Source organism: Mytilus galloprovincialis, chromosome 9 (genome assembly GCF_965363235.1).
Source record: "Mytilus galloprovincialis chromosome 9, xbMytGall1.hap1.1, whole genome shotgun sequence".
NCBI lineage: Eukaryota > Metazoa > Mollusca > Bivalvia > Mytilida > Mytilidae > Mytilus > Mytilus galloprovincialis.
This window is the reverse complement of record NC_134846.1, coordinates 75,490,528-75,755,257: the sequence shown is the minus strand read 5'-3', so window position 1 is coordinate 75,755,257 and position 264,730 is coordinate 75,490,528. Positions and strand designations below refer to the sequence as shown.

The 264,730-nt window shown below is 32.3% G+C and overlaps 4 protein-coding genes and 1 long non-coding RNA gene across 8 annotated transcripts; 2 read left to right on the top strand and 3 right to left on the bottom strand.

Moving 5' to 3' along the window:
- Positions 1-46,768: 46,768 nt before the first annotated feature.
- LOC143047049 (toll-like receptor 6) lies at positions 46,769-48,764 on the bottom strand. Its single transcript, XM_076220034.1, has one exon. It carries the CDS (start codon positions 48,458-48,460, stop codon positions 47,612-47,614), a length of 849 nt encoding a protein of 282 aa, XP_076076149.1. The 5' UTR covers positions 48,461-48,764; the 3' UTR covers positions 46,769-47,611.
- A 7,265-nt stretch (positions 48,765-56,029) lies between these two features.
- On the bottom strand, positions 56,030-58,645 carry LOC143045955 (toll-like receptor 1). The gene has a single exon (XM_076218815.1). The coding sequence runs from the start codon at positions 58,549-58,551 to the stop codon at positions 56,380-56,382; it is 2,172 nt and encodes a 723-aa protein (XP_076074930.1). The 5' UTR covers positions 58,552-58,645; the 3' UTR covers positions 56,030-56,379.
- Positions 58,646-61,776: 3,131 nt separating this feature from the next.
- On the top strand, positions 61,777-187,295 carry LOC143045954 (synaptotagmin-15-like). 4 transcript variants are annotated; one of them, XM_076218812.1, is made up of 10 exons: positions 61,777-62,010; positions 73,213-73,333; positions 116,779-116,968; positions 147,469-147,614; positions 164,729-164,939; positions 170,103-170,196; positions 170,352-170,522; positions 180,364-180,475; positions 183,575-183,757; positions 185,846-187,295. In XM_076218812.1, exons 2-10 carry the CDS (start codon positions 73,255-73,257, stop codon positions 185,968-185,970), a joined length of 1,311 nt encoding a protein of 436 aa, XP_076074927.1. In that variant the 5' UTR covers positions 61,777-62,010; positions 73,213-73,254; the 3' UTR covers positions 185,971-187,295. The 4 variants fall into 4 exon arrangements, with proteins under 4 accessions (XP_076074927.1, XP_076074926.1, XP_076074928.1 ...); XM_076218811.1 differs by lacking the exon at positions 61,777-62,010 and adding an exon at positions 65,954-66,106; XM_076218813.1 differs by lacking the exons at positions 61,777-62,010; positions 73,213-73,333 and adding an exon at positions 97,263-97,487.
- Positions 187,296-193,381: 6,086 nt separating this feature from the next.
- LOC143045953 (uncharacterized) lies at positions 193,382-196,149 on the bottom strand. Its single transcript, XM_076218809.1, has one exon. The coding sequence runs from the start codon at positions 196,051-196,053 to the stop codon at positions 193,654-193,656; it is 2,400 nt and encodes a 799-aa protein (XP_076074924.1). The 5' UTR covers positions 196,054-196,149; the 3' UTR covers positions 193,382-193,653.
- A 6,695-nt stretch (positions 196,150-202,844) lies between these two features.
- Positions 202,845-209,290, top strand: LOC143045952 (uncharacterized). Its single transcript, XR_012969049.1, has 2 exons — positions 202,845-203,986; positions 204,184-209,290. It is a non-coding gene; the product is annotated as an uncharacterized LOC143045952 (long non-coding RNA).
- Positions 209,291-264,730: the final 55,440 nt, after the last annotated feature.

Below are 264,730 nucleotides of genomic sequence, written 5' to 3'. Positions count from 1 at the left end.
AGATGTCCACCCATGGCTTAAAAAGAATAAGAAATACAGACAAACAACAATACACAAAACACAACATGGAAAAATTAAATCGAAGCAACACGAACCCCACCAAAAATTGAGAGTGATATCAGGTGCTCCGGAAAGGTTAGCAGATCCTGCTCCACACGTGGCACCCATTGTGTTGCTCATGTTAGTAAAAACCCGGTTATAAGTTTAATTCGGAAGTTTACATGCCTGAAAAGGGAACGGGATTGTATTTACTACAAATGGAACATACCCGATATCATCTGTGAAACGGGTTCCTTAACGGCCAACCAACTTGTGTGGCCTACCGTAAATTTACGAAAGGATGATTCCAACTTCAACATTTGGAACTCTTGGTTTAAAAGTTTCAGTGACGCTGTAATCAAATATGTTAAAAAGGCCAAATAAAGTACGAAGTTGAAGAACATTGAGGACCGAAAATTCCTTAAAGTTTTGCCCCAAAAAAAGCTAAGGTAATCTATTCCTGAGGCAGAAAAGCCTTAGCATTCAAAAATCAAAGTTTTGTAAACAGTTAAAATAGAGTTATCTCGCTTTATAAACACATCAGTCAGTGGCGGATGCAGGAATTTTCGAAAGGGGGGTGCTAGCCCAGGGCAAAGGGGGGGGGGGGGGTGCAAAACATATGTCCCGATTCAAATGCATTGATCGGCCAAAATAAAGGGGGGTGCGCACCCCCGGAACCCCCCCTCTGGATCCGCCACTGTCAGTTTCCATAAATGTATAATGTTATTTTTTCATTACCTACGACAAGCTTTATCCGCAATAAACTATTAGTAGGATCATACAAAAAAAAATCTTTCATTTTGTTTAAGATATACACCTAGCAGAATAGACTCTCTTCCAGCAGAGCTTTTAGAGCAATTAAAGTCCCTGAACTAATTACTTCATTCGTGAATGATGGAAGTCATGGTGATCACTGATTGTACATTACACATTCTGCTCAGAATATTTATCGAAGACAACTAATATTTTACAAACGAAATTTTCCTTTGGGAAATATGCAACTTTGTACTGTTTATAAAATATATATGGATAGTTCAACCTTTAGATTATGATTAATTACGTATTTATATCATTATATTGTCTGCGAATAAGGTCTGAGTAGAATCAGGTATTAGGTACATAAATAATATTAAATACATAAATTTGATTTTCTATCTCCTAACCTAAAGGTGATACAAAAATTCTATCCTTAATATTTGTTCGATTTCGATATTGATTCATATATACAATGTTTAAACACATAAACAATAATGACATAAACATATCAGGGTTTGTTTTTGAACCAGATGCGCATTTTGAAAATCTATGTATCTTCAAGGCTCGAGGCAAAGATATTTGAAAATCAAAGCTGATTGAAAAGATGAAGAATTTATAAACAAAAAAGACAAAAAACGAGACAAATCTGGGAAAGGAATCAGTGCTTTGCTTGAATGATACATATTCCTTAATCTAAAAGAGTTTCTAAAAATTTGTAACAGTAACTTTTAATAACACAAATCCTGATTAAGGTAAATACAGAAAACAGCTTCGAATGCACAGTCGTAATAGCATGTTATTCTCATTCACAATTTCCCAGAAAATTCAAAATGCATTTTCGACCTTTTTCTTTTTGGAGTGCAATAACTTAAATTCCAATACCTTGATGATAGACACTTTTGTATTTTTACAACACAACGTCGACTGCTGAACCCTTATTTCAAATATTTATACTTATTATGTCTGTTTATTTTGTTCACACATTGTTGTCAATACACTGGAATTTTAAACGACAAGTAAGAGGTAAATCCACAATTTCTACATAAGAAAATGCGTTTAGCAAGTCAAGAATAATTATGATAGTGGTTTTTCATTCGTTTTATGCGTTTGAGCTTTTGAATTTGCCATTTGATTAACAACTTTCCGTTTCGAATTTTCCGCGGAGTTCCGTAATTTTTTCTTTTACTTTTTGCTACAGTTTTAATATAACCATATATCTATATGCTAAAACAGGATATTAAATTTCTATAATTAATCGTGTGGTAGATTTCTGATAAAAAAAACCCCATTATTTTCGATCCTCTAGTGACTATTCATTAACAGGACATATAATATCGACAGATATTGGATAACAGGTAGACATTTTATGCTAAAATTCTGATATCAGCGCAAATATGAAATTTCTTCATTTTAGGCAAGTCGTATAAGTTCATCATTTATTATTTACCATTATCCTGGCAAACAAAATAAAAGAAATTAAGGGAAATGAAGTACACTGTAAATCGAGGACCTTTTTTCGCCAACTGAAATAGAATAAGCCTTCAAGGATTGCATAAAAATTCCGAAAACATCTTGTCAATTTTATATAAAATGATTTGTTTTTCAAATTTTAGCTACCAATGTTACATGTATATATAAGTATTTCTGCAGTTTCTGAATACACACTATTCGATATAACTGATATCAGTTGTATAACCTAATCTAAAAAAATTACCCAGGCTTAATATTTTGAAAGATATATATTTGGTATAACTGCTAAAAAGGACCAAAACATTATTCAGAGCTACCATACAGGGAATTATTGCTAAGTGTTTCGGATATGACGATCTATAATAAGTCCGGAGTTTCAGTATGTAACAGTTGCACATAAATAATACACAGTGCCAGCAATACTATTTTCCCCAAATAAAGGAAAAAAGTGAGTTAAGTCTAAAACATTACATACAGGGACAATTACTGACACGATTCCTGACTTGAGACAAGATAAAAGATGAACTATTGTGTATTCTTATTTGACGCCCTTTTTTCTCTTTGCAAACAAAACCTTGTTCTAATGGCCACAAAATATGTTTCACACATGCGCACAAACTTATTGTTTACATTCTGATCATTTTTATTTGTATCCTTATAAAATATATATATTCTAGCTGCGTACATACATTTTTTTACGTATTGTCATTTAAACAATTAAACATCATATTTTAGCTATTTGTCTTTATTTTTAAATAATCTCAACATTCTTGTTTTTTCAATCTGGATTTATTTATTTAAAAATTCAGACGACAGTAGTTACACGATGTTCTAATCTCGTAAATCGGAGATGAATTATTAAAGACAAATCTAGGTAACAAACAAAATCTGAGTGAAACATATACTAGTAGTTTAAACATGTTTTTGGCCTTTAAAACATTTTTTTTTCATTTGAGCGTCACTGATGAGTCTTTTGTAGACGAAACGCGCGTCTGGCGTTAATAACAAAAATTTAATCCTGGTATCTGTGATGAGTTTATTATTGTTCAAAATGACAAATGGATCAGACACAAGCATTAGAACTTAGTTACGTCTTCTCTAAAACATTAAAAAAAAATCACATGAACTACAAAAAAAAAAAAAAAAGCGAGACCGAGTGCATCGACAAGCTAAACGTCTCCCGTTCTGTAATCATACCCGCCGTGTGAATCCACATTCCGTCCAAATGTCTCAATCGCGATCAGGACACAATAGGTAAAATTACAGACTAGACGACTGCATAGTGAGTTGGATTTGGTGACGATTTAGTTGTTCTTTCTCTATAACTCTATTACAGCAGAATTTGATAAAGTCTGTATAATGTGAACATTCACAAGCAAAGCTCAGTATTACGTAAATCACATTTTATAGCTGAATAGATGTTTACCAAAAATAAAGCATACCAAATAAACTCATCATATATACCAGGATTGATAATTTACGTTTCGTCTACAAATGACTCATCAGTGACGCTCGAATCAAAAAATGTTAAAGGCCAAATAAAGTACGAAGTTGAAGATTACGGATAAAAAAAATCCAAAACGTTTTGCCAAATGCAGCTAAGGAAATCTATTCCTGAGGTAGAAAAGTCCTAGTGTTTCAAAAATTCAAAGTTTTGTAAACAGTTAATGTATAAATATGACCATATAAATGATAATGCATGTCAACACATAAGTGCTGACTACTAGGCTGGTGATACCCTCGGGTGAAAAAAAACTCCACCAGCAGTGGTATCGACCCAGTGGTTGTAAATAAACTCATCATAGAAAACGTTCCTTGCAATTGTTTTTGATGATTTCTGTATATAACATTATAAAGATCGATAAAAACAAAACATATAAAAAGCATCAAGAGCAACTTCATAAAAATATGACCAGTATTATTATAAGAAATCATAAACTAAATTTGCACAAGGAAGTGTTGTAAGATACATGAAATGTAACACAGTGACTACTTAACTAGAAACGTAATTTGAATTTTAGAAACATAAAAATCTTTTTCTTTCCAGTGGAATTATTTTTCTTAAATACCCACAGGAATACGTTTGTCAATGTGGATGATAAATTGAAAAAAATCTCTAATTGACTTCTTTATATTCAAGATGTAAAATGTAAAAGTTTGCGTTAAAAAGGATTAGTTTTAACTATTCAAAGCAATTAAAATCTCTTTTCTCTTTATGTCAGTCGACATTTAAAACTCATATCACACTGAAGCAATTTGGTAAAGTGAATGGTATTTCTTGACGTTTTTTAAATTGTGTTGAATATTAAAAAGATAAAAGGATGACTTCATTGAAATTATTTATGACAAATGTAAAAAGAAGTTAAGTTGATACAATTTGCAAGGATACATTGATAAGTGAAATAAGGCAAATGTCAACGTTCAGGGAAAAAGTTGGATATTGAAAGTTAATTTGAAAATCGATAGAAATCCTTGTTAAAGTAATAAATTGCTAGTAAATGCTTTTATACATTTCTATTTTTCATTTATTTCAGATTATATGTGATAACGTTATAAAAATGCTATTATATTGATACTTATCAAATACATGTCACTTGGTATTGCATCCCCTCTCTTACTATGATTGGGATTGAAAATGTTAGATTCCTTCAATGTTTGTCTTCTGTACGCGTTGTCCACAGTGTAAGTGAGCTAGTGAATATTTGTCTCTTCAGACGCACTTTCAGTAAGTAGATGCCATTGAAATAATGAGCTCCAACAAACTCTATCATTTTCATATTTCCTGACTAAAATATCGTAGCATTAAACAACGATTATGATATCATTAGTTGAACTAAGAATTTCATAATGGCACGTCAAAGTAAAAGCTTTACAAACGAGACTAATGAATGTCTGTCACTTTTTGCAAATTCTAAATGTCACGCAGTACTTAATGCTAAGTGCTTCTTATTGCGTTACTGGCAGTATTTCATAAGTAACAGAAATAATAGGGTTGATTATCAGTGATCTTTTATTTTGTCCTTTTTGAATATATTGGCAAAGTTGAAAATATATATTTATAAATATTTAATAGAAACAATATGTATAATAATTAGAAATACACGAGTCAAAGGTAAAATTACAAAAGCACCGAACTCCAAGGAAAATTCAAAACGGAAAGTCCTTGATCAACTGAAAACATAATAAGTTCAAACTCACCGAACGAAGGGTAAAAAGTAAAATCACAAAAATACTGAACTCCGAGGAAAATTCAATCGGAAAGTCCCTAATCACATGGCAAAATAAAATTACAAAACACATAAAAAACGAATGGACAACAACTGTCATATTCTTGACTTGGTACAGGCATTTCAGTCAAACGTAAACAACTGTTATATTACTGAAGTGACAGACACAGACATTTCCTTATTAGCAATATTTTTTTTTAAATAAATTAATCGATCAGTGAAACTTCAATAACCCACCACTTCAAATTTAGACCAAATGCTAATACCAGTGCATAAAACTGACATAATAACAAACGCGCTGCCATTAGTTTAATAAGACAATGCGCCTAAAGCCCTGGTCACAACGAACCTACGACGCATCTATACAGCGCCAGGACATGAAATTTAGTCAAATCGCGGGTCATCTGTGGTCGTCGTAAGACAATCGCACGACAGTCGCACGATATTTTGAGCATCGTGGCGCTGTCGTTTGACGTGAGACGAAAATAGGACATGCACCTTTTTTGCTCTACAATTTGTTTTATCGTGCCATTGTCTTGTGGCTGTCGTGAAGGTGTCTTACAATCGTCGTGATACTGTCGTGCGATAAACACGATTATCTTGGGTATCAATATAATGCATTTTAATCAAATAATCGTCAAACGGCTGTCGTACGACAATCTCAGGACTGTCGCAAGACACTCGTGATACAGTTGCACGATTGTCTCACGAATAACAAATTTCGTACGATGATCGCACAACATTGATTGTATGTCGTACGACAGTTGTGCGTTCGTAGTGCAACATATTTTTGTTGTATTTAGATGAGCACAATTCGGCGGGAATGAATGTTTGGGAAAACATACCGTCTACCATTTAAACAAGACGACGATCATGCTTGGCCCTGCTGAATAGGCGCCTTGGTGGACTACAACAAGAGCAAAATATGGTCCTGTTAGAGTTGATTCGAGCCCGTGAACAGTATTGGAACCAGCGAAACCCCCGACGTTGGTGGGTTAAGCCATGAATCGAACGTCGCCTGATGTTTGGGCAGTATAGTACACTGATGTAAGAGTTGGGGAGGGAATCTGCCGGTGATTTCGTTGGATTCATGGGGATATAGTCTTGCATGTTTCAAGAGCTTTTGTTGAGACTCGCATCAAACTGGCACGACAGTCGTACGACAGTGGCACGATAGTGATACGACAGTAACACGCACATTCCATGACATGAAAACCTGAAAAATAGCCCAAAACAACTCACGATTGTCGTACGATTATCGCACAACTGTCACACGACCGACTTGCGACACACACACGACAGTACAATTACATTTTTTTTGTTCTGTCTTGTTCCCATCGTGAAAATGTCGTAGCTGATGTGACCACTCGAAATATTTTTTTTGAAATTTTTCACGATAGCGCCACGACAACTATTTTATAGATCTTTCACGACAAAAAATCGTACGATCTGTTGTGACCGGGGCTTAAGTCTCGATTTTTCAACTGCAATGCATGCAAGAGGAGACAAATTAATTAGGATTTTGCCGTAACTTAAGAATGTTTGTAGATCACGACTATCATACTGTGTGATAACGACACAGCGTCCTTAAAAGTACCGAAAAATTCCAAAACAGGCTCCTAAGATGAAGACTCACCCGTACTGTATAACAAGTTCCACAAACGTGTTGCGAAAAATATAGTCAACTAAATCACCCAATATTTGACACCAACACCAAATTCTCAATTAACGAAAAAATGGAAAAGACGGTCAACAATATTTATCTTACTACTTTTGTCTGTACTCCGATTTATCGCTTAATGGAGGTACACTATATTATCAGTAAAATTGTAAAAACCATCATATTAGTGGAAGATTCATATCGGTAATAAATTACAAAATAGACATTATATTTAAGTAATACCCATGCTATTTGCAGTTGTTCAAAAAAGTTCGTATGCTACTGGTGAAAGTATTGTCAGATATTAAATATCTTATGACATGTTTGCTTGTCATCACATTACCATTAGAAAGTATTTTGATTAATAAAGGAAAAATTGCACGACGGAAAATATTGTTTGTTTACTTTAAAATTTATATTCAATCGGCCTTTTGAATGTTTCAAACGTTATACTAATATTAAGCTTATCAACCACCGCCTGACGAAGATGACAGGAGAATTGACTTTCGACAGTTTGACATTGATTCTTCTATTTTAAGTCCTATAATAATATCTACATAGACTGGTTTTAAATCACTTGTTAATGTGGACTTTTGTTAGAATCTTATTTTCTTTTACAAAATGTCTAACTTTCGAGGAGGAGGGATAATTTGAAAATAATTTTTATCCAAAATTGTTGTCAAGATTGTATCAATTCATTGAATGTAATATTAGTAGCAGAATGTAATTCTATAAACAATTATGAAGATGGAAAATGTGTAGAAACATGATATTGGTAGAAACAAACATTAACAATACGACCATCAGATATATTGCTCTTTTACAATTTACACTTACATTGATGTACAGATTCGATTAGGTATCCCATTAGTTGAGCTAACGAATATTATTACTGCTTTATATTTTAAGATGATGATCAAATAATCTTAGGCAGCAACCATTTGATTTTCTGGGGGGGGGGCTATGGTTTTTTTTGGAAAAAAAAGTTTGTTTCCAGGTTTTGGTGAAAAAAATAATTTGTTTTGGACCCTGAGTAAAAAAAAATGTTTGTTTCACCCTCAGCTGCCACTATGTGTAATGCTAAAATTGAAAGAAAAAAATTGTCTTCGGTTTGTCGCTAAAAAAATAGATTGTTCTTCGCCGAAGGCGAAAAAAAAAGTTTGCACAGAAAAAAAAACCATAGCCCCCCCCAGAAAATCAAATGGTTGCTGCCTTATTTAAATTGCTTGACACCAAGTTAAATATATTTGTTTTAATAAAAGATGAATAAAAGAGAATGTGGTGTATAGTTAAAGAGACACGAATCCAACCACATAAACAACTAATTAATGGCGACAATACAACTTTTGTCATTAGACAAGGCTAACTTGATGTTTACCGGGCCTTCTTTGGGCATCGACTAGCCATGTGTGATAAATTACTACTGTTACAACAAATTTACTTGCTATGTAACATGAAGATCCATCGATACATGATTTACTTGCCTCGTTGCATAAGAATTTGTGTTCGTTCGATATCTAATTGAAACATGGTTTATAAACTGTTTGTATTTTCGATCACTGCAACTTGTATAAACCAAACGTCTATACATACTTGTATAACATCACTGAAACTGGTTTTCACTGGTAAGGCTACCAAACGTCTATGCATACTTGTATAATATCACTGAAATTGGTTTTCACTGGTAAGGCTACCAAACGTCTATACATACTTGTATAATATCACTGAAACTGTTTTTCACTGGTAAGGCTACCAAACGTCTATACATACTTGTATAATATCACTCCAACTGGTTTTCACTGGTAAGGCTACCAAACGTCTATGCATACTTGTATAATATCACTCAAACTGGTTTTCACTGGTAAGGCTACCAAACGTCTATACATACTTGTATAATATCACTGAAACTGGTTTTCACTGGTAAGACTACCAAACGTCTATACATACTTGTATAATATCACTCAGACTGGTTTTCACTGGTAAGACTACCAAACGTCTATACATACTTGTATAATATCACTCAGACTGGTTTTCACTGGTAAGACTACCACATGAATTTTAGGGGAATGCAAAGGCTAAATGACATCAGGAGAAGTAATTTTGACCTCGCTACATTCTGTATGGGCCTGTCCCAAGTTAGAAGCCTGTATTTCAGTGGTTGTCGTTGATTTCTGTGTTTTGTGTTTTTATTTTGCTTATATTAAACTGTTAGTTTTTTACTTGCTTCACTTTTCTCATATTGGGGCCTTTCAAATTTGACTATTCATTTTCTCATTGTTAAAGGCTGTACGATGACTTATGATTGGTTTAATCAACTTCTTTTGAACTTTGTTGGAAAGTTTTATCATTGGCAACCATAAAATATTTTTATAGGAATGGCCAGCATATATATAAGCATCTTTTCTTGTAGTCCAAATAATTATGACGTCTTGAAAGGTTATTGTTTTTTTTTTTTTTGCTTTCAAGTCGATGTAAGGCGTCAAAGCCAAAAGATATGGCAGACTTTCAAGACTTCGTAAGTATTTGGACTACCTTTCGTGAGGAAGGATTAATCGAACATTGTAAAAAAATCACTCTGTGACTGATATTACAGAGATGCTTGATTTCTTGATTGACAACATGATCATTGATACGTCTGCAGGACAACAAATCAATCGATATTCCCAGAACCATCTGTGCTCTCCTTCTTGTAGACTTGCTCCCTTATCTATATACTTGACTTCATACATGTGCTCAAATAGAAAGAACGAAAAGACGCCAGCAATATCTTTAAACTTCTCCTTCTGCGATTTTGACGATGTCCTCTCGTTAAAGAATTCAAAATTCTGTGTCTATTCTGACCGTTATGGAAATATAGATTCCACAACTGCAACAAGTGTATTACGATATTTCTCCACTCGAGACAGTTAAATTTAATATTTAAAGCGCGAGGCATTCCGAGCTTTTTAAATAAATAAAATTTAACTGTTCATATACGAGTTACAGTGGTGGAATATGTTTCTCTAATGATTTTTATCCTTCCTTCTCAAAGATTTGAGGAAAGTTGTGTACTTTTGATGCGACGGGTTACGGACGTCGTATGTTTCAACAGACAATAGGTATTCCTAGAACCATCTGTGATCCTCTTCTTGTCGACATGCTCCTTTATCTATATGAAGTTGATTTCATAGGTCTTGATTTTCTATGTTGTGTTTTGTATACTGTTGTTTGTCTTTTGATCTTCTTTGAACAGCGGCATACTACTGTTTGCCATATGCGTTGTAACTTTATTTTCGATTTATGAGTTTGTATGTTCCCGTAATTCAGAATCTGTCGCATTTCTTGCATAACACACTCCAATTCAAAGATTTATAAATCAAATGTTTCATGTTTGAGGTAAGATTTGGTTAAATTTGTTGTTTCATAGGTAAAGGCAACATTTGTAATATCTCCTCAAGAACAAAAACATGACTCATCGAACTGATTTTTCGCTCTACCGTCACACTAGTATTTGCAAGTATAGTCTTGAAAAACGATGAAAGCCCATCGAAAGGGAAAGATAAATGACTGGCATGTGTGTTAAGAGAGAGCAATATATCTTGCACGTTAAAGACACCCTTGCAGGTTTCGTAAAAGAGCAAGGCTACAAGGCAGAACTCGCACCAGCGAAGTGGAAAGGGATTAACATAAGTTGCAATAACTAGTTTCGAAATCCTCTATACATAAATATGTTAAAACTAAACTAACACTCATCGAAGTCTGGCATGCTACTAAAACTGTTGAATTAATAATATACTTTACAATAAATATGATAACTGTTTCCCAAGTGGACAATGAATCATAAAGTTTTCTTCATATAGACAGTCAAGTGTAATAATCCATATTCATAAATGGTTATTCCAACAGTTGTGGTTAAATGAATGTCAGTTTGACTTATAAATGTGGTAATAATATTCTGTCTGTATATCTGTTTTCGCATATTTACCGATATTAATCGCTTGCACCGTTTTCATTAAAAAGAAAAAAAAAAACAACATTTTCTCTGCATTTGGACTTTTCATATGAAACTCTGGGTATGGAAAAAAAATCGAGTGATAGCAGTCAGATTGCGAAGACTGACAATATGATTTATAGAAATCGTCCGAGATTAATGAAAAAAAAAGCTTAATAAAATTCTAACAAGCATTTTAAGAATTTTTGAAAATTGAAGTACAACAAAGTGTTTTTGTCGGATCCAGATATACCGACTTGTTAACATGGTCATATGTACAAAGTGTTGTATGTCTTCGATGCGTCAAAATAATTATATTTTCTATTTTCTTTGGCATAGTTGTACAAGCACTATCTTCTTCAGAGACGCGTCCCACCGTTTGTAAATTTCCAGTCAACACACTAACTTTAATACCCCATTAACTCTACCATTTTCTTTGTGAAAATATCTACCTATGAAAATAACTGTTTACAGATGCTATATTATTGATGTTTCCTACAAAAATATCTCTTTTAGTTTCGAGTCTGGGTTTGGCCAAAACATCGGGTGCATATTATTCTAGCCTATTTTTATAAAATGTTAATCTTTTATAAAATGTAAAAAACGCAAAAGTACTGAACTCCGAGGAAAATTCAAAACGGAAAGTTCCTGATCAAATGGCATAATCAAATGATAAAACACACCAAACGAATGGACAACAACTGTCATATTCCTGACTTGGTTACACCGGCATTTTCGAATGTAGAAAATGTTGGATTGAACCTGGTTTTATAGCGCTAAACCTCTCACTTGAATGGCAGTCGCATAAAATTCCGTCATTATTTGATGGTAAAAATTAAGGGTTGTTGATATGTAAAATGTCATTAGTCCTTTTTAGGGTGACATATTTATAATATGATGCATGTCACCCAAAGAAACAACCAGAACCAATAGCAAACGCGTTGCTAGAAGCCGATTGTTCTCAAACCAATACAAACGCGTTGCAAAAGTGTTACTCTAAGCATGAGGTACACAAATAACTAATTTCCAGGCAGAATATGCCATAAAAGTATCTTTAGGTTCTAAAAATATCTATCTCTATAGATGTGATCCTTTGTGTCAGTATGAAGTTTTGCACATATGTAGCACATAACTTTTTTTGTGTACTAAATAGTTATCAAAGGTATCAGTGACGCTCAGATGAAAATGGTTAAGCCAAACAAGTTCAAAGTTGGAGAGCATTAAGGACCAAAAATTCCAAAAAATGTGCCAAATACGGATATGGTAATCTAAGTCTGGAATAAGAAATTCCTTAGTATTTCGAAAAAAAAACATATTTTTGTTAACAGGAAATTTATAAAATGACCACATGATTGATGTAAATGTCAATACCATTGTGTTGACTACTGGGATGGTGATATCATCGGGGACGAAATGTCAAATAGAGAATGGAAAGTATGTCAAAGAGACAACAACAACCCGATCAATGAGTAAAAAACACAGCCGAAGACCACCAATGGGTCTTTAATAAAGTAAAGACTTCACCTGGCCCCTGTACACTTATACTTTGTAGTCAAAACAATCGTATACTGCGGGATTTACTGACATATGACATACTTATAATTTTGAAATGACACAGTCTAGAACTTTGTAGTTGATGTGCTATAAAAGCATACGTGATTTAAAAAAATTATAGCGTTTGCAACAACAAAAAAATCTGAAACATTGTATTTTATTACGTAATTTCATTCTCATTAACGGATAATCAGTACATGTCGCTAGACAGTATAATTGTTATCTTCAGACTTTCAATTCTATTTTAGCTTATATAAAGAAAATACAGCTAATCAAATCTGATAAACACGATTCGATTCTTCAACTGGTTTTATTTAACGACGCAGAAAATAACTCAACATTACCTTTTATTTGTATAAGGAGTGGTATATACGATAGAAATATAGCACTTACGTTGTATCAGCTATCCTATCATTCTGAAAAGTTGTTCAAGCTGAATAGGTGTTTGTGCTCGTTTCTAGCATAAAAGAAAATGAAAAATGAACAATGAAAATATTATATTACAAAATAACTGTATTATACATTCCTCAAGACAACTTTTATTATGGATAATATTTCTTAATTTCTTAATGTCAAACTCACCAAGGTTTTGTACTAAAAAATTTGTATATGCGTATAACACCTTTACTCATGTTAGATTTTCTTGAATACCAAACACATGCATTGTTTTAAGGATTCAAATGATAAGAGGATCTGGTAAACAAATATGTTGAAGGTGCTATTTCGTGAGATATAATAATGCATTGACCTTCAATTCTATTTAAATAACAGCTCTTTAAAGTACACCCCTAAATAGAATAAAAATGTTACAATCCAAATGTTATACCTTACTGCGCATGCCCATAGGTGACATCGTATACCTCGGGCTACAAGGCCGAGTTCACTTGAAACTCTACAATCGATTTCAGAGTTAATTAATAGATTATCACCTGAACGCACCAGACTTGATATTCGGAACAACTCTAAGTAACTCTAGGGTAAGGCCCTGACCAAGCATAAAAAATAAAATATTCTCATTGGTTTGACGTCATTCAAGAGTTTCTCGAGTTTAACCCTGGCTCGGTGAGGGTTGGAACCAGGGTACGCGGGGTTAATTCGAGTGGTTGAAGTAAAATCTTGAAACCCGAGTAAGTAAAGTTAACTCGAGAGTTTCAAGTGAACTCGGCCCAATAGATTGACTTTCAATTTAGCTCTCTTTGAGAAAAAAAGGGTTTTTTTTTCAAAATTATTTAAAGGTTAGTGGGTTTACTATTTTAGTTAGCATGGCTAACGCCCAACTCAATAACATTCCGGTAGGGACGGCTACACCGTCTCGAGAGAGCGGTGCACTTCACTTGATTCCGAAGACCATAGGGTCATTGAAGAAAATGAAAGTTATACCGCAGTGGCGGTAGAAACTGATAAGGTAGTCGAGTCTTTGGGCGCACAAGGCGAGGAGAAATATCTCTTCTCGTCAAGATTATAAAATGTCGTTAGTCGAAGGGACAGAAGAAGATGTCAGACAGAGCTGGTCTGACCTAGATACCAAAACACAAAAACGGAAACGGGACGGTTCCGTACCAAACAGAAAAGGTAAGATTTAAACATCTATAGGAAAGTTGTTAATCATACTAGCAGTTCCTATGAAAATACTGAGTCACAACACTTTATTGTCTCCCATGAAAGAGCCACACCCACTGATTCTGAACAAAACATTAAAATTAGCAGGGTGGACGGTATCCGGAGATATTTAACTCAATTGGAATTTCAGAGGAAACTAAAGAATTACTCCTTGGGTCTTGGAAATAAGGAACAATATCTTCTTACGACAGTGCCTGGAATAAGTGGTCTAGCTGGTGTGACCTACGGGAAAAAAAAGAGGGGTATCAATACAGAACTTTAAATTTTCACCGTTCGGCCAGATCTATCAGTCTTGCCATATATCGATGGCGTCCCAATTGGTAAATTACCTATAGTAAAGCAATTAATAAAAGGTGTTCTACAAAATAACCCACCTTTAACAAAATACCAATTTTCATGGGATTTGGATATTGTCCTCAAATATTTATCCGCTTTACCAATAAACAAAAAAAGTTTTAGGTAAAAAGTTATCAATTTTATTGGCATTGGCAGCACCTAAAAGGATATCTGAAATTGCAAGGTTAGACAGAAGATTCATGTCCAGAAACAAAAATAATATAATTTTTCACTTACCCGGTCTGTCTAAAACACAAAAAGATTGCAATAACAGATCAGTGAAATACTGCAAATTTTCAAAGAAAAAATGATGTGTTATTTCTTGTATACATGAATATTAATTGAGAACTGAACATTTAAGGCCTGTAAGTAAACATGAACCTGATCCTTTATTAGGGTCAACTAAGAAAATGTTAAAGGTCTATCTTTAAAGACGGCTGAAATTGGATTATATAGGTTATGAAGGAAGGAATTGACATCTTATTGTTTCAAGCACATTCTTGTCGCATGGTCTCAACTAGCAAGGCACCTATGAGTGGCATCAGTATGGATGATATTTTGTCCATGGCAGATTGGTCCAACACTAGAAAGTTTAATAAATTTTATTTTAGGACTAATGAAAAAGCGGGTTTTGCAGATAAAGTTTTAGAAATGGTAATCTTGCTTTAAACGTGCATTACTTATCTCACGAAAATCTTAGAAATATAATTTCAGATTTTATGAGGGCGCAAAGCGCCCGAAATGAAATATGATTATATGATAAGATTAGAGTGAGATATAATAATGCGATTAACACCCATCCCACCCAAATGCATTATTATAGAGAAATTAAATACATTGCAAATAGATGTGGTATGATAACCATTAGACGACTCTTGATCTAAGTATTTAATAAAATATAGAATAGTACACAGAATGTTTATTGCCGAATGCAAACTTGAAATATACATCTATATCATTATATTTTTCAGAACGGATAGAGTTGGATGGACATGTATATAACTGGTATTCCAAACAATAATTGCAGTATTGTGGCAGTGTTGCGGAATATGATAAAGAACATTGATTTGCAGTTTTTTTCTTTGACTATAAAGCAATTACTGACTTTACCGTGTATACTCTGTGAAATATTTTGATGTACATTTTATAATACAAATGATTATTTTCTGTGTCATTTTTTTTAAGTAACTGCCTTAATATATATATTTAGTCCAAACAGTTCAGTCTTCAGATGTTTGGTCAGACTTCACAGGTCGTAATACTTGGTCTTGGACACCAGAAAAAAAGAGACTTTAGATATTGGATTTTGCTTTTTGCTTAGTGAACTGATAATCGGTATTTTGGGTGTCAATTTATTTATTCATTATCCAGATGCGTAGAAATATGTCTATGGTAAAAACTATATCCATTGTTCACTGGACCTGTTACTTTAGTAGCAGACCTACATCATTTGAACAAGAACATGATATTTTATTGGTTCAGATCTTGGTTTTTGTTGTTTTATATCAAACATAATTGTTTGAAGATTAAGGTTCAGCTTCATTGAAAGTCAATCTGTTGTAGCCCGAGCTATACGATGTTACCTATGGGCATGCGCAGTGAGGTATTACCTGGATTGTAACATTTTTATTCTGTATTCAGGGGTGTACTTTTAAAGAGCTGTTATTTGAATAGAATTGAAGGTCAATGCATTATTATTTCTCACTCTAATCTTATCATATAATCACTATTTCATTTCGGGCGCTTTGCGCCCTCATAAAATCTGAAATGATGTACTTTTACCAGTCACCTCCCTAAAAATACACTTTGAAAAAAATGATTTAATTTAACAGATTTTTCTAATAATATTAAATTCAATTTTACTTTTGATGATTGAAAACCTTCATCTAAATATGATGAGCGTCTAAAAATAAAATTAGGCGTTATGTTGGAGACAAGAAACATTTTTACGAGACAAACTCCTCCAATCGCCCTTAAATTAGCTCAAAGCTTAAAATTTTCTTGATTATCGACCGCAATTGGTCATGGTTTAAAATATAAAAACTTTATCAAAATGTAAAGAGGATTTAATAAATGAATGTGCTTTCCTAGAGTCAAGTAATAATTTGTACCATATATAACATTTTTAGTCTCCTCGCGAGTTGATGAGTATAACTAGAAGCTACAAAAAAATAAATATCATGTCTTTTACTTTTAGGAAACTTTGTTCCTTAATGCTCTTCAACTTCGTACTTTATTTGGTATTTTTAACATTTTTTTATTCGAGCGTCACTGATGGGTCTTTTGTAGACGAAACGCGCGTCTGGCGTAAATATTAAATTTGAATCCTGTTATTTATGATGAGTTTATTTACATGGAAACATATGATATTTCCTATTTCAGTGGTAATAATTTTGCTGGTATAAATGGTATTGAAATACAAATAAATTTATTCAGGTTTGGTGGATGTGTCCCTTTAATTATACTGCCTTGGAGTTTGGTATTATTTTTTACATTGTCTGCATTAATTATTAATTAATGCAGACAATGTAAAAAATAATACCAAACTCCAAGGCAGTATAATTAAAGGGACACATCCATCAAACCTGAATAAACTAAACCGCTTGACTATATCAACCAGTAAAACGAATAAAATATGGCTGCCATATTCTTGACTTAATTCAGAAACTTTTCAAAAAAGGTTGTCTTATAGTTAGGTAAGTCCATGATATTGAAAAAAAAATGGTCGAGAAACTCAAACAGACATTGGTAAAAGTGTAAATATCTTGGATACAGCAACATAAAATGTGACAACAGACTTCACATATAAATAACAAATCACTATTAAAATCAAACAATCATTTTAAAGATTTGAAGATATCGTGTCAGAAATCCACTAAGAGAAAACAAATCTTGGTTACAAATTAAAAAAGAGGAAAACATAGAAACATCAGGACCACTGAAATACAACAAAAACAAACGCACCATATGATGTCCCATATTCATGACTTGGTACATGACATTGTAAGAAAAGAATGCGTGGTTTAACCTGGTTTGATGGCAAGCCAAACCTCTCGCTTCAAATGACATGTTTAAACAAATATCACTAGACACAACACTACGTGACAGAACTACAGCTCAAACACACACAAGAACGCATAACCGAGAACTGCACATACACATGATATAAAAGTCGACACAACATTTCAACGGTAGAACACAACGAACATCTTCCATCAATGACAGACACCACAAACAGTGACGCACTTACTTACGTTACGAACATGCAAGCTCGAACTTTATACACGAACATTTATTAAAAAAAAGTTGAGTCTAGTGCGATATCTTAGAGTATCGGGGTAAAATTTAAGATCGGTCTGTTACATTTCTTTGCATACATTAAACGTGCTTATCAATTTAAAATTCCTTTGAAAAAATACCACAGATTACGATCTACATATTTCTATCTACGGACTATCACAATAAGTATTTGTCAGCTTATCTGTACCTAAACCATTATTGAAATGAAAACAAAGTGTACTATCAATAACTTTACATGGATCCACAAATTCAAAAATTTAAAATCTTCATAGTGAAGTCGAAAGTCGTCACAATTATCGTTATGTTCGGCAACCGTTCGAATATTATTAAATTTCAAATAATATTTGGGATTTCTCATGGCAAACAGACTTTATTACATTACAAATTATCATGTTTTCCCACTTAATTTCTGAGCTCACAGTTTCGGGTTTTCCTTTTTTTTCTTCTAAAAAGCTTCCAAATGCTTATTGGTGTCAACTAACATCTCATACTAGCATTTATATGAGGTAATAACTAATTTAAGTAAGGAGAATTATTGACCTCATACAGCTTCTGGTAGAAAAATCAAAACCATTCAACACTGAATTTATATACATGCTGTTGCATTGGAAGTAATAAATCTCTGACGACGATTGAAAACTATCCATAAACAATGCGTTTCACTTCACAATGGAGACAACTGAATTAGTTCATGAATGGATTCACCAAATAGAATATCTTTTTCATGAAATCAAAAAGCTCTTAGAATGGAGAGTATTCAATTTGAGCTGTAGCAATTATAACCATGTATGAAAACTTTCAGTTGCTATTGACATTTTACACAAATGATATTTGATGGTACATATCTTACATTCCGCCTACAGAGAGTTAAGAGTCATATTGGTTTCATATTGTCCTTGGAGGATATTAACTAACAATTCCGACATGTTTTACAGTAACACAATTAACATCAAATAGAAATTTCAAGAAGGGTAAGTCGTAATTTTTGTCATTTTTGTAACTTTTCTCTTAAATCTATTTGATATATTACTTTTACAAAGTATGAAATGGCCCAGTTAGTGCTGACCGTGACAAAAAGGTAAACTATGAATGAATTTAATGAAATGCATGGCTCCTTATTCGATCAATGATAGATTTCGTACTTTCAAATTACTGATCGCTCTTTGAAAAAAAAATAGAAAATAAAAAAATAAAAAATAATAAAATAATAAACACTCTTGTCGGTTTTTAATTTTACAGGTATTAGAGATACACAGGTTTACTCTCATTACATAAAATTTTTAATATAACATGAAAAATATTATTTAACAATCACTATATTTTCAAAAAAGATATTATTTTTCTTACAAGCGTATATGCTTGAGAGGACATTACTTTTTAGAACTGATAAACTTGGAACTGAAATATTAGTAGAAGGTATTCTAAGTCAATCTCCCTTTTTGCATTACCTTACTTCTTCTTGTATCAATTGATTAATGTCCTGAATTTGCGTTAAAAATTGCAACTGAATGTTCAGCAAGCAATAATAAATTAATTATTATATTTTGAAAATATTATTCATATCTAGTCGTTTTCTTTTGCCATAAATTAAATTATAAAGATGGCAAATGTTCGTTTACAAAGACTAATCACGTTTTGTTTGCTCAGCGTTAGAGATTCTTGGTTTTTGATGAAAACCATGTTATTCTGCATATTTTATTTTTTAGACGAAAAGGTATCGTTAAATAATTGCGGCGTCAGATTTGCAAACGATTTTTTTTTCAAATAAGAAGTTTACAAAAATAGATGATCGTCAAATAATGTGCTACGAGTCAATGATATTTAATTTTCGTTTTCATCACATGTGTAAATAAACTTTATTGTTTTTTTTTTTTGTTCTAATAAATCCTTGACCAAAAATGTAACCAAATTTATTATTAGTGATTTTCATTTAGACATAGACAAAGGTTTGCCTTATTACAGTATTTTATCAATTTACAATGGTGATGAAAAGTACACAGTGCTTAGTCCTTGTCACTGTCCGAGTGTATAGTATAATATTTGATAAATTAATTATCTGAGCTAAGTGATATATTTCATTTTTAGATAATGTGTCCGCACTTTGAACATTATTCGCCTGTCAAAAATGATTGATATGTTCCACAATGTACTTTGATCACTTCCTCCATGCATCAAAGTATTGGAAAAAGGTGGCATTTGCTCATTGTCGAAGGTCTTACGGTGACCTTTAGTTGCTTAAATTTAAGCCAATTGGTCTATCGCTGATGAAGAGTTATCTTATTTGAAATCATACTATCTCTCTTTTTTTGTGATGTACAAATGTATATTACTGGTGAATTGCCAGTTACGAATCATGATACAAAGTAAAATAGATACAAAAACAAGGTCAGAAGAAAAACAGGGACCTGACCATTTACTACTGCAATATGGAGGATTGTGTCTTCAAAAATTGATATACAATTGTTTAAAATGCAGACGACATGTTTATTGGTTCGATTGTATAAAGTCACAGTGGAATTGATGTTTTGGTGGACTATGGAATGAGAAATGTCATATGCCATAATCATAATGATTTCTACTAGTCAATATTCATTCTTTATAAATTTCCCGCACATTGATGAATATTTCTATTACACAATACGGTTATACTGTTTCAACTCCCTCATACACAATACGGTTATACTGTTTCAGCTCCCTTATACACAATACGGTTATACTGTTTCAGCTCCCTCCTACACAATACGGTTATACTGTTTCAGCTCCCTCATACACAATACGGTTATACTGTTTCAGCTCCCTCAAACACAATACGGTTATACTGTTTCAGTTCTCTCCTACACAATACGGTTATACTGTTTCAGCTCCCTCATGCACAATACGGTTATACTGTTTCAGCTCCCTCATACACAATACGGTTATACTGTTTCAGCTACCTCAAACACAATACGGTTATACTGTTTCAGCTCCCTCATACACAATACGGTTATACTGTTTCAGCTCCCTCATACACAATACGGTTATACTGTTTCAGCTCCCTCATACACAATACGGTTATACTGTTTCAGCTCCCTCCTACACAATACGGTTATACTGTTTTCGCTCCCTCCTACACAATACGGTTATACTGTTTCCGCTCCCTCCTACACAATACGGTTATACTGTTTCAGCTCCCTCCTACACAATACGGTTATACTGTTTCAGTTCCCTCCTACACAATACGGTTATACTGTTTCAGCTTCCTCATACCAATACGGTTATACTGTGTCAGCTCCCTTATACACAATACGGTTATACTGTTTCCGCTCCCTCCTACACAATACGGTTATACTGTTTCCGCTCCCTCCTACACAATACGGTTATACTGTTTCAGTTCCCTCCTACACAGTACGGTTATACTGTTTCAACTCCCTCCTACACAATACGGTTATATTGTTTCAGCTCCCTCATACACAATACGGTTATACTGTTTCAGCTCCCTCATACACAATACGATTATACTGTTTCAGCTCCCTCATATTACCCTAGACATTTTGTTGAATAATCATGGCGTAATAATAGTTCATCGCCTTTAGACTGTATCTATTTTCTCTCTATGGGTTTTACTTAAAGTACTTCAGAAAAAACACGATAAGATTTCATGTTGCGCAAGAAAGGGCTCCTGTATTCTCTCTTTCCAACGAGGACGTTCAACCAGTAAATAAACCAGTCGTTACAGCGGTTTCAAAAAAGGGTTGTGCTAAATTTGTTATGAAGGTTTGAACATCATGGTAATAAATAACAAAATACAAGATGTAATTTAGTACAAAATAAAGATCATGAACTAGTTATTACTCACTGTTTACTTTGAACAAGCTTTCAGTATCTGTGAGCACTCTTAGTTTGTGTTTCTTGTCTTTACGCTCATTACTTCTGAAATGATTTTTACAGAATGTTTTTATATTATAATGTTACATCACTGTGCAAGGCTATGAGAATGATTGAGAACAAGCAAACATGTTTAACCTCGCATCATTCGGTATGTGCCTGTACCAAGTCATATGGCTGCAATCCGGTTGTTGTCTTTGGTTGATGACTGTTATATCTCTTTTCGTCATTTGTTTGTCATGAAAACAGGCTGTTGATTATTTTTTTAACTGTTGATGGCCGTACGGTGACAAATAATTCCTTATATTCACGTCATTTCGTCTCTGTTAGATAGTCTCATTGGGGATCATACCACGTCTTCTTATTTTATGTAATTTTAGGTAATCAAACGACAATTTAAAAATTAGAAGCAATACAAAGTAAGAAATGGTGGCACAGTATTGGGAATAACAGAGGTCTTAGCATGGAGTGACAAAGATTAAAGGGAATGGTCCTTTTTTCAAATCGTCAAATTAATTTAAGTATTTTGTAACACTTGCTCCCATATGCGTGTGGCTGTTAAACATGTCCAAAACGAAGACTACTGTGTAAACTGAAATCTCATTGTTGTCCATTTATATTTGTATTTTCAGCAAAATTTACAATACATGTCACATGCAACACATAAATAACCGAACGAAAATGAGGAGCATGTATCGGAGAACTAAATCAATTACCTTGTTACTCTCCAAACTTAATGTGAAGTAGCCTAAACTTGACTGTCATTATTATTATGAGTCTTTTAGAAGTGTTGATACTGACTTATAAAATTTGCGGCTATCATAAAAAAATGTAGGTTTCATATTAATGTGTTGGCACAACCTTTTGGAATTTTGGATCCTAATGCTCTTCAACTTTGTACTTGTTTGGCTTTATAAATATTTTGATATGAGCGTCACTGATGAGTCTTATGTAGACGAAACGCGCGTCTGGCGTACTAAATTATAATCCTGGTACCTTTGATAACTATTTTAACAATTTAAAATTAAATATGCAACACATTAGCCCATCCGAAAACATGAAATGGTTGTGTATTTCAACTGGCTTCTCAAATGAAAAGAAATCAAAATGTAGGGTCGATCAAATATTATGTCATTGACCTAACATTTGATGCATTTGATATTAAGAGTTATCAAATGTACCAGGATTATAATCTAATACGCCAGACGCGCGTTTCGTCTACATTAGACTCATCAGTGACGCTCAGATCGAAGAGCATTGAGGATCCAAAAAAATCCAAATAATTGTGCCAAATACGGCTAAGGTAATATTTGCCTGAGATAGAAAAAAAAAACCTTAGTTTTTCGAAAAATTCAAAGTTTTGTTCACAGAAAATAGCATAGACCATAAGCACTCCCGGTACTAATACAAATAATTATGACGTCTTGAAAGTATTTCAATTTTAGTGGTGCACACGAATATTACAGAACACTAATGTGATGTCAGCAAAAAGAGCTTACTTTGACAGCGATATCCAATTTCTTCGTAAATGGTAATATATATTGAACTGACGAATACAGCGATGAACAGAAATCAATTTTGTTTCTTGATTAATTATAAGTTTTCCTTAATTCTGCTTCCCTTAATTTCCTAACTATCATGATTAATGTTTCTGTAATCAATTGACTTCTTGTACCCTCAAACGATTACTAGCTTATAGGGGTCTATTTGTGGTAAAATACAACATATTTCATAGCACTAGGTATTTATGTATCAATTAGAGAATACATGATTACATTAATCATTAACACTACTTCTTGAGATGTTTTCAAAATGAAGAATTATAACAAAAACGCCAGTTTCATTTTGAAGAAATCATTTTTCAATTTAAAAGACAAACTATGATAAAACAGTGGATATTCGAAATACAAATTTAAAACAAGAATAAATGGGATCATCATTTAAAAGACATTTTAGGTATCAATGGTACCGTTAATGTTATATATAGATGACGTCAACATTTGTTTTTTATTCATAAAATTTTATACATGTCCAGTCTAAGACGAGTTGAACTAATCTCTTGTTGATCTTATTTACAATTCAAAGTATCGGAAAACAGAACGTATGTATTTGACAGATCAGCAGTCACACGTTACAACTCACCACTGCCAATATACTGACCAAATATGGAGACATTATGTATAGTAGTTCATGAGAAAAGTGTGCCGAAAATATTTGTCTTCATTCCTCATGCTATATCTAAAGTACTAAGATCGAAAAACAGGAAGTGCATGTCGAATAGATTCGAAAAGAAATCACACAACACAACTCATCATTGTCAGATTACTGACCAAATAAAAATCCATTCATTCTGTTTTGTATTACCTGAGAGATATAAGAATGATACTTGTTGGACGAACCTCTTACACAGGGGGTATAATTGGAATAACTCCGAGAAAAGCAAGGTTCGAATCCAAAAACTAAAGATCTTAATCCTTTGTATAATATCATTTGTGACAAATATTAATATTGACATGCCATCAAAATGTAAGCCTTATCTTGCTATTGATATTGAAGTAGGCGCAATTGGCACGGTCTAGCAACACAACTAGGTTCAACCAACGTTTGTGTATGAACATGTCCCTTACACAGTTAATAATATTGCAGTTGTAATCTATAGTCCTTTTGTATGTATGTTGGCGTTTGCTTTTGTTGTAGTTCAGTGTTTTAGTTGTTCCGTTATTTTCCACTTATAGAAAATGTGTTTCTCTCAGTTTTGATTTGTTTTTTTTTTTGTTTTTGCGTAATCGAATTATGCCGATTGAACAGTGATTTACTACTTTTGCCTTTATTTTTTTACAATTTCATCAATGAGAACTTCGGTCCTAAGTTTTTTTTTTTACCTTCTAAAACATAAACAAGGTTGCAACTTATTAATTTAAAGACAAGAAGATGTTGAATGATTGCAAGGAGACAACTTCCCACCAGAAACCAAATGCAGGCTCCTTAACTGAAAAGCAATATCCCCTATCATGATTTCAATGACCTTGTATTTGATGCATGTATTATCCACATAAACCCTAATTACTCATGCTTCTGATACAGATAATCATGACTTCATAGAAAACTTTTTCAATTTTAGTAGTGCATATAGTCCAGTATAACTTCAAAATAATGCAATGTAAGTGTACACAGAGCTATGTGTATAATTCTGAGTGCATCGACGAAAGCTAAATCAAATTTCTGACTAAATGGTAATATATATTGTGAATGAACTTACGTACACCGCTATGAACAAAAATCAATTTTGTTACTTGATTAATTATAAGTTTTCCTTAATTCTTCTTCCCTTAATTTCCTAGCTATCATGATTAATGTTTCTTTGAGCAATTAACTCTTTATACCTTCAAACGATTTCTAGCTTGTGGGAATGTATCTGTTGTAAAATACAACATGTTTTATAGCACTTGGCATTTATATATCAATCAGAAAATACCGTATTACATTTATCATTAACAACTCTTCTTGAGATGTTTTCAAAATTAAGAATTATTACAAATACGCCTGTTTCATTTTAAAAATAATTTTAAAGAAAAACTATTAAAACTATGGATGTGTACAATATCAACAATACAAATTGAAAAAAATGAAGATTCTATCATCGTTTAAAACAAGTTTTAGACAACATATAGGTGATGTCAATACTGTTATGTATTCATGAAATTGGTTTTTTTTTTGTCCAATCTTAGACGAGTTTTAATAATCCCCTGTTGATTATCCTTGCTATTCAAAGTATTGGAAAATCGGACATATATATCTAATGGATCACCAGTCACACGTTCAACCTCACCACTGCCAAGCTGCTGACCATATAGGGTATTATTATGTATAGTAGCTCCTGAGGAAAGTGTGACATTTTGTTAAATACATGTGTCTTCATTCATCATGTCATATTTAAAGTACTAGTATCGACAAACCGGAAGTACATGTCGAATATATTCGAATAGAACTCCTAAGAGACAACTAATCATTGTCAAATTACTGACCAAATAAAAAACCATTCTGTTTTGTAGAACCTGAGAGATATGACAATGGTAATTTTTGGACGAATCATCTAGACGGAAAGTACCGTATAGCGGGTTATTTTTGCGGGGTGCAAATTTTCGCGGACAGAACAAAATCGCCGAACTAAATTCCACCATTTTTTTAAACGGCACATGCAAAGGTATTGATAAAAGTTTTGAATCCGCCAAATTAATAACCGCCAAAATATTTCGTACATCTCATTCAATGAAAATCGCGAAAGTTTACACACGCGAAAATAACCCGCTATACGGTATTACCGGAATAACTCCACGAAAAGCAAGATTTGATTCAAAAAGCTAAAGTTTTTATTCTTTTATATGATATTATTACTGACATACAATCATGATTTAAGCGCAATTGTCTAGGTTGTTATTTCATCAATGGCAACTTAGAATCGGGTTAACATTGACTTTCTAAAACACAAGAAAGGGTGAAACTCATCAACTCACAGATTTGAAGATGTGAAATGGTTGCCAACGAGTCAACTCTCCACCAGAGATCAATTGCTTTTTTTAACAGAATTTTCATGTAGTTCAATATGCAAAAAAACCCAACATATTTGTCAACATTCTATTTTAAAAAAAGGTAATCTTATAAAAAATAAACTCATGTCTTCCCTGGTTTTATATTTTTCATGAGCTCCGTCTCATTGACGTGTACCTTATACATGTATCTCGTTTTAATGCTTCAGACATAGATTTGCGTTTAGTCATAATAAAAACAGTAAGAGACGAACACTTCCTGATGCTGTAACAATTTTAGAGATTCAGAGGAGTTAGTTATACAATTATTTTTTCTAAAAGACTCCACACTGCATTAAGTCAGCTAGAAACTCTTATGTTGCTAAAAGTTATTTCATTTGACGTTTATTGTGAAATTAAGCATACTTTATCGTTTAGTAAATGTCATTTTACGCTTGATTAATGGAAAAACGTAGTGATTATTACATTTATCTAACAAATATAACAACAATTTACGTTTTTTATTTTTCAAGATGTCATTTGGAAAATGTCGAGTAATCTCTACACTTTATCAGTTAAGTTATTGAATTTCATATTTAATGAGTAAAAGCGATTTGAACGTGCAATAAAAGTGAAGAAAACAAAAGTCATTACTTCTCCAAGTGTTTGTTTTCAGTTGGAGGTAGCCCATAATAACAAAGGGCAAAGTGTTCCAATTTTCTGTGCGTTATATTGTTCTGTCAAAAAATGTTACCACAATTTGTCTCAGGCTAAATCAACCATAGCAAACTATTGCATATCAAAAGTTTTTAACGCATTTTATAGAATATCGAGCTTATGCACAATCCTTATTGGTGAACAATAATTGAAAACCGATTACCTTCCAATTTTGTTTTATTCTAGAAAAGACAATAGTATTAACATCGATAGGAGAGCTCGTTATCTTGAATTAAAGACTTTCTTGTATGAAAATATTACAGTACAGTAGTTGTAACAAGTTAGATTTGGAGACACTACAGTTCTAGAATGACAATCTTATCCCGTCATAGTTGTAACGAGGTTGATCTAAGAGATATTGAATTTCTGGTATAACAATTATACAGAGCTGTAGTTGAAAATAGTCAGATCGAGGGACACTGTATTTCTAGTATAACAATCATTTGATCGTGCCGTAGTTAAGTAAGTAGGTAGATCTAGAGACACTAAAATTATAGTTTGACAATTTTACCGTACCGTAGTTGAGTAACAGGTCAAATCTTATTATACCGAAGTTGTGTAAAAAGACAGATTTAGAGACATTTAATTTCAAGTATGACAATCTTACCATACTACTATGTTATAACAGGTCAGATCATGTAACAATAAAATTCTTTTATGACAATTGTAAATGACCGTCGTTGTAAAAAATCAGGTATCAGGACGCTATATCTAAAGCATGAATTGTGTAAAGAACATATTATAAGTTATGTTCCGTCGTAAACTGCAAAGTAAAGTAATTGATTTGAAAAAAAGACATATACATATACAGTAACCCATTATGGTTACAATTGTTTTTTTTTTAGAATAGACTTAGAGCCAATTACAAGCCTTTTTTTTCTACAAAACGTTTCGTGTCGTACAGCTTGAAATTCAATTGAAAGCATATAACGGATGTGAAAACAATTTTTGTTCAGTCTTCACGCCAATCTCTGTATTTTCATTTCCGACACACAGCAGGTTTCTTTATTGGACAATTATTTGCTTGAGAAAATTAGCCTATTCTTCGCTATTACACGATATTTTAGTATTTCAATGCAAACACTTTTTATAGTTGAAACATTTTCCTTAATCAGCTTTTAAGATATTATTTTTCAGCTCACGTACAAAATCTTACATTTCGGATAAAAAAAGTATATTAAAACGCTTAATTAAAGCTTGTTTTATCCCATAGCAAAATGACGAAATAATTGCAAATATGTATTTTATTCCTTTCAAGTACCATTAAAGCATGTTTTAATATTGAAAGAGTGAATCAAATACCAAAATTAATGTTAATTTCTCGAACTAAGTAACATATAATATATAATAGAATATTTCGATTCGTGTATGCAAATTTTAGCAAAACTATATCTGTCTACATAGTAGCTGTAAGATTTGTATCTACATTATGTTTTAAACTATTTCATGTTTTCAAACATTTTCCATACATTATCCAGAAAAATAATTTATCAACTGATTGAACATTCAAATATGCAATTTTCAAAATCATTAACAACAGTTTTCTGGATAATGTATGGAAAATGTTTGAAAACATGAATTAGTTTAAAACAGAATAATGCATGTAACGTGGCAAAGTTGTCCACCTTTCCCCACTAAGTGGCTGGTTACCCATACCTGTCCTTCCATCATTATTCAATCCAACAGATCAGTTTCTTAAAAAATCTAACGACTTATGATGATCGTTAGTTTATTGAGCTAATTACGATCAACCTTTATAACTTGTAAGATTTGTAGGAAACTGATCACTAGAATTTTGTTTCGTTGTTTCTTTTTTTGTTCTTGTATATTACCTACGGATCGAGTTTGCGTTTTGTACCAATTGACCACCTTATGGCCGTGTAACTGTTCTTACCTACAAAATTGCATAGAATTCGTTACAGTTGTCCAACTTTTGCCATGAGGCGGGGCATTCGTGGTGTTCCGACATATCTAGCTTCGGCTTCCTCCACAAAAAAAAACCCTCCATGGCCATCACGAAATGGCAAATAGTTTTGAAAAGTGGTGTTTTACACCAAATAATCAACCCTACCTACAAAAACTCAAAAGTTTATCCTCCATTGAAGATTGTATGTCTTAAAATCTATCTTCTAGTCAATATCATCGTGGTTGCCGTCTACAGACAAGTTTGGCAATTCTAAACATATCTACAGTCAAGTTTGGTAATTCTAAACATATCTACAGTCAAGTTTGGCAATTCTAAACATATCTACAGTCAAGTTTGGCAATTCTAAACATATATACAGTCAAGTTTGGCAATTCTAAACATATATACAGTCAAGTTTGGCAATTCTAAACATATCTACTCTCTGATAACACTTGTCAAAGAGGAAATCGAAATGTAGCAACATAACTTTGTTGATCAAAAACATAAATCGTATGGTTGGCAACCATTTACTTCTCGAACAATCCATTTAGGTATTTCAAGCGCACATGATTGCCATTCATATTTAAAAATCGGTTAGTATTAGGTTTAAGTTACCAAACACACAATTACGAAACTGACCATTTATGAAACCGGATAAAAGTGTTATTTCTGAGTTGTTGAAGTCTTTTGAAATGAAGTATTCATCCAACAGCTATAATAGTAAGACATTTTGACGCTGCATTCAAATCATGTGTCTTTTGTGTCTGTTATTCTCAAATTGGTCGTCATGTTGTTGGTAGCTGGACTATGGAGTTTTTGTTTTATATGTAGATAATTAAACTGGTTTAATTAGACATTGTGTGCCTAAACCAATTCATTCTACCCAGACTATGTATTGTTTGAGAGTTTGAAAGCCTATGGTTTATTTTATTGACTAGTTCGGACCTGGTGTTTGGTGTGGTGTTTCGTACTGTCAAATACTCTTGGTAATTCTATGTAACGTTTTAATGGCCCAAATTTTTTGTGTACGTTTTACTTCGCTATAGTCACTGTTGTATGTGTGATCCCAGATATTTATTTTTTATTGCAGTAGCAGTTTATTCACATAATGCAAATGACGAGTATATATATTTACCCTCTATCAGGTATCTGTGTTTTATTATGTCCAGTATTACTGTAAAACATAATCTGCACGTCGCAATGTGAAATTTGTTGTCGAGTGAGCAAACTGAATTAATTTACAAGGCTTCATGTTGTGCAGAGCAGCTGATATAATAAAATAGTAATATGATACAATTATAACAATCGATTTATCGGATACAGTTGTTAGTTTTCTTTGTTTGAAAATCAATTCAGAATATTAGATAACAAGTTCAGGTCGTATAAACTTTGGGTAAAACGTTATGGTATCGGTGACAAGTCTTTCGAAGTATTAGTAAACTACTCAAGCTGATTTGATGTTACATACCTGTGATCTGCAAAACTATTTCTGCAGAGTTATGAAGGTAAAGAAACCTCTGACAAGACTATAAAGGGTATGTACTTTTGACCCAGAAATCCTTATTTTAAAGTTCTGTCCATGTTGTGTATACTTTTCAACAGTTCGTTATATATTTATGGTGCTAAACCCTTGATTACCTTTTCATTTATGATTGTTACGGACAGATAAATGCTGAACAATCCCAAGCCCTTATTCCATCAATTCATCTATTTTGCAGAAGTTACATGGAAAATATCAGAAGAAGAGCAGAATTTATTTCAAATCAACACTGCTTTATTTTTTTTAAAATACATTATTTTTCTGCCTGTAATTTATTCTCTCTAAACAGTGTAAGTAAAAGTCAACGTCACAATATAATACCATATTGTTAAAAATACCGTTTTGTCGGGGTTTGGGAGTCTGTTGTCTACCTTGAAGTTTGGCAATTTTGTTATTTTACTATATGCTTTGGTGTTCTCAGTCCTTTTCCTGGCAGTGTTTTGGCGTAAATACAAAATTTAATCCTGGTATCTATGATGAGTTTATTGACGACTAGTTTTCTTTTTAGGCTTTCGGCCATGGTGCTGTCTGTCCTTTTTTTTTTGCGGTTTTGCATATCTCTCAATAAGTATTTGTCTTTTCTAATGTCTATTGTTATTTTGGTAAAAAAAAAACAACACACGAACTTTTGAAAAATCAAACGATCTATGATATTGTGAATAAAATTCTTTGGAACCGACATACCGTGATACTTATCAATAACATATTCCAAAAGCGCAACTAATTCCATTGTCCAGTTTGTCATGATTACAATAAAAACGCTATAACACAGTTAATGACCGGACAACCAGTCGCTATTTAGTTTGCTCAGGTGTGGGGGTTGATAGATGGATTTGACAGAAGATTGGTCATTATGATTTCCTAGTTGCTTTAAATCAATCTTATCCTATCGACAGTTTTTTTGTTATCTCAGTAAATAGTTTTTGTCAATTGCTTGTTATGTTTTCTTTCCAATCAATGGTGTCGGGTTAATAACCTTAATTGACGTGGAAGATAAACTTCTTTCCTTCATGTAAATGTCATCTGACGTTCTGGAAACAAGTTTCGAGGGTAAAATGTAAATAAACAAACAAAAAAATTTCGTGCTTAACAGTAACTTATAATTTGACTTGCCTTATTCCTCAGATCAACAGAAAAGGAACTCCGTTTCTCTGTGTTCAAAATCACATTAGTTGATCTTACAACAAGCCTTCTATTTCTTTTAAGAAGTCATTTTACGGAAATAATTTCTTTGATTTTATTAGTTTATGATATTCACGTTCTATAGAGACAAAACACTGTAAAAGCGTTATAATTTGATCAGTGCGAATCATTGTTGATTTCGGTGTCCATCAAACGGTAAATCTTCAATGTTCATTTATCGTAGGTCATTTTGACATAAAAATCAAGGTTGAAATTAAAACATGAGGAAATTGCATATACTCCAAAAACGAAACAAAATCGGGTTCACCGACAGGGAGCAGACATTACTTATTTGGACAACTGGTGTCTGAGTCATATCTCCCATTCAACAATAAAATATGTTTAAACTACCGACAGGATCATACATCTTAAATTTTACACTAAAACACTTTTTTGGTTGAGAAAAACTTATTTTAAACCAGCCAATGATGGAACTAAAGAAAGGCCATATTTTTTATTATGATTTATCGACAAATCAGAGTAGCTTACAGCAGCTCCTACCTAGTATCTCGGCTGATAAAGACCTACATAGATTGCTTTATTTAACGAGTGGATAATTATTATTAAATGAAGGCTACGAAGCAGATATCTTTATCAGTTTCCTAGCCAAGCCTCACTATGGTTTGACTGGTGTATACAGATAGTCCCACTTAAACTTATCGAATCTTTACCCCAAAGTAATTAACACCATTCAAAGGCGAGTAAAATCGTAGCGCGTTCAAACAGATGTTTCTTGTACGGAGGGTGTCGAGTTTTCTGAACCTTTCTAAACTTAGTAACAAATATCAAGGATCAGTTGATCGCCTGTTAAAAAACAATGTTTCTGGTACAATCAAGTATACACTCTTTTCCCGATTGCAATTTAAATTTCATGCCCGTGATTTATCGATGTCGACATTGGCAAAACCTACCAATAGGATTTAATTTAGATTTGTTCTCGTCTTGAAAATACATGAACTGCTTGTTATTGGGCGTTTGATATTCATTAATCGATCAAGCATACAAAAGGACCAATAAAAATGCATAAATTTTGTATAATTTCAACCAAAGATGAAGAACTGGATCTTCAATCACTGTATTTGATACCTAAACTACATAAGTGTCCTTACAAACAACGTCAATTGCTGTGTCTTGCAAGTGCTCCACGAAACATTTTTCTAAATTATTAACATCCATTTTATCAGCAATCAAAGCTGGGCTCCAAAGTTATTGTGAAACTCCCTATTCTAGAGTTGGCGTGAATCAGATGTGGATACTAAATAATTCCAGAAATCTTATAGAGAACATACAATCTTAACCTCTCTTATCTTGCAATAATATTAAAACAGTTGACTTTTCTTCGCTTAACATAGGTATTCCCTATTCCAAACTAAAAGATAAATTGAAACAGTTGGTATTACTTTGTTTCATTAAAACTATGGCGAACGTATATACAAGTATCTTGTTTTATTTGGAGGGATAAATCCTACTTTGAAAAGAATTACTCTGATTCCAACAAATAAATTCTCTGAAACTGACATTACCAAGATGCTTGATTTCTTGATTGACACAATATTTGTTACGTTTGGAGGACGTGTTTTTCAACATACTGTCGGGTTTCCAATGGGAACCAATTGTGCCCCTCTTCTTGTCGACTTGATCTTTATTATTATAAGGCTGACTTCATACAGGCACTTTTTAGGAAGAAAGGTAATAAGTTAGCAACATCCTTTAACGTTACCTTCTGCTATATAGATGATGTTCTCTCACTAAATAATACACAATTTTGTGACTATGTTGAACGAATCTATCCCACCGCACTAGAGATAAAGGATATTACAGATACAATTAAGTCTGCCTCATATCTTGACTTACATCTAGAAATTGACAATGAGGATCGGTTGAAAACAAAACTTGACAAAAAAGATGATTTCAGCTTTGATCCATGGCGTTGTCAGTTTATTTTCAATCTATAAGTTTGACTGTCCCTCTAGTATCTTTCGTTCCTCTTTTGTATACACCACCCACACTAGACGTAGATGAGTAAAGCCACTATATAATTAATATAACAAAACATAATTGATTAATCTTCAACGACAAATAGGTAATGCACCACATTCAAAATTCATGTAGTTTCTGCAAAAGTGGACGCCTTAGATGAGGGGCGTATTAAAAGTTAACTTCCCCTGGTAAATTACGATATAATCAATAAGACAGACAAAGCGACATGCATCAGACCTTCTGAAATCTAACGTAATTTTTACAGATTTCGTTAACGCTCAGAACGCTTGTCACTCTCCATATACGAGACATTGAAAAAAAATGTCCCGATCTAGACCAGATATGACTTCGTATTTATACACCCCACGCAGTCAATTAGGCGCCCCCTACAGTATGGCATTTTAAATGACTTTCGGTTTTGAGATATTCATGGATTACCCTTTTTCTATACTGTAGTCAACCCTTGGGGTTCATGATGAAGAGATAATTGCTGTCGTTTCATGAGAAAATGATGTAAGAACTTCCTTATCTATTATCTATTCGAGGGACTATTGAAATATAAATGCCATTACATGCTATTTTACTACCATGATACTATACTGATTATACCTTTGTAATTTCTGTTTAGTTCAATTTAACAAATTTGTTTTTATCATTTTCATCTGGGAGGGCAAATAAAAGCTAATTGAATATATCTGAATGTAAAAATAGTCATTTTTGTCACGCTGTGTTTTCAATGACAGAATGTCAGTGTAGGTTTCCTGTTTTGACGTGGCCATTAAATGGTAACTAGTAAATTCCGGTCAATTAGGATCGGTCATCTACAAAATGGACAGGAATGTCCGTCATTGTTTTCTACTTAAGCGTCACGAGAGAGGAAACAGTTGAACATGTTACTGACATTTTTCAAGATAGTGGGTGATTAAAAACAAGCTTCCAAACGTCACAGTACCCAAGTTCACCTGACTTCCTAATTTTCCAAACCGCAGTGTAAATCGTACAGGTTCTTAGAGACTAAATAATTCGTATTACACAATTTGACATTATGCACGTTTTCCGACATAGTAATCACATTTAAACCCACACGGTCACATTTTAAACTAATAAATGCTGTATCTAGGGAAAAAGTTAAATCTATGGAAACGTTGCATGGGATGTCCACACAAAGTGAACTTTTAACTGAAATCAAAATATATAACAGACAACCCGTTTTTTACAAAATGCAAAGTAAGCACGGACTATAAAGAAATTACACAAATCATCAACTAACTCATCTTTTTGAATTTGAGCATGTTTGAAATTTTAAAACACTAAAGCTTTTCTACCTCAGGAATAGATTACGTTAGCTGTATTTGACAAAACTTTTTGAAGTTTTTGGTTTTAAATGTTCTTCATCTTTGTTCATTATTTTGCCTTTTTAACTTTTTTTTATTCGAGCGTCACTGGTGAGTGTTTTGTAGAAGAAACGCACGCACGTATGATGCAGATACAAAATTGTAATACTAGGATCTATGATGAATTAATAAGAACAAAAATGGAAAAACAATAACACTATGTATAGTTAGTTCTAGCACTTGTGACCATGACTATTAACAGATAGAATTCTCCCCTTTCGTATTTTTATCCACTTGTGTATGTTTAATGTCAAATCCAAGTGCAAATCAAGTTACAACCAAAACACTGCAGATCGCAACTAATGATTTCCATATTGTTAGTCACTTTCTGGAAATCTGTAGGGTTCCTTACTTTATCTTCATATTTTTAACTAACAAAAAACACTAATCCTGAAATTAACCTGAACCAGTATTGCCTATAATAATTCTTTTCTGGAGAAAGTAGATAGGTAATAAAAAGAAAATCACAGTAATTATACGTTATTAACCAGAGTAATGTCAATACTACCTATAAGTTTGGTCAAACAATAAAAATTTGCGTATAGATTGCAAAGTAAAAAACTTCACTTTGGTTTGTTGACAGTATAAAACATATCAATACATTTTTCACTTCTTTATTGAGGAAATTAAGCTAAATGGATTTAAATAAGAAATGTAGTACAATAACAAGCCTCCTTTTCGTTTACTTATATTTTGTATCAAGTTTACGCAGCGAAAGAATCTAATAACTTTAGCCTTCAACTCAAAATTAGGTATGTTCATATTCGACTTGATGGTTAAGGACAAATTCGGAAATCAAAGTTAGCAAGAACTACCTTAAAAGAGAGGCAAACATTACCAAAAGGAAAATCTAAACTTACAAGTCGAAAACAAACTGACGATGCAAAAAATAAACCGAAAACGATCAAAAGATAAATTACAGTATACAAACGTCATTTACTTGTTATGGCGTCTGTGAAATATCGAAGGAATGATTTCAACTTCACTACTTGCAGTTATGTGTTGAATAATTTCACTGTAAGACGCAAAATTCTATCAAGGAAATACTCAAAAGTCTTAATCAATATTTTTCGTCATTTATTTTGTCAAAACGTTCATTTTCGAAAAAAAATAATCCTCTCAGTTGCAATCGGCAAGTCATTTTTTTCAATGGGTTCAAGTGAATTTTCTTCATTAATACACCATAGTGAGTGACCTTTATTCACACAACTAATAGTTATTGACCTTGAAGAAAAGAATCGTCAACTATATATTTTTATTAGCAAATTTATTCGCAGGATGTAAATCGCTAGCAGGCTTGATTAATACTGATTATTTATTTACTGTGTGTACATCATAAATTTCACTCTAATTGTCATCTTAACAATATAGAGAACAAAATTAGTTGTAACAATAACAGTAAAAAAAAATCATCACATAGGTTTTTCCATTTAATATTAAAACAACAATGATCTGTACTTAATGGAAATTACTTCCCTAACCTAGAACTATGTCCAAAGTCCTGTGGACAAAAGCAGATGATACTTCTATCAAAATCAAGTGTCGTACAAGAAATTAACACAATATAAAGTTCAGGTGTCCGATGTGCTTTTCTAGATTTGACTTTCTGTCTTCGGACATAATAATAATGTAATGACACATTACAATACATACCTCGATGATTAGAGCATGGAAGTACTATATTGACAAGCGGACTTCAAACGTTTATAGTGCGATGACGCAAAATCGTTAAGTATCTGTTAATTAACTCGACATGTCTTATGGATGCATGGGTTCCGATCAAATTTTTGGAACCTCGTGAATGATCGTAATTACGGAACATACCGAAATAACCGGATGTGTACTTAATTGTCAAGGGAATGACATTTACCGACCATGTGAATGACAAATATGTCAGTTTTTACGGGTTTTGCTGCTTAAAAACAAATAAAAAGAAAAGAAACGAAATCCCCGCGACTGTTTTCACCAAATAAAAAAAAAAAAAAAAAAAAAAAAATAAAGAGTAAAATACTCACAAGCCATAAACATTTCAGTTTAAGTTGCAATCAATTTTAAAATAGTAAGATTTTTATTCATGAGAGAGCCGTTGGTTAAACACGCATAACTGTTATATACATATATGCGTGTTAGGCTTGAAAATCATAAAATTAGACGTCAGATTGAGTAATCTCGGACTAGGTTGAATGTTTAAGGTTGTTTACAACTTTGGAATTATCATAAAAGGTGTAACAATTCATCTGCATGTCTCGTAACCTGATATTGCTATGTAGAGGTCATCACATGCGTGTAATTATTTACCTCTTTTAGTCTTTAAAATATATTTGATAAATAAGTTAACAACATTTTACGATAGAGAAAACCATAAATATTTGTGTAACACTCGATAAAAGTTTACAATCTTTAACTTAAAATTTGAGTTATCTGGCACCATCTGGCACACTACAAGCGCATCACATTATTTTCTGCAAACTCTCTACTTCAGAATCATGTAATTTTCATAATCGGATATTTCCCGATTTCCAAGTTCCAATGATTAAAACATACTTAACAAAACTAAAAATAAGCTTGCCCTCTTTCCGAATGCAGTTAATTTTCTTATGTCATTCTGTTAAATATGGACCGATTTTTTCGATCTTTTCAGCGTTGTTCTTCATTTATTGAACGGAAACAGGTGTTGTTATTCATGTGGCGATTCACAAATAACCACGGGAGTTTCTGTGTTAATTTAAATTGGTAGGTAGATAAGACAATCGATATCAAATCACGTGATAAGACCAGCTTCAGTTAAAAGAACAGGCGAAGGCGGCATCGCAGATACCCCACAAAGGAGTTATCACGTACTTGACAAACTGAGTCGGAACCTTTTATTTTCTTAAAGAAATCAGTGGGATGGGAATGTGCTAATTTTTCGTTGGAGTTCCTGTCAATATAATACTTCCATGATTAGAGTAAAGAGGTCAACATACCAATTTTAGTTCATTATCTGAAAGAAATGCAATACGAAATAAATGTGTTCTCACACCTCATGGTATGTTTACAACTTTACTATCAATTTTCGAGGTATTTTTCATAAAGTATTACTTCAACTTGATGTTGATATCTGAATTCTTATTCACGAGTTTTAAAAGTATTGTATTGTTTTTTTTATATCAACAATCGAGGTATATGTGGAATATGGCCATTGTTATATATTCATGTGTTATGGTACAGAAAATTAATTAATCCCCGCCTTCATTTATTAGATTGATTTTGTTCAACGTAATTTGTACGATGTTTTATGTTTGTAGTTAGATTCAAAACAAACTGGACATAGCTATATAATATAGTTAATTGCTACCTCAGTTTGCTATTAATAAGTATTGCAATTGTCATTGTTTTTAAATGTAATATCAGTATTTAGTTCAAATATAATCTTAAATCAATTCTAATTCTATCTTATTTTTGAGAAATAGTTTTAGTCATTCAAATGTGACGTCATTTTTTGTGTGCTGTTTTAGAGTTTCAAATGTGACGTCATTTTGTGTGCCTTTTCACGACTTCGTATGTGACGTCACTTTTTTTTTCACCTTTTGCGTTTAGGCCTTGACTACGTCGGGAGTGTCTATTTTTGTGTTGGGTTATGTAATGTGTACGGGTTTTGTTTTCTGTAATTTGTTAATTCTTCAGTGTTATCATGTATATCTTTTATATTCATTTGACAAAATTTACTGTTCGCAATAGCATAAATTGTTCTAAATGATAAGGATCTTCTTATCCAAAGCAGAAAAAAACCCTAGCCGTATTTGGCACAACCTTTTTGAACATTTGATCCTCAGTGTTGTACAACTTTGTACTTGTTTTGACTTTCAAACTGTTATATCTGGAAGTCACTGGTAAGTCTGTGTGGACGAGGCGCGCTTCTGGCGTATTGAATTTTAAACCTGGTGCCTCTTGTTAGCTATTATTCATATGTTTCTTTGTCTAATATGTTCTCCTATTTATTTGTATTGTAGGCCTGTAATGATATGTTGTCAATTTAATGTTATACTTAACATTGCCATTAAAGAGGGAGGTTTGGCATGCCCCAAAACCAGGTTCAACCCATCATTTTTTTCTTTTAAAAAATGTCCAGTACCAAGTCAGGAATATGGCGATTGTTATATAATAGTTCGTTTCTGTGTGTGTTACATTTAAGGTTGTGGTTTCGTTGTGTCGTTTGTTTTCTCTTATATTCGAGTTTGAATTCACATTACTATAAGACGTGTCACGGTACTTTTCTATCCCAAATTCATGTATTTTGTTTTGATGTTATTTTTGTTATTCTCAACGGATTTTGTCTAATGATTAGTCCGTGACTATGTGTGTTACATTTTAATGTTGTGTCGATGTTCTCTTATATTTAATGCGTTTCCTTCAGTTTTAGTTTGTTACCCCGATTTTGTTTTTTGACTATCGATTTACGAGTTTTGAACAGCGATATACTACTGTTGCCTTTATTCATAATGCTTTTCTCCAACTTGGTATATTGAAATCTTTAAGTTAAGTATCGAGGTGAACATTCTAATGTATTACATTGTATGTTAACTTTCAATACCAAACAAAGAGGTATATGTGTTTAACACAGGTTTATGATATATTGCTTCGATATTACCAAAAACTATGATATTTTCTGTATATTTAATGGAAATATATCGGGTCTTCAAAATAAAAAACAGTAGATGAATTATTCTCCCAATTTATTTGAATTCTATTTTTAAGAAATGATTTATCTTTTTAGAAAATACTTTGTACGATCAATAACATTTTCAATCAATCAAGCTTAAAATGAATTAAATAGCCGGCGAACCAACCTTAATATTACATTAAATCTCAATGAAAAATTGTTTAAAAAATCTAACGAGTATTTTGTTGTTATTATTGAATATTTGTGTTAAATATTCTGAGAAAAGGAGACTGAACTAAACATTGAATCATGAAGATTAATACGTAGTTTGTTCAAGACTTACTCGATCGATTTATGACTTTCGAATAACGGTATACTACTGCTGCCTTTTTACTCATTTCAAAAGAAAATATGAAATCAAACACATTCTATCTTTGCAAACTGTTTAAATAATATGAGTGAAAAAAACCCTGATAAACTTATTTTGTTTTTATAAACGAATTTGTCTTTGAATATAAAAAAAGGTGTATTGAGTCACAGAAGCACTTAAAACATTATCATGCATTCGAGAGAATATATTCGTCATTTCAGAAAATAATGCATTCCTAGCAAATTGATTGGCATTAACTATGCATATCCAAACATTGTCCGCCTCAATACCATATCTAAAATATATGATCTGAATTTCTGTCTGCTATATCATATTGTTAGTAATATATAAATAGATGCATTCAGTTTTCCTGGGTGTTTTCCATTTTTGAATTTTATATATATAAATAAAAGGCTGTATGTAGCTGTTAAAAGAATGCAATACATTGATACAAAGTTTGAACACTTCAAATTCTTTTTGACTGAATCGGTAAGCAGACAGTTGAACCAGGGTTACGTCAAATAACGACACGACTTTTTTTATTTCATCGGCAGATACCAAAATCTTGTTGATAGATATTCAGTATAAACTTCACAAATTAAACATGGGTACTGTCGTTGTTTATCATATTGATCACGTGTTATTTTGTTCTTTTGATTTGTCTTTGTGTACTTTAACCTTCATTGTTTACGCCATATTTGGTAATAACCTTTTGGCATGGCTATGGGTTCATAAATCCCGCCATACAGCTATTACACTATTGCCATTTTTTTTTGTCTTTCATTTTATCTTAGACATCTTGTCTATGTCTATAGAATGTCTACATGTGTATTAGATCTTTAACTGCATTTTCAATCTGTAGTCACTATATAACGCAATGCTAAACAAAGAAAAAGTTTTCATTTGCGCCAATTTACAATTTTTCATTTGAGCCAGTTTTATTTGAACATAAAAGATCTGATCATTCTTATTGACTACCGTTACTTAGGTAAAATCACCTTAAACTCAGTGATTTCAAGAAATTCTTCATTAGCTGTTTGAGATGTGAAGATACCCCAATATAACCCTAGACTAGATTGTACACACAGCTATCAGATTTAAATCCATCAAAACTAATTAAGTCATAAAAAACAAAATAAAAACGACATGTCAGTAGCCGAGAGAAAACATAAAAAAAGACAACTATTGTAACAATATGCTTATACTGCCCGAAATCACATTTCCACCTCAATGCAGTGAGCAGCAGGGCAGTTGACAGACAGAGTGCTTATATATATATTTTTTTTGTTTACCTTTAAATGAAAACAATTTTGGCACAAAAGAAATGCATATTCGGGCAAACGCAAAATACCAATATCAAATAACATTCATCCGGTATTCACAGAGAATCGTTCGGAAATAACATAAGTACTCAACTTTAGAAATGCTTCTCACAACAATTTGAAATTAAACATTGCCTTGAAAGGAACTTTTGTGTTTATTATCTATTTGTATATTTATAACCACCATACATGTTACCTGTATTGTAAAATTCATCAATTATTTTCAGTGCAAAAAGTATTTGGTCATCCTTTTTATTAACCGTGAATGCTTTACTTGTTTTATGTATTTTTTATAAAACGCATATTTCAGTTAATTTCCATTTTCTAAGCAGTTCTATGGAATAATACTGATATTCCTGGTTGTGAATTTCAAAGAACAGATAATTTACTTTCTCTTGGAGAAGATAATCTTTTCATGCGATTTCCTCCTTTTGTACTTCAAACATTATTGTTGATGTCAAACACGTGTGTAATTATTTATTATGGATTGTTATAGAATTAAACGTGCGAGTATATCATTTCGTTTACAACAGGAGAACTGAGGCCGTTACATCATTCCTTAAACAAAAAGATCTTTAATACCTAAAAGTTCTAATGCTGTGATGATGTTTTACTGAACTTTTATTTCAATACCATTTAAGGAGCTCGCAAGTTAATTCACATTAACCTGCCAATAGAGGTCGAAATTAGAAGGTGTTATGCTTTTTCTTTCAATTTTTGATGTTTTATTGGCATGTCTTATTATATTATTATACATACGTCTAATCATTATGATCCTGATATCTTTGATGAAATTAATTCTAGATTTTGATTATAAATGTGTTTAAAAGGCAAAATACTTTAACTAAACTATAAGATCTACGTTTAAAAGTTCAACCGTGAACATAAAAAGTACCAAACAAGACCTACTCGATTTATATATGCAGCTTACTACTGGTACATAGCCAATTGTTTATTAGAGAAGCCCCCGAAAGGTACCTAGGAGGTCAACATTTGGTCACAATTCTCCACCTGAGTAATACTATGATATCCCCACAACACGGCCATCACTCGGCTAACCGAGATATTGGTCGGTTAATCTATATTGAGTATGCGGCTATATGGGCGGTTGGTCTGTTAATCGGGTTGGTTACAGTCTGTTAATCAGGTGTTATCGAGAAAATCATTGCAAGGTCATTGTGTTTCAATGTATAGCATTTTGTATATATTTTTATCATAAAAACTTTTCATGTCTGGCAAATCAATTTAGTGTACTGAATCCAGCGGTGTAATTATTTTTTTCTAGCCTTGATAAACGATCTATAAAACGAAAAGGCGGGTTACTCATCAATTAAAGTATACACATTTTACACACACAAAATGACAAGTTGGTTGAATTTACTTGCTTTCGTTATTTTGAACATCGAAAAAAGACAGGCATTATCTTTGTAAACAATATTTATATTATCATTTTGTGAAAAATCTACACGTAAATCTGTATTTTGATTACAAAAATCTTTTTTTTTTAAACCTGGTCTGTTAATAGGTCGGATACATTAAACCCAGTCTGTTAATTGTTCTGTTAAGAGTTTTGAATGGCAATAAAAATATAATTTAGCTTGCTATATTGGGTGTTATCGGAACAAATGGGTAAACTCAAGATGAGTGGTTAAAATATACGGAAACAAGACACGAACAATGAAACGTAAATTTAGACAATGGAATTTTTGAAAATTGATAAAAATGGTTTAAACAAAGTTTTTTAAAAGTAATATTAATATAATCCAAGAATGATCGCATATATCATGTCGATTCTGTTTTATTGTCACGACGGACACCAATTTGTCATCTACATTGGTTTTTGGTGGGTTCATGTTGTTTATTCTTTAGGTTTCTATGTTGTGTCATGTGTACTATTGTTTGTCTGTTTGTCTTTTTCATTTTTAGCCATGGCGTTGTCAGTTTATTTTTTTCGATTTATGAGTTTGACTGTCCCTTTGGTATCGTTCGTCCCTCTTTGGAAATCAGTTTATAAATCAGTGTTAGAGATAAACTTCGTTATGTAACAGAATATCATTAAGTGTGTAACATATACGAAATTTAGTCTTCACTTTTTATGTTTTTATCAAATGGACTGAAATAGGTTTATAATTGCGTATATATTTTAACAAACCTTTCAACATCAACCTTTCTCTGCACTACCTTGGATGTCAATCGATACAAACACAAGCACGTTTGCGGACTGCTAGTAGGCTAAATATTTTACAATGGAAATAAATCATTCTCGAAACATAAAATTAATACTATACATTTGTTGTGACTTCCAGGAAAATAAAACATAGTTTTTGTTACACATTAAGGTTAATCAGCACCCTCCCTACACAAATATTGATTGGAAAAAACTAACTAATGTAAATTTATTGGTTATAACCATGTCCCATGTCCTACTAACGAATAAAAAGCAACGGTCATATTCATTACTTGGTACAGACATTTCCTTAGGCAGAAAATGATAATGATGATTAGGTAGAAAAGACAATGCATATCGGAAAACGCATTGAATTTAGCAAGCTGCATTGCAACTCATGACAGATTCAAAGATGTTGCAGACTTTGAACAGACACAAAAAATAAGGCTAATTGATAACGTAAATAATAAATTCATGCATATTCCAGCGGCCCATCCATATCACGCTATATTGAATTGACACACCCTTCAATAAAATGCAAAGACAGTTAAAATAAAAATGCTCTTACTAGAAGGATACTGTTTAAGTTTTACCCGACCCGATTAACAGATCAACCGCCCATATAGTCTTCGTGTAAGAATAATGAAAGACTGCATGCGTGAAAAAGTACCAGAATATTGCATGTTTTAGGGTTTTATGAGGGAGCAATATAACTATTAAATTGCATTTGTTTGATCCATATGACGTGGCTGTATACTTATACATACATACTTATACATACCGTCATAGTGTTATTGTTCTATGACAATTTTTGTATTCTTGTTCTTTGTCTACAAAATCTTTTTATTTCTTTGATATATGGGTCATTTTCAAAAAATGTCGAATTTTGAAATTGAAAAATTTATTAAAAGTTACTTATTCAAACAACCCTCTACATAAGCAAATCAAAACAAACAGTACTTTAAGAACAACATATTAAAAGATGCAATCTTAATGATGTCATACAAGAATATCTTGAAACATTTTTTGATCGGTGGTACAATATTTTGTCTATCCTGTTACCATTTTCAAAAGAAATTTTGGGTTATTAAGAAAAGGTTTAGGTAAAATGTTAAGCTTGTTTTACGTTACCAATTAGATGGTTTTCAAGAGAATAAACTTCTATATATATTCATTCTGTAAAATAATAGATTATTTGCCCATTTTCTAGGTTGTACTGAAAAATGGCTCTAAAAATTGGTTTTCAAAGGTTGTAAAAATTACCACAAGCAATGCAAGTCTAAGATAGCAATTTATATTGTTCGGCCTTTTTTCACCCTTTCAAATAAACCCAACATCAAGTAAATCCTTCATAAGTTAATTTACTTTTCTCTTTATTTCGTTGGTAACAGGAACGTACGTTTCTGATATATCACTATATAAAAGTCTATCCTGTTACCTTTTTGTCTATCCTGTTACCGATATCAGTATTGCACCTGCAAATGCTTAATTGGGAAGATTAAGACGTTATAACCTTAAGATGAGTTCAAACAATGAAATATTTCATTCGTTTTCCACCTACATGTTAAGATAAAAAAATTAACGACGTTTTTGTCTATAATTGTCTATCCTGTTACTGTAACCATAGCAACCATAGTAACAGCATAGACATAACAGGATAGACAAATTTCTTCGTTTTTGATTGCTGTTGTGAAATAACTACTCCCTTTGGTGAAGTGATTATGGTTTTCTATTGTGAATTTGGTTTCCAACACGTTATTGCACTTTTTACAACCATACTGTTAGTGTAATTAATCAAAATGGTTGGTAACAGCATAGACATGAAAAAAAGTACGCTCTATTTTTTTCACTAAATGTCTTGAAATTTTTTTTTCTCTACACTGTCGTTCAAGAAACGAGGCGTTTTAAATGTAAAGATTACTTTGCATTTTTGAAATCAACACTGACTGATTCAATATTCATAGGGAGAATAATTTAACGACTGATTTAAGTAGCGGTAACAGGATAGACATGAACCTCCTGTACGCTGATTGAATTTAGTTTGTAGATAATCTGTTACATACAATGATAAAAAAGCTACGATTTTTCGTTAGAATTATAATTAACGTTCTTAAAAAGTCCCCTTTGCAGATATCAAGGCGATCAGAAAATCGGAAAAAAATCATTTGAAATGTGTTTTTCTGACAATGTACGCACACAAATACCCCCAAAATCGGACTTAAATGCAGATTAATCTTATCAAAAAAGATGTAAGGTGTGTTTATTATTAATGTTCTGAATCACAAATCCGACAAGCTTTCATTTAAACCATTACAACTGAAATTTCCATTAGAAATAAAAAATTTAGCATGGGTGTACTGAAAATTCGACATTTTTTGAAAATGACCCATATATGACGTGGCTCTGTACTAATACATCCCCCATTGTTTAATTGTGCTATGGTACATTTTTTTGTATCGTTAGTCTTAAATGTTTTCTTATGTGCTTTGTATATATGTGTTTTTGCGCTACTTAGTTACATATTTGTTTGTTTTTATAGAGATTAAGATTATAACACAACGTTGACTGTTGTATCCCTTATTTTGACATTTTTATCTTTTATGTCAGATTGTTTTGTTCACACATCGTTGTCAATATAATGAAATTTGAAGAGACTATGCCTCTATGTGAGAGGTTTAGCTAGCTATGAAACCAGGTTTAATCAATTGTTTTCTACATAAGAAAATGCCCGTACCAAGTCAGGAATATGACAGTTGTTATGCATTCGGTTGATTTGTTTGTGCTTTTCATATTGACATTTAATTGGGGACTTTCGGTTTGAATTTTTCCTTGGAGTTCATTATTTTTGGGATTTTACTTTCTATTAATAGAACATTTAAATGTCATTTAGCATTGTGGCACTATTAATTTGTAAAACAAAAGCACATAAGCCATATAGCTCATTAGCAAAAATGGAAAGCAAGAATATAAAAAAAATACTATGGCACAATACCACAGTGAAAAGATGTATAAGTACAGAGCAACGTCATTATGTATCAAAGAAACACAAAAAGGCATATAGACAAAGCACATTAACAAATATGAAAGTCAAGAATACAAAATTTATACTAGAAAATATCACAATATTGGGATGTATAAGTACAGAGCCACGTCGTATGTATAAAAAAAAACAACACAGATGTCATATGGACAAAGCACATTAGCAAAAATTAAAAATAAGAATTCAAACAGAATATTGTTATATTTCTTTACAATAAATACAAATCAGTGCCAAACATGGAAAGAACAAATTTATTCCTGTAATGAGCATCTTAATATTATCTTCCGTATACAAATCATTAATGTTTGTACTGAACGTCATTCAACACTATTAAACATTATTTAACTGTATCAAACACATTGCCGATATTGACCATATGAGTTAAATAAATGCAATGATAAGTGACCATTCATTGCATGTATATTTCTATACATCTACCAAAACCGGCTTAACGAATGAAATAATGAGCACTGAGGAAATAGTTTGCTGTTGGACTATCAGTCAGTCGCCGGGATATCATCATAACAGTAGTTAGTGTTTCAATAAAATATTAAGCTTCAGAGTATTCCTTTTGAAGGAAAATCTAGAAAGTGTTTCAGACGCAGAAAATCTAAAAATTGTTTCAGACGCAGAAAATCTAAAAAATGTGATTGATTTGATAGATTCTCAGTCAAAATTGCAATACGCTTCCTTTTATAGTGCAAACATTATAATTAATATATAAAATGAATGTATGAACAATTTTTCGCCTGCTATGTATTAAGCCATTCTTGAAGTTCTCGTGTTTCTACTTTTCTCGGGAGTCAGGACAGGTCAAATGTATGAAATCGCCATGGGTGGATCACTGTAGGTCTTTTTGACACCTTGAATCACAGCCTTCCAGAATATATTTTGTCCCAATCCAATTTTCCATTTGAGATAAGGTGTTGTATAAAGAAGAGTTCGAAGAGGACTTGTCATGTGCTTCGAATCGATTTGCTGACGCATTATAAGAACCATTGCATTTTTACCTTTACGGCGCCTTCTTTCCTAAACCAAACACAATTCCCACTGACACCACTCACTCTTAGCAAAGTTATTTGACATGACAACTATTATTTTCCAACTTTTATTCATAAAATTTTCGATATTGCTAATTATTGGCTGGCCAGGTTCAAAGTCTCTATAATGAACACATATCTTCAAATTCAGATCTTCCAATCGTTTTAAGAGTTCTCCATGTACCCAATGTCGGTCAGCATCACAATAGACTATAAAGGCATCAAATTCGTAGTTAGCTGGTAAGTAAGACGAGCGAGTTTGTCTTTTATGCCTATGGAGTCGAATCAAATACAAGGCATTTCGGATATTAGTTTGACATTTCAAAACAAGGGTTACCAAACCAACCACCAAAAGAGCGCTAGCAGACACAAACACAATTATTGTGTCAGTTGGGTCCCATGGAGTACAGCTTTCAATGGTTGGTCTATACTTTTTCAACCACAATCTTTTGAGTTCATTCGGATACGAGCATGTGTATCGATATGGCCAATTACTTAGACTTTTTGACCTATTTGTTTCCCTTATGATATCCACAAACCACTTTAGATCACATTTACACCCATAGGGATTGTCCGACAAATCTAATAACTCTAATGAAAGCAAAACTTCTAGTGGGAAGGAGGTTTTATTAACTGTGTGAATAAGATTACCTGACATATACAATGCTCGCAAAGATGGAATGTTTGCAAACGTATTCAGAGGCCATGTTGCCAATTTATTTCCAGTTAAAATTAAAATTCGCAGATTCTGCATTTTCTGGAAGAGATTTTCTGGTAATGTTTCTAAAGACGCTGCCTGCAAATTAAGCTTTTGCAATTTGATCAATGGAGAAAACATTCGGTATAAAAGTGTTGAACTATCGGGAAGAAAATTTTTCGAAAGTTCCAGATCAACAAGATTTGGTAGAAACCGAAATATCGAGTCTACATCATATCGTTCACATCCAGCATTGTTACATCTATCAAAAATGAATCCGTTATTAGAAAACTTCAATTTCTCAAGAGAGCTACTGTTAAAAACAAAAGGACTCAAACTGGCAAGTCTAGGCGCTACATTTATAGTGAGTAGTTTTAAACTTTTTAAATATATGAAAACACTATTTCCTAGTGTCGTTATTCGATTACTATCTAAAAGTAGTTCTTCTAAACGATACAGGCATTCGAACGAAATTGGTTCAAGATATCTGAGAGCATTGTCGTTCATTGTTAAAACTCTTAGGCTTGGCGCAAGACTCTTATCTCCAATACAAAAATTCGGTATACTGTATATATTGTTAGATGTAAGGTCTAGATTTTCTACAGTCCTAAATCCAGCTTCATCAATTAATACATTAACTAAATTATTTTTTCGACAGTAGACTTTTTTCATTGTATCGAATGGTCGAAAAACTACTGTATCAAGCATTTCCAAACGGTTATTGTTTAGTGATATTTTTGACAAATTAGACCCAATCAAAGGGGCAAACAAATCAGTTGGAAGTTGCTTCCAATTATTTTCTTCGAATCGTAATTCATCAATCAGTGATTTATTAATACTATTTAAAGCCTTTGAAATTATAGAAATGTTTATCTTCGTTTCAACCGATATGTGTAGTCGCTCCAAATAATTCAATGTTTCAAAAGCATCAGACGTGATAGTTGTAATCGAATTATTCTTGATAGTGAGAGTTCTGATGTGATTACCTGAAACATTTCGGAACAGATTCGAATTTATATGTGAAAACTTGTTATTTGTTAGTTCCAATGTCTTAGAATAATCCGGAATATTTGGAATATACGCCAACGAAAAGCAACTCGCTTTCAAATTGAGATAGCTGCAGTGACAATATTTTTTAAAACAACTGCTATTTCTTGGATTCCCATGATGAATCACAACATAGAGAATCAAAATAAAAACATACATTTTCAAGCATATCATTTTCTCCATCAAATAGTACAGATAATAGACATATAACGAGTATTAGACTGAATACTATAATATATATATCATTTCCTTAGTTATAAAATTGAATTCCATTATTCTCCATCCATTCAATTTTAAATAATAACATCAATCACAGGAAGTTCACATTCCTGTCACAAAGATAGTTCCTGCTTGGTTTATTGTTTCATGCCCGGTGCAGGATATTGTCATTTAAATTTCCATTTTCATGCATCATCTGTCGTTTGAAAAAAAAATAATTAAACTATGAATAAACCGACTTCAGAACATTTTGGTAAACGTTCTTATATATTTCGATAACATACACACATTGACAAATGATAGTAGTTGACGTATGAGCTACACATGATGAATTTCAATGTAAGATTATTGGCTGTTTGCTTCCACAAATTTGCAGACTTCACATTGTTGTGCTGATGTTTAGAGTAATTATAAATTTGATATGTTTTCAGCCATGTATCATCTTCACTGCTGAGTCAATGAATTGATCAGTCGTAGATTTGTCACTTGATTAGACGTACAAAATAATTGTTTAATCCTTAATGACAGATAATGTAGCTAATCTGCAGTCAATTCCATCTTCATGCCTTATATATCATGTACTGTGTTAAAACTCTGTCTAGTTATCGAGTTGTCTAGAGCGCTGGCCACAGTGCAGGCGTTGTTGTCTCGATTTCTAAATAGCATGAGTTCGACTCCCGGCAAAGAAAGCACAAAACATAGCAGATTTGACATAGTTGTGGTGATATTTAGAGTAATTATGAATATATTGTGAGTGTTCAGTCGTATAATTGGTGATCTAATGGATGGATGTCAAACATTAAGATGTACTTATGTATATAAGTGCATATAGATAAATACACATAAAATGCAAATCTATTTGAGTGTAAAATAATCAGTACAAAGATTAAAACAATCACACAAATGAAATTATAAATTGCCAACGGTGTCATTAACATATTATCTGGTATATAAATATTAAAGAGGTGTACTTCAAACATAATTGGCGATGTCAAACACGTGTGTTATTATTTTTATTTATAAGGGATTGAAATGGCATTAAACGTGCTAGTATATCATTTCGTTTACATCAGGAGAATTAAAGCCGTTACATAATTCCTCACACAAAAACATTCTTTGATACCTAAAAGTACTTATGATGTGATGATCTATTACTGTACTTTTATTGTTATACCAAAAAAAGAATCTCTTTAATTAATTCGTATTAACCTGTCAATTAAGGTAGAAATTAGAAAGTTTTATTTTTCTTTCTTTACAATTTTGATTTGTTTGAATCATTTATTCAAAAGTACGGTTTTATTTTTATTTCAGTGCTTTATAGTAATTACTTAGTTTTAAATAATTCCATAGCGAAAAGTTTCTACAATTCAGCGAATAGATCAACGTTCAGCGAATCAAAAGAAAATATTCAAAAGTTCATTCGAACATAAAAAGTATCAACGACACTTTACTAAATGTCTTGTATATATATCAAACCATAATATTTTAATTAACAAAATTGGTGGACTCAAAATATTACACCAAAAACAAGTTCAGTGAAAAACCAATTTTTCAGAGAACAATTGAAGGGATTTCCACATCAAAGAAATTTTGAAAAGAAGCTAGTTTCTTAAGCTGATGCTATAACTAATAGTTTTCATATGCTTTAAAGTGAACTAAAGGAGCTATTATGCTACTTCAGGTTAGGGAAATGTTACTTCCGGTCTCAAATGATAGCTTATTTCACTCTGATTCCAAAAATATATAGTTTCTATATATTTGTATGTGTACAACGTAAGACAATTAGCCACTTCCGGTTTATCGAAAGTTATTTCTAGTCTTGATGGATAGGTTTATGTATCTATCATTACAAAATATATGGATTCCGAGTACTTTTACATGAAAAAAGTGCAAAAATATGTACTTACGGTTTTCTCAAGGTCACTTCCGGGTGTCATTTTTCAAAGTTATATGTCACCTAATTTTTTGTTGAAGGTCAAATTGCTTTATAATGATTAAGATTAATACAATCCCACAAATGAAATTATAAATTGCCAACGGTGTCATATTCACGTTATTTGGTATGTAAATTTTAAAGAGGAGCGAAAGAGAACAGAGGGACAGTCAAATTCATACAACAAAAATAAACTGACAACGCCATTGCTAAAAATGAAAAAGACAAACAGACAAATAAAAGTACACATGACACATCATAGAAAATCAAAGAACCCCACCAAAAAATGGTGGTGATCCCAGGTGCTCCGGAAGTGTAAGCAGATCCTGCTCCACATGTGGCATCCGTCGGGTTGTTCATGTTAATACAAACCCGGTAAATAGTCGAATTCGGTAGGTCACATTCATGAAAGGGAAGGGGATTGTAGTTACGAGGTAAGGAACATATCCGATATCATCTGTAAAACGGTTATTCAATAACGGTCAACGAACTCGTGATGGCGTCCGTAAAATTTATGAATAGATGATTTTCAACTTCACCAATTTGAACTCTTGGTTTAATAGCTTACTTGTGGTCAGTAACCCTCCATCAAAGAAATCATTATAGGAAATATAAGCACGGGAATGTCGTAACAATAGGGAGATATATACTCCGTATGTTTGTTAAAATATTTACAATTCGTTAAAGAAATAAACGCAATATTTAGCTAGATGAACTAGCTCCATCTAACGTGCATCTATATACATGTATAAGAAACATTGTTAGTTCATTGTACACGAGTGTTGCTGTCTTGTAATTGATAATATCAATTAAATCTGTGCAAATGTTTCATCACTCATGTTTATCTGTAAAACGAAAAAAAAATCTTTCCGAAAATGTAACAAAATGGTGATAATGAAGTGAAAAGATTGATACAAATGAATGTGCAGATTGACCAAATTACAAAACGCAGATATCAAGTTAAATTCATGATCCTCTGGTGTTCATGCAAATCAGTATTTATAGTTCTGTCAATCATATTTACTTCAATCTTCTTGTGTTTTTATGAGAAATAAATGCCCTAAACTATACTGTATAGAATCTTTCGAAAATAACAGAAGTACTCATCTTTAGAAATGTTCCTCGCAACAATTTGAAATTTAAAATTTAGCTGCATGGAACATTTGCTTTGATTGTTATTTTTTTATAAATATAACCACCATACATTTTACAATTTATCTGTATTGTAAAGTTTAATAAATATTTTCAGTGCAAATAGTATTTGATCATCATTTTCATTGGACACTATTGCTTTTTTTCTTTAAAATAAGGGTTGAGATCTCACAAACATGTTTAACCCCGCCGCATTTTTGCGCCTGTCCCAAGTCAGGAGCCTCTGGCCTTTGTTAGTCTTGTATTATTTTAATTTTAGTTTCTTGTGTACAATTTGGAAATTAGTATGGCGTTCATTATCACTGGACTAGTATATATTTGTTTATGCCCGTGTCACACTGTCCCGATTTTTATATACGATGGACACCCGAATGCGAAAATTGTAAGTTCGTACGAAGTTCGTCCCGATCTCGTTAAAATACCCAAAAGGGACCGAAGCAAGTACGATGAATAACGAAGTCTATACGAGGGTGCCGAAAGTATATACGATAGCAAAAGATGGACATACGAAGGTTAACCGAAGACGGTATTTGAGCTTCATATCTCAGCCGAAGCCTACAAGATGGATCACGAAGGCTACAGGATTGATTACGATGATGGCGCGATGGCCATACGATGTCTAAAAGACGTCGTGTACAGCTTACGATGCATTTAAATTATATGCCGAAGGCATCACGCGTTTTAAATTGTTTGATCAATATTGAATATATATTATATTGTACATTTAATTTTTGGTTTAATCATAAGACGGAAGACCGTGGGTATTTCCAGTTACTGAATAATTTGGTTGATTTCTAAAAAAATAGTTAATGTATCAAATATACGTATTCAATTTACCATTTTCTGCATGTGTCATATACAAATATAGTGTCCTTATTTGTCCCCAATATGTTACATACGAGGGGATGCCACGCTCGGCATTGCCTTGTTTAAACTGTAAAATGTGTGCATTAGTCTGAATAATCACCCATAATTATGCCTATGTTTACTGATCTATCTTAAAGGTAAGGTATTGGGTTCGTTGATCCCTTTTATTCCAAAAGAGCTCTTTCCAGGAGAATACCATAATAATATAGACTAAAGGAAGGATGTGGGGAAAGCAACAAATGCGGCAAAATATGACGTATAGAAAACAAAATGTTTATGGAGTAAACATTCGTGGGACAACAAATCAGACGGTACATAAAAAATCAGAATAATGAAGAAAAAGTTGTGGTTTCCCTATAATATACGTGTACCTGCAGTGTTGGTATACGAGGCGCGTTTATGATTTTTATTATGTTATTTGATATGAAAAATTGACAAAAAATAATATTTTATTTGTAAAAGTAACTCCTGAGCCTGTAAAACCTGCTCTTCTTGTTCCATTTGAATTAATAGAAACAACGCTGTCGCCTTTCTTGTTCTCATAGAATCATATGATATGAGGTCCATGTTTTGTGAACGTCTTTCTTAACTGTCGTATTAGACTGACCAGTGCATATCGCGCATGGCACTTTAAATGAATTTAAGCGCGAAAATTAACTTACATTTAGCTGGATTTATTGCCGTCGTAGTTCCATCTTGTCACCTTCGTACTTTTATTCGATGGCATCACGACGGGATTACGAGGTCTTCACGAAGTCGTGTTGCCATCGTAAGACCTTCGGTTAGCTTCGTGATTCATTCGTGTAGACATCGTAATGTCAAAACTGCCCGATGGAAACGATGGAAACACGAATGCAATACAATGTTCAAAGATGCATTCCCGGTGACATTACGATGGTGAGGATGGTGATACGAACTCAATACGAACCATAAACATCGGACGCACCTTCGGGGATTTTTTAACATGTTAACAAATTTAGAACCCTTCCCGAAGTTGTCCCCGAAGGCTAGAAAAAGTGGCCGATGGTTCTACGATGGTTAAAGATGACACTACGAATAGCCCGATCTGGATACGATCAGTCCCGATTTTGAAAATTTCCATAATCGTGTTGCCATCGGCGTAAAAATCGGGACAGTGTGACGCGGGCATTAGGGGCCAGCTGAAGGACGCCTCCGGGTGCGGGAATTTCTCGCTACATTGAAGACCTGTTGGTGACCCTCTGCTGTTGTTTTTTATTTGGTCGGGTTGTTGTCTCTTTGACACATTCCCCATTTCCATTCTCAATTTTATTATAATACACATGTGACTATTTCTATCAGTTAATTTATCACTGTCTATGCAGTTCTGAAGAATAATACGGATATTTCTGGCTGTGAATTACAAAGAACTGATAATTTACTTTCTCAGGAGAAGGTAATCTTTTTATGAGATTTCCTCCTATTGTACTTCAAACATTATTGGTGATGTCAAACACGTGTGTAATTATTTATAAGGGATTGAAATGGAATTAAACGTGCTAGTATATCATTCCGTTTACTTCAGGGGAATTAAAGCCATTGCATAACTCCTTAAACAAAACATCCTTTGATACCTAAGAGTACTTATAATGTGATGATCTATTACTGCACTTTTATTGTAATACCATTAAAAGAACCTAGAAAATTAATTCGCATTAGCCTGACAATTAAGGTAGAAATTAGAAAGGTTTATGCTTCTTTCTTTACAATTTTTGATTTGTTTGAATTATTTATTCAAAAAGAACGGATTTGTTTTTATTATTTCAGTGTTTTATAGTAATGGCTTTGAATGATTGACATTGTCATTTTGGGGTCTTTTATGCTCTTCAAAGCTCTTCAATTTTGTACTTGTTTGGCTTTTTGAATATTTTGATATGAGCGTCACTGATGAGTCTTATGTAGACGAAAAGCGCGTCTCGCGTACTAAATTATAATCCTGGTACCTTTGATAACTAATTATAGCTGAAAATGGGCTTTGTTCATTGTTGAAGGTCGTACGGTGACCCATAGTTGTTAATTTCGGTGTCATTTTAGTCTCTTGTGGAGAGTTGTCTCATTGGCAATCATACCATATCTTCCTTTTTTATATAGTTTTGATAAATACCATACCAAAAACAAGTTCAATAATATCCATAAAGATATTTGGATGGTGTTTCTTACATACATGATAAGATATGGTACCGGATGTTCTTCGTCGGAACATTGTACAAATACGACACGGTTTCGAAATGTACGATTCTTGTCAACAATGTTACACAATATCTTCTTTTATTGATGTCGAAAATTTATGAACAGTTTCTCAGTATAGTATTTTTACTTTTCCGTTTATATTCGATAATTACCGATATTGACCCTTTTGACTGAACTAAATGAAAGGAAAATTGACATAACACGTTAAGTTTTATGAATTTATCAGAAAACTACGAAACGAATAAAATAATTTTATATCGTAAATATTAAACCGAACTCATTTGCCTATTTGGTTAAGACTGCCATGAACTTAATGCCTTATCTGTATTTGTAATGTGTTTTCTTTTTTTAATTCTGACATTGTTGTAGTAACATTTGTTTGTTTTCACATCTGCGACCAGAACTAGCCAATATCTTGTACATTATTTTAAATATACTCTTGACGTTTAGTGCATTTATCATTATATATTTTTACTTCTTGTCAAATCGTTAAATTTCCTTTTCTGTCACAACTTAATAAATTTTTATAACAGTTATAACATTTAATCATACAAGCACAAAAAAATGAACACACATGAACAATTTTTCGTAGATCGTCTGCTACATAGTTACATGAGTCAACGTTATCTTATGTCTACGTCTTCAGTGAACAAGGATCAACCAAATTCACCGCTATAGGTGGATCACTGTATGTCTTCTTGATACCCTTGATGACAGCCTTCCAGAATATATTTTGTCCTAATCCACTTTTCCATGTTAGATAGGGTGTTGTATAAAGAAGTGTTCGAAGTGGACTGGTCATATGTTTCGAATCAATTTGCTGACGCATTATAAGAACCATTGCATTTGAACCCTTACGTCGCCTTCTTTCTTGGACTAAACATAATTCCCACTGACACCACTCACTCTTAGCAAAGTTATTTGACATAACGACTATTATTTTCCAACTTTTATTCATAAAATTTTCGATATTGCTAGTAATTGGTTGACCAGCTTCGAAATCTCTATAATGAACGCAAATCCTCAAATTAACTTCTTCCAGTCGTTTTAAAAGTTCTCCATGTACCCAATGCCGATCAGAGTCACAATATACTATAAAGGCATCAAATTCGTATTTAGCTGGTAAGTCAGACGAGCAGTTTCGTCTTTTATGCCTATGAAGACGTATCAAATATAAGATATTTCGGATATTAGTTTGGCATTTTAATATTATAGTTACCGAAATAACCACCAAAAGAACACCCAAAAACACAAAAGCAATTATTGTGTCAGTCGGATCCCATGGAGTACAGCTTTCAACGGTTGGCCTATAATTTTTTAACCATCTATATTTTAACTCATTCGGGTATGAGCAGGCGTAACGTGACGGCCACATAGTAAGAGTTTTTGACAAGTTAGTTTTCCGAATTGTATCCAAAAACCACATAAGATCACAAGTACACCAAAATGGATTGCTTGTCAAATCTAGTTTTTCTAAGGATAGTAACAAATTTAGCGGGAATGTGGTCTTATTTATTAGATTGATGTTATTTCCCTGTATATGTAATTTTCGCAAAGATGTCACGTTTACAAACGTATTCTGATTCCACTTTGCTAATTTATTTCCACTTAAAATTAAAATTTCTAGATGTTGCATTTTCTGAAATAGATTGTATGGCAATTTATCCAAAGATGCTGAATGTAAATTCAGCTTTTGTAACTTGACTAAAGGAGAAAACATTCGAAGTAAAAATTCCGTATCATCGGGTAAAAAGTTTTTCGTAAGATCAAGATCAACGAGCTTTGGTAGAAAGCGAAATATCGTGTCAACATCATATCGTTCACATGCAACACCTTGCTTACATTTATCAAAAATGAATCCATTTTGAGCAAACTGCAGTTTCTGTAGCGAACTACTGTTAAATACCAAAGGACTTAAACGGGTTATCCTATGAGCCGTATTGATTGTGAGTCGTTTTAAATTTGTTAAATATGTAAAAACATTATTCCCTAATGATGTAAATCGATTACTATCTAAACGCAGTTCTTCTAAACGGTATAAGCATTTAAACGAAATGGGTTCAAGAAATCTGAGAGCATTGTCGTTTAGCGTTAGAACTCGTAGTCTAGGTGCAAGGCATTTTTCTCCATTGCAAAACTTCGGAACACTGTTTATGTTGTTAGATGTCAGGTCTATATGCTCTACAGTCCGAAATCCAATTTCATCAATCATTATATTAACCACTTTATTTTTTCGACAATATATTTTTCTAACTCTGTAGAATGGTCGAAAAACTGCGGTGTCAACATTTGGTAAATTGTTATCGTTCAGTGATATTTGGGACAAATTCGACCCGGTTAATGAGTCAAATATATTATTTGGAAGCATTTTCCAATTATTTCCTTCGAATCGCAATACATCGATAAGAGATTTATTTAAACTGTTGAATGACTTTGATAATGCAAAAATGTCCAAATTCGGTTCATTCGATATTTGTAATCTCTCCAAATGATTTAATGTCACAAAAGCATCGGAAGTGATAGTTTTAATTGAATTATTCCTAAAAATGAGAATTTTGATGTGATTACCTGACACGTTTCTAAACAAAGTCACATTTATATGTGGAATTTTGTTATTTGTCATTTCTAGTGTTCCTGAATACTCTGGAATATTTGGAATATATATCAATGAAAAGCAGCTAGTTTTGAGTTTCTTGCGGCTACAGCTACAATACCGTTTCAAGCAATTTCTATCTTTAGGATCTCCATATACAAAAACTAAAAACAAAATGTGAAGAAAAACATGTATCGTCCAATTATATATCATTTTGCTCCAATAAACGTTTACATGGAACAGATCTCATAACAAATAATAGAATGAATACTTAATATTTATAGGCATACCTTGCGCAAAAAAGGTATTTATCTATATATGACTGCATATTCATCTGGAATGATTTCCTTATTTAGTTGATGAAAGTCATGTCATCTCATACAATTTCATTTTTTTTCGGTGTGGTACAATCACAGGATATCCACATGATCAATAGTTAGGTTATTCCTGCTTTTTCATTTTATTTTGACGGTATAAATGTTCAAGTGTTTCCTGTTCAGTAAAAAAATATCAGTTATTTTTAAAAGTAATTTTTTCTCTCACGGTGATCCAGTATTATTCAACTCATAATTTATAAACAAAACGTAGAATAACCAAAAAAAAAAAAAAAACGAGAGAGGAAAGAAATTTAAATCTGAAAGTTGCTTATCAAATTGCAAAATCAAAAGCTCAAACACATCAAACGAAAGGCTAAAAACTGTCATATTTCTGACATTTTCTGATGTAAAATATGGTGTTTTAAACATTTTTTTTAACTTTTTAAACCTATCGCTTGTATAATAGTCGCCTAACATACAATGTACCATCATATTGACAACGATGGGTGAAAAAAATTAACAGAAAACGTTGAATGTATAGCTATAATCTCTTTCCCTGCTAACCGTTCAAAAAGAAATAAAATGGGTTATTAAAACAGACAAATGATTCAATTTTATAAACCATCCATGTACACATTCATGTATACTTATAAGTTGCTATCATTTCTTAGTAACAAATTTGTAAGAGTAGTGTTTTATGTAACAGTTTTTATGTAAAGATGTTCTGAAAAAGGCTTTTTTTTAATTTAAGTGATATCATATTACTTAAAATGAATGGCAACATCATGTCCAACAGAAAAACAATGAATAGATATAACAGAGGCCCTCAATTTACTACAAAGAACATTAGTAAGGAAAATACGTGCTCATCAAACACATTGGTTAACTGAGGTAGAACAAGCAATTCTTTTTCTAATAGTGGAACACTGCAATACGTCAAACTCAAAAGGTGCAAAACCGGCCTGTTGACAAGATAAACGTCTCCGATTATCAATTTAAATAGACACCAGCTCTTTAAATGTTATATGGACGTTATCATGACGTGATTAGTCGTTAGAGAATAAATATGTCTTATGCAAATGATGAAGATGGCTGGCTTATTTTCAGACATTCTAAGGAGTTCCTTTATGCAGTCAGTATCATGTGAATTAAAGAAGAAGTCAACAAGAAAATATGCACATTTGTTTCCCATGGAAATGCCAATTATTTGTCGAAAACACATCCCCAATCGTCACAATTATTTCGTCAATCAAGAAATCTTGATAATGTTAATTTCAGAAATATTTCTGTTTGAATTAAAGTTATTCACTTTGTTTTTGATTTGCCATATCAACTGTTTTGATTTAGGCGTCACTAACGAGTCTTATATAGACGAATTACGCGTCTAATGTACATAATTTAAAGCCTGGCATCTTTGGTGTCACAAGTAGAGCAAGTTCTGATACACTTCAAGAATGAATCGAATTTCTTCAAGGTTTTCGACTGGTTTCCTGATATTTGACTCTTTGTGTAGTTTTTATTTTGTGAATTGATATAAGTATATTTTTTTGATGTCATGGTTTCTCCGATTTATGATTTGTTTTTATCATCCTTGATCAAAACCTCTTAAAAACGTTTACTTTTTTTTTTTTGAAAGGATAGATACGAAAACATATATATAGAATTCTACTTTAAACATAGGCAAAAGACAACACAATGTTTTCTAGATAGGTGTCTGATTGATTCTTTTCTTTTCCACTGTTAAACCATATTTTTAAGATATCACATAACGTTGAACTAGGATTCAACAAATTTGATAACAAACTACTTTTTCGAATGTTGCAATTATTTTTTTTTGAAACTTGTAAAGCAAAAAAAGTCTCAGACTGCAGATGCTTGGGGGTATGAACCTTTTTATTTTTTCAGTTTTACATTTTTTTCAATACAAGTTTGATATATGTCCCTTTTTTGATATGCAATATTAATCTGAAATAAGTTCTATGGGTCACACATCAAATGTAATATTTCTCGAATGTAATTAAAAAAGTGCATTGAAATTAATGAAAAACGAGTATAACATTGTAGAAATGTTTGTAATATGAGACTTGTAAAAGATGTAATTGAAATAACAATTAAATAATTCTCTAAAATGTAGCAGAATAAACCTAGAAATATGTGTGTCATTGAGATGTAATCCAGTTGCTGATAAAACATATTAATTTTCTGACCAATAAATTAACACCTTAGATAAACCCCACCACAGTTCCATAGAAGATTAGTAAGGGTGAGGCCAGAGGCGGATTCCCCTATGAATTTTATTCACCCTCTATGGTTCGTAGAGGGTCAGTAGTTTACCATATAACGAATTTATCGCACGCTAGACTTTGTTGAAAAATAAACAATGAAACACAACATCATTTATAGATGATGTCACCATTAATGTAGACGTGACGTCATGAACCCTCTATGAAATTTACTAACCAACGTGACGGCTTTAAACCTTACAAAGCGTAATATAATTTACCAGCAGTACGATAAGTTCATCTTCTTAATTCTCTGTCATAAGTTGTTTCTTAATGTAAATAAAACAAGGAAGAAAACAGAAACAGGAAACTTTGTGTTAACTTTGTGTTCAAATCTGTGACCTACACTGTATGTTATTGTTATATTTATATATGTGTTGAGGATCAAATTGACCACCAATATATATATATATATATATATATATGTGTGTGAATTGATTATTTCGGTACAAAAATTATAATTTATACATTTTGCAACCATATATATTTTATCTAAATAATAAAGAATAATTTTTTCACATAATTAGGGGTTTCATTAAACATCCAAGTTCACTTGAAAACTGTTTATAACCATGAAGGAATGTAAAAATGTTATGAATTTATCTTGTTTTATGTTATATAACTATCCTCATTATAATGGAATTAACAAGATTATCGTAGTCGTTGTTAGTGATATGTTTGTAGGGAATGTTCATCACATGTAATTCAAAATTGATCCATTATTTAATTAATTGACAATAATCAGAAAAATCCTTGATTCCGTTGTTCAATGAGTCACCAGTAACTATATACGGAACGTAAATGATTCTTCGGTGACTGATGAAGTAAAACACAGAACGAAGATCTATCATTTATTTGTTTATCTGAAAAATTGTTCAGATTGGAATAATTGTCATAAGTATGATATATATTGAGTTACATGCAGACACTAATGCAAATAAACAGACACGTGTAGTGATTTTGATTGACGATTTTTAATTCAGTGTAATAGCACTTACAAGTATTGGAGGAAAAAATGGAAATATTTATGAAATAATGAAATCTGTGATATCAGAATATTTGTAGCATTGAAGGTAAGGTACGATTTCCATATGTTCTTCAAACAGCATTTATAATTTCAACGGTTCTCCATACGTTTTTCGTATCTTAACATCCCTAGCATTCAAATGTTTAGGTATGAACGTTCCTTAAATAGGTGAATCCAGAAGTGGTCTTCGGTCTCAAGCTATTTATCAAGATATGTGATTTTCCTTTACTTTTTCGAAACATCCATTACTATATGCTCCACCAATAGTAGTAGCAACAATGGCTGTGGTCTAGTATTTATAAATATCTGTTGCAAAGGAAACAAAAGATATCTAGTCATTTTTTGTTTAGCTCCTTAAGGTGTATGACCCCCTTCTGTAGCCATGTGAATTACGAATTTTTCAAACTGCAATATTATCAAAACAGCAAACATAATGAATAATAGAGATGGGCCATTGTGGACATATACCAAGGGGGAACTTCGTACAAAGCATCATTATTAATTGTTTCATTGCGTTTAATAGAAAAAAACTGGATTTTGTGGCAAATAAAACCAAGACTTTTGTATAAAATCCACAGACTTAAAAAAAAATGTCAACATAGATTAATCCCTTGTTTTACTATGATATGTTAGCATTTATTGTTTACCAATAGTCCCAAACAACCTTTAAATTCTAAAAACAATCCTGATGAGTCACTAAAGTCGAGCGTACCCTAGAGGTTGTACTTGAATTGGCCCATATTTATATTTGTTTTAACCAATATCTAAATTTATAAACTTGTTTTAATGAAATCATTGCTATACTGCATGCAATAATCCTCTTTCTATCAAGCATCAAATTACCAAATTTGAGGCTGTGGATTTTCTATAAAATGTTAAGCATTGAATTAACACAAGGGTACATAATCCTTTAAATTGTGAAGTCAAAACGTATTAACAATATACCAAATAACATCCTTTAGATGTTCATGAAACTTTAGTGTAACAAATACCAGTATTCGTAGTTAAATAGATGTCTAACATTATTGCATTACATTTCAACACAACCGGAATTAAGGGCTAAAAGCATTGAAATAGACTGATATTTAAAAAATATCAGTCTTTAACTTAACAGATATTTTGCCAAAATGGTGTATTTTGTATTTTACAATGATTTTTAAGGGCAAACGACACAGTTACAGTTAAAGTGAAAATATATTGTTCGCGACGTCAACATGTAACATTTCGGGAAAAGAGGTCCTTTAAAAAAAAAGTAAAATCACAAAAATATTGAACTCAAAGAAAAATTCAAATTGGAAAGTCCATAATCAAATGGCAAAATCAAATGATATAACACATCAAACGAATGGACAACAACTGTCATATTCCTGACTTGGTACAGGCATTTTCAAATGATTTTTATTTTTAGCTAGGAAAATAAAACATGAACCCTCTATTTTTGAATTGCGTTATGCTTCATTATGTATGAAGATTATAGATTATTTATGTCAATTTTAATAAAAAAAATAGCAAATTTGTTTTTTTAAATTAAATAAATATACGGCAAAAATGTCGATATTTTCAAAATTGGGAAAATAAAATTAAAATGAACTATTTTCAAAGAGTTTAAATACAAAATTAGAGCACACTTTTGTAAAGAAGATATTCCACATATTTTACAAAAAATCAACATGAATTTATCTTTTGAAACAAAAAAGTTAATTACGTGTAGCAAAATCATAGAAATATCCAAGATACAAAAATGTCTAAAATTTCTATCCTATTTATAATGAAGATATGTTTTTTTTTTCAAATATTTCAATTGACTAGGTTAAAAACATGCAGCTTGTACGCAACTTTTCGTTACTCACCTCGGGGTCAGAACTGTATCGTATACCGCTGTTTGCAGGTCAATGTGTGCAAAAATATTGTTTTGTTGTTGAGCCGTTACTTATTTCAATTTTGTCCCAAAACTATGTTTTTGACATATGATTGCACTGAAATGTCAAGAATATGTAAACTTGTTTGCTTATTAATAAATCACCAACTTCAGAGGTTAAACTGAGACCTCTTCTTTTACGCGTTAATATGTTATAAAAGAAATGTTTTATTTGTTTAAATGCTGTTTTTGCTTAAATTCGTAAAGCTCAAAAGACCGTTTTAGTTTATCGTATAAAGTTTCTGTGTTATGTAATTATGTAATAATACATAATCTAAAAAGAGGATGAACATACCATGGGGATATTCTGACTCATAATTCGAAAACAAACTTATAAAGCCATTCCAATAAAACGAAAAATGATGGAAAGACATTTGATTGAAATATAGAAGGTTATATAACTAGTTATTTTTTGTTGTTGTTGTGCATCTGAGTCAACTGATTATCCACTAAACATCGAATTTTGACTAGTTACATCACGTGTTTACCAACTCGTGCTGGAAATTAAAACGTTTTGGTATAAAAGATATTTCTTTCATTCTTATAGACCCTTAAACATTGTTAACATAATTTAAAATCAATTTAGAAACATTAAATGTCCCTTACTGTAAACATAAGTCTTTTTTTATCAAATATATGATCTGTTTACTATTTTCCTTGAATCTCAAGATCATCACTTTGATATTACATGGGATAACTATTGACCAGGTTTTTAACTTATGACATGCACAGGAATATATGTAGTCAAACATGTTGTTTTTTTTTTATATCTCAACCCTACTCATCTTTTTATTTGGTTTATCGCACTTCTATCACAAACACTCAAAATATTCGAGGCATCGATCTACCTCATAGCCTGTTTATGTCTTTCTCAATTCTTTAATTGGTCTATTAAGTGTTGTTTTCTTCTTCAACTTTTCAAGAGAGGGGGGCTCGACTATCAAATGGCAAAATACCATGTCACTAGCTTGTCACCTGATGTTCGAATTGCAACTTGCACAAATTAGCATATGACCTTGACTGAAATCTAAATTCCTGGTACATTTATCTATGATGAGTTTATTTTGAAAAGGATTGTCAGTTTTCTGACCGAATGTATGTGGTTCTTTTCATGCATTCAAGTTTCCTCAATGTTTTGTTATTCTTTGTGTTTTTATGCTCGTTTTCAGCAATTTGCATTTTAGGGGGAATTTCGAAATTTTACTCTTGCTATCTACGATTGAGTTTATCATTCTGCAATCAAGTATACTGCACCAGATACTGATTTTGATAATGAGTGCCTCTTCAGTAAGGACCGAGGCTAAAATATATATGAAAATCCAAAATCTTATACAAATATTGAAGATTAGCTAATACTAAAAAAGATCCAAAGCAAAGTCTAACCCAAACAGTGACTTTGAGATATGCTTAAGGGAAACACATCCTCCTAAATCCAAACTGATTACGAAATTAAATTGCTTTTAATATCCTGTCGATCATTTTTCAGATTATCCACATTAAGGTTGCTCTGTTTGAACAAACCGGAAAATGATATCAATTGGCAAATGCGCTCTGATTGCAAATATGACAAGTGCTTGTACTTTCAATGTTTATTTGGTCTGAAGCAATGGGATACTTAAATAATTATTATTAAAGATAATACACCAAATCTATCTATCTCCATGTTGTAGAAAAATTTGAGAGGTTATAATAAATATATACAAGAGTATATTGTTGAATATCTTAATTCAATTGACACAGAATTATTTCAAAACAATGTATTTAACTTATTTTATTTTGTGTTATGTAACTATTATCATTATAGTTAGTTTACACAATTATCCTAATCGTGGTAATAAAAATATTTGTAGTAATTGTTCATTTTAACTAAATAGATAGATTATTCAACCAATTGACAGACATTGAAAAATACTTGATTCCGTTATTCAATAATTCCCCAATAACTATTACGGAATGTGAACGATGCTTCAGTGATAGAACTGATGAGGCCAGCACGGAACGAAGACCAATCATATAATATTTGCAATAACTATAAGCAATACAGATTGGACTAATTGTCGTTAGTCTGTAATGTATCTAGACACATGCACACTGATTATAGCTGACACGGACTTTCATTGATATAAAGTCAATGTGATTTCAACTAATTGTATTTAAGGAAAAGATGGAATTCTTTAATACACAAAGCTAAATCTATGATATCGGAATATTTGTCGAGTTGAAGGTAAGATAACATTTTAGAGATATTCATTACTCAACATTCGAGATTTTACTGCTTTGAAAGTTACATTTCGGAATGACAAGCTTTATAGAAGTTTTGTTGGACAGATGATGTCTAATGCATAAGCATTTAAAAAAATATTAAATGTAAACAACACGGAAATAATGTTTCACTTTCTAGTATATATTTTTTAATACATATAAATCGATTGAAATGAAACTGCAAATTAAATGCATGTGTGTTATGAAAAGAATAGATGATATTTAAAGTGCATGTTGGAATAGATTGGAGTTTCTTTTTTAAGAAGAAAAATTATCAGTTCGGTTCCATAAACAATACAACCAATGACCAATTTTATGAATAAAACACTTATGCACTCTGGAATCTGGTGACCATCTTATGAAATAACGTACAAGACTGCAAATAGTATACACAAGTTTTAAGTAAATTTAAAACAAATCTTATTGACTATAAGACTCTAAATAGTTTAGAAGCAATTGTTTTAAATGATAATATGAAGATAATAGTTGGATATATGATTTTTTTATATATATTATGTGGTAAAATTTTGTGCAGAATGCTAAGTATGTTGATTTCAGAAGAATTTGAATTCAAAATTACTTATGTGTACATATATATGTATATAATTGAAAAGCCAATTCGATATGATAATAGAAAAACAAATTAAATGCCTGCAGTTTTTGTATGTTTGTAACTTTGGAAAATCTTTACCCTCCTTGTCCCCTTTTGAATACCGTCTTTCGATACAATACGATTATATATTTTTTATGATATTGGTTCATTTACCGATAGAATCGAATTAATGAAGGCAATCAATGGTATGTCTTTTTGATACTTTTACCGTCCGAGTTTTTTCTCGTGTAAGATCACGTAAAAAGATATGTGTTTGTGTGTTAAAATATTACGTATCATTTTTAATATTTGAGGTGTGGCTTGAGTTTCTATCCCTTTCCACACCGTTTGTTAAATTTCAAACTTCTATACAAATGTGAATCAAAGTTAAATTCAAAACAACTAAGGACACAGAGTAACAAATCCATCAAGCCAATGTTCCTTTTACAACAACAAAGAAATAATTTCAAGTCATTTGCAGGATACATCTCCAATAAATTAATCTTCAGAACTGTGATGAGCAGCTGAAATTGTCAGTTAATTACAGATATGTAATGTAATATTAATGCCAGGTTTTATATCTCTTAATGATAGAATCAGTTTGATATGATAACATGAGGTTTAAGAATTTAGTAACAATTGCGTTCAATGACGCGAGTGTCAACTGGAGGGCAAGCCAATTACGTCAGTTTTTCAACTGAAAAAGACTGAGAGTCGATATCTTGATAATGTACGAAAGTACAGTTAACTGTGTAGATCTAAATTAGTCTTTTAAACTATCAATTTACAAAATATTTCATTGTAATATACAAATCAAACATGTTTCCGTCTGTCAGGCGACAATGGCATGTGCTCTTACTTAATTAAACGAGCCTTTAAAAAAGATATTATTTTGGCGAAAGCCAAGTATTATGCTGCGAAAACCTATTAAAACCTAAAACTACAAAGATGTAGATTAGGAGGAGGTGTTTTATCTCTTCAGTGATTCTATGAGTACAGAAAATTTCAATTGCTTTTTAACCAAGGTAAAAAAGAAGCAAAAGATGCTAAAAGAACATTAAACTCATAATTCAAAACAAAAAATTACAACGCCATGGCAAAAAAAAAAAAATACAAATATGATCCTTATGTAATCCTATAATTCTGAATTAAAGTGAACAAAGGAAAAACGCATTGTATTCCCCTTTTCTTTGTTAGCAAAATTGAATTTTGTTGTTGTCTGAAAACAACCGGTATTCATGTCTTTTAAATACTCATAGTGTCACAAGCATATAGACATGCTATTACCTAAGTAAGTGCACGTTGCGCAACTCTTTCAAACTCCTTGATGTAAACAAAGCCATCAAAATGAAAGATTACTTTCATCTGAAAATGCTTTTACTTAATTGCACCACAATAAAAGTCATTTTATGTGTAGATTTATTAGAATGTTTTGTGATGTCATCTTGATTTATTATTTAAGTAAAAACAACGCTGTATCATGATCACTTTGTTTAATCATGTAAAATGAAACATTATAAAGTCGACGGATATGCTGTATCGTAAACCTACAAGAAAAGCACAAACAGGTTGTTAAATTTGATTTTATATCCAATTAGTCACTTGTATAAATTGATGTGAACAAATAGCATAAAAAGACTGTAAAATACAGTGATTTTCTTAACAGATAGCCTTGTTAGGGTTAAGAAGAAAGCAAATCATATAATTGCTTGTAAAACAGCATAAATCAATACGCCCTCCTTTTCTACAAAATTATTCAAAGCAATATTCCTAATGATAAAATAGTTCGATGATTTATGCTTAAAAACAACAATGTACTGCAGGTTTAATCTATAGTTTGTGTTCGTATTTTGTTATTTGAAAACTTAATAAAGATGTAACATCCGAAAGCTACGTTAAATAAGTCGTAATCCAGCTGTTTCATTCTTACAGTAATGACAGTTCTGTACATTATATTTAAGATCGATATTCAGAATTAACTGGACATACATTTGTTTAAGGAGCATTTATTTAACACAATAGTTTGCAAAAAGCAAAGCTAACCACATTGATCTATATGGAACACTGGATTTAGATTCTTGTTTTCATTGCTTTGATTTAAGCATCATCTAAGAAAACTACTTTTTTTTTATTAAAGTTCTAGTTTGTGATTAAAAGAAACCCTTATGTTAAACTCACAAATGTATAAATTACCTTCAACAAATCAGTTACAAATCTTTTATAGACAGCGACCAGAAATTTTAAACAAGGTCTCACTTATATACTCAATAGCCAGGTTCAATATCCAACAAAACAGTACAGTTTTCACAATTATAAACATTAATCCTTCAAAAGTGGATTAAATACTGTACAGTATGTCAAATTATTTTACTCTTTGACCATTACAGTGTAGGATAAAAAGCTCAATAGTTTGATAGTTTCTCACGATAAAATGATTGAGTTCTTTTGCTATAATGCGTCAACATTTTCAATAAGTGACATTATACTTAGTTCGAGCAAAGTTATGACAAAGTGGATTTATTGATATCAATAAACCAAACTTTTCTACCAATGACGCTGTTATAGAATTTAATGATATTTCCTTCAAACAGACAAGCTACCAATAATCAAAAAGGGCAAACAGCAAGGTTGTTAGAAACTTCTGTTAATTTTTTATTCATTTCCCGAAAATGCAGATGGTATTGACAAGGTAATTTTATACGAACTTCGATGTTCATTAAAAGTCATGCGCTTCTAACAAAAAAACCCACTGGTACACTAGGGTTATGGTAAAAAAGCAACGACTTAAATCGATAATACAATAGATGTCAGTATCAGTGACGAATATTTGTCCAATACGATAAGTCTTAGTATTAACCTACTTTGAACATGGTTTTCCGCTCCCATATCTTCGATTAAACATAAAAAAAAAATTGAAAGATCTAAAAATTGACTGATTGTAACACAAATTACACCGTTAATCTAGGAGAGACATACATGTATAATGTCGATGGATGTATACAGTCTCGATCCTTTTCGATTCCCTAATAGTTTTGTCTTGTTATGTATATAGTATATGGATTAAAGAGTATAAAACAATCGTATAAGAACTGCTGGCACTTTAAAAAAATATATAATATTCGGGTGCAGCAATCTATTTATTTTTAGAATTAATAATTCAGATTTTTCAAAATTGAACATAATCAGCCTCACCATTAGCAGAATTATAAAATAAATCATATTAGCACACCATAAAATCTTTTTTATTTTTGAATTTGATAAACTCAAGAATTATATATATAGTATTGGTACCGTAGCAATACGACCGGACGTTGTTATAAAGTTTTCATTAGTTTGTTAAATTAAGTTACAATATCAAAAGTAATTCATCTTCATTTGATATGTTTCCTTGTTTCCATAAAATGATCATGCAATCTTTTAGCATATCATTGCCGATCATATCAATCATCAATAAACCATTTCAACATGACTACGTACTTGTGAAGATACGCGTCAGCATGGCTCATGAGAGAGATGCAATATATTATTGTTTCTGAGTCCCCTAAAATATCCTGCTGTTGAATAAAACCTATCAATGATGAGTTAAGCATCGTTGGTTATAATCTATCATTGAAGAAACTTCCATACAGGTCTCGACCACCATTTTTCTACATAAGGAAACGCTGTACCAAGTCAAGATGAAATCAGTTTGTTTGCCATTCTTTTGATGTGTTTGAGCTTTTGATTATGCCATTTGATTAACAAATTTTCCGATTTGAATTTTTCTTGGAATTCGGAATTTTTATTATTTCTAATGTTTTTTTCACGTGGTTGAGAAAAATTACCAGAAAAAAAGATTGAGTGAAAATTATGATCGATTCATTAACACTTGAAAATCATAAATGTGATCATTGTAGACGGCTTGATTTTCTGAATTCTGATAAAATATATGATAATAAGTTTCATGCACCTGATGTCTATGCCTTTATAATATTTTGTCTGGATAATTTTTCCCAAAATATTGTGTCATCCGAAACTGTACCGAAAGTCTGAAGAGCATTGACTATTCTACTATTCACATAAGATACAGAGTTGTCAATTAAATAGGAAACATAATCTACTATTCACATAAGATACAGAGTTGTCGATAAAAAAGGAAACATAATTTACCAATGTTCAAAATTATGGAAGACAAATAAAAGTAACAAACAAAAGCATTAGAAATCGCATGAACTCCAAAATAAAGAAGTTCGGTTGCGTAACAGGAAATAAGTAAACTGTTTTACATGTATCATGCTGGTGGAGGATTTTCCTCCCCGAGGGTATAACAGTCCAGTAGTCTGCACTTTTGTGTTTGCATGAATTGTCATTGATATGGTCATTGTAGGTAAACTGTTTCCTAAACTTCATTTTTTTTCGAAATTTTAAGGATGTTCTACCCGCGGAATAGATTACCTTACTTGTCTTTGTAAAAACTTTTCGAAATTTTTTGTCCTCAATGCTCTTCAACTTTCATTGGCCTCTCAACTTTTTTACTCGACCGTCTTTTATAGAAGAAACGCGCTTCTGGTGTACAAAATTGTAAAGCAGCAGTTATCTATAATGACTGAGTTTATAAATCGTTCGATTTAGGAAAGCAATAATTATTAATATACTTCCTACTATTTTCTAACTTTGAATAATTGTTTGATATTTTGATATTTACTATATCTTTTTTTTTATAACAAGTACGAAGAATAATTTTTTTTTTGGTTTGTGATTGTCTGTTTGGTGTCTTTTTTTATACATGATATATACATGATTAACTATTTTAATGCTTAACAACATACTCAACAAGTTCACATTTTTGTTTATGAGGCAGCTGAAGCAACTCTCCGGGTTCAGAATTTGCTCGCCGTGTTGACGACCCATTGGTTTCCTCGGGCGGTTTTCCGCTCTTTTGTCGGGTTGCCGTCTCGTTGACATAATCCCTGTTTTCATTCTCAATGTAGTCTCTTTATTTTAGAATTACACGTTAAATCATAAAAATCTTTCAGCCAATTTCCTTAGTTAATATAAAGAGAGAATGGAAATACCAAAGGGATATTCAAACTCATAAATCGATCACAAACTGACAGTGAAATGGCAAAAAAACAAAAAGACATTAAACAGTCTGCAATCTTTTCATTACAATGCACGAGTTTCTCGAGTCACTAGTGACATTTAGACTTTGTCACAGAGTACAAACATCAATTGATGTCAATCTAACATTTCTACTGACAATCCGACATTGATACTGAACGCTTGGTAAAAATTTAAAAAAAATGAATGTGAAATAATCATAAGCATCAGATGTGGAGTTCATATAATTCTGATGGTTTTCTCCTTCGTTTTTGGACTATTGTTTACCTGACCTTATGAAAGTTAGCTGTATTTATTATTAAGAGACACCCTGATTATCTTTTCATGTTTTTGTTGAAAGAGATTTGTTTTAGTCGATAGGTGGGGTTTAAATACCTTAAGTTAGATATGGCAATGTTTTGAGTCGGAGGTATTCATTGCAATATGCCCACATAATTTCTGGGAGACACCAGAACTACGATTTATCTTCTAAATAGATGTCCTTGAACATATCAATATCCTATAATTTGAAAGGACTGGCGGTCTTTTGAATGTACGCTGTGAAATATGTTTTTATCATGCTATAAGATCGAATATTTATTGAATCAATTGCTAGTTTCGTATCCTTTTATGGAAATTTCATCAAAACTTATAGCTCTTCTGATAACATTTAAAATCTGAGACAGCAAAAGAAGGCGTAGAGTTGCTAGACACAGAGAATTTATATAGAGGTGTCAAATATATTATCACTTTCAAGGCATAAAGATTAAAATTCCAATGCAAACTAAATAATGCGTACCAAGAAGTGATAAGAAGAAGCACTAATCTGCCATTGAAAAATTAAAATCGGACAATCGATCAACAGTGTGTCTTAAGTTAAATATCTCTTCTGACCACTCTAAATTAAAAATCCCACTGAGAGCAAGATTTTGGGTAAGTTCCTATCTAGCGTAATATTGGTGAATTAAGTATTAGTAAAAAAATATTCAAGTGAGAAAAACAAAACTTTTGCAGAATTACGTATTTAATATAATTATTTGACTTACATATTGTAATTTAAGTTTCAAACCGTACAGTGTAAACAGCCAGCACTTTTTTTTGTTTTTAGTTATAAGTTTTAGAATGAAAGGTTTGTAAAAGTTAAACATGTTTTATCTTCAGTTCAATCTGTTACTTAAGTTGTTCCATTAAAAATACATTTCAAACAAGTATTATTATGCAATACGAATCGCAGTCAGTGCGATATAATGCTCTATGTGCTATGAAGAGTAATTGATCTAAAATGTAGATGTAATGATGATCATTTTGAATATGAATATGGTGATTAGTTTTTCCAATTTATAAGAGGATTATGACGAAGAAAAATCACCGAAATACACTAAAATTTTATATTTCAGAACATCTAAACATTGCATTCCGAATATATACAGAATTATATAATGGTTAGTGAGAATCACAGGACCTTGGCAGGAAATTACCAGAATGGCAAGAATGTTGACACTTCAGTGTACACACAATGTGAGTACATTTTTTTATAAAACCAAACATTTACACTTCCTATACATTTATAAGATAGTAGGGACAGGTACTCCATCCTTCTAAGTATTATACTGTTAATCATAATCCTCGGTTTTATTGAGGTAATGTTATTATACATGGTCTTAATGTTTTTTTAGTATATATAAGACTATGATTTGTATTTTAATTATTTTTTTCCTAGTGGCATGATGTTATCTGCCTCCACCACCATCACCATACCCTCAATCCCCGGTATTTTCTTACTATTATAGTTTGTTAATTGTAATTCTAGTATATACATGTTATTTTGTATGAAAAAAGAAAAATCACAAAATTACTGAACAGGAAAATTTAAAACGATTAGTCTCTAATTAAATGGCAAAATCAAAAGCTAAAACACACCAAAAGAATGGAAAACAGCTGTCATATTCCTGACTTGGTACAGGCATTTTCTCGAATAGACAATCGTGAATTAAACCTGGTTGTATAGCTAGCTAAACCTCTCCCTTTTAATTCTATTATATTGACACCGTTTGTGAACAAAACGAACAGACATAAGAGGTAAAAATGTTTTTTTTAAAAAATAGGGATACAGCTGTCAATTTTTTTTAATTTGTGAAGTTGATACGGATTATTTATCATCAATACATTTTATTTTTTGTTCCCAAATGTACAACGTATGCAATAACTGCCGGCGTGTTTGTGTCATTCATAGCTCATAAGATAAATTGAAATTATTGGCGAAAAATACAGATACAAAACAAAACAGACGTTTTGATAAGCCATTAGTAAAGAAATATTTTGAAAACTAACCATTCGAATAAATCACAAGATAATTGATATTATTATAAAACGGAAACATGCTCTTTTGAGGATTCAAGATACAAATTTGTTTAATAAGACGTAAAAGAACCGACGTAGTATACATATAATTTACATAGTAAAACGAAAAACATAGACTACAGGCTAATGTTTTCTATTTCAATTCACAAGCCATATGCTGTTTGCCTCCACCCCTCAATTAGATCTATTGATACATATTGATGTATATCTTGAATAACATCAAACAAGTATTTTCGATTACCGATTTTTGAATGAAGTATAAATATTAAATATTGTCCATACAGATGGATTTTTGAAGAGTCTTTGATGAATCTGCTTTTTACTGCTTTTGATAAAGTTGTCTATGGCAATTTATGATAGACATCTTTACTACATATTACGATGAATACAGTAACAGAAAATGACAAATTCATATTTGCAGGGGGATCATGCAAAGATAAGGACGATCTATTATTAAATAGAAATTTTCATTTAAATCTGGTCACTGATTTCAGAGTATCTGTAAAAGAGGAACGAAAGATACCAAAGGGACAGTTAATGCGAAGTGCGTGGTAGAAAACGACGCTAAACTTGTACTTTATGACTACGATGATTAGTGAAAACTAGTTTCAACCATATACATAAATTACCCTTTGAAGGTAAAAAGCCTATATGCTAAAAATAAAAAGTTTGATCATAAGTTAATGCAATGGAAAGAGGATTCTTAAAAACATAATCTAAAGTATAAATGTACAGTGACGTCAGAGAAGTGGGTTAAATACTCGGTTATCATTGTATGCGCGCCAGCCATATACTTTGTTTTTCAGCCAAATTGTAACCAATCAAACTTACCTTTACGTATAGATTACCGAGTTTAATTGTGACCAATCAGACTTACCTTTACGTATAGATTACCGAGTTTAATTGTAACCAATCAAACTTACCTTTAAGTATAGATTATCGAGTTTTCTACACATTGTTATCGTAAAAAATTAACGACATCTCTACGTAGAAAACTCAATTATCTGTTCAACGTTCTAAAACTGAGTTTTCCTCCTTTTTGAAAAAGGATTACGCTTGACAAGAGTAAGTTTGATAGCAACTCCTCGCGCATTGTGACTTCGCGTGTAACTTCTCATCAGACATTGTGACGTCTCTGATAATGTCTACTCACGTCTCAAAGACTTATTACGAGAATTACAGATCGACTAAGTAGGGTGATAACATTGCTTTTGGTTATATTTCATACAATAACGTCATGAACAGGACATTTTGTAAATGTCTCACGCTATTCTGTTAAAACTTCAATGCAATATGATTAAATTCGTTTTAGTTTTATTAAGTATTGAAGAAAGTAAATAAATACAGGAATTAAGGTTCAGGAACCATTTAAAGTTGATTTATGATAGTTTCCTGTAAACAGTTGAGAATCAGACGCAGAAATTAATTAAAAGTATGTAACAGGGTTTACTTATGAAAGAGTTAATACTTAAAAAAATAAATGTCATACGATATAGTTAAAGATTAGGTAAGGAATTATAGGATTTATAAAACCAACCGGTTCACATCTTAGGATGTCGGTAAATGTAGCAGCATTGAAAATCTGTGTAAACTATTAAATCTTATTTAGGCTAAAGTTCTACTTGCGGTATAACAGATCTAAGTAATTCCCAATGGTTATTACGTATGCTTTTTCTAGAGGTAATTACCAATAGCTATCGAGAAAACCTTGTTCTCTCTCATTAAGCTAAGTAGATATTTTATTTAGTATCGACATATGAACCAATTTTAGATATTTAGAATCTTAAAGACATGGTCGACAGCTAGAATTCAATCAGTTCCCGCCATATTGCAACATGACAATAATTGACAGGATCTAATAAAAGATACTGTTACGGTCAGCAAGGTTCAGGAACAAGCCATTTTTTACGTTAATAGTAGATGGGTTTATGAAAGTGTGGCAATATAGAAGCGCGATTGGTCTTTCAAGTAAGCGAGATTAATGTGTTCTCAATGTCATTAGTCAAAATATTTTCGACCTATGAGCTTGAATGTCCCTCTGATATCATTTGCCCCTCTTTTACAAGTTTTGAGAAGTCCTTTTTCTAATAAAATTTTATATTTCAAGTTTTTACACAGGAAGAGATATACAGGACTCTTTCACCTATATGAATACAAACCATAAATCTCAATAATAATATGTCATTGTTATAATCGTAAAAATCATAATGGTTTCTGTTTATCAAATTGATTAATAAGCATATACTAGTATTTTAAATTGGTTTTTTTTTTACACTTTTAATCCTTTTTGTCATTGTCTTTTCTAGACTATATGCGTTAAGGAATCGACCCATCGAAATGTTAAAATTATTCTATAAAAATGCAACATAACAATGCACAAGCTCATCTTTAACATAAAAAACTGAAAGAATGTACAAATTTGCACTCAATTTTTATTAGTTTAAATCAGAATTCAAATGTCTAAAAAAATTATTGATAATCAATCTGTACTAGCATGATCTTCATCTCATTTCATTCCTGCGTATAGCTTGTATTTATATGATTTTATTTTTATTAAAAAGAAGATATGGGGAAAATTAGACTATTGGCTTATTAGAGTATAATGCAGGATTTGTATGCATTACATTTTTTTCTATAAATATTCTGTGGCATTATATTGTTTACGAAAGAATACTTCAAAAACTTGTTTAACTAGCATTTCATTCTTTTTGTATATTTAAGCAAATACAATATATTAAGACATCACATTTTGCGAGGGGAAAGACGTCTCTAAGGTCTGCGAAAATGTATATCATCTATTATAACTATCATTGTTGTTGAATCAACATGACGGTAGAAACTGGACAAATATCTTAATAAGTTGTATCCTTCATTTAATGAGTGATGGTTTTGAACAGCGGTATACTACTGTTTATTTTATTTTTCGTTTACAGAAATTTATATAAACCGTATTAGAAAATTACCGTAGAAAACGACAAGTCAAGTAACAATTAAAACGTTTGGTATAGAAAACAAGATTAACGGTTGAACATTCAGTGCAAATATCTTATTTTAAATCGTTTTTACTGTTAATCTGGCAATGTTATAACTAACTCGCACTGTATAGTATGTTTCAACTCAATATCAGAAGTGAAAACAAACATGCTTTGTTTACAGTTTTTCACGAAGGGAATACAGTAATCTAATAACTCAAACAAGGATACATATTATATTTCACATAAGCTCTGTTGTTATGAAACTTCTTTTTAACATTTTGAAATGACTAAGTTAATTTTAATATTAATTATTTCGATAGCAAACTGTATGTATTTTTGTTCTTATTCCTATGCCAACAAGCTTGGGTGATCTTTTAAGGAGGAAGACCTTGGTTCAGGGAGATAACGCTTTAAATCAATGATGTGTTTGTAAAAGTCAAGTTTCATAAATGTGTTTTAAGCATTTACATGAAACAGATTAAAAATAATCTATGTAACCTAGAAGCTTAGAATATTTTTATGAAAATGGTTGACACAAGCGTACTGATGATTTTAAGAGTTGTTTCCTTTAATCTAGGTCTACCTCCTGAAGCAATGTTTATTTTCGTCAATCTTGATGACGCAAAATATGTTAATAAATGTAAAAAACCTTGTTAACAGCACCTGTTTGAATACTTTTTTTAACTTCGATTCAACAATGTTCAAATTATTTAGATTAATTGGTAAAAAATGATTATTGTTTTTTCATTTTTACTTAACCTTTCATTATGAGCCAGTGAAATTCGGCCAACAGAAAATTCTTTCTTACACAGGTAATCGATGATCAACACGTTTTGTTTTATTTTTTAACATGAAAACAAACAGACATACAAAAAATTGTTGTTATACAATTGCATCAGCACTTTGTTTTGGTATTATACTTATACTTGTATCGGGTCATATGACTTTCAACTCAATGGTTCAAGAATGACATTTAGTCTAATATACACACATAGTGCTGACACATCATACTGAGTCCTCACATTCTTTATTGTTTTGTTTTTTTGTGAACAGTTTGTAATTTGAATAAAGGTTTAATATGTTATAAATCAAATATGACTCAAATCGGTGAACATGAATATTGACAGTCGATGAACCTGTAAATGCAGTTGAAACGAATGATTATATAATAATTTTGAAAAAAGATAAGTCATGAAAATTTTATCTTTTGGGGACATAATGTAATTTATGCAGCATTATTTAATCAGCGCCTGCATGAAAAGTATATATCTCCTAGCTGATAGGAAATACAAGCTATTCAGGCCTTGTATTTCCTATCAATATTTCCTTGATAGACGGTTACTGCCTACAAACAAGCTTTAAAATCAAAAGTTACATTTGGTGAAAATGAAATCATTACTTCGAACATTTTCCGGACGTCATCATTAGTTGGTGGACAGTTATTAAATACCTGTTTCACAGTTGACGACGAATATGTTCCATGTGTCGTATTCACAATCCCGAACTCTTTTCCTTGAAAGTGATCTACCGAAACTTATCACCAGTTTTTTTTCTTGCAAGACCAAAACGAAGGGTGACATTTGAGAGTAGGATGATATTGTCATTATGGAGCCGTGAGATCACTCCGGTTTTTTTTTCGGATTTGTGTTGCGCAGTGCTTAATTTTCTATAGAATGTGTTGCCTATTTGGCTATTATATTTTTTTTTCATAAAATTGGGAGTTTGTTTTTGATTAATGAGTTTGAATACCTCGAATGTATTTTTCGCCGATCTTTTAATTATAAACAGGCAGTTTATATCATGTATGTACATACTTCATCGAAATTTTTTTTTTTATTTGTGTTTTACATTTAGTTGAAAATTTAATGTTTTTGATAGAGGACCAACTCTTTTCGGAATTATCGGTCCTCAAGCTCTTCAACTTTGTACATTTTGGGCATTTTTAACATTTTTTGTTCGAGTGTCACTGACGAGTCTTTTGTAGACGCAAATACAAAATTTCAATCCTGGTATCTATGATGAGTTTATTGGAGTGATCAAACACAAAAAATAAATCATTTTGTGCCATCAATAGACAAACAACTGGGATATGTAAACATACACTTTCATGAGATAAAGCATGGGAACAAGAAGATTGATATTATTGAAAATGAAATAACTATCCGTTTGTAATCTAACACCGAAAATCTAAAATACCTGATTCGTGTCGTCTCAATTTCTCTTTCTATTACTAGTATAAATGAAGTCCGCAGAAAAGATCTTTGTTTGTTTCAGTCTATTTCTTTTTAATTTTAGTTTCTTGTGTATAATTCGCAGTTTAGTATGACGTTGATTATCACTGAACTAGTAACATATTTGTTTTGGCCAGCTGAAGGACTCCTCCGGTTGCGGGAGTTTCTCGCTGCATTAAAGATTCATTGGTGACCTTCGGCTGTTGTCTGCTCTATGGTAGGTTTGTTGTCTCTTTGACACATTTACTATTTCCATTCTCAACTTTATCACATGTCTTTATTGGTTTTGTACATAAATCAAGCAATTAGTTTCATCGTTTGATTTGATTTTTATATTTTGTCATGACAAGTCCTTTTATATCTTAAAATGTGATATGGGTTTTACTCATTGTTGATGGACATACGGTGACCTTGACTTGCTTAAATTAACGTCGTGTTGGTCTCTTGTGGGTAATTGTCCCATTTGCAATAGTACGACATCTTCTTAATTTTATATATTATTTTAAAATGTTTTCTACTTCTTGCACAGATCCGGCACTTTCAAAAGAACAGACAGACTTAATTTGTTTGATCCATTAACTGTAATTTAACAAGTCCAACAGACGATATAAAAACGTTAATATAGAAAGCATCAATGGATAACGGAAAATAGCCAGGGGTTATATTAACTGATTCAGACAGTAGAGTCTGAAAAACCAATACGTTGCATAACACGGGGAAATATTTGACACTGAATATTATGCGTTACTGAATCATTTTAACACTGGTTTTGATGACAAAAGTATTTTTTTTCTAAACACGTTTTGTCTTTGATATTTGACGTAAATAAGGGTAGGTATGTACAATGTAATCCAGTTTAATATAATACTATAGTTTATCAAATTTAAACAAACAAATACAACAAATTTCCCCTGAGTTCATTTCATTTACATGTTTTTGATTACATTTACGCAACAGTCGTTTAATATGCTATACTTAGTTTGTAATTTCACAATATTATTCAGACTTACTATATTTTGCTCATCATTTTTGTTTGGGAAATCTATGTTTGTTTTTCGAGTGAACAATTTAGATTTATGACTATAAAAACTTCATATTTACATATTACACATAACAGGGATAACACGAATTAACAAAACTATTAGAGAGAACAAGAGACTAGACCAACTACCAACATTAGACTCGTACAACAACATGAATGTTCTAACATAGTAAAGCCCCAGATAGCTTGACTTTGTGTTGTGCAAGCTTAACATCTGATATGGTTATACCTATTTTAAGCGCGCACAAAACTTCAGTCCCACTTTAGGCTATCTAGACCATTGAAGCAAAAGTTAAATAAGATTCCTGCACATAATAGCTACCAACATAACTGATGAGTATGGTTGAGTACTGTTAGCGCGATCCAGATGAAATTAAACTTGACACTATATCTGAATGGATTACAAAATCTTAATAGATTAATGAACTTTGAAAAGTGTTCCTGTTATTCCTTTTTTGCCTCTTATAGTTGATGTGTTTCCCTCGGTTTTAGTTTGTAACTCGGATTTGATTTCTCTTAATCGATTGATGACTTTTAAACAGCGGTGTACTTTTGCTGCCTTTATTTGAGATTGTTCGTTATTCATTTAGAAGTGCATTAGAAATCTGCAGTGAACACCAAGCTGTTTACTCTTTCAACAAAGGACTCTCGATATTATGAATGATCTGTCCTGATTTGACGACAAATATTACAATTACAGTCATAGCAGAATCCGCCTGCCAGGTCGACGTACCTGTTTATACTCCTTGTGGAGTTCGTGTGATTCAATCATTTTGAGTATGGTACCTTGATGTGTCTTCTTGATCGTTTGATAGGATTTGAACAAATGGTAACTACGGGGCTGCTGCATTAGTTTATGCCTTTGTATGTGAAGAGCCAAACAAATACATCTCTAATACTATATTCTAAATCAGCTGAATTTGTCTTTATCGACAGCATATCTATTCAGTTTGGTTTATTATTATTCAAATAAACAGTTGACATTTCGACGGATACTTATTATTCATATATAGTGGCAAACTTTTTTTTGTGGGAAGAAGCAGAGGTCATACAAACCCCATCTAAAAATTTAAACGATACAGTAAAGCGCATTGATAATTATTTTGTTTTCACTTACAGATATGTTCCTGATGTTCTGTCACTCATGAACCCTTAACAGTGACTGTAGTATGTCATACATCCCAGTACACTTAAAATTAAGAATACTTTCGAAAATATTTGGTCTGCTTCTTATCTTGATCCTTTTCTTGATATTGGCGACTTGAAACGATTGTATATGTGAATCACGACGTTCATAGCTTTCTCGTTGTCAATTTTCCGTTTTTTACCAGTTCCAAACCTTCTGTCCTATCGTATGGGGTTTGCATTTCTTGACTGACATGTTATATATATACACAAATTCCAAATTATATCGTCATGAACAGGAGTGTTCCATTACAGTTTCGAAGTAAAACGACAGAAATCGACATTACATGAAATTTACAGTCCCCACAACAAAATGGTAATATACGAAGTAACGGTGTCTTATCTCACAAGCAACTTGTCTCATATTTTTAGAAACTAGAATACTCCATCTGGTTTGTAAGTTTTCAAATGGTTGAAAATTTGGGAGAGATAAGTCCGGACCTCTGTGTGAAATGTTAGACTAATGTTTGGATCTCTGTACATAACATATGTTATATGACTATATGGAGACTATATCTTTTATTATTTCAAAAACTTACAGTAGTATTAATGGCCAAAACTGTTAAACGTGTGTGTCCTTAACAGAACGCCAAACCTATCCATGGTCAACTTTGCTGTTTTGATCTGAGCGTCATTGGTGAGTATTATGTAGACGAAACGCGCGTCTGGCGTATTAAATTGTAATCTTGGTACCTTTGATAACTATTTACACCACTGGGTCGATGCCACTGCTGGTGGACGTTTCGTCCCCGAGGGTATCACCAGGCCAGTAGTACTTCGGTGTTGACATGAATATCAATTATGTAGTCATTTTTGAAAATTTCCTGTTAACAAAACTTTGAATTTTTCGAAAAACTAAGGATTTTCTTGCCCCAGGAGTAGATTACCTTAGCCGTATTTGGCACAACTTTTTGGAATTTTGGGTCCTCAATGCTCTTCAACTTTGTATTTCTTTGGCTTTTTAACTGTTTTGATCTGAGCGTCACTGATGAGTCTTATGTAGACGAAACGCGCGTCTGGCGTACTAAATAATAATCCTGGTACCTTTAATAACTATTTACATGACTAAGATGCAACATAAGCTAATTTAAGAAAATGTTGTTTTCTGTTGAAAGCTGTCATTTTAGTTATATTGGCACCAACGCATTTAGGAAATGAACAATATTTATCCCTTTTCACTGTTTAACTTGGATTTTAGACATTTGTTGGAGACATATAGCAGGTGCTTGTAGACAAGCAATTATCTGATTTTCTGTCTGTTTCCCGTGTTTACTGTGGATTTGAGACAACTACCACAGAATTTGATTGTTTATTATACAATATCTTCAGCAATGTCGTCATCACAGTGTGACATCTTTGTTCTAATCTCCGACTATATAATTTTCCCGTTTATTAAGCAATTCAAACTTCCGATTATACATAAAGCTGGGGACATCATTACAGTATATTATTGCATTTTCCATGCGTTTTTATCTCTCTCTTCTAATGATATACGTAAAGATATTTAACATATCAAAGTAGTATTCCTAAAAAAGGCTCTATGTTATCCATGCAAATAAATAAATCTTGAATCATTTTCCCGCAAAAAAACTCTTGTTTACACAAATAATAAACAATAACATAGATAAAAAAAAAGTTTTAAGTCCGATGATTTTTAGATAATAATTTGGACAATTTTTTCGTTATTCCGATTTTAATTAAGTTTGACTGAGTCTAATTTTGTCGTTCTTCTTCCTTACTCTGTTAAGGAGCACAATCAATCTAACGAAGTACGTAAATAATGACCATGTGAGAGAATACTATGTCAATTGAGATGCATAAAAGTCACACAATGGGGCAGATAGTAAATTACTGTTGAGAAATGAGGATTTGACCATTGTAAAATTGAAATCATTATGGTTCTCGTAGTTTCTGGTTTGAAGTCGTCCGTCTGTTTCAATAGCGAAAAAGTAATATGAATATATAAGACATAATTTATAGTATTCTTTATTTGCAAGCATTCACTGGAATGTGGGTTCTTGAGTAACAAGACTGACCGTACGAGAACCTAATTGGTAGTCAAGAACGTTAGACACACCTCTAGTAGCAGAGTGACGGGATACCTTCAATATCTCTTGAAGTTTAATCAAAGAACTTTAGAAGATATTTTTGTTGTCTTAGGAAAGATTTGGTGCGAATTCTGCTTTACTTTAGGTAAAAAGATAAGTCGACCAGTAAAGGTGCACAATTAGCGCACATTACCGAAAGTATGTTGAAATGTCAGCAAAATAACTCCTTGTGTATTTGTTTTTGTTTTTTTTTATTTATTGTGGCTTTTCACATAGATAATCTGTCCAATATTTCTCACACTCAGTTTCGTTGAGATGTTGTATTTGAGGACATGTTATAAAACGTAGGAAATCAAAAGCAATGATCGCATCAAGACAGCTGGAAGGTCAAATAAAACACGACGTTGAAGAGCATTAAACCCTGAAATATCAATATAGTTGTTTCAATAGGGTTAAGGCAACCTATGCACCAAGTTATGAGTATGTTTTCGTAGCTTATTTTATTCTATTCCATTTTAAACGCGTCGTGTGAACTGAAACTTTCATTTCTTTAAAATGTGACACATTATATAACAGTAATTACCTTTGGTCATATAAACAAACTTAATTACTCTTTGCGTTAATAACAATAACGGTACCACTTTTTCTGCACCAGATGCGCATTTCGACAATACATGTCTCTTCAGTGATGCTCGTGGCATGTCTTTGAAGATAATAATACTGTAAATGCTAGAAATGCGTATTGCCATTTAGATTAAATATCAAGGCTTTAACATTCTGATTAGTCTTATTAACGGAACTAGAAATGTAATTGAAATTGATAAAAGACGTCAGTGAGATATTGTTCTTTTGCGGTTGTCAATTTATCGATGGAATTTAGAGTATTCTCTACTTTCATTGAAGTTTTATCTTATATTGAACACTGCACATAAGTCTCAACCTTAATGCTTAAATCTAAATAATGTATAACAAAGCTTTGATTCGACATCGACAAATGCAGAAAATGACGTTTTATTATCATGGAATATTTCTGGTATTGTGGACGTTATCTTACTTAAATGTATTGATTGTTAACGTTTCTGTGAAAAGCACTTTGAACGCAATAAATTAGAAGCAGCACCTTTGATATTTAATCATTACTCTAAAGTAATTCAATATCTTACCATTAGAGAAATATGTACTTTCTGTCGCCTAAATGTTCATGGTACTTTTGGTGCTGGGTCATAGCGCATTTTTGCGAATTCGCTAGTAATTAAATCTCAATATGTAAATAAGAAAAATCGTTTGCCTCGGGTTTCTTCTGCATGATAATAGAGTCAGTAACATTTCGCATACACTTAAATGAACTAGCTTTTTCACTGTGCTAAATCATTATTATTTTTTGCAATGTACAAAGAGTGTTTAGTATTTCTCTCATTTTGTATCTGATGGTGCAATTAACTTATTACTTACTATATAGTATGCGTTTCTCTTGAATTTTTTTTAATACTTTTCTACCCCAGGAATAGATATCCTTAGCTGAATTTCGGTCCTCAAGCTCTTCGACGTTTACATTATTTGGCCTTTGTAAAAACAAATTATTCAAGCGTCACTGCTGATATTTTCTTTTCTCCCAATCGATTAATTTCGAACAGCGGTATACTACTGTTGCCTTTATTTTGTGACACAAAACGCACGTTAGCTTACAAAATTTTAATCCTGATATCTATGATGAGTTTTTTTGTACTGGTTGACATTTTAGTTACTACTACAACACACCGAGGTCTCACGCTCTCGTCACTGATTCAAAGTACATACACCTTTTCTTAAGCCAGGATTTTGGTATTGGTATCTTCATCTGTTTTTCATGTTGATTATAAGCTATACAGTTTTCTCTGCTTTCAAAATGTTCATCGCACTTTTGGTGTTGGGTCATAACGCATTTTTGCGATTTCGGCGGCAATTCAATATCATTATGTAATTTGCAGAATCGTTTGACTCGGGTTTCTGGTAATAATAGGGTCGATAATATTCGCGTACGCATAAAAGAGCAGCTACTAGTGTTTAGTATTTTCCTAAGTATTTATCTGATGATGCAATTAACTTATTCCTTATCATTTTATCGGGGTATTTTACCTCTCTTGACTCTGTTATTTAAATTTTTCGAAATACTTTTCTACCCGAAGAATAGGTGTCCTCGTACCTCAATGCTATTCAACTTTAAACTTTATTTTGCCTTTATATTTTTTATTCGAACGTCACTGTTGAGTCTTTGTAGACAAAACACGCGTCTGTTGTAAAAATTATCTATGATGAGTTTACTATACTGATTGACACGTAAGTTACTACTACAACTCACCCGTCACATCACAGTTTCGTGAATGAAACAAAAAAGTAGACTATTAGTAGGGTGCCCAATCAACAAATTTTATCGATTTGCCTTTACGGAATAACACACGGCTAAATTTTATACCATTGGAAAGAGGAGAATAAGCCTCATCGACATAGCGTTGTCGTCGTTGTCTACCGTGGTCACGTTTTTTTTTTTTTTTTTAATCAGGGTCAAAGGTCAAAGCCAAAATTCAAGAAAAATGCACAGTCACATTTAGATAGCTTGATTCTCCTAGATCTATGCGTTTTGAGCAAAATGAAAACATCTAGTTTATAGAAAAATATCTTTTGTATCTACAATTAGAACTTATTTTATATTTTTATGCCAAAAAATGACTTTATATTGACTTTTTTGCATACAGGGTGCAAATTTTTAATTTTCAAACAGCTGTTAAATAACAGTGACCTTGACCTTTTTCAATTTCTAAACTTCTTATTTTTGTATTCAATTCCTTACAAGTAATATCTAAAGATGTTTTTTATATCTCAACTTTAATCATTTGTCGAAAACAAAATATGTTTTTCACGTCTTTTGATAGTAAAGTGTTCGTCAATTTCTAGGTAAATATCATTTTTTTGTTTTTGGACGCGAAATAGTAATGATATAAATTATTTGTTCCGAAATTAACGTCGAACTTGGTTGAATTTAAAGCTCTGTCTATAGCTTTGCTTTAAAAAAAATAAAAATTACTGCAAACAGAGAAAAAGGGGGAGTTATGAAAACAAAAAAACGTCTATTAGAAGAGGTAAATCACCTCTTCGTACATATATAGATGAATAAATGAGCAACAATTGGCTATAATGTTTACAAGTATTCCAAAAATGTAATACGGGAGAGGGTTATGTACAGCAACGATATTTTTACAAACAAACGCAAACAAAAAAGGCGTGGGAAACCAAGGAAACATTAGAAAAACTTATAAAATGAAAACAAGCAGACAACATTATGTGCTAAACACAAAAAAAAAGATCAAATGCAAATAGAAAATTATGATCGAGGCTAGTATTACCTACTACGTTCTATGGTCTCCTGTAGTTTAAGCCCGACACCATGTCAAGGTCAGAGAACATATGGCAGGGATGTTTTAAATATTTTTTTACATATCTTTCTGAATCCCCACTAGAAAGATTATTACTATATTTCCAACGATGTCAAAATTGAGTATATGTTTTTATTTATTGTTTAGAACATATTATGGACTTCTTAATTTTCATTCGATAGCTAACAATGCTTTATAAGTTACATACAGAAAAATGAAATGTTATACATCGTCATCTTCGTCGTCATCAATGTCATGCCTGCCATGAGCATACATCTGTACATGATGTTTTGTCGAAACAAATGCAACCCTTTGAAAACACTGATTTCCCCTCACAAGTACAAACTAAATCTTTCAGAAATTCGGATGACATCTGACCTTCGAGATAGACAAGTCATTTTTCTTTTCCCATTTGAACTGAAGAGGAGAATGTTAGGGTAGTTTTGCTATTTTTGAAGACATCAAGACATCTTTACGTCTGGAGTGAAGCTCTTATTTCATATTGTTTAAAAGTAGAATCACAAGGAGGAAATTTGACAAGGGAGACATTTTGAATTGTAGCCAATTGTACGCCCAATTTGTTTAAGGAAAGATTAATCTTTCTTCTTTCTTTTAGTACCTCATTTATAAAATATAAAGAAGGATGAAATGAATTACATTCAGTTTAAAGTTATCTGATTGGGAGTGAAAAAATCTTTGTATTGTGCTACCTTAAGCACAATGATTTATTTTTAGTTTTGACTTGATATCCATCAACCTAACAACAAGATCTCGAGCTGCATCTATCGATTCATCGATGTCACAATAAGAAAGGTTTGACAAAACGGTGAAATCATCTTGGTTGTCCTTCAAGACTAAAAAATAGTGCGCCTATCGATTCTAAACAGGACCGATTACATTGAATCGCACCCATTACTTTTACATTTGTCATGGACAGGTAAATAGCGTCGCAAATCTTGTGTGCAAGTTATAGTGCCTGTTTGAAACCATAGATCATGGAGGGGAAGTAAAATCACAAAATACTAAACTCCGAGGAAAATGCAATCGGGCAGTCCCTAATCACATGGCAAAATCAAATGGCAAAACACATCAGAAACGAATGGACAACGACTGTCATATTTCTGACATGGTACAGACATTTCTAAATGTAGAAATGGTGGATTGAACCTGGTTTCATAGCGCCACACCTCTCACTTGTACTTATGAACGCATAAGATCAGAACATCTGTATCTTGTGACCTTTTTGTTAGCCTACCATTGATTCCTTTCACACTGAACTCTTTGTCTACATGAATAGCATGTAAAATCATGCGCGTATCTACTTCATCGGGCGTACAAAATAATTCTTAAAACCTGAATACTCCTTCTGAGCTGATTTGGTGTCATTGGAAGTGCTAAATAGAATATGACTTCTTCATGTACCATAGTAACTGTTATCTACCATGAAACCGAACAATCAATTCACCAAGAATTCTAAGGCCTGCTGGTTCTCACTGACCCATGCAAAGAAACTTTATCCAGTCAGGAATTTAACGACCTTCTATTATATATGACCTGAAACACTTTTACAGACGAACAAGTACTTGATTCAGCTTTAAAATAACTGCAGTTGTGTCTGCTAGTGTACGATTTATAGCAAGAATGATGGTACAACATTATGTAATCATCAGTACGAAGATAGTCTAGGTCTGAAGCATCGTGCAATATATTTAAATATACATGATCTTTCCTTCTTCCCATAGCCTCGATAAAGTTTTTGTGTTAATTCCTCGCATATTAATAAGCAATTCAGTAGAAGAACCATACCATATAAGTTATAACACACTTATCCCATTGTATTGTATTCCTACTTCGCTTAGGGTTTGATTAGCATAGTTTAACAGAACTGTGAATGTGTGCCATATTCCGAGTCTGAAACGTGACCGAAGGATTGGTTTTGTATGTTACAATTATAACAAAACTATCAATTAAAAACAAAACAATTAAAGTTATCAAAACCAACAAAATAATATTTCAAGTTACAAAACAACGAGCTTCAAACAAACTGGACTATTCAAAACAAACTAATTGACCATACAACAAGCAAAAAAGAGAAATGAAGTAAGTGACAATTGTCCTAGTTAATGACCTAATAGCGTAAGCTACAAAACGATTAACGGCACAAGAAAAGGCGTGTTTGAATCGCGGTAGTATTATCACTAATTTTGTGTTTTTAATTGCTATTTTCTTCTCACCGATAAACATTACACGAAAGATATTTGACACACATATGAACCATGTCTTATTGATGTAATCAGAGTAAAAATCCCGTGAAAGTAACATGCAATAAATTTGCTATCGTTCAAAATGTGGTAAATTTTGGCTAAAAAATAGTCATACTAAAATGATGAAATACTTGTACTTAAATTATATAAATCTTTTCAGCTTTCGGTATATGATAAATTCAATTTTTCAGCTAAATGATAAGTATCATTTGAACAAATAACACAATAAGCAATAATTTTATTTTGCGAGTTGAAGATGGCCTGTATAATGAGGTATCTTTGGGTACCCTAAGACACCACAAAATTTTTAAAAACGTGACCACAGTAGCTTACGACGACATTCATGATTGAAAAATGTAATGATTTTCCAATAGTTTCCATATAAATATAGCCGTGTGTTATCCGTTAACTTAAACTCGTTAACTAGACGTCTTTTTCGATACTGGGCACCCTACTATTTACACCTTATCTGTAGCTTAGGTTTTTAGTATATGTATTGTCATCTGATATTCATGTTGATTATAAGGTACACAGTTTTCGCTGCTTTCAAAATCGTTCTGTTTGAATTTAAATAGCGGTATCGGCTCGGAATTCAAGGAAGTGTCGTTGAATCTAAATTTTCATACTTGTTCCTAATATAACTTCAATTTAAATTTACAGTGATGCAAAAGTAATTTATGTTTACGCTGATAATATTTTAATGGTTTTGGGCATGAATAGTATGTAAATCATTTCCGCTTGTATATGTGTTTTAAAATCCTGTTGGTTTAAAAGCATTAATAACTATCACCAGGAAAATGTTATAAAACTAATGTGGTTGTTTTGGTATTTAAAATTATCTTAAATGTATTTTAAAAAAATTCTAGTGTAATTAATTTTGTTGCATCATGCAATAGTACACAATACCTCGAGCAATGTTGATTTTGTTTATTGTATTTTAAATATAGTGAACTTTTAATTGTAATGCGTTTTTACTTTTATAAAGAGGTTGAAACAGAAGACCATGTTTACAAAAGTTAATCAATTTTCTTCCAAATGTCTAGAAGCTTTTTGAAAAGTTGATAGCATTAGAAAGTCAAAATTGTCAGAGTTAAGCAGATCGATACAGGTAAATACTACGTTAGATTATTTTGAGTTCTTTTCTATGGGAGAAATCCGGATGAAACCAATCTCATATTTTTCAGATCCGTTGGCATCACAGGCGCTTGGGTCTAGGATACAGATTTTTTTTTTTTTTATTTATTAAAATATTCAATTTTCTATATTTATAATACATATCTATCACTTCTGTGCATGTCTCACCTAGTTTTGAGTGATTTAACCGACCCAGAGAAAATACCCAATTTTACTATCCATACTAAGAAACAAAAAGGCAACTAACTAGACGCCATTTTTCTGCTATCTATAAATAAATAGATTGACCTACCTGGATTCCCCAACGATTTCTCTGGGAAAACGTGCCTTCCTTGCCGTCAGATCGCACACATCGTTGATATTTATCAAATTGGTATTGTTCGCAACATTTTTAGTCCATCTCCAGCATACAATAAAAAGATTTTAACTATTTTGACTAATTTCAAATTTACGTGCCCGGAAGTTGACTGTTTTTCCCGAACTTTTGTTAAAGGGAAGTAATAATTTCCCGGACTTTCTCGGAACATCTCTCCAAGTACGTATGAAAATAACAAAGTGATACGATGATTTCCGAACTTTTACCAAAAAGGCGCAACTTATTGCCGGAAAAGAATCTGTCATCATATTCAGCAATCTCCGGCGCAGAGTTCATATCCGTTCCATACATGCTCCGCAATACTGCACTTAATATGTCATATTGAGTGTAGTGTTACAAAGTATTGAACGGAACGGATATGTGATCTCTGCGCCGGAGATTGCATATTCAGTCTGAAATGATGACAATTCAACCAAAGGAAGTTACTCATAAAAACATTGATTCAAGATTATTTATAAATATACAAATACTCACACAAAATTGACTTATGAGAGGAATTAACCAAAATTAAGCCATTGACCATTTGATCTGATATTTATTTGGTGGAAAAAGGCGGGGGGGGGGGGGGGGGTGCAAGGAAATTTACTATTTTTTTCTTTCCACGAAAATGTTAATTACTTTGTTTTAATTATTACAAAACATGGGTCATGTTAACTGAAGTAAAAAAAAAAGGGGGGACAATATTTCCAAATTTTGCAGTTCCCTTTCTAACATAAAATCAAAACTGTGTGTTTTTTGGAAATTAAAAGATTATGACCACTAACAATCAAATTAGGGGCTTGATCTTGTTCTATGTTCATCATATCTGTTTGTTAACATATAGTATTAGTTCGGAAGTCATCGTATCACTGTTATTTTCATACGTACGAAAATCTTTTCCCAGAGAAATCGTTGGGGAATCCAGGTAGGTCAATCTATTTATTTATAGATAGCAGAAAAATGGCGTCGAGTTAGTTGCCTTTTTGTTTCTTAGTATGGATAGTAAAATTAGGTATTTTCTCTGGGTCGTTTAAATCACTCGAAACTAGGTGAGACATGCACAGAAGTGATAGATATGTATTATAAATATAGAAAATTGAATTTTTTAATAAAAAAAAAAAATAAAATCTGTATCCTAGACCCAAGCGCCTGTGGTTGGCATTTTAGGTTTATGACCCCTTCTGTAGCCATTTTTGTACGACCTGTTCAAACTTCAATTGTATCAAAACTACAGATATAATAAATAACAGAGCTAGGCCATTTTGTACATATTCCAAAGTGAAACTTGAAGCAAAGCATTGTTTTTTACTGTTTCATTGCATTTAATAGAAAAAGAGGACTTTGTGGCAAATAAATCAAGATTTTTAGAGAAAATCAACACCCTTTATTACAGAGATTTTTGTTAAAAAATTTGAAACATAAATTACTCACTTGATTTTCTATGATGTGCTAGTGTTTATTTTTTACAGAAAGTTCTAAGCAATCTGTAAATTCCAAAACACCTCGTGCTGAGTCACTAAAGTCGAGCGCACCCTGAAAGGTGTACTTGATTTTGTCTATATTTACATTTGTTTTAACCAATAACTACATTAAAACTACATTGTTTTAAGGAAATCAATGCTAGCACTGCATGCAATAATCCTATATCTATCAGTCATCAAATTGCCAAATATGACAGTACAAGGATAGAGGCTGTGGATTTTCTTTAAAATTTCCATATGTTTAGCATTGAATCAACACAAGGGTGCATAATCCTTAAAAGAATGATAATAATGACTACTCTTCTTTTCTTTTCTTTTTTTATCATTCTTTGCCAACAGGTGTCTTTCTTCTGTCAATATAAATGAATTATAAGCAACTGCCATACAAGAGGGAGTTTTAAACAGCTATAAAACCTTGTTTAACCCACCATTTTCTTCAGAAAATGCCTGTGCCTTCTTTTCATACAGCCGTCAAATTATATTTTGCAGCTACGAGTTCGAACTTTAAACACACGTAACAGTAATTTATGTAATAGAAATGAAATTTGAGATCCAGAATGCGCCTATTCAAGTTCTCTGTTTCTATAAAATCCGATCGCTTAAACACTAACTAATGACTAAAACATGGTCATGGCAACTTCTCTAAGAAAACGTGAGTCAGCTGGCTAAACCATTTCAAAGACACAATTTTATTCGTTTTTTCAAACTATATGTTTTTTTAAACCCCAACTAGGCATGGAACACAAAGGCAACCAGTATATTCAAAGATCCAAATGTTACCGTTTCTAGACACATACCTTACCTCCTTAACATTTATTTTTGGCTAGCAATAAAACCAGGTTAAACCCACCATTTTTTCTTAAAATGTCTTGAACCAAGTCAAGAATATTGCAATTGTTATAAAATAGTCTGTTTTGTATATTCATGGTGTGGTATGTTTTGGATGCAGTTCGGTGTTTTTGTTGCTCCGTTGTTTTCCTCTTGTTTTGTTTCCCTGAGTTTTTGTTTGTAACACAGATAATCGATTTATGACTTTTGAACAGTGGTGTACTACTGTTGCCTTCGCATGTGATAACAGAAGTTGTCATAATCATTAACACCACTTGAAAGAAACTAGGTATCGACATAGAATTATAACATGGTTAAGATAAAAGAGAACAATATTGATAATGTTAAGTAAGTTGAGTAAAGAGCATATTTACGAAATACCTGTTTGTCTCATTAGATAAGCCAGAGATTTTTTTTTATGAAAAGAGGACCTATCGAATTAAAAAAGAAGGAAGAAAGATACCAGAGGGAGAGTCAAACTCATAGATCAAAAACAAACTGACAACGCAATGGCTAAAATAAAACGACAAACAGACAAACAAAAGTACAGAAGACACATCATAAAGAACTAAAGACTAAGCATCACGAACCCCACCAAAACTGTGGGCGGTCTCAGGTGCTCCGGAAGGGTAAGCAGATCCTGCTCCACTTAAATTTCATATGACCATAGTAACGGATCAGTGTTCTATAGTTTTTATTTCAATGGGAATAGTTGGTGTCTCGGAGGATAATAAACTTGATAGTGTCTTCCAAACCAATGCATAAGTGTTTTACTACAAAGAAAGTACAAGAAAATGTTTGCTTCCAGAACATAGTGAACATTTTTTTGAAACTATTAACCGATAAAGTCTTCTTCAGGCAATTTCGTAAAGATAGTACATTTATTTGTCTAACGTTTCACATAGAAAATAAATGCTGAAGTATGATAGTACCGACATAGTCAATATTATGCATTATGCTTTCATAATACAATTATGTATGTCTTATATGTATGATAGGGACTAGTGTGGTTGTTTATTAAGTCGTACCAAATTGACAGTCTTTAATCAGAATCAGATAAAATAGCTTTATACAGTTAAGCACCTTATTGTCATAACAACATGCTTAATGAAGATCCTAGATTCCAAAGCTCACTTTTTATTACAAGATTGCGAGACTTAACGTTCTATAAAGCTGTAAATGCCGGTTATTAAGCAGCCAATGAGAATATAACTCTTAATAAACTATTTAAATGAAATGTGATGTCCATGTATATTTGAATTTATATCAAATTGGTATCGGATATAAAGTTGTCTTATGTGTTCTAAATATAGGTTTGATTTGAATGACGAAGAACATTCCTTTTCTGTATATTAATGAAGGTAATAAAATGATTTTTTTCACTGATTTATAAATGAGAGAAGCAATTTAAATGACATGTATAAGTCATTTTATGATGAAGTATGTCAGAAAAATTAAAGCAAACTGTTAAAGATTTATATATTTGTAAGGCGAGTACTCTGTATGTCGTCGCTATGAAATAAAACATTGAATCCCTAAAGACATCAACTAGAGGATATTGCATTTTAAGATTATAAATGCGCTTAATTCAGTTTATTATAACAATAATGAACTTAGTACTGTGGGGATCAATTGCGTTCAATAACTTATAATAAGAATATAATACAAAAAAGGAATAATAGAAATAACCAAATATATAGCACAATTCAACAGATAACACTAACCTGTAAAATCTAATTCCTCCACAAAAATATACCCGCGGCCATGAACAAAGACAAACAACAACGAAAAGCACATGGTCATGACGACTTGACCCAGTACAGACAATAAATGTCGTGGGGTTAAACTATTAATTAGAAATCTATCAGTAATGAAAAAATAAACAGACGAAAAAGGAAACAAGTGGACTGCCAGTTTAATGGAACATAACATCTTACATATTAATATGTAAACTATGCATTTCTTACAATCTTAATGTGTATACAATTATGGAAAGAGAGTGCATACGTGCAACCTTGTCAATATTGGCGTCCACTTCAGTGATATATTGTATGCATGTCCCTAAAGATCACATAGGCTACCCGAGCATTCTAGGTTCCAGCAATCAGTATACCTTTAACTAAGTATGACCTTGTGAATTAACAAAATATGAATACAAGTGTACACCTTTAACTAAGTATGACCTTGTAAATTAACAAAATATGAATATCGATAGAATGATAACTGAAAGAGTTCATAAATGTATAGCCATACTTTTGAAATATTAAAACAAAATTAACTTTATACAGATAAAGACTATATTCAAAATACATAGTTCATAGTTAAATTGACAACCTTTCAAAATAAGTTTATTAAAAGAATTGTCTAAATTTACGGGCTCTATAAACAACATAACGTTAAAATTGACAGGATTTATGTTGCTCAATTCATAGTTTCTGTGTAGTGTTTTTTGTTTGTATCTTGAGTGTATTAAGCTCACTTTTTGCTTGAGTGTTGTCGGTTTTTCACAGCCTTATAGTTTGTAATTATCATTTGTTAGATTTCATTTTATGTTTGCTATGATATGTTTATTTCCGCTTTATTTTTGGCATATACAAACAACTTATATGCTTTTAGAAAAGCCGACATTTATCATTATAATACAACTATTTACATATCAAATATCATTAAAATTTTATCGTATTTTCTTACGATTAAACATAGAGAATGAAACATTTTAAAGATATTAATTATTTTAACCCTAAACATTTAGTTGACCTTTAGTAATGCTTCGTCATCATAAATTCTCTTTACATTTTAAGCGAATGCTGCAATAGCAGATCTTACTAGATTTAGAGTTAGATTGAGAGTGTACAGTATACTACAGTTTAAAAGCTAAGGGGAGGGTTGGGATCCCGCTTACATGTTTAACTGCCACATTATTTATGTATGTGCCTGTCCCAAGTCAGAAGCCTGTAGTTCAGTCGTTGTCGTTTGTTTATGTGTTACATATTTGTTTTTCGTTCATTTCATTACATAAATAAGGCCGTTAGTTTTCTTGTTTGAATTGTTTTACATAGTCATTTCGGGGCCTTTTATAGCTGACTATGTGGTATGGGCTTTGTTCATTGTTGAAGGCCGTACGGTGACCTATAATTGTTAATTTCTGTGTTATTTTGGTCTCTTTTGGACAGTTGTCTCATTGGTAATCATACCACATCTTCTTTTTTTATATTTTACCTTTTTTCTTTCGGTTCTATTTTTAATATAGGTTTTATACACCTTCGAGATATAATCACGATCGGTTGTTCGTTACACCCTATATATGACCATAAATATACTTAAAGATAAATAATGTATATTCAATATTTTACCTAAATACTATATACGATATAGTTATATAAATTCTTTAAACACTAAGGTACAAGAATGTATGATGTTACTAATAATAGAAATCTTCAAAATGAATCAAGAGAATCGTTTTTAAAAAATGCAAACATCATGATGATGGTATCATGACTCTCAAATTTCCTAAATAATTCACGATTAACACGAGGTTGGAGTCGATAAAGGATATAAATTTCAACACTGCGGGACAAACATTACCATTTTGAATATTATTATTAAAAATTGCATTATAAATATTATCATATCATAAGTGAATCTTACCTAAATTCTCTGGCTGTGGGGTCATCCTAATAGAATAAACTGTGAAACTTGGAAAATTGTAAATCTCGTCGCCTCACTCAGAAAACAAATGAAAACTGAAATGGTGTATTACAGTAACAGTTATCAGAATTTTATTCGTATTACCAAACTTGGGAATCTTTTTGGAGTGCAGAGATATTTTGATGTAAACATATGAAGATTTGGAACATGTTAGCATAACATGGCAAGATTGTATGCTGTTTTGCGACAAATATTTACATTGCATATATAGTTATTCATTTTTATATGGTTATACAGAAAATGCTTCTATGTATTTACAAGAAATTCCTAGTTGTCAATAGACAACCTCATTGCTGTATTTAGTCGACGCGCAATAAGTAGTATGACTGTGACGAGATATACAAACCAACGTGACATATAAACAATATTTAAACACCGATATAATCTACTTTATCAGTCTAATATCGGCTACAATCGATCTGATACAAACTGGAAGGTGTAAAACTATACTTTATTATTATAGTGAATGTGCAGTGAGAAAATAGCACCTGGAAAGTTTATTATTGAATAAAAGTACAGGAGTCAATCAAGTAATTTGTTCTTCAAAAATATCAGTGTTCAATTTAATATCGACTACACAACAGTTATTTAAAAATGTGATAAAAAATTTCGGACATCGCATTAGGAAACGTTCTACAGTAAGATGAGCGGTAAGTTCACTTATATTCGTTGTAGTGACTTCTGTTATGTTTTTCGTGAAAATATATGAGATCAATTCTGATACAAATTGTCTTTATTGTATACAGATTTTAAGCCTCCGACAACTAATTAATTTAATTATAAGAATTCGTAGTCAATAGGATTGAATAGCTACCAATTAATTTCCAGTTAGGATGCCAAAAGTCAAGTGTCCAAAATCTAAACACTGTCAAACAATACAAACTGGTTAATTTAGGAACCAGCTCAGTACATTTGATATAGCATGATGATTATTTTACATGTTTGGCTTAATGTGTTCATAATAAGGCTGGAGTAGTATACCTTTCCCAATTAAAATTTATTAAATATAAGTTGATAATTGTGGTTCCCCTTTAATAGAAACTGACCGAGCCCTTATTGGTAGTCAAGGTCGTTAAAACCACTCTCATCATTTTAGAACTCATTAATGAAATATTTCCACGCGAATTCGCATCTGAACGATAAGTTTTAAACCTTAATAACAAGTTCGAAAAAGTTGTTTTCAATATTTTTTATCAATCTTAATACTAGTTATACATGAAAACATAGCTTCAATAAAATGCGTAAAAGGGTGGGGTACAATTTCGTCTTTACAGATTTCAAATTCTAAACTGTGTGAAATTCATTGATAATAATAACATTTGTATCCCATCCCGTAGACAAGTACTATTTTAAAAATTATTCTGATTTACCTTTAAATGATTTTTATATGACCTTTTCTAACCTAATCCCGGTTGAAAACAGGCAAACATGGCAGAAAAAAACCCCTAAAAAAATCAATCCATTGTAAATAGCATGTAGTGTCAATTTCTAGATTCGTATATTGCAATTTCGCATGGGAAACTCTATACAAAAATGTACGATACATGAGGAGAAGGAAATATTTACCCTTCTAGAGCACCTGAGTTCACCCAAGTTGTTCAGTCTTTATGTTTTTTTATATCGTTTAGGGGACTTGTTTTTCTTTTCATTGCTTTTTTGTCTCGTTTTTTGTCTCTTTTTTTTTTTTTTTTTTTTTTTTCGAATTATGGGTTTTGAATGTTCCTACATTTGTTTGGTGTGTTTGAACTTTGATTTTGCCATTTGATTAAGGACTTTCCTTTTTGAATTTTCATCGGAGTTCAGTATATTTTGTGATTTTACTTTTTAATATTTTCCGTCTATTTTTAGTACAAAACAGACAATTTTTCGTTCCATTTCATTAATTCTCCTCTTTGGATGGAGATGGAAAATTTCCTACATTGTGTATATCTATCAATTTTCCCCCTATGCTCGTGTATGTAGTGACGTTTCAGGGGCGTAGCTAGAAAGAAACGATGTGCAAGCAACTACCGCCGAGCGAAGCGAGGCGAAAAAATTTTGGGACCCTTTTATGCAGAAAAATGTTTTTTTTTCGGTTTTCGGTCATAGGACTGTTAAAAGAGGAGCTATATGTAGATAGGACTTATAAAAAAATTATGAATGTAAAACTATTAATAAATCTTCTGAATAGAGTAACACATATCTGTGATACAGAATTTACTCAAAATTGTCCAAAATCTGCTCTTCGGGTCTAGGCAGAAACAAACTTCTGTATTACTTTAATTGTCAATATTCACACTGAAATCCCGATGAATATGCAGTAATGCTAGTAACTGTCGTTCATTGTTGATCGTGCATTCGTTTTCAACATACTTAGTACACTGATAGATCTCCATGGTAGCACTCGCGAGATGTTATGAACCAGCGTACGTGTTCAGCATCGAGCGACCTCCCAATTGAATTCGTCAAAATCACATGCCAGGTCAGTTTCGTATGTCTCAGATAATGTTGAGATTTTTTCGTTTGTTATATTTCTTACAACACGATGGAGCAGATACAGCGCAAAAGTGCGATTTTCTGATAATACTAGACGCGACTCCACTCTCCAGTTCCCTTATCATATCATTTGGTCTATGAACGCAAAAAATAATGAGACTTTCCAATACTGTTTTGGCGTGTTTGCAGGGTGATTGGCTCTGGTAGTCTGTCGACCACATCGCCTCGGCATATCGAGGGATTCTGATAATTCTGATAATTCTAATGCCGATTGGTACATCTTGATCATTCCAAACTGATAAACCGTGCACTGTAATATGTGCTCCAAAAACTACATGTCTTAGACTGAGTATTACTGTGACAAATTCAAATCTAGTAAAAGATACAAGTTACTGTCCGATTTTGTCATAATCTCCAATGAAACTATTATTTTGAAACCAAATGCCGTTATTTAATGATATTTCATCGGCCTATTTCATCAATTAAAAAAGTGACAACATAGGTGTTTCCTTTAACATTCAATCTATAAATTTTTATTTTGCCATTTTTTTTTGCATGCCGAATCGATGTGCACGCAACTGCGTGTTAGCGTATAGGCAGCTACGCGCCTGCGTTTAATATTTCAACGTTTTTTATGCACAACAGATAAATCAATAACTCCGGAATATCGTAAAAAAGTAAAATAACAAAATTCCCGAATTCCTGTAGAAAAATTCAAATTGGAAATTCCTTTATGAAATGACAAAATTGAAAGCTCAAACAAACCAAATGAATAAATGTATTCTTAAATATTCAATATATATATATGACACAAGGATGTGGTACTGGGTATGTCTGCTGCTCGCCCTTCATCTAAAGCACTAAAGGACAGGAGTACCCCAGGAGCTGTTGCTAGTACGTGTGGAGTATTTGATATTTCCCGCGTTCTATTATAACTATCAGAACAGTACAACCATTACCATATACGTGGTCAATATTATTTAAGGAATGACTGTAATATTTTTTCTGTCTATGAAGAAATAACATAAAAAAATTGGTGCACACTGAATAACGCGCGTAGCGGGTTATTAACAGTGTGCACCACATTTTTATGTTATTTCGAATAGACAGAAAAAATATTACAGTCATTTCTTATAATTTAATTCTAAATTGCATTTTAAACCATAGAAAACGATGAAAAAACGTTGATGACGTCACGGTCACATGACTAAATTATGTCTATTATGTCTATGGACTCATAACAAAATAACGTCAGCCAATCAGAAGACGCGTTACATCCAAAATTAAATTATATAAAGAGAGGCGAACGATAACAATAATATTCAAACTCTAAAATAAACAGACAACGCTATGACTGAAAAAAGACAAACAGACAAACTACTTTACACAAAACACACCACAGAAAACTATGATTGAACAACACGAACCCCACCAAAATCTGGAATGATCTCAGGTGGTATAGGAAGGGTAAACAGATTCCTGATCCACATGTGGCACCCGTTGTGCTGCTCGTGTAAATACAAGTTATAAGTCAAATTCGGTAGGTCACATTCGGAGAGAGGGAACAGAATTGTAGTTACGATAATTGGAATACATTAATGGTAATCTGTGAAACAGATATTCTAATGCAACAACGTTTATAACGTTCATTTTGATTGGATAACGTCACTTTCTTACATGGCATCAATTGACAATTGATGCTATGGGACGTACGCGCAAGCGCAGACGGCATATGACAGATTTTAAATACATGTTTTAACGTTGTTTTCTGCCAGTTTCATTAGAATGGAGATAACAATATTGTACTTTAAGCTCCGACGGCATCAATTTGGGATTTGATGGTCGCAAATACCCGTTTACTGTCTCCGCTAACGCGTCGCCAGTAAACTTAATTTGCGACCATCAAATCCCCAATTGATGCCGTCGGAGTTTAAAGTACAATACAGTTATCTCCTAATTCTATAAAGGTAAACCAACTTGTGATTGCGTCCGTGAAATTTACAACGCGATAAATTCAACTTCACTACTTGGAACTCTTGCTTTAATAGCTTCCTTGTTCATTAACAATTATCTAGTTACTAGTCCATAGTTGTTTTTGTATTGGCCATGCAGGAGCGAGGCCACTTTGGTCAGTACAGTTGGCAAACACTAAATGTGCTGGCAATCCAATACCAGGATTGCCCCCACAGACAAAAAAGACATATCTATAAAATTCATTCCAGCAATATCTACATTTCCAATCGTGTACAAATGAAGACAATTTTTCATAAAAATATAAGATATATAACACGTTGATGTGCTACCTTTTTGCAGTGTTCTCCATTCACTTAAAAGTAATCAGGACTGTTACGCTACATTATACCTTATATTTAGAAATACTTTATTGAATAGTTTTATAAATGTCTTTTTCTTAATTAACCGAGTTAGACTGCTATTACTGAATAAATTTGTGTTGATAGATGTATTTTATACACGTCATCAATGCGGTTTTTTTTTTTACAGTTTCAAAAAAAAACATATTTTATTTGTATGCCTAAAAGGGAAATTGACAAAACAAGCATTCTTATAATATAAACACACAAAACGAACATACAAACTTAATGTACTTTGAAATAAGTAGACCATTGATCGATAGGTATTTATACAACACAGTTTTACTTCTAATTATTCACTGTGAAAATCTTTCATTTAGTCATTATTGTTCAAGTAAACAAACTAAATACTGCCGAAGAGAATATCTAACGTCGGCTACAGTCATTTTTCTGCCGATTTATAATGATTTGACGCTTGTATTTTCTACCAATAATGATGATTTAGTGTAGAAATTGTTTTTTCTCTGGGTGTCTCTATTTTTCCGACTGATGTCACTGTCCACGGTTTTTGTAGATTAATAAACAACCTCAGTCACAAAGATTAATTGGAATGTTGTGATTACATTTCAGATTCCGACTGGATGTCCTATAAATTAATTAGATCTGTTGACCTTTGCCTAACTCTTTTCATGGCTCAATTTGTATCACCGTTTTCTTACGTTGGTTCATTCATCTTCATCATTAGGTATGAATAAAAAGCAGATCTCAGAAGGAAAAACGTCAATGAGGCAGCTACACATCTTCATCATTAAGTATGAATAAAAGACAGACTTGAAAGGGAAGAAAACTTCAATGAGGCAGCTACGCAACACAATATATAAAACTAGATAGACTAAGTGCTGTAAATAAGTCAACTATGGCCTAACATTTACGTCGCATGTTGGAAAAGTTGTGAATGACTTCAAAAGAGAAATCTTTACTTTTTCACATCCAGTTCTCAAGTGGCCGTAGGTTTACAAAAAATCCTTAAAATAGTTGTATGAGAAACCATGTTTCTCTTAGAAACTTGACAAGTTAGAAACGACGGTAACGTTTAAAATGCACAAAAAAAATAAGAGAAAATTCTTTTATTCAAAGTGAACAAAATAGTCTAATGATAAAGGGGCTTTTAAAGACACTTTTTTGAAATTCCCATCTTTAATAGTGCATTGGTTTGTCGCTTTTTCCTCGACTAATGGTTTTTTGGCGTACCATTCGTGTCTTCCGTTTGTTCTTTGACAAATGGGCAATAACTAGAGGTTGACCAAACAAAGAATAAATACCAAACCAACTGTTGATAAACTTATGACAGCCAGGTAGAAATCAACAGTATTACATAGAACAGAGTTAAGCTTCTGGGAAAAGTCTGAGCTAGAGTTCAGAAAGAAATATTAATAAAATCGTATATTTACAATTGTACAATTTACCGGTGACTGGTCACAGTAACAACTTTTCCAGACGATTATATTTGTTATTGACCAATCATTCGTCGACATGTCTTTTGGTCGATCATTCAATATGAAACACAAAAAGTAATTACCCTGGTGATAGTAGATTCTTTAATCTTTCGTTCTTGTTGTTTACTTGTCAATGGGAATCAGCAATTTTAATTTACTAGATTTAATAATTAATAATATAAATCCTGATTTTACAAATTATCAACCACTTTTAAAGCTAAAACAACTTTTAAATCCTAAATCTGAGCTTTTGACAGAAATTGGTGACTTTATAAAGCAATCTTTAGAATTGCGAAAATGAGGTCCATGTCCATCAAAGGTTACATTAATTACCATTTATAACTATGTTTTTTTTTATGTTTATATTTGTAATTCTTCACCGTCTGTATTAAATGTTGTATTTGTGTTTGCTTGACCCATATGGGTGTATTTTGCAAATAAAATTATTATAATAATTTGGAATAAAATGTTCATACCGAGTTTAGTTGTGTCTGTCACTCTTTGGCTTCGGCATTCTTACAGCTTTTATTTAACGATATTCAGACTGCTAACATGTTATTCCAATAAATTTCAACCAGTTCAACGACTGTTTAATTTGGAAGAGAGTTAAGAATGAGAGTTCCATTACATTAGATATATTTACATCTGAAAATCCTTCACCAATTACATTTGTAAATCGCTGTTTTATTAATCAATTATTTCCTAGTTGTATAATTATTTTAAAATCGAAATGTCATGTTGCATTACAAGTCATGCATATTGACGACCTAAGATTTTATGAATTATCCAAGGTCCTTTCGTACAAATATTAACGTATCTTCTCCTGCCAATTTTAATATTTTATTTTCTATACATGGGTAAGTACATTGTAATAAAAAGTTGAATTGGATTTTAGCTCAAAGGGTGTTTACAAATCTTTTTAATGTTTATAGAATGGGATTGAACGAACACCCATCTTATTTGCGCATTACCAAGTATAATCGGTCGATTCAAATATGCACTTTTACCGAACATGCTCATGTTGGACTAATATTCGGACTGTCGTCGTTCGTTCTTCTTTGACCAGTATTGCAAAAGTTGAATGACTTGAATTTTATTTCTATATATTTGAATCATCCTTTATTAACGTTGGAATTCGTCATAAAAACAAAAAAGAAAGAAAAAAGAGCAGTCGGCAATTTCTTTTTTTCTTCATACCGACACAATTTATACTTTCAAGATTGCAAAACCACTAGAATAAAAGTACGAGCCAAAATATAAAGTCCGACCATATAAGGGACGACATCAAAAGATCGATGTAGGATAAAAAACTTCAATCAAATAGTTTGGGGGTTGGGGTCAACATTGCTGCAAGTTTTGTTAATCCAAAATCGATTTTACATATATCCCTATTGGTCAAACAATTTTTCCCAAATTAAGTTAAGGAGGGGGGGGTTAGTGAAAAAACTATGTGAATTAAGTTTTTTTTATCCTACATTGAACTTTTGATGTCGTCCCTTATATGGTCGGACTTAATATTTTGGCTCGTACTTTTATTCTAGTGGTTTTGCATCTTGAAAGTATAAATTGTGTCGGTATGAAGAAAAAGAAATTGCCGACTGCTCTTTTTTCTTTCTTTTTTGTTTTTATGACGAATTCCAACGTTAATAAAGGATGATTCAAATATATAGAAACAAAATTCTGCTTCTACCAATCAAGTTTCACATATATTTTTCTAAAAATCGTAAAAATTGATTGTTCAAAAAGTTTCGATATTAGCCTTCAACAATCGATTAATCACTTTACTTTTTGTCTAGCAAGTTTTGTATTATAACATGTATTTTAATAACATCACTCGAATGTTTTAGATTTAGATAATAAATTGTGCAATTAAGGCAAATCCATTCAGCTACATACATCACTCTGAAGTACTGTATGTTCCGTAAAATTTTGTAATGCTATTAGAAATGTAAAAGTTTTCCGATCATTAAACCCAATTTTCATAAAGCCGTAAATGTACAGTCTTTGAATCCTACTGAAATATTTCTTATTAAATCTTATAAACTGAAGTTTTTATTTTAATTAAGGATTGCATGGGGCTTTTTAAGTTTGATTAATGACCCACGACCTCTGACAGACATATAAACATACATAACAAACGACTATAAAATTGAAACGACTTCCAGTAAAGAGGACTAATACTTATCTATAAGTACATGTGGTTTATAACACTAAAGAGTTTTAAAAAAAATAGTTAAAATTCCCAGCACGGAAACATTTTTATATTATTTGCTCTGTTTTTTCAGCCTTCTTTTAAACGGAGCTTACATTTGTAATTTCGACCTTTAAACAAGGAAACTCCTATAAGTAGGTAGACCAACCATAAACATGTATACCGGTAGGTGAAAAGTAGAATCCGGGCTTTTGGGAAGTGAATATCAATAAATTAAGAAAACTCCTACAATGTACATTTTTTAAGTACAAGTACGTACTTTGTCAAAAAGTATACTTTATATTGTATATGTATTCCAAAATAGCATTAAACTAGTAAGTAAATGGAGAATTGATTAAATATAATTGTGTCCACGTTTCGGAATTTACTGTTTTTAATGCTCTGCATCTTCTAATTTGATGTTGTCTTCCAACTGTTTTCCTTCAAGCGTCGCTAATGCTGTCGGTGTCAATCCATGTCCTTTTTTTCTGTAAATCTTTCTTCTTTTTTGTGTCTACATACTAGTAACATAATCTTCAATGGAATGGCGCGTAGCGTTTAAATTTCAAAATTTATTCTATCAGCGGAATATTAAAAAGATCTTTAGTATGCTTTGTTCTCTCTGTGGAATGCTTATTTTTGTCTAACAGTCAAACACTGTATTATATGCGAGATTTCATTTAGGTACACAGTCCTAGATTGTAAACCAAGTAATGAAGGGAACGCAATGATAGCTAAGAAAAGCAAATAAATTAGTTGGCGTATAGACCGGAAAATAACTTAATCTAAGAGCTCGACCAATTCAAGTATATTTTCAGACTCATTAGTATTGCGGCATTCAATAGAAAATCACGAAAAACTCCAGCACATAACATTGCTATTGTTTAGTCGTTATAATGTATTATATTGAAATGGAGATTGAGGTTTTGCATGCAATCAATAAGGTTTAAGACAGCATATAAAGGATATTAGTTGTATTTGTGACAGGCAGCTCTCCCACATACTAGGGTCAAATCAGACGGACAGATTTCCATATACTAGGGTCAAATCAGACGGACAGATTTCCCATATACTAGGGTCAAATCAGCTAGATAGATTTTCCATATAACTGGGTCAAATCAGACCGTTAGATTTCTCTCATAACTGGATCGAATCAGACAGACAGATTTCCCACATAACTGGGTCAAATCAGACAGATAGATTTCCCACAATAACTGAGTCAAATCAGACAGACAGATTACCCACATAATAGGGTCAAATCAGACGGTAGCCTTTTCCGCAAAATAGTGTAAAAACAGGTAAATCATACAGCAATGAAAGTTTGTTACTTTAAAATGTTCTTTTGAGAAAGAAAAAAAACCCATAAAATAAACATGCTTAAGTAATAAACAAAAATTAGACATGTACAAAAGAAAGAAATATCGCTTTTTTTATTTTTGCGTTCAGATGGCAAACGATACTTTATATATTTGAATAAATCACATAAGCGGTACAAATTTTCCTGCACCAGATGCGCATTTCGACAATACATGTCTCATGATTCAGTGATGCTCGTGGCCAAAATATTTGAAATCCATAGCTTATATAAAAGATGAAGAGCTAGAATCCAAAAGGTCCAAAAAGTATAGCCAAATCCGTAAAAGGAACGAGGGAGATGCATTCCTTAATTCATATATTTGAATAAATGAAAGAGTGAGAAAGGACAGTATTCACTTTTCCTTATTTGGAATCACTTTGTTTTATTAGATTTATAATTCCCTTTTATTATCCATAAATTACAATTTGACACCTTTATTGTAAACTATTAGTAGGTCGATATGGCTTATACAGTACGAAAATCATTGAAACTTATAGAAACAAAGCAGGTAATATTGATATGTATATCAACTGATGTAAAAAATTGAATGTGTATTCAATATTTAAAAACATTAATATTCAACTTAATTTTGAATTGTCTTTCAATTTTTGTTTTGTATATTTTTACAATACATTTCCCAATAACAGTTGTATTAATCTGACAAAAAATCAAAATATAAAATATGAACAATTAAGTATTCATGTTAACACAAACTCAAACAGTATAATGCATGGCAAAACTTAGATAATACAAGGTATAGAGAAAAACTTAGATAATACAAGGTATAGAGAAAAACTTAGATAATACAAGGTATAGAGAAAAACTTAGATAATACAAGGTATAGAGAAAACAAAATGGCACCGAAGATCTTAATAAGAATAATTCCTTTGTAATATAATGAAATTCAAAACAGTGTGGCTGTGGCCATTGATTGACACATTAAATTCATCCATTGACTGGGACAATTAAGGTGAACGTTTGTATGTAACTACCAATGCTCACTATGTACTTTTTATAGACACTTAAACTATGGGGTCACCAAAGGTTCTCAACAACTTAATAAAGTAATTCGAAAAACTAATCAGAAATAACACGATGTTTTGATTTATATCAATTATATAAATCAAAACATAAAGGTTATTCCTGATTAATTTTTTGAATTATTTTATAATTAAAGGCGTTAAGAAACCTTTGCTGACCCCACAGTTTAAATGTTTATCGTAGGTACGTCGTGAACAATGGTCGTTACAGACAAACGTTCATGTAAATTGTCCCAGTCAATGGATGAATTTAATGTGTCAATGAATGGCCACAGCCACACTGTTTTGAATTTCATTCTAATATGATTTACAGTCAATTTCATTGAGTGTGTAGCTAAAGATATCTTTGTTTTGCTTGCTTAATAGCTGAACCGTGAAATCATTATTAGTTATGGTATACTACCCTCCTTTCGAAGTAGCCTAGTCCGACAGACAGATTGGTTATCAGCCGGACTAGTCTATCCTTAAAGGAGGGTAGTTTACCGAACCTAATTATGACTTCACGGTTCAGCTAGCAAGCAAGTTGACCAAATATGTTACCTTTAGCTACATACTCAATGAAATCGGCTGTAACCTAAAAACATTCTGTCAATTAGTCTATTTAGGATTCACAAAAAAAACATGCATTGAAGACTTACTATCAAACGGTCATCTTGGTTTGATTTCAAATAAGGTGTTCCCAAAGGTTACGTGGTTATAAAAATATGGTCAGCCTTGGACTTAGACAGTTGAACCAATGTTAAACGCAAAGAGAGACACCCGTGCTGTGTGGCAATGCAGTAATTCGTAATTCAGGTCGCATCATTTGAAGACCCTTCCTTTTAGACTTATTTTAAAATTGTTTTCGTCGTGACAAAAAATTGCGACTGTTCGTTAAGTAGATGAATTGAAATAAAAATATTCAATCATTTTTTATGTTTAAAAACTTATATCAATAAACCACAAAGGTGACTGAGGAATAGGAATGAGGTCATGCAAAGAGAGTGGTATGCTCTATACACATTAGGAATTCTAAAAATGTCTGTCCCTGTCCAATATACCCTAATCTTCCGTATAACTTCAATATTTCTATTTTGAAAATAAAATATTTATTTTGTTGGGTCGCTGTCCCATTGGCGTTTATTTAACATTGTCTTTACTTCATATATAAACATACATGTTTTGTCATTCCTTATGTCAAACTCAATTAGGCGTACTGAAATCTGTATCACAGTTTTATTTCTGATGTAAAGTAAAATTTCTCACAAAAAAGAATAACGAGTCCAAAAATAAATTGTTATTGAAATGTTTCATAAATACCTCACCGATTTGAGGCTAGTCATAAAAGTGAATCGATAGTTAAGTATGTCTTGCAAGTAGGAAGGCTGGCCAATTACTATTGTTCGATTATCGAGAAAAACAAACCCATTGCGCGTGTTAAGTAAATTCGTTTGTTATTTCTTTATTAAACATTATACTAATAGTGTATCATGGAACATATCAAAACACACAATGTTTAGTAAAACCTATATTTTTTTTGATTTTATACATTTCATACAGAATTACAAACTAAAAGTGGTTTGCCTTAAGCTTTACAGCAGATATTTTTACAAAATTTCTTGTCATGACTTAGTGGTAAATATAATCAAATAAGTAAACAGTACGTCTTTTGTATTGAAATTAAAAACGAATTAGCATTAACAATAACCCAGAGGTGTAAAAGTGATAATTGTTCTCAGATATATAGTTGTATGCTGTGTACCATGACTCGAAATAACGTAATATCTATAACCTGTAACCTTCAAAGTAAGTATAATATCGGTTTATGCGTGGAAAACAGTATATATGCTTTTGTCTGCCTTGAGTCACTTACTCTTTTTTTTATCTGAGACACCGATTATAGTAGTTTGTATAGTAAGGGACGTAACTCGATTTACTTAGAATAACAAGAATAAAAAAAAAAAACAATATTGCTTTTAAAATATATTCCATTACTTTAGGAAAGATTGACCAATGTCGACATTTATGATAAAGCATCGAAAGCTCTCGTTAGACTATGACGAAACAAACCGCTCGGTGTATAATTACTGTTGACATAAAAACTTTTAACTCATTAAATATCTATGATCTTAGTTCAAGACGAAAACGAGAAATTGTGCATTCTGAGCTATCTTATAGACGTTCAAAACTTTTTTGTGTGCCCTTCTTACGGTTATTAGGATGACGTCTGGGTTGTTGAACTGTCATTCTCCGATGGCATATAGCCTGCCATTTATTCTTGCGTACTGATTTTGATTTTTTGCAAATGACAAGTTTGTACCTAGTTTAAGATTGAGATAAATAGTATTTCTAGTATACCAACATGAACTAGTATCTATTCTATAGTGACCTCTTTTATTTTTTTTTCTGGATACGTTATGCTTATATTTGAGTTGGTTGTGTAATGTCGGACCTCCCAAATGTGTTGTTTTGTATAGATTGAATAACACTATGAATCAGTGAGAATAAAAACTTTTTGCTCAGGATATTGGTCAATTGGGGCGTATGACATTTGCGCCGATTTTGAAAATTTCCATTCTTTCATTTGCGCCGATTTCATTTTTTCATTTGCGCCGATTTTATAATTTCTCCTAATTGGATTTACAGGTAAAAATAAGTTAATACTTTTACGGTCTTTTACATGTACTATAACTTGAAGGTTTATTGGTATATCTGATTATAAACGTTGTTCACTTATGTTTAATAGATATAGGAAGATGTGGTATGAATGCAAATGAGACAATTCTCCATCCAAGCTGATTGGAAGACTATTTATGAAAGTAAACCATTTTTAAGTTTATTTTGATTCTAATTGTTCTGGAAATTCGTCGTAACACGATGGACATATTGTAACGACCCGATGAGTCAATTCTTTAATCTTCGACAGCCATACATATCGGAGGGTCAGTGTCCAGAAAAATAACGTATCTTATCGATGTACCATTAAATTGTGTAAAGCCAGAGTCACAACGGATTCTGATTGGGAGACTATTGTCAAATCAAAACACAGAAAGAACATAACCATGTGGCAGTTGACCGAAAGACCGAGGCTGAAGATCTACGAGTACGGTAAAGGAAAAGTCTGGAGATGTATCTTCAAAGACTGGGATGAAAAGTTATCTCATTGGCACTAATACCATATCCTCTTATATCTGTTTACCTGTAATTTACCTGTAAAAAAATCGGCGCAAATGAAATGCAGATCGGCGCAAATGCAAAACGCCGGTCAATTGGGTAGTATAGAATGTCACATTTTCGGACGTCAAACGTTCGTTAATAGTTGTTGTTCTTTTTTATTTGCTGTTAAATTGGACTTTTAACCAGTTTTACCTGATGACCATGAGCTTGTATGTTATATAATTTAGACTCGAAAGAGTGAGTAAACAACAATTCTGGAAGGAGTGAAATATAGATATATATATATATATATATATATAAAGAGAAAAAAATAGTGTCAATGCCAAAAAAAATATTTGCTTGTCAGAAAATATCTGTCAGTATACTAAGTAGCACTACCTATCATCAGTCTTATGAGTATTTTATATTTTTTATTCTATGTTAACGAACGATCAAATATCACACCAGGAAATATGATTGATATTGATGAAGCATTATTGAACATTGATGACATTCTTTGCTGTTTTACAAAATTGAGTTATCCTTCTTTTATTGTCATATTCTGGTACAGACTGTATTACCATGGACGCCAACTAACTAACCATCATTGATCATCATTACCATGTACTTATTATACTGTTTGTAAGTAAGGTTTTAAAACAATAATGCACAAACTAGTTCTTTCAAATGTCAGTATTACATGCAAGAACATCGCTTGTATTCTCATATTAAATGGTGTTCTAATAAACAAGTTCAATGCCAGTCTAATCATAGACAAGCCATAACAAATTGGGTGTTATCTCTAGGGAACATATAAATGTGATGTCATACCAATTGGAATGTACTTCACATTTGAAATGATACATTTTCATTATTATCTTTGGAACTTTTTTCAATTTTGTATTTTCAACATATTTATATGTTGTTTAAAGGTTTTTCTTTCATCTTCAAGTTGAAATAATGAAAAGAGTGCAGTTAATCATGTTACATTCTAAGCCACATTTGCCCATCAATGTTCGTATTAGGCTTTGGATTTTGGAATTATTTTATGTCGAACATTACTGAAGAGACATTAATTTGTGAAATGTGCATCTGGTGCAGTAACATTGGAGCCGAATTTATATCATTGCTCTACCAGCTGATATCGTTAAGATGCACTTTTTATGTGTAACTTATTTCAAAGATAAGCTAATCTGAAATACTTTTTTGCGGAAATAAATGTAGTAACGTATTACTTCAATGTAATTTCAGATTATTATGTCTTGTAAACAGTTTTGTGTATAGGAGTTATGTTTCTTTCTGTGACCGAGACATAAAGTTTTCAGTTAGCGATAAAAACGAATCGGAAAGTGTTTTGCAGCACAAAACCTTAGAACCGTGATTTTTTTTTAATGCACTTTAAATTTTTCACTCTTTTCAAAATACTACCATTCTAGACGTGCTAAATGATAAGATATATATCTCGTGAGGACTATTAAAATATTTCATTCTCAGTGTTTTTATGTGAAGAATTTTTGTATTATATTTTAGATATCAGAAACAGATGACTAACTATTTGTCCTTTTTTTTTGTCCATTTAGATATAGTTGAAGGTATTTTCATCTCTGTATGATATACTGTTCAAAAAAGCAAGTAGACGTGAAATACTTGATTCATTTGGCAAAATAATCTGCCACTACTGGTAGATATTAGATAAGAAAACTTTAAGAAGGAGTCTGATGTATAATATATGTTCATAGGTTGATAGGCAGTAGTAAAGTATAATAACAAATGGTACCAATTAATTGCACCAGATTCCCATTTCGACAATCAATGTCTCTTCACCAAAGCTCGAGGCCAAAATATTTGAAAATCCAAAGCTTATTTAAAGGATGAAGAACTATAAAACAAAAAAAGACACAAAAAAGTATAGCTAAAGCCGGGCAAGGAATCAGAGCTTTGCATGAGGGAGATACAGTCCTTAATTTTAAATAATTTCAAAAATTTTGTAACAGCAAATTTTAATAACTCAAAATCTGTTTTTTCATTCCAGTACCGAGGTGTATAATGTTTATCCACATATTATCAATTAGGAAACGCTTTAAATCAACATACAAGGTACCAATAAATTGTTTTACAAACACGATTCAAATTATAAAAAAAACACACTTTAATGACTACTTGATAATGACTTGGAATTGACTTGGAAACCCTATATTTTGCCTGGGAACTATCCGTTATTTGGGGAGTCTATACTGAGTTATACTTTGATGTACATCAATGACTTACATTTGTCAATTTATTTGATACCAAAACTGCACATGTAGCCTCACAAACAATAGTATATAGATATGTTTGGTCTTTCCGATTTGTTCCGGTAGTAGATATTGATTACGAAATAATTCAAGACTAATTGGAACAAGTTGTAGCTTTCTAAAAAGCTATGGACTGCTTCGCTCTACACTAATTTAAGGTTATATGTGTGCATGTGGTTGTTAAATTAGTATTGGAAATGTGGTATTTTTAGATATTGATTGATATTAAACGGATGTACTCTAAGAGTGCGTTATACAACCATGCTTTTAAAAAAAAAATTCTTGTTGAAAATTAAAACAATTATAAATTTAGACACGACTCTTGAGATGTGCCTTTCTGGAGGTGTGCCTATATTGCCAGAAGTTATAAAATACAGATAATGCATTTTTGTAAATATTGTATAGGAACATTGTTTAGCAAAGTAAATCGTGCAAATTGCAGAATAACAAAGCAATTAAACATGTATTAATAATTGATATTCCAATATTGAATTTATCTGTGAAATGTATGCATAATAAAACGAACATGAATTAATGACAGTTGATTGGAACTGAAATACACACAGTTAATTTTCCGGCATTTGATGTCTTATCCTGGACGAGAAGAGTCTGTAATTCTCTATCTCATTTAAGTCAATAGCTGTTGCTGTATCTCAGCCTCATTATAATGCAACCAATCAGAATATATACGGGATAAGTAATTTTTTCAAGATGGCGTGTATTCCGACTGAATCTAATAGCTCCGCACCGTGATGCGAAGCAACAACTTTTGATGCAAAGTAGTACACGTATCAAATTTTGAATTTTTGTTTATTTTTTGTAATTCAATTCATGATTATAAAATACTGATACATTATCTTAACTTTATATAAATTGCTGTTATTTTAATAAAGAATGAAGGAAGAAAGTATTGTGTATTATATTGATTTTTAAAAGACGCTTAAATTGTATTGTCACAACCTTAAGGACTAAAATAAAAACCACCAAGTTAAAACGATATGAAATATCTAAACTATTACAAAACAAATCATTAATTATATAAAATATAAAACAATTCAAAACATCAGGTTTCTCAAATACTTAGAACAGTGTGACTTCAATGTATTGACGTTCAGAAATATGACCTATCACTCATTCTGGAAGCTTATTATTTTACACAGTTTGACTTAAGTCTGCAAAGGTTTTGTAGATATTTGTTGTTGTTATTTTTCTGTTTAATAAATCAACTGATTAGTAGTTGAACTCATCTACTTCCCTTTACTGATAATTTATGATTATATAAATATTCCGTAATGGTACCATAAAAATGACCTGTATAAATTTAACATGAATACACGAAAATATAGGGTAAAGGTCAATATCACATCAACAAATAGAGATGTAGGGTAAAGGTCAATGTCACATGAATAATTGAAGTTGAACGGTGAACGTCAAAGACACATTTAATCAAAATACATCTTAAGTGCAACACAAAATCTTCAGCAAGACTGGTGTCTGTACAGCACGTCAAACTTTTGAATCGTTCATAGCTTTAAAAAAAAATCATAAAATTAAAATATATATGTATATATATATCAAAAATGCACCAAAAGTGGATTATTTATATATGAACAAAAGGATTAAGTTTTTATATGAAAACTACAACTGAGGATGATCCTACGGTGGCAGAATGCGGCCATGAAAAAAAAAATATGTTGTTCCCTCAAGATACTTTGTCGTTCCCTCAAGATGCTATTTCGTTCCCACAAGATAGTTATCTCGTTCCCTCAATATACTATGTTGTTCCCACAAGATAGCTATCTCGTTCCCTCGAGATACTATGTCGTTCCCACAAGATAGTTATCGCGTTCCCTCAAGATGAAATGTCTTCCCTCAATATATCTTGTCGTTCCGTCAAGATATTATGTCGTTCCCTCAAGATACTATGTTTTTCTCTCAAGATGATATGTCGTTCCCTCAAGATGCTATGTTGTTCCCTCAAGATAGTTATCTCGTTCCCTCAACATAGCAATACAATTATATTAATATATTCGAAGGGGGAAATGAATAATATATCAATACCATTTTAAAACTATGTTGAGGGAACAACATAGTATCTTGATGGAAAGTGATAACTATCTTGAGGGAACAACATAGTATCTTGAGGGAATGACATAGTATCTTGAGGGAACGACATATCATCTCGAGGGAACGACATATCATCTTGAAGGAACGACATATCATCTTTAGGGAACCTGATAACTATCTTGTGGGAACGATATAGTATCTTGAGGGAACGACATAGCATCTTGAGGGAACAACATAACATCTTGAGGGAATGACATAGTATCTTGAGGGAACGACATAGTATCTTGAGGGAACGACATAACATATTGGGGGAACGAGATAACTATCTTGTGGGAACGACATAGCATCTTGAGGGAACGACATAGTATCTTGAGGGAACAAGATATTTTTTTATATTTTCATGGCCGTTCTGCCACCGTATGATCCTGACTTAGGCTAGGCAGTCCTCTCAAATATAGATTGAGGTTCTTTAAATAATAATTCATCTGATAGCTTTGAAACAGAACAGAAATACACTGTCTCGTACAACGCCAAGAATAAACATTAGCATAGGACCAAAATACTAAGAATTACAAGACACATTGATTGAACAACGACAGTCTATTTAGCAAAACATAAACTACATAGATGGGTGTGAAATACCAACTTATTATTACGTTTCTACAAACTGCAATCAAATTTCTATAATAGAGCTCTTAAAATTGTATAACATTCCGTAAATGTTTCGACTTATCTATAATATCTATATATTTTACTGCTGTGTTCTGGTTGAATTTTCATTGAAATTCGAGATGTAACTACAAATAGATGCATTTTCTCAATTTTATTTTCTTGCATTTCCAATCAGTTTCATTTTTATATCTGGAAAAGTTTATGTAGCTTCTTCAATAGAAGTCCTTATGTACATTCAAGTCTGTGTTTGTTTGTTTGTTGGTTGTTTTTTTTTTTGCCATGTTTTTTGTTACTGCTTTTTATATATTTTTTAAAAATTATATTCCAGTTCATCAAATAACCGTAAAAATTAACTCTCACATTTTTATTGCAAGCTTGTAGTTGGCATGTGAAATACGTGAAACGAAATTCTCCACTTGGTTCACAATAAATGAAGGAATACAATGCAATGAAGATACTCAACTGATGCGTTATTGACAATATTGTTCTACCTCAAGGGTAGCCGTGGTATTTATTTATAAATACTGGGGTTCATTATCTTGACAGCCAGATCTTTGATTTCTCGAATCTCGTCTTTGTTGGCAATATGACTGCAACACGATATCATAAAAATAATACAAACATTACCTCCTTATGTAATAACAGCATTGGACCCGCATGTCAAACAAATAGCTGGTCTCGTATGTAGAAACCTCTTTATCGCTGTCTGACTCTAAGTGTTGATCTTTATTTTATGTAGTGCCTTTGGTAATACCAATGGCTGGACCCGTATGTGGACATCTCTTTATTGCTGTCTAAGTGTTTACCTTTTATTTTGTAGTGCCTTTGGTTATACCAATAGTTGGACCCATATGTGGAAACCTATTTATCGCTGTCTAAGTGTTGTTCTTTATATTTTTTAGTGCCTTTGGTAATACCAATAGCTGGAGCTGTATGTGGTACCTTACTTGGAGCTGTTATAGCATTTGTTGTCTGGAGAAGATGTGTTACTAGACGCAGGAAAAATTCTACTTACGAGAAAATAGTTTCCGATCATAAAGCTAGAATACAAGTTGAGAATGGACATCATGTTCCAATGTCTTCATCGGTCAGGTATGTCTTTTATTTAACGTATATAATACTGTTTTATTTTTTATACAAATATAATGGAAATACAAAACATAAAACGAAGAGAAATATCTGGTTCAGGTTTTATTAAAAGAAGCTTTTCCTGTTTATTTCTAAAAACATTTGTATTTGCAGCATCGTTCGGTATATCAGAATTTTTATCAAATGAAGGATTAAAATCGTGTCCATACTTTGATAATATTGAATAACCTATACAAATAAGTTGAAATATGAATGCCGATGATATGCCGTAGTGCCTATCTCATTATTGAAGGCCGTACGATGACCTATAATTGTTAATTTCTGTGTTATTTGTGGAGAGTTGTCTCATTGGCAATCATACCAGTTCCTTTGATTTTTATAGTTAGTATAATTACAATTACTATCAAACGCTGATGTTGAGAAAACACATCAGTGAACAGATGTAGCGTTTTGTTAAGAACAACACATCAGTGAACCAAAATATAATGCAGCATTTTCTTCATCTATCAAATGAATTACAACATTAGAACGAAATATAAACATCAGTTGAAAAAGGCTCAACTCATCAAAAATGCATGTACAAACATACATAGTAGATGTGGCCGGGTACTTTGACTTCCTAACAACAAAAAGACACTTCATGTGTGCATGAAGAACAAGAATAAAAGTGCTGCATTGTTCCTTTAAATTCTTGTCCATGACTCGTAGTTTAAAACTTGGGATTTAGCCAGATGATGGTTGATATTTTGCTTTATCATATACTTAGACTAAATAACATATGATTTTTACTGTATGATAATAGCATTAAATTAACGCAATTTCCATATTTTTCCGAAATGGTGCTTAGCGGGCTGATATGAAAAGTTTATCACATGCTTCGATTGTTATCACATGCCTTTCCGTAACGTTATCGCATGGCATTCCGGTGATACTCGGCAAATTCCTGAAAATACGCCTCAATGCTACGTTTTCTATGTGTACAAAACAATTATTTGGATACTGGAAAGTAGATTATGTAAAATAATAAAAAACAAAAAAAAAAAACAAACTAACAAACAAATTATTAAATAAATGTATTTCAAAAAGTTTCAAACATAATTTAGAAAGTTACTTTAAAAAGTTGACTTTTCCAAACAATGTTCATTATGTATATTTTTGTCGATTCGTCCATATTAAAATGTGTTTCTTCTCTGTTGAGGCATATGATAGAAAGATTTCATATCAAATGTACTAAATTTGGGGTCCGATGTCCGTGAACTTTTCACTCTTTGAACTTCTATTTGGGAACCACGTAAAAGGATCAATATATGAATCTGTTATTTTTCTTCATTGTTGAAGCAAATGATAAAAAGATCATAACATGTCATTTTTCATATCGCATGTATTATCAGCCCTCGGTCAATATTAGCCCTCGAGCCAAGGGGCTCTTGGGCTGATATTGAACCTAGGGCTGATAATACATGCGATATGAAAAATGCCATGTAAGAATCTGATAATCTTACACCTGAGCAATCAATGCTTAGTCCAGAGATGATAATTGTTTTTGTAAAAGGGATCAAATAGTCGTCAATCTTATACAACCAACGGAATAAGTGTGTCACATTTCATTTGTTTTAGGCTGGTATTTTTTGCCTCATTGGTGTATACCCTAGATCTTTGACTAGGACTTTTATTTATATTTCCTTTTCCACAGAGCAAAATATCGGCATGCGTAGTGACAATATAACCATCCAGCCATTCTTCTGTAGTATATTTGCTCATGAGAATGTCTATCATAGAATTGTATGACCAGGAACACTGTAACCTCACTTAATTGGGTTGTTATGTCCGGTCATAAATAAATGCTGTAATATAAAGTATATCGATAGACAATTAGTGCGTATAAAGCTGAGAATTTACTGCTTCCGACGTTTGTGTAGCCAATATAAACGTAATATAAATGTCAATATTGGAAACTGTTTCTCAACACTCAATAAAAACTATATCGAGAAGTATCGCTTTTATATGATCACAGAGAGTTGCCATATTATGCTCTCTCTGCAAAGAACGAACGTCAGATGGTTTAATTTTAATTTATGCTGCTGTTTCCCTATTCACAAACTATGAATTATAATTACAACTTTCTACGAAGACATATTTTATTCTGCTTTGTTTGTTTGGTCCTACAGACATGACTGTTATATTTCGTTCCCATTTTTATGGTGTAATGTGTTGTTATCAATCCACTGTTGGTTTATTTGATGCACGAATGAAGTGCTATTGAAATCTAAAAAAAAAAAGAATAATTCAGCTCAAAACGAGAATAGTAATCGTCTTGAATTTGGTATGAAGCGTTAGCTTATGCTCCGCGTTGAAGCCCTCGCTGTGACTAAAACTAAAGTGCCGTTCCCTCGTTTATCTTCATCGAGTACATGAATTAATACTCCATTCTCCTATTTAAATATGAAAGTAAAGTATACTTGCGGAAAACTAGTCTATTGTTAGAATCTATGACATGGAAACATATTCTTTTATAAAAATAAAATAATAGGCTGCTGTTTAAATTATGTACTTGGATTACCCCGAAAAGACAAACGGACATCCTTTTTGACAAGATTTAAATCAAGGACAAAAAGGTCATTTAACCATAATTCAATAATCCTGTAAACTCATTGAATACAAAAAAATTACAATGACAATATTTCGTAATTCAAGCATTGTAAAGTAATCATACCATGCAACATTGTTTTCATATTTTATGTTTGTTTTGCTTTTCATAGCTCGTATTCCACAAACCTTGACACAATGCTTAAGTTCCTTTTGTTTATCTTAATTTAATGACACCAACATGAAATCGTTTGCAATATGTATTTTACAATCTACGAAATACAAACAAAAACCTCTAGAGAGTGATGAATTCTACCTTCAAAACTCTAATGTATCTCATATTGCACTGCAAAACTTTTGTTGTAAATAGCAATCGTAATTATGGTGCGTCTCTCGACATAACACCATATGATCAGGGATTTACTTCTTTCTTTATTAGTCAAATATGAATTCAGGTTACGCCATAAAGTATAACTTGATGGTTCAGTCATCAAGTAACATCGCAGAGTATCCAATAACGTTGTAAATTATTACGACAATCATTTGGAGACTTTTGGTTCTTTCAAGTACAATACGAATGACATCATGAACTTGCTTTAAAGTTCCATATAGTCAAATTGATTACTGTATAGCAATACTGTTTCTACTATATTTCATTCATCCACCGCAATGGTCTAGCGGTAACGTGTACGCCTCGAGTGCAATCTGTTTTGGATTCATAAAGAATTGAAATTTATGTATATGTTAATTCTCCACTACGATTTAATACGGCATTTTTTTTTATTGGAGTCATAGAAATATGTCGATGTATAGGGAAATGCCTTCCTGTATTGTTACTTTATAAAATCCTAATCAGTGTTATAAAATAAGGCAATGTGGTTAAATGACATTGAAACAACTGCCCAACTAGCCAACTAACCAACATAGTCCAAATGAAGCAGATTAAGGTAATAATAGGTCACCGTACGCGCATTGTGTTGGTCAAGTGTTGCTCCGAGTCTTACATATATACTCTGTACAACATCTTGCATATTCATATCACATTGATATGTATTTGTATGTAATGTTTGAAATTGAATATTATCAATCACTCCTTAATTATCCATTTTGTAAGCATAGACTTCTTCAGTAAATATCAGTCATACATCTATGGTCTAAGTGTTTCTTGTGAAGGGTCAAAAAGACAAATGTTTGAATGTAGCAATTGGCCAACACATATGTAGAACTATCTAAATAGTTCTTGTATACAGACTTTTTATTTTCAAAACAGCAGTAGAAGAGCTTAAAATCACAGTTGCAAGACTAGTGATCATTCTTTTACGTCAATTTGCCACTTAAAATGTCATTTAATCCTAAATAAATTTTCTTCAGTTTAATTTGATCAGATCTGTATAGTCTGGCAGCTTAGTTAAATTGTTTTTGCTTAAACACATGGATGAGGATTACAAAGATAAACGCAAACATTTCCGACTAGAATCGCTCATTGAATAGCTACCTAAAATAATAACGTTTAAAGTGTTTAAAATGTATGGTTTTCAAGATTAGTTTATCTTTTCATTATTCCAAGGAAATAAAATATATTTGAATGAGGAGATTAGTAGTTATCAAAGATACCAGGATTATAATTTAGTACGCAAGACGCGCGTTTCGTCTACACAAGATTCATCAGAGACGCTCATATCAAAATATTTATAAAGCCAAACAAGTACAAAGTTGAAAACCATTGAGGATCTAAAATTCCAAAAAGTTGTGCCAAATACAGCTAAGGTAATCTATGCCTGGGATAAGAAAATCCTTTGTTTTTTCCGAAAAATTCATAGTTTGTTAAACAGGAAATTTATAAAAATTACCACATTATTGATATTCATGTAAACACCGAAGTGTTGACTACTGGGCTGGTGATACACTCGGGACGAAACGTCCACCAGCAGTGGCATCGACCCAGTAGTGTAAATAGTTATCAAAGGTACCAGGATTATAATTTAGTACGCCTGACGCGCGTTTCGTCTACATAAGACTCATCGGTGACGCTCAAATCTAAATATTTATAAAGCTAAACAAGTATAAAGTTGAAAAGCATTGAGGATCCAAAATTCAAAAAAGTTGTGCCAAATACGGCTAAGATAATCTATGCCTGGGATAAAAAAAAATCTTAGTTTTTGAAAAATTCAAAGTTTAGTAAAAAGGAAAGGAGTAGGTCTGATTTTGGCCTCAAATTTCAGGTTCATCTGACGAAAGATGTTGGACACTTTTTTAACACTTAAGTGTCTATTTCATCAGATACAATTACTTTATGTGAAAGATTCTACCTTATTAAGTCATTAAAAACGCTCTGCTTCAAGCTTACACATGAAAAATCTTTCAAATATGCCAAAAAATGTCACTTTTCAGATGTTTTTTGTCAAAAATGAAAGTGGCCGCATCCGTGTTCATCCTCAACCTTTATATATGTTATGTATTATCATCAAATACAACTTTTTTAATATTAAAAACGAACACAAATGCGGCCACTTTCATTTAAGACGGAAACCGTCTAAAATTTAACTAAAATGCTAGAATTGTGAAGATTTCAATAATTTAGCATGACTTCATGATGCTAGAACCCGATATATATACATTGTATTGTCATAAACAGCCCATATTTAGGTAGCAAAAGCAATCTACTTTCCAATAAATAACTAAAAGTTTACATTTTAACAAAATTGTAAATCTGCTATATTTTAGGGCCAAAAAGGGGTCTTACTGGATCTACTCCTTTATAAAAATGACCACATTATTGATATCCATGTCAACGCCGAAGTGTTGACTACTGGACTGGTGATACCCTCGAGGGACATCAAACAAACTATAAACTACCGTAGTAATGATAAAATAAATTACAATGCTTTTTTGTCGCATACGTATTGTATTCAAGATTGGTAAAACTTTATATTATGTTATGAACCTAGTGCAACGACCAAACACATGTTATGCGATGATATTAACTTGTTTATTTAAAATATCCGCTGAAACGAACATAAAATAAAGAAATGTATTCATTTTCACTTTTAATTTGACCTATAAATTCTTATCTATTTCAGTTTTTTCAATGTATGCATCTAGTTCGGGAAGATAAAAATCATTTGATGCATGGTATTATGCAATTTTATAAATAAGGAAATAAACCTGAATTAGCCTGGTACATGTAATTTATCAAGCAATGATTAAATGTGAACATTGTACTTACATGCGTGCTTTAATACAGTTAAAGTTCGGATGCTTTCCATCGGATTTATCATTTTGTAGGGTATTGGTTATTCATGAAGTATGTTTTGGTAAATTCTTCGAATTTTGGTATACTAATCATTTTGAAGTATGCGCTCATAAACTTTCCTACATAATCTTCACTGGACGCACGGACTTGCAAAAATACTTTGTTAAGTATATAGCATTTGCTGTTGAATCGAAGCCAATTTGTCTATGTTTGATGTAGTTGTTGTACATATATATTCAATATTCAGATTGGGTTCATTTATTGATTTAATATCATTATGACAGTAATTATCGTAGAAAATGAAAGTAAAGCATAGTTATTTCTATAATATGAAGTGTTGAAGTGGCCATTCAAATCTTATTGGGAAATACTGATCTGTTTTGATACACTATTAATGTCTAGAGAGTGTAAAAATGGTACTTATATTTCTGAATAATAATGTTACTAATGGCTTTTTAAGCGATCTTCTTTTTTAACTCACTGCTCATCCAAATGACCCTGGAAAGATTGGCCATTGCGTTGTGTTTATTTCTTCATATAAAAAGAATCTGCTGTCTATGCTTTTAAAGATGAAACAGTCTTATTCCAGGTTCAACCCAACATTTTTTTTTCTTAAAATGTCCTGTAACAAAGTCAGGAAAAAGTAAAATCACAAAAATACTGAACTCAGAGGAAAATCTAATCGGAAAGTCCATAATCACATGCCCAAATCAAATGGCAAAACACATCAAAAACGAATGGACAAGAACTGTCATATTCCTGACTCGGTACAGGCATTTTCAAAGAAAATAGTGGATTAAACCTGGTTTTAAAGCGCTAAACCTCTCACTTTGGCTATTGTTATATCATAGTTCGTGTATGTGTGTGCTACATTTTAGTGTTGTGTTTCTGTGGTGTCGTACTTTTCCTCTTATATTTGATGTGTTTCCCTCAGTTTTAGTTTGTAATCCGAATTTGTTTTTTTTTCTCAATCCATTTATGAATTTCGAACAGCGGTATACTACTGTTGTCTTTATTTATTCCTATTTGTGTTTTTGTTGCTTAGTTGGTACATTAACTTGTTCGGTTTCGTACAAATCATGTCAGATACAATTAGCCTAGCTTTTAAAATAGCTTAACCTCCTTAGATGCTTCTTAAGCAATAAAGCATTTAAAGCGTTAAAATTGTATTAGTTGATACTGAACCTATGTGTACGTAGAGTGTTTATACCTTTCTTTAGTTGTGCGTTTATTAATTTATAAATGATTAAGAAACTTAGGTTTTAACTCCGTCTGGCAAAGTTGAACTCTAGATTTTTGGATTAAGCCACAATTTATTTTAGACCCTTTTTGTTCATGTAGCTTTTTGACTTTTTCAGTTTTTATATATCCTTAGTTTTCAAAAATTCGGGGTTGAGAATTCCTGGTAAACGTTAATCTAAAAAAGCGCATCAGGACGCTCGAAATTTGTAATGTGTTTTTAAAAAAATCCGAGAAGATGCGGGTGTCTTGATCCCTAGCTTTATGAAAGGTCACTGCAAACAAGATAGTTATATCTCACATACATGGCTAACGCCGCCACATAATGTGACTGTCCCGATTCAGGAGCCTGTAGTTCATTGGTTGTCTGCTCATGTCTTTCATATTTGTTTTTCGTAAGTTGTTTTGCTATAAATTAGGCCTTTAATTTTCCCGTTTTGATTACCGACAATATGGTTTGCATTATTTCCCTCATTGTTGAAGGCCGAAGGTAGGTCTATAATTACTTATATCGACTTCATTTGAACTTTGAGTAATATTTTGTTTACCTACTTATCAAAACATTTTGGGTTATAGTAAAGTAACAGATGCTTTTATAACGTGAACAGACATCAATAGCATTGACAGCCCTTACAACTTTGACGGAAGATTTAATTCATTAAAGGTTATTTTTGTTTAATTACAAAATATTTTAGAAAAAAATCTTTTGAACTACAAACTGGCGTCAGTTTAAACAGGTCATTATTCCGAGTTTCCTTTTTAAATTGCTTGACTATAGACGTTTGGATTGGCATCAATCAGTGATCATTTTAGGAATATATAATCATTTTAAACACAAGCAAACCGATTTAATTTCATCTATGCATTTACTGTACTTTTATACTGAAAGGATAATGTTATGTTGCTGCGATAGACATCGAAATAACAGAGCAATAATAGTACACTTGTTTCATCAAAAAGGCCAAAACTTCAACATGCAATTTCTCAGAGTTTCGATCGAAGTGCATATTCCTGTTTTTAACCGGGCGTAGACTGTTAATTTTTCGGCTTATTATTCTTCTCATTACCAGATCATAATATAGATACAAAATACGTCATTTGTAAATATACAGTTAACAACTATTTTTTATTGTATTGATATGTAATCAGTTAAAAAGTTTGAACATTTTGTTGAATAGTAAACAATAAGACCGTGAACAACTTTGCGGTCAATTGTATTATCCGCCAGATCATTCAATGAGAATCTACGGCACCGTAAACGACTAGTACATAGTTTATGTTGAATTGTTTAGTCAGTATTGCTTTTAAATATCTGTTTAATATGACTAAAGGCAACAGCAGTATACCGCTGTTCGAACGTCATAAATCGATTGAGAGAAAACAAATCTGGGTTACAAACTAATACTGAGGGAAACATATCAAATATAAGAGGAAAATAACGAAACACCAGAAACACTAAAGTGCTACAAAAACCAAACGATAATGCAACACACAAAAACGAACTATAAGGTAACAATCGCCATTTTCCTGACTTGGTACAGGACAGAAAAATGGTGGGTTGAACCTGGTTTTTGTGGCTAACCAAACCTCCCGCTTTTATGACAATGTTAAATATAACACTAAACTGACAACATTACATGACAGTACAATGTACTACAATACAAATAAATGGAAGAACATTCAGGACAGAGATATATACAAATTAACAATACAATAGAACATTACGACATGCTAATAGTTATTAAAAGTACCAGACTTAAAGTGAACTACTGAATTCACAGAAAGAATTGAAAATTTTATCAGTGACATAAATGCAGTATGCGAAAATTATAAAAACAAAGTAAGTTAAAATTTATAAATAAAAACATTTGCTGTATAACACCATTTTAATTACTCAAACGAAAAGTTAAAAATATATTCTTTAAAGAATCAAGAGAAAGAGTTGATTTCCATGAAGTTGAAAGTTTACCGTTGAAATAGCCATTATCTCTAGTTAATCAATACCAGCAAATCATAAATGGCCACTTCATCAATAACGTTGACGGTTGACAGAAATCGTTCCGTTGTAATAGATGTCATTCCAATTGAACATTTCGGGTTGTATTTATGATAAATTGTAGTCTTTAAAGGAAAAGGAAAAAATAATGATGATGACTTTATGATTTAGCCACAATTTATAGATGTTAATGATTATTTGATTTCCCTAATGGGTATATGCATCCATTACAAATAACAACTACTAAATGGTTCTGGTATGACAGGGTTTGCTTCCATTTCACACAGTGATGTATAGCCACTTCTCAGATATGATACAATTACTATATGCAAAACGAAAATAACGGATATATTATCAACCAAAGATTATTTTCAAGAACACTGTTTTACATTGAAATTACCTAATTGTTCTAAATAAATCCCAAGTTATTTGTTTCTGTTCGTGATAAGATTGATTTTACCATTACAAGTCACTGTCTAGTCAACGTCCTTACGTGACAACTTGTACATTCTATTTCATTAACTACATATTATTTACAAATCTGTTTAATTCTTTCTTTGTTTGCAATTAACTAATAACATTTGTGATGTGTATAATGTTCTTTTTATGGCTTTTCAAGGTCTGTCAAAACTTGTCCGTGATAATTCTAGACGAATGTTCAGGGAGCCAGTTGAAGCACGACTCCGGGTGCAAGGTTTTCTCGCCGAGATCCTAGGTGGCCTTCGGCTGTTTTCTGCTCTTTGATCGGGTTGTTGTCTGTGTGAGACATTCCCCATTTCCTTTCTCAATGTCGTATTAGCCTTCGTGTAATCGGATATATACATCATTTGTCGGAAAAGTTTTCATTCTTTCACCTTGTAAAATTCAAAATAGTAAACATTATTGAGACAACTGAAGCTCGCCTCCAAACGCGAACTTTTCTTATTCGAATTAGTTCGATCGAAAATACCTCTTTATTTCAAAAACCAGTCAGTACCAATTATTTCTTATACCTTTACCAAACCTATTGCCGGTGACCTCAACATTGTTAATAACACTTCCCTACGAAATGTGTTATCGAAAGGTCCAAAATATCGTGAGCCGAAATCCATCAATTGGAAATACAACTTTACAATTTTGATGGACTCAGTCGAGGTTTGTGCCAGGCAATTGGGCTAAGCGTAAGAAGGAAGACGTAGACACTCTTTCCGAATGGATTAAGGCAGTGAGGTCGTTGATACAAATCAGAATTAAGAATCTGAATGGGTCTATCAATGCCCATGCTACGTCAATCTTTAAAGACCCTAATGTTGCAAAACACTTATCCTACCTTCATGCCAAATATGTTGTTGTCCCCGCAGATAAAGCCCCAAACAACATCGTTGCTCCACGAAACCTCTTTCTAAATTAACATCTATTTTATCAGCAATTAAAAACGGGCTTCAAAGTTATTGTAAAACGGCCAATTCTAGAGGTGGCGTGAATCAGATGTGGATACTTAAAAATTCCAAAGATCTTTTAGAGTACATACAAACTCTCTTTCATCTTGTAATAGTATTAAAACATTTGACTTTTCTACATTTTATACAAGTATTCCACATTCCAAACTAAAAGACAAATTGCAAGAGTTGGTATTGCTTTGTTTCATAAAAAAGAATGGCCAACGAAGATACAAGTATCTTGTAATAGGAAGGGATAAATCCTACTTGGTAAAGGATCACTCTGATTCAAACAAACAATTCTCTGAAACTGGCATTATCAAGATGCTTGATTTCTTGATTGACAACATATGTGTTACGTTCGGAGGACGTGTTTTCCAATGGGAACAAATTGTGCCCTCTTCTTGCCGACTTGTTTCTTTATTATTATTATGAGGCAGACTTCATGCAGGAACTTCTTAGGAAGAAAGATAAGAAGTTAGCAATATCCTTTAACTCTTCTTTCCGCTATATAGATGATGTTCTTTCACTAAATAATTCAAAATTCGGTGACTATGTCGAATGCATCTATCCCATTGAACTAGATATAAAGGATACAACATATACAGTTAAGTCGGCCTCATATCTTGACTTACATCTAGAAATTGACAATGAGGGTCGGCTGAAAACAAAACTTTACGACAAAAGAGATGATTTCAGCTTTCCAATTGTTAACTTTCCATTTCTAAGTAGCAATATTCCAGCAGCACCTGCATACGGTGTATATATCTCCCAATTGATACGATATTCCCGTGCTTGCATTTCCTATCATGATTTTGTTGATAGAGGGTTGTTGCTCACAAGGAAGCTATTAAATCAAGGGTTCCAAATGTTGAAGTTGAAATCATCTCTTCGTAAATTTTACGGACGCCATCACATATTGGTTGACCGTTATTGAATAACCGTTTCCCAAATGATATCGGATATGTTCCTTACTTCGTAACTACATTCGCCTTCCCTTTCATGAATGTGACCTACCGAATTAGACTATTTACCGGATTTGTTATCTCATAAACAACACGACGAGTGCCACATGTGGAGCAGGATCTGCTTACCCTTCCGGAGCACCTGATATCACCCCTAGTTTTTGATGGGATTCGTGTTGTTTATTCTTTAGTTTTCTATGTTGTGTCGTGTGTACTATTGTTTGATTGTTTGTCCGTTTCATTTTGAACCATGGCGTTGTCAGTTTATTTTCGATTTATGAGTTTGACTGTCCCTCTGGTATCTTTCATCCCTCTTTCTTCCTGCGTTGAAGACTCATTGGTGACTTCTGGCTGTTTTCTGCTACACAAATCCACAAATGCGTTTCACAGCATGTACAATGAATATGGTCAAACAAGTAAAATTTATTCAAATACAACTTAAAAAATAGAAATTAAACTTAGAGTTACATAAATCATATTGAACACACAAATCACAATTAAATATTATGTTCCAAGACCAATGATCTGTGAGAGTAAATTTCACTCAAAACTACGTATTTTTACTTAAATTAGATACAGTGCGTCCTGGCCTAAAATACGCACAAAATGCTGATACTTCATTTCTAGTTGATGCATTGTTTAAGTTTTTGTAGAACTTTAGTAATTCTGGTAAATATTTTAGTGTGTAATAAATCAAATTAAAGGGTTAATTGGGTTGTAATCAATTTGGCAGATGTCCCTTTAAAACAATAATGTTGTCAATTGATATTTGAACGATCAACCTTTACACAAACAAGACAAATAATGGTTATATGCCCATAAGAAATAAATAAATAATTGCGATGTAAGCTGCTCATTTGGGATTAAGATGTTCATATGCATTTGTCTATATTTCGTTATATATAAATATTATGGTGTAATGACAACATGGGGATACGACTTGATCTATGATCTGACAAATCTGCTTTGTTCAATTGTTAATTTTAAAACAAAACATACTGGTACGGTCGTTGTTTAACCTGTCCTGCTTCCAATTCAAATTTATACACGAATTGTTTAAGGGACATCTTATAAGTCTTTCAAGATACTATTACTAGATATTGCAACCAGCATCTCACTGTTCTTACAATTATAATACATATTATAAATATTTGATGTTGCAAAATATAACCATACGTAAACTGAGATGGTAAGTACCATTAGAAAGATCGATTTTGTTTTAACTTATGAAAAAAATACTCCTTATAAAAATACACTAATTAACTTATTCGAGAGAATTTTGACGACCTTTTCTTTGCTATTTGTTCATGTTCCTTTTTCCTTTGTAGTGATCCATAGTCAATTTTAGTATGAATTTAGTGAAATGTTATTATACGAGATACGAGTCGTATATAATGTATTTACAAAAATACCGAACCCCAAGTAAGAATCTCCCAAAAGGTACATAAAACCTGACAAACCCAAACGCTCGACCGAAACTAATAAACATCATACAGTGTTCATCACTTACAATAAAAATATCAAATGATAAACATGCACAAATAAACTCATCATAAATACCAGGATTGAAATTTTATATTTGCGCCAGACGTGTGTTTCGTTTACAAACGACTCATATGTGACGCTCAAATGAAACGAAGTTAAAAAGACCGAATAAAGTACGAAGTTGAAGAGCATTGAGGACCAAAAATTCCTAAAAGTTTGGCCAAATACAGCTAAGGTAAATCTATTCCTGAGGTAGAAAAGCCTATGTATTTCAAATTTTTATTTTGTAAAAAGTTAATACATTATAATGATCATATCAATTATAATGCATGTCAACATAGAAGTGCAGACTACTGGGCTGGTGATACTTTCGGGAAATAAAAACGCCACCATCAGTTTCATCGACCCAATTGTTGTAAATAAACTCATCATAGATACCAGGAGTGAAATTTCGTGTTTGCGCTGGACGCTCGTTTCGTCTACAAATGATAACAAACGAAATCGAATGTGAAAGTCATAAAATAACTTTAGAACCGTAAAAAGTTTAAATAAAAATGCGATTCAAGTGCATGAACATAGGATTTCCTATTTGTATCTTTGCATTATAGATTTGAGATCGAGGGGATATTTTTCATCAGGGCTAAATCAACTCGCTGTCATAAAAGCAGTCACACGTTTGTTTGGTTTTAATTTTTGTTTATGAATCGTTTTCATTTGAAATAAAACCAGATATTCTAGTCCAAATTGTGTTCAAATTAAATAACAGTGTAAATAATTAATCTCTAGGATGAATCATCCTTGATCTAGTTTAAAAAAAAAACGCCTGAAGAATAGTTTCTATGTATAAAACGTACTTTGATATACATATATTTAAAATTAAAGTAATGTTTATGCACAAACTTCATGCCATACATTTGAATTCGTGTTCCGATTTATTTAACATTAACCGTTTTAAATTGATTTGAAATTCATTACTTTTTAATATGACGAAGTAATGGGTTCTCTTTTGTCATTTCAGAGAGAATAATTGTATTGTTTTTCAGAACGATTGCTTAAGAATTTATAACATGGAATAATAGGTTATATAATAAAAGAACACTATTCTGCCTCATACACGTAATCCAGTGGCTTAAAGCCATTTGTCATGATTAAGAAATCCATTTAAAGCCATCGAGCAACAACATTAATGCATCATTACTAGTGATTTTTTTTTTCTATACAAGCGAGAGTTTCCGTGAAATGCAAAAAATTGTATAATCAAGAAACGCATTATGGAAATGTCCGAATACGTACATTTTCATTGTAAAAATATTCTGTTTCCTTTAAAACAGGGAATAATTCTTAAGAAATGTTTTGCACAAACAACTGGTTGTATATGAAGTTCCCTCGGCGGTATTCGAAGCAGAACATAAGTAAATGAATGCACACCAAAAGTACATGTAATAGGACATTCAAATTAACACATCTATAAATAAAGCATTAGGAAAAGTATACCCTATTGATTTTCAGATGGTTAACAAGTCCTCGCGTTGTTTTGATATTTCTGTTTTAATAAATGAGTGTTTTACATCTTCGCTGTAAAATTCCTGACAATTCTCTGATGCCATGAAGATCCTTTACTCTCTTGTGTAAATAAATCACCATTTTAATTGACATTCAGGTTTCCCGTATCCTGTCACTTGAAGTTAGCTATTCATTAACAGTTTTTTACGCTCACCGATATTAATGGATATGGTGCGAGCTTGGCCATTATGTTGCGTATCTTTTTATAATGTTAAGAACATTTGGTAAAAATAAAAGTCGCACAATTTATAGTTCAATTTAACTCGCGTTTTCTATAAATATTAATCAGTAAACTGCGACGTACAATTTTCTTATCTATAAGCCATTAACAACATTACCTTTTGAGAGGAGGGTTTTATTATTCGCCTTATCTGTCACAACAAACATTGCTTTAAAAGCAATATTTTACCTTTAACATTTTGACTACGCGTAAAATTGAAATTATAACATTTTTTAGTTACAGATATAACATTAATTTCAATAAAAATGTAAGTGGTCCTTTATGTGAACAGTAAGTTCCTTGCCGGATGTCAAAATACTCTTATCATTGCCTATAACACATGATTATAGGGCTAGGATATAACATATGGCCAATAACTGAAGCTATCAGAGTGAGGACCATATCTTTAAAAAAAATATGTCTACATCTGTTTGCCTTCGACTCTTCATATCATACCAAATGGCTTTATTTTGAGAAATTGGTCGAACTGTTCACAACAACTGCTCCTCTGTGTTGATCCATAACCATATCGGTCACTTTGTTGTTATTCAGGGGCACATGGTAAGATTGAGTCTAACAAAAAAATACTTAAGAATCTAGCTGAGGTGATGGAGGGCTACTGCTGAAGTTTAGAAATACTAGATTAGGACAACCTGTTGGGCGCCTTCAGCCTGCACATCTATATATGGTTAGATTTCCTCTGCGTTGAGATAGTCAATTTCGCCTTTTAGGTCGGATACACCTTTGATAGTCTCATGTCTAGCCATATCTTCCTACGCTTTACTGCTGTTAGCAATGATTATCTATTTGTTGTGTTAATTAGCTAACACCAGTCAAGGGCTTCAAACTCACCAAAGATACCCGGCTTACTGCTTATGTCGTCAGATACGCGTTTCGTCCTTATGACTCATAAGTGGCTCTAAAAATCAATAGTTTGAAGGCCAAAGCAAATACAAAGTTGAGGAGCATTGAAAGCCAAACACTTCCAAAAGTGTGTTTAATATGGATATCTTTTCCTGAGTATGTCGTGTTGCGAATGATTTCAACAGTCTATTAAGAATATGTATCCATTTTTTATATATAAACTAAAAAAAAAAGACACGTTTCAGAGAACTTGTCATCCTTTCCTTGAATTAAATAACAAGACATGAACTAAGTAACACCAGAATAAAGAACCGTCTGGAAATGTGTATTTTTCAGAACATTTTATTAGTCTAAAATTGAAAAAAAAAATTGTATGTATGTCCCATTGCGTTCAAAATGCTATTAGTTATAAGGCATTATTGACAAGGGATCATTCTAGCTCATAGATTTAATTTCCTTAGCTTTTCTGAATAATATATACATCCTCACATATCATATTATTCTATTCTGCATAATGGGAGAGGCTTTGGCTCCGGAAAACGGTTTGACGTTAAACCATAGGACATATTCCACTTCTTATATTATATTCATATCGTTTTTTATGACGGAGGAAAAATTACATTAGAGTATTTAATATTCTTCATGTTAGAATACTATTGTTACCGGGATACTTATTGAATAAGAAATATAGGTTTTGTATATTCATAGTTGATTTATTTATGTTCGGCCTATGTGTCTATCCGGTGACAAATGGAATGCTGATACAGAAACTCAAAACAGCATAATCTACACAACTTCCAGAATTGTGATTTAATATGATTTAATGGTTTTGAAGCTTTCAGACAAGTTATGTATATTGGAAAGGAAACCCATTAAGGAAGTGTAATTTCAATACTTGACAATCTCATTACGATTCATAAAAATTTAGCTAGTTCTTTGTTTACATTTCAAGACCACATGAGCACCGTGGCATGTGCATAAAGATTTCCTGTTACCATATATAAAGTAAAACCCAGAGATTATTTACATAACACAAGTCGTTGCTGCTTGTATCGAACTTAATTTGTTTCTATATAATTCGCTTATTAGCAACACAGGGACAAGGCTGCTCATTATTTAGCTGTAAACATTGATAGTGTGTGGTATAATTCCTGGAGTTTTTAATATGGAGCGGTAAGTTTGGGTGTGATTTACTTACTTTAATTAACATCTTTATATTTTGCGTTATTATTTATGTTCGTTATTACTCGTATCACAAATTTTATCATTTTACCATAATATTTAGGTAAAAATAAAAGGAAATGGCAAGATTAAGGAAATTAATCTTTTTTTAAAGAATGTATATAGTGTTTTTCAAAGTAATAATGCTAGAATGTAAATCAAGTAAACGTGATTACCAAGTGGGAGGGCGGTTTCTGTCATATGCCATGTTTTTCAGTTAGTAATCGTTGTTTTTCGTCAGTCGCGCCCCATGGAGGTATATCCGAGCATAAACCGGTAGATTCAGAGTTAAGACAACGTGTTTGTATCACTGATATTCCTTTATTCAGATTATTGCTTGCTTTGATCTTAGTTGTAAGGATCTAGTTTGGTATATCGGTCTAGTTAAAAAAAAAAACAGGGTTCCAGGTCGTATTGGCGTATACTAAAGACTGTACGACTTATAAGGGGTATTTTTCTTTCGTGTCATTTGATTGATGATAAATTGAAGTGCTCCATTTATTGTAATATATCCCACAGACATGGTTTTTGTCCTGAATATGGCTTAGATATTATCCGATGGACGCTTTATTCCACCAGAACATATAAACAATGATACCTTAGAGAATATCAAATGTCTCATTTATACAAACAATCTCTGGCTATATGGGTGTGTTGCCTACCTTAGAGAATATCAAATGTCTCATTTATACAAACAATATCTGGCTATACGGGTGTGTTGCCTTGTTGCCTGTTTTTGTCCAATTGAATTAGCATGAGGATTTCCTGCGTTATCTTAGTTGTTTTGTGCTTGCGATACAGTTACAATCGATCAACATTAAACTATAAACTATTTAGCTAAAACGTTTGGAGTGTTGAAACAATAACGGCATAAACAGAACAGCCAAAAACAGTCAACTGACGGAACTGAAAATTTTCAATTGTCATATGTTTCTTGTCAACGTTGAAATTTAGTGTGAAAAACTCAATAATCTTAACAAATGATGAACGTCAAATTGGAAAAATATATTAAACAGATGCAAATACTGACACTTTACGATTGTGGATAGATACAATAAATGAATAAGGGAAAACTTTACATGTTTGCGGCAAAAGAATAGGAAAATGCTAATTATTAGGCACAACGTAGAATATTTCTATTTTATAAGTTAGCTTAATGTTAAATACAGATATGTTTATCTCTTGGTGTCTTTGATATTTTATGTCGGTGGGTTGCTGCATCATTAACAAATACCAAACGTCTATTTTGATTTCAAGTCACATTTACAATTTGTTTTATTGGCTTAAGGCACCAGTGTCGTATAGCTCATACAAATCAAATCATAATTATTTCGTATTTGGATTCCATGTAAAATGCCGTAAATAGTCCATTGAAACAAGATTGCCAATGATAGAGGTAAATAGATATGCAATAGCAATTAATTCGGTGTCACATAATACTAAAGTACAGTTCCTGTTCCGTAATCAGCCCTTAACCATACCGAGATTTATTCTCTAATATTGATTTTGATGAGATTTTTTAGCTCAAAGATATCTATATTTCCCTTAAAACATACTAATAAATAGCTACAAATTAAGCAGACAGACCTTTGACATAAGATTGCGCGATGTCAGTTTAATAATTCCAGTCGTTATGAATATTCTCAGAAATCATTACAAAACGTAGTATGCTTCTTGTTTCCAATATTCTCTCTAGGAGCAAAGTAAGACGGTTGTCACTTCAAAGACTAGATTTTCTTTATGTACATCGCAAGACAACGTCTTATGCTAGTTTACTGTTCATTGAAGATGCTTACTGCAACAGACAAAATTGTATGGAATACATTACCATCCCGTTATTTGATTGTGTCTATTTCTTTTAATTATTTATAAAAATGTTGGGAAAATAAATTCTTTTCTCTTTCCGGATTTTAACTTGCCCTGATTTAGACTAGATGACCTTGTATTAAAATTTAATGATTTTTTAAATAGTGAAGAGTATTCTGGCTGGATGTGTTGATGCCTATGGTACTGACCTTTTAAGTATTTTTATTCAGATTAGTCTTATGTTGGCTGTTATCTTCGGCTGCTATCTGCTCTTTGGTCGGTTTGTTTTCTTTTTGTCATATTTCCCATTTCCATTCTCAATTTTAGTGAAATGTTGAAAAATTTCAAGTCCAAACAAATTTCTTTTAAAAAATAAATTTAATTCATGAAAATTCCTTATTTATGATGAAAAGTTAATCGAAAGATATATGTACACAGTTATTACTAAATAAAACAAAAACACTTCGGTGGTCTCGTGGTAGCAGCGTACTCGCTACAAATGCGGAAGGTCTTGGGTTCGATCCCAATACGATTCAAACAGAAGACGTTTAAGTTTAACTTATTCTCTTAGCAAAAATAAATATGAAAATCTCATTGTGGCGATTCTCGTTTTTGGCAGGAGTTATATTATTAAACAGTGCAAGACTATACTATAAGATTAACCTCAAATGTTATTGAAACCTACTGAGATTTCGTTGAATGAGTTTAACAATTATTTCCCCATATGTACATGATAATATCCCCATAACATTGAAGTTTCAATGGTTGTTTAAATTTGTTATTGTAGACTATTTTGAGACAAAAAAGGAAAACTGAACATGTTTTAGAATAAGGCTAATGATGTTCGCAAACACCAAGCGATTGACAAATAGGTATTGGCTAATGCATTTATTATATTCATTACAACTTAAAAAAAAACGTCGTCACCCAAACTACTCTATTTCTTGTTTGAGCTAGCTCTTTGTAATAAATAAATTTTCTTTCGATTCAAATCTAGTATTTGGCTCTACCCACCTACAGTATATCAAACTTCCTCAGCCGTCATCTTTAAGGACCATTTAAACAGCCTGTATGCGTAGATCAATCCAAAATGTACATGCACGGACCGCAGGAAAAACATTATGAATATTGCGGATTATGACCATCACCTTTACAGTACAATTTAGGGGTTGTATTAAGTGATTGACACCGCAGGGGCGTAAAAAATACTGTTTTCGAATTTGTCCGTGCCTGCATTGTAAAATTGACATTAATTTTTACTCAAAGCTCTAAATATCAAAATTAGACTTAAGTAAAATTAATCGACACATGGCAGTTATTAAAGAAATTCTATTTAAACTTTAGCTCCGTACAGCCGAGTAAGATTTCCGGATTAGGCATATTGATATTTTCTTGATAGGAAGCTGAACTCTGAAATTATTCCGCAAACATTGACACATCAAACGAACAAATATAAGTGATGAACATATTTATTTTAGTTAAAAATTCTAATTTAAATTACAAACATTGAGAGAATCAATACAATCTCACCATGTTTATTTAATGATAAAAACCTTCCATCTGCTACCATTAATTTGTATAACAATATCAGTGGGTCTTTATTACAAGTCATTACTTCTTATTACAGGGTAATATTTTCTTTTATTTCTTGCACTAAGGTGAATAGAGATCATATTAAGCCTTTAATTTTCGAGATTTTTCATTTTAGTAAATTATACTTTCGAGATTTTTTTTTTTTTTTTTTTTTTACTAAATTATACTTTTTGAATTTAAAGCTAAGCACAAGAAAAATGAATTGAAATGCAAAATATATCAGAAAACTGATATTATTCACATAGTTTTTCTTTGTTTTGAATATTATCTAAGGCATGTGTCATTACAAAACTTTTGCAACGACTTACTGTTGATATCACAATGTGCACTAAGTAGCTCAGTTGGGAAAACCACCTGGAATACTTTTTTCGACGGAAGCTATAAAGTTGTTTGTTTGTTATTGGGACGATTATGTATTCTAAAAAAACCGCTGTGATTTCAGATTAGCAAACACAGCAAATAAATTCATTTTACCTAAAATAAACTCTTATGATATATAAGATGAAAATGATACATAAAATGATCCATTGAGATTAATACACATGCATACATGTCTTTATGCTTATTATTAATTTTTCCTCTTCGAGTTTTAGTTGGACGTTTAAATGAAAATAAAGTTGAAAACATTACTACGACCAATGATTTGTGCAGATCTATTATACAAGTCCTTGTTTAGCCGTTGCATTTCCTGGAGGGGAACACTGATTTGACATCAATCTAAATGTACTGAGGGTTTTATTTCATTTGAGACTTTACTTCGTTGTTTTAATGATATTGAAATTTGTGATCATTAATGCACATTGCAAACTTGTATTTCGTTGGGAAAAAAACTTGAAAGGTTTCAATTTCCTCATTAACTCTACTAATCAATTTCCAAAATCTACGATGTGTAGGAGTTTCCACCATTTTGATTCTTTTCTATTACACCAACATAGTTTGTGAGGGCCCTCATGGGGTTTTTGATTATGTGATTACTTGGCCGTTTTATTAATGATTATTTGATTATTAAGCCAAATATTTCATGATTATTTGATTACCTAGGACTGTATTTTTAGTTTATGATTATTTGATTACTAAAGATAAGCAAATATTTAATGATTATGTGATTATATTGGCAAAAAAATGGTGATTATGTAATTACTAGGACCTCCCCATGAGGGGCCTCGTTTGTGTATCGTACAGTGCGGTGCAAACGAAAAGGAAATATGATAGATAGCAAGCCAAGACAACCACTAAAAAAACATGCTCCTGACAGGCACATACATAATCTGTTAGGGTTAAACATGTTTTCGAGCTTAAACCTCTTCCTAAAATTGGACAGTGGTGTATAAATGCAAAACATCAGAACAACCTAGAAATATTTAGTTTAAAAAGCACACAAAAGACACAGAGTACCGATGTAAGGGTACTCACAGTAGTAGCAATTTGTGGTAACACCGGAAACCCCTTACTTAATAAGTTGCCAATATCATAATTGTCAATGAAATGAAAATGACTGCTTTTCTTAAATTTGGGTGACGAAAAAATATTATACAGAATTTTGGCATCACTAGTCTACTTGCCATTCTATTACCCAGGGTAAATACTTTAGAAAAAGATGCGCTGTATAAAAGCATGGCACCAAATCCCTACAACAGTCATTATTACAACTTAGTAAAAAACTATTTCTAACAATCTCCTTGGCGAGCAAGACATGAATCATAATTCACTTGCACCGTATAATGTTACTTAATTTCAGAAAGTACAACTACATGCCAATATAATGTTTGAAAGCCAATCTAATTACTTTATTGAATAATTGGTATTTACAAATATATTTTATGACTATCAATTACATCAATGACATTTGATAGCATACGTTATATCAAATATTTGTTACAGTAATTATGTGCACAGAAGTGATACAAATGTTATTACTATTTAACGCTTATTTATGGGCCAAAGCTTTTATGTAAAATGACTAACACTTTGACAAATATGGAAATCATTCACTAACATATATAAACCATAAAGTTGTCATAATTATTAGATAATTATCAACTAAATTGTACATGTTTGAATCAAAACATAAAATTCTGCTACAGGGAAACCAAAAATATCAGCAAATATGTTTACAATAAATCAAAATTCAAGTGTTTCTGCTTTGGCGGATTATTTGCCTATAGTTCAGTTAATTGTACTGTGAGGTTAAAAAATTTCGAGACAATGTAGTATTTAATTGCAATACTGATATCTGTAATAGTCTAAGAACTCATGTACAATGGTACAATGGTGCGAATACTACTATTGTTGTCCTTTTCGCCAAATGCAGTTGAGTGATTTTCTGTTTCTATATACATTTTGTATTCTGAAATGGACTTATAAATGGCTCTAGCTCGTCTATTCCCGTTTCTACTTGTAATTATTTCCTTTTGAATACCATCAAAATATTTCTGTATTTTTACTAAGTTTCTTAGATTGAAGTGTATTTTCACCCGTATACTGTCGCGATATTCCTGTGTTACATAACTTACTAGAACTGGTAAAAACCCGTTGCAATATGAGCATCTCTGTTGAACCATTGACAAAGTATTTTCCATTTTACTTCCTTGGTTGGACAAAAACGCTCGATTTCATGATTTGGCTGACTCAACTGGCAAATACTATTGAGAAACATAGACAATTTTGCCTTGCATGAAATCTTTGGTAAAATCAAAGAACTAATAAAAACTATTTAAATTTTCGTTGTGATATGTTCTTTCCATAAATCTGATTAACAATTGGATTCGTGTAGGTATTGTATTCAAATAATTCGTCATGCGTATGAAGATGAAATAAGAAATATTTTTTGACATAGCAATTCGCCTTGAACATTGTAAGTTATATCATACATTACATCATTTGTCAACATGCTATTGTTTTAATTGTGAAAACATTCTGTGGAGTTTGCATAGTCTCCCTTTAACCAAACATAATGGTTCGTCTCTTGAAAATTCCATCAATTTTAGTTCAAATAACCATAAGCCGTTTTAACCTAGGGGAGCATTTAAGACCAGACACAATTATTTGCGATTGTCGTGAATAAAGACAATTATATATATCATAAGAGCTGACTGATTTTCTCTACATAATACAAGTTGTATGTTCAGAATTTGGACATCGAATGTCTATTCGCTTCAGAATTTCTTACGTAAAAAAACTAAATTGGCTGGAGATCTTTCAAACTTGACAACATAAACTATCTTTTAAGAGATCTCCAGAGGGCTTGAAATCAATGCTTGTTGTCAGGAATAAATAAGATGCTATGAATCACAGATGTCAAAGTGAATTCTTCTTGATTTACCCATCTCCACTATAGAACGGATTTATATTGTATTTTGTATCCCTTTCGGCATTAATATGTTGGATTGAGTGAATAGATTCTGTAAAAGAAACAATCATCGATGTTGGACATAGCATGCGTGGAAGATAATTGCTTTTGAACAATTCAACATACAATTTGTTGTTAACAAAAGACACAAAACAAGAAAGAATATAAGTACAATCTTCAAGTTATATCTGGAGATACGATTCCTTCTTTATTGGTCAATTCAAAAATTATATGTCTCTGCACTTTTCGTAATCAACTAACTAACTTTTGAAGATTTATTATATATACTTCATGAAAAAATGAGCGAAATCATGAAGTTAAAACCGCTTAAATGATTAAACTATGATAAGATAGATTATGACATTAAAAGAGAATAATTGTCATTGCGTGATTCATTCCGCTGAGGGAAAAAATGTAAGATGCAAAGTATATTAACTTCTTTGCAGTAATTGTAGAAATAATTCTAATGTTATTATACTATCAAATAATAGCTATTTTTCTATGTTTTATTCCCTGTGTAGCCTTTATTTAAATGACTAGCTGACCACATTTTTTAAAAGTGCGTTCTTCCCCTATAAAATCTACATTTTAAGCTCTTATATTATGTTTTGAATTACAAGTTTATTTCAACTATGAATATGAACACGCAAAATTCCATTTATTTAACCGTGTCTCTAAAGTGATTGATTGTTTATTTACATGATACAAATGACGTACCTTTATAACACGTTTTCTAACTCAATAAAACTTTGTCCGTTTGCGCATTCAAGGGTTTATGAATATGGGTGGGATTGAAAATTTCTACTTGTCGATAAAAAAAAAATATATGATCGTGAAAAGAACGTTAAAATGGATACTAATGATTGGTTCATTCTTATCATATAAACAAAATGGACTATCCTTTTTCAACTGATTTTTATAGTTCGTTCTTATGTTGTACTGTTATACCACTGTCCCAGGTTAGGGGGAGGGTTGGGATCCCGCTAACATGTTTAACCCCGCCACATTGTTTATGTACGTGCCTGTCCCAAGTCAGGAGCCTGTAATTCAGTGGTTGTCGTTTGTTTTTGTGTTACATATTTGTTTTTCGTTCATTTTTTTACATAAATAAGGCCGTTAGTTTTCTCGTTTGAATTGTTTTACATTGTCTTATCGGGGCCTTTTATAGCTGACTATGCGGTATGGGCTTTGTTCATTGTTGAAGGCCGTACGGTGACCTATAGTTGTTAATGTCTGTGTCATTTTGGTCTTTTGTGGATAGTTGTCTCATTGGCAATCATACCACATCTTCTTTTTTATATGTTCTTGAAAAAACATATTTCATTTTTTAAATTCGTAGTTGCATTATTAATTTCTTTGGTAGAATTTTAAAAATCTAAGTAATAATGAATCCTTAGCTCGTCACAATTATTACAAAATCAGCAAATCATAATGCATTTTACAAGAATACTAGAACTTATTTGCCAATGGGAAATGACTGACCAGTGTCAGCTGCAAAAGATATACGAACTTATTTCACTTATATAGAATGTATGACCTTTATGTATCTACAGAACAGTTTGACTTCTGAAATAGAAGAGATCAAAAGTACTCGGTTTATCCTAACTGCGTATCGCTATTATTGTTTCAGGAAATTAGCTGGTCATAAGGATTCTCTAATAATTAGCCAATTCAAAAGCAATTTTCTTCTAAAATTGGTTGTATAATTACTTGTTTCTTTGAGCTGTATGAAGTCATACATTGGACAGTATTAAGTTACAGACAAAGGGATATAACCAACACAAGGCGAAGTATTGGATTTTAGGAAGAAATACGTAATTACTTGCTATATATTGACCCACTTACTATTTATAGTGACTTCTCTTTTATATATATCAATCATGCTTAACATTTTTGAAAGACGAAGTCTTTACTTATGCTGATTATTTGAACATTCAGGTTACGTTAAATTATTCTTGTCTTTCATTTTTGCTAATGCGCTTTGTTTATATGCTTTCTTGTGCTTCTTTGTCACATAGTTGTATGTTTTCAAAGTGTTTAAGATTATAACATAATGTTGACTACTGTACCTCTATTTTTAACATTTTTACCTTCTGTGTCTGTTTTTTTGTTCGCACATCGTTGTCAATATAATGGAATTTCATGCGACTGTCATACAACTCAGAGGTTTAGCTAGCTATAAAACCAGGTTTAATTCACAATTTTCTACACAAGAAAATGCCTGAACCAAGGCAGGAATATGACAGTTGTTATCCATTCGTTTGATATTTTTGAGCTTTTGATTATGCAATTTGATATGGGACTTTTCGTTTTGTTTCCTCAGAGTTCAGTATTATTGTGACATTAACACATAAATACTTGTATTATGTTAACACAGGGATTTGTATAGTAAGAAGTTTTACTATACAAATCATTGGTTAACACAATAGTCGTCCGTCTTCTTAGTGCCTTTTTGTTCATGATTTATCATTATTTAACATCATTTAACACAAAGATTTCCAATAATTTGATATACATGTATTACCTCAAGTTGTTATTCTAGCGTTTGTTTTTCTTCCATTGATACAGTGTTGTATCCGTAGCATACATTTGTTTGACTTCTCTTTACATTTAAAAAGAGCTAGCGGTCAGTTTCTTTACGATTCTTTTCTCATTGAAATAACAAACGACAAAGTCAACCCTTAAAAAATTATAATTTCTAGGCTAGAAGCCGAAAACGAAATTTTATGTGTCTGAAGTGCTTTTTTGGATTAACATTTATAATGAAAACTCAAACCTAAAAAATCACAATCCTTCATCAGGAACGCTCGTTGATATTTATGTATTACCAAAAAAGAAATAAAAACAATATCCAAACCAACTTATTGTCAACTTTGCTTGACTTTACCTTAGTTTTAGCTTTATATTCATTAACGGAGAAATTAAGTTATATACATACCCTTCGGCTCAAGCAAGTACACCGGCATGGTCAACAGCAGAATTGACCCACTGATATAGAAGTAATGTGTTTCTTTCGGAGAAACCCTTCTAGAATATATTTGTTTGACTATTGGTTTTGTTCATAATCAAATTACTGCATATACAGTATTAGGCTTCCAAACGTTCATTATGATAGGATATTGACTTTTAAATTTTGCAAGAATATTTAGAATTTATGTATTTGTCTTCATCAGATATTGCATTAGTTACTACAATCTACATCAATAAAAAAAACATGCTGTGTTACATATTTGTGTTTCGTTCATTATTTTGTACATAAATTAGGCTGTTAGTTTGCTCGTTTGAATTGTTTTACATTTGTCATTTCGGGGCCTTTTATAGCTGAATATGTGGTGTGGTCCTTGATAATTGGTAGAGACCGTACTGTGACCTAAAGTTGTTAATTTCTGTGTCATTTTGTCTCATTTGCAATCATACAACATCTACTTTTTTAACTACAAAAAAAATGATTAAAAGAGATTCGAAAAATACAATAAAGGAACAATCAAACTGATAAGTCGAAAATAAATTGACATTACCATTACATTATTAGTGGTCAACATAACATTTTGTTGCTAAATTTAGATTTATGACGTCATGACGTCACAATTAACAACCATAGAGGAAGCGCCGCAGCAAACAAAAAGAAAATTCACAAATTGATCAGGATACTTCAAGAAATAATGCAGACGCTGAGAATACAAAAAAGCTAATTTATCAAGCTAGGAAGTAGTTAAAAAAATATTGTTATTTTCAAAAACATATTAAAACTTTTGCAAATTAAAATTTGAAAATACACAAAAAGAACAATGAACGCCATTTTCTTAATACATTATTTACATATGTATAAAAAAATAAATACTTTCACTCAGTCAATACGTTATATACGAACCTCGTCAAAAGTTCATAATTAATAAATATCATTGTAGGCCCCTATTGTCTGTGTTTAAAAAAGTAAATAAAATGACTCTATTGTTTTTACAGATATCACACAAGTCCATAATATTAAAGCAGAAACTAAACAAACGAAGTTCTAATTTCTCCCATTAATTTTTAAACGTCTGTTAAGACAATCAACTGTTTTTTATTAAGCTGCAAAATGATAATAAGTATATGTTAATAGAGACAACATTGCGAAAAAGAGTACATATGCAACCTTAATAACCACTGACCACATTAAAACGTGTCATCTATATAAATTGGATATTGGACTGTCTCTTGTTTATCACCGGTCACTAACGTGACCTTGGGAAGATAAGAAAATCAGTGTAGTCATTACTTGTAATGACAATAAAATTAAAGCAATTCAAGATTTCTCTATAATAATTGATCAAAACATATTGACAGAAAGTATAAATCCATTTGGAAAATTTCTGTTTCAAACATTTATGACTGGAAAGAATAATAAAATGATTTTTATTAGTTTTGTGTTAATTGAATACATCGGAACTCTCATTTTGCTTCTCGGCTACTAAATTGACCTTGAATTAAGTGACCCCAAACTGTATTTATTACATCGATAGATTTTCTTTCTCCTGCACAATCAGTATGTACTTTTCCTCTCTATGTTGGCTTTCGTTTAATCAACGGAGCTCAAGGCAAATACGCCTTCTTTATATCAAGAGTTCAAAACATCAAAACAAAAGAGAATTGACGATATTAATTAAGCACGAATGTAATCGAATTATGTTCTTGACCTTCATGTTATCTTTGAACATCACGAAATGTCGTCGAAAGTATCGATATCTTACTGTTCTCATTTCCATTATTAATGAGGTATCATCTCAGCACAATTTATCTTTCTTCCTCGTTAAGAATTTATAGCTACTTTTGTTGGGTTTTTTTTCTAATTGATTTATTGCACTCAGGTTATTGTTGTTAGTTTTATGACTTACCTGCTATATATCTACCCCACGTTTACAGGGTATCGTACTAAGTTTGAATTGATACCATCACGTGATTTGAATACGCGCGTGATCTGTTATACTTGGTTTAAATAGGAACATATATAATGTTACATATACTGTTCACAGGTTTAAAGTATATCCACTTTATATCTTCTTTGCCAACTGTGAGCATAAGTATTATTATCACGTAAAATTAAAAAAATAATCATCTAACATGTCCTTTTGATAACATGTTTTAAATGGAAGTTGGATCAAGACTGATACTATTTAACTGAATATGGCAAATAATTGGAATAACTAGGTGTATTTGATTGAGTATGTCGCCCTTCTGTGATTTTTTTAAAATAATGTCACCTCTTGCATATTTATTTTCTGTGTCTAATATGTATATAGTTATCAAAGGTACCAGGATTATAATTTAGTACGCCAGACGCGCGTTTCGTCTACATAAGACTCATCAGTGACGTTCATATCAAAATATTTATAAAGCAAAACAAGTACAAAATTGAAGAGCATTGAGGATCCAAAATTCCGAGAGGAAGCTTTGATATAGATACATATCCTTCGTTGACTTCTCCCGTCTTAAAAGACCCACCAGAGGCATCATTTCTATGAACAAAATAACACAAAGTTAATTTTGTCTTGGCGCAAAGTTTAAGTAAAGACAACAAGAGTATACCGATGTTCAAAACATTTGATACCCACCTAGGATCAGTTATTGAACCAACAGCAAAGTCAAAACCCCAACACATTATATGCTTAGTTTTTGTGCTTTGTTTAGAAATGCTTCCTGCTGAAAGCACTTTGTATTGGAAAGGTAGAGAAAATTTTGCTTTGCAATGGAAGTTTTTTTTTTATGTTGAATGTCGACTTTGCATTGATATTCTAGCCAGTTATTCTATTTTATTTTTACTGAGTAGAGTAAGTTAAACGAATTTTCATACCGTAAACCTTATATTGATAATTTTCCTATATTAGTTATGGAAAATAATCTTTCTATATTACAAGTGAAGGTTAACTTCTTCAGAGAAAATTGTCAGTGTGTCTTGTGAAATTGGTTTTAAACTCCTATAGTCTCATAAAATTGGATCCTCATTCTATCTTGGATGTAAGTGCTGTCGTGCATGCAGCAATGAAATGAATCTATCAGATCTGTGCCAATTCTTAGAGTTATTTTCTCCCTCACTGAAGTCTTAACAAATCAAATCAGAGAGCGATTTTTACATTTACAATGTTTTGTCATTTTCCGTCTTTCTCTTTATGAGATAAGACGTCAGTGTTATGGAATAGCTATATATTTTTACATATATTATTGACATATAGATCATGAATTTGTCCAATAACTGTAAAATTGGTAGCAAATGTGGGATTAAGTCTCATCTGCTTTTCTTCTTTGTCAGTTACATTGATTTTGTTTATTACACACCTAAACACATGCATTTATTTACATCATTCGCTTTACGACTATACAAAATGTCTCATCTCAGATAGTTAGATTAAAGAATGAATATGATATCCATAAAGAATGATTTAAAGTAAATTGATTGTCCGCCTATGTCTTTATAAGCAACCATTCTCAGTAATTATTCCATTCTCGTTTATGACTTTATCTACGTCCAATTTTTCTCCTGGCTCACTTCAGATATTATATTTTTATTAGAGGTTGATAGCATGTTAACACGTACATATTTTACTCTGTTGAACAGAGCTCTAAATGGATAGTTAAATAATACAGATTGACAAGTAACACGTTGATATTGGAGCTTTGATGGAACCAGATTTCCCTAGCAATTGTATTGCATGATGTAACATAAAGAATTGTTGTATTTCCGATAGAAATCTTAATGGGAGAAGAATCGAGGCATTTCATTCATTCTTCAAATCACTTCTTCACAGAATATTAGAAACTAATCGTTTAAGTCTTTGGAATTTCAGATTTACTTTTCTTTGATAGAAAAATCAATGGAACATCTTCTTGATATCCACAACCTAACGAAATGACAGGTTAACATTAAACGATGCTCCGTCGCTACCATTCATTAATTCTTTTGCCTTGCAGCATGCGACAAATACCTTTCACAGTTCCAAATCAAAGTGTGGATGTACGTCGACTGGCCAGAGGATCGTCCGAGGAATATCAACCTTCAGGAGGATTATCGGAACCGACATCGCCTTGTGTAAAAAGACCATCTGTAGAAATTCCAGGTAATGACTTTCGCTTTCCTATATTGTTTAACTGTTCTTCATATATTTATTATACATGTTTTCATCAATAATTATATTATGAATATTTCAATAATTTACAATTACTAATATTAATCAAAAGCTCCAGCTAATTCGAAAATTTGGCGGGATTGTCAGAGATTTTATCACCTGATGATATTATTTTTTTTGTTATTTTGACCATCAAAGATGTAAAGTGTGTCGAAACACTTGTGTTTTGCTTAGACCACAGGCAACTCCTTTTTATACAGACATGAAAAAAAAGCAGATCCACTCTTTTTACCACAGTAACGTTTGGAACAGAGATGAGATGAATGTCTCTTATAATTTTTCCTATCATCTAAAAGTAAATCTTATTACAATGGCAAAGTGTGGTCGGTATTCGGCATGTACACATGGCTGCATTTTCAGTCGCAAATTAATATCATTCCATAAGCTGTCGAATCATCAACCGCTACATCATCTTACCAGCCACATATGCCAATTGTTAAAAATAGGAGGCGAAAGATACCAGTAAGACATTCAAACTCGCAGATATTAATTTTATTTTTGAGTAATATACTACCACGTCGGCTTATCTAATGCTGAACCACAATGCAGAATGTATGGGTAAATACAAAGAGTATATCTCTTGTGAATCTGAAAACTCATTTTTGTCAATATATTGTAAAAGATATCTTTGTAAATCATCATTTTTTTCCATGGGACTGATTTATTTTTCACAACAGATATATTAATACCAAACTGTAGTATTTTTTTTTTTTTTTAAGTATTATTTCCGCAGCGGCATTCAATTTTAAAGTATGTAATATTAATGGCAGTATCGCTAGCGTGAAGACCAGCACTCTAGACCATTTGATAAAATGGTGTGCATGTAATTTATCTTTCGTTAGTCAGGTAATGGGTTTGCTGGTCGGCTTAATTAAAGTAGTGAGTTACAAAAAAACTAATGTAAAATGGCATGGTGCTTATATATCTGTGCAGTGTATCTTTTAAATTAAACTTTTAGTATGCTTTTGAAGAGAAATTTGTACTATTTTCTCTTTCGTTTGTCATAGATTCGGATAACCAACTGTCTAGCCGTCTTTTTTAAGCTTTACAAATTCAGAAGTCACTCGAGAGCAAATTTCACAATAATAATGTGAATAATTAGGTTAAAAGCAAATTGGGATAGGTAAACTTGTAAATTAATAAATGAAAGTATGACAGAGCTTTAAGAGTTGGCTGACATTTATGAAATTTCCGATTCACATATGATAGCGAATATGTTCCTAATGTCGTAACTACATACCTTGTTATATTTTGCTGAGAAATAAAAATTTTGTGAAAGGTTTATAGAGCTATGAAACCAGGTTTTATTCACCATTTTCTACACCAGGGAATGTCTGTAGATAGTTAAGAAAATTACATTTGTTTTCCTTTCTTTAGATGTGTTTGAGCTGTTGATTTTGTCATTTTATAAAGTACTTCCTATTTTCAATATCCCCTGTAGTTCGGTATTCTTGTTCTTTTACTTTTATCGGACGTTTATGACTGTTATCGCCTGTTTTCTTTCACTTCGGTAGTGAAAGAAATCATATTTTAGAAGAGAAATATAGCAGACAAAAAAGACGAGAATAGAATGCTCAGTGTTTTGAGAGAAATCTATCGAAGATCTTTAATTAAAAATACTGAAAATCGGACTGAAAGGAAATATCTGAGTATCAACATATGTTTTGCAGGCGTTTACAACAAATTGAAGACACATTTTTATACAAACAATGAAATTAAAAAAAAAAATCAATTGAACACTAAATTAATTGAGAACAACAAACATTTAGAACCCACTTCAAAATTGAGGATATATTAAAAATGGAAACTATAAACATCAAAGAACTATAAAGATCAAAGTTTAGTGCACTTATAAGAAAATTCGTTAATATAATTTGTATACAGATATATGGACTAAGAACGTTATAAGATACTCTCTTGTTCTTATTATATATTAATAATATTAATAATGATATGAATTAATGTAATATACTACTGAATACATAATATCTTGGACGTTAATTAAATTATCATTTCTAAGTATACATACAGCGTTTGCCTTGATAGTGGTATTGACTATTTCTCAATTGTCCTATATACTTGTGATTATCAGAAATCATTCGATGGTCAGTTTGTCCAACTGAGAGTAAAATTAATTCTAAACTTTATATTCTTTTCAAATTAGTATAATATCATTAATGGTATCCTTTTTACTGCCCAAGATGAGCATTTCGACGATTAGTTTCTCTTCATTGATTCTCGGTTTTGAAAATCTTAATTAAGATCGTGATAATGGTGGAGTGGACGAGTACTCCTTCACTATCTTTCCACGTATAAAATTTAATATGTGTGTCCAGGATCCTTGTAAGTTTTCTTTTTCATTTATGTTTCATGATGATATCTCATTATAAATCTCATTTTTTATCTTAAAATTCTATAATGTGGTTTTTTTTTTCTCACACATAATTGGGATTTCCCTGTATAAACAACCTGTAACGTGAAAAAAGCCCAGTGATCCATTCTTTTTCTTACCTTTTTGAAAAAAGTATGATAAACTACATTTTGACAAATTATTAAAAAAAATCTATGGATTTAGAAACTCCATCTACTTTAAGCGCAAAATGTCTCATTTTGGTATTTTTTCAGTTGGTTAAACAATTCGATAGAATATTTTTCAAAGCAAAATATTTTCAGAAAGCACAATTGTTCTACAAAGTAAGGTTGTCTGCCTATTGACTATAATGGTAGGTACTTAACCCTCGATGCAACCCCATTTGATATGTATCATATGTACGAGGAACCTTTTCAGATGTATTTAATTGATTTGTTGAAGAAGTGTCCAGTGATTCTTTCAGTATATTTCCTTGACTTAAATAGAAAATGTTTTCTTTGCTTGTTGCGACACTGTTTTGCTGATCAACACAAACGTAAAATGTTTTAAGATTCTCCGTTGATAGATAAAGTAATTTTCATTTTGTAATCATTAGTCGATACAATTGCGCTTGGATCGCTTATCCCGAGGGAATCATAAACTTTGTAGTAAGTGCTTTGGTACTAACACGATTTATAACAAACTTTTCTTAAATTCTCCGTTTATGATCTAAAAATTATTAAGAAATTAAGGTTTTGACTCCGTCAGGAAACGTTGACCATCGGAGGAAATGTCTTTGTAGGCCCCTTCTTGTCTTTAACCTCCCAAAGTCTTCAAGACTTTGGGAGGTATATATATATATATATATATGTCCTCGGTTTTCAGATAATGTGAATGGGAGCGTTCCTGATGTAGGCATATCTGGAAAAACGGTACGAACGCACGACATTTATAAAGTTTTGTTTTAATTTTAAGATCACATTTGAATGTACCTCACTATATCGCATTTATTACGTAAGTTTCTGTATATTTAGCAGTTCTCACTAAAAAATTAAATTAACAAAAAATACCGAACGCCTAGGAAAATCCAAACCGGAAATTCATCAGCCTTTCTCCATTTTTGTTTACATATACTCAATTTTTATTTAATGTATGAATAATTCCTCTTAAATCGGTAATGTTTTTTCGCCGATTGACATACAATTAGTCACTCTACGCGTAACGTTTCTGTTGTACAGGGTATTCGTTAAAGAGGAGAGCTTTATGTATTTGCCTTGAAATATTATACACGAGCTAGAAAGCATGCAAATAAAAAAAAAATCATTTTTTATATTTGTTGCAATTTGTTTCAACAAAAACATCTGTTACTTTTTTCGATGAGGACTTATATTGAGACTGCCATGGTTGATTGTTTATTTGCCTAAAAATAAAAACAAAAAAACAAAAAAAAAATAAATAATTTAATCTAAGGCAAACAGGTACGTCATTTTTACGTCGGTTGTTAATGTTCTCTTTTTCCGGGTTTTCCCGGTTTATCCCATATAAAGCTAATGCAAATTATTAATTCTTCATTCTTTTAACGACTGAATTACATTCTAGACATTGTATAGTCGAACTATTTAAATACAATGAGATAGTTGCTTTTTAAGTTCACATTATCTTTCACATATACCCTGGATGAATATTTAAAAGAACTGAGGATGTCTTTATTCAAGACAGCAAACATTTCATTTCTCAAAATGTATTTCAAAATTGGGGATTTGAACATTATTTTCTTTATTTTCATTCCTTATTTAGTCTCTTTCAATTAGAATTCCATTTGCTGTCTATTAGACAGGATGTTTTAAGTTTTCAAAATAAACGTGCTTTGTATCCTTTAAGTAAAGAAATCAATGCAGCTTTATGTTTGTCCTTTCAAAACAATGATTTCGAAATAAATCAAATCATTAGAAAGCTATACGTATCAATGCCTTACCAGAAATAGTAATTTGATATAAAAGCAAAATAAAACGATAGCGTTTCTTTCATTGTAAAACAAAACATTATTAGTTCATACTTATACAATTTTACACTTCAGTCCTGGACTAGTAATAAGTGATATCTTTTAGTAAGGCTACCTGTTTGTTATGCAACTTAACACAATATCGTTCATTTTTTATGGTCCTGAATTTATAAATGTTGATATATAAATAAGCATACATCAGAATCTTTAAATGTGAATATTTCAAATTTATATTAGTAATTTTATAAGCATCATAAAAACAGTTGACTTTTGAAGAAGAGAGATCTGTTTTATTTGTACCACGTCATTTGTTCCGATGGATCGATTTGTTTTATGTTATGTCAACACAAATGTGTTGCCAATGCGTCCTGTGTCTTTCAAGTTCTCAAAATTAGATACAAAATTTGTGCAGCTTACTGTTTTGAAACATGTTTAACCCCGCCATATTATTTATGTATGTGCCTGTCCCAAGTCAGGAGCATTTAATTCAGTGGTTGTCGTTTATTTAAGTGTTACATATTTGTTTTTCGTTCATTTTTTATATAAATAAGGCCGTTAGTTTTCTCGTTTGAATTGCTTTGTATTTTCATATCGGGTGCTTTTATAGCTGACTATGCGGTATGGGCTTTGCTCATTGTTAAAGGCCGTACGGTGACCTATAGTTGTTAATGTCTGTGTCATTGTCGGCTCTTTTTGACAGTTGTCCCATTGGGAATCATACCACATCTTCTTTTTATACTATAAAACCTCAATTCGCGATTAAGATGAGGCAAATAAAAGTAACAAACGAAAACTTAGAGAATTTCATGAACTCTTAAAATATACAATAAATCACAAAGGGACATGACGGGAAAATCTAGGATTGCAACAAACAAAGGTTAAGTCGCATGAACTACAGTTGAAAGAAGGTAAGGTACGTGAGTTGGAAGTCTCTCCTATTATGATTGTAAAAAAAGATATGAAATTATTTAATACATTAATATTATCTAGTTATCAAAGGTACCATGATTATAATTTAGTATGCCAGACGCGCGTTTCGTCTATATAAGACTCATCAGTGACGCTCATATCAAGATTGTACATGAACTTGCTACATAAACATACACCAATTTGTCGTAATGATGATAATTTGCAGGCAAAGCTAATAACTGTTTTCCTTGATTCTCAACGACAGTTCTTTGTACTCAACAAAACTGTCACAAAGGGTCACAATGGGACTATTAACCAGCGTTTACACAAAACTTGTTTTGTCATTCCATATAGCGAAGGTAATAATTGCTTTTATTTGCTTTGTTTTTCCTATCTTTGTTGCAAATGTGCGTCTGGATGTTTTATAGACGGATTTGTTGGGTATACATAGTCAGAGTCAGATTCATATAATTAGTCAAGTTAATTTTGGGTCAATTTATTCTGATTCTACAGTAGTAATGACAACTGTATTGAGCGATCTGAAACGTCATCAGGATTGATTTTTTTTGTTATAAATTATTTTGCTCAGTTTGGAAATTAACTATAGTGGACATTCAAATATAAATGTATATTAAAGTGTTGATGTCTTTTTTTTTTCTTTATATATTTTGAGAGAATGCCTGCAATTGCATGAATAATAGATATTACTTTTGGAAGATCTCTCCAAGTTTTTTCCTTTCTCCATATGAGGAATAAAGGGTATCGCTTGGTAGATGCCACTGCTGGTGGTAGTTACCTCTTTGATGTTATCAACAGCCATATAGTCAGTGTTGGCATGATTTATCAAAAGTATGATCAAGATATATCAACTGTTTACAAAACTTTCACGTTTTGGAATACTGAGTATTTTTACCCCATGAATTTTGTCAAACCCTTTCAGAATTTTGGATCCTCAGTGCTCGTTTTCGCTTTAATTGGCCTTTTTATAACTTGTTTTTACTGATGAGTCTAATGTAGACGTCTTGCATATACAATTTAATGCTGGTATATATGATGAGTTTATTTACTACCATTAAAATACCGTTTGGTATATATACCAAATATGTCTAAATCTTAGGTTTAGCTTTTGTATAACAAAAAATTACTCCTGAAAATAATTTAAACGGTTACTGTACTATTTTTTTCTGTTTTGCATTCCTGTTTGGTGTCTTGATATGATGCAAAAATTTAATTCACAAAAATACTGATCTCCGAGGAAAATTCAAAACGGAAAGTCCCTTATCAAATGACAAAATCAAAAGCTCAAACACATCAAACGAATGAATAACAACTGTCATACTCATGACTTGGTACTGGCATTATCTTATGAAGAAAATGGTGGATTAACCATGGGTTTATAGCTAACTAAACGTCTCACTTGTTAGACAGTTGCAACGTATTCCATTATATTGACAACGATGAGTGAACAAAACAAACATACACTATAGGTAAAAATGTCAACATTGTCTTAGTCACTATAAAAACAATAAAATATGTAACAAAGAAGCATAAAAGACAAAGCAAATTTGCAAAAATTAAAGAGAAAAATACATAAAATTACAATAGCATAATAACACATCGAGTTTTTAATGACGGTTGACATATCCCCTTCTTAACACTAGCAACATCATCTATAACATCTTTTAAAAATGAAAACAATATGACATTGTCAAGTAGTCTTCTCCTAACTATCCCTGGTTTATTTTCAGTTATAGACGTCCGTTTTAATGCAAGTTGATATGCCATTGTCTTTAATCTTTATTCATGAAGTGGTAAAATACGATTATGCAATGTACATCAGATGAAACCAAAGAAAACTACCTGGTTAACTTGGGAATTTTATGTATTGTGTGTTTAAAACTTAGCGTTGGTAGTATTTTTGACATTTTCAAAAGGATTTTCCTTAAGAAATATTGATAGTGTTCTTAAACTGAATGTTGAAGTAATTCAATTTGTATACCAGATGCAAAAGATATGATTAAAATCTCATATTACTTTGTATGAGTTCAACGATTACCTGTTTTGTTGTAAAATAGATAATGCCCTATTCCTAACAGAAGTCGTAGTACACCAAAGTTATGCATTGCTCCGCGCTCGTCTGTTTCGTTGTAAAATAGATAGTGCCTAAATATATGTTTTTTTTAAATTCTAAAAGCATTTAGCAAATTGGATATACATAGACCTTTTGGTTGGTTTTTTTTTGGGGGGGGGGTTGTTCGTTAACGCTTATATTTCGGCCTGCAAAACTACTGGTTTCGAGGATGCTTATCACACAAAATTTATTATATTGTCGGTTAGGCAGATCGATCATCATGAATTTTTCATTTGCGTTTTGTTACACTCGCGCAATATACATGTACTTTATTAAATGGACAAATTTGCCTTTTTACGTTTTTCTGGAAATCGGACAATGTATCAGTCTGACATTGCTTACATTCTTGATGACTTAAACCCTGTCTTCCAGTCTGGTAAACTGTTTACCAAATATCGATATATTTCATTACAAATGAAAGGTTAAAGAAGAAATAACCAGAAATCATAAGGGTGAAGCAATCTAGCAGTGATGTCTCATTTTACCCTATTACATCTTATTAAAGCCGAATGAAACGAAAAGAATCTTTAAAAGATAAATCGTAATGTTATCGTACAATTGTCAATTACCATCGAGTTTTGATGTCCCAGAAGCAATCACATAAGCAGGCATTTGCTTTATGTTTGTAGCATTGATTGAAAGGTCTGATATTAAAATGTGAAATATGCATTTTATGCAGACGGCTTTATCCCGTTTCAAAATGTATTCGTGTTTATTTAGCATGAAATTACAATTAATTCTTTCTCAAATTGGAAAATATTTAAGATGTGAATTGACATTACTTAATATGTCAAATGCAATTTCTGTAAAATAAGTGCTTGATCATTATTTATACGTGAATATGAATCATTTAAGACGTAATTAATATTTGTGCTCCATTTTGAGTTTTGTACTTCAATGACATTTTATTCACAATCATAATTTGTTTTCAATTTTCAAACGATCTTTAATGTTTTACATCAAATAATGTGAAGCTATCAAATTGCTTAAATCCATTAAACTCGTAAATCGCGAGGACTATACTGTGGATCTTATCTAAACATGCACTTTTTGTTGTATGTTAAAAAAATATTAAGTTCCCGCAATTCACGTATAGCACACACAACATTTGAAAACTGTTTTATACCATTGTCATTGACAATGTATCGACTAATATAAATCCAAGTCCTCATATCTTTATATTAAGGGTATAAGTCTTCCAAGTGTATCGTCATTTTCTAACAATAACAAGACTGTCCAACTTATTTTTATTTATTTTCGAGATATACAATTACTGTCTTTCAATGGGGTAAATGTTATGTTATTTTCCATTGAAAAACTATTTTGACTGAGTCAAACGTTTGACGTGAATATCAGTTTTTCAAAAGTAAATAATTCACAAATTGCAAAACTTAGCAATTCTTTTAGATATAAAAACGTATAACAAAAATACTGAACTCCAAGATTAATTCAAATCGTGTTATCTTGCTGTGTTGGAGAGTCATTGGTGGCCTTCGGCTTTTTTACTTTTTATTCTTTGGTAGGGTTGTTGTCCTTTGATATATTCATAATGTCCATTCTCAATGTTATTGCATAAAACTGGGAAAATCAAACGTTATCAGTAAATGGAAGGAGTTGAAACATATTCCTGACTTACCACTATATTCCACTGAAGCCTTTTGTTCCATTGTTTTTTTAAACGATTTTGATCGGACGATTTAAACATGCAAATTTCCCGTGGTTAATAAATTTGTTCACTGGTTTGTACTATTGACATAATACCATATGTGGAACGCATTTATCTTACTAAGACATTGACAAACTACAATAAATGTAACGCATTTATCTTACCGATTATCTTAATATGGGAAGTTTGGACATTATTGTAAATCTTGATTTCAAAATAGATTTCAACTAGTATATATCTATAGAGGTGATATTTATGATAGTAACACACATGAAAAATAAATATATATCAATCTCATCAACGACACTAGCCTTACATCAAATAAAAAAGGGAATAATGGAATTAAATAATGGTAATCGAAATTTCCAAATTTGGCAATAATTTATTGACTTTTATTTATACGTATATAATAATTAAAAATTGTACATTTGTTTTTAACTAACTTTTGTACTCCTTGGACAACATAAATATCACACAGACATCAAATCATCATAAAAATAGACAAAGCTTGACATGTCATTCAATGCTGATCAGATACCTGATATAGTTACGTATATTGTTATTCTAGTATTGTGTCGGATGTTACAAAAAACCAGATCATCGACTTCATATAACGTATCCGGTATTGTTTTTGTGTTTACTCTTTCTGAAAAGGAACAACATGCTTGCCAATGTACATTTAGCAATCAACAATAATGACATCAATTAGGATATTGAAAAAAACTATTATTATCATCCATACTTTTCGATAAAGCAGAGCGAAAACTGCGGTAACAATTCTTATATCCCAGCTGTTTTAGATTAGACGAAAAACCATTTACAATTTATAAAATCTAGTTTAGAACGCCACACAACCATTATAATATACTTTGTTCTAAAAGAGGGACGAAAGATACCAAAGGGACAGTCAAACTCATAAATCTAAAACAAACTGACAACGCCATGGCTAAAAATGAAAAAGACAAACAGACAACAGCACACACGACACAACATAGAAAACTAACAGGGGTGATCTGAGCCGGATCACCCCTACCAGATCACCCCAGTTTGAGTTTCTTTATTATGCATGCTTTCCTTTGTTCTGTAACATGTTGGCGGGAATGTCAAACCCACTATAAAACTTATAATTAATTATACGGAAAAGACTATCTATCAAACTTTTAAGTTCACGTAGAAAAAATCCAGTTTATATGCTTGGATTCGAACTCAAGATCTCTAGCATACCAAGCTACGACACATACTGGGTCGATGTCTCTGCTGGTGGACATTTTGTCCCCGAGGACATCATCCACCTAGTAGCAAAACTACAATTGCATGAATTTAGATTTATGAGTTTGACTGTCCCTTTGGTATCTTTCGTCCCTCTTTTATAACCACTGGGTCGATGTCTCTGCTGGTGGACATTTTGTCCCCGAGGATATCATCCGCTCAGTAGCAAAACTACAATTGCATGAATTTAGATTTATGAGTTTGACTGTCCCTTTGGTATCTTTCGTCCCTCTTTTATAACCACTGGGTCGATGTCTCAGCTGGTGGACATTTTGTCCCCGAGGACATCATCCGCCCAGTAGCAAAACTACAATTGCATGAATTTAGATTTATGAGTTTGACTGTCCCTTTGGTATCTTTCGTCCCTCTTTTATAACCACTGGGTCGATGTCTCTGCTGGTGGACATTTTGTCCCCGAGGACATCATCCGCCCAGTAGCAAAACTACAACTGCATGAATTTAGATTTATGAGTTTGACTGTCCTTTGGTATCTTTCGTCCCTCTTTTATAACCACTGGGTCGATGTCTCTGCTGGTGGACATTTTGTCCCCGAGGACATCATCCGCCCAATAGCAAATCTACAATTGCATGAATTTAGATTTATGAGTTTGACTGTCCCTTTGGTATCTTTCGTCCCTCTTTTATACCACTACACCAGGACGACTGGATACAAACTTTCAGTAATTTAATATACTTAAAGGAAGCAAGATATTTTCATAAGGGGGCGAGTTGGCAGACCTTTATTCATTGTGGTTCTAACCCTTTTTGTTAATAAGTGAGTTGTCAGACTGATTGTTAAATTTGATTTTACACTTTTTTAAAAGTTGGGCGAGTCGGTAAACAAGAGTGGGGCCATTTATTTATAAAGTGGCGATATAGTGTTGGCCAATTGGCAAGTGGGGCGGGTTGACATTGTTGTATATCTACTCATCGTGTTCGGGGTCATAAAGGGTATACATCATATAGTAATATATAAAGTATATTATAGTGGTTGTGTGGCGTTCTAAACTAGATTTTATCAATTGTAAATGGTTTTTTCGTCTAATCTAATTAGCTAGGATGTAAAATAGTTATCCCACACGGAATTTGGTATGTCAGTGTTAGATCACCCTCTGGCCTCCGGCCATCGGGGTGATCTGACACTGACACACCGCGTTCTCGTGGGATAACTATTAAGGAACATATTTTTTTATAATTCACGAGTTATACAATTTAAATATATTCTACACATATAAAAATAAGAAGATATGGTAAAATTGCCAATGGGATCATTCTCCACCAGAGACCAAATGTCGTAGACCGTTAACCCATACCTCATAGTCAGATATAACATCTTCGAAATGACAAATGTTAATCATTTCGAACGATTTCAAATGAACGAAACACAAATATGATATACTGCAACGAACGACACCCACTGAATTACATGCTCCTTTCTTGATTGAATTACATTGTCACGATAATTTACAAGACACAACGTTTTAACACCCAAAAAACTGCAAATGGGACATATTTTGGAATTAAACATATTATTAGTGATGTTACATAATAAATGTACTTAAAAACTTTATAACGATGGAAAGATGTAACTATTACAAAAGTCAAATGAGACCTTCAAATCAAATTACTTTGGAACTTGAGATCCTCTTAGGATAAGATAGTTGATAGTTTTACACATGTTGAATTTCTCAAGAATAATCAATATATTTCCTGATACTATAATCTACCTTACATCAAATACTTTCTAGCAGGGATCGGGTAAAGAAGGTTAACATGTTGAAAGAATTTTTACTTAATATTGAACTTAACCATACAATTAAAATTCTTAGGTTTTTATACAGTAAACATCGTACGATAATACTAAGGTTCACGACAAATAATGATAAAAACACATACTTTTAGTTTACAAAATAGCTCACAAAACGAAGCTTAGGGAATACGATCACTACTTAAACTGAAGATCTTTTGAAGGTTTGACTAGTTTGAGGAAGGTGACGGGCAATTGACAAGGAGAATGTGACTTCGTTTCACTGAAACGGTATGTGTTTAAAGGCGACACTTAATTCCATAACGGCAAACAAAACCATGATGTAGTCTGTCAACTTTTGAAAAGAAGTCTGCAATTTTCCTAATAATAATTCTTAGTTTAATAGTTTCATTGTTAGCTGTGACCCTGTTATCCTCACAAGAAACGCTAGCACTTTTCTAATGTATTAAAATAGCTGTATAAATTTTGTTATATGAAATATAAAAAAAAATCATCAGGGTACATTGACGTTTTGAACGTAATCTTCAGAACCTGCCTTTGCAGTTAATTTCTAGGATTAAATTGAAGGAAATCGACGTGTATGTGCTGCAAGCTTTTATTTCGAATCCAAGAGGTTGTATGTATAGTACAGTTGAAAATCGGCTGCCATGAACTTTTAATTTCACGTTCCATTAAAAAGAAACAACGTAAGATATTGCATGCATTCGAAGCGCTTGTCGAGATTTTTCTTTATCAAGAACCTTCAACGCGGAATATTTGAGAGCCAAGAATGTAGAGTCCTCTCAATAATGGCAATAGTAGTTTACCGCTGTCAAAAATGCCTAAATTCATTGAACTGAAACAAATCTAGGTCATAAAACAAAACTGAGGGAAACACCATAACTATAAGAAGAAACAAACCGAACAACAGAATCACTTAACAGTTGAAAAGCTATATGACCAACAAAGACCTACAAATAGCCAAATATATTATAGTTCAACTTTACCTCAGGGAGTTGAAACCATGTCCTTACACTAAATGATTATTTCTATTAGTTTTAACTGTGTAGGTTGCACCTAATACATTCAACTTTGAATAAAAATGTACAGCTGTGTGTGGTTGGTAGAAATTAAAAATGGGTTCTGTTAAGAACTTATTTTAGGACAAAAGATTTTAATTTTGTCAATACCAAAGTTTTTATGAGAAATCATGCAAGTGACGCCTGCATATAGAGGATGCATGGCCCACTCAATGCCATATTCCAGATACGCGTTTCTTATCATGGACGGTTTTTACTTACATGGAAAATTTATACTTAGGGTTTAAATGGCGAAAGTTTAGTCATCCCTTCGAAGGTTATACGTACGCAATCATAATTGTGTGGGCAGTTATTGAATATCTGTTTCATATATTATCAAGTTCAACTTAATGTCGATAGTGATATCACTTTTTGCGACTTGTCACATAATATTTACTCCCATTGAATAACAGGAGGATATCACTAGTAAAACTGCGTATGTTTTCAAAGATCCTGCTTTCTTTTTTGTTTTAATATTGCACTATGGATATATCATTCGTTTTTGATGTGTTTCGTCATTTGATTTTGCCATGTGATTAGGGACTTTCCGATTTGATTTTCCTCTGAGTCCAGTATTTTTGTGATTTTACCATTTCAACATTAAAAAATACCCTGCGTGTAACTTTAATCTACATAATAATCTGGGAATGGTTATCTTTTTCATATGGTAATGTTTTAAATCAGGGATGCATTATATTGTAAGACAAATAGACTCGGAAAAAATGCGATAAATCGATTATCTAGTTACTAGTTCTCTTAACTGCATTGTATTATCTGCCACAAGAGGGTGAAACAGTGATACAGTAGTTAAGAAATACTTGTTTCTAGTTTTAAGTATTTTTATTGTTCATTTATCACAGAATTTTAAACAGTGGGATGTGTTTTTTATTTATTTTGTTCATTATATATCAAAGCATTTGGGAACATGACTAAGATAAACTAATATGGCTTTTAAATGTATTTCCAGTTTTCATCCGTTCAGAGGACATTACACAAACAAGACATTTTATTTTATTAAATAACTCATATCTGTGCATCTGTTACTGTAGAGTTTTCGTATAGAGCAGAAAAAGATCCAGGTAGAATGACAGGAGTTGACGTCTTTATAAATTTGACGTACATGGCCAATGTCGGCAGAATATGTGTTCTATTCACCAACGAAACGGCCTTATGTTTCGATAAACACTTATCAGTTTTAATTTCAAAGAGATAAAATAGAGAATAAGAAATGTGTCAATGAGACAACAACCCGACCAAAGAGCTTATAACAGTCGAAGGCAACCAATGGGTCTTCAACACAGCGAGAAAATCTCGGAGCGTAGAGCCTTAGCTGGGGTTAAATAAAAATATCTAATAGTTTAATGAAGATGGACGTCATACTAACTTTTAAAACATTTAGGTGAACTTAAATTAAAAAGGAAAACATACAAAAAGAATTCATTTGTGTGTAAAATTCTATTTGTAATTTTGTTTTGAAGCCACTGTAGTGTTGATCAAGGACACTTTTAGTGTATAGACTTTTTCAATTATACTAAAGTATACTTCGTCAAGACAAAATACCTATATTGATCTATAGTAGGATAGTTAACAACCAATTAAATGAAAGCGAAGCCCAAGAAATATATGAAAAATAATGTTTCGAATCCAATGAAGAGTTTAAATTTTTTATTTTTTTTTCAAATCCTATTTTTTTCAAGATTTCACAAACTTCAAGATAAAGCTTTCAACCTGTCGAGACTTTTCTCGTTAACATCACTGGAAGAGAAATATTATTAGTCAGGGGGTCCTTTAGTGAGTATGCCTTGCAAACCAATGAGTTTAATAAGAAAAAGAAAAACCAAACACAGACTTTCATAACAACTAGTTATATAGTATTGTTACTTTGGTAAAGTTTTTTTTACAATTAGTGCTATCTAACCCTTAAATGATTGGTCAAAACCAGACGTAGGTTTCTTCTTTTTTTGAAAATTACAAAGCAGTGTAAACAAGAATAAGCTAAATCTATCAAGGAAATATATTTTATTGATGCCTTGATGTTCTTAGTCATAATTAAATTATGATTGTTAAAAATGGTCACTTACAACGATTTACATAGTAAATTACTACCTATGTGACAAATGTTCAACCAGTATATATTCCAATTCGCAACATTCATTTTATATCAGTGTAATACTAAGCGATGTAAAATTACAGCGGGAGGTTAGCAACTAAAATAGAATATTGATCGAATATTGGCACTTGAAGGACAACTATCGAACGAAAATAACGATTCATCATGATAATTAATCATTTACAAGAAAACAATTTGCTCTTGCAATATATATGATTTTGTTTCGGTTTTTTTTTTTAATCTTCCTAGTATATTGTTTAATTTTATTACCTAAATTAACATTAAATTTATTTTTATAATATCATTTTTATTTCGTTACACACTGCCTGGTAAAACTTACTGCATACTGCACAGACATCTGCTCAATTTTGAATAACAGGTGGTATGATTGCAAATGAGACAACTGTCCACAAATGACACAGACATTAACTACTATAGGTCACCGCATTGCCTTTAACAACGAGCAAAGCCCATACCGCATAGTCAGCTATAAAAGGCACCGATATGACAATGTAAAGCAATTCAAACGAGAAAACTAACGGCCTTATTTATATAAAAAGAAATATAAACGAAAAACAAATATGTATCACATAAACAAGCGACAACCACTGAATTACAGGCTCCTGACTTTAGACAGGCACATACATAAATAATGTGGCGGGGTTAAACATGTTAGCGGGAGTTGAAGTTTACTTTCACTTTAAGCATCTCTAGACTAGTCTTGCAGTTGAATTATAACTCAGCAGTTATCACCCTGAAGTACCATTAATGGACAGCAATGATTAAGATAAGATAGTCATTTGATATTTAAACTTCTTTGATCAAGTATCATAGAATATTTTATCAAAAGAATTATGAGTTATCAAGTTCAAATGTATGTTTATTATTAATATGGCATTGACAGATGACCACAAGGTAGTCGTTATCATCGCCATAAAAGAACATAAAAAGATAAAAGCAGAAGCAGGCATGATAAATCTTTTTAATGATTTATCCATTTTAATTAGATCTGTAGAAATTACCTGTTGTCAACCCTTTCAACTCAAGTTCTCTTGGTGTGTATAATTTAAAGTTAGCACACACAACTTGAATTTCAGGTGGAATGTTCGAAACGACTATCAATTTTCAAGCAAGTATGAATGTTTGCAAACACCTACGGAAAATAAAGGGCTTTTAAATGCAAACAATGTAGGATTGTTTTCTGGTAGTTAAAACATTACTTTACTTACTAATACATAATATACAAGATTATTTATGCTAAAAACATTTAGAAAAAAACCTGCAGAAGAACTAGAATGAAAAATACTTTTTTAAGACCTATTTATACTGACAGCAGATTTTCTGTTTGCTCAAAATTAAGGCTTTGCTTTTGTTATTTTGATTAACAGACACAATAAATTAAAAAAAAGAACAATAAGAAATGGCATCTGAAAACTTTTTCGTATGATACCTACCTGAATTTCCAGGAAACTTTTTGTGTGAAAGTATAATGTGTTTATTTTTCGTAAAGCAGCATTACAAAAACCTTTTTTGGGTCAGCATAATTTTCGGAAAAATTAATTTCACTTTGACTTTCGAAAATGTAACTACATATATGAAAAAGCTTAAACTTCGAAACAAGACATTATACAGATATGGGCAGAGGAATTGAAGAAAAAGGCTACTTAACTGTCTACTATGAATCATATATCTTAGGATTAGAGTTTTCAATATATTTTAAGAAGTTGCCAGTAAAACTAAAGGTTTCATGCAGCTGACATCTACCTTTTCACTTTATTTTAGGTGCATATGCCTTAGGATCAATCGACCCAAGTTTGTATAAAATTGTTGATGAGGATGACACTTATGAAATACCTGTAGATCATATAGGCCGTTTGTGGTTTGCTGTTGAATATGAAAGAGAGACAGAAAAATTACTAGTGACTTTAATAAAATCCAAAAATTTACCAACTCGTCAATATGGAAACAATAGTAGCTGTGATCCATTTGTTAGGTAAGTCTTGTGTTGAAAGTTCTTCACCAAACAATGCTATAATAATTAAATAGGCAACAGTAGTTTACCGGTGTACACAAGTCATAAATCGATTGAGAGAAAAACAAATCCAGGTTACAACCCCAAACAGAGGGAAACTCATCAACTATATGAAGAAATCAAAGGAACAATAGAAACACCGACGTGCAGCAAATCAAACTTCTACACAAATAGAAACGAACTTTTTGATAACAACTGCCATAATCCGGATTTGGTACAGGAAATTTTTTAAGAAAAATGGTGGGTTGAACCTGGTTAAATGGCATGCCAAATCTCCCGCATTATGACAATGTTGAAAAAAAATGAAAACATGCAAGACCTGCAATTTGATACATGTTGAACAGTTGATAAATTGCTCGTCGCTCAACATCAAGGGATAAATATTTCATGAATATTCAGGACAAGAATTAGAATCGATTATGCAGATTATGAAAAAATAAATGGATGTGAAAATTTCAAAAAATACAAAACCCATTTAAGAACACATTTTCAGAAGAAAAATACAGCAAAACAAGACATGAACACATTTTGAAAAAAACTTGTTTTAAGAAATGCTCCCAATTAAAATGCTAATCCCGTTCAAATAGACTATTCAATTACTGAAAACCACGGTTTTTTGTGAGGTCCGTTTGGCACAAGTTTTGATTTTCTATGTTGTATTTTGTGAACTGTTCTTTGTCTTTCGGTCGTTTGTCAATTTGTTTTAGACTGGTGTGTCAATATCCCTTTGGTAAAGTGTTCCTCTCTTTTTAAGCACTTGTGTTTTCACGCAATTTAATTTTCTTTTTACTTCTTCTTAACTGATTTTATACAGCAACACTTTTAAGTGCACAAAACACGATTTACAAAATCTCTGATAAATGTCAATTTGTCTACAGAATTAAAAACAGAAATGAAAGTTTAGTCATGTTTCAAACTTAAATGTCAATGTTTGAACTGATTCAAGTCCAAAATATTATGATGCTGAAATCTTGCTTTAAAGCCTAAAAATATCGTTAGAGAAAAGCCATACATATGTTCAGTGTGTCTCAATAGTAAAGTAGTTATTAGTGAAATGTCGATGACGAACCTACAGATAATTATTTTTCAGTTTTGAATTTCAACTGAAGCTATGAAACAGAATCTTCAGATCCATTAGTTTTGTATTTTTTTTTAATTAAATGCGATGTAAAGATAAATGATGGATATTGGTATTTCATTTGATTAAAAAAAAACTGTACAATCATGAACTTTTTGTAAAATATTTTTTTTATTTATTATTATTGTTTGAAAATGGTTTGCTGACAAATTTGGATCTGCCTCCATACGTTATTATTATCACGTCCTTTCTAAAATTTCGTTAAATTATAAACACAAATTCTTTTCTTTGGCAAAGTAAATAATAACAACAAAAAATAAACCTCAATGTTCGATCAAGTGGAGGAACGCAATATTTTAAAATAAAAGCGGTTAAAATGAAAATAAATGAGAGATTTTTTTTTAAAAAGAAAGAAAATGTATAATTTAGTTTTAAAAATACTTCATTGTTTAGAAGAGTGCTTTTTATTAAGCCCTGCATCCTTAGAGTATAAACCAAAGGAACAAGAAAATATGTTTTTAATAAATGTAGAGTTGCAGATATCTTAGCTTTCCAGTTATGGCCCATCTGTGTTTGACAACTCACGATTGTTTTGTGTTTACTTGTCAAAATACTGTCAACAGACTTGCAGATGGTCGTCTAAAATGTATTTACAAATAATTATTACATCAAAATAATCCAAAAACAATTGCGTACACATTTTTAAAATGATTACTGTAACTGTAGCGTTACTTTACGCCTCTTCGCCTTTTCTTCTGCGGAAGTTTTTCCTAATAGTGTCCGGTTATCGATTCGTCATGTTGAGAATCACATCTTTATTTCTTGTAATAACAATTAAGATGTGCTTGTCTTCCTAACATGTGGGAGATTTGGCATGATATAAAAAGTAGATTTAACCCATCATTTTCTTAGAACAATACCTGTCAGAAATGGAACAATTTATGCCATCGCGGGTGGCCATCTTTGTGATGTAGATCATAAACCAGATCAAGCCAAATTTTAATGTTAAACAAGCTTCTGATCTGTCATTCTTAAACACCTATATAAAAAAGAAGATGTGGTATGATTGCCAAATGAGACAACTATCCACAAAAGACCAAAATGACACAGACATTAACAACTATAGGTCACCGTACGGCCTTCAACAATGAGCAAAGCCCATACCGCATAGTGAGCTATAAAAGGCCCCGATAAGGTAATGTAAGACAATTCAAACGAAAAAACTAACGACCTTATCTATGTAAAAAAATGAACGAAAAACAAATATGTAACACATAAACAAACGACAACCACTGAATTACAGGCTCCTGACTTGGGACAGGCACATACATAAATAATGTGGCGGGGTTAAACATGTTAGCGGGATCCCAACCCTCCCCCTAACCTGGGACAGTGGTATAACAGTACAACATAAGAACGAACTATAAAAATCAGTTGAAAAAGGCTTAACTCATCAGATGGGCAAAAATACAAGTAGTCGTTTTCCAATGCAATACATTGGTTGAAACTGTTGAAAAACATAACTGGATTTAAGAAGTTTCAACAAATGTTTTTCACTCGTTCCGTTGCTTGAAAGCTTATGTCAGTTTTTGTGGAATCCCCAGTCTTTAAATTAACCTGGGAGTTCGATATCTTTGCTATACCTTTCTATACGTAGAACTCTTGTCACAAACGGACAGGATAGCAGTTGATCCACATGTATCTTGCTATATATGCAAAACTTGTCGATTGGTCCAGTATAGTGGTTAAATTAGATATTAAAAGCGAATACTGGCGGGAATCAAATACAAACTTGGCTGACACCAAAGCTTAAAAAACTTGTAAATTATATGAAATGCTCCGGACTGATAAGAATATCTTAAAACAGGTTTTAAGGTATTTCCATTCTCAATTTTATATCCGGCAAAGGTGAAAATAAATAAAAGAACTCGATTTACTTGAGGAAAAATACATCGATTGTATAATATCCTTAACGGGTAAACAAGTAAGACGATACCCATGACAAACAACAGGATCAAACATAGAAATGTAATTCTACAACCAATCTTTAGTTTCATTTTCTACTGTTATGCAGTTGTTATCAGAAGCTCCGTTTCTATGTATGATCGCGTTTGTTGTTCTTGCACTGCATTGTTTCTGTTGTTCCGCTGTATTTCTCTTATATTTGATGTGTTCCCTAGATTTCAGTTTATAACCCAGATTTGTTTTTTCTCAACTGCTCTATGAATTTTGAACAGCGGTGTTCTACTGTTGATTTTATTTATGCTGATATTTTTTCTTCAAATTCATTAAAATGTAAAATAACAAAAATATCAAACTCCAAGGAAAAAATTCAAAATGGAAAGTCCCTTATGAAAGGTAGATATAAATGATATGTCTTAAATGAATATTCAAATATCCGTTATCCTCTCTCATCAATATTGTAGCAACCATATTATTGTTGATTTACGAATTTCCATCGGGAAATTACTACGTTTCAATTAAAATGTCAGTCATATTTTTTTCTGTTATGTCATTCAATCAAAAGTTACGATAACTCTCTCTCCATAAATCCACAGTTTACAAGTGTATGCAATCAGTAGTAAAATGTTCTCTCTTAAAACTAAGAAACTATTTTTCTGACTGCAAGTTTGATTTGTGGAAACGGCAGTTTTACTTTTTATACTATTTTGCGTTTCTTTTTGATGAAATAAAAGATAGGTTGATGAACTTTTATTGACATTATCATATCTGCATTCCAAATTAAAACACGTTATCCAATTGATTCAAATTATCGTATTAAGTATTATGCAATCATACTTACTATAGCAAGATAAATACAATTGATGAACGAAAAAATTGCTGAACTCAGTAAACATTCTTTCTAATTCAATTATGCAAATGTTAAAGCCATTCATTTTTAGCCATGGCGTTGTCAGTTTATTTTCAATTTATGAGTTTGACTGTCCCTCTGGTATTTTTCGTCCCTCTTTTTAAGGGAATTTGATATTGTTCTACAAAATGCATACACGTTATTCTTCATTGTCATGTCTGATATATGCAAGATCCGGATTTTCTGATGATTTTTTTTTTTGTATCTTTTTGTTATCTCAAAACAAGTTCTTGTTTTATTCTTGTTTTTTGAACAAAATATATTTGAAACAAACTTGAAATATCTAAAATCTTGTTTCAGATGTACATTATGCTCAGGTTTAGCTGCAAATTACTTTTTTTCAGTTGATATGCTGTCGCAATAGTATTAAATTAGTAACTGTAATTTTATCGCCAGTTGACACCTCTTCGTCTCGAATTCTGCAGATGCTATTCCTATTAGTGTCCAGTAATCGATTTTCTTCGTCTGGAAAGTCGCATCTCTATTTCCTGAAATATAAACTTTTGAGAGATTTTATTAAGTATGTTCCCATTTACTTCACATAACATGAACATTCACTGACAAACTGAAGATTTACTTGATTTTCTAATTTGATAAACTCTGCTTTTCCAATTGTTTATGTTCTGTACTTGTTTTTTTACTTTATTACTAATCGTTAATGCTTAAAACCTGGTGAAATGAATAACAAGTAATTCTGCCATTTCAAGAAATCAAGCTTGCAGTTTTCTCGTTATTCGAATTTTCTTTGATAATGATAAGAGATGTTGTGCTAGAACCTATTTACCAACATATATATCAACACAAATTTCCCTAAAGTAAGTAATCAATAAAATATAACGATAAACAATCACTAACGAGGTGACGTATGTTTTATTATGCACTTGCTTTTAGCGGGTCTTCTCTCTTTTTCTACACAAAATATGAACAAAACAAACTATGGATAGACGTAAATATCTTACATCTTGATTGCCCCAAGTAGTCGAAGAATCCAACAATCACAGATATCTAAACAGTATGCCTATATTGGTTACGTACACAATAATGTTTGTTTAATTAAACTACAGCGTATCGAACCTATATAGGTTGGGGTTTTTTTTACAAATGACATAATATAATACATTTTGTCTATAAAGAGCAATGAGTACTAAGATATTCTGTTAATTTTTTTTTACAGAATATATCTAATGCCAGATGAGCGCAGATACCTTCAGTCCAAATTTAAGAAGAAAACAAACAACCCAAAATTTGAGGAGAGTTATGTCTTTCAGGTAAAAATTGCATTGATAAAAAGAAAAAATATTGTCTTTAGAAAATGTTTGACACTTTTAGAAATATGCATGTTATTTTGTACACTCGTACTTAAAAACAATCATTAAGAAAAAGCCATATAAGATTTTCATCTGTTAAACGTTTTATTCTGTAGGTTTCCCACAGAACACTTCAGGATAGAGTATTAAAATTTACAGTATACGACGTTGATCGTCATAAACGGCATAATGTGATTGGTCACGCACTTTATCAACTCAAAGATTTTGATGGTGAAAGTAATGAAAGACTTGTTGTATGGCGAGATTTGGAAAAAGAGGTTACCGAAGTAAGTTAATACAATGATAAAGAAAACAAATACAAGTTGTTCATAAGTTAATCAAAATTAGTGGCATTTATATTCCTTACATGTAAACATCGCATTTCTTCTTCCGCGATGTTTGATAATTACTCTCAAGGTAACATTTTATATTTTCAATATTCTTGAAAATGGTTCTTGAAAATGAACTGAACAGAGTAATAGTTCAAAATACTATAGATCATAATGTAGTATTAAAGACTAATCATAGATCTACACGTCACTGCTTGGAAACAGGAGAAAGAAATTCTAAACCCTTTCTAGATGAACTAAATTAGTTAAGAGATAGAAGTCAACAAGAGGTCGATGTATTTTCAATAACTTATATGTTAATGTATCCACCTCTACGTTAATAATATATACAACGATTTGTTCAGTCTAAACACTTGCTTAAAAGTTCGGTGTTTTTTTGTTTTGTATAAAAACACCATGTGCTACTTATTGAAGGAAACTAAATTGGATTTTGAATGTGTTTGATCTTGTAGTCTAAGATACATGATTTTTTTATTAGTTGTTATTTGTTTTGAACTAGCTTATAGTAACTGCAAGTACTCTCTGATCTGTACTAGCTGTCTTTTTTCTTTGTTGGGATGAAAAAATACGTGGCAACATCAGGTTTATGTTTCTTGTTAATTGTTTTTTTTACTTTATAATGACATGATGAGTTAAGCGTTTATCAGCTGATTTTTATAATTTGTTCATAAATCAAATCAAATCAAATCATTTTATTGGTGTAAAATCCAAATATTGGATTGTTACCAAGACAAACATGACAATCATTAAAAAAATATAATATCTAGATTTAAACAACATTCATATTCTTATAAGACTATATATTTAAATGTTTTGGAGGCGGTGATACCTTTGCAAATTTGAAAGTACAAGTACAAACATTCATATTAATGCAATTGTTATAAAATATATCATTACAAATACTATAAGAAAATATAAAATAGTCATAATTGTTTTTACATCCACTAGTTTTTCTTATCAGCTAGGCTGTTTCTTAATACATATAAGTCATTAACTACCTTGACAATAATTTTAGTTACGTCATACTCATTAAAAGTAAACATAAATACAAATTTTTCCTCATAGACATTTTTGTGAAATCTAGAATTATATTCCCTATTTCTTGAAAAAGATTTTGCCTACATTTTTCTAAAATTTGACATTTTAAAGTAAAATGATATTCATCTTCTACATCCTTTTTACAGAGAGGACATAATCTTTTTTTCCAACGGTAATTTACGGTGTCTACCCTGTTCAATATTTAGATAACTATTACTTATTCTTATTTTTATAAAATTTGATATCATGTATCTATCTAAATCTATTTATAAAAAATTTTCTAATTTGTATTCTTTTTATTTTTTTGTTCATATGAAGCCATGTTTTGTTTCTGCGTGTCCAAAAGATGGGAGCCTGTAATTCGTTACTGTATATCATGTATGTTTTAGCTCATATCTTGTACAATAGTCAGGCCGTTTCTCGTTTAAATTGTTTTATATTTTGTGTAGTTTCCTTGTATAGCTGAATATGCTGTAAGGAATTGCTCATTGTTGAAGGACAAACAGTGATCTCAAGCTCTATGGCACTTGGTCTATGGTGGAGAGTTGTCTCATTAGCAATCGTACAGCATTTTCTTATTTTTACAAGCTTTAAAAATATATTCAGATATATTTATTTTAAAAAACACGATATAATGTTTAAGAATTTATAAACTTCCATCAAGTTCAATTCACAATTATTTTACGGTAAAGGATAAAGTACTGTGGCACGAACTGCAAAATTTGAGATATTTAGACATTTTTCAAAAAACTATGGACTATTTTAGCTTTTTCTGTTTTTATGCAAACATGCATGTATTGGGAAAAAACATAAGTGTATTTTATTTATTTCAATTTTTGTTAATTTCATCTTTTTAAGTTTCTGTATGTGGTAAACCCCCCCCCCCCCCCCATGTATCGAATTATAGGTAAACATTTCCTTTCTCAATTTTATTAATTATAATATATAGAAAAAGAAGTTGAAGAAAACGCATTTAAATGTTAAGAGCGGGAAAAAAATCCCTGCTTCCTTTTAAAAATTATTATACATTAGCAAAATTGCATTACATGAAACTATTACGAAGATTGCACGATTACTTGAAATCTAATACAAGATAATACTATTTATGTTTAAATATTGACAACATTTTTTTTCAATTATCTTCTCAGTTATCAGCGGAAGCGAGCAAAATATCAATATGTCAGACTTTGATTAGAAATGGTAAAATACACAACCCTGATATTCCCAACTGTACGCTGAAGTGGAGAATACATATTTACCCACAATGTAGGTCTGGAATGAAATTGTAAACGAACGTTAAACAAACAGTCAATTATAATTCTTATAAGTGCAGATCCTTAAACGTGAATGAGGCCTATGAAGATGGCAATGACTATTTTAATTTTATTGTGTTTCACAGTTCTTAAAGGTTAATAAAAAATCATGAATGTTTCCTTTTTAAAGAAATTCAATAAAGTTCTAAAGTTAATTTCATTAAGCATGCAATCAGCATAAACCGAATTGTCAAGATACCTGAAGTCAGAGTATGTCCTACTTTTCTGATTCCGTGTAAATTGATATCAGCTTCTTCTCATGTATGCCAAACATTTTATAGAAGCCATAAACCCGTTATATGTCTGTAATAACGAGATTTCACTGCGTAACTACAGGCCTTAAATTGACTTATGGAAACATTTGACAGCTGTGTCAATCCAATATTACATTTGAAATGTTCTCGTAATAGCAATCACTTCCAAGATTGATCAAGTTATGTGAAGCATACATATAACCAGTGCAGCCAGAACGTGCAGGTTAAACATAAAACAACAGATGACACAAAACGTGAGAAAAACCCGCATATCCTTGACTTTATCTATGAAATAAAATGAAATAATGTTGAATAGTAATTCTCATTAATGTCTAAAGATTGGAAGCACCAATATATGTATTGTAACATGCCCTTTTCAAAAAGAGAGTTTTCATAAATAGCCGTTTGTCTTCATTCACATGTGATGGAAGTAACACTATATTTATGAGATCCACTGATCTGTTTATTCTGAAAATGTAAAAAAAATACATTTAAGCCTTTCATGATAGGATTTTCATTTTGCCAGCCGACACGCAATACGTTACAATTTTTTTTAATAAAATGAGTGTTCTAAACTTCAAACTAAAGAACTTTAAGGAGCAAACCTGCTTTGATTTTTTATAACACCACGTCTTATAAAAAATCAAAGATGTACAATTAGGTAATATGTGTCTTTTATAGATTGCTGTGACGTGGCTTTGTTCATTTTCAAAGGCCGTCCGGTGCCCTATAATGCTTACTCTTACGTCATATTAGTCTTTGATGGAAATTGTCTCATTCGCAATCATACAAAATCTTCTTGTTTTTACATAATTAGTTTTATTTCCGATAAATTTTCAAAATACAGAACCATCTAATACATGTTTATTAAGATGTTCTTAATTAACCATACTCTATTGTTTAAGGAAAAAAAATATGTGCAACTTGGTAAATTCAGTTTTTGAACCAATTTTGTAATTACTCCATCTCAGTAATACAAGTTGAAACGTTATTTATATTTATGAACTGAGATTACAACAAAGGTCTTAAAATCGAATTGTGTCGAGGGGTACGATGCGGATATATGTGAATTTGACTATTATTGTATTTCGAACTTTTTTTTATTTATAAAACTCAGTCAATTTTGCGACACATGTTTTTATAATGATACAAATGATACAACGAGTTTTGTAACAGAAGATTTTATTTGGTTCAGACATATTCCTTCCGTAAGTTCATGATAGGAATAAACTTGTTGAAAATTCTTGAAATTTCGGAAGATTGTTAGAAATTGTTAAAAGCTGTGCTATATTTGCTCTAATCAAAAACATAAACTTGCATCATAACCGTTCAATGACAGATGTCTTTCTGTTGGCTCAGTGCTAAAAGAAAAGATTAAAACCTGATGAATAGTTCTCCAAATAATCAACATGATGATACATTCTGTATTAATATTCTTATACCCATTTTTCATTCAGTATTTGACATACGAAATCTTAAGTAATTTCAATGCAAAAATTCATAAATCTTCCGTTCCCTTTTACAAAATGTATACGATAACCATTTGTTTAGCGTAATATCGATATCTGATTCAATAACTAGATATTCTTTGTAACGCTTGCCTTCTAATTGTATAGTCTTTGTGCGTGACTAGAACGTATATTGGCAAAATAACTACCAGACACTCTCATTGCAGACTTAGTCAATTGTGTTCAATTCTGTCATGAAATCAGTATGCAACATGTCATATTTAGAGTATGAAAGACAACACTAATTGATGAAACACCGACAGAATTCTCAGAGATTCCATAGCTATTCGTGTCTTGTCGCCACTTGTCCTTGTAATTTTCTGCTTTATATCTATAAATACAACCAGGTTTATTTTCAAACAGTTTTCCTGTCTGTGATTTAATTTCATAATTCATAGTAAACAGGTTGATGCGTTTAACTTGAGATTTAACAACGTGACTTTATTTATGTAAAATTTTTATTGACTCTAATGTGTATCATTAAGACGCTTATGCATTTAGGTTCATCGACAATGAGCCTACCTTTTACTTAAGGAAACAATTTAATTTGGTTTATAAACTGTAGTAGTCTGTTGTCGTTTTTAATTTGGTTTTCGAATTATCATTAGACCTATCTGTAGACACTTGTTTTAATTTAATATCAGCATACGAAAGCAGGAATATATAGGGTATAGGACTGGTTCGTCGTTGATTTCGAGTTAATATCAGCTTTAAGTCAGTTTAGTATAACTTATATGGACTTTCTTGTCAAAAAGATGTTGTAAGCTCTGTTCAATGGTTCATTTGTAATGGAGAACAAATTTGGTTAAATTTATAGAGTTATTGTAAGTAGGTCTGCTATTAATATGGAATGCATCGATGCAGAACATGAAACAAAAAATTGCAAAACAAAACAGTAAAACCGAGTCTGTTTTAACGTTCTCTCTAACAGTCAACCATGTTCGACAGATAAGTCTGATTCCAATCCTACAAGTCTTTGGTCTCAATTTGAATCATTGTGTTTTTGGTAGCGGAGCAGCACAGGCAAACATTTTTCAAAGTCTTTGGTTTGAAATGAAAAGTGATCGACTCCAGCTTTCAAACTTTCGCTACTTCACTACTCCACTATATTTTCTGTATATTTCCGTCTGATTTATCATGCAATTTTCTTCGCGAAATCATTGGTTACTATTATAGTTTTATCGTAATACATAAAAGTCTGTATGATACATAATATTCACCATTTTCTTCATTTGAAAACGCCTATACCAAGCCAGAAATATGACAGTTCTTGTCCATTCGTTTGATGCGTTTTATCATTTGATTTTGCCATTTGATTAGGGACTTTTCGTTTTGAATTTTCCTCGGAGTTCAGTATTTTTGTGATTTTACTTTTTGTACGTGTTATAAATCGATGAGGTAAAAAAAAATTAAAGAGTACTGCAATTGAAAACCCTCTGACAATCATCTAGAAGGCAACTGAAGATTAAGATATGTTGTATTTAAAACCATAGTCCATCTTTTGGAATAGACATATTAATTAACGTTAACTACAATATTATCTGCAATTCACGGCAATCCAATCATGCTGGCGGTCTAGACAGGAAAGGTTGCGTGCATTATCAGATCTAGAAATATACATCATATTTTCTTAAAGAATGGTTGATCAAATGTGTATTTTGAACAGTAACTATCATTGTTGCTTCATTTTTTTAAATGTCTATTTATTCTTCGAGACGATTTTTTCATATTTATGAATTAAGATCAGATCTGTTGCTTATGACACATTTTTTATCCATTTGACTGCTGTCTTATTTGAACATCTACTTCAGATATCCTTTTGTTGATATCAATTTTCATATTTACAATCATATAATAACACGTAAAGATTGCAACGACATACTGCGAAATTGTAAGGAATTACATGTAGTCCAAAGATCCGAACGATATTTGATTTTTTTTAAACAATCGTCAAATGAAAATATGGTACATGTATTTCATTTGTTTAGGCGTAATAAGTTGCTATAACGCAACAATTTTAAAAAAGTTACATAGTGAAATTTAAAACCACAAAAATACTACACTCCGAGGAAACATAGTAAAATTTAAAATCACAAAAATACTTAACTCTGAGGAAACATAGTAAAATTTAAAATCACAAAAATACTGAACTCCGAGGAAAGTCCCTTATCTAATATCAAAATGAAAGCCTCACACACATCAAACGAGTGGATAATCACTGTTATATTCCTGACTTGGTACAGGCATTTTTTTGTATAACAGTCGAAAAATTCTGTTATATTGACAAAGATGTGTGAACAAAACAAACAGACATAAAAGGTAAAAGTGTCTGGGGGTAATTTAATGGAACCCAATCAGAACAGTTTGGATTGTTAATGGAAGGAACATCATCAATATATCTGAATGTGAAAATAAACGACCTCGCTTCTTTGATCTTCTTGTTTTTTGACAGGTGTCACAAGAAAGATGTTTTGTTTGTTTATGTTTAACCATACCTGATTACTTCAAAAATAAAGCTACACCTGTTATTTCTTATACTTACACCAAATCTATTGCATCCAAGATTTTCAACCACAAGAGAGTTTAAGAGGCCTTTAACCTCAAAGATACGAAATCCAAGCCTCCGGATTGCTCATGTACATCGTCACAATACAATTATAGTCCAGCTGGTCATGTTATTACTGGTGACCTTGGCATCGTTACCAATGAACAACTTAGAGAGTTGTTAGCCAAGGGACCAAAATATAGAATCCCCCAGCCCATCAACTGGAAAAAGAATTTCAAGTTACTGATGGATGCAGTTGAGGACTATGCAAGAAAATGGGTAAAGCGCGAACCAGACGAACCAGAACTGGACACTTTGTCTGAATGGATCAAAGCTATTCGATCATGCATTCAGAGGCGCATACAAAAACTGCGATGTAATATGAGTACAAGAGTTACTAACCCTTTCACGAATCCGGATGTTGTGGATGCTTTATCCTCTTTGCATGACAAATATGTCGTTGTTCCAGCAGATAAAGCCTCCAATAATATTGTGTTCATATGTAAAAAAACATTATTTGCAATGTCTCACAACAGAGCTTGGAATAAATAAAACTACTGGTAAATCTACATATTCTTTAACATCATTTACCAAGGACGAAATTTTACAAAATCATAAATCTGTCCTTCTTTCTTTTGGTATCAACATCAAAGAAAACGAAGAAAATTTACCTTCCTTATACTGGATACCTAAATTACACAAAACTCCATATAAAGAACGATACATAGCTGGTTCTTCAAAATGTTCGTCTAAACATCTTTTTAAAGTACTGACTACTATTCTTTCTACAGTTAAAGATGGGCTTCAAAAATATTGTGATGAGATATATTCTACCAGTGGTGTTAACCAGATGTGGATTCTCAAAAATTCGAAAGATCTACTGCTTAATCTTCGATCACAATCTTTACAATTTTGCAGCAACATCATGACTTTTGATTTTTCTACGCTATACACTACTATTCCCCATGCTCAGTTGAAATATCGACTTCACCATCTCATAAAACAGAGCTTTTTCCATAAAAATGGGAATCGTAGATATAAATTTCTGGTTTTGGGTTACACTAATTCATATTTTGTCAAGAATCACACTGAATCTTTCAGAAAATATACTGAAGATAATATTATCAAAATGCTGAACTTTTTGATCGACAACATATTTGTTGAGTTTGGAGGATTTATATTTCAACAGACAGTCGGTATTCCAATGGGTACTAATTGTGCACCCCTACTGGCCGATTTGTTTTTTTACTTGTATGAAGCAGAATTCATTCAGAACCTTCTAAAAGACAAAAAGAAAAAGCACCTTTCGAAATTCTTTAATTTTACTTTCCGATATATTGATGATGTTCTATCATTGAATAACCCATATTTCAGCCAATACTTACATCTCATATATCCCAGCGAACTTGAAATTAAGGATACTACTGATACTAGAAGGACTGCGCTTCATACCTTAATCTTTTCCTCAATATTGACGCAGATGGACGAATTCACACGAAAATCTATGATAAACGGGACGATTTCAACTTCCCAATTATTAATTTCCCATTTCTCAACAGTAACATACCCTCTGCCCCTTCGTATGGTGTTTACATATCACAATTGATACGATATTCTCTGGCATGTTCACACTATACGGACTTCATATACAGAAGTGTGCTCCTTACACAGAAACTGCTTCAACAAAGTTATGAGGAGGACAGATTAAAATTGACACTCCGTAAATTTTATGGACACCATCACGAATTAGTTGATCCATATGATGTGTCTTTGACCAAACTAGCTAAGGACATTTTTACCACATGGTAGATTGTGGTTTGTCATTGCGCCGTCTAATCTTTTAATTACCGAACGTGACTTATTCCCGATTGTGACTGTTTTGCTGAGTGTTAATTACTATAAGACGTGTTACGGTACTTATCTATCCCAAATTCATGTATTTAGTTTGATGTTATATTTGTAATATTCATCGGATTTTGTCAAATTGGTTGACGTCTTTTCTATTAAATTCATGTGTTATGGTAAAGAAAATTATTCACCACCTTCATTTATTAGTTTTGATTTTGTTCAACGTAATCTGTACGATTTTTATGTTTGAAGTTAGATTCAAAACAAACCGGACATATATATAATATAGTTAATTGCTTTGATTAATATTGCAATGTGCATTGTGTTTAAATGTAATATCAGTATTTAGTTCTATTATAATCTTATATCAATCCTATTTCTATCTTATTTTTTAGACATAATTTTTCAAATATGACGTCATATTTGTGTTTTTTTAGAAATTCAAATGTCTGCATGACGTTATATTGTGTCTTTTCACCATTTCGTTCGTATGTGACGTCATTGTAATAACTTTTTGCGTTCAGGCCTGCTTTTTCACTGAGTCGGGCGTGTCTATTTTCTGTGTTGGTCTTCAGTGTATTATGTATTCGGGTTTTGTTTTCTGTAATTAGTTAAGACGTCAGTTTTATCATGTAAATCTTTTATATTCATTTGATAAAATTTACTGTTTGCAATAGCATAAATTCTTCTACGAGGCGCGTTTTTGACGTAATGAATTTTAAACCTGATGCCTTTTGTTATCTATAGCCTAATACGTTCTCCTATTTATTTGTATTGTAGTCCTGTATTATTATGTTGTCATTTTAATGTTATATTTAACAATGCCATCAAAGTGCGAGGTTTGGCATGCCACAAAACCAGGTTCAACCCACCATTTTTGTCTTTAAAAATGTCCTGTACCAAGTCAGGAAAATGGCCATTGTTATATCACAGTTCGTTTCTGTGTGTGTAACATTTTGACGTTGTGTTTCCGTTGTTTGTTTTCTCCTATATTTGAGTGTGAATTCACTATAAGACGTGTCACGGTACTTTTCTATCCCAAATTCATGTATTTGGTTTTGATGTTATATTGGTTATTCTCATCGGATTTTGTCGTCTAATGCTTAGTCTGTTGATGTGTGTGTTACATTTTAATGTCGTGTCGTTGTTCTCCTCTTAATATTTAATGCGTTTCCCTCAGTTTTAGTTTGTTACCCCGATTTTGTTTTTTGTCCATAGATTTATGAGTTTTGAACAGCGGTATACTACTGTTGCCTTTATTTATCATTACAGAGTGCCACAGACAAAGGAGAATTATTCGTCTCTTTGAGTTACAATAATAGTTTAGAAAGGCTCACGGTTGGTATATATGAAGGAAAAGGGTTTAACACAGATTCACCATGTGGTAAGTTAATATAATCTAAAATATATTAAAACAAATCATCATTGCGTCAGTGGTGTAAGAATCATTATGTATGTAGGAGAACTGATTGTTGTAATAAATAGAACGTTAAACTTTAGAAGTGGTGAAATGCTGAATTTTTAAATGCATAATGGGGTACAATGCATACTCATTATGACGTAGGAGTCGAAACGACCACAACTGGGGCGTATACAAGAGTTTAAAAAGATCATTTTATCAAACAGACTTCATACGCAGTTTGAAAATTAGAAATCCTATGGGTAAACTTAACAACAAACGAACATGAGGCAAAGTTTTAAAATGTTTTAAAATGAAGGGCCAAAGTATAAACGCATCTTTAAAAGATAAAGAACAAAGACTGACCCGAGAATTGACATACAACATCATGTATAAGGGAAATATTGCGAATAACATTTTGAATGTATAGAAAAGTGTACTTAACTTGATAAAAAAACGGAAATGTGGTATGATTGCCAATTAGACAAATATCCACCAAAGTTCAAATTGAGTGGATGACTATAAAAGGCATGAAAAATGAAACAATTCAATTCAGGAAATTAACGGCCTATATTTTAAAAAAAACAATATACGAAAAACATATATGACACTCATGAACAAACATTACAACTATTGAACTACAGGCTCCTGACTTGGGACAGGCATACGAGGAATGTGAATTTGAAGGCACCAACCTGTCCCTTACCTGGGACATAGATGTAACAGTACAACATAGAGCAAACTATAAAAATCAGTTGAGCAGGGCTTAATCCATAATATCGATAAAAAGCAACCAAAAAAACTATCTATCAAAAACACACACCGGACGTTGCAGGGTATTTATACAATCATCACAACACAGAAGACAAAGTACAGGTCTTAGAGTATTCATAGTTGCTGACAGCTAGTTCAAAGACAATACCAACTAATAGAAAAAATAAGACTTAAAGAAACAGCCTAAAGCCCAGTAATTAAATATAATGAAACACTTCCTTCTTTATATTATATCACGCTGTAAAGGACATAGGGGTTAACTGACCATCATTCCAGCTATATGAACTTAACTTTTTACCATTAATACATTTTTGAAGCAATACGATATTTGTTATGTCGAAAAAGTTGTAAGATCAAATGATTTGATATGTATGTCTAGACAGCGTCAATAGAATTACAAAAAACACCAGAAATTCATGTCACAAAAGATTTGTTTAAGTATCATCATGAACATGATCTCTGAATTTATTTCAATAAATACGTCCAGTTAAGACAGATTTACTTACTTTTAGCGAGTAATCGCATTAATAGTTGGCTTTAAAGAAAGATAGATAATATCATTTGAAAGGATTTTTTCTACTATTACGCGTTATTTCCCTGCTTGTTGATGCATATACTGAAATTTACATAACGAGAAATATGAAGGTATCTTTTATCCCTATATAATATTATTGTTTTCTACATATAATGTTTAATATTCAAATGGGACAATACGAGAACTAGTCTCCTCTCACAATCAAGAATGTTTAAAAATCGGTAAATTTACACATTAGATGACTATTCTCTACTCTAATGGAAACTTTAGGTTGCCTTTATCATTCTCAACCTTAATCTCAGTTATTTGTCTATCATACGTATTTTACATCTTGAGGCACACATTTAGTGGCCATTGTTTTGAAAGGTGCGCGTCGGGTTTTACAGGATATCAACATTGCTAAGTTGCCTATTACGCCATTAGTTAAACGTATGCTGGGAAATGAGAATTTGAAGTTAAACTCGTCATGTTTATTAAAGATTCTAGATTGAAGTCATCCATCTGTGTCAATATAAAAAAAAGCAAGATATGAAGATGACCTTATAGTTTCGGTAGAATCCTTAAAAGTTCACTGTGGGATATAATGTATGAGATTAAATTCATCACAAAAATGCGGGTTATTGAATGACAATATATCTGCAAGAGATTTTGGAACTTATCAAGATGCTCTTTTTTGTTATTGAGAAATTGAACAGCCACAATTCATCAATTTGATTGGTCAACAAGTCTAATTACTTTCAATTTTGTAAATTGTCTACCAGTACCTTTTATATATTTGGATTGATATGGTAAAACTGCAGAGAAATCCTTTATTCCCATTTTTCCTCAACACAGTTTATGAAGTTTGATGAACATGAGTTTGTGATTTGGTCCAAGGACTAGACAGCATTTAAACCCTGTCAGAATGTTTCGTCTGAGTAATCTATAAACATTTATTGCTGTGACTGTATGAACGGTGTTATTGAATTGCTTTTACTTTCCCATATATTTATTTCTTTTGACGGGAAAGGACAAACGTCGTTGATTAAACTCTATGTGTGGATTAATGACTTGTACATGACATGGTAAAAACACATTCGTCATTTGTAGATTATGTTACATAAGACATTATGGCCTATGAAATAGTCCGTGTAATCACAAATTTTCCGATAGGATTGATTTTCCTTCAAACTGAGTAAGTTCAATCAGTATGAAAGATCATTAAATACTGTAAATATTTGTTTGTGTAGTTAGATCATAGAAACCAATTATATACAGTTCATCAAATGCTATGGTTTAAAACTTTAATTGTCTGTGTTGTTTTACGGCCTTGATATATCATGTATAAAAAAAATATTGAAATGAAGTAGGTATGGTAATTGAAGTTGATAGAACCAACTATTAAATGAATTGCTTTTTTGAAAACATTCCATTACAAGATATGGCAATTGATTCTATTTCTAAATATCACGTATCTCAATGTTTTGTACTATTTCGATTCCCGGAAAATAATTTCAAAGTTTTGTATGAAACAAAAACCATTTTACAGTAACAGATTTGTACAACTTTGATTTTTACTTACATGAACTTACCAGCAATTGTTATCACTATCTACATATACAATTGAATTTATTTTGTTTTAACACATCATTTTCTGTTACATAATGAAGCCATACATTTTGACCCTGCAAATTATAATATCAAAGTTATTCCCAACGATCCATTTCTGATCAATGTATCAACTAAGAGAAAGAAAATAAACCTTGAAATAAACGATTTCATTTTACGAATTTCAGATTCGTATGTGAAAATTTGCTTATTGGTGCAAAACAAAGTGCTGAAGAGTAAGAAAACAGAAGTTGTCAAGAAAACAGACAATCCAAACTTTAGTGAATCGTTTACATTTAAGTTGCCAGTTTCAAATCTAGATTCCGCCAGTATAAATATAACGGCTATGCAACACCAAAGTGGATATAAAGGTAGGTATCATATATATAGTGTCCTCTGTGGCCGTGTTGTTTCAGAAGTCGAACTAGTGTTTCACAAGCCATTAAAAAAAGAGGTTGTGAGTTTGAATCCCGTACGTGGCAGGGGCACACGACTCCAATCGTAATTGTCTACGATTGTCAGTTTTACTATCGAAAGGTCGGTGGTTCTCTACGGCTTCCTCCACCAACAAAAACTTACTTCCATCAAAAGGAAAAATGGTGCTAAAAGTAGCACTAAACACCAATCAATCAATCATTTACGAATAATGTTGTCTTTGATCTATTATTTATAAGCTGCCGGTTGCTGAAAATCAGTGGACAGTATTCAAGTCTCGACCCTATCATAAACATTGCATTTTTGTTTTTTGATTGATATCGAAGCATTATCACAGTCTAGCAAAATGGCAAAACAGTCGTAGGAGACCGATATTTTGTTTTTTAATAAATTGGACACTTTTATACCGTGTAGAGCTTTGTCTTCATTTCATTATTAAATCACTATACGTTTAAATAGTTTTAAACAAATTTAGCATTGTTACAAACTAAATATTGTTTTCGATAACAGATGGATCCTTTCCACAAAATGAAGGAAGATTGAAAAAACAATAAGAATGTAATCGCAAAACTTTTAGGAATTTTGGTCATCAATGCTCTTCAACTTCGTACTTTATTTGGCCTTTTTAACTTTTTTGGATTCGAGCGTCACTGATGAGTCTTTTGTAGACGAAACGCGCGCCTGGCGTATATACAAAATTTAGTCCTGGTATCTATGATGAGTTTATTCACACATTTTAAAATGTTTGCTTATGCAACATTTCCGGAAATGAGACTGAATTAAATTGTTAAAAAAAACAAAAGTGTTTTCGATAATCGAGAAGCATTCCAAGTTGAGATTTAATTTCCAAATAAAATGCCATTTTCCAGCAATACATAGTAACATAAACAAACAAATGTGCAATAACTCTTACTTTCAAGGTGGTAAGAGACAACGTAGTGTGAAATCATGCATACCAGAAGATACTCACCCCGTCGACCCATCGGTCCCTTTCTTTTTGGGAGTTGATGAGATTTACTGTTTTATGATTGTTAGTTTGATTTTGCTCTTTTAAACGATCGATTTCCATGTTTTGAATATCGTCAAGCTACTGCCGACATAATTTATTTTCCTTTGTGGATAGTTGTCTCATTGACAATTATTCCAATTTTTTTAATAAAACTGTTTTTAATAGCAAACATAATTGAAGCTTATTCATAGTGTTGTCATGAGAAAGCCTCTATCAGGGGACTTTCTATATAGGACACATAGTCTTGATAATTGTATTTGTAAGCAATATAGTACGGATAACATGCATTAAATAACCCATGAGGATATCTTATTTACACAAAGATTCTATAGTAAATGCAAAAGGATAGGATCAATAATTTTGTCAGGATTTGGAGTCTTTTTGCAATTTTTTCTTAAAAATTTGTTTTATGGAAAGGCATGTTTAAAAAAGAGACGACAGTTGCCAAATGGAAATTCAACCTCATAAGCCGACAACGCAATGGCTAAAAAAGAAAAAAGACAAACAAACAACAGTTTACAACAGCAATCACAACAAAACATAGATAACTTAAAGACTAAGCCAACATGAACCCCACCAAACCTCGTGGTATTCTCAGGTGCTGCGGAGGGATAAATGTATCATGTGAGAACAAACCCGATACTAAATATAATTCGGCGGAAAGGGGACGGGATTGTAGTTGACAATTCGAACATATCAATTATCATCTGTGAACAAGATATTCCATAACGGTCAACCTTTCCGCTAAGGAATGATTTTATTTTCACCACTTGAACCCTTTGTTTAGTACGTAATAGCTTCCCAGTGAGCAGCTTCTGTCAATGATAGGGAATACAATCCCTACAATATCGTACAAACGTGGAAATATATGCAGGAAATAATACAGGGTATCAAAAAGCATTGAATGTATTAAAAGTGTAAACATCAATACTATAGATATATAAGTTATCAGTTTAGACGTGGTATCTTAATTAAACTACAGCCACCTTTAATGGTAGTTTATTTTTCTTTTCAGATAAAGTATTTGGACGGGTTATTCTTGGCTCATTTATGTTTGCACGCGGACGTGAACTAGATCACTGGAATGAAATGGTGGCTAACCAAAGAGAACAGACAACCCAATGGCATAGTCTTGTTTGAATATGTATGATGGTTTATATGATTCAAAGACACAAAAGTTGTAACAAGTGATTGTAACATAATCAAAAGAATCTATGTATTATGTAATTAAGGATCAACTGTAATGATATATAGATATTATTGGCCTGGTACTTTACTTATAAGACGTAATTCTTACTGTGAAATCAATTCAAAAACTGAAATAATAACGCGCAAACGCTTCGATTTAAGTATAAGTAAAGTCATTGAAGATATTGTAAAGATGGATCATAGTCAATAGAATATAAACTGATAATCGTTTGTGGTTTTTGTTGTTTATATGTATTTGGTATTTTTTGAAGTAAAACATAAATTATTTGCTGCACACAAAGTGCTTCTGTAAAATTTTAAAGCTAGGTAGCCAAACATTTAGCAAGGCTTGTTATATCTATGAGGGAAAAAATAGGATGAGCTCGTTTGGAATTTCTTTCAAAACAATTCATATGAATCATGCCAATACGGGCATCAAAAATAGTATAATGAACGACCATACCTACTAAAACGATTTATAACATCTATTTAAATTTAAGCAAAAATCATCATGAAATATAACACAGTGTATCAAACTCACCGCACAAAAATGTGTACTGTGATTGCTTTCTTTATGTTGACCCAATAGATTGCTATGGCTAACTTTTACGGAAATCTTAGTCCAAATTGTTCTTCACTTTCTATTTTTGTTCAGCCTTTTAATTTTTTGACTACAGGCTCACTGATGCGTCTTTGCAGACGAAACGCGCGTCTGGCGTACACAATTCTGAGCTTGGTGTCTTTGATGATATTGAAAGACCCTTTAACATAGAATTAATTGCCTTGCTTATTGCATCGTTATGCTGACTGTGGACAAAACATGAAATGCAGTTGGCTCACTATATTTCAATAAAATTAAGAATGAAATGTATATGTATATTACACAAATGTATATGACTGAAGGGGCGTAACTTTAATCCGGTTAGATGAGAAAGTTTGAATTTATCAGTTTTCATGAACTTCAACTATTTGACTTCGGTTTTTTTAACAATTTTTTTCGATAAGTCAAAATTAGTTGTTTCTTTTTCAAATCGTTTCACTTTTTAATGATAAGTAAAAGATAATTGTAAAAATATAATTCTGAGTTCAAAAAATATATTGGAAAGAGAATTGAATATGCAAGCAATTTTATGTTCGAAAAAAGACGACCGTCAACTTTTGGTTATATGTGGCCTTAATTGAATTGATTTTGGAAGGAATATGATGTCAAAATAATTTGTTACGTGTTTATATGAAAATTGTACATAAATAGAAACAAATAAATTTTCATCGCAGTGTTTTTGGCTTGTTTATTACAGTACAATATATGAATAGTACACTACACACATTTGTGACCATTTTTCGCTTACGAAAGTAGTCATCTCATATTCAATATATAAAATGCCAATGTTTTGTATACTAGCAAGGACTTCATAAGAAACATCAAATCCAAGTATAAAAAACAGACTGAGTCACATCAGGTGTGTTATAAGAAACAAAGTTATTTCTAATACTTCTCCCCGTCAAGCACGCAAGTCAAATAGAAATGTAGAGTGGGCTTACGTTGTCGATGCCTTTTCATGACTAAAGAAAATTTAGTACACGCTTTAGTTTTCATTTTTTAACTTGTATTGTGTGTTTCAGTGACGTGAAATACTTCGTGTTATTCTTTAAACGGCAAATAAGATAAAAATTTCGTATTTGTGAGAAGTGTATAGTGAGAAGCAACAATATTGTCAATAAAAAAGATGCCATGTAAACCGATTCTACTGTTAATTTTGGCAGTAGTGGAATCTTTTCCGTAACATATATCTACTTTTCATGGAAGGCGATAATAAATTTCGACCATTTTGGCTCAGAATATGCATCTTGTTGAACGAATTCAATTAATAATTAGGTCTTTCCACTTTTCCGTGGAAAGACCTATTAGATTTCTTCTGATTATTTTTTTTTTCTTCCGCCTAATTTTTTCCTTCGCTGTTTTTTTGTTTCATAAGATGTCACTTAGATTTTTGGAATATGATATCGAACAGTTTATACGCTTTTGAAACCAACTCTGCTAAACCGAACACTTTCCCAAATAAGAGTGATCTCCCCGAACACTGTTTCTCTTGTTATCTCTAAGGCTTCGCAACCGTATAACAAACCGACAAATTTATTTTTCCAAATTGCTCGTTATATCCTCAGGATGTTCTGTTTTATTTTGACCGAAGCCGTATATAGATTCCATATGAGAGTTACCCCCATTTTATGTTTGATATAAGAATATGCATTTCTAGCTGGTAAACCATAAGTGATAGAGACCTAGGGTCTTTTGATTTGAGATCCTTGGTCCAAAAAAATGAAAATAAGGTCACGGTCAAAGGTCAAGGTGATATTATAAATTTGATTTTGGCTTATTTTCACTTATTTTCAAAAGCTGTATAACTTATCGACAAATTATTTTTACTAAATTGTTAGTTGCGACATGTCGTAACACATACATTTTAGTCGAAAGAGTACGTAGACATTTGATGCCAGTTTTGCCCCCTTTTATATCTAATATTAGTTGTAAGGTAATACAACTCATTAACAATATATAGTAGAGGCCTAGAGTCTTTTGATTTGAGGTCCTTAGTTGATGACCTCGAAATTGAGCTCAAGGTATAGGTAAATGTAACGTTCTAGATTTTGACCTTTGCTTTTACCTCATATGTATACATGATCAAGACATGGGACTTTTTAAATTAGGTTGCAAGCAATGTGATCTAGAAAAAGACAACCGGAAGTGATCTTTTGTAAACCGGAAGTAGCTATATTTTGTACTTAATTAATGAAAAAGTATATAGAACCACATATTTTTGGAATCAGTGTCAAGTAAACAATAAAAAATTACCGGAAGTAACATATTTTAAACCGGAAGTAAAATATGATCTCCCTTATTTATATCTTTTTGTATAGAAACCATATATTTTTCGAATAAGCATTTAAAACCAAATTTTAATATTTTCATATAAAAAAGGTCTTAACTGGTGGAAAGACCATCAATGGTTCTTAGAACAATTGGTTTTTAATTTTAATGGTATTTGGTTGTAAACGAAACACAATTAGGCATATTTTAGCACACAAAAAACAGTACGCTTGCCAAATTTTTAGTTGTAAATACTGTTTTCATTTGAGAGTTCTTTAGTTATTTGATATGAAATTCTGATTTAACAATGCCTTTTCGAATGATTTATACAATATTTCTTTATGTTGAAATAGCGGGACCATAAAAAAATATGTTGTCAAATGACCGGGTCTAAAGAAAAAAGGTACGGAAGGTTTACTAAAGACTAAACCGAATAGTCCATAAAACAACTCACTGAAAACTAAAGTACACAATAAAAAAATCCCATCGAAACCAGGATAAAAGAATGGTTCGGTTGCTCATCCTCCAGAAGTGACACCATTGACTTCTCAAAATATTTCCAATGGCCATACACTAGAAAAGAAGCTACGGATTGTGGTCATTACACATGAAACATTTAAAATCGTCTGTGAAACATATATCCCATAACATGCAATCCAATAATTGTGTTTTATGTAACACGTAATTAAAGAAACTCCTCAAACAATATCATTAAGATCCATCAGTTTAATAGTATCATATAAGAAGCAGAACTCTGTCATGATAAGAAATTCAAGCCTTGGAATATCAAATCAAGTTGGTTATAATATTTCATATACCGGTGCTTACTTTCACTGTCAACCCGGAAATTGGTCACCATATGTGTAAGACCTTATAAACAAGCCAAAAGACACGAGCTTTTTTTACCATTACAATAATTGCAAATACTGGGTAAATTTTCAAACATAGTCTTCGATAACATACTTTTTTCTTTCATTTTTTATATAGATAAGGCCGTTAGTTTTCTCGTTTGAATTGTTTTACATTGTCTTATCGGGGCTTTTTATAGCTGACTATTCGGTATGGGCTTTGCTCGTTGTTGAAGGCCGTACGGTGACCTATAGTTGTTAATATCTGTGTCATTTTGGTCTCTTGTGGACAGTTGTCTCATTGGCAATCATACCACATCTTCTTTTTTATATTATGTTAAGACGGGATGCTTATGGTCTACTGGTCTGTTTTAACCTTAAAATAAATAAATGTTCTGAAGATTGAGTTTTATCAAGAGAAGTTTTTTGTTTCTTTTTTGACTGGAAATTACATAACACTAGATCACTTTCGAGTTCATCCGTCACCGGAAAAAAAATCGTCAATTATGCGCGCCTTTATGACGTCATTAACCAGATAGAGGGGATCGCCTATATCCCTGCACTATTAACGTTCATCACGCGTCTCAGTGATCGTCATTGTACAGGATAAGCAAGCAATAATGTTTGTTCTGTAGGTACTTAAATGATAATTTCCTAATGATACAAGTGCTGAATATCAATTATTAGAATTCAATTTGCAGAATAATTCGTGCAATATAGTATCATAGTTTCCAACCACTCGCTCAACATGGAATCGGAAGTGACGAGGCCTCTAAACGCACAAGTGATGTTCACTAAAACCAGAGTTTTTTGACGGAAATGCATCGAATTCGAAAGTTGTCTCTTACCCTATAACCATATCTGACATTTTCATTCAAATATACATCACCTTTCGGATAACGGACGAACTCATAAAATAAAGTTCGGTCGTATAAGCAATCTAAAACGGTGGCTTGAGTTAAAGTTTTTTACTCTGGTTTTGTTGAAGTTCGAAGAAAACATATAATGGATTAATTTCAATGAGACAATACTTTAGTTGTATCTTTGAATAAAAGATGAGGTGTTTGTTTGTTGGTTTTTCCCTACTTGACAGCTACATAAAGGTTTTCAAAGATGAGATTATCAAGTCCCATTAAGTGGTCATTTCTGATATAAATAAACTCATCATAGACTAAATTTAGTATATACGCCAGACGCGCGTTTCGTCTACAAAAGACTCATCAGTGACGCTCGAATCCAAAAAAGTTGAAAAGGCCAAATTATTTCAAATGATAGTCACTCAAAATTAATGTATATCTGACATTGATACGATGAAAAGGCAGATCTATGTGATCCGGAAATATTTCAAGATTGTTTGAATTGTGAACTGAGCTATATGCAGTATCAAACCAATTACTCATTTCCTTGTATGTCTGTGTCTTACGTTAAAGTTTATCAGTAAGTGGAACACTAACAACAGCAAACTCCATGTTCAAACAGCTGCGCCATGAATGCGGGATACGCCCGTCGCTTATAAAGAATGAAGTTCAATAATTCTCAATGTCATATCAGAATTGCAAGGAAAATTCCAACAGAAACCAGTCACTAAAGTGTCATGGTAACTGCTTAAAGCATTGTCTTAAAACTAGAAAATCCCCCCGTTTTATGAATAAAATCAAATACCTCGGAAGCTTAGAATCTAAAATTTAAAAAAACTTTTCTGATTGGGTTCCATTAATTATCCCACAGAACTAGAAATTAAAGAAACAACAGACACGGCTTCCTCCGCCTCATTTTTAGACATATGTCGAATTGACTTGCACAGTCATCTCAGTACCAGAAATTATGACAAACGAGACGATTTTAATTTTGAAATTATAAATTTCCCCCACCTTAGTAGCAATATACCAACTTCACCTGCATATGGGATATATATTTCCCAACTTATTCGATATTCAAGAGCTTGCAGCTCCTACTCAGACTTTGTAAAACGTCACTAGTGTCTGAGTAGAAAGTTGATGAACCAGGGGTATGTCAAAGAACGTCTCGTCCTTTTTCTAAAAAAGTTCATAGGAAGGTACCAAGACCTTGTTGATAAATATTCCGTATCAACTTCACAAATAATACATGATGGTCTTGATGTATAGATTCTGCGTACAGATGTTGTTTATCATCTTAACAACGTGTTTTATTGTTCTTTCATTTGTCTTCGTTCTATTATAAATATTACTTTTACTGTTGGATTGTTTTATGTGATATCCATTTAACGTGGCTCGGTACTTATACATCCCGTCAATGTGTTTGTATTGTCTTTCATTTTTTGCTGGTATATTTTGTATATGCGACTTTTTGTATTTCTTTGGTTCTTATAACGTGACTCTGTACTTTAAAAGATCCCGTCAGTATGATATTGTTCTATTTTATTTCATTATGATATATTTCTATTATGAATTACAAAATACGATGACCCACAAACGTCAAAATTATTCAATTGCGTAGTGGAATTAACTATTTGTTGATTCTTATAAATTCTATATAACTTTTGGACTATTTTAAATCTCGGTCTATTTCTGAAATTAATTCTTACATAGTTTTGATTTTTAAACCCTGTATGCTAAAATTGCCTATGTGAAATTTTAAAATTGTTTGTACCTACATTCATCGACAAATATATGTGACGTATAAAATTTTCTGACGTTAGACACACGAATCAATGAATGTGTTTGTAGATATATGTTTTTGTGTTCTGTTAAATTGTTCCTTTTAAAATTGTTACACGATGACTGCTGTACCCATATTTTGACTATTTTATTTATTATGTCTGTTTAGTTCACGCATCATTGTAAATATAACGGAATTTGATGAGAATGTCATCAAAGTGAGAGGGTTAGCGCTTTAAAACCAGGTTTAATCCACCATTTTCTACATTTGACAATGCCTGTACCAAGTCAGGAATATGACAGTTCTTGTCCATTCGTTTTTGATGTGTTTTGTTATTTGATTTTGCCATTTGATTATGGACTTTCCGAATTGATTTTCCTCTAAGTTGAGTATTTTTGTGATTTTACTTTTTTGAGTTAGTGTTCGACATGTTGTTTACGGACGCATAGACGAACAGACGGACAACGGTATACCATAACACGTCCCGTAAACGGATGTAAATAAAGTGTGTTTAAAAAAATAATGGAACCATATAAGCCTGAATTTGGTTTTACTTTTTCTTGATAAACTCTACTTGTACGCTACTATAATTTCATTGTCGATAACATCTGTCTCAAAAATTACCTTCATAATGACCTTCATTTGACCCTGTGAATGCTCGAGAGTGTTTAGAAACTAACAAAAAGCATAGAAGAAAAACCATTCACGAAGAACGGACGACATAAAAATACAACTAATGGTCTTGATTTGACAGTGTTATATTTTATTTGAGCCTGTCCTATTTCAGAACAGAAGCCTGTAATTAAGTTATTATCGTGGGTTGCTTTCTTAAAGTTGAATCACATAACAGTTCATCTACCAAATTATACAGATGGATGGAAATTGTAAAATTGTTAATTGCTTTACATACAATGACACATATTATACACATATTGTACACATATTACATACATATTAAACACATATTAAACACATATTTAGGACGAGAAAATGTAGCAAAGAAGGATCAAAGTTATGATAATTTTATTGATAAATGAATAGGATTAAACAAGCTATGTACAATACGTTACTGTTACTTCATGTCGAATTTTGTCTTAGTCAATGTAAAATTGTAAATTCATACATGGTTGTTTTGGTAAAACTATATATGACCAACAACATTCCTAAAAGATGTACTTTACTATCATTTCTTATGGCAGAATAACGTTTTTGGAAAGGTTGTTATACATAACTATTTATATATTTTGTTAGTATGTCACTTTTTAAGTAAAAGTTTAATCATTCAATGTCTACGTCGAGTAACAGCTCCTCTAATAGTTCGTCATCTGATGATATAGTGTTGCTTGTGTTGTGTTCTATGTAAGCTAATGTTGACGCATCTTCTTGAATACTAGTCAGAGTTTGTTTTTGTATATAACATCTGCAATACTGTTCGATTATATTCTTAATATCGGCAGCTTTAGTCCCCTCTTTGTATTTGTCTCCCTTTTCCTCAAACATGTGCCACAGTTTCGGAATCAAACAAATAAAAAGAGCTGTTATAGCTTGCGTCAGTGTGGACATTTTACTAAGTTCTTTAAATGTGATAAGAATTGAAATGGACATATATAGTAGAATCACAATGAAGGTCAGTTTCAGTAGAGAAAAAAGTATTTCAATTCTTAATGGTCTATAGTACCGAACAACATATCGAAACAAAGGATTGGAAACAAACATCAGGCATCCATTACAACTAATCAATGGAACGGCTTGTGAGTGATTTTCTTTTTTCATTTGTATGCAGATGTTCTTAACTGTTTCGAAAAGGTGTGTATACACATCATTTACATGTTGTATACTTTCTGTGACATATATCATAACTGTTATCGTGAAAACTAGATAACCGTAAGTAGAGTTCGGATAGGCTATAAGTCCAGCAAATGAATACGTACAAATCCGACATAAAAAGATAAAACTCTCAATGAAAAGTAGCGAGAATATGTAAATATCATAGGCAACACATACGGACATCAATACAATTACTATAATACTGAGAATAAAGCTAGCTGAACCAGTTCTCTGAAAAGTATGCACTTGCTTCACAATAGTATAGTATGCATTTATAATGATAATAAAAAATCCTACAACAGGTAAAGCGTACACAAATATTGCTAACACCCATTCAACAACGCATATAAACAGATAAATAGGTATCAAAGCAGCAGTAAGAACAAGTCTATATAATATTCTTTTTCCTGTCAATACACTGACAAAGCCATTTATTCTTCTTTTCTGAATCTGGAACCCAATATTCCAAAATGACGGATTGATCAGCATGTAAATATTGGCTTTCAAAACCGAATATAGTCTTGTATATCCTGTTTGTCTGTTGATATTTAATACCGCTCCCAATTTACCTTTCGTAGTTATATCAACAGTTAATAAAGATGTAAACATACCCAAATGATCGTCTATGCCTTTATCCACAAATTTACTCAGGTCAGATGGCAGACAAATCAGAAAGGCACTTGAAATGTAATACAACACAAGTGCTATATACGGACCTCCAAAGCATGGCAGAAAACTGTCCCTACTCAGTGAATATCCAGCAGCCATAGATATCCAATTGAATGGAACACCAGCTTTTGTGCTGCTGGCGACGTAATCCTTCAGGAAAATGAAATGCGATACAACTTCTAAAACAACAATCAGCGAAGTTGAGAGGACACAAATAATTTTCAACAGTCCTGAAAAAATCGTTCCCGATGCGTAAGCACGATGAGAAAAACTACTCAAAACGTTACCGAATGATAAGGGATTTGAAATTAACCATTCTTCGTTGACAACGTCGTCATTTTTGTAATTCTCTTCGGTGTACTTTAAAAAGAGTAGTGGTAGGAAAAGAAACAGGGTCCAACCTATTACATAAGGAAAATTCCACCATAAACCATTGTCAATCACGATTGCATCACTCGTGCATGATATCAAGTCTTTTCGAGTAGTTTTATTGAATTCATTTCTGCAGCAGCGGTAACCCATACTTTGCTTTGAACTAATGACGTATTTACTGAACATGTACATGGTATGATTCATGCATATCCTACTTATGTAACAAAAATATCCATACCTTAATCCTATCACCTTTTCATGTTGAAATGACTTGTTGAAAGCTTGTAAAAATGCTGATCCTAATCGCTCTGTAGTATTTCTGTCACCAATTCGCACAGGACAACCTCTTTTTAATTTTAAGTTAAATGTCATAGAGATGGTGTATTGATCGAGCAGGCCTAATGAATACAATGAAAATTCTTTCATCAAAGATAAATATTGAAATCCACCTTTTTCACCTTTATAAGTCCATATCCATTCAAGTGGTGAAATTGTACAATTGGTGTGATTAACTTTTCCGTTTTCAATGTACTCTGAAAAATTTAGACTTATTTTAAGCAAACTGATATGATATTCTTGTGATCGCAGTTTATTTACAAAATCGTTTATATCCAATGGGTCAATAGTTATTACACAATTCTTATTCACATGATCATTTTGTGGATACACTGTTCCATAATTATCACAGACTTCTTCACAAGTCTGCTTTACTAATGTATTATTTGGTATACTTCTAATAACATGTCCTCTGATCAATAAAGGAATCGTCTCCATAAGAAATAGGATTGCTAAACCTGTTATTACATTCATTTTGTATTTGATGAGAGGAAGTACAACAAAATATATCAAACTATAAGGCAAATTAAAAATGGGAATTCCATAAACACTGACAAAATCAAACACTATCAGCAATAATTTTATATTCACGTGATAAAATTCTGAAATTATTCAATATGTCTATACTTTATTGATACTTGAAACAAGGAAGTAGATTATCATCTTGAATTCATGAGGTGTATTATGTTTGAAATATATTGTCAATTTAAGATATATTTAAGCCTATCTGATCATAATATTTTTAACACTAGGAAGTAGTCTATTCTTTTCATATCATTACAGTTATAGTATACATAAACGAATGTCGATATGTTATGTTGTAAATGGTGGACTGTAAGACCAGATAAACATTTATCCTATTCATTATGGAATTCCCAGTATTTTTACATAGCTTACATTAATAGCCCAAATTGATTTTCTAACTACCAACTGAGTAGAAATGCGTTTACTCCAATTTATGTTGATGTTTATTTAATAAAAAATGAAAGATTTTGTACCTGCCCTGCAAAAAGAGGACTTTAGAAAAAATCTGATTCCAATATAATTTGAAAGGGGAAGTCCAAAAATATATGACAAATGCCTAAGAGTACAACAAAATACCGATTTCAGAAAAGGGAAGTCCATAAAAACGGATTAAATCCAACTGTTTCAACAAACTGAAAATATTTAAAAAAATTAGTATTGACATTTCCCTCTGAAACTGGTGGGTTTAACCTGGTTAAATAGCTTGCTAAACCTCCCACTTGTATGACAAAACAGACATAATAGGTTTAATGTGACAATATCTTAGATCCATCAATCAAAATCATGTCATTCACACAACTGACTACAAAAACAAACGTAAAATAAAATTTAACAGACATTAATTAAAAGGTCACGGTGGTCGTAGTTGATAGTAAATTTGATAACGTCCCCGACATATTTGATAGAACTTCCCACATTTCTATAGAGTATAGTTAGTCATCTCAACAAGATTGATTTTCTTGCTTGAGCCGATACGGATTTTTTCAAGCTCCACAAAAAAAGCATAAGTTGAAACTTAAGTTTCTGTAAAAATTTCGAATGTTCACAAGGCCATGATCTATCAGATATTAGTTTTCATATGCATTTCTTGTCTTGTGAATTTCAGAGAAATCTCACGGAGTTGCCGCACTATCTTGATATTCAACTAATATTAAAATATAAGCAACACACTTTCTGAAAAAGATTGAACTTTTATAGGAATGTTGATCTAAAAAGCGAAGACTTTTTCGAAAATTTCGAGGCAGACAGTCGTCTGTCTACGGGATTCCAAATTTTGTATTCTTTTATAGCTGAATGTAAGAGTATGGCATCATAGTCATTGAACTGTCTTGTAAAAAATTAATCAGATTAATCAAATTTATGTTTATATTACGACAAATATCAAGGTAGTGGAGTTATAATGCATGATAACAACTGGTGTCAGTACGATGTCTAGCAATGTTTGGCTATGTAAGGATAAGATACATCACTTATATAACGACAAGGAACAAATAGCAACTTAAACTTGAATTTTTTATAAATACAAAAAATATGAAAAATGACACAATAAATATCATAGTTCCAGAAAATACAGACTATCTTTTACAGAAATAACAATAAGACATATCTTACACACACATTTTTTTCTTCAAAATTTGCATGTCAACATAAAAAAATATATAAAGAATGTGTGGAAGATTTTTAAGGAGTGTCAGTAAACGTTTTATACTTCTTTTTTGTCTGTATATTATAAATAAAAAGATACTCAGTATATCTTAATTCTGAATTTCATAATTATTTGGTTATGTATTAGATAAAATACAAAGGTAACAAAGAAACAGGCCGGTAACAACCGTTGCCGGATAGTTTTTCTGCACGAGTAGTCAGGTCAAGGTCCGAGGCGATAGCCGAGGACCTTGACCTGACTACAAGTGCAGAAAACTATTCGGCTGGTTGTTACCGGCCTGTTTCTTTTGTTACTCTTGTTTTTTATCTGACTTGTACGACGTTTCAAGAAAGTAATAATATATTTTGCAAGACTAAAAATTTGAGAAACTTAGATAGCCATAAAGCAGTAAATGTAAGTTACAGTATAAACTCCTTTTTTTTTTCATTTCCGTTCAACTGAGGATTTTTTTTCAAGAAAAAAAATAAGGAATCTTTATAATTTGATAAAAAAAAAAGAACCATTTCAAGTAAAAGATGAATGTTGTACACATTTAAGACTTTTTAGAATGCAACTTCGTAAAAAAAGTAATATATTAAAGAAATATTTTAGTGGTAAGTAGGATAACGTTTAATTTTTATGGATGAAACGGAAAGCGGGGAAAGGGAGGGGGGGCTAATTGATTTTAAAATAAACAGGCTGTGATCTTTATTTTTGATGAAAAAATGCAGAATGTGCCATTACATCCCCCCATCCCACCTTAAAAAAAATTCGTAAAAATCGCGCGTTTGTTGCCAAATACTTGAATTTAACATTCAGTGGTGGGGGTTCCCGGGGGTTGGATCCGCAACTGATATAAATTCGATAACAATATAAATGTATCAAAAGAATGAATTTCCTACTTCATTAGTGAATGAAATGTTTATGAAAAAATGGATTTTGTCTTAATATTATATAAATTCAGGCATATACTTTAATTTTTTTTAAATTTATGCTCGTCTCTAGATCTGCAAGTTTTGATCGGGATTAAACACGTGTTACATTATGATCCAATCGCAGCTTACCGCCCAAAATTGATGACATAAGTTGAATGATTTTCTTCTAGATTTGCTGCTTATTTGAACGTGTATTACATGAACACCTTTTGTTTATAGGATCAATCGTGCATTCGTGAGTTGATAGGGATTTTATCTTTTGATAAGATTTTATTTTTATTTATTTATTTCCTGTCTTATTTTTATTGAAACATACACGTCAGTATCATCATTTCTTTACTCTCAGTGTTGTCCAAAATACTATTCATGTCCATATATTGAAGAAAACAGTTATTGACCGAATATTTTGCTTCATAAAGGGGGCGGTATGTTCTTTTTTGAGTATGTTAACAATATACTTTTCATCTCCAGCACCCAAATGTTTTTGTTTAACTCTTTACCGTTCCTATGACCCGAATTCGGGTCATAAGCACTTTTTTGCGTAAAATTTAGATTAAAACCTTAAGTTCTCTGTCATTTGACTATCAACAGATTTCACCAAGGGCTTAAATGAAACCTGTGAGTTTCAGCTACACATTAAAACGCCAGTTGTGTATTTTGGGGTTGATCTTTATGGTAAAATAAAGCAATTAAACTATCGTCGTTTTTTTAAAAATCTGCTAAAATTTTGTAGAAAAAAATTTAGGATTGTGTAAATCTTGAATTATCGAAACATTGTGTTTGGTTTCTATAAACTGCAAAAATCGGTTCTTAATGGATTGTTTTCTTTCAGTTATGTTTTGAGCTTTATAAAATGAAGGTTCAATAAGTTTTCTTATGATTAGTTTCTACGAAAAACGGATACAAACAGTTAACATTGTCAATATGTCAGTAACTTTCAGCAACTATTTCTTAGAATTTCTGCCAATACCACTTAAAACGTGCATATTGTTGTGCCAGAGGCCAAATAGTATACATAAAATGCATTTCTTACTACTTGTGTTACTTGGTTTTGACATTAAATCATAAGTACCCCCCCCCCCCCCCCTTTCCACCCTCTTCCCTATTCTCTCCGGGTTCACACACCATTCCATATTGTGTGTTGTTTTGAAAATGTAAAAAAATGCAGTTTTGACGTCTTTCTTAGTATCTTATTATAATCTAATATTTGTATGTTAATGGTCAACTTATAAATAAATATTATAAATAACATTGAAAATAAGTATGAATTTAATCGAATTTAACTGTCTGCCTCCGTAGCTGAGGGGATGTATCTAAGGCTAGTAATCAAGCGATCTGAGTTCGCATCCCGCAATGGTGAATGTACGGTTAAAAAAAACCAACACAAATATTAAATATCTTGACTTGACTTATTTTTGTAAAATAACAGAGCCCGCGCCACAATCAATAAAATGGTTAAATATAACGACACCCCAGGGGCCGTATGCATAAAACATCTTAACTTAAGTATTCCTTAAACTTAGATTTCACTAAGAATTTCCTTAGTTAAGTCAAATTCTTAAATGGTATGCATAAACTTACTTAAGTATTCACTTAACTAAGGAATACTTAAATCGGAACCTTTCTCTAGTTACCGTATGATAAATATTAGCTCATCATATGTACTCATCCGTGTAAAAGTTTGTTATGATTATTTTAATTTATTGATCAATGCATGCTTTTATTTTAAAGAGCTGGGGTTAAATTGATATAGGCATGTAAAACAATTCAATAGAACGTAACATAGTTTAATGATGAACAATTGGCGCATATATTAAGACAACGCTTTTTATGGTTGATGCTTTGACGGATGAGCATTGGTAATCCAAAACTTTCCTCTACTTAATCTTTAATTATCTTTCATGGGTGTAATATTTTCTGGAGACAACAATATGTTTTAAACTCTAACAAAACATGATCAAGGTTAAATCAGTGGTGTAGATCAAGACTGAGTACAGCATTGTAAGCATGCATGTGCTAACAAATAATTTTACAAAACACTTTTTTTCAATAAAATGTTCACTTATCGTTGAGCTTATTATGCGCTGCCATCTCCCTGTCCAGAACCCTTGCCTACATTTGCTTATAGTTTTAAAAAAATCTATTTTGATGTGAAATTAACATTTTTATCACTTCCCTTTTACAACAAAAAAAGGGGGAGGGTAGATTGTTTTCCAGAAATCCATATACAAACTAGGGTATATTTCAAAAGTCCTACAATCTTTACTAAAACAAATTATTACAGTAAGTATATTCTCCACATCTTAACGAACTTAGAAATATTTTCGAACCGCAATATATCTCTCTGAATATATAAGGTAATATGAAAAAATAATTTAAAACGAGTAAGGTATCACAAATACCTTATATAACCGACGAATTCCATGGGGACTTCTGACTGCCGTAACAGTGATTCCAGCAATCAACCTAATTGTTTCATATCCCCCCCTTTTTTATGAAAGAAATCCACCTCTGGGTAGGTCTTAAAACTTTTCGATTTTGTCCCGGTAAGTGAACAAAAAATTAGGGTATGCCCTACATCTTTAGAATAAAACTGAATTGAAAGTTCAAATGACGCACCACCCCCCACCCAACCCCATCCACCCGGCAAAACAGAAACCACCCCCACACATATATGAAGTGTGGTTTTTCATGCTCTCTTCATTCCTTGATTCGGTTTTTAACTAACGGTTAAAATTGATACCGCGCGGTGTATTTTAATAATTAAAAAAAACGTGCACGTACAAAGTAAACAAAAGAAAAAAAGTACCATGAATTACATGTGTGTAACACTCAGTAATTTTCGGTATACATAACATCGAGATTAGGAAATAGTATATATAACTACCCACTGTTATCTCTTGATTTGTTGATTATACGTGATTCGAAGAAAATAACGATGATCTTTAATATTTACTTATTATTTAGCAATAAATAAACGAATAATTAGTTTATTACTGATATATATATTAATCAATCAAATTGTAGGTAACATAATAATGTTCTACCAAAAACGCAAACTTTCGACTAATTTTTAACTATTTTTGAAAATTTAAGGTAGCTCTATAGGTACCTTAGACTTAAGTGTTATCTTAGGCGTTTCCTGAGTATAAGGAGTTTTATGCATACCACTTAAGTTTTGTGGGCGTGACTTAAAACAACTAAGATTTTACTTAGGAAATACTTAGTTTAAGATTTTTTATGCATACCACTTAGATAAAAAGGGCGGAGTTTCCTTAACTTAAGTGTTTACTAAGGAAAATCTTAACTTAAGTAGCTTTATGCATACGGGCCCTGTATTTGTTGTCCTTGTAGCATGTATCATTAAAATAGTTAAAATTGTGTGGGATAACTATTTATATTATAGTTATATATAGCTGATGATTAGTAAAATATATATCTATATACAAATATGTTTTATGTTATTAAACTAGTTCATATTTTCTAACTACATTAAAGTAGGAATTACATATATTTATTCATAAATATATTATTTATTCAACTCCGTATTTATTTTAACACATGTATATTTCACGGATTTTTCTAAGGCTTCCGATCTTCAGCCGCCCAGCCAAAATTTTAAATATTATGATACTCTTGTTAGATGCTTAATTTCAAGGACGCTTTTTTCCTTGTGACAAAGTAAATTGTCTGTTTTTTAGCTACAGTCGTTTATAGAATAATAGAGACATACATATTAAGATAATCTATTACAAATCGGTAACTAAGGGATACTGAGGCTGCCAGATATTTGGTTTTCTGCCCTTTAAATGATTGTGGGGATAAAAGTGTGGATGCACTTCAGTTGCACAGTTGAGCTACGTTTTTTACCCCAAAAGCTCGAAAATAGCAATTTTGACCCAAATCACCACATAGCATGTTTGGCTATAAAAATTGCTGTTTCTCACATAAATAGACCATTGATGGTTCTTTTTCGTGGAGATGTTACTCCTAACATTGTATTTGAATGCTCTGTTGATACTATTTCCATAAATAAACTACAAAAAAAGTACATTTTGAATCGAAATTTTATAATTTTCCGATTTTTTTGTTGTTGTCACGTGACATTGGACTGATTATCACGTGATCAAACATGACAAAAAAAAATCACAAACCTTTCATTAATGGAATTTAAGTTAATAGACTTAAATTCAGTTATCGCCGGGGCCACTCACGGATTGCGTTTCATGTTTTAGATTTACCCGACATGAGTGACGTTATATTCTGTGACGTCATTTATTCCTTTTTAGAATTTCATCGCAGCAAGCAAGATGTTTAAATTTTGTAAGCGGTAAACTTGAAAATTGAAATGGTAAAGTAAACCGTGTAAGAATTTGTATGGTTATAACCTGACTTATGCTTCTAATGTGATTAAAAGTAATCTTAGAAAGAATTCGTTTTATCGATCGTCAATTTTTAACCATATGGCATCGCCACGTGGAGAGCACATGGAAAGACTGAATGACAAATTCATTGGTCTCATGAATGGATTACTCGTTTTCAATTTTTATAATTATTTAATTTTTACAAGTGTGAGTAATTAGATGCAACATTGTCCTAAGATTTGCAGATTATAATAATGTTTACCATTATATATCTATATATTTCTACATAAAATTAGATGCACGAGTGTTTTTATTTTAATTTTTTTATATATATTACTTTGATCTCATATCTTATACTTTGAAATTGAGTATTGACAGATCGTCAAGTGCCTATGGGTAAGCCTAACAATGGTATTTTGCGCTGTAACAGATCAGGCAGGTTAGTAACGTGTCTTTAATGATTATGTGGTGTGGGGCAGGTGTTATCTAATGAACTCCCGAAACTTCCGAATTAAAAGTAAATTTTCCTTAAGAGGGTATACATCGGTAATTGTGTATCTAGATCTTTCATAGCACATATACAGAAAATATTCCATGAAAGGATATGAACGTAAAAGGGACGTACTCTTTGGGGCGAAGGACCCAGGTTCATAACCGGAAGTTCAACTTTCGATACAAATAAACAAAAATCTTGGAAATCTTGAACAGAGACCATACCTGGAGTTAAGAAGCAGTAGTCAGAAGAAATCATTGCTAAATGTTAGCTTGCTGGTGGATTTAAGCAAATATTATCATCTGTATATATCCGGCTATACATTTTGCGTGTACCTACACATTTGTGTACTCAAAATTGTCAAGAGTCATTCATCACAGTGACATGTACAAATGTATACTTTTTATAGTAACTACTACTCTCTAGACTAGACTAGGTCGATATGGTATGAATAGTTCAGTTAGATCAAGAATTTAGCCAACAAATATGTCAACAGGCCACAGCTTGAATTATTGTTGTAATAACGAATCAATAATAACTCAATTATATACTAATATTACACTATGTTACTATCAACTGACTGTCAATGCTATGTACATTGTAGCATGGGGAAACTAATATTTACTTTTTGTTGAGTTGTAGCACATGTTGGGTAGATCAAGAAGAGACCTTGCTCAGCCACAGAACATGGCCAAGGATTGTAACAGTTGGACCTGAGACTTGGACAACAAGGCCACACCAGTTTTTTTTTACAAATGGGTTACCATACTGGACTGGATTCACGACTCATCACGCCACTAACTCAACTGCTTTGGTCACATACATTTGTACATTGGATCATCATCGATGATATTTATGCTAACCCCTAGAGCTTCGCATTGGTATGATTCAGTTGAAAAATTTTCAGGTAATCGTCAGATTTTTTAGTTAAAAGCAGTATATTACTTTTAAGTTAAACCAACTCATGTACAAAATGTACATGTGATTCCAACATATAACAAACTTATTTATATAGATTAAGACAACTTTTTCTAATCTTATGGGTAGGATTGAAAAGATTTGTGTAATGTTTATATCTCAGTTTCTAAACTTAAAATTGCTGAATGTGTTACGTTTACAAATTTTTATGGCCATACAATGATGGGATGCCACATCATGTGCTTTAAATAAAAAACTTTTGGAAATATGACGTTACATTCTATATAATTATATAATATATTTATACTTTGAAACTTTTAAATGTTGTTTGGTATTTATCGCTTTTTGAATGGAGGACGCTTCGATTTATATATTTATAATATTAATATTTATCTTGTTTAATAACCTGATAAATAAAAAAGATTTTTTTGTAATGTTAAATTCTCTCTTATTATAAGTAATTGGATAACTATATTTGGTATGTGCGTACCTTGCAGGTCCTCGTGTCTGTCAGACAGTTTTCACATGACCTCAACCTCATTTCATGGATCAGTTAACAAGGTTAAGTTTTGGTGGTCAAGTCCATATCTCAGATACTATAAGCAAATGGTCTAGTATATTCAGTGTATGGAAGGACTGTAAGGTGTACATGTCCAACTGGCAGGTGTCATCTGACCTTGACCTCATTTTCTTGATTCAGTGGTTATAGTTAAGTTTTTGTGTTTTGGTCTGTTTTTCTTATACTATATGCAATAAGTCTACTATAATTGGTGTATGGAATGATTGTAAGGTGTACATGTCTAGCTGACAGGTGTCATCTGACCTTGACCTCATTTTCATGGTTCAATGGTTATAGTTAAGTTTTTGTGTTTTGGTCTGTTTTTCTTATACTATATGCAATAGGTCTACTATCATTGGTGTATGGAATGATTGTAAGGTGTACATGTCTAGCTGACAGGTGTCATCTGACCTTGACCTCATTTTCATGGTTCAATGGTTATAGTTAAGTTTTTTGTGTTTTGGTCTGTTTTTCTTATACTATATGCAATAGGTCTACTATAATTGGTGTATGGAATGATTGTAAGGTGTACATGTCTAGCTGACAGGTGTCATCTGACCTTGACCTTATTTTTTATGGTTCAGTGGTCAAAGTTAAGTTTTTTAGTTTTGGTCTATTTTTCTAATACCTTGTGAATTAGGTCAACTATATTTGGTGTATGGACATATTTTATGATCCTCATGTGGTTTATGCTGGTTTTATTTGACTTTGACCTCATTTTCACGGTCAATTGCTAAGTTTTAAGTGTTTGTGTGTTTTGGTCTGTTTTTCTTTATTTATAAGCAATAAGCCAACTATATTTGTTGTATTGAAGAATTGTTAGCTGTACATGTCTGCCTGGCATGGTTCATCTGACCTTGACCTCATTTTCATGGTTGATTGATCAATGTTTCCTTTTCTTGGTTAATGTTGAGTTTATTTGACAGTTGTAATAAAGCTGTATATTTAGGCCTATCAAGATAGTATCAAGGATTAGTAAAGAAGGCAAGACATTTCAGTGTGTGCACTCTTGTTTTTATATATATACATATATATTAAGGGAAAAAAGGGGTCCAATGGTTTTATCTTGTAATCAACTTTTAATCTTGACAAGTTTGTTTTTTTTTACTTTTTAAATTGTCAGTCGCAGTTAAATATATACATGTATGTACATGTAATATTAGCAAATCTAGAACAAACTAAGTAATTATTTACAGCTTTGTCTTGCAGTCTGCTCCACTGCTAAAAATCTTTAGTATTTAGGTGTCAACAGCTTAATTTATATATATACTAGTATAGAATGTATTGTAATCTTCATCCTGGGGGATTCTAGAAGTTGCCCAATTTATGAGTATTGTACGCTGTATGTTTAGGTGCCGTTTGTTATTTTAGGCTGGTGCTTTATATGGAACTTTTCTTTGCATAAATGATTGGCCCTACTGGTTGCTGGGCAACAGTTGATTCCAAATTATGGTTGTTATTTATCATGGAAATTATAGTACAGGTTGAATTTCAGTAACTTAAGCATGAACGCTGGGACTATTTGAATTGTTTTGCTTTTAATTATGAGGGTATCTAGATGTTGTTAAGCACTTGTTTGTGTTTTGTTTTTTGTGTAACACAGGTCATCCTTTATAACTTTTGGATGTCCTAACAGGTAACTTTAACCAGGTTTACCTTGTTTAATCTAGGCCTTGTGATATCCAAGTTCAAATCACCTTGTCATTTAATGTAATAAAGCTGTCCTTTCATTGATTTTGAAGGATTATAAAATCAATAAATGGGTTGGAGATCCAATACTGACACTTAATACAGGGTTTTCCAGAAGAATTATTATTTGTCTTGATTTATTATGCTTTAAAATGTAATCATATTACTATGTAGCATATACTTCCATGTAGCTATTTGCCATACAGAATTGTAGGAGATTTTTAATGTTTGATGTTTTAATAGTAGAATCCTCAATAGTAAGTATGTTTTTGTAGCAGACTGATATCCTCCAGATGGGGTTGACTAGGTCTAGGCATGGGAATGTTTTTTTTGTGGTGGCATATTTGTCACATGTTAAACGTTAACTCAGAATATACATGTATAATGAAACTGTAAGGATCCAACATAATTTTAATTAACTTGTAGTGGTATTGACACAGGTAGTTCTAGAGTGGGTCTTTGCCAATGAGATGTAGAACATGACCAGATGGAGTGTGAAATTCATCTTTCTTAAGTAAGGATGGTGGCAATTTAGACCAATGCAAACTGGACTGGTGCTGCTATAGAATTTACAACTATTTATTGCCTTTATAATAAGCTGTCAGGTTGCTACATAAAATATTATGATTCGATCAGATCAGAACTTTTTCACTGGATGTTTTTCACTTGTCACTCTTTACCTGCTTATGAAATGAATTCTTAAACATCTTTATATTATTGGTTGATATTATACTATAATATACTATATTTTATGATATACAAATACAATCAACTATTTTATGGTTTGCTGTAGTTTTGGTAAGTATTTTTATCTGTGTAGGTAAATATGTTTTGAACAGTTGTTCACAAAACTTCATCTAGATTATTTAACATTGTACTTTAAATAAAAATATCTATTTATCTATCTAGACATTATCATATATATGGACCAAGTTGTACGTTCAGTAAAATATCTATCTATCTATATATGTACCAGTTGTACGTTAAAAAATATCTATCTATCTATCTAGATTATTTAATATTATATGTACCAGTTGTACGTTAAATAAAGATATCTATTTATCTATCTTGACATTATCATATATATGGACCAAGTTGTACGTTCAGTAAAATATCTATTTATCTATTATATACCAAGTTGTACGTTAAATAATATCTATCTATCTATCTAGATTATTTAATATAGATATGTACCAAGTTGTACGTTAAATAAAAATACCTATTTATCTATCCAGACATTATCATATATATGGACCAAGATGTACGTTCAGTAAAATATCTATCTATATATGTACCAAGTTGTACGTTAAATAATATCTATCTATCTATCTAGATTATTTAATATATATATGTACCAAGTTGTACGTTTAATAAAAATATCTACCTATCTGAGTTATCTCATATCTGGTTCACAGCTTTGCAGCGAACCGCCCTTTTTATGGCGGTTGACAGAGTCTCTGTTTTCCTCCGTCAATGTGGCAGAATTCGCTGCATAGAATCTTAATGTTAACTATGAAATTTTAGGTTTTTGGATAATACAGACTACACTTGTGTATCCCACGGTGTTTTCTAAATTTTAAGCACCAGTGTATCCCACGGTGCATTTCATATATATCTATCTTCACATATATCTATCTATCTACCTGGTTGCCATATTATCTTCGGGTAACCGACCATAGATCTATCTACATATACATGGTCTATGGTCTATATATCTATCTACAACATATCTTAGTATCTATCTACAACATATCTATCTACATGTATATATATTATATATTATATGAATCTATCATATTATGAATAAAAGCTGTGGCCAGATATCGCCAAACCATATATGTATTTTGTTTTAATGGCACCATCTGAGATAATGGAATTTAAGTTAATAGACTTAAATTCAGTTATCGCCGGGGCCACTCACGGATTGCGTTTCATGTTTTAGATTTACCCGACATGAGTGACGTTATATTCTGTGACGTCATTTATTCCTTTTTAGAATTTCATCGCAGCAAGCAAGATGTTTAAATTTTGTAAGCGGTAAACTTGAAAACCCGCCCTCCCACTCCTTTTTATTGAACAAGATACTGCTCTTTTGTATTTATTTTTCAGGTTTTGTCGGTGAAAGTGGTGATACAGATTTGACTGATGATGTTAACTCGTTTGCTGTTGAGAAAAGTGACTTTTATTTTTGAACTTTGAGCATCATAAATATATTCCCGTAAATGGCAGAATTCGCTGCATAGAATCTTAATGTTAACTATGAAATTTTAGGTTTTTGGATAATACAGACTACACTTGTGTATCCCACGGTGTTTTCTAAATTTTAAGCACCAGTGTATCCCACGGTGCATTTCATATATATCTATCTTCACATATATCTATCTATCTACCTGGTTGCCATATTATCTTCGGGTAACCGACCATAGATCTATCTACATATACATGGTCTATGGTCTATATATCTATCTACAACATATCTTAGTATCTATCTACAACATATCTATCTACATGTATATATATTATATATTATATGAATCTATCATATTATGAATAAAAGCTGTGGCCAGATATCGCCAAACCATATATGTATTTTGTTTTAATGGCACCATCTGAGATAATAATACTGAAAAACTGTTTTCTATAAAAAGTCTTAGTTGATAAGTCTACTAACAGTAACAAGAAAGTTATGAATGATTGAAATTTGATCATTCCTCTGCGGCAAAAATAGTGCAATTTTTGCCGAATGGTAAAGAGTTAAATTAGCACTATTTACGGTTTTCGGAAAATCAGGAATCATTCAAAACATTAATTTGTCATCTGCTTGACCATAATAATTTTTTTCTCGTAAAATTTGGGATCAAAATATCTTTTTTAGGAGAAACCATACCCCCCCTTTTTGAAGTTAAATGTCTAATAAATCCCTTAGTGTACTGATATGAATAGTATTTTACTGGAAATGTTTGAAAAAAGATATTGATGCTAACGTAAATATTTTGTTCAATAAAAAGACAGGAAATAAGTCGGTGAACCAAAAAATTCAAATCTAATTGAAAGTTAAAGTGCCCATGAACTCACTGATCATGCACGAGTTATTCTATTCATAAAAAGTGTCCGTGTAACAAATAAAAAGAGTCCGTGTATCATCTTAAAAGAGTCCGTGTAACACCCGTTAATGTACTGTTTTTCTATAGCTCTGCGGGGGGCAAAGTCGTACAAAAATAAAAAAAATTTAAAGTAACACTTCCATTTGATTAACAGCACGATATTATTTTGTTTTTTCAAACACACCTTCTCTATGTTGATGGTTTTTTTTAAAGGTATTTCGCTCAACCCATATATTTAAGACACTTTAGTGTTTTTTATTTCAGTCCTTAGAATTGTTATCAAATGTACATCAAGCTTGAGGTTCGAAAATATTGGAATCTGAAAATACATGTTATATTATTTAATATAAACTGCAGCTTTGCTATTTGCTCAGTCAAATTGCGTTGATCTCATTATCATTTACTATATACAGTCACGGGCCGTATATCGCCTTGTGTCTTCGTAGAGATTTATTTATGACATCATTAAAAGCACAGCCTCGCTGAGTTTCAATGTTGTTATAAAGACAATGGTTTTTAATGTAAATATCTCATTTTGAACAATTGTAGGACTTGCAGGATATAAAGAAATGTCATACATTGTCTCGAAATATAAATCTAATTTGTTCTCTGCTTCAAACAAAGATGCTAGGCAAAGCTTCACTTTTTACCCGTTTCCTAGCCTTCTCCAAAATCAAATTGAATTTCGAGACAATGTATGGTTATTCTATTTTCCTTTTAAACGTATAGGAGATTATTTTTTTTAAGAAAACTCATTTACACCTTTGATATAGAAATCCAAATTAACAATCTTATTAAAAACATCATTTCTCTTTTCATGGAATTTTATAGAAATGTAAAATCACAAAATAACAGAACTCCGATGAAAATTCAAAAAGGAAAGTCCATATTTAAATTGCAAAATCAAAGCTAAAACACATCAAACTTATGGACCTTCATGATCCTAAACTATCTTTGCCCACAATAATAAGTTTTTCATGATACCAGCATGCATTTAAAAAAAACAGGATTTGATAAGATTTTTTGATAACCTGGTACCTTTTGTTGGCTATTATTCGTTTGTTTCTCTGTCCTATATTTTCTTCCAATTATTTGTATTGTATTCCTGTCCTGTAATGTAATGTTGTCATTTTAATGTTATAATTGACATTGCCATTAAAGCGGGAGGTTTGACATGCCACAAAACCAGGGTCAACCTACCATTTTTTTCTAAAAATGCCCTGTACCAAGTCAGGAAAATGGCCATTTTTATAATATAGTTCGTTTCTCTGGGTGTTACATTTTAATGTTGTGTTTCTGTTGTGTCGTAGTTTTCTTATATTTGATACGTTTTCCTCACTTTAAGTTTGTAACCCGGATTTGTTTTTATCTATCGACTTATGAATTTCGAACAGTTGTATACTACTGTTGCCTTTATTTGATAGTAAGGAAATCCGTTATAAAATTAACCGTACTTTTTTTTTAATTTTAAATGATGGTTGATGCCGAGAATATATTTTTTTTATCTTCAAGTCTTCTTTCATTTTACGAAGTACCGTGCTTAACTTTTAACTTTCTGACGCCACCGTCTATTTCTATTAAGTGCAAATCAAAAGATATTGGTAAATGAGTTTATAAATCGATAAGAACTAAGTGCAATTGTCGTTATTAAAAATATGAAATAAATCACATTTGACATTCATGCACCAGTTCTAACGTAATATAGTACACCAAAATGGTTTGAAGCGCTGCTAACTTCTTGCGTAATATTTCTTTCACAAATTAACTCTCTTTCATCTGTACAATCCTTTGTTTTTATTTCAGTATCAGATAGATTCAAATACATTTAGCACTGTTAACTAAATTGTAGATAAAAACATCCTCTTTACAAAATTAGGACTAGAAAATCTATGACGATGACAAAAAATGATCAGTATTTCCTTCAGAAATTAATGTCAGTGTTAAAAAGACAAACATTTGCAACTTTTTGGAAATAAAACCTAAGTTAGTTAAAATCGAAATAGGTTTGATTTTGCTCCAAAAACTATGAATAAAATAAACGTTAATAAGACTACTATCAAATGAATACAGAAAAAAACTTCTGTTTGGTGTTTCCATTGTTTTGGTTTTATATATATATAATTATTTTCTGTGACTGTATCTTACATTAATTTGTTGGATCCTTTACTATAGATAATTTAGCTAATCTGTAAGAAAAATATCTTCATGCCTTATATATCATTTCTGTAGTACGACGCTAGATTAAAACTGACGTGGAAAGGTAACACCCGGCCACCGAAAGTTTCATTTTTATGAAGCCCAGGTGGTCGTGTGGTCTAGCAGGACGGCTACAGTGCAGGCGATTTGGTGTCACGATATCTCATTAGCATGGGTTCGAATCCCGGAGAGGGAAGAACAAAAAATTTGCGAAAGCAAATTTACAGATCTAACATTGTTGGGTTGATGTTTAGACGAGTTGTATACACATAATGTACACAGCCATGTATCACCATCACTGCTGGTGATCCGATGGATAAATCTGTTGTAGAGTTGTCACTGGCTCAGACGTACTTATATATATAATATATATATATTTAAGTTTGTTACAATAATTCTTTCAATACAAAGTTAACTCTTTCACTATGAATCTGTGAGAAAAAATATAGAAATCATTAAAAAAAATCACCGTTTTATTTAAACAGAAGACGAACATGAGTTCATATTGTTTTAAATCTTGTTTATCATTGTATCACCAGCCCATAATTCAATGTTTCAGCACTGGCATGAAAATATAAATATTGTCTTTATAAAAAAGTTGTGTTATAAGATTATGATATTTTTTTCAAATCAAGTCGTACAGTTATCTCATGCATAACTGTCATTCCTTGTTTGGCTATTATTCATGTCCTTTTGGTTTTATCAAAGTTTTAACGTTTATACTAAGTTCGGAATTTCAAAATCATTTGGCATGGCTCAAGACAAATGAGACATGAATAGCAAATCCGGCGCAGAAAATGAGTAACCTTAACGTAATCTTACATATATACCATTTTGACCTCGATGTCAAGATTGATTAGATATGGACATATTTTAAAAAGTGCGAGCTGTGCAACGGTTTCCTAAAGTATTCTTCTTTTTATTGTTTCTGTTTGTTCCTCTCCGCTTCGTGGTTTTTATTACCCTTTCATATCATCTTATATATATAATCAGGTTTTGAAACAATTAAGATTGGTCGTCAAATAACTTGAAAGATTCCTTTCTTTTCATACTATGTTTATTTAAAGGACAACAAGACAAAACTGTTGGTCTTTCACGCTTTATAAACTTTAGTTATTATGAATTACTTATTCAGCTTTGGTCGTTAATATGTATATATTATATTGTTTGCATATTTTTGTTGTGTAGATTAAACAATTTGATATGAATTTTAAGACAACAAAAACCTGAAATACATGTCATAATTTATTTTATCGTTTTAGTTGTTGTTTGAAAAACATACATCTAGCAAAGATTTACTTAAACCAAGGAGGTTATATTAGAAGGAGAGAGGACGAAAGACGATAATTACACATAAAATGTTACCGACTTTTCTGTAAGTGGGTGTTAATTACTTGAGATCGACTCTGTCACAGAGGGATATTTTGTCCTAATTACATACCCGAGTAAGAACGGAAACACCCGAGGTGTCATAAACTGACCGAAAATATAATTATTGATATATTAATACGATTTTTTGTGATATTTTTTATTAAGTAATTAAAAATTAAAATTTTATGTTAAAAGTTAACTTCTAACCAATAGAAATGAAACGAATATCTGCCTCATTGCCGTCAATGTTAATACCAACAGAAAGCACTTTTACGTTGCTCCAGATAAATTTCTCTATGTTTCAATTGCAAATATTTTTTCCGGTCGTTACCGGTCACCGTAACTAAAGTACTTTGCATATTCGTATATTTTCTATGATTATTACCTGCCAATTCTCATCAACAGGAATTGACAGGGGAAGCGAAAATCTTTGTTTAAAGCAATGTAGTGTTGAATAAAAATCGCACACTAACTTTCCTTTAAACCCTCATAACTTTATCATTTCTTTATCGTTTTTCACGGAATACAGACGATTGATTTTGAAATTGCGAGTCCAATCTTTTTCCATACCTAAACACCTATATTCTGCATTGTTACCAAAAATACACCTGAACTTTAATGACCCACTCACTGATAACAACCACGTGACATATGCGATTTATCTATTAGCCCGAATTGCTCGCGGTAACAGCCCGGTACATCAGAGGACCATGTCAAGTGGGTGATAAACATGTCGGTTTCTTTATATTTTTATCATTTTTGTCTGATCGAACTGCTATCCTGGGGATGTTAATTTTGTATCAAGCAGAGTGTTCACTCTCCTTCTAATATAACCTCCTTGCTTAAACAGTCCCATAAATCATTGACTATCAACTACGATAAATAATAGAGGGATTATTTCGCGCAATTTTCCTGTTAAAGTTGCTAAGGAGTGTTAACTAAAATTGATAGAATTTTTTGATTATTTGTCAAAATGAAGTTTGTATCTTGCTTTTTTCAAATATACATTTACAAGAATGTGTCCATTTTACACGGATGCCCCACTAGGACTGTCATTTTCTATGTTAAGTGGACCGTGAAATTGGGATAAAAACTCTAAATTGGCATTTAAATTAGAAAGATAATATCAAAGGGAACATGTATACTAAGTTTCAAGTTGATTGGACTTCAACTTCATCAAAAACTACCTTGACCAAAAACTTTTACCTGAAGCGGGACGAACGAACAAAAAGACGAACAGACGAACGAACGAAGAAACGAACGTCAGACCAGAAAACATAATGCCCCTCTACTATCGTAGGTGGGGTATAAAAAGTATGGGTCACCAGACTTTTTTTCACGCTACATGGTGTGCAAAATTGTCAGATTTTATATAGTTAAAAAATTAACGGTACCAATTTTCTTGCACCAGATGCGCATTTCGACAATACATGTCTCTTCAGTGATGCTCGTGGCCAAAATATTTGAAATCCAAAGCTTACATAAAAGATGAGATGAAGAGCTATAATCCAAAAGGTCCAAAAAGTATAGCCGAATCCGTGAAAGGAATCAGTGCTTTGCGTGAGGGAGATACATTCCTTAATTTATAATAATTTCTATCATTTTGTAACAGCAAATTTTAATAACAAAAAATCCGTATTTTCATGACAGTACCGAAGTACTGGCCACTGGGCTGGTGATAGATTATGCATTGAAAATCAAATTTTGTGTGATAAAAAGAAAACGTACCATCAGAACTTTAAAATAAAACGTGAGAAGATTGCTTATACATGCTTTCATATAAAAAAAGGGGGGGGGTCACCGAACTTGTTTTCATGCTACATATCAAAATAGGTAAATTCATAACACTGTCTATTATAAAAATTATTGTATCTAAGTTATCTCCTCTTATTTGGCAAAGTTGAAAAAAATCTAGTCAAACACAAACAAGGTGTTTTTGAGAAATTACAGCTGTAACTATGACAAAACACACAATTTTCTATATTTATATCAAAAGTTTTTTTACATATATTACATACAACTCTCAAAATTTGCACATTTCATCAAATATCTAGACCACAGTTATCTGCTTCTTGAAAATCCAAGATGGAGGAAGACACCCAAGTCACATTAAAACCTTGTAAGTAGTCTAATTCGGTATTTCACATTCGTGAAAAGGGAAGGGTATTGTAGTTACGATATAACGAACATATCCGATATCATCTGTGAATCTGTTATACCATTACAGTCAACCGACTCGTGATGGCGTCTGTAAAATTTACAAGAGATGATTTCAACTTCATCATTCTTTTTTATGAAACAAAGCAATACCAACTCTTTCAATTTGTCTTTGAGTTTGGAATGGGGAATACTTGTGTAACGTGTAGAAAAGTCTAGTGTTTCGATACTATTGCAAGATGAAAGAGTCTTAGATTGCGTGTACTCTAAAGGATCTTTGGAATTTTTAAGTATTCATATCTGATTCACGCAACCTATAGAATAGGCAATTTCACAATAATTTTGAAGCTCCGGCTTTGATTGCTGATAAAATAGATGTTAATAATTTCGAAAGAGATTGAAGACACAGCAACATACCGCTGTTTGTAAGGACACTTATGTAATGTAGGTATCCAATACAGTGATGGAAGATCCAGTTCCTCATCTTTGGTTAAAATTCCAATGGAACATAGAACAGACCTATGATTAACCAGGATTTCATCTTTGGTAAGTGTCGTGAGAGTATATGTTGAGTTTCCAAGTGAATTGCCAATACCATATTTATTTATCAAGCATTATTTTATGTAATGAAATGTTGTATAGGGCTTTATTTGCAGGGATAACAACATATTTGTCATGGAGTAGGACATGTGCTTTTAAATTTTTGGGTCTTTTCAGATTGACCTAGCATTGGTATTGATATACCCATTCAGTTTCTTAAGTGGTATCTTATTTGTAGTGTTTTATTCTTAATACGATCGTCACTTTTACGAGCCTTTTTTGTACCGTTTTTTTTTTTTATACCTCTTAAGTTTAAAACGGGCACCAGTGTATGATGTATTGCATGATAACAACGAGCTTTTCACTATCAACAATAACAATAACCACTTTAAGAATGACAAGGTACATGTCACGTAAACAACTTTTCTAAATATAAAAAAACATGACCTCACACCTATCATTTTCTATTTGGAAATTTCCTGAAAGGAAAGACTAAATATTTTCAGGAAACTAAAGACAGCTAGACAACGATAACACACACAACAAATATTTAAGTTATTAAACTTTTGCATGTCAAGATAATATTGTTTGAAGATGTTTGGCAGAAATGTAAGGGGGTCATTAAATATTGTGTCAGACTACTCTATTCATAGAACATTTTCACTAAAAACACTTTAAATAACTTAATTCTACTTTGATAATGGGTCAGGAAAATGCCTGTTCAAATTGAGGAATATGGCACTTATTTTTCACTTGTTCTGTTAATTAATAGCGTTTAATTTTGTCTGTTTTTGTGATCTTCTCCCCTTTTGAATTTACAATGCATTATGGAGTTTGGTATTTTTATTCAACTTGTTTATACTTGTTTAACTGCACGCTGGGATCTGGAAATATATTTATCTGAAGATAAATGTTATATTAGTATTACTTTTATTATCATGCGTTTTAAGGACAAGGCAATAGATTCAAAACACGATTTGTTGGGTACATTTTTCAAAATTTGTCGGAATTTCAACACTACATTTTCCGTTCGTAGAAATCAGTATTTGTCCTTTTTATCAAATTTATCTTTTCTCTTTTCAATAGAATTTATAGAATGCACTTTAGGGATTCTAAATGATTTCAAATTAAATGTTAACTGAAACGAATTTTTGCAGTTTTTTAATTCATAATGGGTTTCAAGTTTCAGAGATGAATTTACGCAACAGTGGTTTATCGATGTTGAATTCTCTCTTACTGGTCTACAAGATTTGTGGCCTTTATTTATGAAAGCTAGCGTGAATAAACTAGTGCGCCCCATTATCTTAACAAGTTGTCTTAGAGTTCCATGTCGGTAATGAAACCGATTGTGGTGAAATGTAAAGACACATATACGCTTATAAGATACATGTACATGTTTTTTAAAAGGAAACCCATAACATCCATTCTTATTTTGTTTAACTAATAACAATGATTGATGCTATGAATATATCTATTGAAAACGTTTCAATTCTTCAATTACATGTTTGTACTTTATATATTACCGTTATAGACCTTTAACTTTCGGATGCCACAGTCTATTTTCATTTTAATAGTGCAAATGAAAATATATTGGTAAATGAAATTAGGAGTCGGTATCAACTCAGTTCAATTACAGTTAAAAAATATGCGGAATTTGAAGCGCTGCTATCATCTTGCGTAATATTCTTTCACAAATTAACTCTCTTTCATGTGCACACTCCTTTGCTATTATTGCAGTATCAGATAGTTTCAAACACATTTAGCACTGTTAATTATATTGTGGATGAAAACATCCTCTTTGAAACATTAGGACAAGAAAATCTATGACGATGACAAAAATTGATTAGTATTTCCTTCAGAATTTTAAGTCAGATAGTATAAAATGACCAAACGTATGCAACTTTTTGAAATATGTCCTAAGTTAGTTAAATCTTTAGTTTAAATATATATGTTTTTTGTTACAATAAATCTTCAATACAAAGATAACTGTTTCACTGTGAATTTGTGAAAATAAATATAGAAATTACTCAAAAATCACTACATATTTACACCGAAGACTGAATCAATAAAAGAGTTCATGTATACTATTTTGTTAGTTCTTGTTCATCGTGTTATAATATTCTTGTATTTGTCTTTTACTGTATAAATCTGTATTTCATGACATCCAATTGATGTGGCTGTGTACCTATACATCCCATCACTGTGTTATTATGCTTTGGGAAAACAAATTGCATTCTTGTCCTTCATTTTAGCTAAAGTGCTTAGTCTGTATGCTTTTTTGTGTTTCCTTGTTAAACATGACGTGGCTCTGTACTTTTTCATCCCGTCATTGTCTTTAAATTGCCGTATTCTTGTCTTTCATTTCTGCCAATATCGCTTTGTTTGTATGCCATTTTGTGTTTCTTTGTTATATTTTTGTTTGTTTTATAGTGATTAAGATTATAACACAATGTTGCCTGCTGAACCCTCATTTGTGTCATTTTTACCTATTATTTCTGTTTATCTTCACACAGCGTTGTCAATGTAATAAAAAAATATGCGACTGTCATGCAAGTAAGAGGTTTAGCTAACTATAAAAACCAGGTTTAATCCATCATTTTCTACATAATGTTACTAAGTTAGGAATATTACAGTTGTTATTAATTCGTTTGGTGTGTTTTAGGTTTTGATTTTGCCATTTGATTTCAGACTTCAATTTTGAACTTTCCTCGGAGTTCGATATTTTGTTTATTTTACTTTTTGATTTTTACGTCAATCACATTAGGTTAAATTTTTACCAATAATTTTCACATGTATGTTTCTTACATTGTGCTGTTATGTGTACAATGTTAGGGGATACTTTCCGTTTTTAACTTTCCTCTAAGTTCGGTATTTTGTTATTTTACTTTTTAATTTTCACGTCAACCATTTTAGGTTAGACTTTTACAATTGATGTTCACATGTTTATTTCTTACATTGTGCTGTTATGTTTACGATGTATGGGGAGATTTGATTGCTCTAAAACATGTTCAGCCCCGCCTCATGTTTTATGTGCCCAATTCATGAGCCTGTTATTCCATAGTTGTCATTAGTTGAACTGTATTTTTTTAATTAATATTATATAATAAATAAATCATTGGTTAGTTCACTTGGACTATATGGACAAACCAGAGAGAGAGCCGACAACATAATTGTATAGGCTTGTTTGACTATTTAGCATTAGTTATATAATCAAAGTCACAAAAAAGTAATGCATCATTTAATTAAGGATTAATTGTAATGGTACATATTCCACGTTTCGACCCGAGGGTATCACCAGTCCAGTAGTCAGCATTTCGGTGTTGACATAAATATCAATTATATGGTACTTTTTTTGTAAATTTCCTGTTCGCAGTATGAATTATTTGAAATACTTAGGATTTTTTTTTTATCTCAGCCATAGATAACCGTAGCCATATTTTGGAATTTTAGGTCATCAATGGTCTTTAACTTTTTACTTGTTTGGCGTTCTAATTATTTTGGTCTGAGCGTCCCTGGTGAGTCTTATGATGACGAAACACGCGTCTGGCGTAAAACATTATAATCCTGGAACATTTGATAACTATTATCATAGCAGGATATTTTACCTACAAGAAATAACACATTAAAATAAAATAATAACGAACAAACGCTTTGAATTAAGGGAGCTACCATTTGATTTTTAGGGGGGGGGGGGCTAGGATGAGAAATGTTGTCCTGCATTTATTTTTAGCTGTAATCTCTGTCCTGCCTTTTTATTTTTCACTCTGTTTGGTCCTGCTTTTTTTTTTTTTAGTTTATCCTGACTTTTTTTTACCTAAATTGTCGTCCTGACTATTTTTTTTGGCAATTGTCTCATCCTGCCTTTTTTTTAACTCAAAACTCCTGTCCTGCCTATTTTTTTCAAATTTCATCTTTAATTTTGTCAGATTGTATGTACTCCACCTTTATTCTGCCTAGTAGTTTGGTGTATTTGCTAATTCTTTTTTAATTGAAACATTAAAGACAAGAATAGTATAAGCAAGCAAGAATCAATAATGAAAGACCTAACCTCCTCAAATATTTGTGCTATCGTTTTTCAACTAAATCAAAAATCATGGTGAAATGTAACACAGTATACCTAACACATGAGACTTAGCTTATATTTCTAGATCTGCCTTAATCTTGTGCGCTCAAAACCAGCCAATTGTTTACTTTTGATTCCTAGAAGTCTTAAACAGAACCTACATAACTGCAAAGACAATAAACCTTATAACATAACATAAACTTCGTAACATATTGATTTGGGTTATACCAGAAATGTATATATGACTGAAGGGACATAACTTCAATTCAGATAAGCTAAAATAGATTTATTTTTTTCAAGAGGTTATACTTTATAAATGATGATAATAAAATAAAATCCGGTGGTAAAAGTATTACTGAAAAGAATTTTATATGCAAGCACTTGTTACGCTCGAAACAAAAACGACTGTCAAAACTAGGATTTTTTTTAGAATTAAATTATAAGGAATGTCTGTAATATTTTTAAATAGAATGGTAAAAACAGTTTCAGATCTTGTAAAATGGAAATAATGTATCACGACCTTAAATGCCGACCGGCCTGAAGAGGATAGATGATGTAAAGTGGGGATGAGTTAATATGATCTAGCACAGTATAGTCACACGTAATGAAATACACTTTTTCCCAATAGATAACAAATGAATGATTTTTTTTTTTTAATTTTTGCATTAGGGACAAACAATAATGAATGTTAAGAGTCGATCATCACATTTTGATACTTAAAAGTCTTTAAAAAAGTACTTATATGATGATAGCTTTTATGTTATTTTGTTTCAATTGGAAAGTTGTTGCTTTTGAGGTGATATCACATCTTAATAATTTAAAACTGATTCATTAAATAAAGCGCAAACGTTGGCTATTGAATGACGGAAATCTATATAAAATGCCGGGTATACATACATGTAGATGGCATGTTATCCGTCCGGTACCACATGTAAAGCAGCAACTGATACATACAAATTACTTATGTCTACTTTGGTATGAGTTGTTACTCGATTTAATCAAACTAATCATGATATACTTTATTTAATCATATACTTAGAGGCATCTGTTGAGGCATATGATAGAAATATTTCATTTCGGATGCATTACATTTGGTGTCCGACGTCTGCAAACTTTTCTATTTTTTTACTTCTTCTTTAGAACCACCCAAAAGGATCAATACATTAAAATGTGTTTTTTTTCTCCACTTTTGACTTATATGATAAAAAGATCATAACATGTATTTTCCATATCAGATGTATTATCACCCCAAGGTTCAATATCAGCTCGAATCCAAGTCAGGAATTTGACAGTTGTTATCTATTGATTTGATGTGTTTGTTTTTAGTATTTTTGTGAGTTCTCTTCTTGCTCAATCCTCCGTTTTTGTCATATGAGTGTACGGCGAAATCTTGCTGAATTTCTTTCTTATTTTTATGCCACTCTCATCCTCCCCCTGGCACCCTATAATGATAGTAGGGTATCATGTTTTTTGTTGTGTGCGGCCTTCCGTTTATTCGGTCCAGTATATGGTGTCAGAGTTTATTTTCTAAGTCAGTTTACATTTGAGTTGGAATCACATCATGTTCATCATAATGTAAGAGACAATAACAATCAAAACCACTGAGTAAACAAAGACTAAAAAAACCAAAGGACATTTTCATCAACAGTTATAAATAATAAATAAGAAACAACACGAACTCCACTAAAACCCGGGAGTGAAATCAGGTGTTCCGGAAGGGTAAGCATTTCCTGTACCGTATACGGCACCCGTCGTGTTATTTCTTTGTTCAGTTTGGTAATGATTGAAGGTTATTATGACTGAGGAAGAATATCAGATATGATTTCTGACACACTTTTTTCATAATGGCCAATCAGCTCATGATGGCGACCATAAAATTTCTTGAGTGATGATCTTAATTTGATTGATTCATAGCTCTGTCTTAGCAACTTTTGAGAAAGCAGTATTCCTCGTTCAACAAAATAAACGTACTTTGAGCTAGCTCTAGAGTAACGTATCAATTGAGACACATATACTCCATATACTGGTGCCGCTGGGATGTTGCTACACAGAAATGGAAAGTTGACTATAGGAAAATTAAAATCATCTGCGTTTGTCATAAATTTTGGTATTCAACCTACCATCAGTAGTCATTTCGAGAAAAAGGTCTAAATATGAAGCAGATTTATCTGTGTCGGTAGTATCTTTAATTTCAAATTCACTTGGATATATTAAATGTTAGTGATCACTGAATCTATTATTATTAAGAGACAGTACATCATCAATATACCGAAAGGTGAAATTAAATGACTGGGCTAATTTCTTTTCTCCTTTCTGTACAAGCCCTTGAATAAATTCTGCCTCATAGGAATACAAAAACAAATCTGCAAGTAGAGGAGCGCAATTTGTACCCATTCGGATTCCAATAGTCTGTTGGATGACCAAACCTCCAAATTCAACAAATATGTTGTCAATAAAAAAAGCACAGCATGGCAGTGATATCCTCTTCTGTGTATTTTTTCCTTTTTCACAAAGTAAGCTGAATTTCTGTCCAAAACTAGATATTTAAGCTGACGAGTTCTTTCAGTCGAGCTTTAAGTTTAGTTTGTGGAATAGTGGTATAAAGAGTTGAAAAATAAAGGGTTTTAATGTTGGTACAATGTTTTAATGATTTAGATTGTAAATTCACCACTAACTCTTTTGAATTTTTCAGTATCCACATCTGATTAACACCACTTCTTGAATATGCCGTTACGGAATATTTCTGAAGTCCTTCTTTGACTGCAGTGAGTATGACAGTAAGTACTTTAGAAAGGGGTTTAGAGGAACACTTGGAGGAACCTGCAATAGTACTTTCCTTATAAGGATTCTTATGAAGCTTAGGAATCCAATATAAGGATGGAAGATCCTTGTCTTCATCCTTTGGATTAACACCAAAGGAGATTAGAACAAATATGTGGTTTTCCAGGATCCCCTGCTTCGTAAGCGTACTAAGTGTATATGTACGATTTCCAAGTGTGTTATTTATCCCGAGTTCCTTAATCAGGCAGTCAAAGTAGTGCTTCTTGCAAACAAACACAATATTGTTTGAGACTTTGTCAGCTGGATCGACAACATATTTGTCATGGAGGCAAGACAACTCCTCTATTACCTGAGGGTCTTTAAAAATAGAAGGAGCTTTGGTGCTCATTGACCTTTTAAGCTTTCTTACTCTTATCTGAATCAATGACCTCACTGATTTTACCCACTCCGAAAGAGTGTCAACCTCAACCTTTTCTCTTTTTGCCCAGTCTTTTGCATAACCCTCATCAGAATCCATTATTAGTTTGAAGTTCTGCTTCTAATTGATTGGCTGTAGCTCTCTGTATTTCGGACCCTTGAACAAAAGTTGTCTCAATTTGTAGTTATTGACTATATAGAATAACAGGCCCTGAACATCACTGAATACGCATTATTTGTTCAAATTCGCACATGATGCAGTAAAATGAGTACCTTACATGTTATAACGACCACTCAATGGATACTGTTGCTGGTAGACTATAAGCCCCTGAGAGTATCACCAGCCAAGAAGTCAATTTAGCGGCACTTAAAAAATAGTGTAATAAGATTATGGATTTCTCCTCAAATCAAGGCATGTATTTACCCCATGAATAACTATCATTCTTTGTTCGGATATACTTCGTGTCCTTTTGGTTTTATCAGAGCTTTAATGTTTGTATAAGGTTTTGAGTTTTTAAATTATTTAGCCAGAGCATGAAATTAGTTTGCGAAATTCAAATCTGGGGCAAATAATTACTAGTACTAGTAGTTATCTTAAATAATATGCCATTGAGTTACCCTGATTTTGCGATTGATTGAATATTGACACATGACAGTGTGAGCTGGGCATTGGTTTCCTAAGGATACACCGTATTCTTCTTAAATTGATTGTCTGTCCTTCTCCACATCATGGCATTGATAACCCTTCCATATAATTTTTATAATAATTGGTTTCAAATATTTTGAAACAGTTAAGATTGGTAACTAAAGTTAAATTGAAAGATTCCTATCTTTTCATACTAGTTTTATATATAAAGGACAAGACAAAATAGCTAACTGTTTGTCCTTCAAGCTTAACAAACAATAGTTATTATGAATAACTTATTCAGCTTTGATGCAATATGATCTTTAATAGTTATATATTTTAAAAATTGTTTGTATATTTTTGTTTTGTAGATCAAACCATTAAATATGATTTTTAAGACAACAAAAAACCTGAAATTCATGTTCTTATTCTAACTGTTGTTTGAAAAACAATCATCTAGGTTACCATTGACTATCAACTAAAAATCCTGAAAGGATAGACTAAATATTTTCAGGAAACTAAAGACAGCTAGACAACGATAACACGCACATTTTTTTCGGTTATTTAACTGTGCATGTTAAGATAAAATTGTTCAAAGGATGTTTGGCAGAAATGTACGGAGAGTCATTAAACATAGTGTCCGACTTCTCTTTTTATAGAACATTTTTACTTTAGAAAAACACTTAATATAACTTAGTTCTACTTTGATATTGGGTCATAACACATTTTTTAAGTAATATTTAAAGTAAGGAAAATGCCGGTTCCAATTCAGGAATATAGCAGTTATGTTCTGTTGATTGATAGCGTTTAATTTTGTATTTTTTATGTTCTTTTCCCTTTATTGAATTTACAATTGAGTTCGGTATGGCACATATTCACTTATAAGATATATGTTTTAAAAAGAAAACCCGTAATATCCATACTTATGTTTTAACTAATAACAATTATTGATGCCATGAATATATCTTTTGAAAACGTTTCTAATCTTCAAAGACATGTTTTAGATGGCGACGTTCCCTTGTCGCCTCCTTATGGTATAAATCTGAACTTGTATGATTCGCTCGTGTATGTATAACAACGTATTAGATTTTAGTGAGATAAATTTATGTATTACTGAAAAATTATTACACCAGGGTTTTCGTTATCACAAACTAGTCAAAACATTTACTAAATTTTATCATCGGTACAAGGACATCATTTGTAAAGATAACTCAACATGTAGCCATCTTATACGTTCAGGTATTTCACATCCAATCGTCTATGGTAATATTTTTTACAAAGCACAAAAATGTCAGTATTCACCTCAAAAGAAAATAAGAAGTTATATAGTTACGATACTTTTGTCAGCTCATTAAAGATTGCTTATTTTGGATTTAATACTGATTCACTTTGCATCGGAATTAAACATATTTATTATAACACCAGTTGTTGGCATGAAACGGGTTATGTTCTTCTCGTATATTTTATGATGGTATAATACTAAACCCCTGACGGGAGATATTGTGCTTGATATTTATATGATGAAGACATAATCTTTCAATCAGTTTAATTGAGTTCTGTAGCTGTCATATCAGTAACAGCTAGTAGTCCTTTGTTAACTTATGTATTATTGTCATTTTGTTTAGTTTCTTTTGTTACCTATTCTGACATTGGACTCAGACTTCTCTTAAACTGAGTTTTATTATGCGTATTGTTGTGCCTTTGTTGGGGGAGGGTTGAGATCTCAAAAAACATGTTTAACCCCGCCGCATTTTTGCGCCTATCCCAAGTCAGCAGCCTATGGCCTTTGTTAGTCTTGTATGGTTTTTAATTTGAGTTTCTTGTGTATAGTTCGGAGTTTAGTATGACGTCCATTATTCTGACCTAGTAACATATTTGTTTAGGGGCCAGATGAACGACTCCTCTGGATGCGGGAGTTTCTCGCTGCATTAAAGACCCATTGGTGGCCTTCGGCTATTATCAGCTCCATGGTCGGGTTGTTGTCTCTTTGACACTTTCCCCATTTCCATTCTCAAATGCATTGTACTTTATGTAGTACCGTTGTAGATCTTTAACTTTTGGACGCCACAGTCTATTTTCATTAAGTGCAAATAAAAATATATTTGAAAATTTATTTGAGAATAGATACCAACTAAATAAAATTGCAGTTTAAAAATATGCGTAATTACAAACATGACATAAATACAATTGACATTCATGCACCAGTTCTTACGTATTATAGTACACCAAAACGGTCTGAAGTGCTGCTAACGTCTTGCGTAATATTGTTTCACAAATTAACTCTCTTTCATGTGCACACTCCTTTGCTTTTATTTCTGTATCAGATAGTTTCAAACACATTTAGCACTGGTAATTATATTGTAGATAAAAACACCCTCTTTACAAATTTAGGGATAGAAAATCTATGACGGTGACAAAAATTCATTAGAATTTCCTTCAGAAATTTACCTCAGATAGTGTTACAACCTTTTTCAATTATTTTTTTAGGTTTTGTCTTGTGTTGTGACAGTATGTGCCCAATGTTTTCGAAAATGAGTGCTTTCAAGCATATTCTACCCAGCCACATTATATATGTTCCCAAGTCATGAACCTTTAATTCAGTAGTTGTTGTTGGTTGAAGTATTTCGTATTTGTTTATTGTATTGTACAAAAAACCCAGCAGGTTGGTTTTCTTTTGAATTATTTTCCAATTGCCATGTCGGTGTCTCTGATTTATGATCGAAAAAAAATGACACAAAAAAAGATAACAACATAACAGTCACTTAAGTCAGTGAATAAACTTGGTTCCCACTATTGTATATAATACCTTGTTTGGCATGTAACATTATTAAAGCTGTCGAGTTAAATTCTGGTAACAAATTCTAACTGACGTTAACATAGAGGTGAAACATACCAAAAGGTTAATCACACTCATAGATAAATGAAAAGCATACTGGCAGGCAAACAAGGGAAACATCAAAAGACAAACAACATTATAGATATATGTAGGACTCGGAGGTGCGATGGGGACGCTGAAGTGCGATGGTCACGCTGAAGTGCGATGGTCTACGCCGAAGTGCGATGGTCGTTTCGCTGAAGTGCGATGGTTTTGTACATGACGTTTGAATATTGTGACGTTTTCAAAAACAACGTTACTACAAAATCTCCAAATTAAATGCAAACAGGAGCAGAAGACGATTTGTAGCTGAAAGTTTCATACGTACAAAGAAACGGAAATAAAATGAAACGAACGATTCAAGTCCCAAACAGTTTTGATCATTGGGTGTGGAGGTTACCAAAATATGTAAATCAATGGGAACAAGGCGGCTAAAAGATAAGATGATTTTGGTCTGTAGATGAGCGTACCAGTGTTCGGAACTACAAAATGTATGCCGGAAAAGTTTTGTACAAGTAAAATGTCTTGATCTTATTATTAATTTTGACTTTTTTAAAGTATCATTCAATTATAAGTATTTTTTTCCGTTATATCAAGTAGCGTTAATTTTGTTTTATTCAGCGGCTTGAGATGAAACCTGCTTTGTAACAAAAATCACACGATCTCAGTAATTTTATTGTGCTTACAATATCAATCTTCTGCAACGGGATAGGCAAAAAATAAACCCGATTGGTCCCAAATTGGTCCTGAGTGGAGAAGCAGCTAATTACCTGCTATGAGTCAATCATAAACCAACTGTTATGATATCAGATAAATGGATGACTGGGTGTTGTGAGCAATTTCTTAGATATGATATGACAAAAACAAGTTACTTGTATATTTGATCAAATAAGTTGGATCCTACTTAGTGAATCAATTTGTATTATACTATACTTAGACTAAATAACATATGATTTTTACTGTATGATAATAGCATTAAATTGACGTAAAATCCATATTTTTCGAATTGATGCTTAGCGGGCTGATATGAAAAGTTTATCACATGCTTCGACTGTTATCACATGCCTTTCCTTAACGTTATTGCATGACATTCCGGTGATACTCGGCAAATTCCGGAAAACACACCTCAATGCTAATATGTTTTCTATGAAAAACATAACAAAGTGGTGTATAAAACAATTATTACATTGGTTGCAATGAATTACATTGATTTCCCAGTTAAATAAAAACCGATAATTTCACATGTGAAATAAACGTGGTTATTTCACTCTCAAAAATAAGACAACTTGTGACCGAACGCCGCTATAGATTAAACTCGTTTAATCCATGCGTCATTCGGTCACGCGTTGTCTTATTTTTGATATTCAAATACGGCGATTAGTTATACTATAATTATTTGGATACTGGAAAGTATATTGTGTAAAATAATAATTAAAAAAAAAACAAAAACAAAAAAAAAAACATAAAAGCACACACAAATTATTAAATAAATGCATTTTTAAAAGTTTCAAACATGATTTAGAAAGTTAATTTTAAAAAAATTTGACTTTTCCAAACAGTGTTCATTATGTATATTTTTGTCGATTCGTCCATATTAAAAATTCAGCCATGCGGCTCTTGGGCTGATATTGAACCTAGGGCTGATAATACATGCGATATGAAAAATGCCATGTAATAATCTGATATTATCGCACTTCAACACGCAATATCAAGACACATCTCGAAAACAACATCGGTGACTTGTTTCTCTTAAAATTCAAAAATAAGTATAATATATCTTTATGCAAAATTTCAATGATTTATTATTAGTAGACCAACTATAAATAGTGTGATTTCCCTTTAATCTCAGCCACCCAGTGTATTTTCTGATCCCATACTGTCTGCTAATATAAGCGGATGATTAGCATATCAAAAATTAAAGTCTTTGGTTAAACCTGAACAGAAATAAAAACCAGATCAGTCAAATATGAGGCTAGCACGTTAATCACTACACCTCCACAAATAGGATTCCAACTTCAGACCGTCGCATTTAGCTAGTATAAACAACGTCAAAATTAGACCATCGCACTTCAGCGTACCCACCATCGCACTTCAGCGTACCCACCAACACACTTCAGCGTTTCTAACAACAAGGTAGCGTCACAACGTCACCATCGCACTTCAGCGTTTTAACCAATGCACTTCAACGTAGACCATCGCACTTCAGCGTGACCATCGTGGTTCGGAGTACCATCGCGGTTCCGAGTCCTACATATACAAATCACATCATAATAAACTAAAGACTGAACCAAACGAACTCAACTCTATTTAATCCAAATCACATATTTTGGCAGACACTGCAATTGTTACAGTCAAAAGATACAACCAACTACGGCATAACAAATCTTGTTTAAGTTTTGATAGCAATCTTTCTTTAGAATCAAACTAATTCTGCATATGACTTTGAAAGACTTTTAAACTATTTTTGCATTAGAATTCTTGTTATCTGCATTTCTGAGTCAGGAAAACTAGTACTTGTATAACACGCAGGAAAATCGCATGTGTCAGTTATGTGATATTATTATTTGGCCTTTTTAACTTTTTGGGATTCGAGCGTCACTGATGAGTCTTTTGTAGACGAAACGCGCGTCTGGCGTAATTACAAAGTTTAATCCTATGATGAATTTATTTATAGCAATACAATTAGGTTCAATCCACTTTTTTCCTAAAAATGTCCTGTACCAAGTCAGGAATATGGCAGTTGTTATCAAATAGTCCGTTTCTATGTATAGTTGCGTTTGTTTTTGTTGAAGTTCAGTGTTTTGTTAATCCGTTGTGTTCCACCTATAGTTCATGTGATTCCCTCGGTTTTAGTTTGTAACCTAGATTTGTTTTCTGTTAATCGATTTATGAATTTCGATTAGTAGTATACTTTATTGCAAAATTGCAATAGGTCCTTCTATGTAAGCACGCTAATGCGTATTGGATTACTGGAATGGAATATTGGTAAACCAGAGACAGCAGACAACTCGTTTCTATAGTCTTGTCTGAATATTTAGGATTGTTTATATAATCCAAAGTTACAAAAAAGTGAAAAGTTTTCATAATCAGAATTAATAGAAGTATTTATTCAGCAACTGTAATGGTACGTATGTACCATGACAGTATATATTATCTACAAGACGTAACTAATCTAAATTAAGTAACAACGCACAAACGCATTGAATTCAGTAGTAAAGTAAAATCTGTCTTTTTAAGATAGTGAGACCTAGTTAAAAGAGTACAAACTGATATTTGGATGTGTGTTATGATGATTATTTGTATTAAGTATAATTATAGTCAAACATGTTGTAGTTGCAGCTCATAAAGTGCTGCAGTAAAATTAGATAGATAGACTTTATACTCAAAGTTAGGTAGCCAAACATTTACAAAGGGTAGTGGACATATTTTAAGTTCGTTCCATTCGTTGATATAGTCTAGTGTTTGATTTTGACAAATTTTATGTACTCCAACCCTTTTTTATAAGTACCTTCGAGTTTGGTATATTTGTTAGTAGTTTTTTTTTTTATTAAAACATAACTGACAAAAGAGAAGTACAAAAAATTCAAAACCAGCCAATTGTTGAGATTATCTTATTTATATAAAAAAAATCATAAACAAAACGAAGATTAATGCATAGACAAACCTTATATAAAGTAAAATCAATTTCATAACATATTGAGTTGTGATGTAGAGAATGAACAATCAAATACAATCAGCTAAATAGTAAAACCCTGATTTTGTGTCAATGTATATGGCTGAAGGGACGTAACTTCAATTCGAATAAGCTAAAAATTTTGTTTTCAATATTTACTTTCTAAAGTAAAAATAATCTAATACTGATCATTTTCCCATGATAAAAGTATCACTGGTGTAAACAATCACTTTTTAGTATTAAAGCAAAGTCGACTGTCAAAGTTTTGTTCAATTTGACCTTAAATGAAATAATCTGGAAGGAGTGTGATATCGCAATGACTTGGTACATGTTCAAATGAAAGTATTCATAATAAAATATAGAGAAATTTGGACACAGAGAATGTCGCTTATTTTAATAATCACATTCAAATGAATGAATAATAGTTTAGACATATTCATGCAGGAATGTATTGTATTCTAGCAAGGAGTTCATAAGCAACCGTAAATACTAATATTTAAAAAAAGCAGAAGGAGCATCATCAGGTATCTTCTGGTGTAAAGTATTTGTTCGTTCTACTGTTCCGTCAAAGAAGGCCATTAATATGTACAGTTTGTCTTACGATGTGAACCCCTTTCCATGACTTGAGACAATTGATAACAACTTTATCTTTATTTGGTTTTCTTGTCTTGTTATTGCCAGTGATGTTAATCCATTGTTTATGATACAATTTATGGCAAATAAGATTTAGATAGGAATGACATGGAACACGATACTATTGTGAATTGGTGTAGCCCTGGTGTCTTTTGGTGTATCAACTATCTATTTCGAGTTGTATTTCAGCATCAAACGTTTCATGATATTTATAGATAGTAATAACTTCTCCTGCAGGATGAAGGAACTGGCTGAGATATTGCATCCAGTTACACGAAGTTTTTTAACTACAATTATCATAACTGTTTGAATGTGAATTCATGTAAATAAAAACACATTTTGTCCAAACATCGAAAGCATAAATAACTGCTATATATAAGTCAGAGGTTTGGCTAGCTATCGAACCAAGTTTAACCACCCATTTTGGTTGGTTAATTCCTGTCAGGAATTTAACAGTTGTTTTCCACTTGTTCCGTTGATTGATCGCTTTCGACTTCTTCGACTTTTATGGACTTCTTCTTTTAAAATTGGTCTTTAAGTTCGATTTTAATCTTTATTTTTTAATTTTTGTAATTAAATTAGGAATGAAGGTTTTCCAATTTTAATTTTCAATTGAAAGCGTATCTTTTATGTGATGTTGTATCAGTTCACAATCTTTTTTAATTATTTTTTTTTTGTCATATAGCCCTTAAAGTATGTATCTTTATGAAGGTAGATCCAGACAAAAAATTAAATCACAAAATTACTGAACTCCGAGTAAAATTCAATCGGAAAGTCCCTAATCACATGGCAAAATCAAATGACAAAACACATCTAAAACGAATGGACAACAACTGTCATATTCCTGACTTGGTACAGGCACTTTCAAATGTAGAACATGGTGGAAAGCTTCCTCTCCACATAGCTTATTAAATATGTTTACGTAATTTAAACTTGTAAAACAAACAGTCTAATGCTCAAATCAAATATTCACATACGTTCGACGTATGATACCGTATTTTGTTTAAATTCAACATAACAATGTGTGTTTTAGTTAGATTGATTATAACATTCAGTACTGACATCTTTTACTCGGACTATTCCATGAACTTGTAGTTGACGATAGAAATATTTTTCTTCCTATGGGGCATTTTCGTTGAACGACATTATGTACAATATTTTCAAAAATGTTTACTGCATTATTCTATAATGTATAAAAATGAGAAGATGCAGTTTAATTGTAAATAAAGGCAACAGTAGTATACCGCTGTTCAAAACTCATAAATCTATGGACAAAAAAAATCGGGGTAACAAACTAAAACTGAGGGAAACGCATTAAATATTAAAGGAGAACAACGACACAACATTAAAATGTAACACACACAGCAACGGACTAAGCATTAGACAAAATCCGATGAGAATAACCAATATAACATCAAAACCAAATACATGAATTTGGGATAAAAAAGTACCGTGACACGTCTTATAGTGATGTGAATTCACACTCAAATATAGGAGACAACAAACGACACAACGTAAAAATGTTACACACACAGAAACGAACTATGATATAACAATGGCCATTTTCCTGACTTGGTACAGGACATTTTTAAAGAAAAAAATGGTGGGTTGAACCTGGTTTTGTGGCATGCCAAACCTCGCACTTTGATGGCATTGTTAAATATAACATTAAAATTACAACATAATAATACAGAACTACAATACAAATAAATAGGAGAACGTATTAGGCAAAGAAACACATGAATAATAGATAACAAAAGGCATCAGGTTTAAAATACCATACGCAAGAAACGCGCCGTCCACACAAGACTTACCAGTGACGCCCAGATATAGAAGTTCGAAAGGCAAAAAAGGGGTACAAAGTTGTACAACTCTGAGGATCAAAAGTTGAAAAAGGTTGTGCCAAATACGGCTAGGGTTTTTTGCTTGTGATAAGAACATCCTTATTATATAGAACAATTTATGCTATTGCAAACAGTTAATTTTATCAAATGAATATAAAAGATTTACATGATAAAACTGACGTCTTAACTAATTACAGAAAACAAAACCCAAATACATAATATATTGAAGACCAACACAGAAAATAGACACACCCGACTCAGTGACAATGTGTAAATGAGACAAACACCACATCTGGCAACTAATAGTTACAATGTCTTCAACAATTAAAACATATACAAGATGTACCGCATAGCAAGCTTTAAAAACGGAAAATTAAAAACATTTCATACGAGAAAACAAACAGTGTTATTTATGTACAATACAATAAACGCAAAACAAATATGATATAAAGCAACACAAAAAACTTCCTCTGAATTACAGGCTCAGACTGCTTGTTACAAGCACATGCAGAATGTAATCAGGTTTTTTGGTTATCCGATCCTTTCACTAGCATGGTACATTGGAAATACAGCACAAAATTGAAAGAAAACTTAAAATATATTGAAAAAAATTTGGCACATACAACCGATACGAAGCAAAAACAAGATACTTACAAGAAGATTAAAGACACAAAGAACCAATCTGAAAGTATTTGCATTCACTAAAATAAACGCAACAGTAGTATACCGCTGTTCAAAACTCGTAAATCCATGGACAAAAAACAAAATCGGGGTAACAAACTAAAACTGAAGGAAACGCATTAAATATACAAAGAAACACATGAATAATAGCTAACAAAAGGCATAAGGTTTAAAATACAATACGCAAGAAACGCGCCGTCCACACAAGACTTACAAGTGACGACCAGATATAAAAGTTCGAAAGGTAAAACAAGTACAAAGTTGTACAGCACTGAGGATCAAATGTTCCAAAAGGTTGTGCCAAATACGGCTAGGGTTTTCTGCTTGGGATAAGAACATCCTGATTATTTTACTACAGCAAATCAGATGTCCAAATCGTAAATAATCAAGTATCAAGACGTCATAATATGTCTTAGAAAAGTAAGACTTTGTTTAATGCCAAAGTATACGTATCGTAAGGATGTCGTAAGTAAGTGTTAATTACTGTATAGTAATTTTTATTTAGTGTGGTGATCATTTTGCTGAACTGGTTTACATTATTATTTATGGGCTAGCTGAATGCCGCATCCGGGTGCGGGATTTTCTCTCTGCGTTGAAAGGTACCTGGTAGCTTTTGGCTGGGTTTTTTCCCCACTTTTTTCAGGTTGTTGCTATAAGACGTAAGTGGACGTATGGACATATGGATGCTCTGCTGGAATGTTTCTCCATATAAATGATTCAATGTGATTTGTGGCAACTAAATCAATGACTTTATAGTTAATAAGTGATACAAAGATAGCGTTAATTTAAGTATATGATGTCATTACATCGAGCTTTGCGATTCGTGTGCTTCTTACAGAAAGAATGCAACAACTTTGTGTCATATTTTTAATATTCTACACCATAATGCTAATTAGAAGAAACTGGGTCAATAAAAGATAAGTTTTGTTTTTCTACATTTTAATTTTGCAGTTATGCCATTTTTGCTGTCCTTTTGTATGAAAATTCACAAACTTTCCGTTGTAAATTTTCGGGGAAACACATATGTAAATTCTTTATCTCTACTGTAATGATGAACAGCAGTTTCTCGTTGAGTATGACAATTGCGCAGATAATCAAAAACCATGTCATGAAATGCCAGGGTAAAAGAAAATACAAAAAGACTGATACTAGACAACAAACAAGACTAAAAAGAACACAACCGAAACAGTTAGAAAAGGAAGAATAGTGGGGTTATTCTTCATAGGTGACACTATTTACCTGTTGTGTTATCTCGATTCGTCAAAATGCTTCCAGAGAGTCATGATAAAAGGAAGCGGCTACAAAAAATAGAACATTTGAGGCTTTGATGAGGTTCGGAAGAAACAAGATTGGATAGAATACCATGACACTTCAAATGTAAATAGTAAAGCATCACCATTTGTCAAAGATAAAGTTTTTCGTTATTCTTCTTAATTGGTTTTCAAGGATGAGCTAATGTATTTATGCTTATTAAACACATTTTAATTCAGAACATCCGTCGAAATCACAATGAGTTGTTATATCTGACACGACGGGTTCACTTTATACCATCAATATTATTAGAAAAAGACCTATGTGATCCGGAAACAATTTAAGATTTTCTATGTTGTCAAATTAAATAAAATACTCATTTCATTACATTTTTCCCTTAATGTCTGTAACTGAACTCATTTTTTATGAAGGGGAACACAAACAACAATAAAAGAGGGACGAAAGATACCAGAGGGAGAGTCAAGACACAACAATTACTAATTTTATAAGAGTTTAAACAGACAAGAACTTTTACACTGGAATGTTAAGGATCCGTTTGTAAAAGGAAGAAGTATTAGTATTGATTTTAAGATAATTTATATCTTCAATGTCGTGAGAAAACGACCTATATGACCTGCATATATTTTAGAAGTGTACACAGTATATACAGTGAAGCTGTGATTTCGCTAGTACTTTATAAAACAATCCCAAAATAGTATGCATAAGTGATTGTTAGTTAAACGTGCTTTTTAAAATGATTTATAAAACCCAGGTTTTCCTATTCATGATAGTGTTTCAAAAATAATAATTAATCGGTTGAGAAATAACATGATTTTGCTTTTACTATTTTGCTTTTCTCAATGTGCATACCACTAATTTCATGTTAACTACATCTGATTTTTATATAATCTTTAATTATTATACCCTGCGTATGCTCGACACCAAAATGTTGAAGACACTTACAAAATGCCTTGCAGAAAACCTATTCACCAAAAAAGAATGAGAATCAAAACAAGGAAAGCTATTACTGATCACGTCAAGACCCTGTTATTCAGTGGTGGTCGTTGTTTCAAGTGAAGAACCTGTTATTCAGTGGTGGTCGTTGGTTGCCGTTTTATTCGTTTGGAGTTTTCTCATTCGGTGGTTCTCTGATTTGAAATATTTCAAACTTTATCATATCAAGGCTTTTCTGTAATTTCAAAACGGTATGTATTTGTTTCGTGCTGTTGCTAATTCATATGAAATTTACAGCATCGCACTTTTATCTGGATATTTGTCCCATGTGCAATCATACTAAAGCTTCTTACTTTTATTTTGATATAACACCTATTAACAGTATAGTATAACGGCAAATCCGATTGAAATAGTTTCTAGCAGTATATGTGAGAGTGCATTTCCAAAATTATATAGCTAGAAGTAGGTAATTATTGATTTATTGATAATTGCTTAACTTCCACTCACAAATATATTACTCAGATTAAGGCTGAATAAATAGACAATAAATCTATATAGAAATAATAGAAACAAGGATGAAACGTTTGTACGTGAAAAGGCGTACATTATTTTAGAAACATACAATTTACCAGGGTAGTTAAGGGTAGATATAAGAATTGATGTTATTATTCTTTTCTAATATTTTTCATGTTAAGCATATTCTAAAGAAGGAGTGGGTTATATTAAAGCCATCAGTTGGCCACTGAAATTACGCAAATTGCAAAGATCGTTCTAAGTTATTGTAATGTTATTGATACATGAACAGAATAACAGATTTCTTTACAGTATTGCTAAACTATATTTTGGGATGTCACTGAAATTGCAATTATTCCAAAACTCGTTCAAAGTTACGCTAATTTATTGGTAAATGAATAGAACAGTAAATCTAAACTAGAACGCACCCGCGAAATCGCAGGCATTTAGTGCGTGGTTGAAAAAATGTAAACTGTTGTAGGATGAATTTTCGTAAATTATTTTGTGACTGGCTAATTTCAGGAAAAGTTTTTAGCCCTCCACCTGTTTTCCAAAGTCCGTTATTGCTTGTTTTCTGTTTGTTTGTTTACATTCCACATACATATACTGAAAATAACGTGTATTTGCTATTTACTAGGATCAATTTCTAGTCTGCTATCCACGGGCCGGCAGTCACTGATAAAGTATATAGAGAATATTAGCGACCACGTCAACGACCGTCGTGGATAGTAAACTTGGAATTGATATTAAATAGCAAATAGTATACATTTTATCTATATTATGTGTATGATTATAGGATATAGAAAAACGTGAAAATAATTGTCCTGTCGAGAAATTTTAAAACAGTTATAAACGGAAGTCTTGTTTATGACTTAAAGTCCCTACGATGACGGAAACAATATCCTGACGCCTTTTTTTCCGTTTTTCTCCCAAACTAAACCAATCTGAATAATTATAAAAATGGACGACAAATGCGACTATGCGTGGTACCTTTAGGACATAGAGGCATGATGATTAATTTATTGTGGAAGGAAGAGAAGCGACACACAAAATGAGGTCTTCGTTTTTTATGTGTTTTGTCATTTGATTTTGCCATGTGATTATGGACTTTCCGATTGGATTTTCCTCTGAGTTCAGTATTTTTGTGATTTTACTTTCTACTCGTTTAATAGTATAAAGATACAGAAGTGCAAATATATCATATGTGATGTCACTGTGACGCCATGTCGAAATTACATTACTACGTCAAATGGTCATGTTTTACATATATGTGCTTAAACTCTATTTGACCAACAACCTTTCTTAAACATTTTGTAAACCTAAAAACTTTTTTTCTAACAGTGTTGAAAGCATGACACTCCCATTGTTTCTTTATTAATATTTTACAATTTCTGTGAGATATTCATCATTCCATATCTACGTCGAGTAACAACTCCACTACGAGTTCGTCATCTGATGATATGCTGTTGTCTGTGCTGTGATCTAAGTAATCTGCTGCTGAAACATCATCCTGAATGACTGTCGAAGTTCGTTTGTGTATATAACATCTGCAATACTGTTCAACTATATTTTTAATTTCGTCCATTTTGGTCTCTTCTTTGTATTTGTCTCCCTTTTCATCAAACATATGCCATAGTTTAGGAATCAAACAAATAAAAAGAGCTGTAATAGCTTGCGTCAATGTCGACATTTTACTAAGTTCTTTGAATGTGAGAAGAATTGAAATGGACATGTATAGAATGATTACAATGAAGGTCAGCTTCAGAATAGAAAAAAGTATTTCAATTCTTAAGGGTCTGTAGTACCGAACGACATACCGAAACAAAGGTTTGGATATAGACATCTTACGTCCATCAGGATTAATCAATGGAACTGCCTGGAATTGTTTCTCTTTCTTCATTTGTTTGTAAATGTTCTTCACTGTTTCAAAAAGGTGTGTATACACATCATTTACATGTTGTATGCTTTCTGTGACATATATAATAACTGTAATCGTGAAAACTAGATAGCCGTATGTAATGTCGGGATAAGCAATCAGCCCGGCGAAAGAGTACGTACACATCCGACATAAAAAGATAAAACTCTATAAAAAGAAGTGAGAATATGTAAATGTCAAAGGCAACACACACAAACATTAACACAATCACTACGATACCACAAATAATGCTTGCTGAACCAGTTCTCTGAAAGGTGTGTGCTTGCTTTACGGTTTTATAATATGCATTTATAATGATAATGAAAAATCCTACTACTGGTAAACCGTACACAAATATTGCTAGCACCCATTCAATAACGCATATAAACAAATAAATTGGGATCAAAGCAGCAGTAAGAACGAGTCTATATAATATTCTGTTTCTTGTCAATAATAGGATGTATCCACTAAATCTCCGTTTTTGAATCTGGAACCCGAGATTCCAAAATGAAGGATTGACCAACATATAAATATTTGCTCCAAGAATCGAATAGAGTCGTTTATAGCCTTCTTGTCTATGAATGTTTAAAATAGCCCCTAGTTTTGCTTTCGTACTTATATCAATAGTCAGTAATGACGTAAACATGTCTGCCTTATCGTCAATTCCTTTATCCACAATTTTACTCAGGTCAGTTGGTAGGCAAAGCAGAAAGGCAGTTGAAACGTAATACAATCCTAGTGCAATAAATGGACCCCCAAAACACGTCAGAAAAGTATCCTTACTGAGTGAATATCCAGCCGCCATAGTGATCCAGCTAAATGAAACTCCTGCTTGAGTGCTGGTGACGACAAAGTCATTATGATAGTAATAATACGACAATACTTCAATAACTACGAACAATGATGTTAAGAGAATACATATGATTTTCAACAGCCTTGAACAAATTTTTCCTGAAGCACGATTAAAAGGATCTCTCAGTACGTTACTGAATGGTATTGGATTTGAGGGTAGCCATTGTTTATGTCCGAATTCTTTATATTTTTTTTCTGTGTACTTTAGAAAAAGTAGTGGCAGGAATAGGAACAAAATCCAACCCATTACATACGGAAAATTCCACCATAACCCATTGTCAATCATGATTGTGTCACTCGTGCATGATATGGTATCTTCATGGGTACGTTTATTGAATTGATTTTGGCAGCAGCGGTATCCCATACTTTGCTTTGGACGTATGATGTATTTACTGAACATGAACATGGTATATTCCATCTGTGTCTTACTTATATAACAAATATACCCATACCTTAATCCGATTTCTCTGTCATGCTGAAATGACTGGTTAAAAGCTTTCAAGAATGCTGATCCTAAACGCTCGGTTGTATTTCTGTCTCCTATTTTCAAATTGCATACTCCTTTTAAATCTAGATTGAATGTCATAGATATGGTATAGTGGTTTAGCAAGCTTAGTGAATAATAGGAAAATTCTTTCATTAATGACAAGTACTGAAATCCGCCGTTTTCACCTTTATATGTCCATATCCATTCAAATGGTGAAATTGTACATTTTGTGTAATTCACTTTTAATTTTGTGTCCTCCGAAAAATTAAGACTTATTTTAAGCAGACTGATATGATATTCTTAAGAACGAATTTTATTTACGAAGTTGTTTATATCTAGTGGGTTAATAGTTACTTCACACTCCTCATCTTTTTGATCATTTTCTGGATAAACTGTTCCATAATGGTCACAATCATCTTTGTTTTCTTTTATAACGAATGAATTGTTTTGACTACTTGCAATCCAATGTCCTTTCTGCAAAGGAGAAACAATCTCCAAAAGGAATAGTGTTGTCAAAATTTTAAACACGTTCATTTTGTATTTTATAGAGAGGGTGGTTGTATTAAGGAAGTAGATTCATAAATATTTTGAATTCAGGTGACACCTTTACGTTTTAGATTTCTTCTTATCTAAGTAGTCCCTTATATCATGTTATTAGTAAATCGGAAGTAGTACATTATTTACATAGCCTCGATAAAATATCAATATACTGTCTTCTGTCACAAATATGTTTACTTTGAGGGGTTGAATCTAATATTTCCATGTTGTGTAGTAACTAACCTGTATGTCTACACGCTGCTTTACGCATAATATCGATTTTGCTTTTCCTTGGCATTTACACGTAAATTTTACCATGACAAGAGGACAGGATATTGAAAGAGTCTGGCTCCATCTATATTGTTAAAGAAGATCTTAGTTACACTTCTATTAATAATAATGCTCCAACGGTTACGCTTCCAATACTCATTATATTCTTGCAATACAGTAATCTGATTATGTGTCTTAGTTAATTCGCTCTCTTAGATCTTAAGATACATTAAAAGTCAGATCTGCAGTTTAACCTTTTTTTGTCATATTCCAGATTGAAAATTATAATTGGGTGCGAATTTCCATGGAGGGTGATGCATTCCTATAAGATCTATAAGAAGACATGGTTGGCGATTCATTCCTTTAGGAAGATGTTATTCAATGGACACCGATTCGGTCTTGCTCCTTCTTATGGTACATGTGATTCCTTCAAGTTTGGTTTTACTATTGTAGCAGGAACAATTCTGCTGAAGATTCGGGGTTGCGGACCACAGCTTGATCTAGTTTGTGAACTGAATTGTACGGAAACGACTGATGCCAAATGTGATGCGCTAAAATATATCTAAGTAAATGAAAACCAAAAACAGTGAAAACAATATATAATTTAATCAACAAAGTACAACTTTTATCATGTTAATAGTAGAAATGCTTCAAATTACCCGTACTTAGGAGGCATGTAGCTAATGCACTAACCTAAACAATGGTTGGAAAGCTTGGCTTTTCTTGGTTGGACTGAAAGTCAGTCCTCAGAGGTTTCAACATAATAATCTAAAACCAGTTATATAAAATATATAAGTTTCTCACAGAAGGTAACAAATGATTTTGCAACGATGCAAATATTATAAATAAATATCTTTAACCAATGAATTCAAATAGCAAAAGCTATGCAATTTAACAAATATATACTGAAACCTCATCTAAATCATCAAATAAAGAAATATGAAATTTATAGTTTTAAACAAGGGAAATAATAATGACATAATAATCCTAACTGCCACACTATCTTGATTTGTATCTTCTTATTCAATTTGTAATATTTGAAAATAGGTATAATATTATTGTCTATATACAACGGAAAAGGGAGGATCTGGTACTTTCAAGAAGCTTCATCACAGCATCACTACAAACAGTGCATGTGTGATAGATTTTAGTGAATTAATAGTATTCATAATTAAGAAAAATCATCCACATAAATACAGATGTTGTTTGATTTGAATACAATTTTATTCAGGTTTAGCCATTATTGTCTTTCAGAACAATAAATTCGTGTCGGTTCCAATTTTGATAGGTTGAATAATCTATATATTTAAAACCAATTAAGAACAACAAGACAAACGAAACAAACGAAACAAATCTTATTCAACCTAACATGAGTGAGGGTTGTTATAAAAAAATATTTAATTATGGTTTTAATTTTTCATTTGCTGTAAAATGTTACAAAATAAGTATGTCTTGTAAATCGCTGTACAAAATTGAAAATAAGTTCAATTTGACAGCAAACCAGTGAGGCAAAAAATAAACACTTAAAGAGGCCAACATATGGTATGAACAATAGGCAAGTGTGCAAAGCAAAATACCGTTAAAACGATGGCATTCATTATCAATTCATCCTAAACAAACATATTAGGTGCTTCCAATTAGACAAACACGTTCTCTTAATGACAAATGTATATGAAATAGATAAGTGTTCATAATAATGTACGTTCTGAATCATAGAGTCGTCAAAGGTTATAATGAGTTGATTGAACAAATATCTGCCCACAATGCTAAATATTATTCACTAAACTCTGACGAGAGTCCGAGATGCCTGTGTTAATCGACAACATTTTAGAAATAAACATTCCAGAAGTACTAACGGATCCTACCATTCTATGAGATGATGAAATTTGTCTTCCATAAAGACTTCTAAAAAACGCAATGAAAGGCAAATGTATTACCTTTTAAGGTTATTTCGGACTTTTACAACACAATAAACGCTAGCACATCATAGATAAAAACGTGAATCATCTATGTTTAAAATCTTATAACAAAAATCTCTGTATTAAAGTCTGGATTTTCTACAAAAGTCATGGTTTTATTTGCCACAAAATCCCATTTTACTATTAAATGCAATGACGCAATAAATAATGATGCTTTGCACGAAGTTTCTCCCTGGCCCTTCTGTATTATTAGTTATCTTTGCTGTTTTGATACTATTGCAGTTTGAAAATCCGTTATTCACATGGCTACAAAAGGGGCACAACCCTGAATCTGTTACCAGCTTTTACCACTAGGAAAATCGACAGGTATGACATGCAAAGGTAGATATGCTTAACACTCAAGGAGCACATGTTTTCTTTCCTGGTTTCATATGAGTTTGTTTGTCATTAGAATTTTTTGTGAAATTTAAATTCACTTTATGTCCGTGACGAGTACAACAAACAGCTGGATCTGCTAGCCCTTCCATAACAGATCGGATCGCCCCGGATCGTGTTGGAACAAACAGCTGGATCTGCTAGCCCTTCCATAACAGATCGGATCGCCCCGGATCGTGTTGGTGATGTTTAATCTTAAGTTATACTATGTTGGGTTGTAGACTGTTGTTTAGTCATTCACCTTTTTTTTTCTTGTATTTTATTGGGTTTTTTTGGCCATGATTACTTGCCATCTTACTTTGGATTAGGATATAAACATTAAGATGTGGTATGAGTGCCAATGAGACAATTCTCCGTCAACGTCACAATGTATACAAAGTTAACAATAATAGGTCAAAGTACGGGCTCAACACAGAGCCTTGAATCACACCGAACAGTAAGCTATGAATGGTCCCAAAGTAACTAGTACAAAACAATTCAAACTATAAAACCAACGGTTTAATCTTTATAGAATACGAGAAACAGGAAACATTTATGAACCACACATCAACAGACTTCAACCATAATGTTGATTTTAAAATATATTTAACATTATGTGGCGGTTATCGATTTCTATGTGCACTCTGAAAAATATTTGTTTGCAATATTTTTTTATTATTCCATGTGATATTATCTCATTCTATTGTTTATCGCATTTTCGGTTTGCTTAAAAGAGATGTCGAAAGAAAGATAACTCTTTTTTCAAAATGAAAAAATATGCAAAAACAACAGACAACAAAAAATTATGTAGTTTGGAATTATGGAACGGTTTACATGTGGAATTGTTGTAAATGAAAAAAAAATGTGAGCAATTCCATTTATTGAATTGAAAGTGTTTCATTTAGGACAAAAATAACTTATATTATGCATTGAGAACGGCATTACAAAGGCTACGAAGTTTCATTACTACAACTCCGTACATCCGATAGAAGAATAGAGGAAATCTTATATTTTGCCGTTTTTAACTAATCATGATCTGAGAGTAACACATACTTTTAATGTTGCAAGGGAAAACTAATACTAAAAGATCCAATTATGCAAAGTCTACCTAAAGTTATACCAATGTTAAGCCAAATGTTACGTAAGTTAACAGCTTCTAGTGATTCGAGTTGTGGATGTAATAAAGATAGTTAATACATCAAATTCATTAAAAAGTGGGAAAATAGTTCAAATATATATCGTATATACATAAAAAAAAATCAAATCTTCATTTACACGAGAAGAAATATCATAATGACCAGGCAATATTGTATATACTTTTTTGTATTTTTAAAAAGGATGAATTGACTTAAAATATATAAGCTAGTATTGATCTTCGAGGTATCGTTTTCAGTTATTTATTACGTAGTTTTGCAAGTTTTGAATTTCTTATCGATTTCCCATTTGGACGATTGGAATCATATACATTTATAAATGGCAATGTTATGCAAAATAACACATGCACACTTGTAGACGAAACGCGCGTCTGTCGTAAATACAAAATTTAATCCTGGTATCTATGATTAGTTTATTTACAACTACTGCATGGGTGGATGCCACTGCTGGTGGAGTTTTAATTCCCCGAGGGTATCCCCAGCCCAGTAGTCAACACTTCTGTGCTGACATGAATTATCATTGATATGGTCATATTTATAAATTAACTGTTTACAAAACTTTTGAATTTTTAAAATACTACGGCTTTTCTACCTCGGGAATATGTTACCATAACTGTATTTGGCAAAACTTTTAGGAATTTTGGTCCTCAATGCTCTTCAACTTCGTACTTTATTTGGCCTTTTTAACTTTTTTCGAGCGTCACTGGTGAGTCTTTTGTAGACAAAACGCGTGTCTGGCGTAAATACAAAATTTAAACCTATCTATTATGAGTTTATTTAAAGAATTAGGTCAATTCGAAAAGTAGCGGAAACCTTCGATCACGATTTTCGAAACGACATAAATATTTAATAATTCGAAACCAAACGTCACCGATTGCATTATATTTCTAGCAATTTCAAGTACAGAGAACTACAGAATACCTTGCATCCGTCTATACAGTTGTTTACTATTGAAATAAGCAAAAGTTATTTACCTTTTGTACAGTCTTATTAAAAACCCTTAACCCACCAATATCAATAACCAACACGGACACACGTGTCATCCTTCTAACATAAAACTGAAAATGAAGAGGCTAGAAATGTGTAACCATTGCAGTATTGTCTAACGCTTTTATCAAGCTTGAGACTTTTGACTGATGATTTTTAATAAGTTAAATGCATTTTTATATATTAGCATTTGGTGTCATTTTAGTGTGGCTACTTAAATGCAAAAACAAGATTACTCATAATTTATTTCATTATTTCATTTTTAATAATGTCGGAAGCCATGTTTGATTTTTGTTTTGGTGGCTAACAACAGAACTTGAACGCCGTTATAGAAATTAAAGAGTACGGTTTCAACATCCAAGTAGTCATAACAAAAAGGTAAATCAAGTAATGAGTAAACCTTGTATTAACGTAGTTATAGTATACTTATTAAAATTTAAACATTGCTAAATATAGTAGCTGTAAAAGGTGAAAGTAAAATATTCAAGGGTAATGTGTAGAAGATTTTAACAGGAAGTTCAACATCAATATAAGAGATGGCCAGCTCAAAAACACATACTGGATCTATTAGTAAGGAACATTCTGCTCTACTTTGCCAATAATGTGAAAATGAGCCAAAATTCAAATGGAAGTGTTTACAGTGTTCTTTGATGATGTGTGATACGATGCTTTTTGTCCGCGATTTGCTTTTTGTCCGCTTTTGCTTTTTGTCCGATTATTTTGCTTTTTGTCCGATACTTTTGCTTTATGTCCGTTGCTTTTTGTCCGTTTTGCTTTTTGTCCGATAATTTTGCTTTTTGTCCGATACTTTTGCTTTTTGTCCGTTGCTTTTTGTCCGTTTTGCTTTTTGTCCGATAATTTTGCTTTTTGTCCGACACTTTTGCTTTTTGTCCGTTGCTTTTTGTCCGTTTTGCTTTTTAGCTCACCTGGACCATAGGACTAAGTGAGCTTTTCTCATTTTCTCATTATTCGTCGTCGTCATTAATTTTTACAAAAATCTTCTCTTCTGAAACTACTGGCAAAATTAAAGCAAACATGGCCAAAATCATCCTTAGGGTATTTAGTTTCAAAAAAGTATCCGATGACCCCGCCCAATAGTTAAGATGGCCGCAATGTCTAAAAGAAGAGCATCGCATAAAATGTAGATTTTGGCTTATATATCTGAAACAAAACCATAGAGACAATCTAACAAGGGATAAGAACATTTCGCCTCATAAAATAATGTGGACCAGTCAGAACTTTTCATGTGGGACAATATGAGCTCTTAATTTAAAAAAAAGTGGGACAATCGGGAATAAGCCCTACAGACTTGAGCAATTCTAAAATAAACACTGTTGATGTATCTCTTTTAAATTTTCTATTAAAAAGTGTTTTACATTTACGAATGCACTATATTGTATCTGTATCTAAAATATTAAACGCATTTATTTCGTGATAGAAATTAAGTAAATGCTTAAGTAACCATTTTATTACTTTTCCCCCTCTTTTCGAGTTTGTCAAACAAAAATAAACTACTTTGTTGAAAATGCTGTTGTGTTAACCAAAGTTTCCTTAATCTTATTACTTGAATAACCTCGAACTTCCTCGTCATTTGGATATAGTTGCTAAATAATTCCGAAATGTATGGATTAATACAGTTTATCTAAATAAATAGCTACACATGTATTACGTAAACTTTGTGATAGTGTTCCAAAAATGAAGTTTGTTTGTTTGTTATATTTGTAATATTTGTAATGTTTAAGAAAAATAAAGTTGTTGGAAATATGACGAAAATATTACCAGACTTAAAAAAGTTTTTTTTTAACTGAAATGTTGCAAAATATTTTGGAGCGACTGTCAATCGGCCATTCGCATATAAGTGCAAATGGTGACTATATATATTATTAGCGGGAAGAAGAAACTGTGCGTTTAAGCAATAACATGTCGTAAATGTGTGCACTTCCACATGTAGCAAACGCCGACACCATTTAACATAATGATAAAACTATTCAAACGAGAAAACCATTGATTTACAAAACACTATACGACAAACAAATACAGAAACAAACAACAACTATTGAATTACAGATTGAAACTCCGTTCCTGACTTATTCGTATGATTATCATATATAATATTTAGCGCGGTTAAACATCAATTTAGAATTTCAATAACGAAACCATCACTCAAGGATTATTTGATTTGATAAATTTCTAAACTATTCTAAAGTTTCGAGCATATAAAAAAGAAGATGTGGTATGATTGCCAATGAGACAACTATCCACAAAAGACCAAAATGACACAAACATTAACAACTATAGGTCACCGTACGACCTTCAACAATGAGCAAAGCCCATACCGCATAGTCAGCTATAAAGGCCCCGATAAGACAATGTAAAACAATTCAAACGAGAAAACTAACGGCCTTATTTAAGTAAAAAAATGAACGAAAAACAAATATGTAACACATAAACAAACGACAACCACTGAATTATAGGCTCCTGACTTGGGACAGGCACAGATTTAAATAATGTGCCGGAGTTAAACATATTAGCGGGATCCCAACCCTCCCCCTAACCTGGGACAGTGCTATAACAGTACAACATAAGAACGAACTATAAAAATCAGTTGAAAAAGGCTTAACTCATCAGATAGACACAAATACAAGTGGACGTGGCCGGGTACTTATACATCCCGACACAAAAAGTCACAATGAACAGATCTGAGAGTACTCGCAGTTATCTGACAGCTATTTCAAAGCCACTAACAACTAATAAAAAGTCATGCCTCTGAGACTTAACGTTCGTTTAAGTCTTTGAATATCCCATGTATATGTCCACAAAACAAATGGTCCGAGAACACAATTAATTCGTAGTGCATTTCTTTTAGAACATAAATGAAAATTAAAAAAATCCCACCTGCGCTTTCTCAATGAAACTTTTACAGTGTGTTGTACTAATTTTGGGACAAATTATATCAAAATTATAGAAAACTTCATCGCGTCTAACTCAAAATATGGACAATTTTGTGTTTAGGGTGTCTTGAAATCTTCTGACAGCTTCCGAAGTGCTAATTTTTAACCTTTTTCAGCTGGACCAAATCACTACTTTCCTGTAAAATTCTGGACCCAAATTTTTTTACAGTGTAATTTCACCCCCCCCCCCCCCTAACTTACAATGTGAGGCATTAAACAAGGAGAAATAAATTTGGAAGGGGTATAAAAATTATTGGCAAGTAACCCACTGTTATCACTAGGGACTAATAACGAAAATCAAGGGACGACAATTGTGGTCTCGGACGAAATCATTGAAATTTAAAATCTGAGCAACAAGAACCAATGCAACTGTGATGATGTATGGTTAACTGGAAGAGTAAGATAATCCTGCTCCGTCCATTAAGTTTTAAAAAGTCATGTATTAAACTCAAACTCTCGAACACGTTGTCTTGGAAGATCTTTATTCCAAGGGGGTCCTTAATAGTTGCTTTTTGATAATCCTATAAGGAGTTTATAATTTAACTCCTTGCGAACACTTTCATAAGGAACGAAAATTCCCATCTGCATCTTTTTGAAAAGATTGCAAATATTGTTTAAATTAAATAGGGTATCCCATTTCAAACCCAGCGTCTCGGAAAATCTCATTTTAGGGCACTAGACAATGATTAAATGTAGTAATTCGATAATAATACATGGATTTCTCGCGAAAACATCGTTAAGGCGAAATTTAAAGTTTGTCTTGGCTGATTGAAGAAATGTCACAATAAAAACTGAAACGCAAAAACGCAAAAACGCATAAAGATGTTTATTCAGGACAATAACTTATATAAAACAACAGCAGAAATACATATAATGTATCACCAATGGAGGTTGTAAAATACTGTAGGTGATACTTAAACGTAATGTTCTATTTATTTTTTTTTTGTCGTTAAGGGGACTGGAGGGTATTAATCCATTATTTTTTAAATATACATGTAGGATTTTGCTTGTTTTTCTATAGATGAACTTTTATCATATACTAAATAGAAAAATCAAATAAAAACATGGGGTTATCGTTCACTTAAGCTCACAATCTGCCCTCGAAAGAAGCAACCATTTTTGTTAAGGTACTTTTTTTAAGTTGAACTAATAGGAGAAATAGAGAGATATATATATCGAAATAAAAAAAGAACTAAATTACAGAAATCGATTTAATTTTACAACTGTTTAGTTTACGTAAAGCATATTTGAAAAATATATATAGGTCACCGATGAGTTGAAAAAGACATTTTAATTCTAATGCCAAAACAAAATGTCATTATTGCACTAAAGGGAGACAATTTGGAGCTTTTACAGTGATATAAACATTTGAAAAATAAATCTGAGGCCAAAATCATTCGATTTTTTGGGTTGATTTTTGAGCCAATTCATAAAGTTATAACTAATAGTGTAATAAATAAAATTTGTAATGAAAACAAAAATGATAAAATTTTTGCTGAAATTACCCTCGAGCCTCCGAAAGAGCAAGTATTGCACAAAAAAAAGGAATCATCCTTTAACGAAAACAACTCTTGAAATCATCGGCTATTCGTCGATGACTAAAGGCTATTTATTTCTGAAATCTAAATTTTGTTTTGCTGTTCTGAGTGTTCAAGATGTTACATGCAGCTAAAATATTGGTAAAACATTTGAAAAAATACTGATCTGTATAAAATTTACACAAAAGTAAACGAATGAAAGCCACTGGAATGCAGTCCAGGACTCGGATAAATAAGCACATTTAAACAAGAGTGCACACACTGAAATGTCTCGCCTACTTTACTCATCATTAATATTATGTTGATAGCCCTAAGTATAAAGATTTATTACAACTGCCACATAAACTTAACATTAACCAAGATAGCCAAACAAAGACCAAATGAATTATGAAAATGAGGTAAAGGTCAGACGAACCATACCAGGCAGACATGAACAGCTAACAATTCTTTGATACAACAAATATACTTGACCTATTACTTATAGTTTAAGAAAAACAGACCAAAACACAAAAACTTAACACTGTGCAATGAACCGTGAAATTGAGGTCATGGTCAAATAAAACCTGGGAGACTTATATATAGATCATAAGATATTTTCATGCACCAAATATAGTGACCTTTGGCATATAATATTAGATAAAAAGACCAAAACTCAAAAACTGAACTTTGACCACTGAACCATGAAAATGAGGTCAAGGTCAGATGATATCTTCCCGCTAGACATGTACACCTTACAATCATTTCATACAACAAATATTGTAGACTCATTGCATAAAGTATGAGAAAAACAGACCAAGACAGAAAAATTTAACTATAACCACTGAACCGTGAAAATGAGGTCAAGGTCAGATGACACCTGTCAGTTGGACATGTACACCTTACAGTCCTTCCATACACCGAATATACTAGCCCTGTTGCTTATAGTATCTGAGATGTGGACTTGACCACCAAAACTTATTCTAACCTTTGTTCACTGATCCACGAAATGAAGTCGAGGTCAAGTGAAAACTGTCTGACGGGCATGAGTACCTTGCAAGGTACGCACATACCAAATATAGTTATCCTATTACTTATAATAAGAGAGAATTCAACATTACAAAAATTCTGAACTTTTTTTTTCAAGTGATCACTGAACCATGAAAATGAGGTCAAGGACATTGGACATGTGACTGACAGAAACTTCGTAACATGAGGCATCTATATACAGAGTATGAAGCATCCAATTCTTCCACCTTCTAAAATATTAAGCTTTTCAGAAGTTAACTTACGCCGCCGCCGCCGCCGCCGCCGCCGCCGCCGCCGCCGGATCACTATTCATATGTCGAGCTTTCTGCAACAAAAGTTACAGGCTCGACTAAAATGACAGGTTATATGAACTGAGTGGCAATAAAAGCACAAGTCTAACACTTGCTTTTTAAAAAATTAAAATCTTTATTTAAAATGGTCATCTTTAAACAAACAAATTAAAATTGAATATGAAAATTTACAATTCCAACAATAGATCGATATTAAACAGAAATGTTTCATTATCATTTTTCGGCTACAATTGGTATATGAACCATCCAAATGTCAAAATATCAACATAGAGTATTTACAAAGAATGTTTCTGTTATGTTGTGCAACTAAATCTCTACAGCAAATGGTAGTGACAACACTAGATGTTAATTAGGATCCAGCGAAAAGCCAGGCTTTTGTCCACGAAGGTAGCAAATTGTCGGTGTGACTATCGCTGACGGCTTTTGGTAACACACGATATGGTTGTTGGTCATGTTGTTATCACCAAGGGAAGGTCATCGTACTCTTAATTTCCACACAAACTGATATAGCTCCAAAGGTTTAACAATGAACACCAATGGACACTCATGTCAATTGGAAGGCCACGCGGAATCAATATCGGAGATGTTAAAGACAAATGCATCGGTCATGCTGGGCTTTTGTTGCTTAATGTCTAAATGGACATGGCCTATAATTAAAAGATCCTTTTGCGGAATTTGTGGATTATTTGGTCAACTGTATACAGTCTACGAGCAATTGCATCCTGGGAAAAGCCTCATTAGATAAACCCCAATTTGTTTGTAATCGGTTGTCAGAAAGACCTGGCATATAGTCTTATATTTATTGAACTTACTTACTTACAATAAGGGATAAGCCAGCGAGTAAGTCAGCAAAGGGTTAGGGAAGTACCTTGGTATATAAAAAAGTCGAAATAAACAATTGCCGGCTGGCCAAGAGATTCTCCACGTGGGGTATGATGCCAGAGGTAGAAGTAGGCATTGCCTTAAAAAAGGCCCAAGACCCGTACGAGTTTGACAACAATGAATTAAAAGGGTAAGGTGGTACCTCTGTTTGCAACGAAGTCGAAATACACTTTAATAATTGCCGGCTGGCCAAACTAAAAGATTCTCCACGTAGGCCATTTTACCAGAGATAGAGGAAGGCATTGCCATACAAATTTCTTATAGCACTTATGCCCTAGACCCGTACGAGTTTGACAATAATGAATCAAAAGGGGGAGATGGTACCTCTGTTTACAACAAAGTCGAAATCAAGTATTGCCGGCTGGCCAAACTAAGAGGTTCTCCACGTAGGCCATTTTACCAGAGATAGATATAGTAATTGCCTTTAAAATGGCACATAACACTAATTCCAAAGACCTGTACGATTTTGCCTGCAAGGGGTTAAAAATAAAAGGTGTTACCTTTGTTTACAACGAAGTCGAAATAAACCTCTACCTCTGGTATATATAATGATTCACGTAGAGAATCCCGGAGTTTGGCCTACCGGCTACAGTTATTTTGACTTTAATGTGAACAGAGGTACCACCTCCTCATTTTAGCTCTTTACTGACAAACTCGTACGGGTATATGCCATATAAGTGCTATAGGCTATTTTAAAGGCAATGACCACCTATACCTCTGGTAGCATGGCCCATGTGGTGAATCTCGTAGTTTGAACAGCCGGCAATATTTCATAACGACTTTGCGATATACTAGAATACCCTCCTTTCCTTTTGCTGGCATAAGTGCTATAAACCATTTTAAAGGCAAGGCCCACCTCTACCTCTGGTATCATGATAAACGTGGATCATCTTTTATTTTTGGCCATCCGGCAATAGTTTATTTCGACTTTGTTATATACCAGGGTACCCTCCTTACCCTTTGCTGACAAACTCGTACAGATCAATGGAATAAGAAGTATGGGCCATTTTAGATGCAATGTCCACTACTACCTTTGTTATAATGGCCTATGTGGAGAATTTCTTTGTTTGGCCAGCCGGCAATAATTCATTTTGACTTCGTTGTAAACATAGATACCACCTCCCCCTTTTAACACTTTGCTGAAGCACTGGTACGGGTCTACGGCATTAGTGGCCATTTTTGAGGCTATGGCCACTTCTACCTCTGGTATCATGGCCCATGTGGAGAATCTCTTCGTTTAGCCAGCCAGCAATAGTTTATTTCGACTTTGTGATATACTTAGGTATCCCCCTTACCCTTTGCTGATTAACTTACACGGGTCTGGGACATACGTATTATGGCTATGTTAGAGGTAATGCCTACCTCATCCTCTGATATAATACCCCGCGTATAGAATCTCTTAGTTAGGCCAGTCGGCTTAATTTATATTTTCGTTGTAAAAAGAGGCATCGCATCCCCCCTTTAACCTTTTGCTGACAAACTCGTACAGGTCTAGGGCGTTAGTTTTATCAGCCATTTAAAAGGCAATGCACACATTTAACCTAGGATTAATGGCCAACTTGGAGAATCTCGTACTTAAGCAAGCCGGAAATAATTTATTTCGACTTCTTTGTAAACAGAGGTTCCAACTCCCTTTAAAACCCTTTGATGATACCGCGTACTTCTCTAGGGAATAAGTGATTTCGGCCATTTTAGAGGCAATGACAACCTCTACCTCTGGTATCATGGCCCACGCGGAGAATCTCTTAGCCATCGACTTTATTATATACTAGAGTACCAACCTTACACTTTGCTGACTAACTCGTACGGGTCTAGGTCATACGTGCTCATGGTCATTTTATAGAAGCAATCCCTTCCTCTACCTCTCATATTATGGCCCGCGTGGATAATTTCTTAGTTTAGCCAGCGGGCAACAGTTTATTTCAACTTCGTTATATACCGGGCTAATTCATCCCCCTTTTAACTCATTGTTGACAAACTCGTTCGGGTCTATTGCATAAGTGCTATGAGCCATTTTTAAGAGAATGACTACTCCAACATCTAGTATAAGGGCGCACCTAAAAATGTCTTAGTTTGGGCAGCCGTCACTATTTTTGGTGGACTGTGTGATATACTAGAGTATTCCCCTTACCCTCTTCTGACCAACTCGTACGGGTCGAGGACATAAGTGCCATGGCCCATGGACCATTTAAGAGGCACTGCCTACCTATACCTCTGGTATAATGGCCAACGTGGAGAATCTCTTAGTTTGAAGAGCTGGCAATAATGAGGTTTATTTTTACTTCGTGATATACTTTCAATAGTTGTTTTTTAGACTTAGGGATATACAAGAGTATTCCCCTTGCCCTCTGTTGACCAACACCTACGGGTCTAGGATATTAGTGCTTCGAGCCATTTTAGAGGTAATGCGATATATTGTAAAAGACATGAAATTTCATGTACAAATCATTTATAATGTAAGTAAGGTCTGTATTTAACTCCTAAAAGGACATGGTATTTTGAAGTTCAAAATGAAACCTGCCAAAAATATACACATTTTATATCGGACATAAAGCAAAATTATCGGACAAAAAGCAAAACGGACAAAAAGCAACGGACAAAAAGCAAAAGTTTCGGACAAAAAGCAAAATAATCGGACAAAAGGCAAAACGGACAAAAAGCAACGGACAAAAAGCAAAAGTTTCGGACAAAAAGCAAAATAATCGGACAAAAGGCAAAACGGACAAAAAGCAACGGACAAAAAGCAAAAGTTTCGGACAAAAAGCAAAATTATCGGACAAAAAGCGAATTGCGGACAAAAAGCACCGTATCAATCGGCTATTCGTCGATGACTAAAGGCTATTTATTTCTGAAATCTAAATTTTGTTTTGCTGTTCTGAGTGTTCAAGATGTTACATGCAGCTAAAATATTGGTAAAACATTTGAAAAAATACTGATCTGTATAAAATTTACACAAAAGTAAACGAATGAAAGCCACTGGAATGCAGTCCAGGACTCGGATAAATAAGCACATTTAAACAAGAGTGCACACACTGAAATGTCTCGCCTACTTTATTCATCATTAATATTATGTTGATAGCCCTAAGTATAAAGATTTATTACAACTGCCACATAAACTTAACATTAACCAAGATAGCTAAACAAAGACCAAATGAATTATGAAATGAGGTAAAGGTCAGACGAACCATCCCAGGCAGACATGAACAGCTAACAATTCTTCGATACAACAAATATACTTGACCTATTACTTATAGTTTAAGAAAAACAGACCAAAACACAAAAACTTAACACTGTGCAATGAACCGTGAAATTGAGGTCATGGTCAAATAAAACCTGGGAGACTTATATATAGATCATAAGATATTTTCATGCACCAAATATAGTGACCTTTGGCATATAATATTAGATAAAAAGACCAAAACTCAAAAACTGAACTTTGACCACTGAACCATGAAAATGAGGTCAAGGTCAGATGATATCTTCCCTCTAGACATGTACACCTTACAATCATTCCATACAACAAATATTGTAGACTCATTCCATAAAGTATGAGAAAAACAGACTAAGACAGAAAAATTTAACTATAACCACTGAACCGTGAAAATGAGGTCAAGGTCAGATGACACCTGCCAGTTGGACATGTACACCTTACAGTCCTTCCATACACCGAATATACTAGCCCTGTTGCTTATAGTATCTGAGATGTGGACTTGACCACCAAAACTTATTCTAACCTTTGTTCACTGATCCACGAAATGAAGTCGAGGTCAAGTGAAAACTGTCTGACGGGCATGAGTACCTTGCAAGGTACGCACATACCAAATATAGTTATCCTATTACTTATAATAAGAGAGAATTCAACATTACAAAAATTCTGAACTTTTTTTTCAAGTGATCACTGAACCATGAAAATGAGGTCAAGGACATTGGACATGTGACTGACAGAAACTTCGTAACATGAGGCATCTATATACAGAGTATGAAGCATCCAATTCTTCCACCTTCTAAAATATTAAGCTTTTCAGAAGTTAACTTACGCCGCCGCCGCCGCCGCCGGAGTCGAGCTTTCTGCAACAAAAGTTACAGGCTCGACTAAAATGACAGGTTATATGAACTGAGTGGCAATAAAAGCACAAGTCTAACACTTGCTTTTTAAAATATTAAAATCTTTATTTAAAATGGTCATCTTTAAACAAACAAAAATTGAATATGAAAATTTACAATTCCAACAATAGATCGATATTAAACAGAAATGTTTCATTATCATTTTTCGGCTACAATTGGTATATGAACCATCCAAATGTCAAAATATCAACATAGAGTATTTACAAAGAATGTTTCTGTTATGTTGTGCAACTAAATCTCTACAGCAAATGGTAGTGACAACACTAGATGTTAATTAGGATCCAGCGAAAAGCCAGGCTTTTGTCCACGAAGGTAGCAAATTGTCGGTGTGACTATCGCTGACGGCTTTTGGTAACACACGATATGGTTGTTGGTCATGTTGTTATCACCAAGGGAAGGTCATCGTGCTCTTAATTTCCACACAAACTGATATAGCTCCAAAGGTTTAACAATGAACACCAATGGACACTCATGTCAATTGGAAGGCCACGCGGAATCAATATCGGAGATGTTAAAGACAAATGCATCGGTCATGCTGGGCTTTTGTTGCTTAATGTCTAAATGGACATGGCCTATAATTAAAAGATCCTTTTGCGGAATTTGTGGATTATTTGGTCAACTGTATACAGTCTACGAGCAATTGCATCCTGGGAAAAGCCTCATTAGATAAACCCCAATTTGTTTGTAATTGGTTGTCAGAAAGACCTGGCATATAGTCTTATATTTATTGAACTTACTTACTTACAATAAGGGATAAGCCAGCGAGTAAGTCAGCAAAGGGTTAGGGAAGTACCTTGGTATATAAAAAAGTCGAAATAAACAATTGCCGGCTGGCCAAGAGATTCTCCACGTGGGGTATGATGCCAGAGGTAGAAGTAGGCATTGCCTTAAAAAAGGCACAGATCACTTAGGCCCAAGACCCGTACGAGTTTGACAACAATGAATTAAAAGGGTAAGGTGGTACCTCTGTTTGCAACGAAGTCGAAATACACTTTAATAATTGCCGGCTGGCCAAACTAAAAGATTCTCCACGTAGGCCATTTTACCAGAGATAGAGGAAGGCATTGCCATACAAATTTCTTATAGCACTTATGCCCTAGACCCGTACGAGTTTGACAATAATGAATCAAAAGGGGGAGATGGTACCTCTGTTTACAACAAAGTCGAAATAAAGTATTGCCGGCTGGCCAAACTAAGAGGTTCTCCACGTAGGCCATTTTACCAGAGATAGATATGGTAATTGCCTTTAAAATGGCATATAACACTAATTCCAAAGACCTGTACGATTTTGCCTGCAAGGGGTTAAAAATAAAAGGTGTTACCTTTGTTTACAACGAAGTCGAAATAAACCTCTACCTCTGGTATAATGATCCACGTAGAGAATCCCGGAGTTTGGCCTACCGGCTACAGTTATTTTGACTTTAATGTGAACAGAGGTACCACTTCCTCATTTTAGCTCTTTACTGACAAACTCGTACGGGTATATGCCATATAAGTGCTATAGGCTATTTTAAAGGCAATGACCACCTATACCTCTGGTAGCATGGCCCATGTGGTGAATCTCGTAGTTTGAACAGCCGGCAATATTTCATAACGACTTTGCGATATACTAGAATACCCTCCTTTCCTTTTGCTGGCATAAGTGCTATAAACCATTTTAAAGGCAAGGCCCACCTCTACCTCTGGTATCATGATAAACGTGGATCATCTTTTATTTTTGGCCATCCGGCAATAGTTTATTTCGACTTTGTTATATACCAGGGTACCCTCCTTACTCTTTGCTGACAAACTCGTACAGATCAATGATACCAGAGGTAGAGGTTGTCATTGCCTCTAAAATGGCCTAAATCACTTATTCCCTAGAGAAGTATAAGAAGTATGGGCCATTTTAGATGCAATGTCCACCACTACCTTTGTTATAATGGCCTATGTGGAGAATTTCTTTGTTTGGCCAGCCGGCAATAATTCATTTCGACTTCGTTGTAAACATAGATACCACCTCCCCCTTTTAACACTTTGCTGAAGCACTGGTACGGGTCTACGGCATAAGTGGCCATTTTTGAGGCTATGGCCACTTCTACCTCTGGTATCATGGCCCATGTGGAGAATCTCTTCGTTTAGCCAGCCAGCAATAGTTTATTTCGACTTTGTGATATACTTAGGTACCCCCCTTACCCTTTGCTGATTAACTTACACGGGTCTGGGACATACGTGTTATGGCTATGTTAGAGGTAATGCCTACCTCATCCTCTGATATAATACCCCGCGTATAGAATCTCTTAGTTAGGCCAGTCGGCTTAATTTATATTTTCGTTGTAAAAAGAGGCATCGCATCCCCCCTTTAACCTTTTGCTGACAAACTCGTACAGGTCTAGGGCGTTAGTTTTATCAGCCATTTAAAAGGCAATGCACACATTTAACCTAGGATTAATGGCCAACTTGGAGAATCTCGTACTTAAGCAAGCCGGCAATAATTTATTTCGACTTCTTTGTAAACAGAGGTTCCAACTCCCTTTTAAACCCTTTGATGATACCGCGTACTTCTCTAGGGAATAAGTGATTTAGGCCATTTTAGAGGCAATGACAACCTCTACCTCTGGTATCATGGCCCACGCGGAGAATCTCTTAGCCATCCAGCAATAGTTTAGTTCGACTTTATTATATACTAGAGTACCAACCTTACACTTTGCTGACTAACTCGTACGGGTCTAGGTCATACGTGCTCATGGTCATTTTATAGAGGCAATCCCTTCCTCTACCTCTCATATTATGGCCCGCGTGGATAATTTCTTAGTTTAGCCATCGGGCAACAGTTTATTTCAACTTCGTTATATACCGGGCTAATTCATCCCCCTTTTAACTCATTGTTGACAAACTCGTTCGGGTCTATAGCATAAGTGCTATGAGCCATTTTTAAGAGAATGACTACTCCAACATCTAGTATAAGGGCGCACCTAAAAATGTCTTAGTTTGGGCAGCCGTCACTATTTTTGGTGGACTGTGTGATATACTAGAGTATTCCCCTTATCCTCTTCTGACCAACTCGTACGGGTCGAGGACATAAGTGCCATGCCCATGGACCATTTAAGAGGCACTGCCTACCTATACCTCTGGTATAATGGCCAACGTGGAGAATCTCTTAGTTTGAAGAGCTGGCAATAATGAGGTTTATTTTTACTTCGTGATATACCGGCGAAACTCATGCCCCTTTTAATTCGTTGCTGATAAACTCGTGTAGATCCAGGACATAAGTGCTATAAGCCATTTATAAGGGTTTGACTACCTCTTCTTCTGGTATAATGGCCTACCTGGAGTATGTCTTAGTTTAGCCAGCTTTCAATAGTTGTTTTTTAGACTTAGGGATATACAAGAGTATTCCCCTTGCCCTCTGTTGACCAACACCTACGGGTCTAGGATATTAGTGCTTCGAGCCATTTTAGAGGTAATGCGATATATTGTAAAAGACATGAAATTTCATGTACAAATCATTTATAATGTGAGTATGGTCTGTATTTAACTCCTAAAAGGACATGGTATTTTGAAGTTCAAAATGAAACCTGCCAAAAATATACACATTTTATATCGGACATAAAGCAAAATTATCGGACAAAAAGCAAAACGGACAAAAAGCAACGGACAAAAAGCAAAAGTTTCGGACAAAAAGCAAAATAATCGGACAAAAGGCAAAACGGACAAAAAGCAACGGACAAAAAGCAAAAGTTTCGGACAAAAAGCAAAATAATCGGACAAAAGGCAAAACGGACAAAAAGCAACGGACAAAAAGCAAAAGTTTCGGACAAAAAGCAAAATTATCGGACAAAAAGCAAAAGCGGACAAAAAGCGAATTGCGGACAATAAGCACCGTATCAATGTGTCAAAGATGCAAAGACAACGTTCATCCAAAATTTAAATCTGCAGAAAGTCGCCAAATTGTTGACCTGAAAGATGTGGGAAAGTTAAATTATTAGGAAGAGATAGATTTCTCCTAATAACTTTTATGAATTGTAAATGGTTTTTCGCCTAATCTAAAACAGCTGGGATGTAAAATAGTTATCCCACTCGGACTTGGTGTGTCAGTGTTAGATCACCCTCTGGACTCCGGCCATCGGGGTGATCTTACACTGACACACCGCGTCATCGTGGGATAAACTATTAATGTGTACTTTCGTTCTTATGTAACATAGTTAAGTGTTTTATGTAGATGAGTAAAGCTCACATAGCCCATAGGGTCTGTCAAAAAAGGTCATTTTGAAGTATTCGTATAAAGTATAAATGGCGTCCATCGTTCGTTAGTTACTTTCAGCAAACAAGTACTCTCCACTGAAATTAATTATGGTCAATTGCGACACGATGATCAAGTGCTTAAAATTTTTTAGTTATTGTTTTTGCCGTAATCACTCTGTTGATTTTTTTTTTGTCATGCAGGGTACCTTTAATGTAACATAAGCTTCAAGATGTTTAATTGATAAAAATAAATTACCAATGCAGACGTGCGTTTCGTCTACATAAGAAACTTCAGTGACGCTCGAATCAAAATAGTAGCATGGCACACTCTAGAACGAAGCTGAAAAGCTATGAAAACTAAAGCTTTTTAAAGAGTTGTTCCATATATGCTTATTCAAAAACAAATCGAAGTCTAAGAGTTAAAAAAACAAATTGTTAAAAAATTCATCTCATCAACGATACCAGAATTATAATTTGTACATTGGTAGCGAGTTTCGTCTGCAGAAGATTTATCCTGATATCAGTAACGCTCGGATGGTAAACTCACATACGAACTTGAAGAGTATGATAAACCAAATATTACCAATTAAAACTAAGACAATCTACACCAAGGTAGAAAACCTTTGCGTTTAGCCATTTATGAACTGCAAATTTACTGAAAATTGCGATATTAATAATATTTGATAGGACATAGGACGAAACGTCCATCAGTAATGGTATCTACACGGTTGGAAAAACTTTTCAAAGATACTTGGCTTATGATATAGAACGTCAGATTCGCGTTTCGTTTACATGAGATTCATAAAAGGGCGCTTGGTTGCAAATATGAAAACATTGAAAGCTGTAGAATAAGCGGTGGTTACACCTTACCGGAAAGCTCGGACGAACACAAAACGGATGAAAAAAAAATAATTCCGAAGTCTACATGTGTATCCGTTGTGAGTCAGTTGGTGTACTGACCATATAAAATGTACGTGTAAAGAATGCTCAACGGACACACATATATATATGCACCAATGTACGAGAAACGGAAACATAACGGACATAAAACGGATATGGACGGACGTGAACGGATTACGAAAAAAAAGTTCGGCGTTCGTTCGTTCTATCCGGTAAGGTGTAACCGGGGCTATATCATAATTCGAGATAACATGACAACGGCATGGTAAAAGCAAATCACTACGAAAAGACAAAACAAATTTACGGAGCACTATATTGAAGACTTTTAAGACAAATGAACACAAACCCATTAAAAATTGGGATGATTCAGGTTCTCCAGAAGGATAAGTTGAACTATAAAGATAGTAGTTTTGCATGATTTGATAACCGGTAAATCAACATAGAATAAAGTCAATGGTATATGTTTGTTCTCCCTATTTAAAGAGTAACACTTGTTTAGCTTGTTCAAAAAGAATTCTTTCGTCGTTACTATGAGACACAATGTGCAAGTTATGATTGGATTATCTTCCTTTGTCCACATTTCTGTTAAAGTTTATTTGTTGGGCTTATATACTATTATGGTTTTGAAGAGATTTCGCTACTACAAATTACTTAAAACATTTAGTAAACTGTTTTCTTAGATACAAGACTTTTGTCTGGAAATCTGGAAAGACATGATTTATTTTATAAAAGTTGGAATTTGGGTTTCGTTCTAGACTTCAATATATATGTTGGTATAATATTAGAAGAGGGACGAAAGATACCAAAGGGGCAGTCAAACTCATAAATCTAAAACAAACTGACAACGCCATGGCTAAAAATGAAAAAGACAAACAAACAACAGCACACAGGACACAACATAGGTTTCTTGGTTTTTGTCTTTATTACATGTTTTTGCTATTAAGCTGATGAGTTGACCTCTTTTCCACTCATCTTCATGGTTTGTTCTTATGTCGTGCTGTTACATCACTTTCCAAGGTCTGGTTAAGGATGACGAGGGCTCAAAACCAATTTGTCCCAAAGTTGGAACCTGTAATCCTGTGGTTGTCGTTGGTTGTCTGCAGATAATTCATGTTCGACCGTTTGTTGTCTTTGGAATACACCTAGATAACTTTCTCTTTTGAAAAGTTAAATGGTATGGGTCTTGTGATGGCTTTTGTTGTTTACAAATTTTTCATACCATTTCACATTTAAAGGTCCTAAAATTCATCCAGCTATAATACATTTGATAAGCAATGAAGGAAGGCAATAAAGAGGGTGGTACTTTATCAATATAAATCCAATTCATATACATGTAATAGTATGTATGATAATTCAATCTTTCTACGTTGTGATGTTACACTATTGTTTCAGATAAGGGTGAAGGTTTGGTACCATTAAAACGTTTAAACCCGCTGCAATTGTTTGCACCTGTCCTAAGTCAGGAATCAGATGTTCAGTAGTAGTCGTTTGTTGATGTGGTTCTCAAGTGTTTCTCGATTTTTTATATAGATTATACCGTTGGTTTTTCCGTTTGAATGGTTTTACACTAGTAAATTTTGGGGTCTTTTATAGCTTGCTGTTCGGTGTGAGACAAGGCCCTGTGTTAAAGACGCCTTTAAAGATGACCTTTAATGGTTTACTTTTATAAATTGTGACTTGGATGGAGTTGCCTCATTGGCATTCATACCACAAGTTCTTAATTATATCTATATAATTACATTAGATGTATGTTTCATTATGATACTTTATTCTCATTGGCTAACTGCACATCACATGTTATTCCGTAAGCAATTGCATTGCTCAATAAAACTTTTCAATCATGATAACACATGGTCCCACAATAAAGTGCACTGGTGAATTAAATAAAACAATAACTAAATTTGTGTTTTCATGATCATTGCTAAAAAAATGTAATTATAAGTATTGAATGGTTCTTTTTGTAACTTCATAGGGTTGTAAAAGCGTTGACCGTGCCCACATTTTTAGTATGAAGCGCGGAAACAAAATGTACTTCGGTCAACGCTTTTACACCCCAATGAAGTTACAAAAAGAAGCATTCAATTCTTAAATAGAATTTAAATCAATTTCACTTGGCTAAAAGGTGCAATCGGTTCAATATATCATGTAAGTAATATTTGACACAATAGTGATTGAGACAATACAGTGCGTTTCCCACATAGGAGCAGGATTTTTGTTTATTTGGCAATGTACAAGGTCTCAGACTGCAAAGTTATGACGTCGTTCTCAATTCATTCGATGTGTACTGATTTATATTTGTCTTGGATACATTATTGCTTTGGACTAGCTTTCAGTGTCTGAGTGTTATATCATATCGGTATTTTAGTCTCTGTGTTAGTTTTTTTTTATTGTGTGCTTTGTGTCAATCTGATGAGTGTATCCCTTTTCAACTGATTATGCTATGATTCTACACCACTGTTTTTGAATATGGCGCAAACAAATTTAGCACTACCACATTCTGTATGTGTCTCTCCCATAATAGGAACCTGTATGTAATTCAGTAATTGTTAATCATATTTGATTTTCATTTATTGTTTTGTAAATGGTTTTCTTGTTTGACTTATTGTTCATATTTTGTCATGTCGACGCCTTTTACAGCGTGCTACTGCTATTTACGTTACAGGTTTTGCTTTTTTGTTGAAGGTCATACGTTGACCATTGAAGACAATTCTCTTTTCTATCATTGCATCACTACAATGAAATAACCCTGTAGAATGCACATTTAAGTTGTTGGCGTCCGTGAGATTATGTGACTTTCTTAACTATTTTTTATCTTTAACTTAATTATATAATATATATAAACATGAGTTATTATAATTTTGTTTTGTGATGCATTTGTATGGTATTTGAAACAATTCTTGGCATAATTTCCAGTACACGTAAATATCTAAAGAAATGTATGTTGATGTAGTCAACACAATCCGAAATAATTACCGACTGGAAAGTTGGACAGCTATAGCACACTGACTGGATCATTCTACTATACAACTACAATGTCATTCAAAACAAGTAAAAAGACTAGCACTACTGGCCAACTGATGCTCCTGGACTGTGCATTTTTTTTTTTTTTTTGTAGAGAAAACATTTTTTATTTTCAAGTGTTCAAAATAGTAGCATGCTTGGAGGCGGAAATAAGCATGTACTGTCATTGCAAATTTTCACCTGTATTAATGCATTATAATCTTAAGTGGATATGTGGGGAAAATATATATATTGGTAACAGTTACTGTGACCTTTGAAAAGTTTATCCCACAACCAATAGGCTTCCTATTCCCGATTATAGCTTTATGCTCCTTTGGTTCTGTTTCTTCAGTTTCATTCCAATCAAGCAGGGCGAACTCAATCTATATATAACAGAAAGTGTTTTTAAAATCAACAGTTACCTTGGAGACAAGAGTTGCTTAGTATTCAATCTGTATAAGTTTCATTCAATCAAACAAGGTAAAATCGAGTAAAACTTTTCTTATCTACTTGACCTTCACCTTTAACCTTTTGACCTTAATGCTTTTCCCAATTTGCTAAAAGTCTTTACTGTTTAGGAGGAACATTAAAAGTGCAATGTCCTCATTTTATCTTCCATCTGTATAAGATTCAATCCAAATAAGCTAAGGAAACTCAAGAAACATTTATTCCTCTTCCCATGTATCTTCTATGTGTATAAGTTTCATTTGAATCAAGAAAGGGTTCCAAATTATTATCAATAAACCTTTTATTTTGGCACATGAGGGGATAGTCCTGAGACTGCTCTGACATCAATACAAAAAAGCAATTGTATATGCTCTCTATTTTTTTTTTTTTTTTTTTTTGTGGCAGGTTAAAAGGGATGACATTTCAA

Bases quoted from the DNA above. Each gene is read 5' to 3' on its own strand.
- LOC143045953 (XM_076218809.1), bottom strand. From the start codon at position 196,053: ATGAATGTAATAACAGGTTTAGCAATCCTATTTCTTATGGAGACGATT.
- LOC143045954 (XM_076218812.1), top strand. From the start codon at position 73,255: ATGGTTAGTGAGAATCACAGGACCTTGGCAGGAAATTACCAGAATGGC. The intron at 73,334-116,778 runs GTGAGTACATTT...TATATTTTTTAG, and splicing joins CACTTCAGTGTACACACAAT to TGCCTTTGGTAATACCAATA. The intron at 164,940-170,102 runs GTAAGTCTTGTG...TTTTTTTTACAG, and splicing joins AGCTGTGATCCATTTGTTAG to AATATATCTAATGCCAGATG.
- LOC143047049 (XM_076220034.1), bottom strand. From the start codon at position 48,460: ATGTTTTCTCCATTGATCAAATTGCAAAAGCTTAATTTGCAGGCAGCG.
- LOC143045955 (XM_076218815.1), bottom strand. From the start codon at position 58,551: ATGATATATAATTGGACGATACATGTTTTTCTTCACATTTTGTTTTTA.